At 36.0% G+C, this 288,208-nt stretch overlaps 6 protein-coding genes across 10 annotated transcripts; 4 read left to right on the top strand and 2 right to left on the bottom strand.

The window, feature by feature from the left end:
* Positions 1 to 15,331: 15,331 nt before the first annotated feature.
* Positions 15,332 to 108,830, top strand: LOC129235695 (GATA zinc finger domain-containing protein 8-like). Its single transcript, XM_054869685.1, has 4 exons — positions 15,332 to 15,377; positions 23,829 to 24,833; positions 25,750 to 25,931; positions 108,614 to 108,830. Exons 2-4 carry the CDS (start codon positions 23,871 to 23,873, stop codon positions 108,828 to 108,830), a joined length of 1,362 nt encoding a protein of 453 aa, XP_054725660.1. The 5' UTR covers positions 15,332 to 15,377; positions 23,829 to 23,870.
* On the top strand, positions 99,033 to 226,450 carry LOC129241891 (A disintegrin and metalloproteinase with thrombospondin motifs 9). 3 transcript variants are annotated; one of them, XM_054878453.1, is made up of 21 exons: positions 99,033 to 99,373; positions 99,517 to 99,762; positions 196,006 to 196,336; positions 198,058 to 198,210; positions 198,394 to 198,548; positions 200,611 to 200,751; positions 202,719 to 203,121; positions 203,261 to 203,348; positions 203,485 to 203,631; positions 205,962 to 206,117; positions 206,380 to 206,954; positions 209,890 to 210,069; positions 210,585 to 210,710; positions 222,115 to 222,341; positions 222,411 to 222,899; positions 222,970 to 223,134; positions 223,204 to 223,386; positions 223,458 to 223,820; positions 223,970 to 224,584; positions 224,694 to 224,834; positions 224,948 to 226,450. In XM_054878453.1, exons 3-20 carry the CDS (start codon positions 196,060 to 196,062, stop codon positions 224,784 to 224,786), a joined length of 4,536 nt encoding a protein of 1,511 aa, XP_054734428.1. In that variant the 5' UTR covers positions 99,033 to 99,373; positions 99,517 to 99,762; positions 196,006 to 196,059; the 3' UTR covers positions 224,787 to 224,834; positions 224,948 to 226,450. The 3 variants fall into 3 exon arrangements, with proteins under 3 accessions (XP_054734428.1, XP_054734422.1, XP_054734416.1); XM_054878447.1 differs by having other exon boundaries at positions 99,033 to 99,762; XM_054878441.1 differs by lacking the exons at positions 99,033 to 99,373; positions 99,517 to 99,762 and adding an exon at positions 171,319 to 171,346.
* LOC129235705 (cuticle protein 18.6-like) lies at positions 110,787 to 111,335 on the bottom strand. The gene is made up of 2 exons (XM_054869697.1): positions 111,047 to 111,335; positions 110,787 to 110,977 (listed from the first exon to the last, which is right to left on the bottom strand). The coding sequence occupies exons 1-2, from the start codon at positions 111,333 to 111,335 to the stop codon at positions 110,787 to 110,789; spliced, it is 480 nt and encodes a 159-aa protein (XP_054725672.1).
* Positions 114,740 to 115,229, top strand: LOC129241910 (adult-specific cuticular protein ACP-20-like). Its single transcript, XM_054878463.1, has 2 exons — positions 114,740 to 115,010; positions 115,078 to 115,229. The coding sequence occupies exons 1-2, from the start codon at positions 114,740 to 114,742 to the stop codon at positions 115,227 to 115,229; spliced, it is 423 nt and encodes a 140-aa protein (XP_054734438.1).
* Positions 226,451 to 237,645: 11,195 nt separating the features above from the next.
* LOC129235735 (uncharacterized) lies at positions 237,646 to 238,806 on the top strand. The gene has a single exon (XM_054869744.1). It carries the CDS (start codon positions 237,646 to 237,648, stop codon positions 238,804 to 238,806), a length of 1,161 nt encoding a protein of 386 aa, XP_054725719.1.
* Positions 238,807 to 243,337: 4,531 nt separating this feature from the next.
* LOC129236392 (actin, indirect flight muscle) lies at positions 243,338 to 247,971 on the bottom strand. Of its 3 annotated transcripts, none has more exons than XM_054870756.1 (3): positions 247,854 to 247,971; positions 244,270 to 245,217; positions 243,338 to 244,041 (listed from the first exon to the last, which is right to left on the bottom strand). In XM_054870756.1, the coding sequence occupies exons 2-3, from the start codon at positions 245,192 to 245,194 to the stop codon at positions 243,836 to 243,838; spliced, it is 1,131 nt and encodes a 376-aa protein (XP_054726731.1). In that variant the 5' UTR covers positions 245,195 to 245,217; positions 247,854 to 247,971; the 3' UTR covers positions 243,338 to 243,835. The 3 variants fall into 3 exon arrangements, with proteins under 3 accessions (XP_054726731.1, XP_054726730.1, XP_054726732.1); XM_054870755.1 differs by lacking the exon at positions 247,854 to 247,971 and adding an exon at positions 245,335 to 245,462; XM_054870757.1 differs by lacking the exon at positions 247,854 to 247,971 and adding an exon at positions 245,303 to 245,462.
* Between the last annotated feature and the right edge of the window lie 40,237 nt (positions 247,972 to 288,208).

Below are 288,208 nucleotides of genomic sequence, written 5' to 3' on the forward strand. Positions count from 1 at the left end.
TCCCCGTAAAAAATGCTTTATCAAATAGCTTTGTTTGACATTAGCTTGGAGTAATTGTACCTTTTGTAGGTAGGTAGCAATCTAAATTAAACATATTTTTATTCAAAGTATCCTTAAATATGTTGGCTTGATGCTTATAGTGTAATTTTTAGTTAATTTACAAATTAAATTAAATTAAATATTTTTTGATAGATGGTAGCACTATTTTAACATATTTCATCAGTAAAATATTTCCATACAGATTTCGCGAGATACTATTATAAATATAACTAACTAATAGGTGGCAACCCTATTTAATTTTTTTGAAGTGTTCTTAATAGCATCACTTGATGCTCACAACGCAATATTTTAATTATCTTACACATATGTGGCAAGCCCCTTTATAAATATATAGATGATATTATAAATATGCATAATTTTTGCTTTTTTGGAAGGTGGCACCTCTATTCACAAATTTTTCTGAATAAAGTGTTTTTAAATAGTTGGGTTTGATACTTATAGTGTAATTTTTTAGTTCACTTACAAATTTAATTAATCATAATATTTTAATATGTGGCAACACTATTTCAAAATATTTCTTTATTAAAACATTTTCATATAAAATCGTTAGATAAAAATAAAAAAAAATTGGTAGGTGGCAAACCCTTTAAAAAAATGTTTAAAGTGTTCCTTATACCTTCACTTGCTACTCTTGAATTCTTCATAAGCATGTCTGCTCCTCGAACTATTCTTTCATTTGATATTAAAGCTGCATCTATCTTTAATATATATCCATTACCTTGACTTCATGTAGAAATCACAAAGAACAACGGTCAATCATATTTGACACTTGTGAGCTAAACAGTTGTAATATACAAACAGGCAAGCAATGTAGCACGTAAAGGTCCAAATAAAGATTTCCATCGAAAAAAGAAAGAAAAAAATATTTAAAAATAAAATTGGATGACTAATTTGGGCCACCGGTTACTTGCACGTGTATAGCAGATTATTATAATAAAGAGCAATTTTTTTGGCGAGTATTTCTATTAAAGCAATTTTTGTTAAAATAATTCCAGCGGTGCTCTCCTTACGTAGCTTACAGGGTATTTTTTTCTTTATAACTGCTGTAAAATGGGTAAAATATGAATTTATCAGTCCGTTAGCCATTTTATTATATTATTTTAGTAAGAAAGTTTTTTTTCTAATTGAAAGAAAAAGCACATCATTGCTCATAAGTACTTCCATGGGCCATAGGCCTTGCTCGCCGGTCTGCTGTTCAAACTCAAAGCCAGCCGATTGCTGCAATTATATTTTTCATCTTAATCAATGCGTTATTTTTGTATATTTCAATTGTGCGTCTATGTTTTTCATCTCGATTTCTTGGCTGTTGTTTATTAGCCAAGTGCTGGCTTCTCTGCCACGAGCTCTTGTAAATAAATTGGCGCGTGCCAACTGCCTGCTGCCGCATGCCCAACTCAACCGTATATTGCGAGTATACATATTTACATACACACGCACACAAGTGTACCACCAAACACACCTCTATTTACAGCATACACACACTTATATAAGGTGGCGCAAAATCAATCATATTTTTTTTGGTAAAAATTTGGATTGTCTGTTTGTTTACTGATGCTGTTAAAGGATATTAGGGGTTGTGCGGAGGTTGTGTTGATTTTTTTTCGTATACCACCAACAAAATGTCAGTTTTTTAGTAAGCAAAATGTTTCATAACTCTTGCTGCGTCAGCCCACCATCTTATTTTGTTAAAATCGCTGAGAGCCGGTCAACGGTATGATATTGGCCACACTTATAAAAATCCTTTTTACCACAAATTCAAATTCACAGGTGCCAATATGATTGACGTACGATACCATTTGCAAAAATGTTAACTCTTTCAGTAGAGTGATTAATTTTGAGCCACCTTGTATATGCATGTACGTGTGGCCAACAGTAGAGATGGATTCGGAATGAAATATTCGGTCCCGATCTTACTTACCCATCTTGGTTTGGCGAAAATTTCATGTACAGTGTAATGCACCTCATTTAAACTCTACAGCGCTCAATGGCCCCATTTGTAAGGAGTTGTCGTTTTCCCTAAAACTAAATGAGATTCTGCAATGAATCTTGATACACTCGCGACTCTTTCTTCAAGCTAGGTTGGTAATGAAAGTGCGTAAAATCGGAACTGTGAACTCTAGTGAGGTCTACTTGCTTCACTGCGAGTCTGTAAATAGAGGCTTTTAATGAATTTAAGCATTTGCTAGGTTTGTGCTCAGTTAGAGTAGGTTAGTCTATCCAGGTTTAGGAGCCTAATTAGTGATTTACTATAAGAATGGATAAACTCTTTTACTTGCCTCTGTGATTGCCTGTCGTTCAGTGTCGTAAGAATTCCGTATCCTCCCGTTGTTTTCGTACCTATGACTTCGAATGCACATCCATTCCGCTGAAAGTCTTTTTGAGGATATTTTTGGATTTTTAGGAATAGCTGGGCCTTTCATTCCGCTTAGACCAACTTTCCCAGTTTACGGCTTCCCTGTCTTTTCCAAGTATTTTGCCTAATATTCTGCCCGCCTTTTGTAAGTTTTTGCCTTACAGAAGTCCCGCCAATCCCGAAGTCTCGTGCTCACCTTTAGTGTAATCAATTTATTAACTCACCAACTCTCAAGTGGCATGTGCGTGTGGCAACGATTTATTTGCTTTATGCGTTCACTGTATTTGACCGCTCTTGGCCGCTTTTATTTGATTTTCACTTTTTTTATACTAATTAATTTCCAAATTTCCTCTGCGCTGCATCTGTTCAATGTTTATTTACTGTATGTTTTCTTATGTGAATGATTTAATTTCTTACTTTTTTGTTTTGAGATATGGAGAATTTGCAAGCAACTTGTTTTAGAAATTAGTTTTGCAAAAGGCAGCAATTGAAAAAATCATTAAATGTGATTAGGTTTGGGCAGGATGTGAGCGCAATGGTTGGAATAATTTAAATGCAACCAGCTGAAATGCTCCAATTATGTGTATGTGTGTGTGGCATATGTACATATATATGAATTTTAAGTTCTTTTTTGAAAATTCTAAGAAAATTCTGTTATGAAATGGTAATACTTTGGAAATACAAATGGGTTGATTAATTGAGTAATGGTGCATGGGAACTCGGCCAAAATAGCTTAAATGGCTGATGTGCCAATGATGAAAGAAATGGAGAAGAACGTGCACGGGTTCTATGAATTATTATTTATATTCTGTATCGGTTAAGGGTTTACAAGGTTACATGTGCATGCATTACATTCGCATTAACTGCTTCAAACTACAGGTGTGTGATATTTAAACCCGCAATATTCGCAGGTGTAGCAAAAAAGTAAGAGCCCAGATGTCAAATCTTTGCCCGACGAGAGCAGGGCAGCTTAAAAGAAGGTGCTGAGATGATTTCACCTCATCCTCCAGACAGCTTCTGCAGAAAGGACTTGAATCAATCACAAGTCTCATTGCATGGACCACAAACGGACAGGCGCCGGTCAGGAGACCCACCAAATTCGATAGCTGCAGTTTTGTTAGCCTCAGAAGTTCCCTCGAGCGGCCCTAATCTAGCCGTGGCCACAAAAATCTCGCGACTTTGCACGTTTGCACACTAGGCCAGCGCTCGCTGAGTTGACGCGAGGCCCATCTTTCCAAGAGTATACCACAGGATCTCAAGGGAGTCTCGATCCTCTGGTTTTTTGTTGAAACCGTCTCTAGGGTCCCCTGTCTAGCCAGCTCATCAGAGGAGAGTATAAAACGCTTAAATTTTCTTCAAAAATTCCTGGTTCCTTGATAAGCCGGTAAAAGCGGAACAAAACCAGAGAAAGTCACTGAATTTTCAACCTCCTACCGGCAGAAGACACATATTGGGTTGGCGCTGATGTCTGGTGTAGCTTATTGTAGCTAAACCTTCCTATAAATTCCTATAAAATTCTTTCGCTGGAAGGACTGGCAGAAGTCGGCTTAGAAGTTAATATGATTAGGCAGTGCTGGGAGTGTCGAAGAGTTTGTGCAGAAGACTTATAAGTCGTTGACGGCTCTTGGGCATTTGACAGTAGTACAAGTGGCACAGCATTTACTGTGCCTAGATAAGCCTCATCTCTGGTTCATGGATCATGATGGATCATCTCTGGATGTTTATTTATTTATTTATTATTTAAGGTTAATAGGCATTAAAAACAGAAGTGAAATTAAACTATTTATAATAAACTCAATTAAGGTCTAGTAATTGGAGCATTTCGAGCATAAAAAGACTTTGATCATACACAAAAAAACAAAAAAATGCACAGCGTTTGCCCTGGCGGTTATTTCGGAGTAAAGTAGATGTTTCTTTCATTTTGAAAAACCAACTGGAAAAGGGCTGAAGTTAGGTGTATTTAATTGGTGTCGGCTGGAAAGAGAAACCTAATATGATTGACGAAATTCATCAAACTCAACCAAAAATGTACAGGTAAGTCGAGTAGAAATGAAGTAAAAAGGTTTATATTTTGGCTGGACCGAAATCTATGCACTCAAATATTTAAAATAATCATTACATCAGCATTACAGGTTAATAACATATTTTTAAATATATGTTTGTTATGTTATGTTATATTACTATATGTATGTATATAATATTTTTTTTTTTTTTCACTTGGAGAGACGCTGCCATTATGGACCGATTTCGACTAAGAAAATTAAAACTTCTAGCACTTTTCTTTAAAATCAAAATATCAGATGATCTTTCGGGTTAAATACATGGATAGATAGACGGGTGGATGGACCGAAATCAGAATTTTATACATTCGTTATGAAAACAAAGTTATAACGGTCGCAGTACGGCCCAACAGATATAAAAAATATTGACTATGGAAACCCTTTCTTCCTTAGGTATCATAAATTTGGGTATCGAATTTTGTGATCCGTGAGTGTTCATAGAATATAGTGGAATCTTAAAAGCTGCTCAGGTATCTACTTCTACAAAGTGGCGCAAAATTAATCAAAATTAATCAGAAGACTTATAATTTTTGTAAATGACGTCGTACGCCAATCATATTTGACCCTTGTGAAATAACTGCAGCTGCAGTATGCAGACTGACAATCAATGAAGCGCATAACGGTTAAAATAAAGATTTCCAATAGTCAAAGTCATTTTTTGTTTATTTAGTTAAAAAGTTCCTAGCAGAAGTTTGGACGATGATAACATCCGATGAGGCGTCCCTTGGACCCTTTGTACGTTGGGGACAGCGAACATCGCAAGCGATGGAACGATGAGCTGTATGAGATTTACGACGACATAGACATAGCGCAGCGAATAAAGATACAGCGGCTACGTTGGCTGGGTCCGAATGGATACAAACGCTCCGGTTTTGAAAGTATGTGATGGGTACTAGCTGGTGGTAGCAGAAGAAGACGAAGGTGGAAAAGATCAAGAGGAGAAGGACTTGGTTTCACTTGATGTGTTCAATAGACAACCGTTAGTACGAAAAGGAAACGACTAGGATGCTTTATCGCGTAATAAAAATAAATACGAAATTTGAAAAAAAAAAATTAAAAAACAAACTGTGAGCACATTTGTTATAAATGTTTATTGTCTAAATGATTTTTATTGTCTTGCTTGAAAATTGCTTGTTTTACTCTAAGCAATGGAGGGCCTAAAAGTCGAAATAAAGATTTCCATAACTCAAAATGATTCTTTGTATTTAGTAAAACAGTTATTCAAAAAGAAAATTGCGGCACCTTGTATAAGAAATTAATGAAAGTTAATACATTTTTGTTTTTATTTAAATTTACAATTTTTTTTATAAATTCTAAATACATTTTTTTCTTATTTTTTAAAGAAATTTCTTATAAAATATCTTTTACGGTCTATATGTTTTACTTCTACCTAAACAAATTTTTTTAAGAATAAAAAAAAATTTATAATTATTTGCTACGAATTCACAATTTTTGTGAAATATTCTTTCAAAGATATTAGGGCACAACTTTTTAATTGAATTTCACCAGGTAAGATTATTGAATATTCTTATATTAAAAAATTAGTTTTTATACACAGACACATGCTTTGTTACTCTACATCATTTTGGAATAAAAAACTTATTTTTTTTTTTAACTCTCGTCTCCTGTGGCTGACACTGAGAACTGAATTGCCTTTGTTTGATATTTGCAAAACCACTCCGGATTAGGCAATACATAGCTTAATTTATTTCTTGGCAAATGCTTTGGAGCAATTATTCCATTTGCTTAGCGCTTATCATCAAATCTGACAAGCAACTGGATGATGGGCGGACTTATAGTTGGTAGAATTGTTTAATTTTTTAGTCAAAGCAATTGATACAATTTCGCGTGCGTTACATACATATACAAAATAAACATGTGCGCGTGTATGTGCGTTTGGTTACCAGCAACCTCATAAATTTCAGTCATATGCACGCAATTTTTTTGTTCTAAATTTTTTTACTTTATGTTTTTGTTGGTTTACTTTACCGCAATGAAAGTATAATAACTCGCACGGGTCGGGCTTACATAATATAAAAAAACACATTCAACCTATAAAGGACGGATAGAGCTGATAGAGGAAACCAATTTTAGTATGTATGTGTGTACAATTGTGTGTATACAACTTATCATCGCAATCGCTGGTTTGTTTGTACTTCGCTAGCCGTAGGTAAGCAGAAATAAACAAAGCGGAAAGTTGTAAGTTCAGAGATGAGTTAAAACTAAGCCAAATACAGAAATAGAAACAACTGAAACTAATTTTTATCACGATAGACGCTGTAGATTATGAAGGGCGGTTGTTGAGGAGCTGTCTAAAAAAGTGAAAGTGAATTGGTATTACCGACAGAGTATTTGCGCTATAGGGGATTTTAAGAGCTTTCATTCTACTTATTGCATATAGAATATGTCGGGTTGGGCTAATCTGGCTGACATGAAGTCCCATATACACCTTTTAATATACCTGGTAATACGTTGGAGTGCAATCCTTTATGAGTTGCAGTAGACATTATTTAAGATGCTAGCTTTCAGCTCTACTTTTGAGCTACTTCACCCTTAGCTATACAATTTGCAACAGCGGAGGACAACAGTGTAAGAGATAATCCAAGGTTTGATTTGCTACTTTCTTCCTACATTGGCCAACACTGGCGATTTCCATCTTGAATGCATGCGCCGTTGATAAGATACATCGTTAATTTCGCAGTCTTGCCGAGAGCTAGTCCGTTCCGTCTTCTGCACCAGATCGCTCTACAACACTTAGCTCAACTATAGAAGAGAGTGAGAAACTAGACAGGTCTGATCTAGGTTCCTCAGCTCTCTCAACCGACCATCAATTATTACTGTAGTTTGTATCATCATCGTTACTTTCGCAGTTTTGCCCCCCGCTAATCCGTTTCATCCTCTTCATTAGGTTATTCTACAGTGCACAGGCCAGCTGTAGTTAGATCATTGAGTCGACTTGTGAGATAACTACATAGGACTGGCCTAAGTTTCTCTTCTATGTATCTCGACCGACATTCCATTAGTATAGTAGTTGGTCCAAGCATCATCACTGGGAAACCCTAATAGTCTCTATCGCATCTGCAATAATGTGGAGGAAATGGAGAGTGCTGAACACATTCCTGGTATTTCCCCACGAAGTCTTATTTCTTTGGATGTCTGGCAGAATTAGAATTAGCAGCCATTGGCAATATTTCATCTTCTATTAAAGAGATGCAGTGGTCACACCATGTTTTTATTGGAAAAGAACTTGCATAGGCCCGTCCCGGTGTACTGCTGATAATCGATCCCCTTAACGAAGTGTTAAGCATCCGGTAAAGCTTCGTATTTGAGGTCAGTATAGCTTTCTACTCTTGTAAATCTATATTTGGCAAAAAATGGGGATTCAAGCCACAAGTCGAGCTTATGGATGCCTGCTTTGGTGGGAAGCTCTTCCGAAGGGATGTTATATCTTTAAACTGGAGAGGGTGTGCGTTACAAAGTTGTCACTGCGGTCTTCACGACCTGGCTTCACTTCTAGATGGAATCGGGGTTTTCTCTAAATCAGCCAATTTATCTATTTCCATAAAACTTCCGCTAATTAACAGCTATTGTTTTTCAGGCAGAAATCTTTGCAATCGCGCAGGCATGCAAAATGCTGTGCGAACGTGGGAGCGAGGGAGATATTAACATTTTTTTCGATAGTCAAGCCGCGATCAAGTCTCTGATGATGCCATTCTGCAGATTCAAGCTTGCCAACTCCTGTAAGGAGGAGAACAAGTATTTTGGGTTTAGTTTTAGAGGGAAATGAAATTGCTGATAAGCTTGCTAGGAAGGGGTCGACCGAATTCTTATCAGAACCCTCCTACCCGGACATCGGCACCCTCCTGAATTTTGTGAAAGGAGAATTACACAACTTATTTCTCAGGAAAGCGCATAAGAGATGGAGCTCTATTTCTTCAGTTGCTATTTCGAAAATCCTTTGGCTACACTACAATAGACGGAGGATTCATAAAATCCTGGGGGATGAGCGGAGCACACGCGGAAAAGCTAGGTTTACCATTTAGTTCTCATTGCAGAAGCTGTGTGGATATTTCAGAGAAGGAGACTGTTGGGCACTTTCTCAGTAAATGCCCGGGGTTACCAGCTAGACGATTAAGGTCAATGGATGCTCCTTTCTTCCACAGTCAAGAGCAGTGCTCCAACCTAAAATTCATCAATCTTCTCCATTACATCAACAACTCTGTAAGTTTTTGCCTGTTGGAGGTCTCATAATGGTGTCTAACGGCACTTTAGTGCTACTTGAGAAGTGCCAGAGTGGTACTTCAACCATTTCACTTATCCACCTATGATTTTGGACGACCTTTACGAAATTCGTCTTGTGGAGAAATGCGACCACGATTGAATTTGGAAAATGAATGAAACACGGAGACTAGAAATGGTGCTTCATCACCAAAAGTCAAAGTGAGTTGATCGGCAAACTATTGTTGGTTTAATCCTCGTCGAAAATAGTCGCAAGAAAATTTTCACGATTTAATGATACCAGGGGGCGCTAGTTTCAAGTATCTCTAAGCATCGTAAATTTTCAATTTTATGATGATCTTGTCAGATTTGACATATTCACATTGATGTTGCCATATCTGAAAACGTAAGAAGTAGTCCTTGTACGCATTTCATGAGTCTAATGGGAATGCAGACGTATGCTTAGCGAATGCAGAGATGAGCACTCAGCAGGTTCCGCTAAGTGGGAAGTTTACGAAGTAGACCCAGTTCAAAATAATCGTTTTCCAAAATATGGTTTCATATAATTAATTTAAAAGTCTCAAACTACCACCGATGCCGTTCATAGAGATGCCGTAATAAATTTGATTAAAATTTGCTCGTGCACCCATACCAGCGCATCCCAAAAGCCAATGCCCTGAAGTTGAAAGTTTCTACATCCGCATACACGTAGCACTTTACCTAATTTGCTGTACGAACTGATAAGCAGAAATCTGTGTTTATACAACGAGTGCGATATGACTATAAAGTAAAAAAAAATTACTTTACAAAAAAGGGGGTATATGTGTACATATGTATGTACGTAAAGCTACTTATGTTCATATCTGCAAATGGGTACACGGAAGCGGCTAGAGATGAGGCGCGTTTTGTACAGAACTTATCTTGCAGATATGACGCCTCAATTACTAGCGCACGATTATCATTGAAATGGTTTTTGAAAATTTAATTTTGTTGTTGTTGTTGTTAAATGATGAAGCGATAAAGGAAAATGAAATAGTAACAGGCTTAAGCTTAAAGCGCTGAGCTTCCTCATTAACTATTTAACTATGCACGAATTTAAGCAAAGTCATCAAACATGGACAAATAATGCAATAACAATAAGAAAACCGCAATAATCACAATAGCCACGATCGGTAACGAAAACAATAAAAATACGTCGAAAGCAATTAAGAAGACAGAGGCAAAACCTTCTACAAAATGCTACAAAACACGCGAACGCCTGCTGAATCTAAAAAAAAAACAATAATAATAATAAAAATAAAAATAAAAGGACCAAAAATTCAAAAGAGTGAGGAAGAACAAGAAGGAGAAGGCAAAAAGCCACATGTAAATACAGAGCTATGAGTGAAGGAAAGAATTATTGCTGAGAACGAGTTTGGAAATTGAGTTAAGTACCTGAACAAGACACATACGCACGCACACACACTGTCATATACTTGAAGTAAACCTGCCAAGCACAAAACGTACTCAGACGAAGCAGTGAAGCAGTGGAGCAGAGTTTGCAGAGCGCCAAAGCAAAAAAAAAACAACAACCAAGCCCAAGCTAAACTCACAAAAATTTAAGAAAGTATTTAAAAAAGCAGAAAAAATTTTAAACTCAAAATATGCCGCTGGGGAATGCGGAGAACACCGTTTCAAGTCAAGCCGCTTAAGCGCGGCTTAAAGCAAGAAAGTAGGTGCGACGCAGCGCTGCGCAGTCCAAACCGTAGAGCGCCACGCAGCAAACGCGCGCACAGCACCGAGAGCACATTTGGCCATTGAGCGCGCTTAGAAAAATATGCGCTAAACAAAAGTATGTACAAAAAAAAATCAAAGCATTCGTACAAATCTTTGCTAATTTTTCGTGCTCTCAACTCCATTGGTGCGCCGATTGCTCCTTCCTAAGCTTGCTTCTAAGCTGTGCTGCTCACGCTCTCACACGTGTTACTGCTCAAATATCACTAAACACACATACACACTCACGCATACACATACCCCGTGACATAGTCTAGTTCATGAGCTGCTAGTAAATATCTGCTGACTTGCCGGTTCGAAAAGAACCGAATTGATGATGTTCGTTCGTTGTCAGCCGATGTTTGTGGTGAGTGAAGCGTTTTATTGTTGTTGTTGGTATTTTGCGTTTTTGCTGTGTTGTATATAAGTTCAGGGCGTAAACTGAAAGTTGCTGGCTAAAGCTGTTTTAACCCTTCAAGAGAATGTCGGTCGAATGTGAGTGTTAACAGACGTGAGGCAGTGGTGAAGCCTCCGTATGAAAGTTCAAATATTTGGCTTAGAGAAGCCGGTTGTTAGGAGAATCGTAAAATCAGTTCGACAAGTTAGGAGAAAAATCAAACAATTCGAAAAGGCTTTGAGAAAAATACTTAACAAAGAAGCAAAATAATAGTCAAATCATGAAAAATGCACGCGAAAGGGAAAAGTATACATCAATATTTTGTTGAAAATCCTTTTTGCTTTATTACTGTTGCACAGCTGTCTGGGCCTTTTCAAATAACTGATCCAAATTTGTGATATTCTGTGTACTGTGTACATTCTTTACGTCGTTCCAAAGATGTTACATTTCATTTAAGTCGGCACTCTAATATGCCCAATCCAGAACAGTGTTCGAAATGTCATCGAAAAACGTTTTCGAACTTTTCATTGTTTCGTTGAAATTTCCAAATCTTAGTAAATTCTCGTCTGACTGCATCCATAATACCTTTAATACGATAAATTGGCCCGGTATCGTTCCACGAAAAGTAGCTCCGCACCATTATGAAGCCTCTCCCGTGCTTTACGATTGGTGGGACAAACTGGGAGTCGAATGCTTCACGCTTTGGCGCCGCACGCACTTCCTACTATCTGGATAAACTTATTTCGGTTTTGTCGTTGCGATGCTGTTACCTATGGCTTCTTCCGGGCCAGTGAAGGCCTGCTTCTGCTAATAGAAGCGCAATTTTTCGTTCTTAGCTTTTCCGCACTCAATTAAAGGATGTGCCTGCCGATAATTGAAGGTATACGTGCAAATAGTGCAAAACAATAAACAAATCTACTCTACTACTTTCGATCAATCTAACAAATTAATATTTCGCAGTTAATTTCTCAACCCAGGCGTGAAACACTTAGACTAGGCTTCTTTCTATTAAGTTCAGATGTTATCGCATTTCGGACACAGTCGGCGTTTTGTCTTAGTAGACAAACTCATGCGGTGCAGAAGCGAACGCAGTCGACTATCATCTGCGAAGATACCTCTGATTCTAGGTTCACTACATGCTGTCTCAAGATCATACAAAATGGTTAGTTTAATTGAGGGCTGCCAAGTTGCATGATAGCTGCGCCAGGGGATAAATGCTCACCGCGAGATGATCCAGTCGTGCAATTTCTTCCGCATAATTTCGACCTTTCCGTCGCTTGCATAGGATGTAGTGCCATTTTGTTAGAACCATAACTCGAGCGTCTGAATCAGGCTCGGACCACAGAAAGTTCGTTAACCTCAGGCCATATTGAAAAGTATTGACGTTTACGGTATATTTTTCTAGATTTTCAGAAACAATGTCTGCACTAAATAGTCAGTCTTCGTAGATGCTTTGGATGCTCGGCCGAACACAGGAGGATTATATTCATTCCAATAAGGCCAATTTTGCTTGTGTTGGCATAATCACTGAGCCAGAAATGTGCTTCGTTCAAGAAGATTTTTTTTGGTCAACATTCAGGTTTCGGTATTTGCAGCTGTGCTGGAATTTCGATAATATTTTTCAATAACTTCCACACGTTCGGCAAGTGTGAAACGACTCATGGTGATAGGGAAAACCTTGCTGAATATTTTGGCAGCTGTTTGTCATTAGTGACTTTGGGGGCCGCTGAAAAATGACACATGGCAAAAATATCATTGATATCTGGTCTTCAACTTGATAAGTTATTGTGTCCACCTCATTTTTGTCGCTATGTCCCAACGATTTTGCCACTCACTCATGCTCCTCTGCCTTGCTTGCTTCCTTGTGCTCGTCCGTGGTTAGTCGCCTGTTTAGGCATTCGGCTCTACCCAGTTCGGAGGCCATTATATCTGGTGACATGATAGCCGATATGACACACACCGCTTCATATGAAACTGTCTTGAAAGCACAGGTGACTCTAAGGGCGTTTAGTCTAAAAACTATTTCCGCCTTCTTCGCGTTTGTTTTCTGTACTTCTCCCATACATGAATGTAGACTGACTAACTTTAGCCAGGTGCGTAATGTACAGGCATGGGTTGAGAGAAAACATGGTGCTGCGGATTATCATTTGACAAAATTCCTTACTGCTCGAAATATGTATCTGAAAGAACGTCGATCGAAGAAATAATAAAAAGGAGGTGGCGTTCGCGAATGGGCTACAGGAGCTTCGGAAAAAAGAATGACAACGTAGTAACGAAAAGAGACAAGCAACTGGCGAAGAGTAGACAGAAGACAGATGAAGAGCCATACTGGCCAGCTTGGCCCTTCAACTTGAACGTGAACATCTTCTACTGGATAAAGTCTTGATATCCACAAGGCCATCTTCAAAGATGGCAATAAAAATGCCTTTAAAACATTTCGCTAAGTCTTTTCTGATGCAGGTTGAGTAACAGCAAGCTATTGTTGAAATGGTTTGTCTCCGAAAGAAAAAGAGAAAGTACATTTAGACTGTTAGGTGTGCAAAACTACTTCAAGAGAGGAAAGTATATAGGATCGGGGCAGGGGTATAGATAAAAATAGACCAGAAAATGTGGACGAAAAACGCCACAGCCAACTGATTTCCAAACCGAAAGCTCCTCAAGTTTTGTAAAGAAATTAGCTCCAAAATGCTTTATCTTAGCGTTGCGCAGCAGGTCGGCTTATCGAATCGATGATAAAATGTTTCCACCTTTTCATCCTGCTCTATCCGCGCGGAGTTGCTTGTCTTCCATCGCACGCGTCCCCAGGTGGCAGATTTGGAAATGCCACATAGATATGCGGGGAAGGTGGAAAATAAAATTCCACCCGCGGAACAAAACAAGCACACATCTGAGTGAAGGTACAGATAAACAAAATACATTATTATACTCCATACAGCTACTGCACAAGAGGCTTAAAATTAATTTGAGTCTGTCCGCGTTCTATTGGATAATCTTTGACTCTACTCGCTCTACTTGCGGTGGGCAGGTTTTTATCAAACCGCTAGTCAATGGTTTCGCTTAGGTCTCTTAGAGCTGATTGGAAGTCCACCTGCTATGTGCACGCAAATAAAATAAAATTTTGGCGACCAATGGTGGAAAGAGCGCAGATTCAGCGATGCCGACTCTTTCAGTGACTATACCACTTGACCTTGGCAAGGCCGCATGAGCACCGCCATAAAAGCACTAAAGGGTTAACAAATTAGTTGTATGCCAGATCAATTGTGCCTCTGCTGAATATTGCTCAAGTTCATTTTCAACGGAAAAATTAGACAAACATTTCTTGACTACTCGAGAAAATGAAACCAACACAAAAGCCGCACGAAATAATACAAAAAGATTAAATTGAAATTAGAAGCCTATGCCATACCCCCCACAGCATGGCACAGCACACATATAGCTACAAATAAACGAGAACAAAAAGCTTGAACATACAAACACACACACCCGTACACTGTAGTATCTATGTACGTAGAAATGTTGACATTAAAGGCAACATGAATGTGACTGGGTCCATTCATTTTTAGGTATGCTAATGGCCAGCCAAATCTAGCAAGGCAGCCCAGTCAACAAGTCAGCTAGCCGGTTGCCGGGTACGCGTCCCAAGGCACTTTGGCTGGCTCTTGTGCCAAACAAACTAAACTAATAAAATAAAAATAGGCAAAAAATGTTTCCGAAAATTTGGACGCTTGCTTGAATCACTCACCAACACACAGCATCGTTAGGCCGCTAGCATTATATACATACATATATGCTAAAATATATACCACACATGCGCACGTGTGTGTGGCTGAGTTTTATGGCTGAGACAAACCATTTTTTATGCATTTTTTTACTAGCGCGTGACGCTCAGAGCAAGAATGGCATAGGCGGCAATAGGCAATGGTGCTTGCTGTTGGCTGGTGATCTTGCTGAGGCTCATTGTGATCATAGCTAGTGTTTCGCCACTCAGCAGCAACAACAACAACCACAGCGGCAGTGGAGCGCATACATACAACGAAAAGAGTGCCAGCCATAGGCAGCGCTGCTACATGTGAGCGGTCGCAACGTCACCGTCAACGTAATCGCCACGTTGCGGTTGACGCGGTCAATATTGGCGGTATGGCTTTGCTCAGTCGTTATTAGTACGCCTACCATCACCTGTTGTTGCTATTGTTGTTAGGCGCTGAGCGCCATGAATGCGTCAAACATGCGCTGCATAGCAAATTACATAGAAGCTGACCGCGCGGCAGACGCAAACGCCATTACGGCGACAATGTTGAATGAGAGCGAGCGTTCAAATCGCTTGCTGCTTGCCTAGTGCGCGTCTAGTGGGTTGCTTACCGGCGCGCTATCCCATCGCTCTGTGTCGTGTCGCATTCATTGCTGCCTGAACACATCGACGACATCGTTTGTTGTCTGTCTGACTGATTGTCGAGAGTTTTAAAAATTGACCTTTTTGCTCGGCGCGCTTCAGAGACTACGGACGGTTGGTTTAAGACGGTTTGCGTTTGCTGTGGCGGTAACGAGCGCGTCTTCAATGCTTTTTATTTATATTTTTACTATTATTAGCATTTTATATTTGAAAGTTGCAGGCAGTTTATTTTTATTTTAAATTCGCGCTGCTTTTTTCGCTATTTTTTGATCTCTTTGAACGCCGCGTAATTTGTGTGATTTGCAAAAATATAAAAAAACATAAATCGCATTCTATGCCTTCGACGTTCAGTTGCTTCCTGTTGGATTTACGAATTAGAAGTTGATAGTTCATTTTTGGTGTAAACGAGGAGAAGTGTCGGATTCTATGCGAACGTTTAATCGGAATGTTTATTTGAATAAAAATGTGGTTGTGCGTGTGAAATAATGAAATTTAGTATTTATGTGAAGAAAAAAATCGATAAGATGCTGAATCTAAGGATGTAAAAAAAGTTTACGATATATTTTAGAAAAATATTTAGTGCAAAAATTCATTTTGAAAGTAATATTGTAGTTGATTTTTAATACACAAACCCTTTGTACAGTTTGTATACTTTTTTTACGCTGTTGCCGACCGCTTTGCTGTTGTTGTTGCTACTGCTGCTTGCTTTTGCTGTTTTTAAGTGTAGTGAAGTTGATGGACAGACCTTCGCGCTTTGTTTTAAATAAACATTTCAGCGCAAAACAAAAACATTCCAAAACTCGCAACAACAACAAACCATAATTTTTGTTGTTATAAAAGCAAATGAAATTGCAAAAATAAAGCAAAAGGTTGAAAGAAAATATAGCGTGATTCGACAGTTTGAACAAAAAGAAAAATTTAATTTACAACCAAAATGTTTTCAATTAATTCACAAAACAATAAAAATAAAAAAAATGTATAAAATTAAAATTAAAAAATACTCGAAAAAGCTTAACTTGACACACAAAAAAGTTTTATTACGAAAGCTTTACAACAAAGTCTGACATAAAATATTTAATTCAAAACAATCAGTGAACTAACGTGAATTTCATTAATTAAAAGAAAATATTATTAGTAAAAATGTAATAAAAAAATGAAACATATTTAAAAACAAAAAAAAAAAAAATCAATGTAACTTTCAGTTAAAAATGCGAATAATGCGAATAATAAATGTAATAATAAAATTTTTTATAAAATTATATAATATAACAAATTGAAATACTAAACAATTTAAGCGCAAGCAAATTCCAAAAATAATCATTAATTTTTTTTTTAAATAATTATTAATAAAAATAAACAAACCAATTTTTTTAATCAAATTTTTTATTTTTATATTAATTTTTTATTATTTAATATTTTTGTAATATTTTATTAATTAATTTAAAGGTCCCAACAAGATTGATAAAAAAAAAATTTAAAACAAATACAAGGCGGCGCCAAATTAATCACCCAAGATGTGTAATTGTTTAATTTTTTATTTTTTAATTAATTTTTATTTAATCAAATTTGTGTAATTTTTTATTTATTAATTTTGAATTGCCAATAAGTTAAAAAAAAATTAAAAAACACAATAGAAATCAAGTACAAGGCGGCGCCAAATTAATCACCCAAGATGTATATTTTTGTGTCGTTCGTCAATCATATTTGACATTTGTGCACCAGAAGTTCCACTATATAAACAGGCAAACAATGGAGCATGTAAAGGTCAAAAAAAAAAAAAGATTTCCATCACTCAAAGTATTGTTTTTTATTTAGTAAAAAAGTTATGCAAAAACTAAATTTATGATTAATTATGCGCCACTTTGTATGATTAACAAAATATAAGGCTACATAAAAGTTAATAAATTACAATAAAATTATTTTTCTAAAAATTGCCGGTATTATAATACATTTTAATTAAAAACCGTTCAATTAAAAAATTACGTTTAAAAAACATTTTGCTGTAAAAAAATTAGTATAAAAAAAATTTTGTATACAAACTTATACTACAACAAAAATGCATTGAGTCAGTTAAGTTTGCTTCAGCAACAGATATCAAAACTCTAGCTGCTCTTTGTAAGTTTTTTGAGGACGCTTAAAATTTAATTCAAAGAATTTATGAAAATAGACATAACCTCAAAATTAATGATGATTGGTCACTAATTCCACACTTTACTTCCAGCAAACCGTTTAAGCTGATATTATAATAATGTTTTTTTTTTCTGAATTGCATTCATTTCTGTAAAATGTTTGCTCTTTCAGTTTTTATTTTTGAACTAAACTCTGATTTTGAGCTTTTAAACTCTGAATTTCAATAAAAGTACCATCAAATATCCAAAAAATTTGCTGACATTGAATTTATTTTTCGGCTGCTTAATTTGTTGTGGTAAATATTTTGTTGCTGACTTGTGACTTGTTGTGAGGAATCAGGTGCTTGTGATTGCATATTTTTCTTCCAAATGTATAGAGTATAAACTTTTTTGCGTTTTGTATAGGCTTACGGGCCGGCGTGCACTTCCCAAGTTGAATATGAACTTCGTAGGGTACCTACAAAATTGTGTTACTGTGAGATCGTAGTTTTATAAACTGAGGTATGAACCCTTTGAGGTTGCCACAATGAGCGTTCCATATATTTTTTGGACCTTCAGCCCTACTTTTTACCACTGTCTGCGGTTTTATTGCAGTTATCCACTTAGAGGCTTTTCCTATCAATGATAGAACACAGCTCTATAAGGAGGAAATCTGTCAGCTGTTTGTTCTCTTACCATCCGAAATAAAATTTAGTTTGATAATTTTAAAAATTTTCTTATAAAGCTTTAATTATAACATTTTACTTAATATTTCAACGATTCAAATATTTTTACATTTTGTAGAATTTTATTATTTATTTTTTATTTTATTATTTTTATTTAATTGTATTTTACATTTACAATTTTATTACATTTTTTATACTGATTCTAAGCTCCTTCTTAGGATAACTATTTTATTTTTTTTTTAATATTACAGTTAATTAATTAAATTAATAGGCAACCCTGTGCCAACTCTAAAGCGTATTTTGACCTAAATTTGGTTTAAGTACTGTTTATTGTTATATATTTTTGGTGCTCTGTTGGAAGGTGCATCAAAGGTGGAGAGAATACAGGAGGTGTGACCAACATCAGATCGTTAACCGGCTCTCAGTAGTTGAAGTAATCAGCAGATTTGCTGATGTAACAGGAGGTGTGACAGTGGCTTGTTTACAAAAGAGGTCGGCAAAAACTGCTCATGTTAGTTCAGTGCCATCTGAACAATGACTGATTAGAAGGCTGTTTGTATCCCACTAACTTCACTTTAGAATTTTGTGTTCATTTCACTTGCCTCTCTCTCTGCCAAATCTTCTATGACGTAAGATCCAAAGTTACTCTTAGAATTTTGCTTCGAAACCTTGTAATCTTGGACTTTAGCTCGATTTCTAGGAGTGTTCATGAGTATATTTGTTCAATAAGTTTTGCTATAATAATACTCCCATATGGGTCACACTTATATCGAGGGCAATGAGAAGGGTAACACATTATAAAAAGCAGACTCAGCCAGTCGGTTGTGGGGTGCAGTTCAGCCGCAGCCAGAGAAATATTACCATTATTGGTACAGACTCGTCACAAATTTGTGTTTTTATTTTGGGCAAATCTGATTTATGAAACACATTGGCTTATTGTTCATATTTCCCTCTACATAAGTAGGGATCGCAAATGCAGCAATCCAGAATTTCGCAATGTGACCCCCCTTTGCTTTAGAAAAATTATTCCTCTTTCGATGGGGCCCGGCTCTGCGTATATTCTTAGCTTTTGATGCCCCGTTTTAATTAGTGGATCAAAAGATTATTGAAAACTTCGTAGGTCGTGTTTACAGCAGCTTTAGGGTATTCTTCGGATTACGCAAAACCTGCTTCTATTTTTTACGTGGTCTGGTCTTTTCGTTGGATCGATTGGTCAGAGGTTTTATAGGTATGCATTGTGAGCTGACTTAGTTTCGCTTGCAAAGCAAGTTGGAAGTTTTTTTGCCGAGATAGAATCGGCATGTGCTTAAGTGCATTTAGGGTGGTAAGGTCGTTCCTAATAACGAAGTTAAAAGAAAGGACGTACAGTTTTAGCCCGCTCCGAACGACAGTTGAACTCATAAGCATCTTTTGAGGGTGGAAATATACCTGCAGGCTTACTATACGAAAACTAAAACCCAATGTATAAATTAAAAAAACCCTCCATTCGTGCAAAAACATCAAGACTCACACCATAAATAGGGGAAGAAGCTCGGCCATGCTCACAGGAGGATGAAGCGCCATATATATACACATATAATCCTCCTCGCAGTGAGGATCGAAATAATAACTCTGTAAACAAAATCTGAGGCTTTGTTTGGTTTTTCATTGGGAAAGAACTTTTACCGGGTGGGTTCTAAACCTAGCGCACAACCAGGTATCCTGGATTGTTTCGTCTTCTAACATTAGCTCGATCTCCAACGTATGTTCGGAAACTACTCAGAGGATACTTGGGCGAGGCCCGGAAGTTGTGAGCTGCTTGGCCCATATAGCCAGGAGGGCCATTCCCACTCAATTGGGGACTATCCCTTCTTACTTGGACTTCTACACATAGAATCATCCTTCTCCATTAAATGTAGAATCTCTCTTGCCAACAAGTGCTGCTTTGGACTAAGTAGGCAATTGAGTAAAAAGTTCTCGCTCGCCGAACAAAACTAACATTTGCCCCGTCCTTTCGAATGGCGCAGAAGATCGGAAGATGACAATTTCCGATGAGACGTCTCTTGGAGTGTTTGAGAGAAAGGTTCTGTGGTTAATTTTTGGACCTTTAGGCTTGCGACGGCGAGTATCGTATGCGATGGAACAATGAGCTATATAAGCTTTACGACGACATAGATATAGTGCAGCGGATAAAGATCCAGCGGCTTCGTTGACTGGGTCATGTCATCCGAATGGATAAAAACATTCCAGCTCTAAAAGTATTCGATGGGGTACAGGTTGGTGGTAGCAGAGGAATAGTAAGGCCTCCTCTGCGTTAGAAAAATCAGTTTGAGGAAAACTTGGCTTCATTTGGTGCGTCCAACTGAAAAGTCATACCAGGAAAGAAGAACAAGAATTAGAAAAAATTCTGACTAAAGTGACCATTTTGTGATGTACCCGGGGTTTTGGGTTGGAAATCAGTTAAAAGTAATAGCTCCAAGTTTCACCCTTTTTTTGTTATAGTATTTTTTCTTGTAGTTAAATAATTCAATAAAAAACAAAAGCCTTCATAACAAGTTTGTTGCCGGCTCGCGGGTTTGTTGATTTTATTCCAATCGTTTCCCCAGAGATCTTTGCCCAGCTGCTAAGTTGTGGTTAGGGACCAGTAAGCCGCTTCTGATCTGTTTGCGCTGAGTTAGTCCATTTCATAAGCCTGTTAAGAATTACAAAAGTAAATGTGCATGTTGGTAGTTGTATAACTTTTCTTTAGAATAATATAAAAAACCCGGCAAAGGAGCCTCTTTATTATCTATTCAAAGTCAAGTGCGTGCGTAGCAAGTTCAAATTTATTTTTATCGGTAGATTAAACACTACAAATTATGTTGATTCAAAGTCATTGCCGCAGAATAAAAAGTTTAAATAGGTATAAAGCAAACTTCAAATAAAATGCGAAAAAATATAATAATAAAGGAAAACGTAAACAACAAAAGTGCTCGTCCGTACGTATAAAAAAGCAAACAACGTGACTAACAAAAAAACGAAAAGCAGAAAAAGCTGTGACTGAAAAATAATTAAGAGCCCGCTAACTTTTCAGTTGCGTCAAATGGCGCCAAAAGCCAAGCGCACATGCTCTATGAAATTAAAGCTATGAAAGCAAAAACAATTCTGTGTATGTATGAGTACGTATGTATGTAGGCGTGCATGTGTGTTTGTGAGCACTAATGGCATGTGTGTGGATTTTTCGCAATTTTACGGCAATCAGCGTTATCCCAAAGCAATCTGCTTATCGCTTGCAGCGGACGAGTAGGCGTCTCTTATCAACTTTAAACATACATAAACAAATCTATATAGGGGGCGCAATAAGGACATAATCGAGGAGGGCAATGATCAAAGAGTTTTACTACTTGAGTTCATTTGATGTGGTGAGTGACAAGCCCTACTTACACTTAAATCTGCATATGTACTATCGTTTGTTGGGGGTGGTGGTGGTGGAAGTGTTGTCTGAGCGACACAGCGAAGACCCAATTAGCACAGCAGATGCCATTTTGATACACCACTTGTAGATTCACCGCTTCTTATTGGTCGAACCATCTTGATTTGACTATGAATCTGCCTATGCCTTTCCTGCAATTTTTGTACAGTTAGCTATCTTCAATTTATTATTATAATTTTTCAAATAGTTGCAAAGCTGAAGAGAATCGGCGAAAGGGCACAAGCTTGTAAACTCCCAAGATCTTTCTGGTCCTGTGTGGATCGAAGGCACTTGTAGGAGCTTATAATATTAACAAAGCCTCAGTTCTCGAATTTAGGGGTGCCCTTCTGGAATCTTATTAAAATCTTTTCCTTAGCTATCCTGCTCCTGTAGGGCTAAGATTTAAGCATCTTGGCTCTCACGCCTGGTGACATACCGAGTGTTTTTTATCTGTATGAGAACTATCGATATCGATAACTATGGTTTGATACCTGAGAATGGCAAACTGTGTTGATGCTTCTTTTCAGTAAAATTTGACAAGCCATCATGAATCGTTTGACACCAAAATTACGCTTCTAAATTGAGGAAATTTACTTTAGAAAATAAATCTGTTAACTAAGTTCAGAAAGCACTGGCGACTTCATCGGTCCTTACATCTTTCGAAATGTGGAAGGAGCTGTCATAACGGGGAATGGCTAGCGAGCCATGCATTTTTATTTCTAAATCAGCTAAACATGGACGACATTTGTTTTCAACAACGCGGCAAATTTTGCGCTACAGCGGATTTAACAATCGATTATTGATCGAATGGACCATGCAACTCGTAGCTGCGGCGGACATATGCCGGGTATCGTATTCATAAAATAAATGCCATGAAATTATCTTCTTCTTCTTGATGGGCGTGATAACCGCTTAAGCGATTCTGACCAAGTTTATAATAGCGCGCCAGTCGCTTCTTTCTCGTGCTAACCAGTTGGAAATACCAAGTGAGGCGAAGTCCTTCTCCTCCTGATCTTTCCAACGTAGAGGAGACCTTCCTCTTGCTCTGCTACCACCAGCTGGTACCGCATCGAATACTTTCAGAGCCAAATCGTTTGTATCCATTCGGATGACATGACCCAGCCAACGAAAGTTCGTTTGCGAGGGTCGTTATCAGAGTAAGGAGTTCTCATTCGAGGCCAGATATCCATTTAACCCAAACTAACGCTTAAACTGAATTTTGGTGTTTCACGGCGATTCGAACCTATGCCTTCCGAATGGTAGTGACGCACCAATCCATTCGGCTATGGCGGCTGCCCAGAAACTACACCAAGATAAAAATGTGGGCATTGAGATCATTTTTAGATTCTTAAATGCAACATAAAAATTGTTGGTTCGTTTGCACTTAAATTCAAATTGATCTGCCCCTATTTACAACCCGTTATTAAGCATTTTTATGGTGCACGAAACATGAACAGCGACTGAGACGTTTTCAGATACTGTTGCATATCTGCTTGCGTGTTTGTGCGTATGTTTGTACGTCGCCTTCAATGCGTCGCTATCACACGGCAATTAAAGTGAAATTAGATAGTGCGGGATGTTAACGACACAACTTACTCCAATCTGTAGCACAGTCAGTTAGTCAGTCAAACAAGCGAGCGGCAGTCAGATCACCAGATAGGCAAAGCAGCTCCCAGCTACAAATGGCAAGGTTGTAGTGCTGGTTAAAGCTGCTGGTATAAGGGGACGTGCTTGAGGTCAAGTGGCATTTTGGCGCGCAGAGAAGTGTTGAGGAAGCGGTCATAGAGAGTGGAGAGCTTTTTGTTAAAAGTGCATAAGTGGCGTCAGTTCATGTACGTGTGTATGTGTGCTGAGCTATTATTTTTGCCGAATAAAAAATATAAAATGAAACTTTTTGCAAGCGCGAAAGAAGAAGCAAAAGCAAGTAGTGCTGCGTAGAGCGGAGAAACCGAAATCCGCAAAGAGCGAAGCGACGCGTTTTAAGAAACAGCAAAAGTAAAAAAAAGCGTTTTCATAACAACAACAGCTACAATGTACAGGCGCTCCTACTAAGAAATTAACGCACTTTACCGGTACGTGACATTTGAGTATGCAAATCAACGCGACGTGGCATGAGACAAGGCGGCGCGTCGCGTCCGAAAACAAGAATCGCGTACAATGCGTTCGTTCTGAATCAAGCGTCGATACGAATTCTTATTTTTATTATTATTGCACTTCGAATTTACGTCAATTTTTTCGTTTGTTCTTTTGGTTTTTTGTATGTGTTGCATTTCTGTTGAATTTCGAAATTAGCGCAAAGTCTTGAGTTTTGTCGCAGAGTCCAAAATCTTTGTATGTGCATAAAATTTAATTCAAATAAATTTAATTAAAAAAGGAATATAGTAGCGAGGTATACACGAATCAGCGTACGCCAACAATGGACATGATGACTGTCAACAAAAACAATAACAACGACCACAACAGCGATGATGATAACAACAATTGCGGGACTGGTGCGAACACCTTGGGCGCTGCTACAGCGGATGGCAAAATCACGCCCACTCACTCGACGACCGAAAGTGTTACGGAGGAGGCGTTCCCAGTCGGTAAGGCAGCTGAAAATATGCAGCGAAACAAACTCACTGCCCATGGGTACGATGCTGAAGGTGACATCGCGGCCATCGCGGCGGTCGCTGCGGATTGTGAGCGTTTGCTTGCAGCTGCAACAGCTGATACTGCTGACAACACTTACAACAACACCAACAATAAGAACAATGGTGGCAGCGAAGTTATTGGCTATGTCAGCGATGAAACCGCTAACGCGAGCAATTCCTACGACAACAACGACAACAGCAACACGAGGCAGAATTTGTATGACAAAGTTGACGACGATGATAATGACACTGATTTGGCTGGAACGGATGGAGCGGATGCAGAGGTGTTGTGTAACAGCGCTGCGCTGCCGCGTGCGCCTCGCTCTCAACTCGACTATACCGCTTCGTTTGCATCGTACGATAGTCATGTGCATCAGTTGAATCATAGTCAGCGTTGCAATTCGCATGCATCGCTAAAAGTCTTGCGACGACAGCGTCAGCAACAACAATTGCACCAGCGGCTGAGCGCGCAACAAAATACGAGTTCTTTGAAATTGAGCGCCTCCAGCGCATCGATTTGTTCGTCGACCACTTCGACATGTCCCGCGTATAGTGTTGGCGAGCCGCTGTATCAGTCGGTTGCATTCACTGAGTATGGCGCCGTGGACGCGTGTGCTATAGAGGCGCTGACTATGGAAGAATTGGCGGATGAGAGCGTTTTGCGGTACTCCTTCAAAGGTTACCCGCCGGAGTTGTATTCGCCGCGAAAGGAATTCATCTATACGCGTCCGTTAGTTGAGAAACAGGTAAGCTGAATTTTGAAATTTTATTATGTATTATTTGAAAAGTAGTTTTGTTTAATTTTATAATATTTTAATAATAATTGTATGCTATTCTTTCTAAAAAATGGACTGAATTCGATGGTTCGCATTGTAAGCCTAATTGTGCGTTGTCCAATTCACTGCTCTGTTTTTTTCATTTCCACTATTCCTTTTATTTCCAAAATAACTGTATAAGTATATGATACAGGAACATTTTTTGTACCCGGTTGATTTCATTCTTGTTTTGCGTTTTTAGCATTTCTGCCAATGGGAAACCATTTCGCTACTTTGCAGCTTAAAAAAATATAATAATTTGCGCGTACCCGGAAATTCGAAGCTACGCACTCCCGATTGGTAGTCAGGCACCAATTTATTCGGCCAAGGTGGTCGCTTATCTGACTTTATTCAATTTCTCGTCGATTTTCCTTATAAACACTTTGTATCGTTCCGTTCCACTTTGTACCATTGCAAACCAATTTTTATCCATTTAAAGTCCATTTAATTGGTTAAATTGTTACCATCGTTGCATTCCAATTCGTTCCATTCCATAGTAAATATATTTTAATTCATTTGCCATCCAATCTATTCCATTCTCTGCCATTACATTTTTCCTCTCTCAAAATACATATAACCAGAATAACCAAAGACCGTTTAAAGAACGAACTCTCGCGTCTGAATGCCGTTGTCGGAATCCGACTACCATCCACGGCAGACGAAGAGCTTCAGCTGTTTCGCGAGAACCGATTTACTCTGACACAATTGCGTTTTGGATACTGTAGCAGGCGAAGCTCAGATTTATCCGGAATTACTCCGCACGTACTCAAAATCTTTCGCATAAAACTAAACACCTCTCCACAATCCCTGTTGAATTTTGTGATAATATATAATATATCTCTCGCAGGGCCATCCGTTAAGTGGGATTGACGACGGCAACGATGACTTCGTCGCTCTAAGCAGGGATCTGCAAGCTGATAACACAACAGTAAGTCATCAGCTGCAGTTCGCGTTCTTTCCGGTATTAAATATTATCTCAAAAAAGCTAATTGGTTCTAATTTGATTACAGTTAGCTCTAATTGGTTTGTGTAAGTAGTGAAATTTCCTCGCCCATTTTTGCTCGACAAACTGTTCGAGAATGCAGCCTTTTGCTTTTACATCATTAGCTTCACAGTCTTTGGCTGGCCATAGCTTGCGCAGTTACATTCCTCCATTTAACTCGATCATTAGTCAGCTCATTCTAATTGGCAACGCTCATTGTCCTTCGATCATTTACGACAGAATCGAGCCACCTCTTTCGCGGTCTTTCTTCCGCCTTTCTTCTTTTTTCCGCCTTTTATGGGCTCAGCCTATTAGCGTTGTGTCAATGCTTAAGCATAGCTAGGTGGGTAGAGTGAAATGAAATACCTTTAGCAGACCAACTAGTCGACCAGATAAGGTCGTTAAAAAATGCGTTTAAATGAGGCCAGCATCCTGGTTGAACGTATAGTCACGGAACGTTAGGCAAAGTCAAATAATATTAGCGTTGCATAAAAATGATTTCACTGATGACGGACTGGTTAGAAAAAGGAACAAACGATTTTGCAGTAAAATTTTTCGCTGTAAATACGCATTTTGGCGGCCGCCGTAACCGAATGGGTTGGTGCGTGACTACCATTCGGAATTCACAGAGAGATCGTAGGTTCGAATCTCGGTGAAACACTGAAATTAAGAAAAATATTTTTCTAATAGCGGTCGCCCCTTGGCAGGCAATCGCAAACCTCCGAGGGTATTTCTGCCATGAAAAAGCTCCTCATAAAAATATCTGCCGTTCGGAGTCGGCTTGAAACTGTAGGTCCCTCCATTTGTGGAACAACATAAAGACACACACCACAAATAAAACGGGGAGCTCGGCCAAACACTCTAAAAGGGTGTACGCGCCAATTCTATATATCTATAAACACGCATTTTCCTAAATAAATGAAGAAGAAGAAGAGGAACTATTGGCTGAAGTGTCGGTTTTAGTCGCCTTTTATGATAGCAAATTCCAAACCGCTGAGGTTTTCTATATTAAAAATTTAAGTTTGAAAAAGGCGAGTCAAGAGTCCCCGAGAGTTTGGTAACTCCTAAAAAATACAGGCTAAAAAGTCCATAGTATTAAAGCTCTGGAAAGTAAAAGGGGAGAAGTACCAGAAAGAGAGAGATAGGATAGAATAGAGACAGCAAAGACGGTGTACAGGCTTAAGCTAAACGGAGTCTGGGGAAATGAAGAAAATACTGGGCACTATCGGACATGGTTAACATATGGCTACCATGGGAATCATTGACGCCCCAGGCTGTTGGGGTGCGATGTACTGAGTATGGATAAAGTTCGTACTCTTCTTTTTCCTGATTTCTTAAGATTCATAAATGAATCGAAAAGATTCGCGGAAGAGTGATCTCAAGCCAATTTTTCAGTTTTGCCATCCATGCTGTATCTATCCTGTCTTTCTATAATCTATGTGGGTGTAGTACAATGGTCTTCCTGAATGATTGCTTGGACTTGTCCAACCCCCACAAATCTATTCTAATCTAAATTAATCTATAGAGCCAGAGACATATACTTTATTTTTTCCACAATTGCATCGCGCTCTATTGCATTTCGTTCCATTCCACTGCCTTAATTTTCTTTCCATTCCACATCAATACAACTTTTAATTTTTTTTTATTTATTAAAAGAGTAACAATTATAAATAACTATTCCACTTAAAGAGCTAAAGCACTGGCTATTATGACCTTCGACTATTAGTATAATAAAAATGACAGCTTGTCTTATAGCCTTAACTTACATCTAGATACATAATCACAGATCTTATTTAAATTGCATACCGTTGTCTGTTTGAGGAGTTCCGATGGTTTGATGCTTGAGAAAAAGGATATTCTGATATTTTGTAGGGGAGGACAAGTATCTATCAGATGAAGTGTAGTAAATTCGTTGGAGCCACAAAAAGGGCATGTAGGATTCGGTGAACTGCTGAGCAGGTGGGCATGTGTCATGAGTGTGTGACCGATTCTCAGTTGAGTAAAGATTTTTGCATGGTGACATAATGCAGATGGAGGGTAGATATTTTTTTCCCCCAATGGGGTTAAAGTTTTTATAAGGATGCTGATAAGTGTTCCATTTAGTTGCTGCGTTATCTGCGGCAAGTTCTTTCGCTAGTATCTTTATGTCATTGCAAGTGATATAGTCAAATGTGTGTAGAGGTTCCTTATTCGCCTCTTTCGCTCTCTTGTCAGCTTTTTCGTTACCATTTATCCCAGAGTACCCAGGAATCCACATAATTTTGATTGCACCTATATGGTATGTATTGAAATTATATTGCGGATTTTTGTTATTATCGGGGTGTCATTTGTGGGGTTTAAGATAGCTTCGATTGAGGATTTGCTATCGATGCAAATTAAGTGCTTGCTACATTTCTGGGAGTCAAAGATTACTGCTTCAAGTATCGCAGCTGCTTCAGCTGTAAATATTGAAGTGAATCTTGGCAAAATTCCGGCATAGATGGTAACACCTTCTGCGTTTGTCACTGCAAACGATGTGCAGGTGTCGGTTTTTGATCCGTCGGTAAAAATGATCTCCCAATCTTTCTTTAATGGGGAAATGGTTTCGAGAAAAATCTGGTTGTATTCGTTTGTATTAGTGGAATCTTTTAAATGTTTGGATAGATTGTTCAATATCATCGAGTTGGGAATGACCCACGGTGGATGTATTGCAGGTTCTACAAGTACTGACTGAGCAATGATATCCAGTTTTTCGGCTTCTTTTGGAGCATTCCATGGTTCGTACGGGACAGATCGTACGAATTTTTACAGTTTACAACCTTAATTATAGACAAACCATAACTTTTTAAAATGAGTTATTTAGTGCCCTTATACTGTGTGGTAGTTTTCTAAACAAAACCTATAAACGTGCTTTAAAATATTCACATATCTTTGCAAAATCAAAAAAAAAATTATATGTTCGTACGGGACAGCTCCAGTCTACTACTACTCTGAGTTATAGTGAATTAAGTGAAATTTCAGCGAAACTAATAATATTAACAAGAAAACGAAAATGACATTTGATTTTGATTGTATTAGAGTTTATTAACACAACAAAAACATTTAAAACATATTTAGTTTAAATGACTTATAGTGTAAAAATGAAAATGTTCGTACGGGACGTGTACGAAATTCAGCTCTTAAATTTTGATTTTAACGTTCTCTAAAGGGAAAATTTGATGCTGTTGTTATCTTGAGCATGGCTTTTACATGTAACTTAGCGCCCATTTGCTAATATTTCGTGAAATTTGGATATTTCGGGTGTAGGCTTGGACGATTCCCAGGGACGAACATCCCGAATTTTGTCAACTATTTCGGATGCAGAAATATAAAAAATGGATGTTGAAGGAACTAATGTGGCAGTAACTTTTGCGAAATCATTCGCGTTTTGGATTACAGTATTGCTTCCTTGGCTACGGGCTTTTTGATTAACAAGTCTTTTTATATTGAAACCGACTCCGGCTACAACTCCCTTACCATGGGAAGTGGCAAAATACTTCCATTCAAATTGTTTGCTATATCTTTCAGAGAGATATACCAATAACGAGACCATATAACGATTTTTGAATTCAGAAGAAGGACCATCACTCCATATAACTTCTTTAATTCTTTCGCCATGATCTGCTGCAAAAATTTTATCATACAAATATGTCACGAAGGCGAATATACTGTCTTTATCTTTTTGCTTTGTATCAGAGCATATCACAAAAGTTTTACATTGTGCCATGAAAAATGAAGCAGCGGTAAAAAGAGTAACACTTTCCCTGCTCCATAAAGCTGACTGCACCAAGAATAAGACATATCAAAATCAATTTGAAGTACATATTCTTGCATGTTCATTATTTTTATCGCTTTGGAATGCTTGTGCTTGTACTCTTTTTATATTTATGTGATACATGACATATGGTAAGTTCGCCTTTTCCGTATTGAATTTTGGCTTAGGCTTAACTTGATAACTTTGAGGTAAAGAAACGGAAGTTATTATGGGGAAATGATCATTATTGTGTAAGTCATCTAATGTTTTAGTTGTTAATCTTGGTGCTATGGATGCGGAGGCGAGGGAAATGTCAGGGTGGGAGAAAGTCTTGTGGGTGGAAAAGTGGGTCGGGGAACAATTGTTAAGGATGATGAGGTTTTTTGCGAGAACGACGTCTTCAATAAGTTTTCCTCTGTTGTTGGTGGAGGATGATCCCCAAAGGGGACTCCATCCATTAAAATCACCCAATAAGATCAAAGGCGTGGAGAAAGAGTTTAGAATGTGGATTAGGTCTTTACTGCTAAAAACTTGGTGAGGTGGGACATAACATGAAATCACAGTAATTTTGAAGTCTGCATCTACTTCAATTGCTAGAGATTGAATATCGGATACCATTGTAATATCTTCATGTTTTACTGTGTATCGGAAGAGTTAGTTATTGGGAGAGAGGGTGTAGCAGTAAAAGAGAAACGGTTGGGTTGGGAAGAGTTTGAAGTGGGAGAGAATTGAGAGGAGTTGGTATGAATATTGGGCTGAGAAGGGTTTGAAGTAAGAGAAGATTGGGAAGAGTTGGTGGGGAGGTTGGAGTGGGAAGGGTTTGTAGGAAGAGTAGGGAGTGAAAATATGTTATGAGAAGGGGAATATATTTGGGAGATGAAGTCTTCAACTAACATTCTGGTTGCCGTTTGACTACAGGTTGAGCTCGGTGCTGCTATGTTGTTGGCGTTTGATTTAGGCGTGCTGTTAGTGATTGCATTGTTGTTTATTATTGAATTATCGGTTTTTTTTATTGTATTGTTTGTGGATATATTTGAAGTGGGGTTGTTATTGTTGCTATATGCATTTGAATTTGGGTTAACTGTGGTGTTATTAATAGGGCAATAGACTTTTTGCATATTTTGTGGATGTTGTACCATTTCAGAGGAAGAGGTAGAATTTTCGTTTATTTTTTGAGGTATTTGCTGTTTCATTTGAATAAATTTCGGGCATGTTTTGCTTGAGGAGGGGTGGGCACCTGATCAGTTTGCACATAGGGTGCGGGCACAAGGGATTTCGACGTGAGGTGGGTATGCGCAGGTGACACATACTGGTGTTTTATCACATCTTTTGAGCGTGTGACCGAGTTTTTGACAACTCTTACACCGCATTGGGTTGGGGTAATATTGTTTCACCTTTGCTGTATACCACGATACTTCGATTTCCTCAGGTAAGTGATAGCGATCGAAAGTGAGTAAGACTACCCCTGAAGGAGTTGGCTTACCTTCAACATATTTAGGGAACTTGTATGCTGATGTAACACCCTGTTCTTTCAAGTTCTCCTCTATTTCGTCTTCTTTAACATAATTTAAACAGGGAGCATAAATTGTACCTTTGGATGAGTTGAGGTTCTTGTGTTTCTCTTTTTTGTTTGAATAAATTTGTTAGCGATGTTCGAATTTTTTACAAATAATAACAAATTTCCGTCTCTTAATTCAGAGATATTGAAAATATCAGCGCTGATATGCTTCAGCGCTTTATGAACCAAAAAACAAGAAAAGGTATTAAGTGGCTTGGAAGAGTCCATTGTACTTGCAATTAAATATTTCGAATTTTCTTTTTTTATACGAGGTGGTGTTGGAAACAAGTCCTTTGTAATTGTTTGTGCTTTTTTTCATTTACGGTGGGTGCTTGCTGCTAGAGCAGCAAACCTGTTGTCCCCGAGTGCGGGAAACATAATTATTGTTTTTCTTACCGCAGCAGTTAACTATTGTTTTTTTTTCACACGCGAAAAAGCAAAAACAAAACACAAAAGAGAATAAAGTGGGATGCAAAAACCCAACGAACTCGTACTGCAGTCAAACTGAAAGGGATAGACACAACCGAATGCGACGAATGCCAGTCGATGACTGTCAATACAATTTATTTCACATATTTTTTTTATATTTTTTATGAACACAAATCCATTTGTGCCAATCTTCCCATTCTTCTTTTCATTTCCCTTACTTCAGTTCGATTTCGTTTTTCTTAGTTTCACTGATTTTATTTACAGTTTCTTTTATAAAATTCACTTCATTTCACACATTTCAGATTCCCTACACCCCATTATTTATCTATTTCACATCGTTCAATTCATTTAAAATTTATTTTGCGTACGAAAAATGTTATAACCCAGTGTAATTTGCATTTATATGCAAAATTCTTTCCATACGTTGCTCATTATCTGCACGTCGGCATTATTTATGTTGAATGCTTTTAATCCAACACATCTTGTTTCCCAATCGATTTTTGTTGCTGTACTTGATGGTACGCACACATACGGAGTATTTGCCATAAAATCTTATTAATTTGATTTGATTAGTTTTCAAAATATTTTTTATGTGAACACTCGTGCGGCTGCGTTCAACACTCGCGCAAACATACAAAAATATTTTAGAAAAATTTGTTTTAATTTGATTTGCTTCATTCTCTGGTTATCCATCCTGTTTTGTTTTCATTCTATGTTGCCTATCTAAGCAGTTGAGGATTTGCTTTTAATATTTATTAACTCGGGATATGTGTGTGTAGCTGAGCGGGCTTAGTTTAGCTGAGCTGTTTGCTGCCCTATTGGCACCAAATTGGCGACAACCGCATTTAACCCGTTGAGTGCCTGGAGCGTTTTATAAGAACTTTCAAACTGCGCGCAAGTTATTGGAAACGGTTATTGGAGAAATTTTCAAAACAATTTCTCCAATTTTGAATGATTTTGAGAGAATTTAGAACTACCACAGGTTCATTTTCTATGATTTATTCTAATAAAAATAATATTTAATATTTTAATGCGCTCATGTGTATTAATTTTATGAAGAACATGAATTCATCAATTCAGATACCAAATTCCGTTTCTCGCCATAGATAAGGAGTGAAATGCATATACGTATAGGGAGAGGGACTCGTTGAGCATGTCACGGTAACGCTCGCCATTTACTGTAACCGCGGAAGAAGAAGAAGACTCACCACTTTGAAAATAGGGGTGGATATTCAATACACCAGGTTTTTAATGCTAACGAGACTGCTGCGAGACTGGGCAGCAAATAAAGAAGCTTGGGTGACTACTGAATTACTTCAGAAATGGTTTTTAAACAGTTTTGTACCAAGTGTGGAAAACAGAAAAATTTAGATTTTAAAGTTCCACTTATATTGGAAAATGCCCCCTGCCATCCGCAAGATTTAAATAACCCAAATGCCAAAATAATGCTTTTACCCCCAAATACAACTGCTTTACTTCAACCGTTAGATGAAGGAAATATGGCTAGAATGGATTTTGAACAAAATCAATGATGAATCTGTGGACGTCAAGGAGGCGTGGAAACTCTTCACAATTTTGGACTCATTAATCTATTTAACTCATCTATCAGAGAAATAAAACCAACGACATTAAATGGTTGTTGGGTAAAAATAATGCCGGAGGCAATTGAAAGTGAAAATTAGATCGAGACAGCAGAAAACAGAATGGATGCAATAATGGGAGTTCTAAGTCTCTAGGAGGGGAAGGTTTTGACGATATGACTGCACAAGATATCCAAAAATTGCTGATGGAAGAAGAAATTAATGAAGCAAGTTTGCTAGAAATGATATTAGGAAACCATTATAAGTCAGTAGATGATAGCATAGGCGAAGACGCCCGCGGTTAATAGTGATGAGTGATGACGAAGAAAACATTTTTTAATTCATATTAATATGTATTACTTCTTAAGAAAATTTTAATCTAATTATGAAAATATAATAGCATTTTTTTAATTTTTCAAACCTAACTCCTCTTTTCGTACTAGTCCTTTGTTTCATATAACGCGGATTCGAATAACACGTGAATATTTTTGATACGTAACTCCCGTGTTATACGGGGGACACCTGTACTTGTATTTTAGTGGGGTGCCTTATATCGAGTTTTCATTATTTTTGCAGACATTCTTGATTTCGTTGGGAAAACTTATCACTTGCCATGAAGAAGTACAAAAAACAATGCACATTTGGAAAACCGCTGATTGCGCGATTCTTAATTTGTTACAAACTTTCTTTACTGCTACTGATGAAGGATGAATATTAGCTGCAAGGAGTGTGAGAAATTTGCGAAATTAGTGCATTAGGTACATGACATTATCGGGATCCCGGTTGCAGTACTTTTGCAGATTTTTTTTAATTTCTTACTATCAAAAAGTTAAGAACTGTGAGAAAACAAAGTGCTTTGAGTGCAGCTGAAGAAAAATATTAAAAAAAATTCCAAAACTAATCAATTCAACTATAGAGTGAAATGCTCTAAGCAAAAGCGTTAAATAATAAAATCTACCAATAAGGAAAGCAAACAAAAAAAAGTATTAAGCAAAAAAATCGAGCCATGTGCACGTTCTCAGTTTTGTTTCAACTTTTGCTCGTATTATCATATAAGTAGTTGTTATTGTTGCAGCTACCGCTGCCGCTGCATTGCCAGCGATTAGCATTAGCATTACAATTGCTGTCTGCTGTCTGCTGTTTGCACTTCACTGTTTGTCAGTTCAGTTAGTTATACCAACTGTTAAGGCTGCTGCTGCCGCAGCCGTTGCCGGCAATTTTTTATTTCACATACATTTTTATTTATTTATTTTTATTTTTATTGCATCTTTTTATATATTTCTAGGTTTTTTCTTCTATTTTTTTATTTCTTGCTTTGCTTTCGTTGCTCGCTGCGTTTTGTTCTCGGCGCTGAGTTTGCTTTATTTTGCATTATTTTTGCACACTTGTCGCGTTCGTTGAAATGATGTTTTTGGCTCTTTTGTTGTTATTTGTTTAACTGTTGCTTTATTTAAAATTTCATTTTATTATGCAAAATGCGAGACAATATGCATAAGCGCTTTGCTGTGTTGTCTTTTTTTTTCTGTTTATTTCTGAACTAGTCGAGGTTTGTTTTTGCTGTTGTTTGTATTGCTAGTAATTGCTGCAAATATTAGTTTTTCCTTTGCATTTTTTTCGCTGAGAGTATACTGAGTTTCATGTTTATCGAAAAGGAGCGCAAAAGAGTTAGAATTCTCATTTCGATAAAAATATAAGCAAAACACGCATGATCGGTGACGGTAGCAGACTTTATGACAGAAAAGTGCCTGAGTCCTAAATTGATTTTGTGACTTCACATTATATTCGCGAAAATCTTAGAAAATGCTTTATTTTGGACGCTACTGCGTGAATAATTGCTTATGTGATAGTTATAGCTTGAATATTAGACCACAAAATGTTAGTAATTATGGCAATGCAGCGCTTGTCCACGAGAGAGATGGCGTCGATAGAAAAAATTCATTGAAAACTCCAAATTCTTATCAGCAAAAGTTTGTGCTCGTATCTGCAGCTGCCTTGGCTCCCTAACAATCATTTGTAAATTTTCATATCCCTAGAAGTTTAGACCTTTGTATATTAGCGACGGCGAGTATCGTAGGTGATGGGACAATGTACTGAATGACCTTTACGACGACATAGACACGTAGTGGAGCAAATAAAGATCCAGTGGCTATGTTGGCTGGGTTGTGCCCTCCAAATGGATATAAACGCTCCGGCTCTGAAAGCATTCGATGTGGTACCAGCTGCTGGTAGCAGAGAAAGAGAAAGACCTCCTCTGCGTTGAAAAAATCAAAAGGAGAAATACTTGGCTTCACTGGGTGTGTTCAATAGGCGACGGTGTGGAAATTGTGAATTTTGTCCACTCGTTAAAATCGACCAGCTAGTTGCAGAATTTTACATAATTCAAATGTCTGCCTTGCCTACTCTGGGGTAGCATAACTTGTCAACACAATTTTCCTAGGCTACGGTGCTGAATTTTAGCTCTGACTGACTCTAGGTTAGGCTAGGTAACGCGTCCACTGAGGGTCCACTGTGTTGTCACTGCTATGTATTTGGAGTCGAACATATTTTTTTATTATATGTAATTCTTAATGCACGTCTTCGCGAGTTTTCAAAAGCCGTTCAGCATTTTTCAGGAATATCCTTCAGGAATGCAAAATATGTTGATCTCAGGCGCCTTTTTTCGAGTCCTACAAAGAGCCGAACAGTGACAAAGGAGGTATTATAACGTACCCCTTTTTTCTTGGCCTAAGTTACACGCATCGCTCAGGACTAGACCCATTTTGGCTGCGTGGTGTGGGGTGAGACAGTGTCCCGTCGTACTTCTACCAATAATTTGCAGTCTTTCCTAGAGAGTGATAAAATAAAGTTTGTAGTTTTCTCTGACTGACTCTTATTACAGCTTCGAGGCGGCCACTTGACTTTGCATATTCTGTCGGTAACATCTATACTGAATACAGAAGAAAACTACAGATAGAGAAGCTATGCCTAATCCTTCAAAGGATTTTCCAATATTTTAGTGGAATCAGATTAGGAGGAATAAAAAAAAAACGAAAAAATTAGAGAACTTACTTAATTTCATATAAAGCGAACATTTTTTACATTTCTTCTGCTTGCTACAGCAATCGCAGCTTGCTCGGCACAGAGTCCCCGCGTCAGCTTTGGCTAATATACTCTCACCCACTGACCGACAGCCCCTATGAGTATATTTAAGTGGGTTAAGGCATTTGAGTGGCTGCTATAGCCAATAGTTAGTAATAACAATCGGTTGTGCTCGGGTTCGAGGCCCAGCGAGGGCATGAAAACCAAGAAAAAGCTCTTTCTAATAGTGACCGACATGCGACAGGTAATGGTAAACCTCCGAGTAAGTTTGTGCACACAAAAACAGTATCACGTTGGAAATCCTACCAAACATCATTGAGCCGCTCTGGTCCACAAGTGATAAACCGTCTTCGATAACGTAAGTATAGAAGCGTCCTCTCTTTTCAGATACCTCTCTAGAGCTCTTCTGTTCTTATCCACCCATTGACACTGTTAGCAAGACGCGAACAATTATTTTATATACTTGATGCTTTCCATTTCAATTCAACCGGGCTATTCGGGATATGTTCTTCGATTTCGATGTAATTCAAATAAAGGGTGTTTTTTTTAGAGGTTAGGTTTTCAAGTTGGCACTACTTTTTTCGTAGATGGTTTTTTTGACAGCTGTCACTTGATTTATGCTCAGTTTGGTTTGCCATTTCATAATGAATAGACTTACACCTGAACAACGTTTGCAAATCGTGCAAATTTATTACGAAAATAATGGTTCGGTTCGCGCGACGCATCGAAGAAAATTTTGTTCAGCGATGAAGCTCACTTTTGGTTGAATGGGTATGTCAATAAGCAAAATTGTCGCATTTGGAGTGAACATAATCCACAAACCATTGCTGAGACGCCGTTACATCCTCAAAAAGTCACTGTTTGGTGTGCTCTATGGACAGAGGGAATCATTGGTCCATATTTCTTTAAAAATGAAGCCGTCCATAATGTTACAGTCAATGGAGAGCGCTATAGAGCCATGATTAATGACTTTTTCGTGCCTGAATAGGACGATGTTGATGTGGACGACCTTTGGTTCCAACAAGACGGCGCTACATGCCATACAGCCAACGCAACAATCGATTAATTGAAGGAAACTTTTGGTGAGCGCATTATCTCGCGCCGTGGACCTGTGGCGTAGCCTCCAAGATCGTGCGATATAACACCGCTGGACTATTTCTTGTGGGGCTATGTGAAGTCGCTTGTCTACGCAGATAAGCCCGAGACGATTGACGTCTTGGAAGAGAATATTCGGCGCGTTATTGCTGACATACGGCCCCAATTGCTGCAAAAAGTGGTCGAAAATTGGGCCTCTCGGCTGGAATTTATTCGAGCCAGCCGCGGCGGCCACTTGCCCGAAATCATTTTTAAAACATAATGGCAAACCCTTATCTTTATAATAAAGCTAAATTCTTGGCCATAACATTAAATTATATACGTTTTATTTCATCTTGAAAACCTAACCTCTAAAAAAACACCCTTTATGTTGCTCTCTGGTCAAAATAATGAGACACGTATTTTTTTATTCGCCCGAAAAAATTTTTTTTCACGATTTATGGGCAATTTTGTTTTTCGGCTCAAAATCGATTTTTTTAATTATATAAGAAATTTTTTTTTAAATGCTCATAACTTAGTCTAAAACGAACCGATTTTAATGGTTCTGGATTCAAAATGATCGTAATTCTTACACGAGCGACTTCATGTAGAAACAATTGCAAAAAAGTAGTTGAACATTTTTTATTTTGCAAACAAAAAAAAAAAAATTCGAATTTTTTTCGAAATCCAATATTTCAAAAAGTGTATTTTTTTTAACTTTTTCCAAATCAAGAGGACACCTCAAACTTTAATTGAGCTGAATGCCCAGTAGCTAAAATGAGTTGTTTTTGAGTAATGAAGTTCTGAGTAAAACACTTGTTTCGCACTTTTTGTTTTTTGAAAAATAAAAAAATGTTAACTACTTTTTTGCAATTGTTTCTACATGAAGTCGCTCGTGTAAGTAATTCTGATCATTTTGAATCCAGAACCATTAAAATCGGTTCGTTTTAGACTAAGTTATGAGCATTTAAAAAAAAATTTCTTATATAATTAAAAAAATCGATTTTGAGCCGAAAAACAAAATTGCCGATAAATCGTGAAAAAAATTTTTTTCGGGCGAATAAAAAAATACGTGTCTCATTATTTTGGCCAGAGAGCAATATATTTGAGTTACGTTGAGTTACGTCGAAATCGAAGACATGTCCCGAATAGCCCGGTTGAATTGAAATGGAAAGCATCACTTAAGATTCATATATAATATATAGGAGGTTTGCACTTCGACCTCATGGTCTTTTGTGTCCTTGTCTATATACTTTGCGACAACCTTTTAAAATAGTTACATTTATTCCCATTACAGCCTTCCGGAAGATGCAATTTGCATATACTAATGAACCAGCTCTCAAGTTCCGCTTAATTTAGTACTATCTCATATTGATTTAACTAAAAAATCTATTTGGTAATTCACTTACATTAAAATTAATAGGTTTTATCTTTGTTGCTGAAAATTTTAGGCTTTTGTTTCCTCATAAATTTCCTGTTCTGCTTGCGCAAGTGGGCAATTAACTAGTCGACACGCTATCTAAAATTCATAAATTTTAATAAACATTAGCACTTAAGCAGACGAAATTGTGTTGGCGTTTTAAAAGGGGTTGCCATTTGCGCCACCTGAGCCGACGGTTTGCTACGCAAGCGCGTGTGTGCGAGTACATCACTTTATCCGGCACTCAATTAAATTTGATTTGCGGCTAATGGTTTATTGCCATAAACTTTTTCGAAAATGTTTCTCTAAAAGAATTTGTGTGTGCATAGAATTTTATATATTTTTAGGTTTGCTCAAAGCACAAAAAACATGAGCATATTATTTTTTTATTTAAAGTTATTATTTAATGATTAATTTTGTACCATTTTGTATAAATAATATATTATACATATATTCCGGGACAGGACGGCTGCTCTTAAAGCACTTAATCTATTCAATTTAGTCCTAAAGGTCGGAAAGGTCAAAATAAAAATTACCATCACTCAAAATAATTTTTTTGTTTTATAAAAACGTAGGTAGGTAATTTAGATAATAAAAATGTTATTTAAAAACAAGATTGGATGATTAATTTTGCGCCACCCTGCACTTATCTATATCTGATTTTTAGACTTGGACCGCTAAAATGGCATCCGTGGTGTGTCAGAAGTTCATCGAAAAAGATTCATTCGAACTTTATTTCTAGTCGAGCTAAACTAAAATCAAAACGTTAGGGTAATCCGGTACGCCAGATGAAATTTGGTCGAATTTTTTTTTGCTTTTCCACAGCTGAAAGCCTCTGTAGCTTCACCAGAGTTTCTTAAAGCTTATTTAATAATTTTGTTTTTATATAAAGAAAACCAAAGAAAAATATTTTTAAAATTTTATTTTTATAATAATTCTGTTAACTAAATAATTTCAATAAAAAAATTATTTTATATAAAAGTTCTTAAAAAAATGTAGGTATGAATATAAAATACTTTCGAGCTTTTAACACAGATTTTCAAATTTATTTAATTCATAATAAAATTGGGCCACCATTTTTATAAAACTCAATTTATATTCAAATTTGGTCAACATTTCTTTTTATTAAAAATATTTTTGTTTTCGAACAATTTTAGAGTAATCAAATTCAATTTATATTAAAGTTTGGTCAACATTTTTTTTGATAAAAAGTAGTTTTTTTGAGCAATTTTTTAGTAATAAAATTCAATTTATAAATTGGTCGAAATTTTTTTTTTGATCGACATTTTTTGATAAAAAATAAATTTTTTCGAACCAGTTTTTAGTAGTAAAACTTAATTTATATTAAAATTTACTCAACTCTTTTTTTTTGATAAAAATATTTTTTTCCAACAATGTTTAGTAAGAAAATTCAAATTATATTAAAAGTTGGTCGAAGGTTTTTTAGTAATAAAATAAAAAAATATTTAATTCTTTCTAATAAAAAAATATTTTGAGTCAACTACTCACATCTTTTCAATCAGTGTTTTAACTTTTCCTGGCTTCGGTTTTTTTGCTTTTTTTTTTAAATTCGGTTAATAGCTAAAAAATAAGAGTTTTTGTTTTCAAGAGCAGTTCAATAATTCTAAATTATGAATAGTTTTGAGTATATAATTTCCAATTTATTAAATTTTCATCACGAAAATTCACTTCAAACGAATGTCTAGAGAGATTCATTAACTAGGTTTTCCGAAAGCGGCAAAAATTGGAAAAGGGTCCAATTCTTATTAATTATACATTATTTGGTTTTTGAAGATGTTTTGAATATTGGACTTTGGAGTTTGACAGTTGAAAAGCAAACATTTCCAAACTATTTTTCTAATAAAAAAAGTTAAAATAATTTATCAATTAATACGTAGTTTTGAATTAACGTATAATTCAAAACTTATTCAACTTATTTACTTGTTACGCCTAGCCGAATGGGTTGATGCGTGACTATCATTCGAGTCAAAAACTCCGGGAATGAAACACCAATTGGCAGAAAAAGTTTTTTCTAACAGCGGTCATCCCTCGGCGGACAACGGCAAACCTCCGAGTGTATTTCTGCCACGAAAAAGCTCCTCATAAAAAAACCATATGCCGCTCGAAGACGGCGAAAAACTGTGGGTCCCTCCAAGAGGCACACCACAAATAGAAGGAGGAGCTAAGCCAAATAGCCATTAAAGGGAAGTAGTACTGGATTTTCATTCACATTGGATATAGAGTAAATAAAAAAGTGTGAGTAGTTTTAATTTTTTCCTTGGAGTTATTATTCAATCTACTCGATTTCGACTGCTTTGCAGACTTTAATTTTCAATTCAGAACTTTTGCGCATTTATTATTATATAATATTTCAGTATATACACACATACATTTGCACATAAATTTTCGCGAATTGGTTTGCCTTTTTATAACCATTCCTTTTCGAATTTCACTCTGCGTGCTTATAGTTTTTGCACATCACTCTTTTTTAACACTTTATTCTTCGCATTTCATTTTATGGTTTAAGGTCGCTTTTGTTTAAGATTTATGATCGCGTTGGCATGATAACTTTGCAGTTTTTATGATTTTCTTGTAGTTTACTTTTCTTTGTTTGTTACGCGTTTTTTTGTTTTCTCGATTTTATTTACTCGAATTTGCATCCTGCTTTCAGTATTTGATTTAAATTTGGATTGCTTGCTTCTTTTATCACATCGTTTCGCTAATTTAGCGCACTTTTATTGCTTTTCAACCCACTGTACCGTTGAAATAAGTAGGGTTGCACTGCATGCGGCCGTAGAGCCAATTTGCACGCTCACTCATTGCTGGAAGTTGATATATTTTTATAGTTTTTTTGTTTGCTGCTTTTCGCTTCTAATTTGGCTTGATTTGCATTTTTTTATTATTTATAACCAACTGTTGCTTTGTTTGTTATTTTTGTTTTGTTATATATTTATACGCTTTTTATTGTTTTTTATTTTAACTTTTTGCTTTGATGGTAATTTTTTCATTGTGTTTGATAATTTTCCTTTAGTGGTGATCATCTTGATGGGGGTTTGTTTCTGAAGCTCATAAATTCGATCTAATGGTTTGCCGTAAAGCTTTCAAAGAAGGAAAAAAACAATAATTTTTTTGGGTACATAAATGGTAACTAGGAAGTTTTTGAAGTAATTTTGAGTGTGAATACATCTACATACATTTGTACATACAAGCACACTTATACATACACAGTTGTGCATATACCAGGTATACTTAAACCAATCAGAGTCGGATTTTTTGTAGTATTGTAAAATACAGCTTTATTGCCTGTTTAAAAACCTTGAGCGAAGTACTTGACTCAATACATTCAAAGCCATTGTTATTTTTATAAACAATTTTTATTTCTCATTCAAATCAATGTATGTCGGTTACACTAAAGCTCCCGTTTTTTGAATCGAGCATTCAACTTTTTTCCCGAAACGGGCTGCTAATCCATAACGTTTCCCAAATTGAACCCTACGGCGCACATTCTGCGTAAAAGATTTGAGTGCATGATTTTCTCTTGCGAAGACGACGTGAATTAGTCATCTGGAGCTGCTAAATTTTTACATAGTACGGTTTTCTGCAGTCCGGACAGATTCTATGATGAGAAGCCTCAATCGATGGTTTATTAAAGCTTTACTGACATTAAACTAACTGTATGTTCACGAAATTCTAAGTTTTTACAGAAATGCACTTGAAGTAGGGCAGCGCTATGCGCTTTTACTAAAACTTATATACCAATGTGCCCTTAAATATTTATTGTCATCAACATTTATCATAATTAGAGCTTGGAAATAGCTTTAGCATCCTCAACAATTCTCTTCCATTTAACTCGGTCAAGAGCTATCGTCTTCCAGTTTTTTTTATTTTAAGCTTCTTCGGGCTTTCGGTCATGTTTGCTGTTGCTTGCTAGCACACCCCGGTAGTTAAAATTTGTCATACACACTGAAGAAAAAAGCTTCGAACATGGGCGGAATAATAAGAAGGAACAAAAAATAAAATATCGAAAATGATACACTCAAAATTTGTTTGGGCGAAAATTAATATTATTGACGAGGCTAACGCTATGAAATTTATATTCCACCTAAGTATTTACAAACACAGAGTCTTTCAAGTTCGGGTTTCGTCTTTAGCAGTGCTTCGCTTTGAGGACAGAAAGTGCGATGGCGCCCTTTGATAGACGTTAAGTAGAAATTCAGCAATTTACTAAAATAAGTACAATTTCGTTTAAGAACCGGAGAAGGTTAATTTTAGTCCACAAAGAAAATGATGGATCTATGAAAATCGAAAACAAGTATTGAAAAATTGTGATTATTTTTGGTTATTACAATCGTTCAACAGAGTCTGGAAAATTTTAGTCGGCTGATTCGCTACGTGGCATAAAACACCAGCGTTCTTTCATTCCGGCCAACTGCTTAAAGCATTAAAGAAGATCAAAAGTTATGAAAAAAACACTAAGTTGAAAAATCCCTTTACAAACTACATCAATTTGAATGTAAATTAAACACAAGGTGGCGCAAAATTAAGCATCAAATTTTATTTATATAAAAATTAAGGCCGTTTGTGGCGTTTCAGTATTCCCTGGTTTTAATTTGGATTTGGATTTTTGGTTCCGGTTTTCGGCTGTTTTTGTTAGAGCCGAAATATGGGGTTGGTCAAATAAATGGCCCTTCCGCCCCTTTTTTGGCATAAAAACCTGCCTTTCGTTTCCGTCGCGCCTCTCATGTCCTTTTACCCAAATCAGGGAGGCTTGACTAAGAGTCGCACGTTTGTTGAGTGCACTCTATAGGGACTTTTGAGTTAAACGCAAAACTATTTTTTTTTTTTTTTTTTTTTTTTTTTTTTTTTTTTTTTTGCCTCCTTTATTAATTACACCTGTCGTATGACACTAAGTAATTCTTTCTGCAGCTTGGATTTTATAACATTAATCATTATCAATATTACATTTGGGTTAAGTTGTTGTGTGAGTTTACAAGTGTAGGTATGTGCATAGCTTTAAATTATTCTAGTTATCAGCTGAGTTGGGGTTGGTCGTTTGAGCCGCCTAGAGTTTGCCCTTTCTGCTGTTGGGAGTTGTCGCATGTCATTATTGGAATGGTTCATTAAACGGACAATATGATTTGTGCTGCGTTTGCGGATGATTTCTGCTATTGTTTCGATGTTGAGATCGCGATGAATGTCTTCGTTTGGGATGTACCAAGGTGCATTGGTTATAGTTCTGAGTATTTTTGATTGTAGTCGTTGAATAATGTTAATGTTACTTTTGCTTGCAGTACCCCAGATTTCTATGCCGTATGCCCAGATTGGCACAATCACAGTTTTGTATATAAGTATTTTATTCAGCAATGACAGTTTCGAACGCCTGCCAAGTAGCCAATATAGTTGTCGGAATCTGTTTTTTACCTCATTTCTTTTCATCGTAATATGTTCTTTCCATAGAAGTTTGGAGTCAATAGTCATTCCAAGGTATTTTGCTTTGGTGTCTATTGGGATTTGTGAGTGGTTTATTGTCAGATTCTTGTGTCTTACTTTCTTGTTGGAATAAACTACATGAATTGTTTTGCCGCTATTGATTTGTATACCCCAAGCATTAAACCATGTTAGTGTTTTGTTCAAAATTTGTTGTAACTTGTTTGTTGCTGCTTCTAAGGTTTTATGAGTTGCCAATAGGACAGTGTCATCTGCAAAAGTTGCTATCATGTCGATACTTGCAGGCAGGGGAATATCAGCTGTGTACAGCACATATAGTACAGGCCCTAGTACACTGCCCTGAGGTACACCGGCTTCCATGAGTTGAATATTAGAGTATTTGTCTCTATATTTCACATAAAAGAATCTGTTTGCTAAATAGCTTTTCATTAACAAATAGTAGTCGAGTGGAAGATACTGTTTAAGTTTAAATATTAAACCCTTGTGCCACACGCTGTCGAAAGCTTTCGCTACATCAAGATACACAGCAATACATGTATTTCTTTTGTCAATTTCTGATAATATTTTATTTGTTACTCTATGTACCTGTTCTATTGTTGAGTGTTTTTTACGAAATCCAAATTGGTGTGAGGGAAATAAGTTTCGCGCCTGTAGAATGGGGTCAAGGCGGTCAAGTATAAGCTTCTCAAAAAGTTTAGATAATGATGGTAATAAACTAATTGGTCTGTATGAAGAAGCTTCAGAGGCATCTTTATTGGGTTTGGGTATTGCGATGATTTCAGCAACCTTCCAAGGCAGTGGAAAATACTTCATTCGTAATGCTGAGTTAAATACATTTCTTAAGTACAGAGTTGCTTTGTCAGGTAACTCCTTTAGAATCCTTCCTGTGATTCCGTCATATCCTGGGGATTTATTTACGTCAATTTTTGTCTCAATTGCTATACGAATTTCTTTTGAAGTTATTTTCTTGATTGGTATGTTTATGTTATTTGTGAGGTGGGCATGAAATTCAGAATTGTCAATGTCTTGGTTGTTATGTTGATTTGTAAACTATTTAAGGCCGAGCGTTTCCATTATGGTCAAAAGTTCCGCATGGAAAATTGTGATATCTGTATTTCTATCTTGAGAGTTTTGAATCCATGTGTATACCATTTTATAGCCATCTTATAGCTAGGTTGGGCCAGTGTTCCACTCTTCCCTAGACGGGAAAATAACCTTGTATCTCTTAGTAAAATTGAGTACGGGTTCCGCGTGGTCATTCGCCTGGGTCATGCATGTTGAACCCGGTTTAGAATATTGAGGTGCCCGACCATGTTTCTACAAACTAGTATTAGTTTTAAAAGGGCCGAGTTTAAGACGTACCTTACAATTGGTCCAGTTTTCCGAAATATTTAAGCAGAATTCTTAAAATGTAATATATTTTATAATTTCGTTGGAAAAACAGTACCTGAGCTTAACCCGCGTTACCATTAGCATTATCATTACCATTCATATTCACTGATACTATACCGTGGAAGTGTAAATCGGTCAAGATTAAAAAATACAAGTTTTTTGGTGAGGCACCCAAATGTACATATATATATATACATATACAATAGATACATGTGTGTTTAAGCTTATATTAAAACTATTTTTAGCGCATTTAACATTCTGTCAATAATTTGAGCCGTTGACAACTTGATTCGTTAATATTATAATAATATCGAAAATTTATAGCAAAATTGAATATATTAAACTGCCAAAAAAATTGAAAAATAAAAAAATTAAATAAGGAAATTTGAATTGCTAAATTTGTATGTGTTAACCATCTAGGCTTAAGCACATGTGTATGTATGTATATGCATACAGCTGCATGTCTACATACTTAGGCGTATAAGTACGAGTAGCTTATGCAAAGCACGTTGCATGCGCAGCTTTAAGTGGCAGCCCGTGGTTGGTAATCCGTCGCGTGGTGGCACACCCTGTCGTATACGTATCAATTATTTTTTGGAAGCATTTTTAATTTTCCAGTTTTTTTATATTTATTTCTTGTAATATAAGCAGCATTTATCTTGCCAGCTTGTGTTGTTAACCTTTGACATATGCACACATAAGTGTATATGTATGTGCGTATGTGCGCCTGCAATCAGCCGCAGTGTAGCTAATCTAATTTACTACATTTACATACGTGATCGGAAACTCGTATAAAAATGCTTCTCTATATATATAAATATATGTATGTTTGCACGCATATGTTAGTGCATGCGCGAATGTATTAGTATGCAAATTCTTATCTCCATACCCAGATGTTTTGGCAATTTTTCGGGCGTTGTTTGGCGTCTCCGATTATTGGCTAATCGATTATGTTGCTGCCTGTCTGACTGTGTGCTTTGTGAATATTTTATTTTGCATATCCGTTAGATGTGATAGAAATACATTGTGCATTGCATATACATATTTCCTGTAGAAAATAAATGTGTTGAAGTTGATATTGCACGAAAATCGAATTTGAATTAAAAAATCAATTCGAATAGAAAATGGAGCAGTTAACTCATTGAAATATGATTTCAAATCTAAATCTTCAGCTGAATTCTCAAATAATACATTTTTTTATTTATTTAAAAATTAGCCTAGATATATGTTAATCGGTGATTCCAAGTGTATTTTGGGTTGAAAGTAATCAGTAGAAATATTTATGGAATGGAGGTTGGTTTTGAACTCCGGTATGGAAAAATGAGTACTTTGACATTTTTGGTATTATTGGCACACAAGGTATATTATATACAAAATGTATATTATAAATAATTTACGCCCTTCAGCCAAGAGCCTCTGCAGCTAGCGCTGCATTTGCTTTAGTTTGTTTAATATTTATTATTATTAAGCTTTGTTAAATAAAAATAAATTTGTAATTTATTTACTTTTTTTAATAAAAAAATTTCAAAAAAATTAATGAAAGTTTTTAGTTAATTTAATAGAAAAACATTTCTTTTTCAGTTATTTTACACGCTACGGTTATTGGAAAAATATTTAAATTTTATCATACCGAAATAATATTTGGAAAAAAACTTTAAAAATATACAAATAAAAATGTAAAGAAATAACCAACTGACAGCAAAGCTCATCTGGTGCCCGTTCTGCCCATACTGATTCAACGGAAGCCGAAAATCCAAAATGATTTTATTAGTTAACAAGTTTTTTGAATTGACGTTTCTGAGTTTTAATTTTTTGCTGATTGACAGCAAACGTTATTTGGCGGCTCAAAAAAAACTTATTCTGTGATGCCACTACAGCTCGTACTGGTTGAACGGAACACAAAAAACCTAAATTTAAATTTTATTAGTGAATAAGCTTTTGAAAGTGCCGTTTTCGACTTTTATTTTTTATTGATTTTGTAAAATTTTTAATTTCTATTGTACTTCTACATTTTGAATTAAAATAACCAGTTTTTGCAAACAAATTGGGAAATTTGTTTTTTTATCTATACATATCTCGATATGTTGGACTTTATTTTTTTAAATAATTAATTTAATGCATATTTCTCGTTGTATTTAAAAGTATACTGGTACCCTAATAGGTGGCATCTCTATGCAAAAATAATTCTGATTTAAAGTTGACAAAAAAAACATTCTCTCAAAATTCATATTGGGATACTTAATTTAAAATAAAATAAATAAATATTATATGAAAACGTGGCAACATTAAACAAATAATCTCAACATTGGCGAGTAAAACTTTACTCAAATACAACATTTCACAAAAACTACTCTCATTTGAAATTTCTTTTTCACTTTCCCAGAACAATACTAGCATTAATAAAACTAAACAAACTTTTATTAAAATAATACACAACTTCTTTTGTATTCGGACCATCAATATTTACTGCCTAGCATTTAAATAAATAATTTAAAAAATACAGCAACCAAGCAAAAATAAGAGAGATATTTAAATTCGCATACAACGAGAAAAAGCACCTAATTGCACAATGCCAACTGTACGGTGCCCTGCCTGCCTGTCCGTCTTCGCTACAGCTGTTCATTTTGCTAAGCTGGTGGGCAGTCAGCCTGTTTTGGTACGTCACGCTGTCAGTCATTCGTTGCACCAAATTTGAGTACTCGGTTACATACATACCCACACAGTAAATCAATCAGTCAGTCGGTCTTTTAAGCAGTCACTCATACGGCTAGTCAGTGACTTATTGTGGCCCTCATAGTCTTCTTTTTGCCCTTTTATTTTTAAATGATTTTTTTATATATTTAAATTTATTTTTTTTGTTTTTGTTTTTGCTACTACTTTCATTTTCGAATTTTATATATTATAGTATTTCGTTGTTGTTGTTTTTCGCATTTTTTGTTGTAGTTGCTTGTGCTGTGTGTACTTTTCGGTTTATGTCTTTGTCTTTGCCATTGTCTTGGGCGCTGACGTCTGCCGTCATCTGGAATGCGTAAGCTTACGTACATATGTATTTACATATGTCTACTTAAGTTTACTTTGATTGTAAATCTGTGTACGCGTGTGTGTATGTGTACATCTATGTATGTTGGTATAGCAGGGCTTATTTTTCGCTGCCATTTCCAAGTTTGCAATTCCTTCTGAGTTCGCATGAAGCATTTTTTATCAAGCAAGCCGTCAAGCTGCATTCTTAATTGCCCATTTGTATGGAGACTCCATCTGGAGTGTGGAACTGATATGATATCAGAAATTAATGGCTTTCATTTAAGACAATTCTAAAGCCTTCTGCTACATACTTTGAAACAAAAAAATCTGTACGCGTTACTTTCTCTTGCGCAGAAAGATTTTGAATTGCAGAATAATTAAAAAAAATGTTTCCCCGATTGGTCTTTCAGAGAGATTCGAACCTACGCTCTCTCTGAATGGTGGTCACGCTTCAAAACCGCGTCAGCGTTTATCGGTTATTATATAAAATACAGCTCGTGCAAGAATTGAATCCAAATAAGCATCGTTTGTATCTGTTTTTTGCGAATTGAGCTCATAAAGTTTTATTATTCAGATTTCTAAGAAAAAGTTGGTAAAAATTGGACTGATCGAGTAGACCGTGTAACTCGGAGGCACGACGGGCTTATGTAGTATAATACAATAGTACAGCGATTTTTTCTTCCACTGTTTTTAATATCCACGGAGCCAACTGCCAATGCGGCGATGATTAATGACAAGATAGCGCAACACGTTGTGCAAAAGTTTGATTACTCCAAGAGCTGGTGTCAACTTGCGAAAGCTAAGTATCGTCAAAATTTTAGCCTATAAAATGCCAGCAAATCGGACTTCTTCTTTTTAATTAGCGCGATAACCTCGTGAACCAAGTGAAGTTGAGTCCTTCTCCACCCGATCTTTCCAACGCAGAAGAGGCCTTCCTCTTCCCCTGCTACCACCAACTACCGCATCGTATACTATCAGAGCCGGAGCGTCTGTATGCAATGCATTCGGGCGAAATGACCCAGCCAATGAATCCGCTGCATCTTGATTCGCTGCGCAATGTCTATGTCGTCGTAAAGCTCATAGAGCGCATACGATACTCGCGGCCACCAATGTACAAAGGTCCAAAAATCTTCCGCAGAATCTTTCTCTCAAACATTCCAAGGGACGCCTCATCGGATATTGGCATCGTCCAAGTTTCTGCGCCATACATTTATCAAAACGGACGCCATAGCCGTAATTGTGCCTCACTCTGAATATTCGAAAAAATGGCGAACAGCTGAGAGCAGTAAAAAATTGGCATCTAACTGTGAGTCTCTGCGGCTGCACTGTCTTGTTGACATATTCTCACTTTGAAAATAAGTGTGTGGTATCTCGACACGTTGCTCAAGTACAGGGTGGGCCATATAGCGTTTGCTTTTTGAACCACCTATTTTTTTTTGAGAATGGTAACACAAATGACATGTCAGATGTGTTCATAATTTACTTAAAGGTTTGACATTTACGAAATCGGACGCTATACGCTTGAGCGAAATTGGGAAATATTGAAAACCTATTTCCAAAGTGGTGAGTCTTTTTCTTCTTGTGGGGAGCCGTGAAGGACAAATGCTATGCGAACCATCCAGAGACGATTGATGCTTTAAAACACGAAATCGAAGTTGCCATTCATGAAATTGGAGCCCAAACAATCGAAAATGTGCTTAAAAATTGGGCTGATCGAATGGCCTACTGTAAAGCCAGTCGTGACAGTCATTTGAACGATATTATTTTTTATTCATAAATGACAATGTTCAATCTTCAAAATAAAAAAAAGTTTGAAAAAATATAGATTAGTTTTTTTTATAACCGATTCAAACAGCAAATTTTACATGGCCCACCCTATATAAAGAGAACTATTTTGTTCGGCGGACATTTCTTACTTAGTGTACGCCACTTTTCCGGCAAGCAATATACAGTGGTTCAAACGTCTAATCGTACATGCAGAGGGCTCATCTTAAATATTAGTTTTAAAAGAGAAAATTTGTTTAATTTAAAATAATATACACTGATTTTATTTCATAATAACTTAATTTATTTCGTCATATACAAAAGTTTTAAGTTTTCATAACATTTTCTTAAAAAAAAAAACAAAAACAAACAAAACAAAAGAAATTCATGTCCAAACGAATAATCGTGCAATACTGAATATATGCTCTCAAAGTAAATATTTTTAAAATTAATACTTAGTAGAGAGTCCTTTAGTTTTATGCACAGAACTCAAACGTTTTGGCATCGATTCTACTAAGTTTTTACATACTTCTGGTGAAATATTATTCCACTCAGTTCGTATAAAGTGAACTATTTTGTTCGGCGGACATTTCTTACTTAGTGCATGCCACTTTTTCGGCGAGCAATATATGTAGCTGTCAGTGCGAAGGAAGCCAGACGATGGCCCACCCTTTGTATATAATATAAATACGCGCGCGTCATGTGCTGTATATTAAATCCATTATATAAGCACCTACATATGTACTCCACACTTGCTAAATCTTTGAAAATTGTATTTTTTTTTAACGGTTCACAGGGGGCTTTATCGTCAATTTTTCACAGCTGACAACCAGGCAATCCCTCAGATACGAAATTTAGTTCAAGCGCATAAATTTAATTGACTAATACACTTTAGATGTTGGCATTTTTATTTGCAGCCATTGTTTTGAGTAATAATTAAATGAGAATGAAAAATGTTGGAAATTTTTTCAAGAAAAAGAGAGAAATTTCAAAGGAGAAATAAAAAGATTGATGGTTTGCGTATTTTTATGAAAGTGCAAAATATTTTGGCATGCAGCAAGTCAGCATGAGATTAATTCTCAATTAGGTAGATATACTCGTTCGCCAGAAATAGCTGAAGAACAAGTGGGAGAAGGGAGCCAAACGAGACGGCTGAAAAACTCATCTAGTTAAAAAAAAGGTAAATGCAAATGAATATATTTTAAGGAAAGCATATTTGCTGATATACAATTAAATATGTAAATGCGTGTGCATGTGAGTTTAAAAATGTTTTAAAAGTAACAAAAACAAAGAAAAATAAAAAAATAAATAAAAAATCGCCTAAAATTTGAGAAAAATTACCCCGTCTTTAATGACGTTTCTGGTGCCTAAAAATAAATACTAATTACTGATGTTTGCAAATGAATTTCTCTGTTCTTGAAAAAATTAAAATAAACTAACACTTCAATACAAAGAAAAAAACAGAACCAAAAAATATTAACAACAGCACCCAGCAGCGCAGCGAAAGAAGCTATCTCCTGCGGTTTTTATGGTCCCCACTGTTGGAGTGGATGAGTAACTCGAAGCATACATAAATTTAGCTAAACATATTTGGAAAATGAATAAAAACTTGAATGCACTACGATCATTTATTTTTATTTTAAATTAAATTTGAAACAATTTATTTTTATGTATTTTCTGTTGATATTAGCTTTGTTGTACATTTGGAATCATATTTCGCTTAGCAGCATGCGGCTCATGTGGCTTGATCAAACATACAAAAACAACAACCATTAATTTAACATATCTTTCAGCAAATACAACAATAGCGTAGAAATGCTCTGTAGGAAAATCCATTAGTACTGAACTTAGAATCTTGGCTATTAAGCGTAATTCTTTCCCACTGAGTTGGGTAAGGGTAGGCTGCAGATGCCTGACTGGTTCATTAAATACAACTCTAATTTGTTGCAGCATAAGGAGTATAACGGTTCGTTAGCCGGTTGTGCTTTAGGCAAGCAAGCTGCTACCTTTATTGCCCTAACTTAGTGATAGCAGTGTAAACCATCCGCACTTCCAAGTAGGTGTCTGTCTGTTTTGGTCCTTTGGTCTTCTTCTTACATGACACATTGACATTGGTGAGCAATTTCTCACTTGAAGGTGCCATCTTCGTTGCCTCGCGAGCCCAAGGGCCTGAACTCTCACAACTCGCTGTGGCAAAATGTAACTCGATTGCTTCGGTCTTTCATCTAGAGCTCACATGGACAGTGCCGCTCAACCGATCATTGTCGTAGTTTTAAATAAAAAATGTGCCGAGAGAGGGGGAGGCGAGGACAATATCTGAATGACTATGATTGGGAACATATTTGGTTAAGACTCCCACGGGAGTTTTGGTTTTGAGAGCTCTAGAACTTTTCTCGAGTGCCAAAAAGATCACACAACTTTGCCCATCGCTGCCTGAGCTGTCTCGGACCTTACTTATCTAAAATAAGGTTATAGGTAGCCGAAGGAAATCTTTCCTGGCATGTGATGTATCCATATGACGAATTTCCTCCCTAGTTGCCTCATCAACCATGCGGTTCGCGCATGTTCGTGTAATCTCTAGCAAAGTATTTGGATGTGAGCGAAAGTGAAATCAGACATCCCTCATCAAATTTTAAATGCAACAGCAGTGAGCTTATCGTTTTGATTGCCGTCTCGATGCTAGAAACATATTTATCTCCAAACATATTTATCGTCCAACTTTGAGTCATTTATGTGCGAGTTCGGTGGACTTTATTTTTACACACACCACCACGCTTCTCTGAAACTGATTTGCGGACGGGAAAAATTTGCTGGAATCCAAGCTTAGATGTACACTGGTCAAATACCGTGCAGTTGTATGCTTCTATAAAGTAGTTTAATCAAACTGTAATCGTAGTTTAAATCAAACTGCTTACCCGCAGTTATTGATCTAACCTCGTCACAAATGGAACTAGTTTTGGTGCAATGTCTAAGGATATCAGATTTAGTAGACCGTTAAGTGCTGCGGACCCGAGCGCTCCAAAAATGTCCGAAATGTCGCTTGGATTCTAATTGGAGCAGTTCTTTGCACCTTCTAATGCTGATTAATCAACGCCCTTCTATCCAGTGTACTCCGCTAAGGCAAGGCTTGACGAACTGGTCCCTCTGAGCAATTCGTTTTTGAGAGTTCGGACGAAGTATAAAATTGAACGGGTTGAATTGAAGTGGTTGGAAATTTTTCAAAATCATACTCATCCTGCACCAGCAATTTATTTCACTAGTTAAACCTTTTCCTGCAGGATCCTAGTGCATCCACATACACCCATACATACATATATTTACTATTCATACGTATAATATTTACTCAATTCATTTATCATACAATAGTTACTAGAGTTGATTTTTTATTAAAAACTAATTTGCATTAATATACAAATTTGATTAGATGTTTTGTTGTTCATTATTAGCTATTAAATGCTGTTTTAATGTGTAGTAGTACAAGTGTTATTTGCCATGCAAGCCGAAGCAGAAAAACAAATTTGAAAAGCTTGTTTCAACACAAAAGACCCGCCTCATGATGTCTGCCGTGTTCGCCGTTGCTGTTGTGATGTGTAATCTTCAAGGAAATCTTGTAGTTTTGATTAAGTTATGTTGGAGTTTATCGAGGCGGTGCATATACGTGCCTTGTCGCTGTGATGCTGTTAATAAAATCATTGGGCGTGACGTATTGTGGTTTGACCAGCTATAATGGTGTCATGATGTTGGCTGTAATTAAATTGATCATCACTTCTGATTAGTATAGAGTTTTGCTCTGTAGCGCCCAAGAACACTCTGACGTTTTTGATACTTCGTAAATGTATACAGACATGTTTTTGTCATGCTAATAAGTAGTTATAAAAATTGTAAATTTATTACCTCATTTAGAGGCAGAGCTGCAGGAAGACTTCTGCCACGACAGTCGGTTCTACGATGCCGGAACAAATCAGATTTATATCCGGCCAAGGACTTTCGCTTCATCGGCAATTCACAAAAATATAAGGTGGAATATTTTATGCTGTTACAAAAACAGCAGAGATATCTGCACATACTCGCATATAAACTATGTTTAACTGCGTAAAGCCTAAAAGACGGACCCCTCCAATCGAAGAAGTCCACATGTGCACAACAACCAGCGAGCTTCAACCGTTCTTTGTGAATCTTTCACTAAAGACCTCAAGCCTGATTCGAGCGAAGGTCGGGAAAACGCACAGAAAGTGGTCCGCCGTGGTCTCCTCTCCACATGCTGAGCAAAGTGCACTGTCTGAGATGCCTACCAGTCCAATCAGTTACCTATAGTCCCTTTAGCTTAATGACAGCAGGATCTGCAACAGTCGGTCGGACATGACAGGTAACATCAGTTTTGTCCATCTGCAGGGTCTATTAGCATGCCAAGCGCGTTTGTGTATGTTAAACTAACTCGTTTGCTAACCGTGACTTTATTGGCTGCAGAAGGGAGTGGCAGAACGCGTTCCGGGCCAAAGAAGTTTGCTTCAGAGCCCATCCTAGCTAAAGAGTCAGAGGTCTCGTTAGCCGAAATACCCACGTGTTCCGGGACTCATTTTAGCATCAGAATATTATATCTGCCGACATAGTTAGTGCTTGAGCTGGTAAGTTCAAGAAGTTTCATCCTTCTTGACACTCAGACTAGTTAAAAGTTTAAGCCTGAAATCTGGAACCAGCAAAGCTTACCAAATCAGCACGAAACTATTTTTCAGAAGTTTGAACCAGCTCTGGTTAAGCTAATGCAAAAATGCTATTAGACAGTGTGCTTTGTTGTTGTCTGTTTTGTCACCATACTTCTCATCTAATTAAGAGCAATGGCAATGAATTCATACTTTTTTAAATGTAAACATAAATGTTTTCATTAATAAATTGTTTGTAAAAAAATTAGCAAACACGATTTTTTGAGGGCAACAACAACAATCTTAAGAAAACATAGCAAAAAAAGTAATATAACAACATCTTTAATAATATAAGAAATAAATAATGATAATAAGTAGTGGTAATGATCAATAACAACAAAAGCGTTGGAGGGGAAAAGCATCGCAGCACGCAGCGAGATGAGGAGTGGCTCACTGAAGAAGTAGACAGCTAGGCTGAGCCATACAAAATGAATGACACTCAATAAATTAGCGTACAATTCATTAACAAAAAGCTTAAAAGGCTGTCGTTGTAGTTTTTTGTCGGTCACAGTAAAGTGTTTGTGAGTTTTTGTTGCTCTTTGCTGCTCTTTACTGAACTTGATTACCTGGAGTTCGTGCGCGAAGCTTTTTGTTGTATTTTTTTTCACTTGAATATTTTTAAAGCAAAGTATGCAGGTAGGCAAAAAAAAAACGAATGAAGGAAGATGCTGCTTTGTTTTGGAAGCTGACAGCGATTGTTTTAAAATGCCAAGAAACGACACTGCTTCGGAAAAAAAATTAAAAAAAAAAATGAACTGAAAAGAAAAAAAGTTGTTAAGAAAAAGCTTAAAATTAAAAACGATTTAAAAGGCAACCATTAAGCAACATTTTGAAGCAAAAGTAAAACGAATACAAATAAATGCTGGTAATATCAAAAGATAAGGTGATTTATATGTAGTTTAATAGCAAGCGCTCCGTATCGGCCTTTTGATGTAAATAATAGCGGTGGAGCACAAGCACACATTTACACAAACACTGCACGGCTGTAATGCAATGCAAAGAACACGTTTTCTCCACAGCAGCAACAACAATAATGAACAAGAAACTATAGCAATTGGGAGCTTGGGAACAAAAAATAATTATTCATTCAAAATTAAAATTTTTTTTTTTCAATTGGGAGAGTTTGTCTGAATTCCGCTTAAGCCGTTGGGTTGCTGTAAGACAAGTGTCACGACGCTTAACACACATATATGCATACGTTTTCTTACAGCGCTTTTACGCTTATAGTTTCATAAGATATTGAAGGCATTTTCGAGCTAATGATATTCGTAAATATGCAAATGTCGAGCGATTTGCATTTAAAAAAAGCGAAATATCTCATAATTATTCATTTTTGTCTCAACGTCTTCATTGCATACTTTTTGCCAGAGAAGTTGCTCACCTTTGTAGTGTCAGTTTTTAGGGCTGGTTTATTTTTTCATAGATATTTGAGCGGAAAATTGTATTTCAGTTGTTGCATAAACCATAATGGATAGACAAGAAAGCCATATCGTGTTTGACAAAGCCGAGCACCCTGTACATGCAAGAGGCAGAGTTAGGCTCATTTTGAAAGGCTGTTACAACTTTGACTTTATAGCTTTTCAGATATATCACCTAACTCATACTTTAAAAGCAGAGTACATTTGAGATATGAGCGGGCGCTGCCATCCGACCAACATAAAGCCAAAATATGTGGAGCTGATGAGCAAATCAGGTCCCTCAGGTGAATGGCGAAAATTCTTTAATCCTAGTAGAAGGTCACTAGTAAAATCAAAGTTAAAATTATATTTCTAAGAGTTTGATGTCTTCGATTAAAGAACACGGCAGAGGTAAAAATTTCAAAATAAAAAATGGCGGATGGCGTACGTAAATCAAGAAAAAACAGTATTTTTGCTTTAAATTGGGAGGCTAGTGGATTAAAACACGTCAGATTGCGAATATAAAATTGTCTTTTGAAAATTGGCCCCAAATTTTTAATTAAAATGGCGGCCGCAAAATGACGACAGACTTTTTGAAAAATAAATTTTTCCCACACCTCTGGACTTTGCCCACACTTAGAATCCGAAAATTCGTTACAATGTGTTGCTCTTAACAAATACAGAGATTTTAGTGATATAAATATGAAATAAAAAAAATAAGTAGAATTAGGTGTATTAAACACCAAGGATACAACGCCACAAGGACTACAGTACGTTTTTTCTTTGTAAATTCATATGCGCTTTACCCGCTGGGTATGAAAAGTGACAATGGCAAATAGTCTGCCAAATTCCCAAGTGATGCTCATAGAAATTATAGCAAGTAGATTCAATATTCGGGAAAAACTTTTGTTTGGAAAAATTATTATAAGTCAAATTTTAGGATAAATACACTTAAATTTTTTTTTTTTGAAAATACGAGTATTTGTGGGAATTTTTTTAGTTAAACTATTAATTGGAGTCTAAGTAAAATTTTACAGCTTTTTGCACCAATTACCCGTGACAAAATGCTCCTCGAAACCGCTTTTAAGATCCTGTGGCTATAAATGTATATATAATTGGCTTTTTGATGGCAGAAATACACTCGTCTACTTTTCATTGTCGCCCGCATTAAATTACTTAAATATCAACTAATAGCCGCTTCAGGGAGCTTCCTTATCTGACAAATCATTCGTAAGCCAAATTTTTTTAGAAAATTTTTTTCTTCCTTGTTTCACTACTCTTGGGAGCATAGGGCCTCTATAAGGCTTTTCCATCTGATCCGGTTCCGGGAACTTATTTTTGCAGTGCCCTACGTTATATTGGTTGCGGCAAATTTGCGGAGTGTAGATCGTCTCCAAGTGTTTCTTGGGAGACCGCGAATTCTATTTCCTTGCGGACTCCATTCTAGGTTTCCTTCCACGTTCCATTATGGGAAAAGCTATAATTCTACACTGAACAATTTTTAGTGGAGGGGAAGATTCTATTCTTGGTTTCCTTGCGGATTTAATTCTGGAACAAAATCAAGAAAAATAATTCCACATCCTTTTTAGTCCACTTTTAAGTGATTTTTGAAAGAATTAGATCATCCTTTCATATTAGATCACCTAGTGGAGCAGAATCCACTGCTTTTTTGAGCGGCTTCCAAGAAAATATACGAATAATTAAAATTTTGTGGAATTAAACACATTTTTCTATCTTTGCCATTTACTTAGAGTGAACCACAGGAAGGCCGGTTACAGTTAGTACTTTTATAAATTTTATTCGACTTCTTCTGAAATTTCTTAGCATTCAAGTATTTTTCTGTTCCGCTCAATTGAGTATAAAATAAATTTAATTGAATTGTTTAAAATTTCTGTAATACTCATCAAATATATTTTTGCACTTGACTTGAAAAACTAAACTGGCCGGATCTGGAACGAGACATTTTGCTTTTATAGAGAAACTCTACCATTCATGAATTCTTTTTAGTTTCTTCTTTCGCATCTGCTTTATTGGTGTGATAACGTTATCATATCTGGGACCTTTTGACAGCGAATCATCATGAAAAATATGTGGCAAAATATTATATTAATATTTCTGTTAACACCTCGAATTGTTTTTCCACGAATTTTGAAGTGATAAGTGACTTCATATTCGTCATCAATTTATAAATTTTTATTAAATAATTCTCTATGCTATTTAAGGTGGCAAATATTTGTAATAATTGTGCATACGTAGGCTATGATTTTTGAAATTATTTAGGTAATAAAAATCTGAAATAGAGTACAATTGCTCTATATGTCATCGCTAGGAAATAGGCTCGCTGAGTATCAAAGTGACAAAATAGCGATGACAAATGCGGCCTGCTGCCAATGCGAACGCTTAAATTCCACTAAAATTGCACAGACAGAACAGATTAGCTATAAAAAATCAGCGTTTATATGCAGCAGAATAATTCATAATAAACATTTATGGTTATTAAATTCAGGGAATGAAATGACGTGAATATTAATGCGCTTTGAACGCTGTTCATTAAATTCGACAAAAAAAGGAGAGTCTTTTAGTAAAAACCCGAGATTAATCACTGCCGGAAGCTAATGGAAGCTGTGCAATAAGCATTCAAGGGAAATTTTAATGCCTGAATTGTTCGGATATTGGCATTTGGTGGTTTTGGTGATTCATTTAAACTATGGTGGTGGCGCTTGATTCTAATTGTGATTCTTAATGTGAAATGTGCGAATTCGCTTGCGAGAATAAGATAGTTCAGGTACGGGCGAGTCCCAGTAATATATTAAGTCGTGGTATTGTTTTTTAGGAGTGAAGAATATTTCTTTATTTTTTTTAAGTGGTTTTATTAAATACCGACTAATGTGGGGTAAGAGGTGCAGATTAGATTTGTGGTGGCCTGGACAAGCTCAAGCACTCAGTCAGTAGACCATTGTACTACACCCGTGCATCATGAGTAAAAAAAATTAGATGTAGACCCATGCGGGCGTTAAAAAAAAAACGTTGGTTCTATGCCAACTACGGGGTGGCGCAAAACTAGTCACCCTATCGGAAGATTTATAAGTTTTGCAAGTCGCGGCGTACGTCAATCATTTTTGACACTTGAGTAATAGACAGCTGCAGTACACAAACAGATAAGCAACGGAACGAGTAAAGGGTGGGGTGAAAAGGTCAAAATAAAGATCACTTAAATTTTTGTTTTTATTTAAACAAAAAAGTTATTCAAACAAAAAGTTGGATGATTAACTTTGAGAAAGCTTGTTCATGATGGCATAAAGTAAATAAATAAGAAATAAAAAAATTACTTGCTTTAATTTTTCTTAAAAAGAATTATTTTTTTTAATTTTTCTAAAAATTTTTTTTTAGCTTTTCAAAGAAATTTTTTTGTAAAATTTATTTATTTTCTAAATGCTTTACTTCCACCAAGCATGGGGAGGGGGCGCAACGGTCCAAGTAAAAATTTCGACTACTATATTATTATAGTAAAGTTTGACATATTCTATGATAACCGTATTCAGAAACGTTGAAGATGAAGCGTTTGTTAACTGTTTTGCTTGCAGGTTGGATAAAAAACGTGAAAAGTTTCGCGCGATGATTTTTTACGACCTTCGTCGTCAGTTCAACCAAAACCAGTGTGCCAATTGATTCAGATCAATTCTTAACATGTCACGCTGGCTTTCAATATTCCATAGTAGTCGCAACTCGCTACAGAACGAATTCCATGAGGATCTTTCAAAAGCGGAAAGAAAAAAAAATCGATGCTGTGCGTGAACTGTTATTGCAAAATTGTCAGTGGACATTCCCTGATAATGAGGCATTTTTGGGCATTCTTTCTTTCGTTTTCATTTGTTTATTGAGTTTATGATTATATAGAATATTGCAGACTAGAATTAAGTTAATGGATAAAAAAAGGAAGAAAAAGTGCACTAAAAAAACACGGATTGAACTAAACACCTAAAATACTAATAGAAAAAGCATAAAAGTTAGAAGATTGCATGCAAACTTGTTCAAATGCGTTAACAATAAAAAAGGTTCTAAGGCACCTATGCATAAGACTGCACACAAGACTACCACAAATAAAACTCGCAGAAGAGAAAGCCACCAAGAAAGCATCCCGGTACAACAAACAGCTGATCGGCGAGTTGTGCCTGGCTACAGCACATTTCAATACAGATAGATTTACTAATACAAAAAAAAAAAATACAACCACAACAACCAAACTTTTTTTAGTTTTAGTTTTTTGAAATTTTATGGCCCTTTAATTAAATTCATAAGTAAAAAACTGTATGTACAGAATTATATTATAAAATCCATTGTTTTAGGAAGATAGAACAATTTTCTTGAAAAACAAAAGAAGTATTCCACATCCCTGTACTTTCTGTTCATAACGGCTGAAGCATAATCGATTTCACAGATACTCTGTGTGCAGTGTCAGCCATACAAGGTGGCGGAAAATTAATCATCCCATTTTTGTTTTTAATAATATACCTTTTTACTAAATTAAAAAAAATATATATATATTACAAAAAATTTTTTATATTGTTTTTCCTTATTTAATATATACTTTATGCCATTAAATATTGATACTAGACGCAAAATAATATCATCCAATTTTTTTTATGAATAACATTTTTACTAAATAAAAAAAATTTTGGCGTCACGAAAATCTTTATTTATATCTTAACGCCCTCCATTGTTTGTCTGTTGTATACTGCAGCAGGCCTATTCACACAACAATTATAAATCTTTCGATAAGGTGATTAATTTTGCGCCGCCTTGTATTTATTTATTTAATCATTAATTCATGAATTAAAGTACAACTCCAATGTATTACCAAAAGCTTAAATTTAATATATTGATTTAAAAATTTCTAGTGAGTTAGAGAATGTATCTTAAAGCTGCTAAGTAAAAAAAACATATACTTTAAATTCGGAATGGACCACTCTTTATTACCCAAGGGACTATTTTTCTTTTATTTCACACATACAGTGCATTCCTTAAGCTGATTTACTACGCAGTTAATCATATGAACTATAAGAACCACGAGTAGATTATGTAAGAAATCTATTTCGATCTAATACAACACTTCCCTTGCCATTTTGTACTATTTTTACTTCTATTGCATAAGACTTAAAATTACATTCATACCCAAAAATGAAATTTCCAGAATCATAGAATTTCCCATATCCCAGCCGAATGTTTCGACACAGAAGTCAATTAATTATATTAACTTAAAAAATGCACTTTAAATTCGTTTTCCAGCTGAATTAAAATTTTCTTTAAATACCCAACATTTTCATCGCTTTCCATATACACATACACATACGCCGCATACAAGCAATCCAGGTCACTCATACCACACGTACGCCCGCTGGCCTATCGAAGCTTGCATTCGTTTAGTGTTTACACTAAAAAAAGAAAATGAAGTAAGTGGCTAACTAAAATGGAATGTTCGAAGTAAATATATTTAGTTGGCGCAGGGACAGCGACTGCAAGAGGCAAGCGGAGAGGTAGCGTGTGTGAGCGTGGAATTCGCAATAAACATAACCACAAACTATAATCACAAATCAAAGTCAATCGAAATTTTACGAGGATATTTACACGGCATAAATAAATATATAAGTTTGTAGGGGTATGTGCTAACGTCTGCTCGTGTGTAAATACGTGTGTGTGAGTAGGTGGAAATATTGTGCTACGTGCTAAATCAAATGCGGCAATTTGTGTTAAAGTAAAATCGGCATAGCCTATAAATAGGCTACCATAAACAGGCAGGGTGTGTATAGTTGCTTGTTCTAAGTATATACTTATATACCTATACAAGTATATATATAAGATATATTATATAAGGCTGATTTAAAACACAATATACTGTTGGCAACTCTGGCAAACGTTTAAAAAGAAAAATATAGGGAGCTAAATTTTTTTTGTAAAAAAATCGTGTGCTTAAATAGCTTACATCTGCGGTCCTTCACCTCACGCCACCCGCATGTGTACTACATATTTAAATACACACGCATACACACACCTGCACTTAACTGTATCGCAAAATTCAAACAAAAATAAATTTAAGAAAATCGTTTGTCTTCCTTCAATATTGTTTGGGTTTCTTATTGGTTTTTCTTTGCAAAATCAGGGAGAGCTTTTGCTGCTTGACTGACAGTTGATGGCTGTTGTGTCCCATAAATTTGTGCATGCACACATGCCCAGTATATTGCGTAATGTGGAATCAGATTTAAAGTAGATTTTTATGGCTGAAAGAGTTCGCGTCTGTGTCGCACACGCGTTCTACATGTAGACAGTGATTAATACAGACAGATAAATCGACCATCTGATGTTCAGCCAATGAAAGTAAAATTTCATTTGGAGTTAAGTTGGCTGTATTGGCCATAAGCAAAATATGTATGTAAGTATGTGACTTTCTCTCTACACCAAATAAGAGAGTAACTACTTAGTGATCGGAAATCACAGTTGAACAAATCGCGGTGAATTATTTATTGCCTGCGTCCATTTATATCTTTTGAGTATTTTTATAACGATTAATAATTTAAAGAAATAAAAGGTATGTGTATTTAAGATAATTTATAAATCTTGTTTTACTCCATTTTAAACTCTTGTAGCCGCAAAATTAATCATTCTATCCTATCACAAATTCCTCTTCTCATCCCACTTTCTGAGAAATTCGTTAATGTGCTCACAAAAAGGCTTGGGATCACAGAAAGGCTTACTGGCATGTATTAGCTAAATAGTCAGCAATTACATTTTCCCATTATCTCTCAAGTCCATGAAACCAACTTAGTAATACTGTGTTGAAGTTTTCTAACGCGTAAAGAAGGTTCCGGCCCTCATTTACCATACTTGAAGTGACCAAAGTTAATAGAAGGGCTGTGAAAGCCATTTGCATATCTAAAAGCATGCAAATGTGGGCTCCTCTAATTTTCCTGAGAAATTCCCTCAGAAAAAAATCTTGATGACATGTTTTTCTGCCTGGAAGATTGTTGGGTAAAAACGAATTGGAGTTGATTTTTGGAATTTAGACGTATTGATTCTTCTAATTTAGACCCATCAGTAAACCATATCTGGGAGCCAGGTTTAAAGCTGATAGCATTATTTCTCTAGGCCGTACGTTCATTAATAAGAGCTTGAAAGTGGGTTTAGGTGATAATGTAACAACACTATAAGGAATAGGACTATGTCGAAAGTCATCTAAGGTCTTTAAATGCCCTTTCATATTCCCACTTTTTGATCGGAGATGCCTTTTAATCTTAAAGCGCTCAAATGGGCTTCTTTTTCTATTAATATGGGCTACTTTATAATTTGTGACTACTTATTTTCATAAGACTATTTTTCAGAGCAGCAATTTTGAGGGTATTTGTAGTGTAAATTTCCGGCTTAAGGAAAAAAGTCGCTGCTTTTTCATTGTTTCCATGAGTTCTGCCTTTTTTGTTGGACGGTCAGACATTAAGATAATTTCCGCAAATACATATTTGCTTAAATGTTCTGTAGGATATTTAGATACAGGCATTGTCATGGTCTTCTGGTTTTCCTAGCTGGTTTGTTGCATATTTCCAAGACTTCCTCACCGCTCTGTGGCGAATCCAGAGAGAGATATTTATTTTTGCAACAATAGTGTGATTCGTTTTTTTGTGATTTCACTTTAAGCAATGTTACCTTCTTGTAAGTAGTGTCTTGCAGTGCAGCTAAAGTACCTCGGTGAAAATCATTTTTCCTCTACAAGCATATGTATGTATATGTGTACATCTGTATTTGTGCAGACGAGCATCATTAGCAACAGCAAAGACACGTGTAAAGATCTATCAGTTTGTGAGTGATTCGCCAGATTAATTGGCATACCATTTCTTTATATTCTTTTTTGTTTTTATTTATTTTTCTTGTATTTTTTATTTTTCCATTTATTTCTTTATTTTGCTCCTCTTCAATTTTATATTCCGCTTAAGAGAGGTGTGAAAGTGAAAAAGCGTGTAAATGTTTATAGTAAAATTAAGTTCTTCATATTGTTTATACCGCGGAAGCCAGCACGCAGTCCAGCGGTCACTAAGCGCCCCACACTTGCGGGAGATGCCACTTCAAAGTCAAATACCACCGCAATATCTGCACAGTAAATAAACAAAAGCACTTACAAATACATAAATGTGTGTATATGCATGTATAAGTGGGCATATATTATGCTAAAAGCACTAGCAAATATATTTTTTTTTTACATATTTTGAGGGGCATATGCTACCTCGCGCGCTTGACTCATCCACCTCACACCCACAATCCACAAATATAAAAATTTTTTAGCAACCACACCCTTTTTAGTTAAAGCAGGTATGCTATGAGGTTTTTCTAAATTCTAAAGCAAAACAACACAACGCTATACTATTCAAAACACACACCCCCTCCCTAATGGCATTCTTTCACTACTTCAGTATTTTGCATTGGAATAAGAAAATTAAAACTAAATGGGAATAAGTGAAGAAGTGGCTAAGTGTTGAGAGGCATTCACGTTTATGGCTGAGTATACGCAGCGAGTATAAGATGGCGCAAAATGAATCATTAAATTTGATTTTGGAATAATTCTTTTAGTAAATAAAACGAAAATGATTTTATGTTATGAAAATGATTAAAATCTTTATGTTGACCTTTACGCGCTGCATTGATTTTCTGTTTGTATACTGCAACTGTTTAGTTCACAAGTGTCAAACATGATTGACGTATGACGTCGTTTGCAAAGCTTATAAATCTTCCGATAGGGTGACTAATTTTGCGCCGCCTTATGTAGGGTGCCTTTTTTAGCTGTATGAGAACTAACCGTGTTGACATTTTTGTTCAGTAAGGATTGGCACGTCAACATGCATCGTTCAACGCCAGTGCAAATTTCCTAATTGTGGAAATTTACTTAGAAAAAAAAATAAATCTGTTCGAGGTTTCAGATCTGGTCGCTCCACCGTCTCCCAAATATTCACACTGCTGAATAAGACGAATGAGGACCAAGTTGACACGCACCATCTATTCGTCGATTGCAAGGCAGCCTTTTATAGTTCGATTCTCGGCCAACTATATCGCATAATGTCTGTGTTCGGTATCCCTGCTGAGTTGATACGGCTGTTCAGAATGACGTTGAGCAGTACATAATGCTCCGTCAAGGTAGAAAAGGACCTCCCTTTACCTTCTGATACTGGTCAAGATTTCAGACCATTGTCATGCGACCTCTTCAACTTTGTTATGGAACTTTTCTCTATAAATGTGGCCAGCTCATAGCAAGTGGGATGTCGCCGCCGCTTTTACGTATATTGAAACAGATCGATGTTGACAACTATAAATTCGATGTGGTCAAGGACTTCACATAACTTCCTTCCGCTATTACCAGTAAAAACGATGTCAGCCTTGAATTGAAGCGAAGGATAACTCTTGTCAATAGATGCTACTTTGGGCTATGTGCGCAAAGGAGGGTTAAAGCCCTTTCTCGACGGGTAAAAACAACACTTTACAAGACGCTCATCATCTCGGCGCTTTTCTATGGCGCTGAAGCTTGGATAGCTAAACAATCAGATGCAGCCGCTCTTGGAGTTTTCGAGAGGAAAGTACTTGGCACGGAAAGTTCTTTGGCCCTGATCGCATAGATGACGGTTACTGCAGCAACTAAGGTGGCTGAGTCACTTTGCACATTTTATTTTAGCGGTTTACACGCTGGCGGCATCATCGGCTTCCACCGTTACGGCAACTGGCGAGCGCTATCTAGCCATGCTGACTGAATTTTAGTTTCCAAAAATTATTCTGCAATACATCGCCGACATTTGGTTCCAATAAAGCGGCACAACTTGCCATGCAGGGTGGGCCACAATCGATTTATTCCAATATTCCAGCCATCATCTATGCCATACGGCCAGATTTAATTGAAAAAGTAGGCAAAAAATGGACATCGGATAGACCAAAAAAAACAAAAATTCCATGAAATTGTCTGATAAGCTAAAGAAACATAAATAATTGGGGTGCACACATCTGTTGAGTGTTTGGCCGAGCTCCTCCAGCTATTTATGGCGTGCGACTTGATGCTGTTCCATCTACCAGATTATAATAAAAAAATGCATAATTTTAAGTTCTCAAGCGCTTCAAAGAACAGCTGATATATTTATTCGCGATTTGTGTTTTAACAATAGAATTGAAAGTACCAACATTGGCTTTGCTCTTTCTGCTTCTCGTCTGCAACTACCTCCGCTTCTAGAAGCAAAAATATTGCAGTTAATATTTTCGTGACAAAAGCTTTGTCTGCTATTATTAAACAAAAAAATTATTAACCATAAAATTACTTATAAAATTCTTATTAAAACACGTTTACTAAAACGCAGCTCTACAACAACAATGACAATGGAACATATATATTAAAATCTGCATGTAATGTAAAGTGGCTTCATGACTTCCGGCTCAAGCATGAAAATTTATGCATTGGAGTTTTTTTAAACAACATTTTTAATCGCAAAAATAATTGTTAAAATTCACATTTTGAAATTGGGAAAGTCTTTAGTAAACCACAATCGTGTAAACGTAGTTTAAAGAATAGCATTGTTGGAAAAAAATTTAATTAAAATCAAATATCAAGCAATCATTAAATAGTCAATCCAACTCGAAGCAGCAGCAGCAATTTGAAACTCACAGCAGCACCTGTCTTTAAGTCCGTTAGCAGCTGATTGGCAAAATTTCGTATGTGAAAAAAAAATTGATATGTAAAATATATACGTACATAGGTATATATGCACACATACACACATGCTCAGCTGTCTACTTTTATACCCGCATTCGTACAAATTCAATTACTTGATCTGTCATTATAAAATCTTTTCAGTTTTCTTTTTGCTGAAAATTATTTTCAATTAACTATTAATCAGCATTTTAAAGTGGCTACACGCTTGATTAACTTCACACCTGACGACCCCCGCTTTCGCGTCACCGTTTCACAGATTTTTATCGCACTGTGTAATTACTAATAAATGGTAGCCGAGTCTACCTACATACAAACTGGCATATTTTCTCAGCTGACTCTGTCTGTGATTGCCCACTCGCAGCTGTTTGTTATACTGATCTGCATCTATATTTTTGTACTTGTTGATATTGTAATTATTGTGCTGCCTAATTATTGCCTCGTTTGTTGTTGTATTCATGTCTTACATACATACCACACACGAGCACGTGTGCATACATACATCAATCCATCTGCACACAGATATTTGCAACAATTATTCAGGCATTAGGCGCTAATAAATGTGGGTCATTACCAGTCACTGAGATATTTATTATTATATGTTAAAACGTGCGAAAGGTACGGACGTACATGCACTTATGTGTGTGTAAGTACGTACGAATACAAACAACAATAATGCAAATATACCCAGCCAACCAATTTTGCGTAAACGCGTGTCGCCATGTTTAACACAACTCCAAAAACACTGGTAACCTATGTAGGGTCCCTTATTGAGATCTAATCAGATCAGCCAGATATGCCTAACCTAACGTAACCTACAGTTGATTGTCGGGGGCTTAGATGATTAGTTATTACGCAAGGTGTTTTGCCTACTATTGCATTAATGGTGAAGAGCTTGAAATGTATTGTAAAAGACTACCACAATTCGAACGGAACAGAAACAGCCAAGAAATTAGCCCAGGCGATCGAATGCGATCTACTCTACGCATCTAGAATGATTTCTTTGTCCAAGGTGAGTGTAAGGTCATATACTATAACTATGTTTATCCGATATCACCTTCCAATATTATACTGTAACCTTGTGCTACTTTTGTTATTACATTCAATAAATCGTGAACCGCCTAACGTTAAGCACCGTGTCTTTTGCTTAATAGATAACAGGGTTATGGACCCAGAGTGTGTCGCTAAAAATATTTGTAAAAATTGTGGAATCGGAAAAGAAAAGAAATACGTTCTGTGTGAACAATAAATTTTGGTAAACAATAAATTTTTGAGTGAACAAATAAATTCTGTGTGAATTAAAATGAACGGTATAAACATTGAAAAATTAGACGGTGAAAATTATTCCGTTTGGTGCGTTCAAATAAAAAGTCTGCTAATTACGCTACACTGCTGGTATCCGGTTGAGACTATCTGCTTAGAAAGTTGGATCGCACTCGATAAAGCCACTTTCAGTAAATCGGATAGAAAGGCGTTAGCCTTAATAACGTTAAATGTGAAAAGTTCAGAGCTCATATATATTAAGGATTGTGAAAATTCTAAGACGGCTTGGGAGAGGCTCGATGAAATTTACAACGCACGTGGACCAGCAAGAAAGATGTCATTATTTAAAAATCTGGTTCATTTCCAAATTCGACGTTGTGAGAGTTAAGCCCACAAATCAACAATTTTTGTTCAATCGCTGAAAGCCTACGTGAGCTTCAAATACCGATTCCAGACGACCTCTATGACGTCTATTTTGTTGCTGTGTGCTCTACCTGAGGAGAAGGAAAATTTTGTTGTTGCGATCGAGGCGAGAGATGAACTTCCAACATTGGTACAGTTAAAATCTAAGCTGCTGGAAGAAGAGCATCGTCGTGCATCAAACAGCGTAGCTGAAAACAACATCAACCTAAAACAGAGCGCGTGTCACATAGAGGTCAAGAGAGGCGTCGGTGTTACATATGCGGTATGCAAGGTCACATAAGCATTCAATGCAAAAACAAAAGCAAAAGGAAAGACAATTCAGGTAATGCAGTAGTGGGGCAGTGCGAAAAGTGACTAAAGAGATAAGTTCATACTCGATAGCAGTGCATCCAGTCACATGTGTTGTGAGAAACATTTTTTCGTCAAAATATTACATGGGATTTAGTAGACCTGCCAGAGAACAAAATTGTTATAGGTTGCAAATGGGTTTTCGCAACAAAGAGAAAGACTGATGGGAGTGTTGAGAAGTATAAAGCCCGTCTTGTGCTCAAGGTTGTTCTCAGCGAGAAAATATACAATAGATTATTTTAATACGTACTCACCTGTTGTGAGCCAGAGATTGGTCAGAAAAAATAAATGATATATAAATGGGATTTAATCGGTCGAAGTCAGACCGCTGCGTTTTTTATAAAATAAGTATAAAAGATATCAATATAACAGGCGTCTACGTCGATGATTTAATAGCTGCTAGTAGTTCGAGAGTAGGCGGCCGCCGTAGCCGAATGGGTTGGTGCGTGATTACCATTCGGAATTCACAAAGAGGTCGTTGGTTCGAATCTCGGTGAAAGCAAAATTAATAAAAACATTTTTCTAATAGCGATCGCCCCTCGGCAGGAAATGGCAAACCTCCGAGTGTATTTCTACCATGAAAAAAAGCTCCTCATAAAAATATCTGCCGTTCGGAGTCGGCTTGAAACTGTAAGTCCCTCCATTTGTGGAACAACATCAAGACGCACACCACAAATACGAGGAGGAGCTCGGCCAAACACCTAACAGAAGTGTACGCGCCAATTATTTATTTTATTTATTTAGTAGTTCGAGAGAATCAATTAAGAATATTTTAAATAAATTGACCTGTAGATAGAGGTCCAATACAGCACTACCTTGGAATGCAAATCGAAAGAGATGGAATTCGGGGTGAAATTAAAATTCAACAAAAGTTGTACATCGAAAAATTGCTCGATGAATGGGGTATGTCAGATTGTAAATCTGCAGTTACACCGATTCCTAGTGGGTGGGTATTACAGAAATGCCCGAATCTTAACCGTGTCGGAGACTATACTAAAAAGTTTCAGTCGTTAATGGGTGCCTTAACTTATTTTTCAATTATTTCAAGGCCTGATATTTCGTTTACTGTTTCGAATGCGGTCGCAGTTTTGCAGCCATGCTCACCACGAACACTTTCTTGTGGCGAAGCATATTTTACGTTATTTAAAACACACTGTTAACATGAGTTTGCGATATTCTAATTCTGATGAGTTTGTATGTTACTCAGATTCCGATTGGGCATCTGATGCTTCAGATAGAAAATCATGCAGTGGTTTTGTGTTTATGTTTGGAAATGGACCGATACAATGGGAATCTAAGAAGCACCATGTAATAGCCTTGAGCTCAACTGAACCTGAATACATTTCTATGTGTCAAGTGGCGAAAGAAGTTATGTTTGAACGAAATTTGCTAAGAGAAATGGATTCAAGCGGTACGTCGAGTTTCCAACGGTCATCTACTGTGACAATCAAGGAGCTGCATTGCTGGAGAAGAACGAGTCAACTAAGAAAAGGAGCAAACATATAGATATTAAGTTTCACTATATTAAAGAACAATGTAGTCTAAAATAATTAAAAATTGAATTGTTTCCACTACAGATAATGTAGCAGATGGTTTTACGAAAAGTTTAAGTAAAATCAAACATGAAAAGTTTTGTAAAAAGTTATTGATCAGTATAGATATAGAATTCAATGAAATTGTTTAGTTATACATTTTTTTCAAAAATGGTGAGAATTATGGTTGAGCCGGAGTATGTAAGATCATATACTATAATATGTTAAGTGCGACCCTAATGTATATTTAAGATTATATACTATGTTAAGTACAACCCTAATTCTCCACTATGTTTATCCGTTATCACTTTCCAATATTATACTATAACCTTATGCTACTTTTGTTATTACATTCAATAAATCGTGAACCGCCTAACGTTAAACAACGTGTCTTTTGCTTAATAGCTAACAGTGAGCGTGAGCCTACTTGTAGGCTGTTCTTAAACAGGTGGCCGCCGGTAGACCAGAGACTGTCGAGTTGTGGCTTCTAAAGCTAATAAAATCGCAACTCTGGTCAGTGTTGGAAGCTCTTAATCGTGTACAGCCCAATGGAAATCTGGGCATTGTTATCGGTGGTTCAGTGCTAGTCTCTTAAATTCTCGCGCTCGTTGAGTTGACGCGATGCCCAGGAGTAGACCACATGTTCTCAAGGGAACCCGAATCCTCTCGTTTTGTGATGAAGCCGGGCCCCAGGACCCCTGTCTAGACAGCTCATCAACCCAGCAGTTTCCTTATATGCCGTTGTGGCTGGGAACCCAAGCGAACCTCATATCGAAGTATTCGGATGCAATCGAGAGAGAAGTCAAGCATTTCCCGACTAATTTCGAACACAGCACAGGGCTATACGGTTTTAAGGAACTCTACTGCTTTTAGGAGAAGCACATTTTGGCAAAAGTCAATTCTTCAAGATTTACCATCGCCGATTTCCAGTTATTTTTCAAAGGTAGTGACCGAACTCAAAATTTATCTATCGATCGGCTAATATGCCACGCACAAGCACACTGGGTTATGGAAGCTTCGTTATGCTTAGCCTGCAATTATGAGAGAAAAAAATATAAATTAAAATAAATTACTATTAAATGCAAATTTGCCACTAATGCGCGGGCACTAATTTGTTTAATAAATAAACTGAACTGCCTGTCAGGGGCAAGAGCGTTTATAATTAAATATATAAATAATTCTACACAACTATTAAATTTAAAAACGCCTATTAAATTTAAAAACGCTAATGGAGTGGCAAATTGAGGAACACGATTTTGATTTTGTAACAGTAAATATTAAAAAGCTTTATACCTAAAATAGATTTTATAAATAAAAATAATATTAAAATATCTAAATTTGTTGCCACTTTTCTAAACACGTACATACACATATTCTGACATTCAAATATACTTTTGTAATATAAGAATGCTTTGGTCGTCGGCAACCGGTCCTTCAGTCTTCTTTTTATAAGAATTCACTTTTTGCTAGTTCTTTACTTTTCGGTGGACTTTTTTTGGCACTTTTGCAGACCCAAAACGCTGTTCTTCTCAAAAAAATAGTCCCATATTCTTCACTTTCACATAATTCGCGTTTTGTCCCCCATACACCATGCTTTATGCTCAAATCAGATGCAATAGGCTATCCTGGTTCGATATCCGGCGATCTCGACCAGCAGCGCAGTGCATAAGACATTGAACTTTTGGACCCAATACCCATTCCTCGCTTACTCCGATGTTGATTTTAATTCCCAGTCCACAACAGAACTCGTGATTAAAACCTGAGTGTACATACAACCGAGTTTTGTCCAAGGATAACAGATTACATAGCTGGGATATCCAAAGCAAACGTTTAAGAGTACTTTCGGCTACCACATCATAGGGGATCGGCAGCAGAATTGTGTCCGCTCCTTTCTTACGTATTCTTTCACTCGTCCAATCAATCGTCGTTCATACGGCAAAAAGTAATTTGAGCCTGCGTTGATGTTTTCGTACATCACCAACACAATCTCAGTTTTGTCGTAAACAAACCGCTGTCACATCATGTCACATGTCAGAAAGTCAGCACTGATTACTTCAAAGTCGCTCAGAGCCACTTAATAGTCTGAAATTGGTCGCATCTTCTGAATGCTCTTCATCATGACTCCAGTCGTTGCTTTTAAAAGGACGTGAAGCTAATGAGCGGAGGCACCATCTCCACGGGGAACTGAATACTCTAGGCAAATGACCTAAAACTGCAGTCCCGTAGAAGTTCTACTGAAATTTATAACGAAGGGAGGCAGCTTTTTGCTACTTTTCATTCATAGTTTTTACGTGGAAGATCACAGGTCTGATATAAAACCAGATGCTGATGCATTTTGTTGGGAAACACATGTGTACACGTTGCGAATTAGGGCCCTCGTTGGCTTGCTGCCACTCCTACTCGCGAACAGATGCTAGCTAGCTTTGGCTGGCTCTGAGGCCAAATGCCTTGGAGTGGTTCGTCTTCTCAGTATAGTAGATTTCTAGTCAATGTTTATTTATTTAATAATCTACAGTGCAAATTACAAATTCGAAAAATGCAACTAAATTTAAAATATTTTCCAAATTAGATTTAAATAAAGCGAAATTAAGCTGAAATTGAATAACATACTTATATTATACTTTTATGGAGACCTAGTACAACTTGTAGGTATAGTAAAACTAAGAAAAATGGTATAGGAGAAATTTCCAATACACCCCTAAAATCTCATTTTATGGCCATAAAACCGTTTTTCAGTAGGTTGATGTGAACATTCACTCCTAAGTTCGCCAATTTCCATCCGATTTCGAATTTGTTTTTTTAGTTCGAAAGAACAAAAACAAGCCCTTTTGACAGTGTGTTGAAAATTTTTCTGAAATGACAACTGACGAGACTGTAGACGGAAGTATTTGGAATTTTTCTATTTTTTCTCTATTTTTTCAACTTTGACATAATTTTTACGATATTATCCGATATTGACGATATTTTTTTAGTACACTACTGTTACACTCATTTTGCGTCGAATGAGCTATATTTCACTGTAATTAAATTAAAATTAATAGAGTTGTGGGGGTTTTAAGATTTTATTTGTTTTTTTACTAATTTGGTATGTAGGTATAACTTACGCTAAATGGGAATAAGGGCGCGTTTCGAAGCATGGAAATGATAACAAGTGTCATTATAAACACATAATATTTATTGGAATATTGCGCAGTGCAGCACTGTACGGTATGGTACGGTGCAGTACACAACGGAACTGGTTCCAAACTTAAAAATGCATTGGAAAAGGTCCTTTGGAGTTTAGTATGGTACGGTACATTTGTCATTCTCTTCATCAGTTTTGAATACTTCTCTGTAAGAAATTCGATCATCATCATTCATCTGAAGTCGTCATCAACTAAATTCCATTGTTTAAATCGAGAAGCGAGCGTTTCAGATTGCCTTCCCGATAGAAGTAAATCACGAGAAAGATCCTGAAAATATGAATTTGATACAATGTGTCGTTCTGAAGACTTAGAACCAGACGGAAAGTACTCTTCATCATCAGGTTTATTGTTATCAGTTTGATCATCATCAGCAATGAGTTGAACTTCCTTCAGTTCATGACCTGCAGTTGAGTCAATCATATCGTCCAAGACTACGGGGTTCTTAACAGTTGCAACATCAGCATACTTTATGTGCTTTCGAGTTTTATAATGATGACCGTTTACGTCCGTTTTACAAAAATAACAATCATCTGGTTTATGATAAGGCTGATGATGCCACATCATCGGAGAATATAAAGAAATTCGACTTTTCTGGCAACGTTTTGATTTATATCTCTTGAATTTCAATGAGCACTCAGTACAAGCAAATTCCGGTTCATACCAGCAATCAGAAATAGTATATGTAGGCTTAAAGAAATCGTTGTAGCCATCAACCAGAGCTTTATTACTCTGTAACTTCAAACAATGCTTTTGATCCACAAACCACATATGAAACAAAACTTATTGCGATTATCGCACATTTCTTTCTCACAAATTGAAGCAAAACAATAAAACTTTGACGTTTTAATAAGGGTAATTATAATAACAAACTTCTTTTGTTAATCAATGCACAGTGTGAACTTTGGTACACTTGGGAGCTTTTTCATATTTCTATTGAAAAAAAAAGTGTGATAAATGATATTGTCAGATGTCAGATATTTTCGTAAGTTCTAACCAGTTATGTTGTATGCAGTACAGTGTACTCTTATGTATACATATATGCTTAAAGAAATATTACGTATCTATAATAACGCATCAAAACACGTCCTTATTCCCATTTAGCGTAGTTATACCTACATACCAAATTAGAAAAAAAAAATCTTAAAACCCACACAACTCTAGGAATTTTAATTTAATTACAGTGAAATATAGCTCATTCGACGCAAAATTAAATTTACTATAACAGTAGTGTACTAAAAAAATCGTCGATATCGGATAATATTGTAAAAATTATGTCAAAGTTGAAAAAATAGAGAAAAAATAAAAAAAATACAAATACTTCCGTCTACAGTCTCGTCAGTTGTCATTTCAGAAAAATTGTCAACACACTGTTCTTTCGAATTAAATAAACAAATTCGAAATCGGATAGAAATTGGCGAAGTTAGGAGTGATTCTTCACATCAACCTACTGAAAAACGGTTTTATGGCCATAAAATGAGATTTTGGGGGTGTATTGGAAATTTCTCCTATACCATTTTTTTTTTAGTTTTTCTATAGCCACAAGTTGTGCTAGGTCTCCATAAAAGTATATTTAATTTTTTTTTGTCATTCAGTGTAATGAATTATAGTCTCGAAAAGCGCGAGCGATGGGAGAATTACTCCCAAATCTAGTCTTAAAGTTTTTTCCATAAAGGGCAATGCGAAGACTTCTTTGTTGAACATTAAAGCTTATCCGTTCAAGTCAACGATGCTATTAACAGCACTAAAAATAAATGAAAGTGAGAGAACTGTTCTTCTATTTCACCGAGATTCTACATTAATTAGCTTTAGCCGAGAATTATAATTGTAGGGGGAACAGGGGCCTCAAATCGTAGGGAAGGTAAGGTCTGCTCCAGAAATATTATTATAACTACGTATTCAGAGAATACTTTACCAAAGTCGGGAATTGCAAGAGGATGGAAATATAATATTTAGTTTCTGGCCACATCCAAATGAGTTCCATTCTATCAAATTAGTCCTTGGGGCGCTCATTTACCTACCTTTTCTTACACCGATTTCAGGAAACAAATTGCATCTGCTTATGTAAGTGGCGATATCTCAAAAACTGAGCAGTAAATTTGGTTGCAACTTCGACTACTTTGTAGATAAATATAAAATTTTCACTTTTTGCTCAAGTTGCCATAATTCCCAGCTGCTATAATTTTCGCTTTCAATGAAGGCTTGATGTACGCCCATAAATTAACGCCCTGGTATGCGAGAGTACATAAGCCACTTATCGCGCTGCGTTTAAAATGTTTAGGTAATTAGAATGGAGAAGAAAGGAATTTCTTAATTATTTATATGTACTGGATACATTGTATGTAGAAAAGTGCTAAATTTGCCTTGCCGACTGAGAATTCGACTGGCTGCGAAAACTTGCATAGAGAAGGCAAAAATAGCTGCTGAAAAGCATAGTACTGGGTAGGTACTTAAAGTGGCTAATTTATGGTAAAATACAGCTAAACTGAAAGTGGTACTCATATATACGTACATGGATATGTATGTATGTTATGTATGTAGTTTAGAATGGGTCGAAAAAAAAAACCAAAAACCCCAAGGAAAACAAACAAAGTAAGAAGAAATTACATTTTCTTAAATAATTATTTAAGTTTATAAATAAATGAGTGGAATTTAAGTAATTCGAATAAACAGATTTTTACACACTCCAAAGCATTTGTAGTATTATATTATATATTTACAATATATGTATGTCTAAGAATTTTAGCCACATAGTTGCTGAAGAAAATTTTTGGTGATTCATAGCTGACCTAGAGGTATGGCAAGGTCAAAAGTGTAATTTTTTTAGGTATAGAAATATATCAGTAATAGGGCTCGCCAGAAGAAAGAGAAAGTATTCAACGCGGTGGCAGCTGCTGGTAGCGTTGAAAAGATCAGGTGGAGAAGGACTTAGCTTCACTTGGTGTTTTCAACTGGCGCCGCTTAGCACGAGAAAGAAACGACTGGCGCGCTTTGTGCAACTCAGCCAAACTTGCTTAAGCGGTTATAGTGACAATCAATAAGAAGAAAGATACATTGCGACCTAAAGGGATACGTATTTATGTAATACTCGTCTAACGCTAAGCTGAAAAGCTACCTTCAATCAACTTAGTGAATGCTAAGAGTTGCTTGGCAGACATCTAACTGTAAACTGAAGTACTTTGGTATGGTCAATAAAATTTGAAATATCTTTTAGTAGTACGTCACCTTGTCATTGAAGGAAATATTGCTGACAAACAAGTCTGTAGGTTCGTTTGAGCAGAAAATGAAACTGGCCAGCAATGATGAGCAGACTTAAAAGAATCCTACCTTAGCTAGACACTCACACTCGGTGGACTCACTTATCTGGGGAGCCTGTGAAAACTCAATCAGGCACCCTAAATTGAGCTAAATTTAAATGAATAAACAAACAGTCCCGTACTTACTCGTTTATAATTTTACTTAGTCAGCTATTAGACTTCCGGTAGATGACCAGCTAAAGCACAGGGATGAGAAGCGACACCCTATTAAGTTCGTGAGTCAATTCCCTAACGCATTTTAGCGAATCGTGCTACTTTTCTGTGCGTCATGCCCGACATATGCTTGGCTGCGTCGACCAGTGCTTTTTGAGAGGGTACAAATAAAAAATGTTGTTCTCCGAAATATAGACGTATTTGGTATGGTTGAACTGCTTCGGAAAAAAATGTTAGCCCCATTTCCGACTTAATTTTATCGAAAAAACCAAAAAAAAAACAAATCCTAATACCAAGGATTCAGCACTCTAAGGAACAAATTTTTAGCAAAATTTATCCGTTTGGCCATTTTGAGCAGCAGCACCTTGAGTCGTTTATTCTTTGTGTGTAGCCCAGCCACCTTTGGCCGCCTTTCTAAGTTGACACGATGATTTGTCTATACTTCGAGATTTTCGGAATTCAGAAAAGGTCAGGATTACTAATATAATCCAATGTGTAAATGTAGAATCAAGTTGATGACTTTTGTCCCATTAAAGTAAGCACCACCAGGCGGGGCTATAGCTATTATTAGTAATAAAGTAAGCAACGCAATTGATTTTTTTAAAAAAGCGAGAGCTTTTGCATTCGAAAGAGAAGGCATCACAGTTGGCGTTTATTGCAGTTGAAAAACCTCATATCTAATGCAGCATGTGGAGAGAGCAACATTTTAGTCTTTTATTTGTACATTTTTTGCTGTAAAACTAATAGATGTAAAAAAAATGTAATGAATGTCAAAAAAAAAAAATATTTTTTCACCTTTCACTCGATAATCGTGCGTATCTGATATTACTCTTCGATACTAAATACATTTCACTTTGCGTTGTTTTTTGAACGAAATTTTGACATAAGTTAGTAAAATACCAAAATTGTATTGCAATAAATAATTTTTATTAATTATTTTCAAATTAAGTATTTGCATTTATTTAATACTTTTTTTTAATTACTAATTTTTTTTACTTACTAATAACTATAATTGTTTTCTTCTCTTTTGCAGGTTTGTACACGTTCACATATCTTACACTTTGTGTTAACCCACAATCGGTTGCTTCCACAATTTTACTGTAAGTACTTCAACGCGCTACTTAAGCGGGTACTTACGCAGTGCCAAAATGTGTTAAGAAAATATTATTGCTCATGTGTTGGAAATTGGGTCAAATATAGACAACACAGCAGAAAAACTAGTTTTTCTAACAAGAATCAGCGCAAATGAGTTTGCAAAGCGAGTCTTTATCAAGTACCAGCAGCAGTCAAACACCACCAACGCCACCTTTTGTTAATATTTTTCTCTTTATTCATTTTTTTAATTTTTTATATATTTTTTTCTTACCTACTACCATTTTACTATTTGCGTTTTCGCCATACCTCATTGACAACTTACCATTACAACAAAAATCAAAAGGTAGTTAACTCTGTGGAGTATTTAAGTTGGCGTGGGTACTTAAGATTTACTTTATGTTGGCTATCAATCGCTCCCGGCTTCCAAGCCAACCACTTCCAACAAATAACAGGCAACAGTAAATCTGAAATAGTACTTAGTAATAAAATAAATAAACAATATCATTAATAGCAGTACAGTAAAATTCCTCATTGTGGATAGTCCTTATAACCGGACAGCTTTAATGGGCGTACGAATTAGGCATCCATTCAATCTCTGGAATTGCTAGAAGATCTCTCTTTTGCGCACGCCTTGGGGACAGCCTATTTCTATCGCTTCGGATTGGTTATAGTAAGATGCCTCCTGTCTTACCAATTCATTATCTCATTTCCTTTTATGTTCCTATGGCCAGGTACTCAGATGAGAGTGATGCCTGTCGTATGCGCTAAAATATTAAGTTCTTCTTTGCACTGTCTGACGATTTTTGAATTGGTTATAGACAAAAAGACTTGGAAGTGTTGAGATCTTTCGAATATGCGCCGGCGTCTAAGCCGCAGTCCATCTTCGATCCGTCAGTGCAAAGTTCGAATGTGTTCTCTTTGACTATTGAATTCAAATGCTGTACTTTCGCGTGGAAAGCCTTACCTTAAATTCTATTCTAAGGTCTAGGGTAGCAGTAGTAAAATCTGATAAGTTACTGGTAAGCCTTTGGCTGTTTAAAATATTGCTATGACCAAACATCCTAGCATTCCGAACACCACTTTCTTCGTTGCTGTTAGTCATAGTTGTAAGTCTATTGGTAACAGGTAGAGCATGACACTGTAAAAACGAATATTGCTTATTTCCTGCAAGAGTGTCATAATTCAAACCTTTTTCTCGTAGATTATTATGCAGAAATCACCAGAAGCTGCTATCTTGAAGGAAAGTTCAGAAAGAAAGTTAAAAAAGATATCAATTGGAAGCATTTTATTATATGAAATTGTGTCTTATCAAATAAATTATCATTACTTCTCTAATTATTTGGCATTCCTAGCCATAAGAATCGATTTTTTTAAAGTTTCAGTGCTAACCTACCGTAATCTCTCTTGCCGTGATCCTTACGCTTTTCAGCTCAGTACTTTGTTACTGTATTTAGTCCTCCGCTGTGCGCCTTCATCAGGCAGCTCTATTAGACTCGCAGCAAAAAATTTTTAGAGAAATGTGCGAAAAAATGGTTTTACAGGAAAAACAAAATTTTTAAAATAAAGGTTTTCCAATATTACTCAAAATTTAGAAAATGCATAACAAATTGTAAAAGAATTCAAAAGTAATCAATTGAACATGAAACTCTAAAGACGAAAAACAGCTGCTCCAAAATATGAAAACTTTTTAAATGAAAAGCGGAAACAAGCGAAAATATTGAGATTTATAGGCCAACAGTACCAGCCAATAATATGCGAGCGGTGCGTATGTAACTCATGTCATATGTAAATATAGTAAATAACATTTTTTTCGTCCAACGAAATATTGATGGCAGAAGTCAAAATATACAAAATGTAAATAAACAATTGAAGTGCTGCAAAGGGCGATGGTTGTAAATCAATTGCATAAAAATATGAAAAAATGTGTACATGAGTACACCAGAAATGGCGCCCCGCGCAGCTAGAGTGTCCAGAACAAAGCAAACATACGCACATCTGATTCTTAAGAATAAAAACTTCTTTGTACTGCCAATTTGAACTGACGTGCCGCGTTATGATGCTGGGATAGGTTTGTTTGGTGATCTGCATTACCGTTGATCGTTTCCGGCAGCTGCGTTTCTTCTGCAACAAATTTACAAGGTTACACCGCCTAGGCGCCAAAAAAAAAACAAAAAAGAAAATATCTTTGTAAATAAGCAGCCAACTATTGAGGGTGAAAAAAATTAACGAGCAAGTAAACAAGCTACGGAATCCAAAACAAATAAGACCCACATCCAATTAGCCATAGGCCTACTTATAATGACAGAGGATTATGCTGCTAAAAACATGGATGCGATCAACGAAATTGAAAACGCATGGTTGAATGCTTGGCTGACGCGCTGACTGACTGAGTGACATTCATACTCATATGAGACCGTTGAGAGTATGAGTGATGTGACGCAGACGATCACCGAACAGACAGGCGGTCGAATGAAGAGGCTTAGTGATGCTTAAGCGGTAAAATAATGGAGAATGCAAAAGAAAATAAGTAAATAAAATAAAAAAAAAATAAGAATAAAAATATATCAAGTAAAATAAGAAAACAGAAGAAAAATACGCAGCGGTCAGCCCGTATGTGAAAAAAGTAAGCGCAAGGCAAGGCGTCATTGTTAATTGTCAAATTGTGGTGTCCAAAGAATTTCGGTATGATTTTAAAAAATATTAAAAGTGACAACTCATTCATGCAGAAAAAGTAGAAAATTAAAAAAAAAATCAAGCAGAAAGCTTAAATAATAAAAGAAATATGCAGTCACTCCAATCAACAGAAGAAGTAATTGAGGAATGTAGAGGTTGTCAGTTCCAAAAACACGCACTAATTTTCCAATGGTTCCTTTAATTAGCCAGCCACTTTCGTAACTTTCACAGCACACACATACATACGCACAGACAAACACACTAATGAAACTAATCGCTTTTTAACGTTTCCAGGCATTAGTGGCAATCAAAAATATTTAATGCAAATTTGCTTCATTAACTGCTGTAAAGCACGCTGTAATTTTAATTAGAATTACATGACTTTTTAATGGGCTCGTGCTGCTCAGATATTTCGATACTCGGAAATTTGTATGTATCACTCGTTTCTATTGTAATTTATTTTCAAGAGCTGTCGCTGGCACTTCTTCTACTAATTGGTAAGCCAATTACAAGATATTGCGTTAGGAGGTAGGCGCCACAACATGTTGATCTCTACACTCAGTATTTAAGATTATTTACACAGATACAGCACTACAAGTACATCAAATCAGTAGAGAAAACAACAAAAAATAATAATTATGATTATAAGGAAATTTTCCAAACATGAATGGTGTGGCTTATGGCCAACATGAACTAATATCTGGGCAATGTGCTAAAAAAACCAAAATACTCAGTAAAATACTCAAATAAGCTCAAAAGTTCCACGGGCCGCTAAATCACAACCACATAGTCTGAAATCAAAACTATTTGAGTGGCCTTACAGTCGAGCTCTTGAGTTTGTTCGCCAATTTTCGAACAGAACTATCAAATGAGTAGCGTTTACTCGCACACCTCTTCGATGCTCATTACTCGAAAACGCTCGACAGTTCGAGTATATCGACACATAAACTATTTTGCCATGAAGCATAAAACATATTTTTCAGAATATGTCGACCACATCGTCATCCATCGGGTTCAGGTTTGGGGAACATAGTTTTTTAAACACACTGATATGCGCATTCCTACTCTGATGTCAACGTGAATGTCAGAATGTTTTTTTTATATTTGCATAATTTGATCAGTAAGAAATTACACATACATGATACTAGTGATTTGTATTCAGTTTTATTATAATAATTTCTAATAAAAATAAAAAAATCTTATTTATTTTGAAAAAAATTATTCGGAGTGCGGAAATCTTTATTTTGATTCTTAAGTTCTCCACTGCTGCTCTGTCTATATACTGCAGTTTATTCACAAGTGTTAAATATGATTGTAATACGACACCCCTTCCCTCCATTTGTGTGGAACAACATCAAGACGCACGCCACAAATAGGAGGAGGAGCTCGGCCAAACACCCAGAACGGGTGTACGCGCCAATTATATATATATATATATACCTCCACTTTCACAAATTATAAACATTCCGATAGGGTGATCAATTTTGCGCCACCTTGTATACTATATACATACATATATTCCGTTAAATAGCAATAGAACAGGCACTTTTTGTGTTCTTTATCTAATTTTAATATTTTTTTCATAAAGTACCGTTCATGTTCATTCTCCTACAAAAACTATATAAATTGAAGTTTCAAACCTTGAGCAAATAAACAAAAAAATCAGCCAGTTTTGATCAGAATGTCGAACTTTTATCAGATTTTTTATAAAAAATGCGAGTACGCAGTTTTATAGCCTATTGAAGGTTGAATTTATTGTAGTCTGAAACGTTGAAAAAAAAATTTAAAAAAATTTCATCAAACTTTGGGTATGCAGTTTTATAGCCCATTAAATTTTGATATACTGAAGTGTGAGTTAAAAGTGGTCCGAAATCGTGTTGATTTTTGAATTTTTTTTGGAAGTCTTGTGCTTTTCCTCCATATAACGAATGCTCGACAATATTTTTGTATGGAAGAAAGCACCCAATATTGGCAAAGTAAAAGCAATATAAATACACACTTTTATAAAAGACTAAAAAGTCTTACAGACACAGCCTTATTTAATAATAATAAATGATAAATTAATAATAAACAAATAATAAATGAAATAAATAAATAAAATAAATAAAAAGCTTATTCCCATCCATGCTGAGTGACCAACTGTAGGGCCGTCATATCACCACTCGCCCATCCACTACGAATCACAACAACGTCATCAGTAGCATCATTACTTTTTTACATTCCCCTGAATAATGAGGTCATGAAATTGGCTAAAATTTATTACAAGCTATTCAACGAAATTCTACGAGTGACATGATTATGAAAAAATAAGAGCGCGAATAATCCTCATTTTATGATTTAAAAAAATTACTTCCTTGGAAAATGTGGTATTCGAATTAATGATTACGTGGTCGCTAAAACCAAACTGTTTTAAATTAAATAAACAAAAAATGTATAAGCCGAAAAAAGATTATCATAATTATAAATAACAGTTAGTAGCTGGCGGTGATTGGCGATGATTGGCGATAAAGCGCCGGAAGCAGTGTTGTTGGTGCATAAAAGTATTGATGTGTTGTGCCGCTTGGTCGGGGCGGGTGTTGAAAAGTGCAGCTAACATTAATTAGAATTATTAAAAAACAAAAAACAACAATAAGAACACGAAGTTTTCTTCTAGCGCGCAATTAATTACTGCACTATCACGACTGCGTCACAGGCATCGACACAACTTAATATTTCGCCCATATGTGCACAGAGTGAGTAAGCGTTGTGTGTAGGGCAAAGCTCGAGCCATGCTCTCGCATCCGACAGAGTGCGTGTGTGAGTGGTTTATGTGCTGTATGCTCGCTTTACCACAGCTGTTGCTGCTCCCCTATTGATCTTGTTCTTTTTATTTATGTATATTCCTTTATACCTCTTTAATGTTGTTGTTATTGTTGTTGTAGTACTACTGTTGAAACATTTATTTATTCAGCACTTCTTAGGCAAGCTTCCAGCATTGTTGAAGTGTTATTTCCGTGCCGTCAGCGAGCTTGTGCGGTCGTCCAGTTCGTAGTTCCGCAGCGGGGTCCAGCAGTCCTACGAGCTAAAGTTGTCGCGATTGCGTTGCCTATCATCAAACACATTTGTTTTCCGAACTGCTGAGCGATCTGGCGCAGAAATGTTGCGTTGAAAAGCGAAATTTCAAAATTTGTCAATCGTGATTTTTCTGTTTGCTTGTGCGTGTGCTCGATTAAGGGCAGTGTAGCGCGTTTGGATCAGCGTTGATTGCCTGTAACTCGTTAGCGGCGTCCGCATTGGCGTGCTTGGTGATTTTTTTCAAGTGTATAACTACTATTTTGAATTTCACCAAACGTTAAATTAAAGAAAAATAAATGTTTAATAATTAATCAGTTGACTGAAAGTGCCGCCACACGTCGCCGATCATACACATCGATCAGCTGCGAGCCATAATAACTCCGAAGCAATCATTCATCACGTTTCATTAAGATTAAAAAAATATTAAAAATAAATAAAAATAGAAAAACAGCGTTAGAAAAACGTGTGCATGAATAAATGAGCTGTGGCCAAAAGCGAACTGCTATCGGTCAATCAACTAACTGCGGATTTGTGATTTCTTGTGTCACGGTGACTTTTTTTCTTTCTTTCTGAGATTTCATAGCATTAGCGGCCAGCCTCACTGGCCGTAAGTATCTACTTAAATAGCCAGCAAATAGCTGTATAAAATAAATAAATTTGTTAATAAAAATAAATTACATAATTATCAATGCTGATATTAAGCAGCCACCCACATTTGTTTATTGTCCACATAAATCATCCATACCAAGCAACCAACCTCAGACCAATCTCGCATTGGCCTCAATTATTAGCTGCAGCTCATGTGCCAATAATCGTTTAATTAGTGTTAAAATAATATTAATAATTGGAAATTATTAATTTGTATACGCGTTGTAATCAAAATTAATTGCGCTTGGGTGCAGTGATGGTATTGGAAGTATTAACATTACGGCGTTTGGCTACGGTCCATGCGCCAGCCCAGAAAATGCAAGTGGCCAACGATGGTCAGCAGGACGCCAAGGTAATAATTTCAGGGAAATTTATTTTATAGGATTTTATTTTTGTACTAATCATGCAGGAGCAGCTGCAATTGCATTTGATTTGAATTATTTTAGTATTCTTTTGCACACATTTTTGAGGAAAATACGGTATGTTACACCGCTCCGGAAGTCTGGAAATGAGTGCGAAATGTCTAAATTTATCGCCCGATCTGCAAAATCTCTAGAATACCTAAACTCTTTGAAAAATGGCTGATGGTTTGATGCTCTTCCAAATTTCAGATCTCATATCGCCGTATGAGGGTAGATCTACTGTTATGAATTCAACTTCGTTCCCAAATTCCAATATAACAAACAATTATTTATTGTTTAAATTTATATACATATATAATAGGCGCGTACACCCTTTCTGGGTGTTTGGCCGAGCTCCTCCTCCTACTTGTGGCGTGCGTCTTGATATTGTTTCCCAAATGGAGGGACCTACAGTTTCAAGCCGACTCCGAACGGCAGATTTTTTTTTTGAGGATCTTTTTCATGCCAGTCGGAGGTTGGCCATTGCCGAGTTAAATTTAACTGATTGTAATTTAAAAATGGAAAGAAAAAATTAAAAAATCCGACATTTTGTATTTATCGACTTTTCGAAAGCATTCGTTAGAGCCAGCCATAGTGTCCAACTTAAAAAACATGGTTCAATTGGTCTTCATCCAGCTTACTTAAGTGACTTGCATCTTATCTCACTAATAAAACTCAATTCGGTCGTATTAACAATATAAAATCTTTTTCATCAAAGTTACCTCAGCCATTATTGTGCTTAATCTAGACGTTTTGCTGACATTGCGTTGTCTGGTGCATGCAGATGACTTGAAAATTTACAGTCGTATAGAAATCGTAACTGACTGCATGAAACTTCAAATGAACTTTGTTAAGGTTAGAAGTTTTGTGTGATGATAACTCCTTGTCTCTTAACTTTGATTAATGCCAGCACTTATTTCTGTACATGAAAAGTTGCGATTGATTTCGATTACAAGTTGGGCACTACCATCCACACAAAAATTTATGAAAATATTGACTTGGCGGTTGGACTTTATGGTTGCCAAGTTTAGGTCTACGCTTGTCTTTGTAAAGGGGGATTAATTTAGAGGTAGCTGATTTCAAATTTAAATAAAACCATGAAAATTTAAATTATTGGGCAATATTTATTATTTCTGTGTAGAATCATTAATGACAGTCTTTCCATTATGAAAGGTCAATGAGTACTGAAAAAATTATGTATTTCGTTTGACAGTAGTCAGGCGTGACCGTTAAAAAAACCTTATTGGAAAAGTACTTCCAGTATGATCGCCCTTTATTATCAATGTTATATACGATTCCCGGTCATTTTCCCGAATCGAATTTCCCGAATGCCGCTGGCCCGAATGTCTAAAATTCCGAATAACCAAAATCCCGAATGCCATTTTCCCGAATGCCAGTTTCACGAATGGCTATGTCCCCGAAAAATAAAATTTTTTTTTATTAGTAATAAAGGATTTACTGCAATAAATTTTTGTAAAAGTGAACATATACATATTTGTAAACCAATTAGAGCACAATATTATAAGAAATTGCTTTTAAATAGTCCAATACTCTTTTTTCTCTTCTATAATTATCGGCTAGTGATTTAGGGTTTGGCGGTAAATTTTTTTGGCGTTGACGTCGCGTGGCTTTCTTTAAATTTTCTCTCTCCGGGAGTTGGCTAAGGACCCCCTCTTCCAACGACGGTAATTCTGAGCGCAATATTTGAGCAGGAGGCAGCTCCGGATGCCCCTCCGCTTTTCTTTTTAATCTAAACAAAAAATTGTAAAAAATGAAATATATAAATAAATATACAATAAACGGTCAAAATAAATATATCAAACATGTAAAAGTATACAACTAACCTCATTTTCACAATTTCAGCCTTGCATAATTCCTGATTTGGCGCGTGAGGATGATCTGCTATGTTTTTGAATATGACAACTAGTTCCCCTGGCATTGTATCCGCGGTAATTGTACGAACTGTACATTCTCCATTCCGAAGTTTCACGCAATCCCAATAAGCTTTTCCTTTACTTCTTTTTGATCGCTGATATAAATGACCGTCCAATATTAATTTCGTCCCTAATATTTCTCGTGCTGGTTCCATTGTGATACGAATACATGTAGAATTAAAATATAAAAATGTTCAAACAATAAAAATTTTATACAAAAATGTCGAGAACAAACAGAAGTTAAAAAGTAGAATGACAGTTGCATTCGTTTCTATGGTAACATTATTCTTCTGTTGGAACCATTTATGCGTCAATTATTTAAAAATATTCGGTAAATTAGTTATTCGGGAAATTGGTTTTCGGGAAAATGGATTCGGGAAACTGGCATTCGGGAAAATGGCATTCGGGATTGTGGTTATTCGGAATTTTAGACATTCGGGCCAGCGGCATTCGGGAAATTCGATTCGGGAAAATGACCGGATACCGTTATATATACATACATATATATATATATATAAATATGTTATTTAAATATATATAAAAATAAAAAAAAATATATGATTGAAAAAACTATTTTAAATTTTCATAGATTTTTTCAAATTTTTTTCCAAGTTGCTAGGTTACAAATATTTATATGTTTTGGATATTTTTTTCAGCAAGAGGAGTATTTTGTAAAGTGCTTCCCCCCCTGAAAGTCTCGCATCAATAGTCTGCGAGTGAAATTATAATGTCCTATTTTTATACCACATTGATCAAAAAGTTCACGGAACAACCGCCAGGTGACGCCCTAAGTGAACGGATTTGAGTTATGCTTTGTTGTTTTTGTTAGGCTGCCGCTTATAAAATTATATCTTCGAGGTCTATGTGAGATCTTATTACAGATCAGCCAGCACTACCTAACCCAGCCTAGGTTGCTACATCTGTGGCTTTTCTAACTTTTCTGCCAAGATTCTATCGCCATTGCTTGACTTATTTAAAAGTTATGCCGTCTTGAGAAAATCTACCTCTGCACGTGTTTTCAATTTATCAGTTGGTATTAAATTTTGCGTTGAAAATGGATTCAATAGTGTGAAAACCTTATAAGCATTTGGAAACTGTTTCTTTAATGGTACTCTAAGGAAAAGGAATCTCTCCTTGTCCATGAGGATGGCGAACATAATGGCAGGCCGTCGACATCGAAAACTGAAGAAATTATCAATAAAGTGGAAGAAATGTTGATCAATAACCGCAAATTGACCATCCATCAGAATGCTGGCAGAAGATTTGAACATTGGATCATTGGTTGAATATTGCTTATGGATCCGTTCAGGGTATTGTAGTTAATGATTTGGGTTTGCGCCGTGTTGCAGCCAAGTCAATTCCAAAGTAACTGAATTTCGCAAAAAAAAAACGTGATTTCTAACCCAACATTCATCAATCGCGTCATTACTGGAGACAAGACGTAGGTTTTTCTGTACGACACGCAATCCAGACGTCATCGGAGTGAGCGGGGAGCTCCAAATGAACCTAGGCCAAAAAAACCACATCGATTTTAGTCAAAAAAGAAAGCGATGCTCATGGTTTTTATGAACTGCAACGGTATTGTATGCCACGAGCTTCTGCCAGAAGGTCAGGCGTAAGTGCACTAGCCTGCCATCCCAGAGGTTGTGGGGTCGAATCCCACGTAAAGCACGGTCTTCGCACTTTTCCAAACTTACCTACTTTCTTAGTTTCTAAACAAAAAAAAAAAATCATTCCTCAACCCCAAAAACTTTATCCTTCCAATCTTTACTCCCACACACAAGTCAGAGCATTACTTGCATTGTGGCTGCTAAAACAAGCAAATAAACAAAGAAAAAGACACAGTTACACATTGCATCAGTGGCGCCAGCAAGATCATCTATGCGATCCTTCTGCCATGAAAATGTGAGACACAGATGGCGCTCTAAGCAGTAAGAAGTCGTTGTTCCTAAGCAACGACAGGTGGGCATTCCCACTACTTAGGACTGGTAACGCCAGGCTAATCACCTACCCTGCCAGAAAGCAAAATAGATTTACGCAACCAACGCAAGACTGAGTCTTGTCGAGGCCTTATGCTCCCGAGTGGAGTGAACAAGGAAAAAAAATTATTTGGGTGGTATGAGACGTTTACGTGAGGCAATTCGCTCAAAAAGAAAGCATTTGTGGGAAAACAAGTCGTGGATTTTGCACTATCATAACGCACCGTCGCACAGTGTCATCGTTACTCGTCAATTATTGACCAAGAACGAAACGAATACCATCCATCATCAAACTCATCTGTAACGGTTCACTGTGATTTTTTCTGATTGAACGAGTTAAAAAACCACTACCAGGACAGCTCAAAAGAAGAAATGGAGAAATCAAAGGTGGGTCTGACAGGCATATCGAAAATACCATAGAGTTCTAGAAATGTTTCGAGAGCTAAGTAAAACGCTGGCGTAAGTGCGTTCCAGCTGATGCGGAGTACTTCGAAGACGATAATATCATTTTTGAGGAAAGTACTTGTATTTGGCAGCCGCCGCACCCGAATGGGTTGGTGCGTGACTACCATTCGGAATTCACAAAGAGAGCGTAGGTTCGAATCTCGGGGAGACACCAAAATTAAGAAAACCATTTTTCTAATTGCGGTCGCCCTTCAGCAGGAAAGTCTATTTCTGCCATGAAAAAGCTCCTCATAAAAATATGTGCCGTTCGGAGTCGGCTTGAAACTATAGGCTCCTCCATTTGTGGAACAACATCAAAACGCACACCATAAATAGGAGGAGGAGCTCGGCCAAACACCCAAAAAGGGTGTACGCGCCATTTATACAAGTATATATATATATATATATATCCTTGTATTTGGAGTTCTTTGAATATATTCTGGAAACTTTTTGGTCAATGTTCGGCCGCCATAGCTGAGTGGGTTGGTGCGTGACTACCGTTAGGGAGTGTGTATGTTCAGTTCTTTCTAGAAGCGGTCACCCCTCGGCAGGCAATGGCAAACCTCGAAACAACATCAAGATGCATGCCACAAATAGGAGAAGGGAGTTCGGCAAAATAATAACAGACGTGTGTGTCCTTAATATTTATATTTTTTTTTTTATGCTTAACCTCTGACAAAAACAAAAATCTGACAGGCCTTACTATAATTGTACATAATGAAAGTAATTTACTCGAGTATGCTAATTTCTTGGACTAATATTTTTCTAAGCATATTCTGTGTATGTATGCATACGTTTGTGTGTATGCGTATACTTAGCACCTCGCATATTTGGGTAGGCCAACAAACGGCCTTGTCATCCGGTTTTCTCGGTCTCTTTTGAAGAGTATTTTTTTAGACTCGTGGGATACGCTACATGCCTTAAAATAAAGTTATGCGTATGCATGTTTGCATATATGTTGTCGGTATGTATATAATTAGCAAAAGAATTAGAAGTTGTGTAGAGATGAAAATGAAAATATTGCTAATTTTTTATAAAAGCATTTTATTAAGTATAGCTTACGCCGCTGGTACATTGAACTAGTTTGCGGCTTGCGAATTAGCGAGCTTCGTGAGTCTCTTCCGCAATCAAAAAAAGAAAAAAAGAACCATAAAAAAAGAGACAAAACTTCTTTAGTACATATGGACACAAACCTGGGTGACTACAGGCGCCTGAACTATAAGACACAAAGCTCGTGTCAAAGGAAGTAGTTAAGAAAGAACACTGGAAGATTTAGTGCGCGATTTCGTAGAAATGTAAGGGTGTGCGCACGCGGCACAAGGTCGTTGTGATGATTTCTGTCAGAACGAAACGAAGAGCATAAAATGGAAAAAATGACAACAGCATAGTTGAACAGTTATGTAGAGGGAGAGTGGATAGATCAACGCATGCGATCAGTTGGTTCTTTATTTCATACGAAGATTGTAATAATGGCACCAAACAATTTTTAAAACTAATTTTGTGGCTAAGTATTGGCTATGAGCTACGTATGTATGTATATGTGTGGGGAAGTTTGAACATACAGGCGATGGTGGGGCAAAAGCGTTGGGAATTCTTATAGCGAGGTACATAAATAGAATTTGAAAAATAATGAGAAAATAAACAAATAAAAAATTAAGTTTGCTATATATAATATTTGGAGATTTCAATTCCGCAGAATAGTGATGATGACAAGTGCGTTGGAATGTGGTTAAGATTTGTACGAATATTTTACTTCTAGCAGAGAAATTCTACTCTTTTTCCACTTACTGCGCCTGCGTTTGGGTGGAGTCTGCCCGCTTATTGATTAATGTTGGATTCTTCGTGGAAAGTTCACGCCCCAATTAAATTTGTTTTGAGTAGTGATTGTGTTTTGTTGTTTTTTGAGATTCTAGGAATTTTCAGCAATAATTGTTTAATTACTGCAATCGAATACAAAAAGAGACTGCAAAATATTTTATATAATAAGTGACATTTTGGCTTTTAAAGTGAATGCGCAATACTTTTTAAAATCTACTTTTATGCCTATGACTATTGAAAAATATTTTTCTTTAAGTGTGAAAGCGTTGTTTTCACTGAGGCTTGATTTCATTAATAATAAATTTATGACAGTTACATCGGAACATTGAAGCAAACGAAAAAGCGGACGAACTGGCAAAAGGGGGATCTGCCATGAATGACAATACTAGAGAATCGGTATTCACGCCACTGGGTGCAATCAAGAAACCTCAAAGAGCTGGCCGGCATACACGTAAGCAACCTTATAAAGTTTCTCAATTACCCAGACTGGATATAGAAGCAATTCCTTTATGCGCAATTCAAGCTATTCCTTTACTTCTATATCCAGTCCGTATAACTTGTTGGTAACGAGGATGGGGTAAAAAAATGGTGCGTAAGCACTAATTGGATTCTTGGTGAATCAGCACTTCAACCAACCAACCAAGCAATACCATAAAAAGGAAGAAACCTTTTAAAAGTTGTAAAGGTATCCAAGCTGAGAATAAATCAAATACCTTTGCATTCTCTCTTTGATTTGCGCCTGAAATATCTGGCAGTTGTCAAGACCAAGAAGAGGTGGACACGGTTTACCATTTGTTTTGTGGATGTGCAGAGCTTCAGTCGAGATACTTACAAATTTAGTGTCAGATTTCTCTGCTAATCCAGGGGAGATAACAGAGTTAACAGCATTAGACTTTAGATCTCTTCAGTTTCATCTGTGATAATATCTTGATTATCTTAGTTTCTTCTCCTCAGCTATCCTGCTCTCGCTGGGCTGACAGTCCAAGGGGGTGGCTCTCACTTTTTGTTTACATTTGCGGATATATGAGGTTGTAACAGTATAAACATTCCCAATACCAGTACGGGGAAATGTGCTGGGGTGAAAACTCTTTCCGCATATAAACCCGGGTCGTTTCGGTAACGTAGGACCGACTGACATCGGAATATAAGCGGCATTCATCAGTAGGTTGAAGCAGTTAACGCAAATTTAATTACTCATGATTCGGTCGTTATCCTGTTCTCACCTCAACGCCCTCTTTCTTTTTCGCCTCTGTAAGGTTCCTTCCACTCTGTTTTCCTCATGACTTGATCTGTTGTAAACCGCTCCGAATTCCTTCCGACAAACTAAAGCGCAAATAAGAAATATTATTATGAGAGCATACAAAAGTATTTGAAGGTGAATGTTGGTCGCAAGAGGGTGAAAGTGTGGATAAACCAATGCGCCGGCTCATACATATCATCTCTTGTGAGACTCTTTGGCCAAATACAAGATGTGTTTCTTTCCGTATGCTTTGTGCTAACTTGGCATGGTCCCCACGTCTTTCTCTTGTTCCTTTGACTCAAGTTATTACTTCACCGAAACCGTTTTACTACGAACGAGTGATATGATGAAGAAGAATTCGTAGAAGGAGATGAAGATCATTTTAATATCGGCTTATAAAAAGTTTTTTGAATACGGAAATAAGTATTGGAATAAGTTTATTGGTGTCCTATGAAGGGAATAAAATAAATATCAATGAATAATTATAATTCCAATTATACCTAAGCGTTTTCTTGGCGAGTTCCGAGTGTATTTTGACCAGACGTTTACTTTTTTTATTTCCGGAAATCCAAACCATCTTCCTGATCGCCTGAAACGAATTCTTTATTTCATCAGATGCCATGGACGTCACATTTTTAAAATGCAAGAGCGGCAATTGTTTGGATTTACTTTTCGTTTTTGATATTGCAGCACTTAGGAGGCAGATGTCGCTTCTACTCGTCGCATGCCAAATCCATTTTAGGCAGTAGCAGCTTAGGTCATCATGATATCGCTCATTAGAAATCAAAAGACCAAAAAGCGGCTTTGCAATCTACTTAGCCTCCATAAGTAAAAGTAAATACTTTTTTTTTGGTCTTGTTTTGTTGGTCAGAAAGAATTCAAAATGCCTTCGTACTTACGGCGACCATCGCCTACTGCGTTAAATGGTGTGGCCACTAAAACTATTCCTCCTCTCCTTCTGGACAGACACCCTTCCTGGGACTACTTTCTGCATTACTTCGGAAGGGCCCATAACGCCGTCCATAAATAACCCATTCTGTTTACCCACGTCTGGGTCCATCGTATTTGTACCCAGTTTTCGTGCTGGCTCGTCTTCTTGTATCTCTGTCTGTGAGAGAAGCTTTGTTGCACTGTGTCGAGTTCTATCTTTTCTTCCGAGGTACGTCTTCGATGTATGTATCTGTTTAGCACTTTACTGGTTCTGTTGGTCGGCGCGATGTCATCAATCTACTTCCTCAGAGCATCTCTTACTAGATAACTTTTAGTGGGCTGCAAAACCAATATATCCCAAGGGTATAAACTGAAAAGAAAAATACAATTCAAAAAACGGTCAGCTGCTTACTCATCAAGCCATAAAGTTTTGCCTGAAATAGTAATAGTTTAATATAAAAACTGCAAAAATGGCTAAGACATTAACGAAAAAGATGTCATATTAACACAAATGCTTCGCTCCGAAAGCAGCTCCAAGACAATGCGTAGAATTAACATAAATTAAGTTTTTGTACTATTTTAGATGAATTTATAGTGGCGTTAAATTTGGGTGATAAATTTTTCGCGAAAACATAGAAACTGCGAATAGAAATATGCAAAATTGCGTATGTTCAAGTAATGGATAGAATTAATGTTCAAATACACAGTCGCTGAAATATGCATTGAATTCGTATGCTAGCATTCGAGGTGACCAAATGTGGAGCTGTTCGACAATAAACAAATCACTTCAAAGAAATTGCATATACTTACATGTATGAGTGTATGGCGTGTATGTAGTTAGTTGTACATATGTGTATGTATGTTTGTGCTCTTGTGGGATTATGCTATCGATGCATAGTGTTTGTTTTCCTCTGTGGAGAGAATAGGAAGCGCAGCAAGGGCGTGACCCTGGCGAGCTGCGGGGTTCAGTCGTGTAGGTTCTAATTGTGTTATTGTATATGTGGAAGTAATGTGACAATGTAGCTAGCCTTTGGAACAGCTGTGCGGCTGTCAACAACGAATTCTCGGCAGCCAACAATAACAATAACAATTAACAGCTGCAATGTTAATGACCTGTGAAAAATTGATTGCGTCCAATGTTTTTGCAACACTGTTACACATTATTGTGCGAATTCGAAGTCCAGAAGTTGAATTAACATTTACTAATATTTATACGTATACAGGGTTTTCCATTTTAGCACATGCGAAAAACGTATAAAAAAGCAACAATGTTGACTTTCTCCAGTTAAAATTTCTTTTATTTCATTGCAGGGCATAGAACTCGCGCACGCGATTTCCCCTCCACTTTTGAAAGTTATAAATTAATTTTCACAAGAACTTTAGCATATTTTTCTCTCAGTGTAGTACGATATTTTTGTGCGTGAGTATGTGTCGCATGAGCCCATCATTTGCTACTGCTCGCATTGCGTTATGGTATGCGAAATTACCAATTTGTGACAGAAATTTAGAGACTAAAACTACCAATAAACACAAATTAAAATAATGACAAAAGCAACTATTTAAAAAAATTATTTTATTCAGATCAAAAAGTTGAAAACCAAATACAATGCATAGGAATTTATGTATGTATGTATGTATGTAAATGATATGAGCAATGAATAATAAAAATTTCAAATTTATTACAAGTTTCCTTGAGTTGTGACATGTGCAAAGTCAGCCGCGTCGCTCTGCGTGACGGCATATTCTCGAGCGTACGGTGTGAAATAAATATTTGCCATTGCTGGCGCTAAGAGACGTTGTTTATTGTGCCTGATTTTGGTTGTTTTAATTTTAATGCTCTGTTGTTGTTGTACTACAATGGTTGCTGTCGCTCGGTTTTGCTTTCGCTATTATTGTTACACACAATTGGGCTACTAAGTCGCCTACAACACGTCTGCTTGCCACGCGGACAATCAGCCTCTGCTACTTCAGGTCCCTACTCGTTTCGTTTAGTTGGCCGTTTAGCCTCGTTACAGGCGTGAAAAATATATAAACAAATTATTATTATTATTAAGTTTTGTTCACTAAAAATAACAAATACAATTAATTTTATTCGGAAGGTTAGAATATTTCCAGAGTAATACGGCGCATCCACCCTTGACATAATTAGATCGAGCTCGACGCTTTGCATTAGTAGTGAAATATTAGTGCAAGTTTACCCGAAAACGTCAAACCTCTCTAGCTGACATTGCTATGGATAATATTTTTCTGCCGAGTAAAGAAGATACAGATAGATAGAAATAGAGATAAAGAGAAAGAGAGAGAAGAAGATAGAAATGAGGATAAATATAAAGACAAAATATTAGATATGTAAAAAAGCTCCTCATAAAAAAGCATCTGCCTTTCAGAGGCGGCGTAAAACAATAGGTCCCTTCGTTTGTGCAAAAACATCAAGACCCACAGAACAAATTGGAGGTAGAGCTCGGCCGAACACCAAAATAAAAAGGATGTAACTACCATTTATATATATATCTACATATAAAGGGTGATCAATTTAGAGGTATTGGATTTTAAATAAAAATAAAAAAAACGAAAATTCTAATTGATTGCGCAATCTTTATTATTTCTTGGTATAATCATTCGTGATATTTATTTTTTAAAGATAATCCCTTCCAAATATTGGCCTTAACTGTGTCGCAGTTCAGCCATCCGTAAACACCAATTTTGAAAGACTCGCTGGAGGACTTCGGTCGGTATTTCGTGAATAACTTTACTAATGTTGGCTTTCAATGCCTCAATTGAAGCGGGTTTATCCACAAAGCATTTAGACTTTACATGTCTCCACAAGTAAAAGTCCAAGGGTGTGATATCACACGATCTTCGTGGCCAATCCACTGGTCCGAGATGACAGATAATTTCTCGCCGAAACGACGACGCAGTAAATCCATTATTTCACCTGGTGTATGGCAAGTTTCACCTCGGCTTCAATTTGCGGCATTCGACATCCGACATCAAAAAGCCGTCTATCATGGCGCGACAGCGTTCGCCATTCATTACATTGGCGCCGGCCTTATCTTTGAAGAAAGATGGACCGATGATCCCTCCAGCCCACATTTGTGGAACAACACCAAGACGAAGGCTACAAATAGGACTAAGAGGTCAGCCAAAAATAATGTAACTACTAACTATATAGATATACAAGTGTTGGGGAAAAATATAAACATTATTTTTGTGTAAGATTTACAGTATCGGTGCCATAAACACCATTAACAACTTCAGTGGCCTTTTCGCCCAGCTTGAATGTATCCTTTATCGAGGGAAAACCGTAAAATGTACTGAATTTTCTCTTTGTAGACTTCCATTGTTAATACTAAGAAATAAAACCCAGCAAAGGAATTTTTAAGTGTGAAATGTCACCTTGACAACGAGCATAAACTTTAAATTGTTTGATAGATACTTTGCGAGATATCGATCACTACAGCCATCTACCGAGAAAATAATCGACTTACGTTTCTTCAAACCAAGTTAAGAATTTCTCTTCGTGTAACAAATATATTCTCGACTGAAAATCATATTGATTTTTTTTTTAAATACAGGGTTTTCCAATAAGAGGTGTTATTTTGATATTCAAAGAAAAATTCTATTTTTTAATATAAATGATCGGATGTTTATTTCATTATAAAGAGGAATTTTTCATAACCGAATGCAAAGTGGCTGCCCTATGCCCTCGATAGCCTCACGAATTTCATCTTTGAGGCCTGGAATCAACCCTGGGCTGTTGGCGTAGACCTTCTCTTTCACGTGGCTCCATAGAAAAAAGTTACAAAGTGTTAAATCACAAGATCTCGGTGGCCAATTGTGATCACCTCTTCGAGAGATAACACGGTACGGAAACTTTTCCCGTAAAACACAATAGCGCCGTCTTGTTGAAAATAAGCGTTGTCCAGAACAATACCATCCAATTCCGGCCATAAAAAATCGTTATAATACCTGTCAATATCGTAATGACACCTGTTACTGGAAAGCCCTTTATCTTAACTCCAGTGCCACCTAGCAGAATATTTAATGCAATGCATGTCTTCTCCCATAAATTTTTGAACAAAAAAAAGACTTGCATGATTTGGTTATGAGAAGTGGGAGAAACATTTTTTATTATCTGCCTATAATTGGATAATGCTGGAACCCTAATTGAACCTAGTATACATTATAAACCTTAAAGGCTGTTTTGCATCCCAAATGAGTGCTTTAAAAAGTATAAATGCTTTTCGACTTATGCATTGTTATTTTTATTTAATTTTTTCTCTTCTGTTCTTTATTTTTACTTTTTTGTAATCATTATAAGTGCAGTTTTCCCTCTCGCTTATGATTCGTGTGTTTTTTATCTACACCACTTTATTGCACGAACACTTTTATTTTTATTTAAAAAAAATCTGTTAGTTTATTCGAAATTTTTATTCTTGCCACTTTTGTTGTTGTATATATTTCGCGCACACGCGCCAAACTATTCACGCATATACCTATGTATATATGAATCCGAAAATGCTTCATAATTTCAAAACATAAAAATTTTGCACAGCCAATTGTTTTGTTTGTCTATTTTAGTTTCAAAAATTTCATAACAGCAAAGATTCTGTGCTGCATATTGTTGTTGTTGTAAGTAAGCGAAATAAAATTTAAACTCACAAATCCACAAAATAATATAAACTAAATAAAAATTCACTAGCAATAGCTAAGCGGTGAATTTAATTCAATTCAACTACACATCGCCCACCCACACACCCGCCGACATGTTGTATGTGTGCACCTCTGTGTATAGACATCGCGTATACGCCCCACCAGGCGGCGTTCCGCGCTGCTTGTTGCCACTTCATGCCGGCAACACGTTTGTTTACAATTGCACGAACGTGCCGGCAGTCGGTCGGTCAGTGAGCTCCTTGGGTGTGCACACGCTGCAGTCTCCATAAATATGCACACGCACATACACGCCAACAAGCATACACACAATTATGTACAAATACATTTACATGTACATACATGTATGTGCGCATATAACTGTGTGCTTTAGATATCCAATTCTACATATTTACTAACGCTTTTTGACGGTCCTAGCGAATTTTTTACTCTGCTGCGCTGCGTGTTGATCGTTGTTGTACGCTAGTCGCTGCCGAAATGCAGCCATCATCGCTGCTGCTACCGGTGGCGAGTGTGAGCTAATTTGGCTAATACTCTTTGGCTAGTTGGTGGTGGCCGATTTGATCTCTGCATGTCGTAGCTGGGCCGCAGCCGGCGAAAAACTCGCACTCGCCACACATTTTGTGAATCTGCGAATTGTCAGTCTTATTTCGATTTTCTCTCAGGCTCGGCGGCGCCGCGGCATTTCGGGGGAAAAACTCAAAAAATTTCGCAAGGCAAGTGTAGTTAACTTTTTTCGAAGCCTACTGTAGGCCAGTTTTGACACGAACATAACAAATAAAACATACTGAAATAATTTCGAGAAAAGAACTGTAAAAAGAAATTAAAAAAAGTATTTCGTGCTATAGGAAGGAATTTTTTGAGTAAAAGAGAAAATCAATTTGCAATTTGTTCGATATGAAAGTGTTCATTTTTGTGCATTTAATGATGTGTAGTTTTTGAAAAAAAGAAAAATATTCAAATCTAGCAATAACTATTCAATAATAATAGTCAGCTGCAGTGAAAATGCAAGACGTCTTTGAAAAATCGTAAAAATTCTACTATACATAATTTTATAGCGCGCATAATTTTCATAAACAAATATTGATTTTTTAAAGCCCTAATTTCACATCAAAATTGTCGCGCGTACCGTCCGTGCCTGCGTTTGGAAAATTGATTTGAGTCATCTCAGAAAAAAAATTTGCAGAAATGTGAGAAAATTTCTAAAATAAATAGAGAAGATTGAAGTGATCTGGTGCTTTAATATTTTTTTGGCCAACGAAATTTTTACGAAAATATAAAAACTACCATTATTTGGTTAAACAATTTATTATTTTTTTAACGAAACGAGTTTCGGGGCAATCACTCAACTGCTAGTGTAAAGGAGTAAGGGACAACGTAGCTCCCGATTAGCAGTCTTCGAGGAAACATTTTTGAGGTGATTATTGATTTCAATAACTAACAATTTTCAAGTCAAATTAAGTTGAAAAATGTTTTTTTGTTGATAGCAGAAAGTATAAGAACAAAAATATTTAAAAAAAATTGCGCTATAAAAAGCCCCTAATGTCTAAAATTTATAAAATGAAAAATAGAAAATTTGAAAAAATTCTTATAAACTTATATTTAAGAGGCTTTAATTAAATTTCATCATGTTGTTGTTGTGGTAGCAGTACCCTGTCAGTGTAGTGTAATCACCGGTCGTCTTCATTAGTGTCGTGCGGGGTGGAATCACAAGCCGGACATATGTAAGTTTAGTATATAGTAGGAATTTAACCTGCTACAGTATCCAGAACGTAGTTGTGCCAAGCTTACGCGGGACTCTCATGGAAGTTGGAGCTCTTCGTCTGCGATGGGTGGCGGTTGGACTTCGATGACGGCATTCGGGGGTCGGGAGCTTAAGAAGATGGTAAGGGTCTCGCGTTGAAAGTCATTGATTGTTTTGTCCTAGATTTCGTTCGCGTAAAATTGCCTGGGAGGTGGCTCAGGTTCAAGCAGGTTTCTATATGGGTAAGACCTGTGGTAACATCCTAGCAGGAACAACTCTCGTGCAGGTCGTCATTACTTATATGTAGTGTTGGGTTGCCAGATCTTTAATTTCAAATTTCTGAATAATTTTATCCCAGTATTTCTTAGCCTTGGGGGTAATTTTGTTCTGTGTTTTGAAAATCTACCATTGATACCAAAACTAAAACTAGACTAAACTAAAACTATTTTCCATTTAAGTTTAAATTGGCTCTCGAAGCACGATGGAATTTTGGGAAATTAAGAAATAGATAAGAGCGCGAAAAAGGGTCTGAGATGGGATTTGTAGAATTCATTAAAGGATACGGTGGGTTTCCCGTTTTCCCAAGTTGAGGAGAAGAGTATCATTTTGTCTTAAATACGTACCTTATTTAAATACTAAAAGGGCATTGAACAGTTACCCATGTAGCCACTAAATCCGTAGACCCGATAAGCAGTTGTTGAGACTAGAGAAAGATGGTACACATTGGATTTATACTAAATTAAAGCTAAAAATGCATTTGAGATTAAAAGTACTAATTTTTTAGAAAATGTATTGCATAGATTGGTGGTAGTCGAACAGGTTCGTGCACGGGTTCGAAAGCCACTGTGGGCATGGGCACAAAAACTATATTTTATAAAAGTGGTCGCCCTCGGTAGGTAGTGGTAAACCTCTGAGGGTATTTCTGTCATGAAAAGGCGTCATAAAAAATCATCTGCTGTTCAGAAGTGGCATAAAACAGTAGTTTGTAGAACAACATCAAGACATACAGGGTGGGCCATATAGCGTTTGCTTCTTGAACCACCTATTTTTTTGAGAATGGTAATACAAATGAGATGTCAAATGTGTTCATAATTTACTTAAAGGTTTGGCATTTACGAAATCGGACGCTATACGCTTGAAGAAAATTGGGAAATATTGAAAACCTATTTCCAAAGTGGTGAGTCTTCTTCTTCTTTTCTGATGAAGCTCATTTTCACATCGGTGGCTACGTCAATAAGCAAAATTGTCGGATTTGGGGCTCAGAAAATCCACACGTTACTGTAGAGAGGCAAATGCATCCACAACGCGTCACTGTTTGGTTTTTTTCGAAAATGAGCGAGGAGCCGCGGTTTCAGTAAATGGCGAGCGTTACCGTGACATGCTCAACGAGTTGTTTCCAAAAATTTAAGAGGATGACATGGACGACATTTGGTTTCAACAAGACGGTGCAACTTGTCACACTGCCAACGTTACACTCGAACTTTTGGCTACCGTTTTTGAAAACCGAATAATCAGCCGAAATTCCGATATCAATTGGCCGCCTCGGAGCTGTGATTTAAGCCCGTTGGACTATTTTTTGTGGGGAGCCGTTAAGGACAAATGCTATGCGAACCATCCAGAGACGATTGATGCTTTAAAACACGAAATCGAAGTTGCCATTCGTGAAATTGGAGCCCAAACAATCGAAAATGTACTTAAGAATTGGGTTGATCGAATGGCCTATTGTCGTGGCAGTCATTTGAACGATATTATTTTTTATTCATAAATGACAATGTTCAATCTTTAAAATAAAAAAAAAGTTTGAAAAAATATTGATTAGTTTTTTTATAACCGATTCAAAAAGCAAATTTTATATGGCCCACCTTATATTAAAGTTTTGCTTAAAAATTCATTTTGAATTTTGAAATAATCTGCCTGCAACTAACCGATTTGCTCTGTTCCGTTCATTTTATCATCAAAGAAGCAAATAGTAAAAACGCGTCTGCGTCTGCAAAAATCAATTTTCGTGTTTCTATTGTTTTTTTACTAAACATCAATTTTGGAAAAGGAAAAGGGCGATTCCTCTTTGCATTCATGACATTGAGTTTTTTTAACAATATTTAAAGGGTTGCACCGAATTAGGGTTTACTGACTCCATTTTCTTACAATTTAGTATTAATTGCACAATTTGTTAGCTGATTTCTTGCATGGTAAGTTAAGACTTAAAGTAAGGCCTTAATTGTCTAAATATCGTAGCAGCAAAATTAAGTTGTGTCTCTGAACGCAGTGTTAGGGCTAATCATAAATTTTAACAAATAAACTATAAACCTTTAATTGCAAAGGAGTCCAGCGTGAAAATCCACATTTAGATACAAAAAATATGTAAATATATTTTATTATAGCTTTTAAAATGTATTTCACACTTGCGTCTGCACCCAAATTGTATACTCGTACACCTACATATATACTTAGCTGTAAGTACTTGAATATATATGAATATGTACGCATGCTTTTACAGTTTTTACACCCATTTAATGGCCACATAAAATTTTTATACCGATGTTTCACATTTCCAATATTACAGCAAACACTTTTTTTTTTCTTATACTGTTTTGCATAACAAAAGCTCAAAAAACAAGAAAACCTTAATAAAAAAATAAAACAAAAACATATTTTATTTATGCCTGTCTGCCTTCCAATTTGTTTGTGTTCCTCTACGTGTGAGGTGAGTTAAAAAAATCGAAAAGGAATGTTTAGTAACAAGCGAAATGCTTCTGTAGAAGCCAATACATTTTTATAAACGAATATATTTCTCAGGTATTGAGTTTTGAAAAAGTTTCAAGATTTTATGGCAAATGCAAATGCTTAAGTGACACTATCGATGTTGTAATGGACAGAATTGTGAAAGGCAGACATTAAAAATTTAACAAAAGAATTGGAAAAAACCTTTAGCTGCTCAATTAAAATACCACTTAAAAGAGGAGAGAAGAAGCAGAAGAAATAATTAAAAAAAAATCAAAAATTTAAATAATGCAAACGAATTATATTTGAGTTAAAAGAAAAATAATCTTGAGTTATTATTTTTTTAATTTCGTTGTATTTTTGCGTGAATTTTCATATTGACTACGCGCAAAAAAAAAAATTCAAATGTGTTTTTCTGTAATAGTTTTCGCCTACACTTAGGCACGGAACCATTGGCTCTGGCAGCTACTGCTCGTTTCTTGTACAAATTCGTTTTATTATTATATAAAACTGCTAATAAATAAATAAAATTCTATTAGAGTTGAATCGAAGCGCAACTTGTACCGATAGTTTTCATTTTTTTCTTATTAAGAGGTTGATGATGATGATTTTCAATAATTTTTTTTTTGCTAGTCAATTGCTTTCTTTTACAAAAATAAAAACATAATTAATACACCATGTTTCGGCTTGACTTTAGTAAAATTCCAAAAAAAGTTAATAATTGTAAAGGTTATCGCTGTTTGTGTGGAGTTCGTTTCTCCACTTCTGGATGGACTTCTCCCTTGCGATGATCATCACAAGTCCTTGAGATTTATCTAAAATCAATCGGACAAGAGAAATTAGTTTTATTAATAGATAATCTTGTGCCTGATCGAAGCTTTCTGTTTTTCAAAATTAACAATATGGAGGCCTCAGTAAATATTTTTCAGATTTTCAAGAAAAAACCCGAAAATTAATTGTTTCAAAAAACCGAAATTAAAAAAAAAATCCTTCGATCAGATACCAGTTTTTTTATGTTTTTCAAAAGCAGTATACATTTTATTGAAATCTACTAAAAGGTTTTTAAGTGCAAAAAACATAGTTTTGAAAAACTCCCATTTAAGGTTTTGCTATAGATTTATGTAGAGTTATACGAATTATGTAACTATTTGCACTGTGTTATCTATTCCTGGGTAAATATATATAGTAGGGTATATATAGGAATCATATATATTTAGGTATACCTATGTATGCATCAAAATGGAAATTCATAACAATAAACCCCGAGAAGTCGGTTGCTGTAGCTGTTGCTAGCTATTTGCTCTCGAACGCTCCGTAGCGCCCAAGCGGTCTTTGTTAATTGCTGAATAACTCGAAAAGTATTTGTCGGATTCACTTCAAATTTTCACACAATATTTCTAAGATTCGGCCGCCGTAGCTAATTGGGTTGGTGCGTGATTACCATTCGGAATTCACAGAGAGAACGTAGGTTCGAGTCTCGGTGAAACACCAAAATTAAGAAAAATATTTTTCTGAAAGCGGTCGCCCCTCGGCAAGCAATGGCAAACCTCCGAGTGTATTTCTGCCATGAAAAAGCTCCTCATAAAAATATCTGCCGTTCGGAGTCGGCTTGAAACTGTAGGTCTTTCCACTTGTCCAACAACTTCATGAATCATGACGCACACCACAAATTGGAGGAGGAGCGCGGTCAAACACCCAAAAAGGGTGTACGCGCCAATTATTTATATATATATGTATATATATTTCTAAGATATTATACTTTAAGAAAATGCAAAAAAATCCAAGTTTTTGAAAATTCTGACTACCTTTAACCCCTTAAAGAAATCTGAATTGCAGATCGAGAAGGCTTGACACTTGTGAAGTATTCTTATTGTTGTAGCAGTTACTAGGCCCCATTAGTGCGGTGTAGTCACCGATGATCATCATCTAACTCATCTAATGGTAGGCTCAAGAAACGTGCTGTCTCGACAGGTTGGTTCCAGAGGGATAGGGTTGAGAGGGAATGTGAATGAGTGGTACCTTCACATGCTGGACATATATTGAGTATGTCGGGGTCGATTCTGGATAAGTAGAAGTTTAACCTTTTGCAATACCGTAATTGAGCAGACCAAAGTTACGCAGGTTCACGGGCTCTTCATCTGCACTGGGTGGTGGTTAGACTCCGATACCAATATTCTGGGGTCGGAAGTTTAAGCAGGTGGTGAGAGTCTTCCGATGTATGTTGTATAATCTCTGTCTATATACTATCCAGTCCAGTAGTTGTAGTTGTGTTTGGTCCAGGATCTCGTCGGTGTAGTCGAAGAGATGTCTCTTGATACGCCTGGGCGGTTACTCAGGTTCTAGCAAATATCTGCAGGGGTGATTCCTGCGGTAACACTCAACACTCAAGTGGAAATTGCTTGCTGAGCATTTTGCTGTGCTCCTTGAGCGGGAGCATGGCAGCCTCTTGAGAAGGTGTTGCAGGAGAGTCATCAAGGAGGCATCCTGTGGCAGCCCTTGCCCAGACAGGACTTTTCAGACAAGACAGGAGTTTTCCCTACTGCGAATCATGAATACCAGGCGACCACACGGGCGCAGCCTAATTTAGTGTCGACCCGCCAATCGCTTTAAAAGTGACTAGCAACATTTCTTCGCCTTCGCCCCAAGTGCTGCCGGCTAGCGATATGAGAACCTTGTTGCGGTTTTGGACCTTGGTGACAATTGCGGCTGTATGTGCCGAGAAGAAGAGCAAACAGACTAAGATGACACTCAAAATTTTGCTCCAAAAAAAATTTCTCTAAAATGTCTATGAAGTTGTTGGTGGAAAAAGTATTTGAAGGTCGGTTGATTCCTGCCGACATTACATCTTTTAAACGAAGTAATGCCTTCAAAGTCTTTCCTAGCAGTTGTCGAAATGTAGAGGCATTTTTTTAATATTTTGCCGCCAAAACTCAATGCGTCCCACACACACTCACAAATGGTTAAGAATGCGCGTTTGGCCACGTTTTTCGTCCCAACCTGCAACAATTGGCGTGTAGGGAACAACTACCATGAAGTATACATGAAAAGAGTTTTATGCAATTGCTTGTTGTCGCTTTCATTCAAACATTTATGTACCCATGTACGGTGTGTATGTATGTACTCGTATGTGTAAGTATATTCAACAACAGATCGAGTTTTAGTGATTCGTAATTCGATTTTGGTAGCTATTTTTGACAGTTTTCCCAATAAAATTAGAATGAAAGTAATTTAATATAAGTTTTTATGTATGTAACACTAATGTAAGTTTGTATGTACGTGTGTCTGTATGCAAGTGTACAAATCATTGAAATAATTGTGCATGGAAAGTTTTTCCTCGCTGTGTTTAATCGAATAAACACGCGCTACCGCTTCGGTTTGAAATTTATGGAAACATTTTTTTTGGAAATCGATTATTTAATGAATTGCTACTGCGATTTTTAGCTTGTGTATGTGTGCAGAAATCTATGTACATATTTGGGTGGATGTAAGCCCATACACGCTATGCTAATTTCAGCCAAGCCACGCCCTTCACTAAAAATAATCTGTATATGTAAATATTTAACGGATACGCGATAAATATATTTGCCAAGAATTGGAAAATTACAAGAACAAATAACATATATTTGTATATGTAAATGAGCAAATATGTGAGTATTTGCCTTGGGATGGACCAACTGAGCGTATTCCTATAGAAAACAATACTTCATGAACTATTGAAAACTCAGTTCTTTACATTAATATTAGCAATTAGCAGAGGAGTAAAGTAAATCTGATGATAGCACCTGGCAATAGAAGGAATCAGAAAATGATTGAAAGTTACGAAGATCAGACTCATATGTCGCACTGCTTGTGTGCTGTGCGTAGTTAATCTTAGGGAGTTTGGATGATATTTCACTTCCTGCTATCACAAGTATGCATTTATGGCACAACCATAAATACATATATTCTTTAAGATAAGTGAATCCGGCATATGGAATGTAGCAATGTATGGTATCGGTTGACATAAATCGAGGTTGGTAAATAAAAAATAAGAGGCTGTTTGAAAGAAACTGGTTTAGAAGCTAAAATGGTTTAACTTACGCCCATCTGGCTCTTTATTCTGGTATGGACTTCGACTTGGATAGAATTAGGGGCTGACATGGCATGCCACCGGTGGCTCGAAGGTGGAAAGAAAGATGTTGGCATTCCGACCTCAGTCGGTACCATCTTACCGGAATGACCCGGATTTGTATCCGGCCAAGGACTGTCACTCCAGCTGCAAAAATAATAAGAAGATTGGCGTCGGTCTTTACGCGGGATATTTGCAGTTTAGTTTAAACTTAAAAAACTAAAGGGAATTAGTTCCAATTTTTTAACGGTTGTAATATGAACTCGATAATTAAAATAAAACGCAAAAAACCCGTATACTATTAGGTTCCATGTAGGCTAAACGATTATTTGAAAATTTTATATAAAACTCCCGTGAAAAAAATTCTGGTTGCGCGCCTGCAGTCGCATATTCGTCACTACTCACGCATGAACAGATGACTTATGCCGTTGCTTTAGCGGCATAAATTTATTACACCTAAATGTCAAAAGAAAGAGATATAAATTTGAAAACGAGCAATTTAGTGTTAATGTGGCAAAGAACTAAAATTAGACCCATTGAAAATAGAAAAAAAACAACAAAAAGAGGAAAACTTAAAATTTCAGACATGGCGGTAATTTTCTTCTTTCATGAAAATTTATTTTTACACAGTGAGTCCGACAGTGCGTAAAAATAAATAAAATAATTGGAAAAATATTTCAATAGAAATTGTGTGATCAATAGGAAATACTGAGATAGAATTTCTATCACAGTTTGAGTTATAAATAAAAAAATAAATTTTTTTTTTTTAAGCAAAAAAGCAAAGTAGAAAATGTGTAGATTAGAAGCCATAAAGGTTTATGGAAAAAAACGAATGTCAAGTCAATAAAACCATTTTTAATTGTCTTCCCACACTTTATTTATTTTTTAGCTTAAATTAAGAAAGGTTAAGTTCGCTGCTACCCATACTTAACCTTTACATACTCGCGTATATTTTAGTAAAATTAAGTTACGGCTGGCAGTTAATTTTTGAAACTAAACGAACTTATAGACAATAAGAGCTCTAGCTTATAACATCATACAGACGGAGGGAAATTTGGTCTTAACATATAAAAAAGAGGTGGTTTTATGCGATCTCAATAATTCTTAAATCAAATCTAAATCAAGTGAGGTGAGTAATGTGTGAGTTGGGCGAATTTTTCTAAGTCGTTAACCAGATACGCGCATTCACCTAAAAGTGGGCATATCACCAACGATTTTTCAAAATTTTACTTGCGCTGTACTGCTTTTTCCGAATTCATCATTTGCACCAGAATTGAGTAGTTCTCCTTCAGCTTTAACAAAGAGAGAGAGAAGTGGGCGTGTTTATAAATCGATTTGACCCGTTCTCAAATCCAACCTGTATAGAACAAAAAGTAATATGTGAACTAAGTTTCACTGAAATATATTAATTTTTCCTCGATTTATTGTGTTCAACTTTCTTTCTCATTCTGAGCATTTTGTATATTGAATAAAATTATTTATGCGAACAAAATTACTATTTCCTTGTGGATAAGTGCGCGAGTATTAAAAAATAATATAAAAAAATTATAATTAATAAAAGTCTAGTAAACATGGACGCATTCTCAACAAACGTTGGAGTTAGACAAGTCTATCCCCTCTCCCCGCTCTTTTTCGTCACCGTCCTGCATGCGGACATATGCCCGCTCACAGAGGCATTACATGATTTCTCAACAGGCAACTGGAAGACTTGGGATTTGCTAACGATATTTGTCTACTATCGCCCAAGTTGACCGATTTACAAGCGAAGGCGGACAAACTGGTAACACTGGCGGGCAAAGTTGGGCATGAAGTAAACGTGGCTAAAACCAAGGCATTGAGAATCAACCACACCAATAAAAACCAAGTAATAATGGATGGCAAAGAAATGGAGTTCGTTGATAGCTTCTGCTAGCTGGGCTGCATGATAGCAGCGGATGGCGGTGCAGAGGAAGACGTCAACAACAGATTGGGTAAATGGAAAAATTGGGCAAACTCGCAAATTTCCAAAAACACTAAGCTCAGGATATTCAATACATGTGTCAAGTCGACGCTCCTATATGAAAGTGAAACGTGGGTTGTTTCGAAAACGATCATGCAGAAACCTCACCAACTGAGAATAATTTATGGCATATTCTGGCCCAACGCTATAAGTAACGTAGAACTCTGGAACAAACGAACGAGGAGCCCATCTTACGCTAGCTAACGCACAGGAAATGGAGTTAGATAGGCCACGCTATTAGGAAACTGCCCCACAGCATCACTAAACTAGTTCTAGATTGGAATTCTCAGGGAAGCAGAAGCTGCGACCGATCAAAGAACACCTGGAAAATATCTAGCCTGCATGAGTTACTCTCCACAAACACAAGTTTGGATAATAGCATCTAACCGCGAACGTTGGAGGGGCCTTATGCTCCTCAAAGGACTAATCAGGAGAAAAAAATGATGGAAGAAACTTGCTCGCAATCATAAAAGCCAATTATGTTCGAAAGGTGGCCATAATGGCCGAGTTCGTTGAAATTCAGTCTATTTAAATATAGACAAATTCAAAAATTTTCTAAAGCACAAACAAATAGCGCATTTGGAGTCATAAAATAGATCAAATTCTCATTTTCAAGCAAGCATACATTTTTGAACTCAAGATCAAAACAGCTTTTGTTGAAAGTTTGAACTCAAGTAATGAGAGGAAACTTTCGAAACTAGCTTAGTTTGAGCTTAAAGAAATTTTTGTACACCGAATTGACTTGTAGCCCTCAATTTTGAGACGGAGCTTTTGTCAACTTTCATGCAGGAGGCGCAATATATTTTTAAATTAATTGCTAATAAATTCTAGTGCGGTCCCCAATGGCGGTTTTTCGACAAATTTTGTTCAAAATTCCTGGAGAAGGCAATTTTTGACCAATTCTAATATTTTTTTAAATGTTTGCAAATGATTTTGAAAGAGATTATCCAGGCCCGAGCTTGAATTTTTTACAAGTATTATATCAAAACACACCCTGGAATAGGAGTATTTTTATGAAAATTCGGGAAAACTTTACAAACAAAACAAAACCAAAAAATTGTAGGTATTCAAATTCGGTTTAGCATTTTTTTGTAGCTCTAATCAAAGCAAACTTAGGTGGTGAAAACATCCCCAAACTACCTAAAAAATTAAAAACAATTTTTTTCAAGGACAAACCTAGAATTTTCACCAGAAAAATTTCAAAAAATTGTACGCATTTTTGGGGTTGCAGAACATGAATTCTGAATTCGTTGCCTGTTATTCTTAATAAGTTAAATTGAAGGTTAGTTCAAAGCCAAATATAGAATATTCATCGGAAAAGTTTGAACAAATTTTGATACGTTTTTGGGTACATGCACACCACAAGTTAGAAGAGGAGCTCGGACTCCAGTCAGCAATGGGTGTAAGAGCCCATTATATATATAAATATACACTATATATCATATATGTAAATGTATGCCATTCTCTTTGAATAGTGGGAAATGCTCAAGAAACTTTTCTCTCAAGCATTCTTAAAGTTTTTATCGGTAAAGCCCCTACCAAATATAGTAAACCAGTCATGATTGAAAGTAGACAAATTTGTGTTCACTTTAGATTTTGCTTGCCCTATAAATATTCTTACTACACCAGATAGGAAAGTGCTTCTTGTAGGCGAAAGTATTACCAATTTACATTTGAAGTTACGCATTTGTATAATCAATGTGAATAAATCGCGCTTTAGCACTTGATTAGTGATCCTTTTTCATAAATATTAGTTTATTGTATTAAATTATTAAAAAAAAAATTGTTTTCAGTCCTTTTAGTTTCGAGACTCCAATTCCTCATGGCATTCGAGTTAGTTTGTATTCAGTTCTGTTCCACAACTCCCGTTTAATGTTGTTGATTGATTCGATAGTAGCTACCAACTTGTTCATGACCAAGAGGCCCATTTTCATGGCCATAGCCACCATAATGGTGAGCATGGCCGATTCTCTTCACCACAGCTTTGAAGCCATTATGAGCATCGGCTGTGTACTCTACAAGGCGTATGGTGCCATCAGCTTCGGCAAAAGTATAGCCGCCTAGTGGAGAAGGGAATAAAAAATTGTGATAATCTGCATTGAGTATAATTTTCAAATAATTTAACACACCCTTGACTTGATCGCCAACACGATACTCCCATTGGCTTTTATGATCACCGGTGTGCAGGTCCTTGACGCCATACTCGTAAGCGTATTTGGGATAGTGATGAGGTTCGTGATGTTCGTAATGCTCTTTATGGTGTTCATGCTGATCATGAGTAGTGTCGGGATGATGATGATGAAATTCTTGCACTACTGCAGCATAGCTAGAGGCATGACCATGAGGTGCATAGCTTGCGAATGCACCACCGAAGAGTGCAGCAGCGATGAGGAAGGCAATACACGAAAGGATTTGCATTTTCTGGAAAGGAATGCAATGGATGTTGAAACTATTATTTGCTCTGTAGGCTAGCAGCTCTATACAAGATTAGCGCTTAACTGTTAGCAACCTACTGCCTGCAGTTTCTTTTTATACCATACCGAATGGAAAATTGAGAGTTGCACAATATTTTCTGTTTTGGTTTCTGCTTTCTTGTATTGAGTTGCAGCTGCCAATTACTTAATTTAATAAACTAGAGCTGCATTTCTCACTTTTTAGCTCACTAATTAGTTAAAATTTCGAATGTGTTAAGTAAAAAACTTTAGCGCTAAAGCCCCTGTTTCCCTTAGTATTGATAAATTATATATTCGAGCGCATTTTGTAGTCGTTTGACTAATTTCGTCAAGTTCACGAATTTTTACTGCAACTTGAGTACAGATTTAGTTAATTACCAGTGTTGATTGAGCAACAGAACCAACAAATTGAAAGCTCATTAAGCTCTCAATGGAACATTTAAAACAGTAACGGCATTTGAAAGGAATCAATGCAGATCGATTTACTAAAATGTGAGAAAAAAAAATGGGAAACAGGCATTGAGCTAATCAACATCAACAATTTGTTGTTATATGTTGTCATAAACTGGGTTGGTCGACATAACGGTCTATGCTTAGTAGCTGGTAACTACTGAAGTTAGTAACCATTAGATAAACTTCTGCATTTAAGCTGGTAGGTCAGGAATTTGCACAGCGGCCTTACAATAAATAAGTCATTGCCATCAAAAAAAGACAGGCTACTAAAGTTAACTGGATTTTTCACGCTTTCGAAGTAATTTTGGAGCACTTGAAAACTTTTCAAATGCATGCAGTTCTTAGTTGTGATCTGAAAATGAGCTAATTACCTTATCAAGGCTGTCATATGAGCTATGAACTGTTGCTTATAGGAAAATTGACTTGTTTAGAGTAAATAAACCTCCCTTCATAAAATGGAGTTTATCTTCTATATTTATGATTGCCTCAGCTCGCTCTACTCCATCTTGTCAACACAATTTTCAAGGATCCTGTCTAAAATTCTAGTGCTACCTAATCGATCGATCAGCCTCTGTTTTTGTTGATCATCTAGACCATATCTGCACTATCCGCATATAATCTGCATCATAAAAATAGAAAAAAGTTTAAAGGTTTAAAGGACTGCACATTTTAAAGAGAGGCGTGTGGTCACACTAGCACGGTTTCTTGTGAAAAATGTGAAAAAGTGTACAAGAATGAAAGAATATGAAGAAATTACACAAACGACACATGAATAAATTTCACAAGTGTGACGTCACACACACAGCGATTTTGTCTAATTCACTGAGAGCGGAATACCGGCACAAAACGGACGCCACCTTTGTACTCATTTCACTATAGGTCTGATTAAAAGCTTCGAAGTGTACCACTGCCATAGTCAAAAGAATTATCGAAAAATATTGCCAAAAAAATTTAATTGCTTGCTACGGGACATGCTGCATCAATCTCCTGGAATCTATTGGCATTCAAGTTCATTTCCTCAAAATTTCAGTCCACAAAAAGTCTCTAAACCAAAATGACGATTTGAGCAGAATTTTCAAAAAATTGGCCAACCGTGGTACCCCTACTTTGCTCTCAGCAAATTTGACATTTCCACATTTCTCTCGTGCATTTCATTCTGTACCAGTGTGACGTCGAGTCTCTCACATCATTTAAATGTCCACCATAAGCACGTCCTCAGGTAAAATCCACCAAACAGTCGATTCATGAACGCTTAATTGTTGAGAAGGTGGAGATATCGGCAATGTTGAAGGTTTTTTAACAACTCCATGCACTACAGCAGCGATGTTCTCAACAGAACGTCAATTTTTTTTCTTTTTCTATCCTCCACAGAACCGGCTTTTTGGAATTTTTTCACCAATCAGTGAATTGTTGACTCATTTGTATGATTATTTCCACCAAAAAAATAACGAATTTGGCGATGTGTTGCTCTTAAAGATCGACCATTTTCATAATAAGTTTTAATAATTTCAATGCGTTGTTCTATCGTGTGATACTGCATATTTGGCTCTCAAATAGTCAAAAATGACAAAGAAAACAGGTACCGTCTTGGTATTACTCACTACTGACATCTGAGTGTCATTTTTGAGAAATCCTTTATTTGATCAATGTCTAAACTTTATTTCGTCCAAATCGGATAACATTTAAAACGCGCGAATACTAGAGGGAAAGGCGTGACAGTACGTTGATCTTTACTCTATTTCATATTTCTTCTTTCCTAAGTGAAAGTAAAACTTGTCCTAAGTTTAAGCGAAATAAGAGCATATTTATTATGTTTGGGCCCAGGTGGCGCAAATTTTATCACACATTTTTATGTTTGAATAACTTTTTTACTAAATAAAAAAAATTATCTTAATCGTAATGGAAATTTTTTTTTTGATCGGTAAGCGCTCCATTGCTTCTCTCTTGGTATACTGCGGCTGTCTAGTCGACAACTGTCAAATATGATCGACATACAATGCCATTTGCAAAAATAATAAATCTTCCGGTTAATTGTGATTAATTTTGTGCCACCTTGTATACACACTACGTTAAATAACTATAGCTCGGGGCATTTTAAGTGGTTTTTGATATATTTTTAATATTTGTTTTATGAAAATATTGTTCATTCTTCTATAAAATCTATATAAATAGAAGTTTCAAACTTTGTTAAAAATTCTCAAATTCTCATCAGAATGTCACACTTCATAAACAGAGATCAGAAAATAATTGCAAAAATTGAATTTGAAATTGAAATTTTCAGTGACTTAGTAGCTGCAAAGTGTACTCCCAACTATAAGGTACAAATATTAGCAAGAATAACAATTCTTTTTGCTTTTTGTGTTTTTTCCAATTTTTTGCTAATCTACCATTTCAACAAAATCATTTATGCGTAAACACGTTACAACAAACTGCTCACAACGTGGACGTTAAAAATGCTTGCAGCAATAATTTGGCTTGCAAACTGCACAACGTGTCAAACATTAGTGAGAAAAGAACTGTTAGACAAAAAGTAATCAAAAGAGATCAAAAAGCGTAAACAGTAAAAAAGTTGGTTATGTGCAATCACTGGGCAAGAAAGGGCAAATTTTGTTTTTGTTTTTTATTCGTTATTGGCGATTGGTATTTTTGAGAATTCGATTAACAGTTGTGTGTGCATGTATTGCTTCTCTTATTAAAGTGGAAGGCTTGGAGGTCTCCACAAAATAAGTTTGACATACATACAGACACATAAAGCAAACGTAGTTTCAGAACTTGATTGAAAATATCTATCTTAAAAACAAGACAGCATAAAAGCGAACAGTAGACAGCTGTTTGTTAACAGTCAAGCACTAAGCTTCTATACAGTAACCAGCCAACAGAGGAAGCATTAATTCACATTACTCACTTTTAATTAAAATGCATATCCTCTCGTGTGTTATTGTAGTCGCCACTGCTGCGCTTGCCGGTGTTGCCAACGCAGGACATGCTCCTCATGGTCATGCCTCTAGCTACGCTTCAGTAGTGCATCATTATGGCACTCACGGACACGATAGTCATGGTCATGGGCATCATGAACATCATGAGCCTCATCACTATCCCAAATACAATTTCAAGTACGGCGTAAAGGACTCGCACACCGGTGATCACAAGAGCCAATGGGAGCATCGTGATGGCGATAAAGTCAAGGGTAGGTTAAATTATTTGGAAAATGTACTCAATGCAGATTATAACAACTTTTACTCTTCTTCTTTAAGGTGGTTACACTTTGGCAGAAGCTGATGGCACTTTACGTGTTGTAGAATACACAGCCGATCATCACAATGGCTTCAACGCGGTGGTCAAGAGAATCGGCCATGCCCACCACCCACAGGTGCACCACCATGGAGGACACCACTATGGTTATTAGCTTGCGCCTCACTGCTATTATTAACTAATTATTTGTATAGACATTTATGTCAAATATTCATATCGAAATAAGTTTGCCTTTGCGAACAAAAAATGTTTAAATCTGTTAAATTTTTGTTAAGAATTCAATAAAGTTATTTTTCTATTGTTGTTTGAAAGAGAAAAGCGTTTTACTGCAAGCTCAATGCCATTTTTGCAATATTTTTCAATAGGTTAGGGAGATTAAAGTGGCGCAGAATTAACTACCCTATCAGAAGATGTATGATTTTTGTAAGTGTGGTCATACGTCAAGCGTATTTGACACTTGTGAACCAGACAGCCGCCGTTTTCAAGCAGACAAACAATGGAGCACGTAGAGATCAAAATATAGATTTCCAAAACTCAAAATCATTTTTTTCTATTAAGTAATTCTTTTTTTAAATTATTCAAAAACAAAATTGAATGATATATTTTGTGCCACCTTGTATAAACGCTTATATAAATATATTCCGTGCACTTAATCTAATCAAGTTAACCCGAAAGGTCGCAAAGGTCGAAAAAAAGATTTTCATGACTCAAAATATATATATTTTTTTTTATTTATTAGAAATAATATTCAAAAAACAAAATTAGATGATTATTTTTACGCCATATTTAAAAATAATAACTGGATATTCTTTCACTCTAAAAGCACCATATTATCAATTTGTTTGGAGTTTCCCTATTTACCAAGCAGATTTTTGGACTCCCTTTGATATAAAAAAAGTTATTGGTATAAAGCACAAATCTTACTGAAAATCGTTGTATTTCCTCTGAAATTTTACAATGTATTTGTTTTTACTTTTTCTACTTAATGAATATTCTTGGCTTGTGTGGCTTAGAGGGTCGACCAAATTATTGTCTCGATAGGCGTAGACTCGAAAGAGTTCAATTAAGCTAATCTTGAATCAGCAAAACTGTCGTAACTAAAAATAATTCAATAAGAAGTATGTAAAAATTTTATCAGAAGAGTCATAATTCAATAAGTCGGAAAAGCAATCTTTATACTGTATTGTATTATGACTATGTAAGACTTCGCTTACTTGAGAACCCGCTTAATAATATTGCCGACTTTGATATTCGACGTCAAAACATCTCAAAACATGTCATATAGATTTCAGTATAATTTTTCAGAAAAGAACTTATTCGCTCATGATGAGTGCCAATCTTTTTGGGCCCGCAGCATAATTCTTTAAATCTTGCCTTCTTTTCCTCTTTTTTGATTGTCTTTACCATCCATCAAGTGCTGACTCTAGTGCTGCTGACACTCTAAAACACGCTCATATACATATAAATATGTTCACCTGTACATAGATAGTTTTGTGTGCCTCTAGGAATGTGTACTTATAGTATGTGTATTTATATGTATATATGGTCGTCTTCTGCCTATATAGGAAGTTGCTGTAGGAGTGCATCAACTTCAAAAATCAAGCAAGAAAGTGAAAGTTGAGGTTCGCTTCAGTTGAAAATAGTGATAGTTAAAACTCAGTGGGCGTTTAACTTGTTGTAACTCACAACTGAATTGAGCAAACAAGAAACAGCAAAGGAATATTATAGTGTGAAATGTCACCTTGACAACGAACTTCAACTTCAAATTGTTTGATCGATACTTTATGACATAATGATCACTACAGCTATCTACGGAGAAAATAATGGATTTCTTTTTCCCCAAGCTAATATAGTAAATTTTATAACTCTTATGAAAGAATAGTACTGCATCTTGATGTGTAGTATTCTTCCTTTTTTTGGAGCATTTCAAGTTCTACCTAATAATGCGTTTCCCCTTTACCTGAAATTGCTTCATATGTGCCTCGTACGAAATTATGTAGTTCACAATACAAAATTCCTTAGCTGAATTACCTCATCTGGGAATTTCTTTCTTTTTACTTAAATTATTTTACTTTGAATTCTCTTCCAGATTGCTTACAAATAGCCAAAAGTCCCTCACTTTTCTTGCCCCACTGTGTGCACCGCATTCACCCGCTCGCTGTCACTAAGTCTACTGCCGCTACTAATTTATTTTTAAACACTTTTATTTTTACAATTAAATTTATTTTTCTATTTTCTTTTGCTGGCGAGAACTCAACTTTTTTCTCTTTCATTTAATACAGTTATGTACATACACAAATATTTACAGCTATGTATAAAACTACAGATAGCAATGGACAAATAAAATACACAATAATAGCTCTGATATTTGGCCATTTATCTGTCTGTCGGTCTGTATGCCCGTCTGCTTTCCAACAGTCTGTCTGCATGACCAAAATACAAGAAATAAATAAGCGAATTTGTTAACGAAAATTTACGTTGAAATTTATTATGGCAAGGCAGGTATAGCTCCTCTTTTTTATGTTGAGTGTTTTGGACCAGGCAAAAGGGCGAGAGCGAAACTTTAGACCTTATAATTCTATACATTTCCTTACTTTTGTTTGTCCCAGTTCAATGAATGCGTCGAAAACGTTTCCAAATGTAAATGGCAAGAGCCTAAAATTTCGTATTTGTGAATTTCCTGCAACTTTGGATAGATAAATTGCTGCTCAAAATCAGTAAATAAAAAACAATTATTTAAAGTCATCTGAATTTCCTGCGTCCGAGTAGAGTTAGCAGAGCCAACTTAGAAGTTAAGCCTAGTTATGGGGTAATTTTTTTATAAAATTTAATTAAATTCATTTAAGCAATTTTTTCAGCCTCCTACATGACGAACTGAAAGTATGACTTATTCTGTGACTTATTTTCGCAAAATTTTGATTTAATCTGCTGATATGTGAAGATCCTAAAGTACGGCGCAAATTAATCATCGAATTTTGTTTTTGAGTAACTTTTTAACTAAAAAAAATAGATTTTGAATAACGGAAATTTTTATTTTGACCCTTACGCGCTCCATTGCTTGCCTGTTAGTATACTGCTGTTGTTTAGTTCACTAGTGTCAAATATGATAGTCGAACTATACCATTTGTAAAAACTATAAAACTTTTGTTAGGGCGATTATGTTTTCTCCACCTTGTTTGTTTTTGTGTAATGGACTAATTTCTTTCAAAAAATGCTGCTTGGAACGCCATTTACTTTACAGAGCCATGAATGTCGATATTTTATCGGCTTTGGAAATATGAGCTTATTGTAATATCAGCTGGCTTGGTAATGTTTATTGGTCGCCTCAGAGGTCCAATTAGACCATCTGGGACTTTGCTTTGTAGATTATCGCTTGAGGTTAATATTAATAGATCCAATCCAAAAATGAACGAGGATATCAGACGAGCTGTTGACGTGAGAGAACCGCGTGCTATTTCCCAGCTCGCCACCACGGCTTTGAAAATTTGAATTGAATTGGTGCCTTCAAGGCTATGCGAGGCAGGTGTATTGAATGAAATTATATTCCACAATCCATAAAAAAATTTAATCTTTACAATAAAGCTAAAATTAATGAAAAATACTGAATTATGTTTTTAAGGAATTTTAAAAAGAAGGCAGCCGATGGCCCACCCGTTATGCTCGTATACATCAAATATGAACTAAAAAGTCATTAAGGCAATAAATACAACAAATAATAATCAATTAGTACCCAGCTAAGAATACGGACAGACAAATAGTGTGGTAAACATCAATCGATCATCCAAAGGAAAAAAATCTTTCAAACTTCATTAAATTTATTTGCATTTCATTTGAATCAAATTCACTATTAATATATTATCTAAAATTAAAACTCAAAAAACATCCTAAATGCGCATATTATATCATATTTCACATACCACAAATTCACTCGAGCATAGTGAGTGCATGCGGCTGAATGCGCCACCTCAAACAGCGTGGCAACGCCATTTATGGTCTTCCGCCAAAGCCGCGCCGATTACGAAATGCTCACTTAAACACGTTGATGGATGGAAATTAAAATGGTTAATCGGCTGCTGCGTGACCCCAAACGACGCAAGGAAGATATATTTTTAAGTGTTTTTGACAATTGCGGCGGTAGCGATGTTCTTTCGGTATTTTCTTTTCATTTCATTTCATTTAATAATTATTTTGCTTGCCTGGCTTTTTATGTTTGAAGAGTATTTCGAATGCAGTGTCGTTTGTCATAAGGCGAAACCTCGGCGCCAATTTCATAAACTGTCTGTTGCACACAAAAATAAGAAAAATAAAATGAAGAAGAAGTGTAGAAGAAGGAGAAGAGGAAGAAAACAGTGTGACAAAGAAGCGGGGGTATTGAGCTGCGGCGCCACATCAATCAGCAAGATAATTAAATATATGCATACAAATGTATTAAATGTGGGAAAAACTCATAGTTGTATGTGTTTCATGTGTGTGTATGCACAAATGAAAAAGGCCATAGTCATATTTACAATTGTAAAAAGTCTATAAATAAGTGGTCGGTTGTGAAAGCTCACGTACGCTTTTATTTAAATTATTATTATTATTTTTTCCATTCTTAACCAGCGCAAAGGCTATTTGTACGAGTATTGTCGCATTGCAATGCTTATTATTTATAATGAAACTGACTTAATAAACATTTGTTTTTTATTTTTTAATTCAAGTGAGGTTTCCGATGAGTTGCCAAGTGCATTTGAGGAGAGAAAATGTTGGGATAATGAGTTCGATAAAATGCTTGTTGACAATTCTGCGATAGATGGCTTTGAAGTCAAATATATTTTTAGCTCTACATACATATGAGTAAAAAACATGCCTACTACATGCATACATATATACATATCTAAAATTTTGAATTTTTTTTTCATGAGAGTTGCACTCAAAAACTGCAAGCAAATTTTAATGTTTTTATTTAGATTTTTTAAATAATTTGAAAACTTTGTGATTGTAGATGGTTGGCAGGGTGCTGTCATTATCTGTAATTCAAAAGGTTTATATAAGAAAAGTAAATAGCGCTACATGGGTGCCGACGCAAAGGTATTTGATTACACTTTGATCGAAACTTTTGCCAGCGTTGCCAACTAGTTTTCTTATTTTTATTGTTAAAGTATAACCTTGCAACACTATGCAATGAAGAACTACGTTATATGCATTTTAAAAGTATTCAAAATATTATAAAACAAATTTTTTGTGGCGTTGCTACGTAAGTTTTATTTTAAAAATTTAAATTTATTCCACAATTGAGTAAAATAATGGTGTATGGTTAATGAACGTAAGGTGGTTCAATCCCAAACATTTTGATTGGCGTTGCTACATAATTTTGTCGTTGCGATATGAGTACCCAATGTAATGTATTGAAAATCAGCTGAATCTCGCGACTTTGCTTGCGTATGCATTTAATTTATTTAAAACTGGGAATGCACCTTTATTTATTTAAATTTTGCTAATTGTTGCCAGCGCTTCTTCTCTTAAGTGAGCTACACCTATCTCTTTTTACACGATAAATAAGTTCCCAAAAAATTCGTATAATAAGAGAATTAGGTGAAAACAATATTAAAAAATTATTTTTATAGTTCATTTAAGAATTTTTTTCGTGCTTACATGTTTTAATTCATTTAATGTATTATAAGAAATAAATTATAAAAAATCTTACTGTATTTGCTCTATGAGATTCAAGAAAAATTCATAACATATTGAAAATGGTGTTAAAACAAAACGATGAATGTAAAAAAAAGGTTTTTTATCTTTTTAACTCGTGTTAAGCCGAATTCTTTCCAAAAGAGAATTAGGTGCAGTTATTTATAATTGGTTCTCTTTTAAGTAAATAAAATAATAAAAAACAAAAAAAAATTAAAAACAAAACTTTCCAATAAATCTCTAAAGTCTGAGAGATGTACATATTTTATGTTTTGTGAGAAATTCACTTCTTTTTGGCTTAAAAAGTAAGTGGCAATACTATTAAAAATATTATACTTAATTTAAATCTCTTTAACTATAATTTTCTTGAAATCCACATCGGCGGTCGCCATAGCCGCCCATATCCTAACGTCTATTTAAATAGTGTTTTTAATGGAAATTTTTTGTAATTTGGTGACAACCCCATTTAAAAATATAGGTAATATCGGCTTAAAGCTGTCCTTGCATTTGCATTAATAAACACATATATAAGCGTTTGTGTATATATTTTTTTTTTGTAATTATATAATATATATTTGTTAGCAATTGCTTAATTTAAAAACAGGTGGCAACACCAGCTATACATATTTTTTTATTATTAAGAGTTCGATGGCAATGACATACAGAAAAAATTTTAAATGAAACTTGTCCATTTTTTCAAAACTGTATCAAATGTAACCTCTAGTTAAATTACGTTATTATTAAAAAAATGTTTATTCGATGGCAACCCCGTTTATACGTTTTATGCCTGTGTCTATAATATTGATTTCTCATATTTGCCTGGATACCCGTGTTGTAATACTTATGTAAAATAAATTAACTTTTTTTTAATACAAAAAGGAAACATCACCCTGCCTAAATAGGCTTTCCAACTTTAACTAAAGTGTATTTTTATGTGGTGTTCCAACCTGATCCTCACAACGGCAACTATATATTCAGCTGTATCAAATATGTATTAGCATGTGGATACCATGTGAATCTTCGAAACAAAAAGATCTTCGCAAGGTGATAGAAGCAGAGGTTGAACGAGAAAAATATGGAGAGATGGCATAGAAGAGGACATACGATATAGGTATGGTATATCTGTTGTCAAAAGAAAAGCTGAAGACCTATTTTCATGGAGCCGAATTATAACGGAAGGAATGGTTCCCCTCGAACTGCGCTGCTTTGATGATAATAATGTGGGCACCACAAACAAAAGCTTATTATTAATAAAAAAGGTCTTGCTACCAAGTTTCTAATTCAGAAAGTATAGCAAATTCCCTCAATCTATAAAATATTATATTACTTCTGCTCACATAAATACAAACAAATAAGAATTTGAAAATATTTTAAAGTACATGCGAGAAAAACCTGATTAATTAATGCAATTTATTTTTCGTACATGGAAGTGAAGACGTGGGCACCAGCTGGTCGTGACAATATTTGAGCACATATGCCTTTGATGACGCATCTGACAAGTGAAATACCTGGGCTGGAAAGTTTTAATGCAATAATCACTAAGCGCATCATCATTATCGCTATTACGAATACGCGGATTTTTAAAAAATTCTAATTATTTTCCAATTTTACCTAGATTATATCAAGTACCAAAACAATATCAGCTCTTACGTCAAGCAAGCATTTTTATATCGATGACCTACTGTGATGTGGTCAATCTGATTACCGGTACGACTTTTGCGTTAAAATCCCCAATAGCTGTTAATTGGCTGTAGAAGTCGTCTTTTTGACTCTCGGTCGCCCCGTTCACTGGGTTTAAAATGTACCCACATCAATCTGTTGGATACAGGAGTCCAAACCAGCCTAATGACTTTACCTCCTGCTTTAGAAGAAGAAAATATCCCGACTCGTGCTTACTACCATAAGGTTTGTCGAAGCACAAGAAAATAGAATTTCGATTAGTAGAGAGCCAGTCTGCTTTAGTCCACTTAAACTGAGGATTTTTGACGCAACGTGCTCCGATAGCAGCTAAAAGAAAAAATCAAGTAAATAGGCTGGATCATCTATACAGAGTGTAGTCTAATATTCCAAACGAACGGATTATTTCTACCACTCGGGGCTTTTGGAATAGTCTTATCTTTATCATTCCGTTGATGAGTCAGAAAATTTAATTTCGAAAATTTTAATTTCTCCAAAGCTCCATACAGCGTTTCGCTATGACTTGCAGCACCAGTGAACTGTCAATCACCATTATTTTCTCCTTTTTTGGCGTATGTGCACAAGTTGTGGGCTAAAGCAAAGCTGCCACATGCATAGTTTGACGTTAATGCCACCCGAGGCGGCGTATAAATCGATTTCAACTGCCACATAAATTAACTGCAAAAGCTCACATCGATTTGTTGTTAGTATTATATTTTTCTTTTTAATTAAAAATGTTGTTTTCTGTTTGTTCCCAGTATCATCATCTCCCATTACAAGTGGCCGTCACAACTGGCTAATCTCTCTCGATTACTTTCAATTTCCGCCGAAATTGCCGTCGACGCCTGAGCCAATGGGAGTCGCTTACTTCGACGTCAACCAGCGGCCGTTGCTTGACGTACGCTGTGTAGCCAGTGAAGCTCATAAAAATTCACAAATGCTGCCATTACATTTTTATGTGTACGAAATTAGTTTTTTTAGTTTATTTTATTTTATTTCATTTTAGTTTTATTTCAATTTATTTACTACATTTTTTGTGTGTTCAATTTCTGCCTTTTCTGCTTGAGTGCATTGACCGTCGCGCACGCGCTTCGGTGCTTTTGCCTTTGTTGCTGCCTGTGTTTGCGCGCTTTTGTTGTTGTAGCTTTGACGCATCGCGCACATTTTTGGCAGTATCGCATGTCATACTCGTACAGGCCTACTTACAAATGTATTTGTGTGTGTATTTGGCAGGCGGTAGTAAGACTTGCCGTCGACACTCCCAACTAGCAGACGCTTAATTCAGCAGCACTCACTCGCTGACAAGCGGCACACCCACCTAAATAATTTAGTTTCAGTTTTTGGGGAACTCACATTTCCCCAAAAAACAGCAAAAACAAAAAAAAAACGAAAAAAAAAACTTCCACTTAATTAGATAGCATAGAAATTTCCTCAAAGCGTTGCTAATTGAACGCCGGAGATCGTTTTAGGCGCGCTTTATTACTATTGTGCTACAATTAGTGGCAATAATTTTTATTGATGTTGATACGCTCATATGCCTTTAACACGCACTGGTGAATATAGCAGCGTCAAGCCAGTTTGAAAGTGAAAAAAGTTTAAAAAGCAAAGCAACAATTATTGGAAAACTTTTGTTGAAAGCAGCACACGAAGTTCCTTCTGAAAATTGTGGAAGAGCAAAGGTTGCAGGTCGAGTTCCTATCAACACACCTAGGCTTTCTAATTCGTTATTTGACGTCTACTTCTCTTAGTATTGGTTTTGGAGAGCAACACCCACCTCACACTTATCTCATTTTACAATTTCAAAATTATTCTGTAGCGGATACGCATCCCGTAGTGCATATAATGGTGGATTTCCAAAAAGCGTCTGTGTAGCTTTACCTTTACCTTTCAAGAAGTGCTTGTATGGCAAGCTTCCGCCGGGTGTTCAGAAATTACACTTCAACAGCGTACATTATTTATTTACTTCTAGAAAACAAGGTTTCTGCCTGCTTCGGTTCATTGCACGCCTACTGGATGACCGTATTTCGCATATCTACGGCTCCACTCTTCACCCTGTAAACTTGAAAGAAAAGTCCACTTAATCTCCACCTGGACCCTTTTGACGTCAAATTTCCTGTATTTGTTATACTGATGTATTTGCCAAAGATACAATTACAACAGGCGAGAGTACTCAGTACTTTTTACTGTTAAAGTTTTGCATATTTTTCAGTATTCATGCAAGGTCTGAGTTCCCACACTGCTGATTGCAAAGAATTGGCAACTTTTGAACGGGAACACTACATCACTTAGATGGGTCTATCATAACCCACATAGATGGAAAAGGGTGCTGGTAGGGCAGCAGCATAGTACACGTGGAAGTGAATATTCTAAGAATTGATGATTGCACTGGATAGAAATTAACCTAAAGAAAGTTAATAGCTAAAACTTCAAGGCTCAAAATGGAGCGGCACATTGGGATAGAAATTTCGAAAGGTGCTTAGACCCACTCCAAGTAGAAGGGCTAGGTGATGATACATACAATTTTGAGTAGTCTTGTATGCCATTTAAAATAATAAAATTTTGGCAAAATGAATCATCGAATTTTGTTTTAGAATATTTTTTTTATTAAATTAAACATAAATGATTTTGATTGATGAAAATCTAATTTTGTTTTTGCATAACTTTTTATGATAAAAAAATAATTTTGGCCTTTACCCGTATCATTACTTGTCTGTTTGTATACTGCAATTTTCTAGTTCACAAGTGTCAAATATGATTGACGTAAGACGCCATTTGCAAAACTTATAAATCTTCCGGTAGGGTGAATAATTTTGTGCCACCCTCTAGTTATTTCTTACTTTCCCTTTTTCTTTTGCACTGCTTGAAGTCATGCGCTGTAATTTCCGCCCATATATTTTTTTTATTATTCCTGCGAACATTAGATTCTTTTAACATATCGATTTAGAAAAAACTGCAATTAAAAAATAAAAAAAATAATTTTCCGAAAACTGTTTAATCGTAAAACTTTATTCGTAAAAGCGATGAAAACATTGTTGAAAAAGTTGAAAGTTTAAGAAAAAATATTCATTGGAAAATTTTTCGTAAACAAGAACTCTGTAATAAAACCTAATACATCAAGAGAAACCATATCTTAATATCTTAGGTTAGGTTGAAGTGGTTTTCCTCTATGGGACCTACTCAGGCTCATAGCCCATTGTGATACCGCGTAGGGAACTTGTTCTTATCTCTGCTAAAGCCAAAGTGTACTTTTTAAACATTTTTGAATATCCCTGATTTCCATAGTACTGAGATCTTCCAATTCGTTAAAAAACTGCCTACTTAAAATGGTAAATCTGAGAATAAATTTGTGAATATATATATAATTGGCGCGTACACCCTTTTTGGATGTTTGGCCGAGTTCCTCCTCGTATTTGTGGTGTGCGCCTTGATTTTGTTCCACAAATGGAGGGACCTACAGTTTCAAGCCGACTCCGAATAGCAGATATTTTTATGAGGAGCTTTTTCATGGCAGAAATACACTCGGAGGTTTGCCATTGCCTGCAGAGGGGCGACCGCTATTAGAAAACTGTTTTTCTTAACTTTGGTGTTTTCACCGAGATTCGAACCGACGTTCTCTCTGTGAATTCCGAATGGTAGTCGCGCACCAACCCATTCGGCTACGGCGGCCACTTAATTTGTGAATACGCTAAATAAGAATGTGTTTCGTTATAAAGCGATTTTTGCAAAAAGGAAAATTACCCAAAAACAAAAAAAAAACAAAATTGTTGAATATTAAGAAAAAATAATGAATTTTTTTTAATTTGAAATAAAATTTTTTTTAAGTTCAAAATTTTATTTTTAAAATTAAAAAAAAAAATTGTAAAAAATTTATTTAAAAAAAAAATTATTTAATTTTTTATTTTATTTATAATATTTTTTTTTTCAATTTTATGAACATATTTTTTTAACTTTCCAGCAATTTTTTCGTTGTAATTCTCAAATTATTTGGTAAAACGCACTTTTTTGCTATTTTTTTTAAGCAATAAAATTGCAATGCATCGAAAAAACTCTAGGTGTGTTGTCATGCAGAATGCATTTATAAAAATTTTAGTTGCGTTTTTGTTGCTCAAATTTTTTCAACAAGGTATTTTAACGAAATAAATCAGCACAAAAATAGAGAAGTCAATACACTCTCACAACTTGAAAGAAGAACTTTACGACGTCTGAAGAGAAACCGACCAATTGACCTATTAAATTAAATATTAATTCTCGTATACTAAACTAACTGTATATATAAAATGTAATTCTTTTCCTAAAAAATAATAGCTGTATTCGTCTTGGCACTGGCCATGATGAAATATATTTAATAATTTTCCTAACTAATTGTCAAAAAATGTACTAGATGTCAGTATGACAGATGTATGATTAATGTAGGAATAAAAAAAAAAAAACAAAAAAAAAAAAATGTTAGCTAAATAATTCATTAAATTTTTTCTTAAATTTTTTTTTTAATTTTATGATTGTTTTTTTCTTAACTTTCAAGAAATTTTTCGTAGTAATTTTCAACGTATTTTCTAAAATGCACCGTTTTTACATATTGTAATGAGATGCACGAATTATTTAGCAATATTTATTTAGAGGTTTACATAAAACGATATTAATATTGTCACAGAAAAAAGAAGAAACAGAATAATAAGTAATAATAATTAGATGACACGCATAGTGTTGCCAGAAATAACTTCAACACGCCCTCTCAATATGCGGATCATCTAAGCAGTTAAACCAAGTCCAGTACGACATCTTTCGTGATTTACTCGTGCTAATGGTTTTGTCATCACATCCGCAAGCATCTCATGCGTTGATATGTGTGCCAATGTGAATAACCCTTTACTGACGCATTCTCGAACAAAGTGGTGCTTTATGTCGATGTGTTTGGTCCTCGCATGATAAACTGGATCACTCGCCAAACATTGCGCGCCTCTATTATCCACATATATTGTAATATCAGTAAACTCTTTAGTGCCAATCTCGAGTAAGAGGCTACGTAGATAAACTGCCTCTTTAGCTGCTTCTGCCAAACTAACATATTCGGCTTCTGTTGACGAAAGTGCGACAGTACGTTGTTTTTGTGATTTCCAGCTAATGGCTGCATTGCTGAGCAAATATGCATAGCCCGTATAAGAACGACGATCATTTGTGCATCCACCCCAGTCAGCATCGGTGTAACCTATAAGCGGAAGGGCTGTCCTTTGATACACCAAACCTTTATCAGCCGTGCCAGCAAGATACCTTAAGACACGTTTAACCGCATTCCAGTGCGCTTTCGAAGGATCATTTACGAACTGCGCCAATCTTGCCACCGTATTAGCTATGTCGGGTCTTGTGGCAACGGACAAATACATAAGAGCCCCAATTATTTCCCTATATGGATAGGTTTTATCAAGCTTCTCGCAAGATTTATCAAAAACCGTATTACATTCTGACGGCGTAGCTACTGGGTTACACTCACCCATGCCGTATTGTCTCAATAGTTCTAATATGTAACCCATTTGCTTCAAAATAATTACACCATTCTCTTGATGAATCTCTAATCCAAGACAATAGTTGGCTTTACCGACATCTTTAATGTCGAAATCATTTAAAAGTTGCTGCTTAAATTTGTGAATTATATTTGGTTCACGTGACGCTATTAGTAAATCGTCCACATATACCAACAACAAAACTAAATTTGTATCGAATTCTCCATAGAATAAACATGGTTCATTCTTTGTGGCTCGTAATCCCATACTTAAAACCTTCAACTTAAGTTTGGAGTACCACTGCCGTCCAGCTTGCTTTAGGCCGTATAGTGCTCTCTTAAGTCGACAGGCGTTGCCACCATTACTTAAATCGTTCAGCATTTTGAATGATTTTCTACCAATTTCACCCTTCTTATCATTATTTAATATAATTCGTTGCAACGCGCACATATGATTTTATGCTCTTTTGACAACCATACCCGATAACCCTTCTTATCTCGTGGATATCCCACAAACACGCCTTCAAATGACCTGGGAGCAAGTTTACTTTTTGAAGCTACTTTATCTAGTACCATCACCTTAGATCCAAATGTCCTAAAGTACTTCACATTGGGCTTCACTTTGTTCAAACACTCATAAGGCGTCTTCCCTTGTAAACTTCTCGATGGACATCTGTTCCTTATATGACAAGCAGTCGCCACAGCTTCTGACCAAAAACTTCTACGCAGACCGGATTGCAACAAAAGACATCTAGTCATGTCCAGCAATGTCCTATTCATCCTCTCTGCAATACCGTTTTGCTGAGGTGTACGAGGGATGCTCAGTCGACGTGCAATGCCCAAATCTGAAAGATACTTATCAAAATCATTATTTACATACTCACGCCCATTATCGGACTGCAAACACTTTATTTTTAATCCTGTTTGCCTTTCCATGAATTGCTGATACATCTTAAAAGCTTCAAAGACACCAGACTTCTCACGCAATAAGTATATTTCGCACCACCTGGTGCAGTCATCTATGAAGGTAACGAAATATCTTGCTTTGGAAAATGACTGTTCCCTAAACGGTCCAACAACGTCCGAATGCACTATGTTCAAAGGCTTTGAACAAGGTACTCTGCCCTTATTAAAAGGAAGTGCAGACATTTTACCGGCCACACATACTTCGCACTGTGACAATTGCTTAACGTCGCCAAAATCTGATAAAGGAACGACACCATCATGCATTAACCTTGATAAATCTGCCGCGTTTAGATGACCCAAACGACAGTGCCACTTCAACAGTTCGGAGCACTTCGTTTGAGCAGCCGCGCACTCGCTGTTCTCACGAACAAAGTATAAATCGCCCTTGCGATCTGCAATCAAAGTTGTAACGCCACTTGCATTACATACATAAGCACCTTCTTTGGAAAATGTCACTCTGTGTCCTTTATCGGTAATTTTTGCCACCGAAATTAAATTCGTACGCAACTCGGGCACAAACAACGTGTTCTGAAACTCAATATGCCGCTGACCATTTTCACTTGACACTGACAACTTCACCACGCCTTTGCCTTTAACATCTGCACAAGCCTGACTTGCCAAATTGAGCTTCGCTTTTGACGTATTTTCCATCGTTTTAAAATTATATTCATCACCACACAGGTGCGCCGTACATCCACTGTCTAACACCCATCCGCGCTTTAATCGTTTAGTACTCACACCAAATGTCCCGTCTGTTGTCCCAGAATGGCATGCAACATACGCAGTGCTGCCAGAATCTTCCAAGCTAAAATTGCTAGATTTTTGAAGAAAAATTGCTAAAAGTTGCTAAAAATTTTCTGAAAATTGCTAGAAAAATTGCTAAGCCATTAAAATCTTAATTTTCAACAAATGTACATATTTATTTAATGAAACGTAGAAATTATTACTGAAAACACTTAAAAATAAAAAAAAAAAACCAAACAATTTACATTTAAAATTCATTACTTAATCAATTTATAAACTAAATCAGTCTTAAACTAAAGGATACTTAAAATATTGTCTAGCTCGTCAGCTTCACATACATCAGAATATTTTTCACTGCTTGTTATTTGACTCAAATATTCATTTGGCAGGACATAATTATGGCAACATTTGCCATGTCTTTCTAGTCCATATCTGTAATAATATTCGAAGTTAAATATGTTCCATTTGTATTTTGGTGAAAATTATTTGATAAAAGCAAGCTTTTTACAGCATCTGCTATGGAAATGGCGTCTCCAGCATCGATTTGCTCGAGTCCTAGAAACGTTGATACTAATATACATCCCATTTACTCTTACTGAAGTAACAAATAGCAACTCCTTAAGATTTAACAATATTTACAATTACATATTAATTAACATAAATACATGTATATACAAGCTAATATTTACTTAGAGAAAAAGCTTACCAAGAATTTTTTCGACGCTGATGTCAGTAGACTCGTCCAATAGAAGACTAAAACCTGAGTCTCCGATGTCGCTTCTTAAATCGCTAATAAAATGCATTGCCAGTACATTTTTAATGATGTAGGTGCACTTCGTTCTGCCTAGTTTTATATTTGCAGCAGCTTTGCAAGCTGAAAACTGCTCAACACACAACTTCGACAAATGATCACTTGTCGCAATCGCTGAGTGTTTGGCAATATGCAGACATAGTGCTGCTTCCTGCTCCTGCGTTTTGGTCGACTTTGGAACGAAATGCAACTTATTTTTCTGGGTACATGAGCCCATCACAGCTACATGTTTTTTTGAGGCAGCGTGGTGGCGAATGTCAAAAAGCTTTGCCCCTATTGAGGATTTGCAGTAGGCACAATATGCTCGCGTTGGATCAGTGCAATCCTTGCGAATCCATTGCTTAAACTCCTCGTCTTGAAGCCAGGCATCACGAAAATTTTGCTTGTAGACTTTTGGCATTTTGATCGCTTTGCTATCACCAAACAAATTCAAAGAGTTACCATACACAATAAAGTTGTTCATATAAACGAACCACTGAAATAAATACATGTTCCGATATCTTTGCGAACCGCTTTCATCGTAATTTGTGCAATCGATGACAAAAAGGTATAAAAAATGAAAAAACTCTGAAGAAAAATATAAAATTTGCGTTTTTTATAACAAAATTGCTAAAATTGCTAAGAAAAAATAAAAAGTTGCTAGATTTGTGGCTAATAGCATTTTATAAAGAAAAGTTGCAAATTTTTTTAAAAGTTGCCAGATCTAGCAACTAAATTGCTAAACTGGCAGCACTGAACATACGTATCGTCAACACTATATGCTAAACTTTTGGAATTTCTACCGCCTTCATTCTTTGAAGGGCATACGCTGATCTTGTGCCCTAGTACACCACACTTGAAACATCTTATTTCCTTTTTACTTTTAGAAAAATGTTTACGAGCATTTTCACGTGACTTAACAGTCATTGCTATTACTGTAGTGCTCGATGACTGCTGACGTGCTTCGCTCTCTTCCATTATTTTTACTTTAAGCACTTCAGCGGTTGGAAGTGAATCACGTGACTCAATTGCACAACGAAAATTCTCATAACTAGACGGCAAGCCGTATAGCAGCATAATTGAAAGAAGATCTCCATTTATCTGCACGCTCATGCTCTCCAATTTGTCTACGGCATCAAAAAATTTCGCGATATGCTCTTTCACATCTTCGCCTTCCGTCAACTTCTGTAGCATTAGCTGCTTCAGTAACGTTGCCTTTCGCGCCGGACCTTTTGACGCATAAATCGACTCCAATTTGACCCATACTTCTCGTGATGTCTCACATCCACGTACCTGTTTCAATTCAGACGGATGTATAGCCAAAATCAAATCAGCTTTAGCTTTACGGTCATTTTTCAACCATGTGCTTCTCGCAGCAGGCTCGGTTTCTGACGGTATCGCCACATGACCACTTACATATTCCCAAAGATCATTCTTGACCAGCAATGCTTCTACTTGCATGCTCCAAGTATCGAAGTTCTCCTTCGACAACAACTCGATCTGGGATGAGCTGGATGCAGAACTCGAGGCCATCACGCTAAATGTATCGCTATAATTGTATGCGTCGATTTGATTCACCAAACTTTGAGTTTTCTTGAAAATATTACGCATGAACAAACTATAAGACTAGATACGATTTATTTTGGACATCTGGGCCCATAACCTAATGAGATGCACGAATTATTTAGCAATATTTATTCAGAGGTTTACATAAAACGATATTAATATTGTCACAGAAAAAAGAAGAAACAGAATAATAAGTAATAATAGATGACACGCATAGTGTTGCCAGAAATAACTTCAACATATTATTTTTAATTAAAACTTTTTTTTTTTAATTAATAAAAATGTCAATACATCGAAAAAATTCTTTGCGTGCTGCCATGCACAATGCATTTGTACGAATATTAGATTTTTTTTAGAAGAATGCGTTTTTAGCACGAAAACTGACTGAGAGAGAAAACATATCGACAAAGACTGCGCTAAAAGTCTGAAATTCAAAATGAAGAATTTTTTTTTTTACTTTTTTTCTGTTACTGAATACTAAGTTATCTTTTAGGGGAAAAAATAGATTTTTTGAAGTGACCTAACTCCTTAAGTTGATAGTTGGGGGTTTTTGATAGTTTTATATACAAGTGATATATTTTTTTTTTTTTTTTTGCAGATAAGGAGGTTTAAAATACCTAATGGCATCAAAAATATGCCCGAAGACTAAAAAATTCCCCCCGTTTGGAACCGTCGCCCATGCAGGGGTTGCTTTCGCATTCCTTCAGAGTGCCGTTCCATCTTCGTCATTACAAAGTCTATGCTTGTGTGCCTGCAACCAGTTCCACAGGCGATATAATAATAACCAATCATTTAGAAACATTACTCCCTTATAATTCTATTCCACCAGCATCTCACTAAAAATATGCGCTGAATATACTATAAAATCGGTTCCGTTCGTACTCTTCTTAAGCATGTATCGCTATAATTGTATGCGTCGATTTGATTCACCAAACTTTGAGTTTTCTTGAAAATATTACGCATGAACAAACTATAAGACTAGATACGATTTATTTTGGACATCTGGGCCCATAACCTAATGAGATGCACGAATTATTTAGCAATATTTATTCAGAGGTTTACATAAAACGATATTAATATTGTCACAGAAAAAAGAAGAAACAGAATAATAAGTAATAATAGATGACACGCATAGTGTTGCCAGAAATAACTTCAACATATTATTTTTAATTAAAACTTTTTTTTTTTAATTAATAAAAATGTCAATACATCGAAAAAATTCTTTGCGTGCTGCCATGCACAATGCATTTGTACGAATATTAGATTTTTTTTAGAAGAATGCGTTTTTAGCACGAAAACTGACTGAGAGAGAAAACATATCGACAAAGACTGCGCTAAAAGTCTGAAATTCAAAATGAAGAATTTTTTTTTTTTACTTTTTTTCTGTTACTGAATACTAAGTTATCTTTTAGGGGAAAAAATAGATTTTTTGAAGTGACCTAACTCCTTAAGTTGATAGTTGGGGGTTTTTGATAGTTTTATATACAAGTGATATATATTTTTTTTTTTTTTTTGCAGATAAGGAGGTTTAAAATACCTAATGGCATCAAAAATATGCCCGAAGACTAAAAAATTCCCCCCGTTTGGAACCGTCGCCCATGCAGGGGTTGCTTTCGCATTCCTTCAGAGTGCCGTTCCATCTTCGTCATTACAAAGTCTATGCTTGTGTGCCTGCAACCAGTTCCACAGGCGATATAATAATAACCAATCATTTAGAAACATTACTCCCTTATAATTCTATTCCACCAGCATCTCACTAAAAATATGCGCTGAATATACTATAAAATCGGTTCCGTTCGTACTCTTCTTAAGCATATTTTTCCATTTCTCTCATCATCACCTCGGTCAATGACCCATGCATTGTTTTCAATCACAATATTTGTAAGCAAAAATAATTTCAATTAGTTGTTCCATTTAAAATGACAAAAATGCTCGATTCCCTTCCCACCCCATCATATGCCTTTGCTCTTATACCTGCTCTTACCCCTTCTTCTCGCCAACATTCAGTTCATGTCGCTTCTATCTTTGTAAGCTTTCATTGAAGCATTACAAAATTTTCAACAATTTTAATTTACATAAAGTTACAGCAAAAAATCATCACATTTGCCTTTCAATGCATTCATTAGCATGAACTTTAGCATTCGCATGTGGCTGCGAGTGTGTGTGTGTGCGTCGGTGTATTAGACCAAAGTCAAAGCAAAAATGCTTGCAAAAATGCATTTGGCGACTCATAAAGGAGGGAATGTGATTTGCTGCCAAAAGGAAACGCCAACTAATACAGTGGAGATATTTGCGTTTTCACCTCAGCTGCAAGCAGTTGAATGCAGCTGCTATTCCTATTTTTTGCTTCCCACCTAAGGTTACTAGGCGACCAATGGTTGCCAGCCAGTTGTGGGTGTTCGTTTGACACCTGTGGCGGAAATTTGATGATCTTCGCCAGGAAATAAATTTAAATATTTGCCGCATTACAATATTTATACAGATGCATTTATTATATAATCTTCACAGTATTAGATAATTTGGATTGTTCTACTAAATAATTGACGCAACATTTAAGTGCATAATTAAAATTAGTAGATAGTTTTGCACATCATTCTACAAGTTTCATGGCGTAGTCAATTGCGGTTGCAATGAAGCAATTAAAAATTTTAATTACTACTGAAATATTTCTCTTACATACATACATACATACATACATATGTACTTATGTATATCAAAGTGTGAAAAACTGTGGGGTAAAACAAGTTGGGCGAGATAATAAAGCAAAAAGTGGTGAGCTTGAATTTAATAAAATCAATTTGAACTCGTTCTCTTAATATAAGTACTCGAATATCTACTATACATTTTCGAAATATAATGTTTAGTGACACCGATTTGCAAAGATTTGCGAAGACCAAAATTTATTGTCCCACTTTCAGAGCGGCGCCCGAAATGGCACGAATCGGCTAGTTACTAGAGAAGAGATGATGAATATTTGATTATGATGACGAGGCTTATGAACAAAGTTAGCAGTGGGTGAAAAAATGTGGGGAGCGACAACGGAAACAATAAATTCCTAGTCGCGATTGGAAACAGTCTCGATAGTTTTTTTGTCGATATTAGCGACATCTTTCATCGTTAATATCTTCTAGCGGGAGAGTGATTGTATAGTTCTATGTTAGTGTGCTGGAGTGTCTTGAGAGCTGCAGCGTTTTGGAGCAGCTTGAGTTTGCACCATCTACAGCCTTTTTCAATAGGTGCGCTTCGACTTTTTTTTCGATAGGGAGGGCGAACGACGCAATATTTTTTATTTTTCGCTTGTCATTTGTAAACTTCATTAGTATACATTTCATCATGGAACGCTACACACTTGAGCAACGATTGCAAATCGTGCAAATTATTTATGAAAATAATCGTTCTGTTGCTGCTACTTTAATCCAGATTTTTTCCAAAAAATCATCTTCAGTGATGAAGCTCACTTTTGGCTCAATGGCTTTGTCAACAAGCAAAATATGCGTTACTGGGCAGAAAGCAATCCACACGTGATTCATGAGGCACCGTTGCATCCCGAAAAAATCACTGTTTGGTGCGGTTTACATGCCGGCGGCGTAATTGGCCCATATTTTTTCGTTGACGAGAACGATCGCCACGTTACTGTGAATGGAAATCGATACCGCGACATGATAAACGATTATTTTTGGCCGCAATTGAATGGTATGGACTTAGACGACATGTGGTTTTAACAGGACGGGCCACAAGCCACACAGCACACGCTACAATTGATTTGTTGAAGAGTAAGTTCGATGAGCGCATTATTTCCAGAAATTGACCGGTCGAATGGCCACCGCGCTCGTGTGATTTGACGCCTCTAGACTATTTTCTTCGGGGTTATGTGAAGTCATTGGTCTACAGTAACAAGCCGGCGACGATTTGTGAGCTCAGAGCCAATATTGAACGCGAAATTGCTGGAACTTCGGCCGATTTATGCAAAAGAGTGGTCGAAAATTGGGTTCAACGATTGGACTTCGTAAAACGTGCACGCGGTGGTCATGCAAAAGAAATCGAATTTCATACTTAAATGTATATGTTCAAACTCGATAATAAAAAAAAATTAGTTAAAAAAGTCAAACCGTTTGTGTTTTATTCAAAAAAAAGTTGAAGCGCTCTTACTGAAAAACGCTTTACTTCTCCTACTCAACTGGGACAGGGCTTAAAAATTGTAAATAGGGCCACACATCTTACGTAAAATTTTTCTATCGAATACTCCCAAACCTTTCTCATCTGGTTTAAAATGATTAGTGTTTTGTTGATGGTCAGTTTGGTTCTTCAAGAGAGAGCTCTACTTTTCAATTGCTTACTGAGCTCAAAGTAACAACTGTTGGCAAGAGTCATTCTCCGTTAGATCTCCAGGCTGTTGTTATTTCTGTTGTTAATGCTGGTCCCAAAGTAGACAAAGTCCTTCAAAGCTTCGAAATTATTTGACATATTACCCTAAACGCGAAGACCACTTGTGTGTTGTCAGTAGGTACTTCGTTTTGCGCTCATTCACCGCAAGATCTACGTAAGATCTTTGTTACCCTCCGGGTTAGTGAGGAGTACCGCGTACAGTGGAACAGCGAGTTGTATGAGCTATATTGGGACATGAATATAGTTAAACGTATAAAAATACAGCGACCATGTCACCCGTATGAAAGAAGGTGCTGCAGCCAGACGAATTTACGACATGGTACTTCAAAAAGTAAGATGTGGAAGACGAAGACCGCATCTCCGTTAGAGAGATCAAGTGCTGTAGGACCTGCCATCACTCGAGATTTCCTACTTACACCAACGAGCTCAGGACAGAAACAGCTGGCGCGCTATTTTGAATTCTGCGATAACTGACACATGGTTGCAGCGCCACATAAGAAAAATTAGAAATAAGGGCTAATGCTGAAAACAGTGAAGCCCGTAAACGCAATTCCGACACAGCTGTTTCAATCAAACTAATGAGTACCCCATGTAAACGAAAAGTTCCTTCCTTCCGTATCGTAGTACCGTAGATTTTATTTCACGATTATTAAAAAAATTCCGTAATTCCGACCCAGCTGATTGCTCTCTCACCACACAGTGTTGCCAAGCAGTACATTTCGAATTTATTTACCAAATAAACTTAGAAAAATTATAATTTTTGTTAAAATAGCTTAAAAATACTGTTGAATAATGTTAATTACAGATAAATGAACTATTTGCATTTGTTGGTTTTTGGCTTTGGTTTATTAAACAATGAAAAATTGTAACTGATAACGCGGACGTGTGAAAAAGTGTGTAAGCAAAAATATCAATGGCAACGTTGTGTAGATACAACCAAACACATACACACACAAACCGATGTATTGTGTAAATATGTAATTAAAAGAACGCAGTTGTTCTCGGGGGTGAGTTTTTGTGCACGGTAAGGGCATGCGGTAAGGGATTCCGTGCGGTCTTCACTGTTTTCAGCATAAGGAATCAACACGTTATACGTGTTGTCTGCGCACAAAGAGAATTCAATGAGATCTCGAATTTCTCTCATGAATTTCTTAGCTTTTTTTTTAGTTTATTCATTTATCCGTAGTAATTTAAGCTCATATTAGCTCTAAATGGTCTGTAAAAACTATTATTATATTTTAGATTTGAAATAAATGAAATATGACGGAAGAGTTGATATCTTAACCTTCTGCAGGGAACTTCTAAGGCAACATTTTGTGTGTGCGTTGTTTACCAATAAAAAGAAGATGCTTTCAAAGACACTTTCATCTGACACTCAGGCGGCAATCAATGTCTTAGACCCGGTGATGATGAGCTCGCAACTAGCCAGAGAATGCCTTACTTCTATTTCGGCCGAATTTGGATACTTTGCTTAACTTGAATGGGTATCAGATCTCAGAGTTATAGCAGAAAACTGTATGGCTCATGAATTGATGGGGCGGGACATTCTTGAGTTGGTCACTCCAAGCAAAGAGTAAGTGTGGGCTAACTTGTCCTACTGTGGTATGCCCCTCAGTTCGTGGAGTGCTAGAGCTGGATGAGCTTTCACACTTACAAGGCTGTAAAGTGCTTTTGGTCCCGAATGTATCGGGTATGCTCAGGGGTAACTCTAATCCTTCTCTCAACAGTGGTAACTTAAACAAACAATGTGGTACTCGTATTTAAATCCATTCGATTGTAATCAACATAACTTCGAGTCACTTCTATGGAGTCCATTCGGGGGATGAAGAAAATAAATTACCTCAGCGTCTTTGTCTTAGCTGCCTGGCTTTAGGGTAAAATTCAGGCAGTTGAGCGCTCACTTTTTAACTACACTCGAGCTATAAGAATTGGATATTCGATATTTTCAACACGCAAGACACATTTGCCATTATTCAGTGTGATGAAAGATGTATATTTTTAAGAAAAGTGGCATAAATTTTGGCGAAAAAAGGTTTGAACATTTAAATTTTTAAGTTTAATTTTCTCTTTTTATTTGAAAAAAAAAAATGTTGTAGTTAAAAATTGTATCCCTATTTTACGTTGATATTCTTCACTTTTTTTGTTCTTCACTCCTTTTATTCCTAACTCCTTTTATTCTTCACAGAAAAATACGTCGTATATATGTATGTGTTTATTCAGTTCGGTTTTTACTTTTTTCTTCTTTTATAAAAACATCATAATTCGTGGCGACCTCATTAAGTCGGCAATAAAATTTAATCATACAAATTTTCATACTAAAAAAATTATGCAATTAATGAAGGACTTAGTGAACGCTCAAAACTCGGTCTTGGTCAAATGAAACATAAACATTTTACGACTATTAAATTTTTTCTGATATATTTTTGTGTTATTTTCTTGGACGTACTTAAGTCTCGTTGCACTCATGCTGTATTTGGGATTAAGTAATAAAAAGTTGCAATTGAATAAATCAGTCTCGGCAGATAAGCTCAGACAATGCGGAATTTTAATTATTTATAAATGCATTTAAATCATTTTTATTATCAATTAAAATGTAGTTAATGACAGTTGATAAATGCGCTGAAATGAATTTATTGAAATAAATATATCATAAAATAAACATAAAGATGCATTTAACAGGGGAAGTAAATACATTTTAATGCAGTATGGAAGTGAAGCTACTCGTAAGCAGTAGGGAGATGGATGAAAATGAAAAAGAAAAAATTAATACACTTTTTCATTAAGAATCTCAGTATTTATTTATTTAATCTTTGAGGCAGAAAACAACGACGTTTTAATATTTCGGTTTTTTTTTGTTGCGAAAAACTGGACTTTTTATTTTTGGGCCACTCAAATGCGGCTTGAATTTTTCTGGTTAGTGGCTCTAAATTCTGATCCACAACAAATATATATGTATCAGAACATACTCTTCATTTTAGAGACTAGTACAAACTTCACAGCTGTGATATATCACCAGCAACATGCATTTGGCTTGCTGTGAATTATCAAATGATTATCAAATGAGAGGAAACGTCAGATTTATGAACATCGCAGAATTCTGGTAAGCAGAAAATCGTAAATTTTGGTACGAAAAATGTTTTTAAATAAATTAATACAAAAAAAAAATTGCTTGCCCTTTGGGAAGGCTTTCCGCTTAAAAAGCCATATCTTCGGAGTATTTGAAGTCAGACAATACACTCGCAAACGAACTGTCAATTTTCACTCAATTTTAAATGTCATATGGGTTTTAAATCACCACAGTCTTGTGCAGACCATTGCTTCCACGCTGCTATAAAGTAGTGGGAGTGGTAGTAGTAGTAGAGCCAGATCACCCACTTCTTTTATGTATTATGTTTTCTTCCACTGGGGTTTCCCACTTCGTGGGGTACCCAATCTCTCGTTTCATCGCTAAAAGGATTCAAGTTGGGAGATTGACATTAAGAGGTGAAATACATCATGTCTCAAGATCAGTATTCAAGTTGCACACTGTACTGTCCTCTATGAAATCATGCATTTTAAATAGATATCGAAAATGTTGCTGGCAAGCTGCGCGGTGTTTTCACGGTGTACTCAGTGTACTATTGTACTTTGCCGTGAGTGCATACGAAATGTCATGAATAGTATTTGATGGTTTTTTTTAGCAAAAGTTTTCTTTCTATGCTGTTTTACATCATAAATTAGATAGTCGACACAGGGTAAAAATTAGACATCTTACATCATCTTTAGTTATTGCTATTTTCCTACTTCCTCTCCTGTAAAATACTACAAATTTTGCTGAAGTCATTCAGCATTTGAAAGTGATCTGTATTTATAGAACGTATTTTTACTTTCTTTTTCTAACTGAAAATATTTTTATTTTTTGCAGGTTCGTAATTATGAAATTCAGCCAAATTCTATGCTATGAATACTAAATGCGTGAGTACTTTGAGAATTATATTATATGTACCTATGTCCGCGCCATGACGATTAAGGTCACTGGGTGCTCCATCCTTCGACAGCCTAGGACAGTGCGCCTATTGGAGGTCTCATAATGGTATAAGAATGGCCTTGGCATGGGGGAGTGCCAGAGTAATACATCAACCGTTTCACCTACCTACCTTCAAGTTGGCTTAAATTTAATCAAATTTTGTCTTTGAATAACTTTTCTTAAACTAATAATAAAAAAATCAAAATGATTTGGAGTGATGGTAATCTATTTTGACCCTTACCCCCTCCATTGCTCGCCTGTTTGTACCCTGCAGCTGTCTGATTAACGAGTGTCAAATATTTTTAAAAATCATAAATCTTCCGATTGGGTGATTAATTTTGTGCCACCTTGTACATAAATTTAAGCTTTAGTTTAGCTAGTTTGCATTAATTGACTTAAGTCGTCAATGTTAAATGCTTCTGAAAAAATTTAAAATACAATTTTGCCTTAATTGTTCTATCCGTACTTCCAGTGCTCAAATGAACATTTAATATGTCGTGGTACGAAAATTATAAAAATGAAAAATAAATATTTAAACTATCGATGTAATACTTTACAGAGTTAATTATTGTTGAAGCTGAATGATAAATGAAAAAAATGTGGAAAAAATCACATAAATATAAAAGCAGCAAGAGAAGAATAAATTAAAGTGATTAAAAAGCAATAATTCACATTAACAAGAAGTCAAAACCGACAGGCGATGAATGAAAAAAAAAAACAAGTGGACGTGAAAGGAGGTAGGCAGAGGAGGGGCAACACTAATTGACAGGCACAAGAAATAGACGGAAATATAATACAATGACAGGCATATAAGCGCAACTGCAGATGACTAACGCCTAAAGAGAGGAGGTGCGGAGGTGCGGAGTTGGAGGTGGGAGAGCAGTGGCACGCAGTGAATGACTGTTGTATTAATGAAGAATGAAGAATAGTTTTCAATATAAGAAAAAATAGTGAAGGAGAAGTAATGTAAGGAGCATGAAGTGAAAGGCAGCGGGTGGCTGATATTGTGCATGCGATATGAACAGATGTGCGCATGTGTATGTATGCCTATAGTCTTGATAGTTTGCCTATAAAGCACCTCTTCGACTTAATTTAAAATTTGTTAGCCTTCACAAATCGGACGGACACGCACAAAATATGGTAGGTAAATTATATGGCTAATAGCAATTACTGGCTTAAATGGCGATAATGAGCGAATAAACAGCGTAGCTGGAGTAGAACACTTAAGTAATAGAAAAAAAGGGTATGGAGCAACAATTGTCTTAACAGAATACGATTACATACACCCCCTTATGTGCAATTGTGTATGCAAATACTTAATAGAAATATTAAATAACAGGAAGAAAAATTTGTCTAATTGCCTGGCAATGAAATTACTCATACCCCAATGAGTCTTACTGTGATTTTTTTTCATTTTGCTCTTCAAAATAATGCCTCATAAATCAAAAAATTCAATTTAGTCATATGGAAGAAGGAAGGAAATGTCTTTTAAATACTTTTTTAAAAAAGTAAGAAATAAATGCAAAGCAAAAAATTGCCAAAAATTGCGATGTCAAGCCAATGAGCCACAAAAGTTTGACAAACGCATAAATCATTGATACGTAAAGGGGCACCGACAGTCAAAATACACAGGAAAAATAAAAAATAAAAAAAAAAACAAGAAATCAGCGGGGTGAATGAAATTTGCGTATGCGCAATGGTTCATAGCTGCGCAAGTCATTGACTGTGCGACCCATTGACAGAGCTTTGCATGCAAAAATGTAAGAAAAAATTAGACAAAATTCAAATTGTCAGTCAGGCGTCGCTCTGGCACGTTTCGGAATGTCAACGAAAGTTGATGATCTTTGCAAATATTTTAATTATATTTTTTACGCACTTTTAAGTGCAGCGCAGAAATTTAAAATTTCGGCTTAAAGGAGTAACACTAGCAGCACTTGGATTTCCGAGGGATCGATTCTTTTGATTTTTCTTTAGGATGAAAAATTACTTGAACATCGTTGCATGTATTTTACAATGGCATAAATTCATTTTAATTGCAGATGTAGGTATAACAGTTTTATTATTGTTTGTAACTTGTTTTTATTGACAATTCACTAGTAACTTTTTATGATTGAAAATAAAGCGAGTTTTAAGAAACAAATGGTGCGTTTCGGAAAATGTACACCCACCCTACATAATATAAAATGTATGCTTCTTTACTCTATGAGAAAACTGCACGTCCGGGAATGAGTTTTAAAAGAAGCTCATTCGAAAATTGACTACTTCATGGCTTATTCGAAACGTCGAGCAACAATGTTCAAACTTTAATAAACCATTTAAAAACAGAGACGAATCTGTATACCGTTCCCATGGCAGTCGGTTATACGTTACTGGAATGGCCAGGATTTATACCCGGTCAAGGGCTGTCACTCCAGCAGCATTCCTATGTGTGTGGGGAATATTTATGCTGCTACAAAAACAAGAGCCGAATCTTGTTCCATACTTTTAAAATGAAACGTCAAACGTAGCCAAACGAATTGAGAGCGAGTGGTGTTGTTATCCCACGAAGTGGAAAATATAGAGATGGGTCCATCTGCAAACGGCTACTTTGTTCTTATCGAATTTGAGAAGTGAATCGGTGAATAATTTGTTAAATTAAAAAAAGAAAAATCGTGGGAAATCGCGAATGTTAATAAAACCACCTAATGGAAGTTTATTCTCATGCCTTCCCTTCTATGTATTGTATTATTCTTGGCTTTCCACTTACTTCCACTTATTCTTCCTCTTCCACTTCTTTTCGTTTGTTCATTTTCGGTACTGACGTCACACGTCTGGGACGGCTCAATCGTGTGTTCTATCATTCTGGTTGTTATTTATTTATTTAATGTAATTTAATTTAATTTATTTTTTTTTGCGGAAGAGGGGGTTTAAAATGCCAATGCATCATCGTAGCTGCCGTCGCAGCAATGGTATGTCTAGAGACTAAAAAAACTTTTTATTTTAATTTTTTGTATGATTTTTCTTGTTTTATTTTATTTTTATTTTTTTTCTCCTTGGTTGGTTGGTTGGTTTAAGGGTGACCCCGCATCGGAGTGCCACATAGACCGCAAGTTGGGTCCGTTGTGTTGTCCTAGAGCTCATTATATTATATGATTTCCCCACCTAACCGAGATTTTTGTCCAAGATATTAATTCGTTTCGAGAATTTAATGAGAGATTCAATTTTCAGGTCCGAGAGTATTGAAAGATTGTCAATTGTTGGAGAGCCTAGAAGAGCGAGTCGACTTCTGGCTAGGCCGGGACAGCTGCACAGCAAATGCCTGCTCGATACTTCCTTATTTTCGTTCTCGCAGTATCTGCACAGGTCGTTTTGAGGAACCCCGAGCCGACGTGCGTGAGTGCCCAAAAGGCAGTGGCCGGTGATAAGAGATATTATATGCCTTAGTTCGTGTTTCGAAAGACTTATAAGGGTTTTTGTCTGTTTCAGATTGTAGGATGGCCAGATTTGTCTGGTCGTAACGCAAGTAGTTTCCACTCGCCACCTCCGATCAGCAATGCTGTGAAATTCTCGATCAATGATCATTTTACATGTTGAGAGCGGAATGTGGATTGTGGGTAAGTTACTAACGTTTAATTGCGCAGCTCCAGCTCTCGCGAGCTCATCAGCTTTGCAGTTACCTTCGAATCCTATGTGACCCGGTATCTAGATAACTTGGACAGAATTCTGAGCACTTATCTCGTTAAGAGATAAAAGACAGGATCGAACCACATCTGAGTGGGTATAAGAGGAGCTGAGTGCTCGAACGGCCGCTTGACTGTCACTGAAAAAGCGGATATCCTCTAGTGATATTCTCTTTTCTAAGATAGTTTTCGCAGCATACCAGATAGCGCATACTTCCGCTTGGAATACACTACAGTAGTCGGGTAATCTAAATGATAGATTGATGTGAGGGGAATTGGAAAAGAGGGTGGTGATGGAAGACTTACATGATAGTCTATGTCGGAAGAGATAACAGTGTTCCTGCTCAGTATGGCCGAATGGCCAAGATACTTTTTCCATTTCGATATGGCATTCATGCGTGTCGCTGCTTTCGCTGCAATCGCTTTGCCAGCCAGATCGATAGGAAACAAGTGAAGCAACGTATTTAGAACCTTAGTAGGTGTTGTACTTAAGCATCCTGTTATCAGGAGGCAGGCTGTTCTTTGGACTCGATTGTGGCTACTCTACACCGTTTTTCGAGTGCTGTCCACCATACAACCACACCGTAGAAGAGTATCGGTTCGATGATCGAGGTATATATCCAATAAATGATTCGAGGTGAAAAACCCCAAGTTTTGCCTATAGCTTTCTTACAAGTATAAAGAGCTATGTAAGCTTTTTTACATCTGTTTTCAATGTTCAATTTCCAACTCAACTTCCTATCTAGAATAACTCCTAGATATTTAGCTTAATCTGATAGAAGTAATGATTCCCCTTTTAAAGTTTTTGTTTGCAGTGGAGAAGATTGTTGTTTCCTATTGAAGAGAACAAGATCTGTCTTTGCTGGATTCGCATTTAGTCCGCATTCGGTGCACCATTTTGACAGAATATTGATTGAGCGTTGCATGAGCTCAGTGAGGGTATTCAGGTGTTTGCTTGACACGCATTTGTTCGATTATCTTCCGGATGGAGTAATTAATACCCAATTTTGCAATTTCCGACAAAATAGCTTTGGGTTCAATATTATTAAAAGCACCTTCTATGTCCATAAATGCGACAAAAGAGTACTCCTTATTATGAAGGGAAGTTTCCACTGTTTGGCCCAGTGAGTGAAGTGCCGTTTCAGTCGATTTCCCTTTAGTGTAGGCGTGTTGTGCCTCAGAGATCAATTTAGTATCAAGTTGGGTTTTGATTTGCTCATCTAAGACTTTTTCAAAAGCCTTTAAGCAAAAAGAGGTTAGGCTAATGGACCTGAAATCGTTTGGTTTGCAGTGTGAAGGTTTCTCCGTTTTCGGAATGAATACTACCTTCGATTTCTTCCAAATTGTCGGAAGAGAGATTTAAACACTTGTTAAATATCCTTGTTAACCAAGGCAGCAGAATTTCCAGTCCTTCTTGAAGTTCTGCTGGAATGATGTTGTCAGGACCTGGTGATTTAAATTTTTTAAAACTTAGTATTGCTGTAGAGATGCTATTAGAGCTGATTAGATCTGATCTATTCCCATAATTACTCTGAAGAGTGCTGGGAATTGCAGGTAAGTTAGCAACGCAACCTGGAAAGTGAGATTCTAGAAGTAGTCTTAGAGTGTGGTCAGTTGAAGTAGTCCAAGTTCCATCTTGAGTCATGATAAAACTGGGAGACTGGGTTTGATGCAAGAATCTTGCGTAGTCTGCTTACTTCTGAAGTGTTCTCTAGTTCTTGAGTGTATGATCGCCAGGATGTGCGTTTTGCACTTCTGACAGCTTTCTTAAAGTCTTTGAGACATTGTCGATATTCTTCCCATTCGTCTGTTATTTTAGATTGGTTAAAGAGTTTCCGAGTTCGATTGCGAAGTTCTGAGATTTCTGGAGTCCACCAAAAAGGTTTATGCTTACCTCCTGTTTTTGTCAGGAGACAAGATTGTCGTGCTGCGCTTTGACACATCTTCGTTATTATGTTGACAGCGTTTTCGATGTCGTTTTTATTTGCCATTTCAAACTGCCTGATGTCAGGAAGTCTGTTGGCAAGATGTTCTTTATATTTGATCCAATTCATACGTTTTTTGTTAAGGTACTTTATGGGGTTTGCCGTTTCGGCTTTTATAGTGAATGTTATATATTGGTGGTCGGAAAAAGAATGCTGTTTATCAACGCTCCAATCCTGCACCAGCTTAGGGACATCACCTCTATTACATATATCAAGCTTATTCGCTAGAATATAATCAAAGAGTTGCTCACCTCGTGTGTTGTTGTTTGTACTACCCCAAACAATATGATGTGCATTAGCGTCTGCTCCAATAATGATGCGTTTCTGGTTCAGATGTGCCGTATTGACGAGCCCTATTACTGCTTCAGGAGGAGGCACCTCCGCTGCGTCGTAAGGCATGTTAGCCGACACAATCCAAATCGGGCCGTGAACAGCTTTAACCTCTATGGCAGTGGCGTCAGCATTGCTAAAGGGAAGAAGAAAAGCATTAATATGTTTTCGAATGAGAATACAAGAACGCGATCTGACGTTAGCCTCACCTTGAAACAAGGTGCAGTGCCTATCTTTCAGGCCGCATATCTTGTCGTTTGATATCCAAGGTTCTTGGATGAGAATGATGTCTTCTCTTAGGTCAGAGAGACAAAGAATGAGGGCTGCTGAGGCAGCCTTAGAGTGATGCAGATTAATCTCCCACAAGTTCGCTGTTTGATTCCGAGTCGGACTCAATCGTCGAAGCTTGTGAGACATCCATCTCGGGGTCCGCCGTACTCTCTTCGCTGGTTGCGAGGAGATTTTTCGGCTGATAGGTCCAGATGGTAGTGGTGATGAACCCGAATGCTACCATCTCCTTGCGGTCGTCCAGTGCTTGAACGCTTTCCTGGTCCAGGAGCAGCGTGACATGTCTGGAGTTTCCTGAAGGCTCTTCCACCTTAACTACCCTCCAGTTTTCGGTGGGTAGGTTCGGGTTTCCGATCTTCAGTAGCCCAACTGAAGTTTTCTCTCCACAATCTTCCAGTTTGATGGAAAGATGAAACCGTCAGGGTGGCCCTTATCCACCACCGCCATGACCAGACTATCTCTGGCAACTTCGTAATTTGACCTCAGAGGAAGTTTTATGCTTCTTGGGGTCGTTGGAACTAGGAGGATCCTCTGAAGACCGCTGCCGTTTAACTGCACTCGGTTTTTCTTTGGACGCCTCATACTTCCGAAGGAATTCCCGGGCCCAATCGAGAGTTGATTTCTGTTGGTCCGACAGCTCCTCCTCAGGGCTTTTGCCGAGCTTTTCCATAAGGAAAGTGGTGCGTCTTCGATCTCTATATCGACGAAGATGAGGAGGGATAGGTTTTCTGGAGACTTCTGTCCGAGTTGTTTTCAAAGTTTCTGGCAAAACAGTTTTGGTGATCAATTGGTTCTCCGCAGCCGAGTCGGTTTTGGAGGAAGTAGAAGCCACAAGGGAATGCGGTGGTGTCTCTTTGACGGTTTTGCTCTTAGTGAGCACTTTCGCCACCGAAGGGGTGGTTTTTGACCCCGCCATGAGTTTGGTGTTTTTTGTTTTGTGTTTGTTGATTTATACATTTTTGCGGTGCGGTCACTCAGCTGACGTGTCAGCAGTCGTAACCTGGGATTTAAGAAGGGAAATAATGTGGTTTTGCCACGCCAGAGCCCTATGCCGTGGTAAGTCGAATTGAAACTGGGGTGCGACAGGTGCCCCAGAGTCCGCATACTAGCGACTTAGCTCACCCTAAGCCATGCATCCCTCGGCGAGTGCTGTTCCACCTTGGATTGGTAGCCTTTGATATAAGGAAGTGGCCTTCTCCCCGTGAGTCCCTGTTTACTCCATTCGTATTAGCAGAGACATGACCTACTAATACGAGTGGCTTCTCGCCGTCCACCGAAGTGGATATGGGTCAGTGCCAGCAATTATGGCAGTTACGGCACATGTGCAGTAACACTGCACAGCATGTTGTTCCCCCTGTCCTAGTTGTTGGTTGACGAGAACTAGGCTGGTTCGCGAGTAGGCTTTTACCAAGGCTATGACCTGCTTAACCACAGAAGATAACTGGCGTATCCTATCCACCACCTGGGACGCGCTGCAATAGGTGCCCAAGCAAAGGGTTTTTTCTCCTTATTTCATTTTTTTTCTCCTTTTTCAGTTTTGCATTAATTTATTTTATGCCATTTGTATATTTTAATTGTTATTTTTTAATTTAATTTATTTCTTTTTTTATTTTACTTTTTCTTATATTTTATTATATTCTGTTTTATGTTTTATTTTTATATATTTTTTTATATTAGTTTATTTTATTTTTATTTAAATTTACACTTTAGTTTTTTATATATATATAATTTTTTTATTTTTTGGTTAGGTTTATTTTACTTGATTTAATTTTATTTATTTTTTTAATGTATTTCTTTTTATTTTTAACATCGTTTGCTGCTTAATTTCACTTTACTTGATTTAATTTAATTTATTTTTTTTCTTATTTCAATTTAATTTTTTATTTATTCATTTGAATAATTTAATACTTTTTTAATATTATATATAATTTAATACTTTTTTAATATTATATGTTTTTTTAATTTCATTTTATTAAAGATTTTTTTATTTACTAAATTTAATTTTTTACTTTACTTAATTTAATTTTTTTGTTATACTTTATGTTCAAATAATAAGATTAATATTTGTCCTGTGTGGCAACATTGCATATGAAATGTCAATTTGAGTTTTACAGCAGAGTAGCTGTGGTAAGCAACATTCACTACTTTGTGCATATTTAAGTTTATAAGTTTGAATTAAACCTTTTATACATTCAGCTGCGCGTTTCATTTAAGAGCTCAATACTGATTATCTGTAACTCTTTATTTTATATTTTTTTTATACTTTATTTTTAATTTGTTTTGTTATCATTTTTTGTAGTTTATTTTATATTCATTTATATAATTACAAAATTTTTTATATTATTTTTCTTTATTTAATATAATTATTATTATTTTATTTTACGTATTTAATTTGGTTTTTGTTTTATTGTATTATAATGTTTTTTTTTGAATTTTTTATTTTTTAATCTAGTAATTTCTGTAATTATTTTCAATTTAATTTTTATCCTTCTAATTTTTTGTTTAATTTCACTTTAATTGATTAATTTAATTTGTTTCTTTTACTTTATTTAATTTTACTTCATTCCATATTGTTTTATTTACTCTCTATTTTATTTTTTCACTTATCGCGCCAATGTTCTAATTAATTTTCATCAGAGAAGTAGAATTTATTTATTTGCAAATACACGGCGCGCTTCAGAAAGCCTCTTCCACATACTTTTCATTTCTTCCTCTTACTGTCCATCAACAAGTTGGTTTACATATACACGTACAACAAGTGCCACAAACATTATTCTTTCAGATATCTTAAATTGCCCGCCAACCGCAGACTCAAAGCCTCTCTAGAGCCAACTGGGATGGGCCTACTCATAGCAACCACTTTATATGGTATCTCGTTCAGATAGGCACGCACTTTCACTACCTCCTTTGCCTACGCTCTCTCCCCCATACCTTTGCCCCTCAATTTACTCTAATTCTTGTGACGTGTGAGAGTCGTCGAACTGTGAATCATCAGACATTTGGTAGTGCCTGTGTTTATTATCTCTTTTATTTCAGGTCTACTCAATCTGAAGATTTTTTTGCACCTCGATTAAATTAAATTGCCGTACTTCTTTTGAAAATTCCTACAAAAACAAGGAAAAAAATATAATGAAAAACGTCAGATGAAATGTGTGGCTGGGTATGTTTAGTAGTTTTTGTGGGGTTTGCTTTCAACGAAAGCAATTACGGCTTTGAAGTGAGAAAGTGCCAAAAAGTGAAAAGGGATTTTTTGTTAGAAATACAAATTAGACGGAAAAGCATACGATTAAGAATTTCGACAGGTGAAACATGCGTACTACATGTCGAAACGCAACGACTCTTCAAGTGAGATGCTCTCATATCACAGATATAAAAGAATAAAAGATGTACAATGTGCATTGTACATAGTAGCATAGTGTGCTTATAATACAATTCATAGAATCGAAATACGCTAAATGTTAGAATTTAAAGTTAGATGAGGTTAGCTTTAAGTGGCTACCTTAGAAGTAGGAATACTAAAACATAAAAGAATTTTCCTTATTGTTAGCAGAAGTAGAAGAAATAAAGTTCGGTTGAGAGACAATGCGTGCAAGTAAGAAAGCTTAGGAGTGTTAATTGAAATGAGAGCCCAGGAGTTTGAACCTTAGCCTCGTGAAAGCAGTGTAGCTTAGTAGTTGATAATGAAATGGTTCGACCTAATTCCGTTATCAACAACTACCGTCGTAGAGACTAAACTGCAAATTTGAGTTTTGATAGGCATGTAATCTGGCAGCCAAGGTCATTCACAGTGAAAGTACGACCATGCAATCTTTGATGCCCGGTGGCATACCCAGCAATTCATTCTCTACTTCTTATCTCTTCTAATCTCCATTACAACTGATCTCTCTACTAAAATCAAGCGCAAATATTTCTCGATCGTTATCGATCTTTCTATTAAAAATCGCGATATTTATTATCTTCTAGTAAAAAATGCATACTTTTATAAAGTAAATTTGCCTTTGAGCCGGAACCACCCATTAAGCTTTTGTTGGTACAGAGTAAAGTATGTACATACGTTTATACAATAAGATATACGTTTTTATATCAAAATTTTTTTTTTATTTCTTATTCAGTAGCAATTGACTTGCCAGCGAACTTGACAGCAAAGAATGTATTGTCACATTCAGAACACAAATATTGCAAATTGCAAATGGGACAGTAAAAATATATTACAAACCACTTCACTTCCACCTTCCACTGAGCTTTCGATAGTCATTGTTTCACGTCTATGCCAGCACAGCTAATCGTTTACTAATTTACAATGCGACATAAATCAAATGCATTGAGTTTTTTGCTTATTTTGCTTTATAAAACGTGACTTATCATATAAATATTATGAGTTTGAGAGGCTGTTGTTATTATTGTTATTGCTTGTAAGCAAATATTTCGATTTGAAATAATTTAACAAACACAAATAATAAAAACAATGGCAATAACAAAATTAAAAGCACGCAGCAACTATAAAAGGCCAAACGAGTTCATGCACCAATATTGTCTTCATTATTAATAAACAATTTTTTCTCGCTGCAACTGATTGACATCAAGAGATGTCAGTCAATATCCTTTTGCGAACAATAGCCATTTATGGCAGTCCGAGAGACAAACAAGTACAATGGCAGTGGCAGCGTTGCAGCTGCGCAATCTAATTGACATAAATAAGTATGTGTATGTATGTATGTATATACAATTTTGCATACTGGGGTAAAAATATGACTGTTGGGAAAAAAATTATAAAAGGAAATAAAACAAACAAAAAAATTAAATCAATAAAATTGAATAGCAGCATAAAATAATTTTGTGTAACATAACTTAATAAACCACAGTATAGCGTACTATAACATAACATAACATGATATACCACATAACAAAAATACTATATAACATGACATAGCATAACAAAATATTAGATACTGCATAACTTAGTATACTACATAATATATGTAACATAAGACACATAATGTTACCTATCATACATAGCATAACATAACATAACATAACATAACATAACATAAAGTACTACATAATTTAGCATACTACATAATTTAACATAACACAACATGACGTTACATACTGTATAACTTAGCACAATATATTTTAACATAAATATGTACATAATATTACCTATAGAAAATGTTATAAGCTACCATAAAGTAATTTTTGTTACTGAATATTTTTTACTTAAAACTTTCATGTTTCTCGTAGGAACACGATGAATTAAACACAAATCGTTTGCTGTGCTTTATTAATAATATAAAATCAGAGCTCTAATTGACTTTACTGACTTTGATGCATTAACATAACTTATAAAAATATTAATTAACTGAAGCCATAAAAAATATAAAAAATGTTAAATATGATTTTAAAGACACTTGTGCGACAATTTTTTGTCCATTTTTGCATATTTTGAACTTTTTTTGTCGTAGTCTTTTTAATACATAGCAAATATAAAACATAACACAGCAAACATAATATTACAGAACATATATTAGCATCACATAATACAACATAACATCACATGAGATAACATAACAAGCATAACATAACAACAAAATAAAGGAAATTTATGAAATATTGTATAATCATTATATGGTATGACATAAAATTCTTCAAAAAAATATTATTGCAGTAAACCAGTTATCAGCTAATTTTTGTAATTGAATTTTTTTTTTCACATTACATTTTTTTCTCTAAGAGGTTATAACCTATCATTATTAATATTATTCCCGTTGGGCGTTTTGTATGACATTTTTGTCAAATCTATCTCATGTTCAAGCTCACCGTGGTTAATTGTTCTAATTTCCGATTTTTTAAATATAATTTTGCAATACTTTTCACAGTCGTTTTGTTGGATTAGGCCTGTTGACAGGCGGGGCATACTCACTCCACTCGCTTGAGTTGTTAAGGAAATAATGACTTAATTAAAATGTCAGTAGTTGCAGCTTAAAAGAGTCATAATCAATTAAAATAAATGACAATGAACGAGACAACTCTCAAACCAAATCGAACACAAACAGGGCAAAGAGAAGAGAGACGAAAGCAAAGTCAAAGTCAGAATTGCTGAAATATCTATTTCTTACATATGCGGTTTTTTGTTTGTTTTTGTAATTTATGATAATCTATGTGCAGCTTACGCATAACTACAAATATGCACATACACATCCCCACCCATAACAATTGAAGTGAGTTTGTATGTACGTATATGTGTACGAGAATGGCTGACGCGGCATAATACGCAGTCACGGTCACTTCTAAGCAGCTGTCTGGCTTTCTGACTGTCAGACTTTTGTCTCTCCATCGGCCTAGTTGGCGGCACAGTTGCGTTCCTCTAAAGGAAAATGGATAATTCATGTTTACAACATTTCTACAATCCAGATGGACCCACATATACATATATATATATGTTTGTATGCCTGCATGTCGGTACACAATTCTTGTGCAGAAAACAAAATTCTTGTGAATTATTGCTACAAGGTTTATTCACATGCGCCAATTATAAATAAACTGTATTGGAATTTCTGGGTTTGGTTTTTATGCGAAAAGGCCGGTAATTGGTTTGGAAAGTGTCGACTTTGTTCAACACGTACTTGCACTATTTTTTACATTTACAACAAAATTCATGAATTTATCTTAAAAACAAAAAAAGCTTTAGTTTTAAACAATTAAAAGGCGGCAAGAAAGTATACCAGGGTCACTCTTTGTACGCTCCCATTGATTCTCTTCTGTAAATGAAACAAACCTTTCAAATATTGCATAATGTACTCATAATCGTGGAATTTATTTCTAATTCTCCACTGCCTTATTCAACGCTGAACATTAACAGGAATTCAAGTAAGCCGTGCAGAAATTCTGACATCTTTAGCGTTTCCATTTTTTCAGGCACTTTTGTGTCTATCGTACTTTGCCGCTAGGTCATAGTCTCAGTTGATCTGATCGTATTTGTTTAAAGGTTCTCGGTTATTTTACTTGTGTTTAAGAGAAATGTTGCCAAACGAGCAGCCATTTGCGGATTTTCCCAATGATGCTATTTCGCTCCTTCTCAAACACACACTTCTAATAATGCCTACCCTTCTGCATCCTCCCAACCTTGAGCGTATGCACTCGCTAAACATTGCACCTGCCCACTTTTTGAAATCTTCAAAACAAAAAAAAAAAAAAAACAAGAAAAAAAATCACAAAAAGTGCTATTATACTGAGTGAAATTAATTGCTCTATGCCAAAAAGTCTATTGAGTATCTAAAATTATTTCTACTATTGCATGCTTTTCATTATTCTATGCAGTGCCATACTTTATTTAGATCAATTCAACCAGCCAACGCGTTTTGCATGCTGACCACCACTTCACAGCTGTCAACGAGTGCGCGCACAAAGAAAAATTCATTGATTGACATGACACAAAAAAACAATACAAAAAACATATCACTCGCATTGCAAATGTAGCGCACAGAAATACCTTCAATCAAAAATTAAAAATGCACTTTACAAGCGCCACACATTCAACACATATGCCGCATGCCACATGCCGCAAGACGTAATCCCCAAACGGCAACTGCAACCGTCAGGCAAGCAGTCAACAGGAATGCACTTGAAGTACTTGAAGCGCAATCACACCACTTGGTAGATAGGTATATGTATGTGTATATGTATGAGTCTACCTACCCATGCTCCGCATTTTCTATTTCGCGCTGATTGTTTGTGTGTCTCTGGCTTGCGCGAATCGACCAGACAAATGTCTGGCAACTAATAAAAATTCTTGCTTTACCGATTTGCTCTTGATTGTTGTTATTGTTTGGTCGCAATTTTTTAGATTTCTTACAAGGTGGCACAAAATTAATGTTTTTTAATAACTTTTTTAGGTTAGGTTCGGCCGCTGTAGCCGAATGGGTTGGTGCGTGAATACCATTCGGTGAAACCAAATTAATAAAAACATTTTTCTAATAGCGGTCGACCCTCGGAAGGCAATGGGAAACCTACGAGTGTATTTCTGCCATGAAAAAGCTCCTCATAAAAATATCTGCCGTTCGGAGTCGAATAGTTCCATAGGAGTTTCAATAGAGTATTTTTCTAACAACCGTGCTCTGCTCCTGACTAAGGCTGGGCAATTACTTAATTCTTCTGCTTCTTCCTCTCTCTTGTCTCTACATCTTCTGCGATATTCATGAGTAAATACTCCTAGCCTAGAAGAGTGCCTACCTAACAGCCAATGAGCGATGACACAAGCTACGACCTTCGTCATGTTCTCTCTCTCTCTCTCTCTCTCTCTCTCCTGACCTTTACTTATTTATTTCCGGTCAAATTAACCTGGTTGTAAAACAAGTATTTTCTTCTCTCAATGACGTATTGGCCTCTGAAAAATATTATTGTTTAAACTTAATTTGCAAGTTGCCTTAGGAATTTCAATATTGCTTCTTCTTTCAAGCAGTGGAGGACTAGTACCATGTCTGGTTAGCTCATCGGCCTTGCAATTTCCTTCAATATCTCTATGTCCAGAAACCCATAAAAGACTGACCTTGAAAACGGTCCTAATATCATTTAGAGCCGCCAGGCATTCCTGAGTAATCTTTGATCTTAGTATAACTGCATCCATTGGTTTGATGGCCGCCTGGCTATCTGAGAAGATTTAATATTTATCGCAGTTTTTGTTATGGCATGTGTATTAAGGAACACAATTACCTCCTTTATGACTAAGAGTTCTGCCTGGTAGACGCTACAATAGTCCGGAAGTTGTACAGATAATTTGCGTTCTAATTTTTTACAAAAACTGCATAGCCTACTTTATTTTCTAGTTTGGATTCATTCATGTAATGTATTTCCCCTTTCTCCTCGTCTCCATGGTTTTTGAGTTTGCCATTCTCTTCTTGAAGGGATGCTAGTTTTGAAGAGCCTGTTGAGGAGGTGGCTTTAGGGTAAGAGTGACCACTTGCTTTCCTACCTGATTTAGAGGAATATATAACGTCGAGCGTTTTTGTACGAAATAAGAAAAAATACCTTAAGCGGAATATACCTTTAAAGCCTCCAATGTTTGTCTGTTTTTATACTGCAGCTGTCTAACTCACAGTTGTCAAATATGACTGCGTACGTCACCATTTGCAAAAATTATAAATCTTCCCATAGATGACTAATTTTGTGCCACCTTGTATGTATGTAATAGCTTTTTTTGTTCTTATTTTATTTTTTTATCGCATCACTCATCATTGGATTCATTGTCGCCTGTCCAATTGTTTTTTTTTTTCTTTTTATGAATTTCTTGTTGCGCTTTTTCTTCTTCTACACCATCGACTGCTTTTGTTTTTGCTTTTTGCTGTTGTTTTTCCTGCAATATTGCAGCATGCTGCTGGGTAATTGCTCACTGCCCGCTCGCTGGCTGCACTACTAATTTAAATTGTTTGCGGTCCGTGTGGTATTTGCCTTGATTCTAAATGCATACATACACACATACATACATACATACATACGAACAAAGCTAGCTAACATTCAATTCAATGTGTGGCAGTTTTTATATTATTTTTCATAGTTTCTACTGTTGACCTTCTCCTTTGCTCCACACTACAATACATCCAGTTCCCCTACCGCAACTGTGGACCTTTGCGCACTCTTCGAAAACCAGGCTAATGGCCTGACTCCCTATTTTAAACGCTTTGATTATACGCGTGCATTTAAGATAATCACAGACGTTCAATTTCGCATTATTGGCTTGTAAAATACTCGTACTTTTCTGCTGTGAACTTCAAGTAACAAATGCTCGGTTTCTTCGTTTTGTGGATCACCAAACGCCTATTCGATTGGTATTGTCTTCGAATGCTACATGCGCGCCATGAAGCTGTCGAGTGGCTACTGCACGGCAGCATGTATTGCTAATTTATATATACATACATATATATATATTAACGAGCGGCTTCTGATAAGTTCCTTGACCCAAAGCAAAAACTTAATGGAGAAAAGTTCGCTTCGAATAATTTTGGTTTTGCAATAAAGTCTTATGTCGATATTCAGTCAGCAGGTTACAGTCCACAGTCACTATTCATCATCGTCACCAATTCCTAGAGTTCGAAGTTGGAGCATAGGGTCACTGTTAGTGACTACTTATCGCTCAAAAGACAGCTGCCTGCTATTCGAATATAGCAAAAAATATGATGCATGACTATTAAATATTGGTTAACATGAAGGTCTCTTTCGTGTGCAATATCTCTCGCTTCTGTAAGGAAATCAGTATAGCCATCACCTTCGTTTACGTCATTCCTCTAGACTTAAACGTAACTTAACAAACTTAAGAGTAACCAGTGAAAGGGGGAGAGTCTTAACGTTTTTAACTTAACGTCTTTCTATATCAATCTCTCCTCTTAAAAGTAAGATAATTAAATTGTCTGCCTGAGCAGTGCTGACTGAAAATAAAGCGCTGTTCAAGGGGTTAAGAAACTCAGAGAGCTACTGGTTTTGGATTCTTAAGTTACGTTAATTGAGAGCAGTGAGAGAATCAAGCTACCATATTATTCATTTATTTTTAATTCAGGAAGCCACATACATATGGAATCTTCACATATGAAGAATGAGAAGTGTCATTTAGGGTTAAAAATATTGTTTAGCGGATGAAGAGCTGGAAAGCAGTTTTAGAATCAGGTCTGGTCATTAATGGTGGACATATGGCGAAAAACAAAATTGTGCGAGCAACTTCGGCTGCCACGTCACAGGAGTAATCTGTAGTCGAATTTTGCTCGCTCATTTCACACGGAATCACACACTCGTCCAATCAATCGTTATTCCGACGACAACGCAGTAATAGGAGTAATGGCTGCGTTGATTTTTTTCGAATACCATCAACACAATCTTAATTTTTTTCGTAACAAGTTGCAGCTCGTTCTTTCAAATTCGCTGAGATTCAGTTAACACTGGGAGTCTGAGATTGGCCACACAGTCTAAGGATCGAGTTACAGGAGGTAGATACTCGCATTACTTTCTATTAGGAGTATTTATGGAGCTCCATGAAACTTATATGAAAACACATGTAAGTAAAAATCTCGCGCTGTTATTTATTTAATATTAGGATTTGTAATTTTGTAAATCCTGGCCAAATTGTTAAACAACGTACTTAATGGCTATTGACTATTGTATAGTGCATGAGTGCTCAGAATTTTGTCGACTAGTCATTCTTGCTTTTCTTAGTGTATTAAAAAGGAACATGAGATTTTCATACACTGCACTTGCGTCTACGCCACCCTTCTGATATCGATACAAAGATGAAATCCCATTATGATACAAGTACCTTAGGTCACAAACTAATCAGGCGTTCCTCGTATATACATTTGTATGTGCAGCACTTTTCACAAAAAATTGTGGCGATTACCATGTGAGCTGTATACTCAGCGCACATGCGGCAAATTTCAAGTTGAATGACTGCAAATTGCTTTGCTTTTTTGTTTTGTGCCGCTATTTGTGTTTTTGTTTTTGCCGATGCTTTGTAAACAATTCCTTTTTTAATTTTTTCTGAATATTGATTTTTCATTCTTGCCTTGCGCTTAACCCTTTAATGTAGCTGTCAATTCTTGGAAATCTTTGTTATTTTACAGCGATTCGCACGCTTCTACTCCATTTCTTTTCTGTACAATCTACGTAAAATGCTTCATATTTTGCATGAGAATAGGCATCAAAACTTTGCCAATTTGACATTTGTCTAAATCTATTTCAAATATTAAATTGGTTTAATTACTTTATTATGTAAAAATAAAATTATGAAGTTTACTTTATAATTGAAAAATAAAATTAAAATAATTAAATAATCAAAAGTTCGATACGAAATTAGTGCCAAGTGAATTTGTTTTGAGTTTTAAATGCAATGCATGCATGTATATACATTGCATCAATGTCCACTAACCCTCCTGTTATTAAAAATCCTTTACCCAATAAAATAATGTAGCCTAATCAAGAGGAATTCTGCTTCTTCTTTCTTGCCTGCAATTTTTGAAGTGAAAACTTCTTTAGAATCATTGGGAGTGATTTGAGAAAAAGTGAAACGAAAAAAGCGACACTCTTGGCTACGAATATTACATATAAACGTAGCGACGAACTAAATAACTTTTAGGCCAGCGCCGACAGCATGGCGCGATAGCCGAGCGGCTAGCAATGTGAGCTTCCGATCCAAAATTCTTGGTTCGAATCACAAGAAAAAAAATTTTTTTATACAGTTATTTTATTTTATTTTATGATATGTTTATGAGGAGCTTTTTTTCATGGCAGAAATACACTTGGTGTTTTGCCATTGGCTGCTGAGGGGTGAGCGCTATTAGAAAACTAGTTTTCCTTAATTTTGGTGTTTTTACCGAGATTCGAACTGACGTTCTCTCTGTGAATTCTGAATAGTAGTCACGCACCAACCCATTCGGCTACGGCGTTTGTTTAATTTTACTGATGCAAAAATGAGGGAAAATATTTGAATAAAGTTTGCTTACTGTTTACACATTTTCCAAAGGTGACGGAGAACCAAAAAAAAAGTCGATTTTCAAACAAATACGAGTGCATATGTGTAATTGTGTTAGAGTTTCGGTCACGCCCCAGCAAAACCTGCGTGCATATGTGTTTGTAACATTCAAAAAAATGTAATTGTGTTAGAGTTTCGGTCACGCAGGTTTTGCTGGGGACGCTCATAATAGCAACCGCGTGTGTATTTTTATATTCGTAAATATTTTCATTTTGAAATATTTACCGCAATTATGCCGAAAAATAATGCAGAAAAGTGTCGTGACTATCGACAGAAAAAAAATCAATAAATAGCATCACGGAATTCATTCACGAAAATTTAATAAAGTATACACCAGAAGTATCGCGGATACTTAGAAAAGATTACGATAAAGTTCCAATGATTTTAAGTGGCGATTTTAACGTAAATTTTGCATTGGACACAGCGGTTCCTTCAATTGACTTTCTCAATACAACATTCAATTTAAAAATGTGTAACAATCGCACTGAATCGACAACACGATCAAAAACAACAATTGACGCGGTATTTCAAAGATATGTTGACAACATCGAAACCAAAGCATTTGCATCATATTTTAGCTATCATAAGCCACTCGTATCATTTGTTGAAATTGAAAACATTGAGGATGAATAACAATAAAATGAAGAAAATAAAATATGAACTTTATAGCAATATTATAATGAACCTATAATTATCCCGCCCCTAATGCTGCTTTCGTCTTTTCTCTCTCAGTTTGTTTTACGGAAGGTTTCACTTCTATCGCGTCTAACCGTTAGACTGGTATTTTTTTTATTTCGCCTCAAGCATGAAGGATTACCATAGTATATGGTAAAAATTAAAATTGTGAGAGTAGCTTAGGCTTTCGCATCATAGGAGATGCGGCAGCAGAATTTTGGCCGCTCATTTCACACTTCACCCACAAATTTCGTCCAATCAGTCGTTGTTCAGATGGCAACGAATTAATAGCGGCGTTGATTTTTTCGTAAATCACCAACACAATCGCAGTTTTTTCGTAAACAAATCGCTGCCCTTCTTACTTCAGCCAATCGGCCCGAGCCTGCTCCTGTCTTGATTACACCTCTGAAATCTTTTCACCATGGATCGCCTACTGAATTGTTCAGTTAATTGTCTTCCCTTTTGAAAAGATAACACCCTCCCCGTTCGATTACGGAAGCTGCGACGGGTCTCGATATTTTATGCTGGAATTTCAAAGTACGTTTAAGTAAAATTTGCTCCTCTGACCAGAATCCCATTTGAGTTAAATGATGTTCCTGATTTAGACCTTTCTCTGCCTTGTGGAGCTGCCCGTAGCTCATTATATGTTTATTTTTAAATATTATTAAGTAGTTTCATTCAATAGGTATGAAAGTAATGGGTGATCAATTTAGAGGTATCGGATTTTAATTGATTGTGTATAACCATTCATGACATTTATTTTTTAAAGCTAGTCCTCAATCGATATTGGTTTATCCACAAAGCATTTAGACTTTATATAAATAATATATATAATTGCGTGTACACTCTTTTTGGGTGTTTGGCCGGGCTCCTCCTCTTATTTATTGCTAGGGTCCTGATGTTGTTCCACAAATGGAGGGACCTACAGTTTCAAGCCGACTCCGAACGGCAGATATTTTGCATGAGGAGTTTTTTCATGGCAGAAATACATTCAGAGGTTTGCCATTGTCTGCCGAGAGGCGAACGCTATTAGAAAAAAAGTTTTCTTCATTTGACGTTTCACCGAGATTCGAACCTACGTTCTCTCTGAATTCCGAATGGTAGTCACGCACCAACCCATTTCTCTACGGCGGCCGCCGTAGTCTTTACATACCCCCACAAATAAAATTGCAAAGGTGTGATATCACACAACCTTGGTGGCCAATCCACTGATTCAAGACGACAGATAAATTACTCATCGACGCGACGACGCAGTAAGTTCATTGTTCCACTGGTTGTTTGAAAAAAATCACCGTCTTGTTGGAGTCAAATGTTGTGGAGATCACGATCTTCGATTTCCAGCATAAAAAAGTCGTTTATCATTGCGCGGTAGCGTTCGCCATTTACTATTACATTGGCGCCAGCCTCGTCTTTGAAGAAATATTGCCCGATGATTCTTACAGCCCATAGGCCGCACAAAACGGTTGTATCCAATGGATGGAATGGCTTCGGATTGCTCAAAATTCGGGTCCCAAAATCGGATTTTCGGCGAGTTTTTCAAGAGCCAAACAACTTAAATTATGACGCTTAGAAGATCGACCGGCTTGCCGGTTTGCCGAAAAGTGCGATCAGTAGGACGGTTATGTACATCATAAGATGGCCAGAGCACGCGATGAAGTCTTCACAGAGCGTCGATTTTCATATTACAGTTGTACGATTTGTAAACGTTGTTGACGCGTAAGTCTTTCCATGATAAATTGTCAATGAAGACGGAAAAAATTATGTATTTACTACTATTTGACAGTAGCTTCGCGGGATCTGTGAAAAAGCCCCTGTTGAAAGAAGCAGTCCCTAATCTGATCCCCTTTATACACTCCTCTGCTACCCAAATATTGAGTTAAACGGCGAAAAATAATGTTGTTGAGATCCCTGTCGATGCATTTCAATGAAGATTTTATCTGATCTCTGCTGAGGATGCACACTACTTGAATGGAAACTGCTTTGATGCTTTTCGGCGCCCAATGCTGTTGTAATATGTAAGAACATTACCCATGAGCAAAGTTACTCACTTCGGCCGCAGTCACAACAAATTAAATCTTACTTCTTCTTCTCTTTATTAGAACTACAACAACACACCTGCAAAAAACAGCATTCGAAGTCCGTAGCCAGTAAATTGCCTTTAGGTAGCACTCCCATCACCGCACGCTCCATTAAAAATATGGTTCTAAAGATAATTAAAATAAATACGGGAGTGCATTTATTTAATGGGATTTTAGACGCTACTCATGCGAGTAATACACTTTTATTAGTGAGGCGCACTCATATATATACATAGGTATGTGTGTATACATAATAATCTAGCCATAAACGTTTACTCGTATTTGTATGCATGCATGTTTGTAAAAGGAGTCTCGCTCACTGATTGGGGGAAAAACACAATAAACGACAAAACAGCGAGGGATCTGATAACAAAGACTTTCATAAGCCATCAATTAATACGGCGTTGCAACACTTTCGAAGCGTCGTAAATTAATATAAAATTGTATTAATAAATCGCATAAAAAACGATTAAGGAAACTGTAACACGACATGACAATGAAATATCACTACGCCAAACACACACACACACATACCCAAGCAGGCAACACACATACGATGTTTGTATGTAAACAAAGAGGTTAAAGTTGCAAAAAATAACAACAGCAACAACAACAGTATTAAAAAATGTGAAAATGTCTCGCCAGCAACGTTTGCGCGTCATTGTTGTCCTTCCAGCTGTGTGTGCCACTTTCTTTCGTCTCCCTCTACTACTGATCCTCAAGTTGCGTGCCGGCTGCGTACCGCACATTTGCCCGATGCACAGCCTGCCGTAGATGCTCTGAAAAATGTTGTTTTGATCTGCTTACATTTCTTCCTGGTTCAAGTGGCTTCCATGCTTGGAAGCAAATAAGTGCATACATACATTCAAATATATGTGAATATGTGTGTTTGTGGCACATTCATACAAAAGCACAGATCACTCGTGCAATCAGTTTGACGTTGCTGCTCGCATGCGTTCTGCGAAAGCTGCAACCCACTATCTATCTAAGTGTTTTTGTTTGTTCGCCGCCCTCCTCCTTGCGTGTCTGGCTGTTTGTCTGTCTGTAGTGCGTCTGGCGTTTATTTACTCATCTGCAAGTTGATCGCCTTTTGTGTTCCACAAGTCATGAAGCTTTTCTGACGTTGTGTGCTTTACATAAATGCAAACATATTAACATAATATACATACATATGCACATATTTGCTTAAACTGCTATGAACTACATACATATATGTATGTATGCAAATTAGTTCTGCTTCATTTTGTAAAGCATGAGTGGGCGATGAGAGTTCGTAAAGGTGATTACAGTTAATTTATTGGACTGCGTGGAGTGCTCATCTTTCTGGAGGACAATGTTATCGCTGCACATTTACATATTTACTTTAACTTCATATATGTTTTTTTTCTAAATTGATCCACGGATTGCTCCTAAATTGGTCGCTCCTTCCAAAGAAAGTTTTAGTCCCACTCACTGTCCTTCTTCATATCTTTGTTTACATATGTATCTATCCCTTTATATATCATGACGACCTACAAACTGGTTATGTAAGTCGTCAAAACCCCTTCCAGATCCTATAAGTAGATATTACAGGGTGTTCCAAATATATGCTTCCGGTTTAATCGCATTCTACTTAGGCACTGAAACATCTTTTCCGCTCCAAATCTGAACCGTAAGATAGGTTCATACGTTTATGAATTATGACGCACCGCTATTCACTTGAAGCAAGTTAAAAATATTTTTTTCCCAATGAGTGCTATGATAACTCCTACTATTTTTTCAAACGGTGCGTCTTTGAAGTGGACAACAGAAAATGTGTGCTGTGACCGAAGTTATATAACTCTGTCCGGGAATATCAATTTGCATTCGATCTCAGCAACTAAATTTTTCACGCTTCAGGCTTCTGAGAATTTCTCTCAAAAATGTCGGATTATATGTTTTCAATAAAAACGAAAATCCTCAAATCTCAGCTATTGGGCGCCGAACTTCATAATGGTTTCAGATTAAAATCATTCATATATCTACAGATATTTTGATAAAGAAAATAATCTTTTTTGAAGTTTGAAAAATTTACACGTGATTACCAGAAGTCCATGTATGAGTAAACATAGCCGCTTCGTACAGGTCTTGACGCGTTTGTTTGAAAGTACTGCCTGGAACCCCGGTTCAGATGTGGAATCTAGTAATTTTTGTTATCGCTTATCAATATTTTCTCCGTTTAAGATATTAAAGGTTTAAGGAGCATAGCGTGGACAAAACTAAAAAAGATCACAACAACGTCAATTCAAAATCAAGGTATTGTCCGCGTTATAAAGAACAGAAACGCCATCCGCAAAGCGCTACTTCGATCGAAGCGATTTTGATATTTAAGTGACGTCCGCATAGAAAATGAGCAAACCTCTGTGTACAAAGTTTCTTTTTTGTGAATCCATCTGTGAATATTTTAAATTTTAAATTAAACAAAGTAGTAAAAATGGAACACCGCAGTTTTTTGCTTCGCTTTTCATCGAGATGTAGTCTATCATTCTTGGCTTTCCACTTGCTTTCGTTTGTTTTGTTTCTGTGCTGGGGTTTTGTGAACCATTTTCTTCGTTTGTAATGGTGTGGTGTATTTCGAACTCCTCTCCCCAGTTTAGTATAATGCAAACGTATTTGAAGTATTGAAGGAGAGCATTTATCGCAAGGGGGTGGAAGTAAGCCACAGTGAAAAGGTGTGGCCAATGTCAGACCTTTAACCGGTTCTCTGTGAACTTGAAAGGATCAACTGATTGGCTGGCGTAACTGAGGTAATTACAGCGGGTTTGTTTACGAAAAAACTGTGATTGTGGTGGGAATATACGATACAGCCATTATTTCATTGGCGTCTGAACAACGACTGATTGGATGAGTGTTCAAATACGTATGAAATGAGCGGACAGAATTCGGCTGTGACGTGGCAGTCAAAGATACGCGTTTTACACCACGGATGGCCAAGAATGGTAATCTATCATCATCTTGGAGAAATCACTCATGGCAAAATCGTTAGTTCATTTTTAACTTGGAAGACCAGTTTGAAGGGAATAAAAATAAAAACGAAGGAGTAATTTAATCACTTCCTTTTTAATGGCATGTATACAGAATCGAAAACACGCCGTGTACTTTCGACAACTTTTCTAGAGAAGTAGATGGTATAAGAATCAATGGACAATGGATTTAATTTGAAAAATCATTCTAATTCGATGCTCCTCTAAATGGAAAAAATATCGTTGATTTCAAAGAAGATCATTACACCTGTCAAATGTCATTGATCACACTCTCCTTTGTCTGTCGGCATGTATGCATAAACTGCTCTTGAACTCTGTTTCTTCTTCTCTCCCCCCTCTCTCTCTCTCTCTCTCTCTCTCTCTCTCTCTCTCTCTTTGTCTTTCTCTCCCTTTCTAAATATGTTCTACACCGTATTGCATACAAATTAATCACAGTTTGTGTGCACATTGTTGACTCCTTTGTATGCGGATGATGAAGATGCTGCTGCTGCTGTTGGTGTTGCTTTTGTTATACGCTCGTGGGCATAGCCTTTATTGTAAACGTACTCATCCCACATTTTACCTTTTGTGCTGTTGCTCTTAGTTTTGTTGTGATTGTTCCAACTTTTTTCCCATCATCGCTTCACATGGATATACCCACACATGTACACATACAAACAAACACATAGCGCAAAGGCATCGAGTCGTCGCCAAAGGCGCTCCGCACTCGCCCAGCAGCTGAATTGTGATGTGGAATATGAAGAGCTTGGCCCAGGCTATTGGACTGTGGGTTACTTGTGCTTGCATTTACTTGAAATGGTTCGTTCTTTTGCTCATTCCACGTTTGCTGGTCTGCCAGTCGACTGCCAGCCTGTTTGGGGATTCACGTTGTCAACTGTTCAGTTGTTCAGTTTCGTGTGTTTGGTTGCGCAGAAGAATTCCCATTACTTATTGTTGTTCTTACTGTTGCCATTGTAGCAGTGCACGAATGCTCCTTATTTTTGTTGCTCATCAGCAAGTTGCCTTGCTTTTGCCTTGTGCGGAATTCAGTGTCAATGGCAACAACAGTAAGAACGATAATTACAAAAAAACAAAACACCAGTAACAAAGAATATTTACTACTATCAGGCCAACATTCAACAACAGCGGTTGAGTTCAGCTATAAGCCATTGCTGCTATGACTGTCAGTGTCAGCTATCGTCAGTCGCCAGTCGCCAGTTGGCAGTTGCTAGTCGGCAGTTCGCGTTCGCCAATCCACCAGCTCAGCTGGGCCAGTCAGCAATTACCACCACCAATAATCAGTTGCGTCGTCGTCTACCATTTCAGCTGGTCGAATGCTAAGTTGCCAACGGTTGTGGCTGTCAGTTTCAGTCGTTGTGGAATCTTAGCGCTGCGCAGGCGTGCCACTACTGCTGTTTTGTCTGCGTCTGTGTCTTCTTTCGTTTCTGCCTCTGCTTTAGTGAAGTTCGAGCTATGAGCTCTGAGCTGCGCCTGCGTGTCGTCTTCGGTTGTTGTGAGCCGTTGTTGAATTGATTGTCGTCGATTGTTGGTTGTCGCCGGTTAAACGGATGGTGATTGTGCGCGTAGTGAATTATAGTGTATTTAGTTTTGTCGTTTGGTTTTTTGTGGCATAACAGCAACGACAACAATTGCGGTTAATAATTCTTAACGCTTTCTCTTGCCCACACTAAGGAGTGCTTAGTGCATATTGTGAATGTGTGCGTTTATCAAGTGCTGTGCTTGAATGGTAGAAGTGTTTCATAAATGACCTCGTCGCGCCTTAAGGGCCGGATGGGCAAGGTAGGTTCTTGGTCAGTTTCGTACGTGAAAGTTTTTTGGAAGTACTGCTGAAGAAAAATAAAATGTAGCAGCTTCGAGTGGAAAAGTGTTATTACTTGTTTAGCTGGAACTACGATAAGAAATGCAAAACAGTGAATAAATAAATTGTATGAAAAAATTCTCAGAAGTGAAAAGTGCTCAAAATACTAAAAATATGTTAATAGAAATATTAAAAGCAAGTTCGGGGATTCCCGAAATTCATCGAAGTTTTTAACTACAAAGCGAATCAAAACTCAATATGTTAAAAGCAAAAAAAAATTAACTAAAAAACTTAAAAAAATACTTAAAAAAAAATAAAAAAGTGAATAAAAATTCAAAGATTGGCTTTTATGTATAGGGTGGGCCATGTAAAATTTGCTTTTTGAATCGGCTATAAAAAAAAATCAATATTTTTCAAACTTTTTTTTTATTTTGAAGATTGAACATTGTCATTTATGAATAAAAAATAATATCGTTCAAATGACTGCCACGACAATAGGCCATTCGATCAACCCAATTCTTAAGTACATTTTCGATTGTTTGGGCTCCAATTTCACGAATGGCAACTTCGATTTCGTGTCTTAAAGCATCAATCGTCTCTGGATGGTTCGCATAACATTTGTCCTTAACGGCTCCTCACAAAAAATAGTCCAACGGGCTTAAATCACAGCTCCGAGGATGTCATCCTCAAATGTCATCCATGTCATCCTCTTCAATTTTTGGAAACTCGTTGAGCATGTCACGGTAACGCTCGCCATTTACTGTAACCGCGGAAGAAGAAGAAGACTCACCACTTTGGAAATAGGTTTTCAATATTTCCCAATTTTGTTCAAGCGTATATCGTCCCATTTCGTAAATGTCAAACCTTTAAGTAAATTATGAACACATTTGACATGTCATTTGTGTTACCATTCTCAAAAAAATATGTGCTTCAAAAAGCAGACGCAATATGGCCCACCCTGTACTTTAACCAAAAGAAAAAACATAATTTAAAATGAATTTAAAACTTGTATATTACAAAAATTAAATATTAAGAGCCAAAATCGCTGAAAGTTTGAGAAGCCACAAAAATCTTTAAATCAATATAATTGAATATTGAAACATAAAAATAATTAAAGAAAAAATTAATTTATTTTTACTAAAAATTATCTTTGTGTGCTCGAGGACGAAAGAAAAATTATCTTCAAAAATATTCCAAAATTTTAATTTTGAAGTTTCGAAGCGCAAAAAAGCGACATCGAAGTTTTCGAAGTCCTTAACAAAAAAAAAACAACATCAAATAATTAAAAGTGAATAAATATAGGAAAAAATTAATAAACGTAATTAAAACTCGTTGCTGTGTAGTTAAGTTTTCGAATAACTGAATAATGAATAAGTAAAATTCGGAAAAAATTAAGTTGTTATAAATTCTCTCTGTCTGAACCAAATTGAGAAATGAATTTGGTTCTTGCAAAGCCAAAATATTCTAAAATGATAAAATAATATGAATTATATAAATTATGCCACTCGATTGGAGTTTTAAAAGTTTTGAAGTACGAAGTAAAAACCAAATGTATAAGAAATAAAATTGAAATTAAAAATGTCGAAGTTCAGAAATCCAAGTTTTCGAACTTTCGAAGCAAATCAAACATATAGAAATAAAGGAAAAATTTTAATAAAAATAATTAAGTAAATAAATAGAATTTGAAAAGTACGTTATTATTATAGATTTGACTAATAGATTTTGGAAAAAACTAAAGTATGTTTAACTTAAAAAGTATTCGACGGTGAAGTGAAAAAATAGAAATAGTGCGGAAACCTCCTATTCGATTGGTCAAATCTTAAGTTTGCCTTAAAATAATTAGAATAAATTCACAAATTAGGCGCGTACCGTATATGATCGTAATAGCAAATTTCAAAAATTCAAAAAGCCTTGTAAAATCATATTTGATTCGGAAATCAAAAAATAAAAAAAAGAGTTATAAATATGCACAAATCATATACACACATGCACATATGTATGACCGTAAATGCAAAAATTATTAAAACGAAAAATGAAAAATTCATGAATTTTAAAATTGCACGACGATTACCAATAAATTTCAATAGTATGAAATATGAAAACAAACGAGTCGTTCAACGTCTTGAGAAGAATTTCAATATCAAAATTCCATTGTTGCGCTTGTAAATACAGTACATATAAGCTACTCTTATTGCTGTTGTTCTCGTTGTTCTCGTTTTATACGAGTATGTTTGTTGTTGCATGTCGGCTGGCGCATACACAAATTTTCGCTCACGGCTGAGTGCTGCTTTCTCGACAAGTGTCAGTGTTAATTGTGGCATGCACAAGTCTTTTGTTTATTATCATTTTCCTTTTCTTTTGGAATACTATTTTCTTTTTTTTTTGTTTTTTGGATTGTGGGCAGTTGTGTCTCTTATGCAATTTTTATTTGCTCAAAAAAATTTCAACCTTTAAGTGGCGGGGTGAAATATTATTTGCCATTTAAGTATTTGAAGGCAAAAAACATTTTAAGCCACTGGCTAATTTTTTAGCTGCGTGCCGTGATTTTCAATTAAATTTTTTCAACGCCAGAACGGCGTTGTAGGGGAGCAGAGGAAATGAATGCAAAATTTTCAATTATTAGGTAAGAAAACTAGCTGACTCTGACGAATTCAGTGAAAGCGAATTAGCGGCTCCTAGTTCGCGTATGTCGCTACCTTCTGCATTCTCTTCACCGCTTCTGAAATTGAAATTTGAAAAAGTCGAGCCAAAAGGCGGCGAGGGAATGCTAACTTCTAAAACTCTTAGGTTAAAAAGCCCATTGTATTCGAAGCTCTGGAAAGTAAAAGCTAGTCAATGATATTCAATTAGGAAAGGAGAAAAGTGACAGAGAGAAAGAGAGAAAGAGATATTATAGAATAGAAGTAGAGGCAGAGATAAATAGTACTGTAATTTTCCAGATTCTTTGACAAATCTGAAAATACTGTTCATTTTTAGAAGACGAATTTTACTCCCTCTCATGACATCGGAACAAAAAATTCGTACCCTTGCTCTAGCAAAGACAAAGCAAGGCTACACTAACCAAGATAGGCAAATCTGGTCTCCAATTATTCCAATGGTGGTCATATACTGACCCTATGGGTTGTCTCTTGGAATAGTACCGACCATCAACCGAACGTATTTCCTACCAAGATTTAGAAGAAAGAACGACAGTTTTTTTTCGAACTTGTCATAAATCATTTTACAGTTCTGCAACGTTTTGGGACTAGACGTCGCTTTTTATGTAGATTGCATACATAATCGCTGATCCAATTCATGATTCCTGTACAGCTGATTTCGATTATTGGCTCTGGTACTGGTTGGGTAACCGCTGAACCGCAATTGGCCAATTCATCGGCAATAAAATGCAGATTATAGAATTTGAAAGAATTATCTATTGAGCTGACGTAGTTGTAGAGTTTTTTTTTTTAATTTTTTATTTGCAAATAACTTTCAGCCACATTTTTACCATTTCTCATTCACCCATGTTGGATAAAATACAGAAAGAAGGCTCAGAAATCCGTCAGTCTGCGTCAATTTTTTTTACTTTTCTATGTTTATATTCTTATCCCACGTAAAGCACGATCCTCGCACTTTTCCAAATTTACCTACTTTCCCTGTTTCTAAAAAAATCCTCCAATTCTATCCCTCGACTCCCCTTATCCTTTCCTTCCTTACTCCCGCACATTAGCCTGCGCATTATTTGCATTGTGGCTGCTAAAACAGTTACACATTGCATCAGTGGCGCCAGCGAGAGGAAGCGGACGATAGCGGTAATAGCGCAGGCACATGAAATTTACCGAAGTCCCCAACCATCTGTGCGACCCTTTTGCCATGAAAATGTGAGACACAGATGGCGCTCTAAGCAACGACAGGTGGGTACTCCCACTACTTAGGAGTGTTAGCGGCAGGCTAATCACCTACCCTGTCAGAAAACAAAACAGATTAACGAAACCAACACAAGACTGAGTCTTGTCGAGGCCCTAAATTCCCAAAAGGAGTGAAAAAGGAGAAGAAAAAAAATTATATTCTGAAATTCTATTTCTTTATTTGTATTCTTTACTTGTATTCCTTTATTTCTATGCTTTGTCTTCTATGATTCTTGTAACTTAACTTTACTCGGCAAAACTTACTTGGCCTTAAAGCTCTGCAATTAGCCAATAGAAACATTTAATGTTGCTCAGCTTTGTCTAAGCATTTCTCTTTAGAAGCAGAGATTTCCTTCTAATTCAAAAAGCAGTGAAGTGCAGTCGCCCTTTTTATGATGACTTACTTTTCAAATATTTAAGCACTTAATACGCTAAGAGCTAGCAATAACAACAACATCAGCATCAGCAACAAGTGTAGTTTTAATAAAGACATTAAAGTGAGCACCACATACAAACACAAACTATAAACCTTTAAAGCAAGTAAAAGTTCCGTGCCCGCAAAATTTATTCACATCATCTGCCTTAGCAACATGTTTGTATTCTAAACATTTTCTAGTTTTCTAATGTGTGTGTGTTTTTATATGTAAATAAAATTTGCCACACATTGAGTAAGTAATTATTTGATTGACGACTGTTGGCAATAAATAAAATTTTCGAAACGAAATGAAATTCTGCGTTTGGACCGAATTCACAAAAATGGTAAGACATAATTCATTTGGTATAAAGAAATAAATATTTATGAACTTGTTTTTGAGTATTTCCATAAATTTATGCATACAAGTGAGTATCTACCGCTGTAAGTCGTTTGCTAAAATTATTTTCAGACAGTGGCGTTCCTGCCTGCTGCTTCTCTACAGGTTTCCATAAAGATTAATTCTCTAAATGCAAACAAATATAGTATAGAAGTATTTTAAGCCAGTGAACCATATAAATCTGTCAATCAAATACCAATGGGGAGCATCTTTAATATTTCAACAGCAGAAATAATGAGCAGATGAGAAATAAAAATGGTATAATATCTGGTACTTGGGCATATGCCTGTATTGTTTACTCATACACAAATTGGTAATTTTTCTTTATAGTCATTAGCTGGAAGGCATTAAGACTCAGAGATGTGCTGTGTGAGAACCAGATATTCATATCTGCTCGCGCGAATTTTTATGAAATTTAAAACTCTTAGAATAACTAAAGCAATTAATGTATTATTTCATGCTGTAACCACCTATACATACATATTATACTGCTCTAAGGGAATATCTAACAAGCTCGTTCAAAATAAGTAAAAAATTATAAGGCAACATGATTCTCATACGGCTCTCAATTTACTTAAAATATAATACATAACTTAAGAGACTGAAACCTACATCTCTCTATGTTTACTAAGTTAAGTGGAGTTTAGGTTAACCAGAAGCAAGTGATGTTGGAATGGTAGGTTGGCCCAAGGTATTTAAAAATATGTCTAAGTCTTAGCTAACAGAGCTCTGGGGATCATTGTGATTTCCTTCAGTCAAGAGTCTAGAACGTCTCTGACGGGAGCAGCACTAATTGGGCTTGTAAACTGATTTTACTTCCTGGCAATTACAATGACCCCCGGGTGACCATTTTTCAGAGCAGCATGTGTGACCTTGTCTAACGCAGGTTTGGCAGCATTTGTTTCAAGTAAAAGCACAAGCTTTAAAAATATCTGGCAACGGGTTATTACTGCTTCGATTATTATTTTTCCCACTGTTTGTGATTTTTAAACTCGCTGGATACTCCGCCAGCGCAATTAGTATAACAATTCAAGCCCCTTATTGGATTTGCTCTTGGCAGTCAAGCAAAGAAATGAAAATAACAGAAAAAAGACAACAACAAATTCTTAAAAGATAATAAATACTTTTAACTGTTGATTGCTGCGTAGCATAATTACAGCGATTTATTAGCCACGAGCTAAGAAAATAATATATACGTACACATAGACATGGTTGCATACATACATTGATTCACATATACATACATTTCTACAGTGAGTGTGAATGAAAACCCTACAATGATTTTCTTGCGACGTTTTTACTTATACAGGTAACTCTGAACATAATTTTTTTATTCTTTAAATTTTATTTGAAAATTTATTAATTGTAGATAGTTAAATTTGCATAGCATTACTTTCAGCAGAATATTGTCACTTATTTGAAATTCAATGGCAGCCACTAATAAAAAAATATAAATAAATATTACAACCTACATAAGATAAAAGAGCTAAGAAATTTCATAACATTTTAATCAAAAGCAATTATTTCGATAATGTTGCCACATAATTTACATATATAGAGACATATATATATAATATATAAAGAGAAACTTTAAAACAGTTGAATTTAAAACTAAGAAAAAGGTATTAGTTGAGTTGCAGTTAGAAATCTTAAATTATAAATGTTGTTGTCTTGCGTTGCCACCTAATTTTATAGGGAAAAGAAATAAATTAATTTACAAAACTTAATTAAATATTAAAATATGGATATCAACCGAAACATGATTAAGGACGCTTACAAAAAAAATATTTTTTAATGGTGTAATGGAGAAAGTCTTTGCTCTTTCGGTAAGCCTTTCTTTTATTAAATTAATGAAATCTCAGACATAGAAATAAATAGTTTGCTGCAACACTTGGATCTCACGAAATGAATCTGCATCAAAATAACAAAAAAAAAAAAAAAACCAAGACATCACACAGGAGCAGTTGTAGTAAAACGGCGCTAGTCGCTAATTAGGATTATTTCGATAGAAATACTCAACCACTTCAACTGCAACATAAAACTACATGCCATGAATTTTTTTGTTTGGTTATTTCAAACAATTTTTTTATCTTTGTTGTGAGTTTACGGCTTTCATTTGAATTGTTTTTTATAAGAACAAATTATAATCGCAGAATAAACGAACAAAACAATAAGTATTACAAAAATTATGAAAAAAATTATAGTACGATTTTCAGTGGCACTCCACTGTAAATATGTGCATTGTAGATTTTGAAATTTTTATGAATTTTTTTTTTTTTTGTTATTTCAAATAAATTTTTTTATTTTTGTTGTGGAGTTTGAAAAGTTTCCGACTTTCGTTTTGTTTTTTTATTTAGAATATAAATTGAGTATTCAGATAAACTAATCAAAAACAAAAATAAAATAATTAGTGCTGAAAATATTACATTAATAAATCGTTGTATGATTTTTGGTAGCACTCACTGTAAATATATATGTATATATGTAAATTCATCTATGCACTCAATTAGCAAGGAGGTATGCTCTTGGCTTCATGAAAATTATATACTTATGTATGCATCTATTAGCAGACTGTAATTTCGCTGTGGAGGTAATGGAGAGCTGGGGGCAGTTTCGTTGATTAGCAGCACTAGGCGCAAATTGCTAGTGCTAGAAATGGGGGAAAATAGAAGTAATAAAAAATATAAGCATTTCAAGATATTATGTTCAGTATTTAATTAACAGAAAATTTGAAAGTGTAAAAGGTAAAAGCACAAATGACGTGCAAATTACTATGATATCAAATTTTTTCACGGGTAATTTTTTTATTTCTTTGCTCCAAAATATGTAAGTAAATGCATATAATTTTTTTTTTTTTTTACATTTTATTAATACTTACTCTCTAGCGTTATACTGTGCCATAAAAAATTCTCTTTCAAGCTTTCAATACAACAAGAACAAATGGATAGTTTAATGATTACTTAATTAGCTGGCCATTGAAGAGTTAACGTGAACTTGATATTGAATTTGGCAGCAGCAGCAAAGCCAAACAGCTTGAATTCCAAGTTTTTATTGAATTCACGAATTTATGCGTGTCGGAAAAGTGCGAGAAAAAATAGTAAAAAGAAATTGTGTAATAAATTTCGGTTTTTATTTTTGTTTTAACTTTTCTGTATTTCGGTAGAAAATAAGTAGCACTGCAGAATGAGTATGCATGGCAACATAAAATTTTTTAACATAAACAGTCAGCACTTTTTATGTTGCTAAATTATTGACTTTATCCAGACGTGAAAACATAAACAAAACATAAATTGAGATATAATAATTAACAGAGGTGTAGGAGGAGAATATGAATCTGTGTATGAATCTGCCGCTAAAATTGTGCACCGTGCAACTTATAGTCAGCTGCAATGTACAAAGGCCCATACATTTCCCGGAAAATATTTTTCCCAAATAAATACTCGAAGTGTGGTTTCAATGTCAGGGCCATCTTAGTGGCAGCAATAACAGAGCCAGAGGATCTTTTAACCAAAAGTTTTTCACTCGTTATTTTGTTTAGTAGTGTTTTCAGTCGAGAATCCCTTTCACAATTTATTCAGTTAGCAAAGCTGTAACTGAATCACCATAATCCCAGAAAACTTCACTAAAGATAGCTACTGAATATAAGTGGACCCGAGTGGATCCCTGGTTACACTAACCAGATAATTTTCAAGAAATATTTATGAAACAATTTTGAGATTAGGTCAAATTAGTTGACCTGCTCATCGAAGTGGTTCACTCGGTAGAGATAGACTCATTATGATGTTTTTTCATCAAGGTGGACCCACGATTGTGCCTTTTAGACAAACCATGTCCTGCGTCCAGGATCGTGCTACTTTGTGATCAATGGGGCATCGAAAAGTTGCAAAAGCGTTGCTCGATTCATCTTGAGGTTTGTCTCAAGCCTTCGCGCTTGTTGTCTGTTCGTAAATACAGTCACCCCACAGTTGATCTGCTCCAACATCGTTTCTTTGGATAACGCATAATTGCATTCTCCAGCTTAGTCGCATTCGCCTTGGTTCCTCTTTGCGCTCCCATTTTATGTGTCGGAGTTTTATCACAATCACTGCGAACTTGTTCACTGCTTCCCATTTCACTTTCGAGCTTAGCATTTGCGTTACCAGGTTATCTGGTATGGGGATGACGCCGGAAAGATTTACAAGCTCCACGTGCCCCTCGGGAAATCTGGCGCAGTAATTTTACACTCTCATCTTCGCTGTGGCATTCCTCGTAGGTCGAATTATTTACTACATTAAAAAGGTGGAGATGCGCAAGAAAGCCACCACCGCCACCGCTAAGAATCTGGGTTAGATAGAAATCTCTCTTCGTTTGGGAATCAACTTATGTGTCCAGTCTCATCTATTTGCCCACTTTGCTATAGAAATTATGATGTCTATAAAAGATTTTGCAATTATGTGGCAATATGCCCTTAACATTTCTATCCTTCGGCGGATTTCATCACTGACTCTAGCGAAACTGTTCCTAAACTTCTCAATTGTCCAGATTCTCAAAGAAGAGTTTCCAAAGGAATCTGAAGTGGCTGCTTTGAAGGGCGGCGTATCCGCACAAGAAATCCCGAATGGACTCTACCTCTTGCTCACCGTTGTATAAGCACACAGAAATCGTTTTGCGAAGCTCCGTACCTGGCGACCTCGTGAGAACCCGTATATTTCTTTTTGATGGACTCATTAAGCTCCGTATACTTTATTTATTAAGTGCTGGCCAAAAGAACGCGTTAATCAACAAGTCTTCATCAATTCACGCTCTTCAACTGCGACTGAATTCTCAAAGCCCTGCTGATAAACTTTCCTCTGCCAGTAGTGGGCTTCCTCATTTCCCAAAACACTGCTATCGCAACTTGACTGTCTTCAAGATCCATCATATGTACTTACTGCTTTGCCGTCATGGCATAATAACATAATTAACTTCCAATTATCAGTACGACTTGCTTGGCGTTCAGAATTAGTTTTGTCGCTGTATTCTTAAAACGCTGTGGCTCATAAAGCGTACTTGCGGTCCAACATGAGAGGAAGCTAGTGAAAGTTTCATAGCAAGAGCTCATTTAAGTGCCACTGTACTGTCCCAGCTGGTCTAAGTTGCCTCGCGGCATATCGATGAGAAACGCAATCATCAAAAACTACGATAAAAACATAAATACGTAATCTAGTTTATGAAACAATGCTTCCGAAGTAACGGTAGGGAAATTAGATCCGTATGAATTCCTTGGCTTAAATATGAAAGAAATAATATGAAAACTTCGTTTTATTTTGTTTCATTTCTGTTACTATTTGATTATTTTATTTATGCTTATTTATTTATTTTTTCATAGTTTTTATTTCTGCTTTCTCAATACTTTTCTCTTTTGCACTGCCAAATATCTTTTGCTGCTGGTAAATTATTTGGCAATGTGTGCAATAGTAATAGCATAATAGTAATAGAATAATATTGCGAAGGATAGACTTTATTTGGCAAGTAATCGTTTAATCTCTGCATATAGTTTCACGAAAGATAGATACACTCTTTCAAATCTTGTAGTGTTTCCTGAATATTGCATATCAGCTTTTCGAAAAAAGTTCAAGATGTTCAGTTTTAGTTGGGATTTTGTTGATCCATATACTCTAAAGTTATTATATACTTCTCCTGGGCGTTCGAAGCTGCTTCTACGAGAAAGCAAAGGCCCACTAGAAAGAGGCCAGCTGGAATAGGCCATCTTTATTTGGAGACCATATTAGTAGGCTGGTCAGATTAGGCCTAGGCTTGAAAGTGTCCAGAAAGTCATTGTCCGTTGTGCATTGCATTCTTTACATTTCACTGATAAAATTCCGTCCTATAACCTAACTTCTTCTTTAACCTAACTTTATCCCATTTCGGGTCAGCTTTCTTTGTGCGAAATCTGCAGGTCACGCGATGCTGAGTCCTATTATGCTGACGTTTATGTATCGCACATCGTTTTCAATGGTATTTTCCAGGTTTTTGGTGTTCTGTCTGGCCCTCTTTTCACTCCCTCCATTTGCATAATTTGCCTCACGGCGTGATTCTCTGGTCTTCTCATTGCCGGACCGTAACAGCGTAGACGGTTTCTCTTAGTGCTGATTGGAGCAACTTAATCCAACTTTTACCAAGAATAGAAGAGTATTGAATCAGGACCATCTTCGCTGACATGCGAGCCCAGGTATTTAAAGCTATCAATGATTTTGAAGGAGAAATTATTTTTTGTAAGAACACTAAATATTTGACGAAATATTTTCTCCCTCACTTTCGTTTTCGATTTGATAAGGGGGGCGATTGACTCCAGATTGTTACTCCTCAGTGAAGCTTACGAAATCGTGATACTTTCTAGTTAGGGATGGTTAGAACTAATTATGCTAATATGCTCCAATTTTTAATAGTTATATTGGCCTAGATTTTTCTTCCACAAAGTACTACTTCAAAATGTTACTAAATGAATTCTATCTCGCGATTTGTTGCATGACGATCTTGCGTTAGCAATTGAAGCACCGCATCATTTGTTTCTGACACAACATACGTTTTTAGATGGCCTTCACAAAATGTAACCTGCAAGGATCGACGGCCGTTTTGGAATTCGTTGTACCAGCATTTCGCGGTGGCTAAGTGTGGTAATTCATAGTCAAGTAATGTCAGAGATTGGTTGTCTATACACTTTTGTCTCGATAATCCCCGTCGAAAATTATTACAATTGCAGGAAAATTGTATAACTTTATAACGGTATAACTAAAATGCCTAAACTTTCATATCCTCTCCTACATAGGCAATCAATTTTTTCCAAAGGATACTTTAACACTCAAAACCCGCACGCACGGGCATTTATTGGTGTGATAAAATCTTTATGACTCATAGCTGCTTAATTATTTCACTTTGTCCAATAAAGAAAAACGAAGAAAAAACAAAAACATAATATAATGAAATCGTGCCTTTCGGACACGAGGTGAAGGCATACAATTTCATTAAATTAAAAATTTTATCGTCGATCATTTGGCTACAATTCAAGGTTAACCAAACGCACTCACGCACACGCACACTTACAAATATACACATGCTCCCGCAACACGCACATATGCCGTAATTAAGACGTTCGCAATAGCAACTACAACAAGCAACATTAGTTGCAACAATAGCAAACACCATAGTAGGGGCACGTTATGCATTAATCGGCACAACAATAGAGTGTCATCAATGCAATAATTAGAAAAATGGAAATAAAAATAAAACCAATAGAATAAAACCAGAGACAATAGGCTTAGTAATCAGCAGCAACCGGTCAGTGGTGCCCTCAAAAAAATCTACAGGCCACAAAATACAAGAAAAAAATGAATTAAGGCAAGGAGTTACCCAGGCAACATACGACTGAAAGAAATCAGTTTCAAGATTTCTGGATTTGGTGATCAGTTAGGCACAGAAAATTTGGCTGATCTAAGAGTTAGACGCATATGCCAGAAATGGTCACTAGCCTAATGTGGAGGCACATCTTAGACGGACGAAGAGCTGAGGAAGAATAAGGAAAGAAAAGGAGAATGAGAATGTCAAAAATTTAAGTTTTATTGGAAAAATCTTGCGTATTGATAAGAAAATTACGCAAGCCGGATAGAGCTTTGATGACCGCTGTAGCTGAGCGGGTTTGTAACTGACTAGCATTAGTTTGCTCCAGGGTCTATTACCCATTTTGTGCATACAACTGTAGGGTGCAATATAATTTGCGTAAATACAAAAATACGCCGTTCAATGAGTTTTGCAGTTCGATAAGAAAAGCACAATTTTATGGTTTGAAATACACTACAAATATTCAGTAAAGTGTCCCTGAATATCAATTTATTTCTTTCAACGAGACTCCAATTTCTGAATTCCATCCCTGAAGTAAGAACCTGGAAGGGCTGCAAGACGCGCTTCCACACCTTTTATGACCTCAACATTTCATGAAAAACCTATTCCGCGCATTCAAAATTCAAACAACAATTCGAACTTTAGTTTATCGATTTAACCCATTGTAAAAGCCAAGGCTTAACAAAGATTTTTGTATCTAAGCGAAATTTATTATTTTCTTCAGTAGAGCCTTGAAGTTACATTGGCTGTGCCAACATGAACATCTATTCCACTCTGTCTGGCTGGCTAATACTCCCATCAGTACTTTTATTTTGCAATTTTAGACTATGAAATAATAATTTCTTATACACTTTTTAATAATTAACCTTAAATTCTGGCATCGAATTAGAAATACTATTTTTAATATTATAAAACTTGTTTTAGGCACAGAAAACTCAAGATCAACTGATATCAAGAGATTTGGTTAAATTCGCAAATAGCTCTTCCTTAATATTTAATCTTTCCCAAAGTGACTGACAGTCTCAAATCCCTTGGATAAATAAAAATTAAAGGTAATATTGACCTCCTTGCAATATACGAAGGCTTACTCCAGATACGAGCGAAAAAATGAGGTATAAAGCAGTTTTATGGTGTACGGATAGGAAAATTCAGTGCTATTACGCCGTACAAACAAAGTAAAACTCTTGCCTTTGAAATTACTAAATTAATATGACTGCTGAATGAAAATTTAATATCGAAAATAATGCCAAGATCGCGAAATTCCAGCAAGAATTGCAAGTCACCGCCATAAAAGCCGTAAAGAGTTTTTAATAAAATATTGAGAGTGAACTTGAGAAATTTTCTTGAGTGCAGGACTTTGAAACATTATCTTTCCTTAGCTGGAAACAAAGGGTAAGGCACACTTTGTTGGAGATACTTGAGAGCTGAAGAGATGACCTCGTGTTTATTTTGTGTAGCTAATTCTATAGCTACATAATTTTCTGCAATGCACTTTGCTTTGGCACCTACATAATTCAGATTGATATAATAAGATTAATCAACAGCAGCTGGCTGTCTAGACTCTAGAGGCAGTTTACCAAGTGGGCTTGTTGCGTCCATCTCTTTTTTGTATGCCCGATATTGGAACACTATACATATTTTTCAGCTCGGCTTTTTGAATTTGTTTTCAAGAGACATCTTTTTTTTTAATAAAAAAAAAATAATTAAAATACAATTTTTAATACATTGAAAAAAATGTTTTTATTTAATTTTTTACAAAAAATATTGAAGTTTAATCGAATTTAAGAGTTAAAAAAAAAAAAAAATTTTTTTAGATTTTTTTTTGCCTACTACCCAAAAATTCTTATCAAACTAATGCAATACAATTTCAAACGCTTGGGCTCTGCTTGCAAGGCTGTACTTAAATGGTAACATATCATTGATTGCCACTGGCTTTACTCATTTTCTTATTGAATAACTGCTACTTGGTAGCAAGCCTCCTTCTGAACCATTAAGCTCAAATAAATAGCTCAGCCCTATAAATGAAAACAAGGGCATTCATAAGCAGAAACTTTAATAACAGAATACTCTACAATTGCCTCTTTTCACCTATTCTCTGTAACCTGCAATCCCAAAAACCCCAGTCTCCGACTCTTTAAGCTGAAGATTCTAGAAATTACCTCGATTTTAACCAATCCAAATCGATCAGCCTCAATTTGCTAGAGAAAGTTTCGTTAAAGCAAATATATTTTCCGGCTGTCTCAGCAGACCAAAGTCTCATTCGTTAACCACACTGACGATATTTATTTGCGCGTACTTTGTCATCGATCCACAAAAAGCTACTAAGCCTTGATAAAATCGGCAAAATTTGTCGTACGTTTTTCTTCTTCATCACCTTTTGTTCTCACTACATTCCAGATGACTGTGTATGGCTTATTGGGATTCCCCATATGTGTCAATGCCTTTGGCCATCCGCTGCGTAGCTATTAAGTGCATTTGATTCGCCAATTTACCGCTACAAAACGTACATGCTGGTTATTAATAATAGAAATCTCACACACACACATACACATACATACATATATACGCGAACATTTAGCTGAAATCTTCAATTTGCCGCGATTTTCATTCTAGGCACAGATGCCAAAATTTTCATTGAAACTTATTTACAAACACCTCTACATGCATTTGTAATGTGTGTATTTAAAACAGATTGCTGACAATTAATGCCCATTGCTTTGGCGCTCAGGCCTGCAACAAAGTAAACTCAAATCGAAAAATATGAACTACTTACGCTCCAATGGCGGCGAATTCTAGCGCGAAGGCAATGACATTAATTTGCTAAAATTTTCAATGAAAAAAGAGTAAGCGAGCAGACATAAAATTATAATTAAAATGCATCCACTACAAATAAAAAAAATATATATTACGCGTGGTGCGATCTAGGCCATCTGTTGGCACGCACTTTCTTGCTTACCCTACGACGCCACCATGCAGCTCACCAGAGAGACCTTTTCTCCAATCAATCACTCCCTGTTTTTCCTGCAGTAAATATAGTTTTTCCTTTTCATAATTTGACTTGTTGTATGTTTTTATAAGCATTGGTTTTTGTTGTTTTTGGCGCGTGTTTAAGTGCAGCTGATTTGCTGCTTTCCACATTCTTTTTTTTTCAGGCATTTGTGATTTTCTCGCATGAATTTTTCCTTTGAACCACTCAATTCGCATGACCGCCAATATGCCAATAAATATATTTAGGTGCATGTGTGTAGATGCATATGAATGAATTTGCAGTAAAACAGTTATAAGAGATAAGTCTGAGAGATACTTATTAATAATGCTGAAGTTTTGATGGGTGGATGGTTGTTGGAGTGGTGAAAAAGAATTTGATACTGATTTTATTGCAATTTAATATTTGGTTATCCTGTCGTTTTCAAAAAAAAAATTTCAATAGAACAATAAATTAACAATAGAAACATTTTTTTCGGAATAGGTATAAAACTAAAAAACCTCAATTTTTCTTACAGCCGACAAAAAATATATAAATAAATAAAAATATGTAAATGAAAACTAATTTATTTTCTTTCGGAAATTATTCTGACTTATTTATTATGATTATTATAAAAGTTACTTAAGAACATAAAATTAAATAAAAAAAAAATTGAGACAAAATATTTTATTAAAAATGAGGAGTGAAGAAAGTATTTTTGCAATTCTTGAAAGTATGAAAAAAATCGAATAAAAAAATAAATATAATAAACTACACAACCTGTCTGTAAAGGTTTGCGAAATTAGTTAAACATTTTCACAAGGACATACAATTGAATTTTTTCATAAATTTCAAGTTTAAAAAAATTATAATTTTTTGTATTTCAAGAATAAAGAAAGTCCCTAAATCTACTATTAATTTAAATTGAAACTCAAATTTTACTAAGCTGAGTAAAAATATAAAAAATCCCGCGTTGAGTTTTTTTCTTGAAAAAAGCCTCGCAAATATGAAAAGAAAATTATTTAAAAAAACAATGTATTTAAGAAAATCTTAATAAATAAGAAAAAAAGTATAAGGTTGTCAAAAAGTCTTGCGGTATTTTTATTGAATTTTCAATTGTTCATAAAATTGGTTATAATAATGCGATTTACGTCAAATATGCGCCGTTTGGTTCGATGACGAGTTCCCAACGAAATGCGAACCTCATAATGCCCCTCTTATAGAAGCTCGCTTCCCTATTGTCAAAAAACTCGGAGATCCAATTTTCACAGGACTCTCTTGTGGACAACTTCCGACTACCAAGCTCGTTCGCCATGGACAGAAATAGGTGGTAATCACTTGGTGCGAGATCCGGACTATACGGTGGATGCAAAAGAACCTCCCATCCGAGCTCCCGGAGCTTCTGGCGCGTCACCAAAGATGTGTGTGGCCTGGCGTTGTCTTGATGGAAGACAATTCGGCCTCTGTTGATCAAAGATGGCTTCTTCTGCATGAGTGCTGCATTCAAACGGTCCAGTTGTTGGCAGTACAGGTCCGAATTGAGCGTTTGGCCATAGGGGAGCAGCTCATAGTGGATGATTCCCTGCCAATCCCACCAAACACACAGAAGAACCTTCCTGGCCGTCAATCCAGGCTTGGCCACCGTCTGGGCAGCTTCACCGCTTTTCGACCACGACCGTTTGCGATTCAAGTTGTCGTAAGTGACCCACTTTTCATCGCCAGTCACCATCCGCTTAAAAAACGGGTCGATTTTGTTGCGATTCAGAAGCGATTCGCATGCATCCATACGGGCAAAAATGTTTTTTGCGTCAAGTCGTGTGGCACCCATACATCGAGCTTCTTTTTGAATCCAAGCTTCTTTAACGGCTTTCTCTAACGGTTTGATGACTCATGCCCAGCTCTTGGCCGATGCTACGGCTGCTACTATGCCGGTCTCTTTCCATAAATTCAGCGATTTTATCGCAATTTTCGACGACAGGCCTTCCGGACCGTGGCGCATCTTCGATCACCTCTGCACCAGAACGAAAACGTTGAAACCATCGTTGTGCGGTGGAAATGGAAACTGTATCGGGTCCATAAACTGCACAAATTTTATTGGCAGCATAAGATGCATTTTTGCCTTTATCGTAGTAGTACTGTAAAATATACCGTATTTTCTCTTTATTTTGCTCCATGTTTGCGAGGCTATAACTCACGAACGACTAAAAGCAAACAACAATTAATCAAACACGTGTTAGCACGAGAAAAGAGCTTTCCAAAAAGCTCTAGCGTGAACCGATGCGACGAATACAACTAGAACTACGCGTTTGCAAAGACAAGCTTGCGGAAATACCGCAAGACTTTTTTGACAACCTTATATTTTACGAAAATATTGGTTTAATAAATCTTAAATTTCTAAAGTTCAAATTTTTCAAAAATTTCGAAAGAATAATATTTTTGTCTTTGAAATAAATTCTTAAGCCAGAGGAATGATGAAAATTCATAAATCTGCTATTAATTTAAATTGAAACCCAAATTTTACTGAACAAAAGAAAAATATAAAAAACTTCCGAGTTGAGTTTTTTTCTTAAAAAAAAACTCCCAAATATGAAAACAAAACTACTTTTCAAAAATATCAAAAATAAATTTTTAACCCTTAAGCAAATTTTCAACTACGAAACTGGGGCAACAAAAAGTAAAAGTAAATAACCAAAATGTGTAACAAAACTTTATTTTCAGTTCTTTTTTTGAATTGTTAAAAATGTATTACTCTTAATACAAAATTTTCGAATACGAAATCGAAATTGGTTGCATGAAAAGATTTACAATAAAAACTTAGTATAAATTGAAAAAAGTTTAAAATTCGAGAAACTCAAAAATTTCAAAATAAAATAAAATTTAAAATTTTCTTTTAAATTAAATTTGATTAAATTTTTTTCCAATTAAAAATAAAATTTTAAAGTTTTCTGCACATCGACTGTTTTATTACCTTCTTCTACAACATAACCTGACAAAATTTCCTTGCACTGTTTTCACTCTACAGCTTTAATAAATTCGCTTTCCCCCAAACTTGTATGTATGAATTTTCATGTTTTTCGTGAAAAACTAGCAGCGAATGAATATAGAAAAATTTGCAAAAATCTAAAAATTCAAAAACAAAATTTTGCATTGAATTACTCACCAACAACTTAGCGGAAAACAAACATTTTTATACAGATACCCTTAAAAGTACTTTTCTGCAGATTGGTTTTACGCCGACTACACACCCACGTTTTCAGCAGAATTTTCTTCTTTTTTGTACTTCTTGCTAAACATTTGTTTATTATTTTGACTGCTGATTCCGTTTGAAAATCCAAACAAACACTATTTTATTACATCGCTAACAATGAACTTGACCGTGCTGTCTTCACACGCTCCCACCGACACATTCACATACCTTCAGCAAATACCGCCACACATATTCGAATATACGACCCAGCGCGAGCAAAGCTAGTCGATGATACATTTGGGATCTTCGCTGTATTTCCTGCGAATTTGGTCCGTAGACCAAGTCAGTGAAAGAAATTTGGCAAATATTTTGAAAAAATCTTAATTTATTGCGATGTTTTTGTTATTAACAACATTGTGAAGTTTGGACAACTTTGTCTTCATTATTGTTCATTTATGTTTACGCGCTCTTTGTTGTTTTGCGCTTCCTGGTGGTTCCCTGGATAGCCTTTTATTTTTTGGTCGATTTTTTCTTTTTATTTCAGACTACGCTAATTTTTATTTAATTATTTTGATTGAAATCTTGTTTGGCCATAACAACAAGACTCGCATTTCAGTGTTTAAAAGTGTTTAAAACGTGTGCCATTGGCCAAAACGAGCACAGTTTGTGAATTGGCATTGGCGCGTAACGAGCCATTTTAGAAAATTGTGAAATTTAAATTCGACTACTTCTTTAATCAGAATAAGAATAAGAATTCTGTAAACATTTATTTAATTCAATAGTTTTTTACGAAGTAGCAGGTAATCGAAGGAGGTAAATATGTAAATAAGTTAATAAGCTAATGGGAATTCGCAGAAAAGATATAGTAAATTTTGTATACACCTGTATTTCTGTAGTGACCCAGACCAGCAGAATATTTACTAGAAGATTATTTTCGCATTTGTAAAATAAACAAACAAACGAATGCAGGTACAAATTTTCCAACCAATATTAATAATATTTTATACATTTTAATTACCAGATTCTGAAAGAGAGCTAAGGTCTTCCTTTTTACCGAAAATACTACACTACCATGCATAGGCTCTTGCGCTAAATTCAATTTGCTTGTAATCTTAATATGGGTTTCATTTCAGAACAAAGATTCTATTGATTTTTTAATTGCTGCCTATTTTGCATGCGTTTACTCAACTTTTTACTTGATACATTTGTTTATCATGCTGTTTAAGTGGTATCCTTGGGTCAGCCCTACGTTTTTGTTTTTATTTTTTTTATTGCTTCCTTTGATATCACAACAGTCTTCAAATGATTTTTAAAGTACCTACATGCAACATTTTTACAAAGTTAGGCAAATTACCCTATAATTTTGATTTTTAAACCAAAAAAATTTAAATGTAAATTGATATTTAATTATTATTAAATTAATAAATGCCCTCATTTTTGTATTAGTGGATTTTTTTTATTTTATGTAAATTATGTCTATTTCAAAGTAAGAAGCAACCATATTCAAAAATATTTTTGGGCTTAAGTCACCAAAGGTGCATATCGCTAATACAGGATCTTAGCACTAACATGACAAGTGCTTTCTAAGTTTTAAACTTACTTATATATTTGTATTTAAAATAAGTGGTAACCTTGTTCTAAATTATACTCTAATCTCTAATCATAATTAATTAATTTTTAATTGGTTTTACAGTAACTATTTCGTTCATTGATTTGTACAATTTTTGCTCTTTAAAATTAGGTGGCAAGCCTATTCAAAAAAAATTATATTTAAAGCTTATATTAAAGCATTTAGTATGTGAAGTTTCTTATATATAAAATTAAGTGGCAATCCCATTTAAACAACATTTTAAGCCTAAATTATCGAAAGTACATATCGTTAAACGCAAAAACTTAGCACTCATATCTTTTTTTATTTTTAACTTACTTACATTTTTGTATTTAAAATTAGGTGGCAATCGTATTCAAAAATATTTTCGGATAAACTTATCTTCAGTATATTTCATTTAAAAGTCATATTTAAACCGGCAATTTTAAATTTTTAACTTATTCTAATTTTTGTATTGTGGTAACCCTGTTCGAAACTATACTTAAATGTAAATATTTTCCGTTTAGAGCTAATACTAAATAATTTCAATATAACAATTAAATTAATTACTATGCAAAGTTTCTTATTATTTTAAATTAGGTGGCAGGCCTATTCAAAAATAGTCTTGGATCATTTGGTATTTTTAATGCCATTTAAGTTTTTTTATTTATTCATATATTTTTATTAGAAATACTAATCATACCTTAACAAAATTATACTCCATATAAAGCATTTTTTTCTTAAATTCCGAAGGTGCGCTATTAAGTTAGCTCCAGATTACAACTCTATTAGTCTCTTTGCATACAATTTTCTGTTTACAGGTGTTAGTACTTCAGAGCAACTTCGTTGTTCCACAGAAAAAAATTTTTCCCATTGCATTTTAATAGAGAATACTGAAGTAAAAATTACCTAACATCTGCTACCAAAGTACAACATAACCATAGAGTACACTAGTGTTCATTCACTTTCCAAACACATCCAAACATCAGCTCTTATCACCAATCTTCCATCGTTCACAAGCTATTTATGCCCCATATTCATTTCGATTTTAGAACGACATTATTAGTGAAAGTAGCCACGATAAAATCGGTCGGTAGGTTAATAGCCAAACCATTTCGGCTGCGCGGTCGTATGAGTGGCATTAATTACAAACAAAGCCAGCGCACATTATTCGCAATGTAAGCGCACAGTGAGCGAGTGTGTGAGTTGGTGAGGGAGCGAACGATTGCATGAATGCCTGCGGCAATAACTTGCAGTCAAGAGTGGCGTGGGTGTGCATGCAAATTTTGCTGCGATTGGAAGAAAACATTTCAAAATGTCTAGCCTATTGGTCTCGTATCTCTAAGCCACCCCCACCCTCGCCCCTTCCTCTAACAGACATTTTTTATGAGTTCGTTGGAAAATTTCGCTATTTCCATATTTTTCAACTTTTCTCGATATCTTTATGAAGACAATAAAAACTCGCAATGCACCACGCACACATGCACATACACGCATGAATTCATGAGATACCAAAGCTGAACGCACAGCTGTACGTTTGCTGTTTGTTTATGCCTTTCGAAAGTCATTTCAACTAAGTTGTGCGCCGGCAAATATTTTTGCTCTCTTGGTAAATAAACACTCACTTCTGTACACAAACAAACGCTCATACATTCATACATACATGCGACATGCTCATACATTCGAGTGTTAATGTACATCCATTTATATAGCGCGGATAATCATATAAAATGGCTTTTATGCACTTTAAGCCGTTATGTTTCGTTACATTTGCTGTCACGCTTCGCATTCACTGCACTCACCGCAAGCACCGCATTATTATTTGATCCGAAATTTGAGTTTTTGGTGCAATGGCCCACTTGGCGTATGAGTGACACGGTTTCGCCTTTCCTAGCGATCGTAAAAGCAATAATTACACACACACACACATGCAGTATTTATTCAAACATTCGCGCATTAAATTTGACTGAAGATTTTTTTATGATTCTGGCAAAAGAATGCGAATGCTACTGCTGTAGGTGTAGGTGTTGAAAAAGTTTGTTTGTTTTTAATTTAAATAATAAACAAATTAAAAATATTTTCGCAGAGATGCTACTCAAAGTTATAAACATATATGACAGGTGGTACTAACAAGCTAGCGAAACACACAGCCTAATTTGTAGCCAAAGGGCTAAGAATTTCTTTTTTTCCACCTTCATTAAGCTGTGTTGATTGGCCAACCTTCTGATATTTAATTTGTGAAACATGGTATCTATCAGCAGGAGCCGTTCAAAAGCTGCATGTGTTTGTAGCCTGAGATACATCTTGCGCATTTGATGGCCAGACATTTGAATATCGAACGCCGACTAACACCGACGATGCCAACAAAAACCCCTCGCGCAAGAAATCAGAAAGCGTCAATGGAGGTCGCTCGGCCAAATCCTACGCGAGGGAAGGACATAGAGCAGAAGAAAACCTCTATACAGGAATCTCCAGGGTTAGCGGAATCGAGGCAGTCTTAGGGGCTCAAGGCTCCGTTGCTTCGAAAATGAAAGAAAAGCTGTGAATAAAAACCTGGCGTGCCAATAGGCAAAAGCAAAAGCACGGAACTTAAGCCCTATGCTATGCAATGGAGCTCGGGGAATATGATGGTGAACATAGAGGCCCCCCGCTTTGTAAACGTCCACCATAACACTGCCTGGCGAAACATCGGATGTCAATTCGTGAAAATTTAAAATCTAAAATTTTCTGAACTTTCTGAAATTTTCTGACTTCCAAATCTTAGTGGGCCATATTTTTAAGGTTGTCTTAATTATCTCAAACATTCATTTTCGACGTCTTATTTCATTTAATTTAATTTATATATTTTTCTTTCCTTACTTTAACGATGTTTTATGCATTTACTTAAGTACTTACTCCACCTCATGCAAATCTCGTACAAATCACTTCTGTTCTAAGCCGCCATACTTCAAACTTTTCTATAAATATATGTGCACGTCAAAATATGAGTCTGAGTATTTTTTGCCACCATTTACATTTTTTTCGTTTAGAAATAATTCGCAAATAACAGACTGCATGTCGCTCCTTGCCGCTACTGAGGTATTTTTTTCTAACGCAACGGCAAAGCAAATACATAAAAAATAAACAAATATAAAAAATGTATAAAACATAATAAATAAACAAATGTGCCGTAAAGTTAGCGCTAGAACACTGAACAAAAAAAACACAAACACATAAATAAATATAGCCATAAAAGTGCTAAAATATACGAGTCCACCGAGCGCACAAAAACAGGTGTCCAGTTATTGCGAGTTGGTTAAAGTTTTTTCATTTTTTCTTCTATTCATTCATTTTTTCGACAATCAAAAAACCGGTTTGCTTTAGCAATTGAAAGCGTTTGAGTTTCATAGCAACTAAATAAAGGCAGCAGAAAAACTTTAATGATGCAACAATCAAATTCACAAAAGGCCAAGCTAACAAAAAATACGAAAGTGCACACATCCTTACGTAAATCACACATTGAGAGATATGTAAATCAGAAAACAACCAAAAAACTTCGGCTAATCAAACAAAAATGTATTAACATAAAGCAACAACAATTTGTAGTAGCCAAAGCATTACAAGCTGTTACTAAACCACCGTCTAAGAAAAACAAACCAACAAACACAAATACGCATCAAGGCAGTTTACAACGAGCTGCTAAGTAAATAGCTTAATTGGGCTAGACGGTTAGCGAGAATGGCCCACACAAATACACATACATACATAACTGTCTCTACGCTGCTGGCCGGGTCTAAACTTTTGAACTGCTCTGCCCGCTGAGCGTTGGTTGATGCTGTGGCTTCTTAGGTTACTACGAGTACTCCGAGTCATAGGCTGTAGCAGCGCGTGCGCTGTTTCACGAAACCTGTTGCGCTTGTCGGATGCTTCATAAATTTCAATTAAAATTTCAAATAGAATACGATACGCTTTTACTGCCTCTCATATCAGTCTAATTAGGCAGCGACATGTTAGTAAGCAAATCAAGCTTTTGACATACTTTTGATTATCCCGCACACCGGTAGTCGTGAGCGATACAGTGCGGGAAGGAATTGTGGGGAAACAACAAAACCAGTTTCAAGGTTTCTCAGTGACATTGAAACCTTACCTAATGGACTTTTTATGCTAACAGCTATGCCAAAGGGTCGATTTTTGGCTTTACCTTTATTAACTCTTTTACATTCCATCTTACGTTTAACTCAGATCGGTTTACGGAAAATATTTCAAGCGGCTTTTGATTTCTTAAAATATTTTGATATTCATGGCTTAGCAAGTTTTCCTCCAATATTCTAAAGAATTATACTATGTTCGTGTTTCAATAGCAACATTTTTTCACATTTATATAAAATGCACATGTCACTTAAAATTGAGCGAAAATTGACAGTTCGCTTGCGAGGAAAGTGCCTGAGTTCAAACACACGAAAGACATGGAAGTTTTAAGCGAAACGTTTTGGTAAATATTGTAAATAAATCTTCTTTATATTTTATTGTGTCAACATGTCGATTTTCGCCAATGGCTTCTGGGGTGATGCTCATAAATTTCACGTTTCTTCTCATTTGACAATCAATGTTGCTAGCCCAAGAGTTAAAGTCATCCAGACTCAGTCACCTACTTAGAACAAGCTCAAAGTAATATAATCATAGATTTCTATAATTATACCGAATAAGCGTTACGTGATCGTGTTTTTCATGACCCGAAGTGCTCCAGTTCTCGCGATACCGAGGAGAGCAGAATATTTTATAATAAATTATCAAAAAAACATTCAACAGACTATGCCCAATATTCATTATGGGTAGAATTAACTAGTAAATAGCAAAACTCACTGCCCCAAAGATTATACTACCAGGTCAATCTAGTGTTTGAAATTTAGACTAACGTTTTTTTTCTTACTTTAAGAGCTATACTAGTAACGGCAGTTTAGTTTATAGTTAGATATTTACAAATGTGCCATTTTTTGCTTGAGTAAAGTTGTCTTAAAATCGCAAATTTTCGAAATTTGGAAATTCAACCAAAACGGTGATATAATTAGGGAAAATTTTACTTCAATAGACTTTTTTGTAAAGAGAGAAATGAATGAGAAATAAAAAACTTTGAAGAGAATGTATGCGTCTATTACTTATAGGCATATTGAATCTAAATTTAAAACGCTAGATGGACAGCTATTATATATATTTCTTTACTATGTATCCTCATTAAAGAATAGAAATTATTTTCTTTCCATCACTCCCAAAACTTTTGTTCAGGCTACCTTTGATTTGACTGTATTTCTCACTAATATGTATTGCTGTACATAGTCCCGTACGCATCAAGCCTTCCTTTAAAACCGTGTCAAATTGTGAGTTTAGCCACAGTGTATATAAGTACAATAAGCTAAGTAGCCAAAACAAAAAATATGAACTTGCTTATGTGACAATTCGTTTGAATGTATTGGCTGAAAATTTTCATTAAGTGTCTTTAGTTTTAACCCGAATGAAATTACTTTTTACAAATTTGTTCAGCGAGTGCCATAAGACACAGAATTCATAGAACTGACAAACGGCTGGTTCGATACCCCAAATTCGAAAATATTACTTACTCCGTATTTCAGAATTATTGTCAGGAATACGTCACTTATAGGTTTCAAATTCAAAGAATTTTAACGGACAATTTGAACCAAGATGGCTTGGAACATTTCTTTGGCGCCATGAGGTATGCAGAGGCTCTCACTGAACACCCCAACCCACTTCAATTTAAGTACCGTTTGCGGAAATATCTCTTTGGTAAAAAAAAATAATAATTTTATTTATGTTGAAATCGACTACACGAAGAAAATCGACCGACGAAGACGGATTGGAGTACACCTCAGATTATATTATTAAGAAACTTAATTTAACACCCCAAATTTCGAACGAGATTGGATGTTCATGGATGGACTAAAAGGGGGGGTATTCGATCAAACTAAAAATAACGGAAACAAAAATAGCAGTAGGAAAAATGTATGTGATATAATATTGGAAAAAAGAAGCAATGCCCCAATTGGCATAGATGTTAAAAGGTTATTTTTCAAAAACGGGACTCATTTCAAAAAAGATTACTAAAACTAAAAAATGTACAAAATAACTACTTAATTTAACAAAATTGTAATTGATGTATGATATGATATTCTCAGGTACTTTCCTATGGGCTAATGGAAGTAAACTACTAACACATATAAATCACTTCACATATGAATTGTCAAATAAGCATGTTGTCAATGGTTAGTTCATTGTGGGCATTGAAAGTTTAGTAAATCGTTGTTAGTTGACCAACAAGCAAAGGAAGTGCGTCAATCATCCTCACAGCTTTTTATGCGTATGTAGTGTAGTACTAAACTGATGGAACAATGTTATAGTGATCATATTAAAAAAACGGGACTTGTCACATGTTATTGTCCTTTTCAACAAGTTTGCTGATTTCCAAGGGCGTTAAAGGCATCGTTGAAGCTCGATAACATCATTTTTGCACACATTATTATTTTTCGGTAAAAAAAAACAAAAAGACCAAATAAAAACAAATAGTTTTAATACAAATTATTGCTACACTGTTTTCTTGGGGGATACGCTGGCGAACCCTGACGTACTTCTTCTATAGAATATCACTTCTACTATATTTTTCTAGTTTTATCTCTTTTTTAATTTTATCTCCAAGCTCAGTGATTTGCTCCACTGTTTGACAGTTGCTAATTTAGAGAAAAAGATACTCGTTTTTTTTATTTATTAATTGTATTAAAAACCGCCTAATTGAAATCACTAAATACTGCAATTCACTACAAAATATTCAACCAACTGACACAGGCAATAAGGCACGAGAAAAAAAAATTAAACTAAAACAAAAAAAATATTAAACATATGTTTGTAGCTAAATTCGGTGTTTTTTTTTGTTGTTTTGTTTTTTTATTATTTCCCTTTTTAAATTACATTCTGTTAAATTTTAACAATAAGTAATTATTTTTAAAGTAGTATTGGAATTCTTTGTTCTCTAACCAATGCTAGATAAACATTCAATTTTGCTTCAGATTATGCTACATTATATTATTTTCTGTGTTATAATTATTATTATTATTAATTATTATTATTATTATTTATTACTATTATTATTTTTGTTTTTCTTTATTGTTTTGTTAAATTGTCAGTTCTGTTGGAGTTAATCGTTTTAATCTTGGTTTTCCCGCTTTCTCCGATTGTGGTAGTTTGCGCATTTGTTCATTTTGATGATTTGTTAGTCGTTTTATGTGCTTGATGCTGTATTTTCTAATTTTGTCATCTATTGTGTCGATATTGAGGTCGCTGTGGATCACGTCGTTTGGTATATACCAGCCTGCTTTTGTTATTGTTCGAAGTATTTTAGATTGCGTGCTTTGAATTATTTTGATATTGGTTTTTTTTTGCTGTGCCCCAGATTTCAATGCCATATTTCCAAATGGGTGAGATTATAGATTTATATATCACTACTTTGTTGTTAAGGCTTAGTTTTGAATTTTTAGCCAACAGCCAATATAATTGTCGGAACTTGTTTTTGATTTCATTTCGTTTGTTTTGTATATGTCGTTTCCAATTTAGTTTTTCATCTATAGTTATGCCAAGGTACTTTGCTCTAGGAAGGATTTTTATTTCATTGTTTTTTATTGTTAATTTATGTTTCTTAGGCTTTCTTTTTGTATATATTACTTGTACCGTTTTATCTTTGTTGACTTCTTTTCCCCAATTATCGAACCATGATACGGTGTTATTTATTGTTTGTTGAAGAATGTCAGTCGCGTTTTTTTCTATTTTATCCGATGCCATTAAAACCGTGTCATCCGCGAATGTGGCTATCATGCAATTTTTTGTGGTTGGGTTGTGGTATATCTGCTGTAAATATCAGGTACAATAGAGGCCCTAGGACACTACCTTGGGGTACACCTGCTGTCATTTGCATCATGCTTAAGCATTCGTCTTCGAACTTTATAAAAAAATGTCGGTTTTCCAGATAACTTTTGAGAATGGTGAAGTGATTCCGTGGTAATATTTGGCTGAGCTTATGTAGTAGTCCTTTATGCCAAACCCTGTCAAAAGCTTTTGCAATATCCAGGTAGACAGCTATGCAGAACCTTTTATTTTCCATATCATTTAATATTTTGTTTATAACTCTGTGGACTTGTTGCACAGTTGAATGCTGTCGTCTAAATTTAGCTTGGTATTCTATTTTTTTCTATCAGAATTTTGTCTAATCTGGCAAAGAGTATTTTTTCAAACACTTTTGAAAGAATGGGCAAGAGACTGATAGGGCGATATGATGTCATTTCTGATGCACTTTTACCTGGTTTGGGGATTGCCGTTATTTGTGCAACTTTCCAGAGGCGTGGGAAGCATTGTGTCCTTAATATGCTGTTGAATATTTGTCGTATATATGTAATTGCCACATCAGGTAGTTCTTTTAGTATTTTACCATTTATTAGATCGAAGCCCGGTGCTTTTTTACTGTTCAGATTTTTCAAATGATATCTGATTTCTGCTGAGGTTGTCATTTTCATTCTCTTTTCTGGGTTACTCGGTGTAAAGAGAAGAAATGAAATGAAAAATCGGTATAAAGAAAAAAAAATCTAAAATTTAAATGTAAGCTTAAGAATTTTTATTGTTAAACGAAACGAATTTTTCGTGGCATCCGTTTGATTTTATAGCACAAAGAAAAATTCCTGAGCGACTCGCGTTTTTAAAATACATTTACATTTGGTTTGCCTGCGCATGCGCGCACCTCTAAAACGTGCCGAAGTGTTGAAAGCTATTAGCTTGTAGACGAAGCAATTCAAACACCACCGGATACATATTATTTAAGGGCCACACGCAAGGTAGGAATTACAGACATTTACATATATGGGAGTATGCTTTATTGTTGTTGATAAACTGCTGCTGACGTGATTGAAGTGCTGTGGCCATTCAGTCGTTTAGAAGCTCTGTTTGTAAGTAGCAGCTTGAGTCTACCACATACATATCTACGTATTACAATGGACAACTGAGCCCTTATGTCTACGAATGGGCTGGGCGGAGCAGTCACGTAGCGACACTTTGAACAGTGCATGCAATAAAATTTTATCATTTTAAATTAAAAAAAAGCACAAAGGAAATATAATACGGAATAAAATAGAGATTTTGTACTGGTGTATGTGGTGTGTAGGTATGTATATGCATACAGACGTTCACACATACGTACATACGTAAGGCAAAATTGAGCTGAAGTTATTCGACTTATTTGTGTGTAAAAAGGAGGGCAGTAGTGCAAATCACTGAATTAAAAAATAATTTTAGCTCAAGCAGACGTAATTTTTGAAGCTTTTTATTTAATAAATATTTTGATATTATTTATATGCTGTAATATTTTCATTATATATATAATTATTTATTTAAAAACTCTCATAGTCTCACTCTACACTCAGTACTTCTCTGATACCTTGTAGCATTTTCGAAAATTTTTTCACTTGTCTCCTCTCATTCCAGCTTGTTATCAAGAAAACTTGCGAGTGGTGGTTTTATAAAAATAAATGCCGCAACATGTCCACACATTGGAAGCAGAATGCATTTCTCATATGCTGCATACTACTCTTCGGCCTTTTGTTGGGTTTGATTATTTGGTGCCAGCCCGGCAGCAGTAGCAGCAGTGGCAGTAGTAAAGGTGTTGATCATACCACCCGCGTACCCATCAGCATTATTAATCGATCGGATACGTGGACGAGTAGTACAGGCTATCCGCCTACAGTCGATTCGCCGAACATCAAAACGATATTCATAAATCATTCATTTGTTGGCGACGAGCAATGGACCGAGGAAGGTAAGCGAAAGTGAAATTGTTGCAAGGAAAGAAAAGTGGTTAGTGGCGTGGGAAGTAGTGACAGAATTAGAAAAAGAATTTCTACATCACCTGACTAACCTATAAATAAAGTTCGGTAAAATCTCTAGCCTACGAGAAAATAACCTAAGAGAATAGAGGAGATGATTTTCAGCAGCGCAGTAGAATTTTAAATCTCCGCTCTTGAATATCTTCGCAGTATAGCAGATGTGGTCGAGTCGTGCAATTCATATTTGGGAAAATTTCTAAAAAAAATGCGAAGAGTCACGGTTTGTTGTTTACTTTCGTAAATCCAAAAAAATATAAGCAATCAAAAAAGCCTGGAACTCAGACGAAATCGTTCTTACTACTGCCAGTTTCCAGGCAGAACACCATTTGGATAAGCTGGGACTTTCTACAGAAATGCGCTCCAGGTGGTAGTGAAGGGAGCACTAGAATATGTAGTATGTAAGTGCCCACGAATAATCAGGCACAGACCCATGCACATTTTAGAGCAACTATTGTCTCCATGATAAAGAGCACTCAGTTTCCTAAAGCATAACAAAAGGAAATATACTGTTTTAGTTTGACCTCCAAATCGCAAAATATCATATCAAACAGCCGATTATCTATTCGTGAGATGAACAACTTTTTACTCCAAAAGAAAAAATTGAAATTATAATTTTAAATTTACATTCAAATGTCGATATTTTTGTTTCAGGATGGATTTCGAACTGTTGTGATACTTGTGAAAAAACCTTAAGCCCGAATACTAAGAATAGATTAATACTAGATTCCTAAAAAAACGATTATTCTAATAGAAAAGTCAATATTCGAGTGGAATGGAAATCAATATTTCACCATCATATTTCTCCAATGCAAAAAATTACATATATGTATGTATATAATATCCTTTAATTCCGTCTGGAGCGTGGGGCCTAAACAAAAGTATTCAAGTCGATTGCGAGCAAGTTGTCTTAGAGAACTCCAGGTTGTATTTGAGTTTGATACGTCCGTGTCTACCATGCGTAGCCAAGAGGATTTTGGTTTTCCATGGCTCCTAACACCTTGCGGATTCCACCATAGAGCAGCCGTGCATAATTCGCCGGTATCTTTGCGCAAAGTGTGGCCTATCCAACCAAATCGTCTGCATTTGGTGATGAGCTCGATACGTCGAAATTTATGTATTGCAATTATTAATATTAATTAATGTTAAATTATTGGATTATAAATATGATAAATATCTATTATACTTAAAATCCTAAAGCACTGGCTACTATGGTTGCCGACTATACTAACATTCTGGGATATTTTTTGTTGGCCCCCCCAGCTCCACCAAACCTGAAATAACCTATATTATTGCTCGTGAAGAAAGGCATTTTATTTATCAATTAAATTACATTATTTTTTTTTATCTGATCAACAAAAAAGTTTAGTTTCTGAACAGTCGCCCATACCTAGATGGTGATTTTAACACCATTATTTTTCCTCCCTCATATCATACAAACGGCTTGGATTAATTTAATCCAGTAAGTAAATCTAAGTAAATCAGTAGCAGTCATTCAAAATGTCAGCCTTCACTCATATTTTAGCTATTAATTGACATAAAAACTGTACTAGAAAATCTTCCGTACTCATATTGATTACCATAGTTTGTAGATGCTTCTAGTTTTTATTACATTATTAGAAAATTCACTTATAAATTTTTGTTGTCTATTTTTCAGAGGATATTAAAGATGATATTGGTGACATCAATAATAGCATTCCCGACGATTTCATCAGTGACTTTGTTACGCCGAGAAAGGTGCATAATTCCACATTAAGCGAAGATGATATGCTCTATGAGTCGAATCGTAATAAAATTAGTGAAACGAAAGGTAAGTGAAAATCGCAAATAAAATAAAATCGAAGAGTATGCAACAGAGCAGAAAAGTATTCAAATAAAAGGATGCATTAATGATTTACGATTTATGCTATATCTTTTTGCTTTTCCTTCAGCGTTTTGTGCAAAAAATATATTTTCTCTTAACTCAATTGTTTTATTTCTCTCCTGGTTGCAGATTTATATTCCGCCTTCGATGAAACGGGTACTTTTCGTAGTAAATCTAGTCAAATATGGGATCCACATCCCCAATATATAATGACCGCTTTTGGACATGAATTGCATTTGGTTTTACATCAGGACTCATCATTCATACCAAAGCAAACATTTAGTGTAAGTACCAATAATCTGAAGAATAAAACAGCTTTAAAGGTGTCCTAATATAAATATAATACAAGTATAAATCAACCTAATTCCACTGAGCCTAAAATGCAGTTTAGTGTTAACTACAGCTAATCATCGCATTAAAATTCACAGATTGCCCTGATAACATGGTTGTAGCAAAGTCTGTTAACTGTCTTTCAGAGCGACTCACTTTCAAAACGGTTTGAGTTATCTCTTAACAAAGCTGGTAACTTCAGTTTAGTTCTTGCTGAAAATAGGTTAAAATTCAATCTTAAATTTTACCATATAAGCCACTGTATGTACAGGGTCCGGCACTTGAAGTGTAACCAACTTTAGACCGCTCGCGCAGCGGATACCCGTGCAACAGTCCAGATTATTGTTTACAAGCGCACGGAAACATTTTGCCGAGAGTAAACGCGAAAAAAGTAATGGATTTCAAACGTAATAGTGTAATTGCATTATAAAAAACATCACAACCAGCGATTGTTCGTGAGCTCGAACACCTTAAAGAAAATAAAGATTTAGTTTATCGCACCATTACTCGATACAATGATACTGGTAGCATCGCCCACGTCAAGGAAGCGGTGAAGAATAGCGAAAGAACTGAAAATATCTGACCGTAGCAACCGCCGCATACTGAAAAATGATCACAAAGTCAAGCCTTATAAGATCCACAAGGTGCATGATCTCACACGAAAGCTGCAACAAGTCAGGCTTGAGAGAGCGAAGGAGTTGCTTCGCTTGGTCGAAATTTCCGAACGTTGTGTTTTCTGATAAGAAAATTTTTCAAATTGAGCAATTCGTAAGCTCCCAAAATAATAGGGTTTATTTAACCGATCGTTCATACGAGAATTTGAGTCATCGATTGGCCACCAGGAGGCAGCACAAGTAATGGTTTGGGCCTCTGTAGCCGCAGATGGGCGCTCTCCAATCGTTTTCATCGAACCTGGCGTCAAGAGAAACGGGAAATATGAAATATTATCGGGAAAGTATTCTTGAGGTTGCCTTGAAGACGTAGGCTGACAAACATTTCAATGGCAGACCATGGACGTTTCAACAGGACGCGGCATCGTCTCACAAAGCGCGAGTGAACCAATAATGGCTTAAAAACAACGTTCCGAACTTCATAACATCCACATAATGGCTCTCAAATTAACCAGACGCAAATCCGTTGGATTATTCTCTTTGGGCCATTTTGGAGAGCAAGATCCGAACTAAAAGATTCACCAGTCTCGAGGCGCTGAAAAAAGCCATTGTCCGCGAGAGGGCCAAATTCCCATCAAGTCACATTCGGGCAGCTTGGGACTCGTTTCTGGACCCTCTCAAGGCAAAAGGTGGTCATGTCGAGCAAAAGTAAATTCATTCGTAATTTTGTATTATTTTCACACATTTTTTACTTTGAATTTAAGAAAAGTAATTTTTCAAACTAAATTTATGGCCTTTTTAATTGATTTCAGCTCGGATGCCGGACCCTGTATATATTCTATATATTTTATCAAGTGATTTAGAAGCTACGTGAAATTTTTTGTACCAGTATTTTTTGGGAATTTGAATAAGTGCTGGTGGAAAATTCATACTTTACTAAGAAACGAAAAATTTAAGTGAGATTTATTTTTGCAACGCCATTTTTTTCATATTTTCTGCTTCCAGTGATCCAACTTCCAGAACCTTGAGATACTGTAGTTCGCTTTCAAACCATATTGGCCTAGATTTTATTTCCACAAAGTACCACTTCGAATTGTTGAGAAATGAATTATTTAACTATTTTCTAGTGCTCTTTAACACTCTTTCTTTGTAATCGGTAAGAAATGTTAGACATTCTACATTAAAATGAAATAAGTAAAGAATAAGTTTCATTTATTTTTGATTGGATTGTTTAGCATTAATCGAGTTTTCATAGTCTGTAAAAAATACAGCATTTCTAAGGTATTAGTTATTAGAATTAAAATAAATAATTAAAAAAAATATTTAGCGAAATAATGCTCTTCTAAAAATTTGATATCAAATATTATAATTTCCAATTTTATTTGATTTCACTTTCCAATTTCAGGTAATTCGTATACTTAACAACAGAACCGAGGAGGAAGAAGAGGAGGATGAGGTAAATGGCCATTCTCTGGGTTGCTACTACAAGGGCGAAGTGCAAGGCGACAAACAATCGACAGTGTCGGTATCACTCTGCAATGGCATGGTAAGTCATTCACTTCAATATATTTCATTGAAAAAGAAATAAATGAAAAAACCCCACTTATTATTACGTTCCATTACAACTAATCAAATATTGAAAAAGACAAAAAAGGAAACATTTACTATTTTTGTGCAATGCGCAAGCATACTGGATTTTCAAGAATTCAGTTGTAATGCTGCCCACGCGACTATTGCTTTGTAGAAGCGTGATTACATATAATATATAAAACCTTATAGGAAAATCGACTGCTACAGAACTGCTGCACTTATAGTAAATTGAGAAATAGTAAACTGTGCGCTCAACCCTGTTCCTGGCTTATGACAAGGTGGCGTAAAATTAATTACCCCACATGAAAATTTATAAGTTTAGCAAATGGCATCGTAAGTCGATAATTTTTTTTCACTTGCGGACTATTCAGCTGCAGTATGCAAGCAGATAAGCAAAGGAGCGCTTAAAGGTCAAAATAAATATTTCCATTACTAAAACTTTTTTTCTTAAATTCTTCAAAAACACAGTTGGATGATTAATTTTGCGCCACCCAGTAAATATATATTGTGTGGGTGCGTAGCAGTTTGTTTGCCGTCAGTTGAACCTCACCTAACCTCAAGTCATTCCTGCAGGGCCTTTCCTGTCAATAGCAGTTGGCGTGGTCCATACAGTAGCATCCGATAGTCATAAATTCATTGATTAGATGCATTTGCAATTTGCAATAAATTACTTTTATGTATTTGCTTTCAACTATTTATATTTGCATATACATATGTTTTTACTAAACAATTCACACATATATATTTCTGAGCATTATACGCTTTGGATCGTGCTAAACGACCCACACATAGCCTAAGGGCAGTAAATAGCAATGAATAGAAACAAAAATCGATAAATAAAAAACTGAGTATGGCCTTAAAGTGAGATGACATACCTATCTATACATATACACTCAGCGTCAAAATAAAGAGTACACCACATATTGATGATTTTTTCTATTTATTTTGCAATTTCAGTTATTATTTTATCAAAAATATAATTCATACTACAACAAAGCAAAGTTTTGAACATTGAATACAACTTGTAAAAATTCGCATAATTTTTATAAAAATGGCAAACTGTTTATTCAGAATTTTTAGAAAAATGTTTACATGCAGTTTTATAGATCATTCAATTTTGGTTTAAAAAAATGCAAGTTTCGAGTAGATCAAAAATAGCACTGATTTTTGAGAAGTTTTTTCAAACGCATTCTAGTGTATTTTCTCCATTTAATAACTACTTTAATTTTTTTTAAATGGAAGAAAATACCCAACAACCTCAGCAAAAAAAATTGTCAAAAATCAAATTGCATTTTATTATATCAAAATTCAATGATCTGTAAAACTGCATACCCAATATTTTTGTAAAATGTTTCTCAAAAATCAGTGTGATTTTTTGTCTATTTAAACTTGCATTTTTTTTAAGCCAAAATTGTATGATCTAATATATAAAACTGTGTACCAGAAATTTTCCAAAAATAATAAGTAAAAAGTTTGAAATTGTTATGAAAATTTTCCAAATATTTAAAAATTCCATACAAAGTTCGAAGCTTAGCTTCATAGGTTCTTATTGTAGTATGAGCGATATTTTTATAAACAAATAGTTGATTTACAAAATAAATAAATAAATAGACACACCGTATCAAAATGTGATGTATACTTTATTTTGACGCTAACAGTACCCATACATTTGTATATATGTATATATACAAATTTCATTTGCAGATGTAACAAACTGGCTAACAACATGCGATACATTTTTTCCCCAGTTTAGTTTAATACACCTCTGTTGACTACATTTTTCTTTTTATTAATTCTTAATAGATTTTGATTTATTTACTTTAGCTCTAATTTTTTACTTGTATTTTTATTGATTTAATTATTTTTATATTTTTATTCATATTTGTTTTTGTTCCTTTTCTCTCTCTATTTTTCTCTACCCAGACTGGTTACATTAAAACAAGTTTCGGCTCACTGCTCATACAACCGGTCAATCAGACTGGTGATGGCGATTCGGAGGTGTTGCACAAAGTGTGGCGTCATTCGCGTCGCAACGCCAGACACGCAGTCGCCGATTCGTTTACTTTGGATTTGGAGGAGCTTGAAGAGAGTTTATTCTCAAAATTGCATCGCAAAAAACGCAACTACGTCGATCGTCATGTATTCACAATGGAGGTGCTGGTGGCTGTTGATAAAACGATGAGTGAATTTCATGGTGCCGATTTGAAATCGTACATACTTACATTGATATCGATTGTATCGAATATATTTGCGGATGCCAGTATTGGCAATTCGATTTATATATCGGTGGCGAATATACTGATTTTACGTGATGATCGCAAAAAAGGTGAGTGAGTGTGTGTGCGTGTGCGTGTTTGAGTAATATTGGATGAATTTCGTTGAGTTAGTAGAATAGTGCTGATAAGACTGTGATTAAATTAGTTTTATATGACCCATAACATTTTCTGCTTTTCGTTTCTTCTTAGCCACATCGGCGTCTGCGATGTTGAAGGAGTTTTGTACGATTTTTTCGAAGCAGGGATATCATTATGACACAGCAATGCTCATTACGCGGTGAGGTTCTATTTATTTTAATTTTGAATATTGCTTAATGAGTGATGATTAATGAGAATGAATAACACACTAAAAATTTAAATAATTAATGTATTTAAAAACTAAAAAAAACTAAAAACAAAACTAATTTTTTTAGCGATCAAATTTGTCGCAATGAAGGCGAGCGCTGCGACACCTTGGGTCTGGCTGAACTGGGCACTGTCTGCAAGCGTCGATCGTGTTCCATAGTACAGGATAATGGACTGCCAGCCGCATTTACCATTGCACACGAATTGGGACATGTGTAAGTTGAACAAATTCTAAGGTTTTTGTTTTTGTTTATTTAAGCAAAAATAGCCCTTCGCTTGTGCCAAGCATGAAAAAAGAGCGAAAGCTACTTAAATAAAATTAAAAACTTTCAGACTTATAAAGTGGCACAAAATTAATCACCCTGTCGGAAAATTTATATTTCTTGCAAATGGCATCGTACGTCAGTCTTGGGAACTAACTACACCTGCACTATACAAGCAGACAAGCAATGGGGTGGAAGGGGAGGTAAAGATCAAAATAAAAATTTCCATTGCTCAGAATCCTTTTTTATTTATTTAATAAAAATGTTATTCAAAAACCAAATTAGATGATTAATTTTTTTCCACCTTTTAGTAGGTTTCCATCATTCGAAAATATTTTTCTATTTATTAAAAAAGTTATGCAAAAACAAAACTGAATGATTATCCTTTTTCTACCCTCGACATTATTAGTTTCTTGAAATTGGTTCACCAATCTTTGAATTAGCGACTCATTTGGATGATTAGTTCTACCAAAAAATTACGAATTTCGCGATACTTTGATCTAAACGTCGACCATTTTCATAATAAGTTTTAATAATATTAACGTCCCATCGCTTAATTATCCATGGTTAAAATTGTGCATCTGTCTACTTGAAAAGTATCAAAGATGACATCAAAAAAAGGTACCATCTATCATCACTTTTGAAAGGCCCTTTATGTATTGGGTTACCTGGAGAGTCACCCTAGCTACTTAAGGACATTATTATTTACGCCATTTCTAACTAATTTTGTTGCATGAAATTATGACCAAAATGTAGTAGTTTTTAAGATATTTGATTTTAAAGATTATTTTAAGAAAATTGTTTTCGTTTTCGCTTGTACTCTACATTTTTAAATGTTAGTTTAGTGGCCCGATTGTTTTTTGTGGTTTTTGTATTACTTTTTTACTAAATAAAAAAAATGATTTTGAGTGATGGAAATGTACTTTAAGGTGGCACAAAATTAATCATTCAGTTTTGTTTTTGCATAACTTTTTTAATAAATAGAAAAATATTTTCGAATGATGGAAACCTACTAAAAGGTGGCACAAAATTAATCATCTAATTTGGTTTTTGAATAACATTTTTATTAAATAAATAAAAAAGGATTCTGAGCAATGGAAATTTTTATTTTGATCTTTACCCCCCCTCCACCCCTGTGCTTGTCTGTTTGTATAGTGCAGGTGTAGTTAGTTCCCCAGACGACGTACTCAGCTCATGCTGGATATTTAAAGGATGTAATTTTTCACACATAATAGTTTTAAGTTTTATTTTGAATAAAACAACAGCTAGGCACGTGTTTTGAATGACTCTTTATTTTATCCGTATAACTGGCGCGTATATCCTTTGTTAGGAGTTTGGACGAGTTTGGAGAAAGAGCCAACTTGTGCTGTTCGTCTTGATATTTTTCCACATATTGAGTAACCTAAGTTTTCTGACGCATCCGATCGGTCTATGCATTTCTTATGAGAAACTTTTTCATGGCAAAAATACACTTATTGTTTTGCCAAGGGGCCACCGCTATTAGAAAAAACCCCTTACTGTCATTCAATGTTCTATTCATTGAGTCCTACCGAATATTTGTCACGCACAGACGTATTCGGCTACCGATCTGCCATTTCAGATGTAGATTTTTTAAAAGAAAAAAATTGTATAAGAATAGATATCTTTTATACCCGGCTATATGATAAATGGCGGTATAACGTGAACTTATACAAAGGCCTAGTCTGACTAGAACAAGAACAGCACCTACTTTACTTTCCAAAAAAACATGTACATACATCTAATTTTTGTTTCCCACACTCTACATTAAAATGTTGAATATTTTTAGAGTGCATATGAAAGCATTTTTTTATTTCTAAGGCCAAACGAAAAGAACTAGAAAATTTTTACCCCTACCCCGAAAAAAATGAGGAAGTAAACTTTAAAAATGGTATATGGCGGTCGAGCGCTTTTGCCATATTCTGCACGCTAAATCTTGTTTGTTTATTGTACAATAAAAAAAGTAAAATTTTGTTGTGCAATGTAAGAACTAAATACCAAAATAAAAGGATACAATTTTGAGAACGATTTTGTGGTATATACTTCATACTCCAAATTTCCATGTGCTTGGATTTTATTACAAAAAATGTATTTGAAATTAAACACCTTAATTTTTGAAAAATGTTCATCCGCTGATAATTTTAATAATATTTTAAAATATATTAATATAATATAAGTGTTATATATTTAAACATTTTTCAAAATATTCTGCTATCTATATTTAATTACAATTTCCATTAACTTTTTTATTCTCCTCCACTCAGCTTAAATATGCCACACGACGATGATGATCTTTGTAAGCCATTCAACAGACCGGGCACGAAAAATAAAATGCATATAATGTCGAGTATTATGGGCAGCGATATACATCCGTGGTCGTGGTCGGACTGCTCGCGTAATTATGTCTCAGAATTTTTAGAGTAAGTAGCAATGGGTTTATATGCAATTATATATTATTATATATTATATTATATATAATTCCAGCAAATTTTACAAGTTACAATAATTATGTTCTAATACACACATTCTTCACTGTCTACTTACCCCCTTCCGCAAAATTCACTCACTCACTCTCACAAACACTTTACGTAGCGCTATGTCTTCCTCCTATTATTTTCAGTAACTTTACACCGCTATTTATATATTTTTTCTTTATTATATCCGATCCCTCTCGCAATGCAGAAAAGAAGACAAATCTTGCCTCGAAGACACGCCCACATTCTACATTAAGAACTTCAACACCAAATTGCCCGGTGAAATTTACTCACTCAACCATCAATGCCAACTGATACATGGCAATCAATCGCGCTACTGTCGCATCGACGGCGAATGCAAGCGTCTGTGGTGTAAGATGGATAGCAGCAGTAGCGATTGCCGCAGCAGCAATCTGCCCTGGGCCGATGGTACACCTTGCAACAACGAACGCCACTGGTGCCAGAAAGGCGAATGTATGCCACGTGAAGGTAAATCCTTGCAGGTGGTGCATGGCGGTTGGGGTCCATGGAGCGCTTTCACGCCCTGTAGTCTTACTTGTGGCGGTGGCGTACAGGAATCACAGCGTGAATGCAACAATCCACTGCCGAAGAACGGAGGCAAATATTGTGCTGGCAGTCGTAAGAAATATCGCTCCTGCAACACACACTCGTGCCCGCCAAGCACAATGGATTCACGCGAGCAGCAGTGCTATGAAATGAATGGTAGGAATTTCTCCAGTAAAGGTATTGCTCGATCGGCGAAATGGATACCGAAGTATGGATGTAAGTTAAATATAATTTCTTTTAATGAAAATTTTGGCCAACTCTGTAAATTTAAAAGGTATGAAGAGATCAAGCGAAGCCTTAGGCGTTGAAAAATATTCAAAAACTCGAAACATGAAATTTCCATTTTATATTTTTGGGAATGAGATTCGCTAACACCCCTATTTTAATAGCCCTACAACAAGTTGCTTTTCCCTAATGAATAGTAAAAAAATATATATCTTGTACATTTTTTGTTCCTCTACTAGTCTATCTGCTAGTTTGTAGTTTTGCAATATTCTAGACCGCAGTTCGCCGATCATCCTAAGATCTGCTCCACTATTTTTTTTTGTTTTTTCAAAGCTTTCTAAGATCTAGAGCTCTAACGCATGTTGTTGGTGCTACTGTTGTAGCATAAAGCATTCTCAAATAATTTTTGGAAAGCTTTCTATTAAAGTGATAGTCATTGAGTGGATATAAATTCAGGTGCTTTCGGTACTATTTAACCGTCAGTCAAGGGTAGGTTGTTGTTGTTGTTATATCAGCATAAACCTTTCCCATATTTGTACATGGAATGATGCTGGAGTGACAAGTCCTTGACCGGATATAAATCTCGGTTAATCCGGTAGCGTAAAACCGACTGTCATGGGAATGTCGCACGAAGGTCATAGGCTTTGTTGCTCCTTTAGAATTAATGCTTTTGACAGGCTTGAAAAAGTCGCTCATCGCCCGACAAAGGCTTTGAATCGGACTCTGACTTTAGCTTCGAAGTTCCCGAGCTGGGTTTATTTCTTTTGGTTATGTTAGTCCCGGAATATCTATGAAAGGCATATCTGCTGGTTCATTTAGGCTCAAATTGTCTCAAAACAAGCAAAATGGTACTCGAAGGAATAGACGTTAGTTTGAGTATATATTCAGTAATTACAATTCAATACATTGATTATTTCAAACATAAGCCGCATACTTAAATGCAAACTTTTGTTAGCCAAAAATAAAAGAAGGTGGCCAGACAGTCGACTGCCGAAGAGCTCAAAGTCAATTTTAGTATGCGGCATTCAGTCTGAGGGCAAATACTTGAAGCATTTAACGGTAATTGGGTGTATTATGAGCATATAAGTATGGAATACAGCACAATCTGCACCAGAGACATGAGTAAATTTCATATGAAAACTTGGATAGTTTCATAAAAGATGATATTATTCTGTGCTTAACTTAAGTAATCTCTGTATGTCTAACGGTAGACCGACGGTGGACCCACTAAATGAGTTTGCCAAGCTACATTCCACCAAAGTTAACTAAAAAGTTTGATTTCAAAAGAGATAAGGATTCTTCACCACTCCACTCACATCTAATGTTCTAAATATGGTCAAAGTCGCAGAAATAATGAATCCTTTATTTATGGCTCATTGTTAATGAATGGTTAGAGTGACTAACTCAAAGCGCAAATGGGGCCTAGATGTCGTAGTTAATAAAATTTAGGATGGTCTGGAGGCTGTAGAAGAGGCTCAGAGAATTTTTCTAAAACGTTCCCGAAATACACCTTCGCTTCCTCAATAATGCTGGTCATCTAACCAGAAGATTATCAACTGCATGCTGTGGCGCCCCAAATTAATATGGGTGCTGCCCTACTTTGCGTGGTGGGTTCTTAGCGACCAATATTTAGTGAGATTAGGGAGAGCTTCACAAATTTAGGCTTTAACTTCGTTAACAGGTTGCCTGTTTTTTTTTAACTCATATTCGGGTCAAGTGCATTAGAGTGTTCTGCAGTCCAATGTTGTGAGTTATTTTGGATCCAGTTGCTGAAGATGATGAGGTTAATGCTCCCGAATAGCAATTATTAGGCTTGGGGTTGAAACTTCGCTTTAGAACTTAAATACAAATGGTCTCTTTGACCACGAAAAATGATACCGACATCTGACGATTCTGTGAAATGGGCACTGAAAATTTAGAACACATTCTTTGTGGATGCCTTTAGCTAGGCAGAAAACGGCTACCCCACCTTGGTGGTATGAAAATTATTAACTACTATACGACTCTGAAAACACCACTTCTCGTCCGATTATCGAAATTAAGCAGCGTCGGGCGCGATTAGTACTTGATGAGGGACCGCTTGAGAACACCTCGTACTATTTGTTAACCTCCAACAATCTCTCCTTTCTTTCTTTTTTCTTTCATTTTATTTTTGCATTTTTAATTCTTTGTGAATGTCCTGCACTAGGCCACCACCTTGGTGGTATTGCCCTGCATTCATATAAATTATATTAGTAAAAAATGTATTCAAAAACAAAATTGGATGATTAATTTTGCGTCATCTAGTATACCCTCACTTACATACATAGAAGTATTAAACCTTAATACCTTGAAATTGAAATTTGAAAAAGAAGAGCCAAGAAGCACCGAGAAAATGGTAACTCCTAAAACATTCAGGCTACAAAGCCCATTGTATTCGAAGGGTTGGTAGTCAAGGAGGAAAGGAGAGAAGTGACAGAGAAAAAGATATAGGAAAGTATAGAGAAAGAGATAGCAAGTCCTGTGAGTATTTTTCAGATTCTTTGGCAAATCTGAAAATATCCTTCAGTTTGAGAGAACAAATTTTACTCAGTCTCTTGCCATCGGAACCAAAAATTCATAGCTTTGCTCTAGCAAAGGCAAGACACTCACAGAGAAAATGCTCAATGCTATCCGACTTCTCTAATACCTTAGTGCCCTCGAAATTTATAATATTCCAGCGGAGCGAAGGAACAGCTTCTGGCCATTGTAGGGATCATTGTATCCTTCATAAAATATCAAAAATATAGAACTCCTTTGTTTTGCACACCATATGGCTTTTAATGCACAACCTTCAAGCATATCACTGAGCTGCATTTTTTATTTGTACCTAGAAATATATCTGACAAATTGTGTTCAAAATTTCGTATACTTTACTTATTTATTTCTATTTCTTTTGCTTTTCCAGTGTCCTCGGCAGACAAATGCAAACTGTTTTGCCGCTTAGAAGATAATAGCGCGTACTTTCAACTCTCGGACAAGGTGAAAGACGGCACCACATGTTCCTTGGACAGCTTTGACAAGTGTGTCAATGGCATTTGCCGGCCGGCAGGTTGTGACAATGAATTGAACTCACTGGCAAAATTAGGTAAATTACAAATGAGCTAAATATTAGGCATAAACAAATAAATATTGGCTATTATAAATGGAAATGGTGCAGGAAATTGAAATGTATGTTTGAATACGCGCACTACCATACGTCACCACTATAAATAAACATGAGAAAGCATGTATGGATATATATAATTTTTATATTTAAAAATATATGTATCAACAAATACGCACGAAACTGGCACGGGCATAAAGCTGATGGATAGTCAAGGTGGTACCGCAATGGATGATGAGTCCCTCACCGCCAACAAAATGCCAATAAAAATGATTCATCTATCATTCGCACGCTGTCGTGGGGTGGCATTGAAATTTATTCGAAGTTATTTACATGTAAACAATACATATATACAAATATACTAATATTTTAATCTTCATGATATACATTTTTTTGCGAAATTTCTAGCCAGAAACTTTTGGATTTAAATTTTTTATTTTCTTTATTTGCTTGCCATTTATCAAACTACAAATTTTTTTATTTCTTACTCTTCACAGATAGATGTGGTGTTTGTGAGGGCCGCAACGATACCTGCCAGGAGCACACTGGAAACTTTTATGTGTCCGATTTGTTCAAATCCAAGTCCGAGTCATACTATTATTATGTGACAACCATACCAAAAGGTAATAAATTATGTGATGTGATTTTTATTAATTTTTTCTTAATTGTTTTTTAAGCTCTAAAAATTATTTCATACTTAAAAAATGTGCTACCAATGACTACTCATGTACAAGCCATTAAAATTTTCTAAATTTTCATTGGTCATATGAATTTATTTCACCTGCCTGTATGTATGTTTGGAAGGCAAAAACTAAACAAAAAAGCATTTTCAAATATTTAAAATAGGTATATATTTTTGATGTTGCAGTATGACACTTAACAAGCCATTAAGAACAGAAGCATTAAATTATATTTTTTTTTTTAATATTTTAGAAAAAAAAACATTTTTGATTTGATTTAAAAAATTTTTTTTGCACACAAAATATTTAATATTTTTTTCCTAATTTAATTCTCAGCAGCTCAACCTAGATTTTCGACTGCAAAACTTATTTGTGTTGCTGCATTAATATCAATTAGTATATACATATTTCATGTGCACATTAAAAATTACATACAGACACGCATTCGCATTGTACTCTGCACCTCCAGTCACTTACTTGTGCCAATGCGCTGGTACCCTCGGTCGTTTACGCGACATTTGCACTGCAATCACATCGCACTAATTGCCCACATTCCATTGTACAACATTGTACACACGCGCACACATTCTCATGCATATGCACTCATAGCATGTCATCTCTCGCCTCATCTAATGGTCAATTAGCACTTTTTTGTTACATTGGCACCAACTGTGCAGTAATTACACAGGTTGCGTGTTGTTTATTTGGATTGTTATAGTTGGAATTGTTGTTAGTAGTGTTGTACATATTATTTATATTTCATTTTCATATGCGGAAGTATGCATAGCCTGCAAATTGTCACATTTGCAGTATGTGTGCTTGAAGTGGTTGCCTTAATGGTTACCATGCGACCAGTTCCGGATGAAATGTTTAGTGAAAGGTAGATTTTACGTTATATGCCTTCATGTACTTATTCTGAGTTAATAAAAAGTTTGTGCAAGAGGTTCTTTAGCTTCGTCCTACGGCTGGCGTTGTTCGTAGTGGCAACCACTCCAACCTAATCGACATCCACTCCAACCTATCTCATCTGAAGTCTATTCCAATAGACAGATTTTGTAGAAAAGTCTGAATTTACCAAAATTTCCTGGTTGAATTTATACTGTTGTTAATTCATTTTATGCTCCAATAAAGTATTCTACACACACTTGCCTCAACTTAGTTGAAAAATTACATTTTAACAATGGAATTCCCTTAAAAATTTCCCAAATTTCTACAATACTTTTGCTTCAAAAGTTTCTGAAAATCAGGGAACAGTGTAGAAAGCTATATTAGATAAGCTCATGGATGTACTCATATTTAAAATTACACATCTCGCAGCTGCTCTCAGTTAATCTCCCAGAGAAAAGCTAGTAAATTTCCAGAATACTGTAGCTTGTCCAAGAGCGATTTTAACTTGACATGTGGCTGGCACGCTTAGAAAATCGATCCCCCCTCACTACCGTAAACCGTCGAAAATATACCTGCAGAAAAGACCTAAGACCTAAAAATTCAGATTTAAATTAGAAAAAAAAATCAATTTTGCCACTATTCATTACTACTTGTCAACAAGCATGCAGTGCACGTTTACTACGGACTGGACTAAAAATGCTATCATCAGTAGATATGTCAGATATGTCCAGCTCATCTGTCAGGATTTATTCAAATTATCAACGGCTTCTGTTGGGCTTTTTGTTGTAACAAAGTCAGTTTTAGCGACTGTTTTTCGCTTTCTCGAGGTGTTTAAACAAGGTGGCGCAAAATTAATCACCTTATTGGAACATTTATAGGTAATTTTTGCAAATTACCTCATTGCACGTCAATCATATTTGACACTTGTGAACTAGACAACTACACTATAGAGACAGCTCTAACAAAAATATCCTCAAAATTATTTTTTTTTTTTTTTCAGTAGAGAAATTATTAAAAAAATGAATGGTGAATTTTGCGCTACCTTGTACAATACTTGTTATCCAACTACAATTGACCTAAAGATTTCGTTTAAATTTTAATGCACAGTTGGACTAGGTTAGTTCTAAAATGTACTTATTGCTCTTATCTTGCACGAAAAAAGTTTACTTAGTGAGGCATTCCTTTAAAGATTATATTTTGGTTAGAAAAACATTTTTTGTTTTGAGATTCGTGCAAGAACGAAAATTTTGTATAAAAAAATGTATTAATCAATCATGCTTTTACAAAATCGTGTAAAAAAAAGCCCGTATAAAAAAGAGTTGGGTGTATTTTGAGCATCACGATGGGGCTTCGTGATGGCTTTTGAAAAGAAATTGGCTAGCCAAAAAAACAGTTTGAAGTCTGCGACGAAATATACTCGTACCATTTCTAGTGACATCGTCTTTTATGAAGACCTTCCAAGTACTCGTAACTTTAGAAATTTTATATTTTTTTATGAACTTACGCGTTCCAAATAGCGAAGCGATTAGCTAGAGAACTTCTTTCTGGCAAGTTCTTTGCTGGTTTTCCACCTTACACATCTTTTTCTTGCATAATTCTAAAAGAAATATTAAAGAGCTCGCCCGGCACTGGAGTCTTAAGCCCATCAGATCCTTTTAAGAGCATATCTTATTTAAGTGAATGCTCACCAGTCCCAATTTTTATGCCCGAGACTGTATATTACTGTTGAATGTGCATATGTGTATGTACATATATTTTTTCCAGTGGTAGCATATTAAATATTTAGAAAATATCACAATTTCACTAACCAATTGACCCAATTTAATCACAAATGTCATTAAACTTTCAGTTTGTTTGCTTATAAATCAAACGGCGCATACGCAAATTTCCAATTGTCGAAATTGATAAATTGTAGGCCTATGCTTTAATTAATTTGCGAAGCATTTCTATACCCTGTGTAGCTTTAGTAGCAGTAACACCGCTACTTCTTCCCCAAAGGGTGGTTCGAAAAAGTCGAAATATTTAAACGAAATATTTCCAATACAAAACGTTAAAAATAATAATAAAATAATAAAAATAATATTAAAAAAAAACACTGGAAAATTTTGGGCAATGATTTATCGATCTGAAATGCTCATGCCGCCGAACAGCAGTGAACTTTTTAGGAAGATAATACTGAATGAAGTTCAAGATGGTCCTTATGATCCACTCTACTTTCACAAGTCATGAAAAAATACACTGCAACCTATTAACGTAGAAATATGAGTACTTTTCCCAGTATTTTCCAAGCGAAAGTCTTATAGATTTACTAAAAATAAATAATAAAAAGTATATTAAATAATAGAGAATAATAAATAATAGAATAGATAAATGGAATCACTTAAAAACCGCGCCCACTTTTTATACATAGGTATCATAATTTTCGAAAATGCACAAAATGTGACTTAAAAACAAAACCAATGTTTCAAACTATAAAACTTGGTACCCAGAGTAGTCTATAGAAAATTATGGAATGATAGAAAGTAGGAATAATACTGAAGCTAACTCTGCATTTTTAACGCCATTTTATACAACAACAAAAATTTAGAGGAAAAATTTTACCAGAAACCATTTTTTTTATTTAATTAAAATCTTTTGTCGCAAAAGTTCACAAACACTTAAATGTCTGTTACTTTTACTACAATGAGGCAATTATTCATATAGACCAGGGCTTCTTAAACTGTGGGTCGCGACCCCCAGGGGGGTCGCGAGACTACTGAAAGGAGGTCTCAAAGATCTGATACTTTTCAATCATTATAAATAAAATTTTAATATGATATTAGTATACACACTACGTAGAAATATAAATACAAATAAAAATCATACAAAATACTATTGTAGTTTTATTATAACTATTTTTTGAAAAAAGTGGCAATGCAAAACTGTTATGTAGGGCCTATAAATGAAAATATGGAAGTAGCATTTAAAATAATAAATACAACGCGCTCCTCGATTTTCAATTGAACGTTCGACATTGATGTCTGGCCGCCGGTGTCAGTGTTTGCAAGATACAGTGAGGTGCAAAAATGGAACATAAATAACATAAGTTACGTTTAGTACCATATCTACGCAAACAAGCTTGTTTATTTGAATCCAATTGTACATGTATTATATAATTAGTATGTAAGTTTTCAAATGAGCCCATAACGGTTAAAATCTAACAACAACAACTACTCATTGGAAGAGCTGAAAATAAAAACACAAATGTTCCAATTATGCACCGCTTATTTATTTATAAAAAAAAGTACAAAAAACAAATTATTTTAATATTTCGTCCAAAGCCCCTTTGATTTTTTTAATGCCTTTATACGGTTTGGCATACTTTCTGTATATTTAGCCACAGTTTGTGGCGAAATGGAGTACCACACATTCTGGACTCGCTCCCAGACCTCATTCATCCCTTTTGGCGGGTTTTTATAGTGTACGAGCTTTTGTTTTACGAGAATTCACAAATTCTCAATGGGGTTCATGTGAGGGCTTTGTGCTGGCCACTGCATAACCGAAAATTTTTGGGACTTCAGCCAGTTTATTTTTTCTATTGAATAAATATATATATAAGGGAGAATGGGGAGTTGTGGGACGGGTTTTGTTTTTGGACCCGTATTACTCAAAATCCTAATATTCTGCGTATGTCAACGATGGAATCTTTAGTCAATGAATACTGGAAGCTATTGGTATGGCCTATTTAACAAAACTACAATTTTCCTTAAAATTAAAATTGTATATAATAAAATAAAATATAATACAAAATACAAAAATGTGGGGAGTTGTCAGACACCATGGTTTAAATCAATAAAAATGACTTATTTTAGTTGTTAGTTCTTTATTAAGATGAAAAATAAAAAAGAAAAGACAATTGTTATAAAAAAGTGTATAAAAAATGCAATGCCATCAATCTGATGATTCCCAGTGAGAACATTTATACCAGTTCGTAAATTGGCACACTTTAGGTGCACAGCTCGATCGCATACATTGCAATGAATGGAGTTGTTTCTGCTTAAAAAAGCAATAAAAACTCAAATTTAACCAAAAATTTCATGATATATATACAAACAATGCATGAATATTGCGAGGTACTTATGAAAGATGCGTTAAAACGTCGAAAAAAACGGTGTCTCACAACTCCCCACATCCCAAATCGTTTTTTTTATAAATGGCCGCGTAGTAATAAACACACCGAACGTTCATGCCCAAGTGAATGTGTAAATTCAAAGCTAATAGGACAATTAATAATTTGTATATATTAACATTTGCAATTTGCTTCAACAACTGAGCGAATGTATCGCAAGACAAATGATGAAAAAAACTTACCGAGAAATTCCAAAACACAGTAACTGGAGAGACGCGTCGAATGCGTGTAAATATGACCAATGCTAGCTGAAAAGTGAGATCGCATCGAGAACATTTGTAGACACTTAAAATCGAATGTAAACAAATGAATAATGCCGAAAGGTAACAATGTCTCACAACTCCCTGTGTCTCACAACTCCCCATTTTCCCCTAGTTTTATGTCATTTTATTTATTGTGTTTTATTACGACCGATATCCCGTCAACGTTTCCAATTATATATATGTGAAATGAATGGGTACGTATTCTTTAATCCTTATTTTATTTACATTGAAAAATAGTGCGATATTACATCTACATCTACGGTTAATATATATTTCATTATATGGAGGAGGGGGTCGTTTAAAATTTCCTAAGCTTGAAGGGGGTCGCTAAATAAAAAAGTTTAAGAAGCCCTGGTATAGACAATTCAATATAACGGTAATTTTCCCAAATGCACAAAATTTAATTTTTTTAAACCAAACATGGTTTAAAAAGTAACTCGAAGAAATAAATACGATTGTATAAAAATATCTATGCAATGGGCGTGGCAGTAAGCACTTATAATTAAAAAACGCCCATGTTTCAAACTAAAAAAATTGACACACAGAGTAGGATTTAGAAAATTCTTTGAAATCAGATAAAAAGTACGAAGGATACTGAGGCTAACTGGCATTTTAGTTGTTTCTGGTTAAAAAAAATTAATGAGAAGATTTTACCAATTAAAATTTCGATTTTTTTCTTGCTTTGAAGATTGAACTAACCGAGTCACATGCACCGGGGTGTATAAATAATTTTTAAAATCTAAAAAAAAGAGCTGAAGGATAAACCAAACTAATCAAAAGTATTTTCCGAGCTACACCAAAAACCTCAATATACTCGTGCTCGATTTTTTTCTTGCTTTGAATATTGAACTAACCGAGTCACATGCACCGGGGTGTATAAATAATTTTTCAAAATCTAAAAAAAAGAGCTGAAGGAAAAATCAAACTAATCAAAAGTATTTCCCGAACTACACCAAAAACCTCAATATACTCGTGCTCAGGCTCAAATATTTTTGAGTAATTAGCACTGAATAGATGCGCGAGTACTCGTTGCTCACTTGCACGAACTGTTCGAAAATATGCAAACATACATAGATAAGAACTTTAATATCTACTGAAATAAATATATGTATACACTTCAAATTTTTCAAAATTTCAAAAACAATTTGTCATACAAAATATTCAAAAGTCTCTAATATAAAAAGAAATGTATCTGAAATTGAAAATCTGCAAGGAAATAGGAACGAACACCCTGGAAGTTCTCTTTTAGTTGTCCACATCTGCTTGCCAATCTGGATTTGTAAAACATTTTTTTACTAATCAGCTGCCTTGATCGGTTAAGTTGGGCTGAAGCGGTTGTACCCTGTGGGACACTCTCAGGCTCATAGCCCATTGTGATGCCGGGGGGGAACTTGTCTTATATGTATATATATGGGACGTTCCACGTCAACCGGTACACTAGCCGGTCCAAAATTCTATGGGACCGATTTTGAAGTCCAAGGTCTCAAAATGATCGTCTGAATGTCCACTATTGAAAGCCGTCTGGCCCATGGGGTCGCTGATTGCGATTCTGGAGTCATATTTCAAGAATTCAAAATAGCGGATCCAATATGGCGGCCAAAAATAAATAACATTATAAAATAAAAAAAAAAATAAAATAAAATAAAATAATTTTTTGGCCGCCATATTGGATCCGCTATTTTGAATTCTTGAAATATGACTCCAGAATCGCAATCAGCGACCCCAAAAACCCTTTTAAAACAGGTTTCAAAAAAAATCTAAATAATTTTTTTATTTTTGACCGCCATATTGGATCCGCCATTTTGAATTTAAAAAATCTGACTTCAGATTCGTAATCAGCGACCCCAAAAACCCCTTAGAAATACATTTTAAACAAATCGAAATAAATTAATATTTTCGGCCGCCATATTGGATCCACCATTTTGAATTTTGGAAATCTGCTTCCGAAATCGTAATCTGCGAGCCTAAGAACATAAAGAATTAGTATTACTTTTTTTTCATTGCTCCTGGTTTTCTTAGGAGCACACAAGATTTTAAATAAACTCTAATTTTTAGTTAGCTTAGACGCCATAATTTGGACGCCATATTGAATTTCTCAATGGGCCAGACGGCTTTCAATAGTGGACATTCAGACGATCATTTTGAGACCTTGGACTTCAAAATCGGTGCCATATAATTTTGGACCGGCTATTGTACCGGTTGACGTGGAACGTCCCATATATATAATTGGCACATACACCCTTTTTGGGTGTTTGGCCGAGCTCATCCTCCTATTTGTGGTGTGTGTTTTTATGTTGTTCCACAAATGGAGGGACTTACAATTTCAAGCCGACTCCGAACGGCAGATATTTTTTATGAGAAGCTTTTTCATGGCAGAAATACACTCGGAGGTTTGCCATTGCCTGCCGAGGGGCGACCGCTATTACAATAGAAAAAAGTTTTTCTTAATTTTAGTGTTTTACCGAGATTCGAATCGACGTTCTCTCTGTGAATTGCGAATGGTAGTCACGCACCAGCCCATTCGGCTACGGCGGCCGCCGTCTTGTCTTATCTCTTCTAAAACCAATATAAATTTTTCAAACATTTTAGAAGGTCCCTGATTTCCACAGTACTGATATCTTCCAAATCATTAAAGATTTGTCTACCTAAAATGGTAATAGCACCTTGTGGCAACAAGCGCTGGGTATATTTTTGAAACCCACTATACCCATTTATTTCTAAAACTTGACCGTGGATCTTTAGCGTGCGCAGACTCTCTCGCATTTGCTTGACTTTTGCATTAAAAAGCTTCAAATAAAATTCAAACTACTTATCAGTTAATGAGTTTATTCTGTGAAATCTATGCATATACGAGTTTGTAAGGAAATGGCGACAAATGGGCATTCGAATAATTACATACATGCATAGGTGGTCAAACAATTATAGAACGTAACGAATTGGCTAAGCAACAACTTGGCATATTTTATTGCAAGTTTGAAAACGTTTAGGAACGCACACGCACATACAGACATAAGCGCATATATGGCAGCTTGGTTTGCGTGAAAATATGGGCCGTTACACAGCACAACACAATATAAAGTTCAAGTTCAAGGTTATAGAGTTATCACCCAGCTATAGTCGATGGCGCCGGCTGTCCGTCTGCCCAACGCGCCAAAGTATGAGGCGATTTAACGAGCAATAAATATGAATTTCTATGAGCGCAAATGTATGTGCATATGTACCTATATATGCATATAGGTATTTATCTGTCATTTGCTGGTACATTAACCTCAATATGTGTATAGTATGTATGTTTGAGTGCCGCATCGACTTGATTATTCCATAGCAATTAGAAAATTGATAATCGCTAAAATGCAAATATGTAAATATGTAAATGTGTATGTTGATATGCACCACCAACAGCAACAATTAACGCGTCGCATACAAATTGCTTAGCATTGCTACTATGCATACACACACATACATGCATACACATGCATTATCATACGTAATTAGAATAGTAATAAATAAAAATTCCGCACGCGGGAAAATCGACAGCTTTGAAGCGCCAACTTTAAAAATAGCCATAGAATAACTAAATGGTTTCTGAATTGTAATCAGTACACACGCATTCGAATGAAAACAAAACAAAAAATGTTATTAATAATAAATTTTAAAATTTTATTGAAAGACTGGCTAATTGAATAGATGGGAGTGAACTGTCAATCAAATTCTCTACTTTAATTGACAGTTGGAAAAATTAATGAAGTTCACGCGCCAGAAAAATATTAATATTAGGTGTTTATAGTATATACAGGGTGGGTCATGTAATGCTTGAAATAGATTTAAGTTATGCAGCAATGATTAAAGGTGATGTAAGATGTCTAATTCTCGCCCTGTTTTGGCCATCTTGAACTGCTTAGTAGAACCGCGCTGTCGTGTTGGAAAAGCTACATATTTTGTATTTCAGAATAAATTCTAAAGCAAAATTACTCAAAATTACAGAAATGAAAACTTTTGCTAAATAAGTTAGTAGGCAATATTTCTATACAAATTTGTTGGAGACTACTATAGCGTGACTATCAGTCGGCTGCCAAAACATATGTACACACATATGTATTATAAGTGCCGATACTCACTTGAAGAGATGTGTGTGATAGACATATCAGCTCAAACCAGACGTTAGTGCTTACTTGATCCAATAGAAATGAGCTCGAAATGTCTAAGAAGGGTGAAGTGTTCTAGCCGACGGAGCTTTGTCTTCAACGTTTACGGGCACTTGTGAAAGGCAACCCACAAGTTTGGTACCGAGACAAGTCACGGTTTGATGAAAGAAAATTTAGGTTAAGTTAGGTTGGGTTGACTTGAAGTAACGCATGAGCCGGTTCGGTCCATAGCAACTCCACATGGGGCTCAGTAGTTATGCGTTTTGAAATATTTCTCCCGTATGGTGCCTGTTTCTATAGGGAATTTAAGGAGACATTTCCAACCAAGCTGTGCTGACCCCAAATATTTTAAACGTCTTTTGAATAACGCAGGACATCCGCAAAGAAGATATTCTACAGTTTCCCTTGAGCCCTACTTCATAAATTTCCTGCATTCCTCGCTGCTCGGAATTCATTTCTGCATATGCTGCTGCTGAGCAATGTACCATCAGCCTTTCATAGATCTACAATCTCTTCGTGTTAGGAATAATATAAATCGAGTACGACGGTGAACAGGCTCTTCTATCTTGCCCTGAATTTTCCGATCATATTTTTGCCCAGTTCGTTGTATAATATTCGTATTGAGTTTTGTATTTTGTTATCACGATCCTTGGATGGAGAGACCCCGTTTTTCGCTGTTCCCCCTACTATTTCGTTCCCTTCAATGGTCTCTTGACCTGGAACATAATAGAAATGTTGCTTGCAATTCGCTGTCAATCTGTCTACTGCCTCCCTGCTCTGAAGAAAGATCTTCGACGTTATACTGAACGATGTAATTGCTTTGATGGCTTCCTGACTATCAATGTAAAAATTAACCTTGTAGTTGTTACCAGCAGTGACACAAGCTAGGTCTGCTTCCTTTCCAACTGTCAAAACCTCGGCCTGGAATACACTGTAGTAATGTGGAAGCAGACACGATTCCCTCAGGTCTAACTCTGGACAATATATGCCAGCGCTTACTCCACTAGTCATTTTATAACCGTCCGTATAAAAGTTAAGTGTACGAGCTTATTGCGCTTGAAGCTAAAGCCCTTACGCCATCCTTCTTTTGCGATAGTGATATTGAACCTTGAAAATCTAAGTAAGCGTCAAAACTCGATTGGCCTTTGCTCCATTCGTGTTGTGGTACGTTCCTTCGCTGGACACTGCTTTATGCGGGCGCACATCAAATGGAAGTTCTTTCGCACCTGCTGAGTTGAAGAGATGGTGAAATCGTTGAACACATCTCTACCTTGGTTCCGCTTTGCCATAAACGTGGCATATCCGTATTTGCAAATCTGTATTTATTTCAATGATTAGCAGACTAGAATTCATTCCGTATTCCTTTCATAAAGGAAACGTTTTTTAACTCCGCACTCTGTACGACAATACCACCAAGGTGATGTAGCCTTTTTCAGGACATTCAGCAGGACATTCACAAAGATTGTGTGCCCATTTCACAGAATCGATAGATGCTGGTCTCAGACGGACCAGTTTTGTTTAAGTAATATCTCAGGCTACAGCGGCCTGTAAGGTAACCAGACATTTACGAGTAGTTTTATAACGTGGATAAGTAAATTTATAGAGGTAGAACCAGTTTACGGAGCAATCGAATCAGCCCTTAGACTACGCGAACTTTTCTGTTCTTAAGTGAAAGCGGCAGCCACGGAAACATAACTATTTATAATATATTAAGCATCATTCTAAGATGATTTTTCTGAAAAACATTTATTTTGATTTCAATATTAGCCATTGGAATATAAGTCCAGCTAAGTGTTTTTATTTGGTAAATTTGCCGCGCTTTTCCTTTTTGTATCTTTATGTTTATAGTAAATATACTCTATTCCTTTTTTACACTTTTACAGGCGCCTCTAATATTGTTATCACCCAGCCCGGTTATCATGATGAGAATTACATTGTGCTGCGCGACGACGAACGCAACTCATTACTCAACGGCAATACACTCATTAGTAGCTTCCGCAATATAAAATTCTATGCAGGCGTAACCTTCGAATATAATGGCGCCAAGAACATAGTCGAGCGTGTAAATACTACATTCTCACGCAGACTGAAACGTGATCTGATTGTAGAGGTGAGCGTGCCTGTTGCTGCAGTGCCTTTTTGTTATTAACTGCAATCATTTAATTCTGTTTTCCTGTAGATTATTTCCATGAGCACCAATGCGCCGAAGGACAACGACTCGCTTCTACTCACCTACACCTACACAATGGATAAGCCCATCTATCAGATGCCTGATATCGAAGTAGAGATCTACAATTGGGAAATGCAACCGTGGAGCAATTGCGATGCGCTGTGCCACGGCAGCTCACATCGTTTGCCGGTTTGTGTGAGCACCACCAAAGCATTAAAAGTGGCGCCACAATTTTGCGACGAAATAGCTAAACCGCCTACCGAATATCGGCAATGCAACACCGATTGTGTGCTCTCCTTGAATGTGGCGAACATTTCTGAGTGCTCGGCCTCGTGTGGCATGTTGGGCACACGCGAAAAAACCTACTACTGCATACAAACTTTTCCACATATCAGCCGCTCGAATATTGTGGACTTGTCCTATTGTCTGTCAAAGTTCGAGTTTAGTCCGCATGAGCCATGTCGTGAGGGCTGTTGGGATTACACCGAATGGTCGCCGGTAAGTTTTGGCAAACAGAGAGAGTGTAAAAAGTGAGACGGAAATATGTGAATTGTATTTTTCCTCGTAGTGCTCGAAATCTTGTGGAACTGGCACACAAACACGTGGCGTAGCTTGCATGCTGAATGGCACCCGTGTGAGTGATAACTTCTGCGATCAGCGCAAGCGCGACTCCTTCCGCGATACAATAAGAGCATGTAAACCCGAACCATGTTACTCGTACGAAGATAATTTGGCAAGTAGAGAAAAATTAAAAGAACTGCTTGTGTTAGTCTCACTAAACCAATTCATCTGCAATCCACAGGCCACACCGCGCTCATTTGCCAACTACTGGGTCGCTGACGAATGGGGTGAGTGCAATGATAACTGTGAGAAGAATCGTACAGTAACGTGTCGCAATCCACTCGGCTATGGCTGTCCCATGGATCGACGTCCGCTATCGAAGCGAAAATGTTGCAACATCAAATATGTATCCAATTGGTCGAATGTAAGTTGTGCGCCGCTTTTAGAGCTCATACTTTCTCAGCTCCTCCTAACTGCTCCCCCTTTGTCGTTTAGTGTTCTGTGGAGTGCGGTAATGGCGTGCGTCGCAAGGAGATCCACTGCGCGCGCGTCTACAAGCCGGAGATCAAAGGTACGCCGCGTCGACGTGTCATCATAGATCCATACCACTGCCGCCATCTGCGCATGCCCACACCAAAACGCATGCAAAAACCCTGTAAGGTCAGCTGCAAGTGGTCCACCTCCGATTGGACACAATGTCCGGCTGACTGTCATGAGGAGTATCAATCACGTTCGGTGTATTGTGAATCTGTATTGGGCAATCCGATTGCATATCGCTACTGTGATGCGACGAGGAAGCCACCATCGAAAAAGATTTGCAACAATTGTGTGCGAAAGGAGTCGAAGATAATTACTTCGGTAAGTAGGCGGAAACTAGGTGTTGCTTTGGAGCAGCAGAAGAGTGAAAAAAAGTTATCGATTAGACAAGAAATGGACTCATTTGCGCTTTGAGTATCTCATACTTATCTCTCCTCTTATTACTTATCTCTCTCTCCTATCCTCTCCAGTGCAACTGCGATGGTTTCAGACGTCGTCGTATCATTTGTCACGATTCAACGGATCGTCGTATTGTGTGTCCCACAAAGGAACGTTTAATCAAAGAAAAATGCCCACCACCACGTGAATGTATGCCGCAGTCATGCGAAGACTTACGGCGTCTACATCATTACTATCAGGATCGTGAGTACACGATTTATGTGCGTTCGCGCTCGCGTAAAGTCTACTGTCATAATATGAGCGGCTCGCCGAAAGAGTATATAACTGTTAATCAGGTTGAGAACTATTCCATCTATTATGACTACAAAACAACAGACCCAGACAGATGTCCGCCGGAGTCGAGACTGCATGAATTCCGTGATAACAGCACAAGTTCGGGTCGTACGCATTTCCGTAAGATACGTATCAGTCTGCCGGACTTGCGTGTCATCGAGAATGACTTTACATTCGCAGAAACAATGGGCACCCCACAACTGTATGGATCGGCGGGTGATTGCTATAATCGCAATAAAGAATGCCCACAAGGTGATTTCTCTATCAATTTGGAAAATACCGGTTTTCGCATAAGAGCCGGTGCGCGTTGGGATACTTTTGGCAATAGTGTGATAATGAAGGTCTCTAAGCCGGTAAGTAAAACAAGAGTGCGGTGGAAATTATTATTATTTTCTACTATGCAGATTATCGATTTTTGCTCATTTTATGTGAAACACATTCTTCTATTCCCCCCATTTCCAGTTCGACACCTCTACTGCCTCGCGTCGCGCCTTCTGTGGTGGCTATTGTGGACGTTGCCAAGTCTCACATACCGGTTTGTACCTGGATGTTTGATCGCACACCGGCTAACGCAACCTAAGTGTGGATACAAATTTTTGTTGGGTAAAAAACTAGCCATGCAAAATGTATTATTTTACAACAACTTATTTGCACCTTTCCATTTCCATGCAAACAAAAACCGCCAACCGCATACCCAAACCACCACCACCAAATAGGCTCACAAAACCGTTCGGTAAGTGGTCTTGACACAACCAGGATAGGCTTGGCGGGCTGGCAGATGGGTGCGTTAAAAGCAATGGGCGTGGCGTGAATTTTATGTGCCATACAGTGACCTGACGACGGCATTGTCCACCCATAAGACAACAACAACTAAGAAGCAAGAGCGAGAAAACCAGCATAACAAAAATCACAAAATAAAAAAAAACTAAAAATTTATAAATTTCAAAATTTTAAAATTTTAAAATCACAAAATAATTATGTATATCAAAATGATTGACGCAAGTAAATTACTTAATTAACGAAACTAACAACAACAGCAACAATAAACGAATAGACGAACGTGGTTTGGAAGCGAAAAAGCCTAACGCCTAAAAGTGCATTCGCGCGTTTAAAATGGTGAATTGTAAGGCATTGTTGGAGCAACCGATACAACAAACTGCCAACAACAAGCAGAAAACAACAATAGCAATAAATACAGTAAAATAGTACTAACAAAAAACACTGCTGCAGGTACGTATGACCAATGTGTTCGCAAACTCTACACAAACTCGTTGAAACTCAAAGTGAAAGAGTACAGAATTTCGCTAAAAATTATTTACCGTTAGCTAAGCATACAGTTGAATTGTCTCAACTTCTTCTTTAGTATATGATTGTATGTATGTACGTGTGTATAATTTTAAGTTGTGTACTGTATTTTTGTACAAAATTAAAATTGAGCAAATGTATAAACCGTTGGGAAAAAGTATTAATTCAAGGAAAAATAGCAACAAATTTTATAGAAACACCCACAAGCGATATATGTATGTAAACGTGTAGGTATATTAATATAACATAAATTTTATTATTTTCATAGAAACAAAAATCTACGAGTATGAGTTGGAAAATTTGTAAAAGAAACAAGAATTTACTGTTGTACGAAAATAACCTTTATAAAAAATTTAGCATAGTTAAACTATCAACCGAATGTAAATATGTCTACATACTTATGAATAGGTGCATATATTGTCTATTTAATATATGTCTGATAGGTTTTTAAACAATGATGAGTGAACGACGATAGAGTATTTACTTAGAATATGGAATAGAAAAAGTTTCAAAGCCCTATGTGTGAGTGCAACACAATTTTTAACAATTCCATGAGGAATTCATTAGCACTGGCTATAAAATTAGAATGATTTGTGAAAAAGGTGAATTAGAAACCATTTGACCTATAAACGAAGAGAATTTACACGCTTGTGTTAAAGACAAAAAGTATACATTGCAATAGTGCAGGCGAATATTCTTCTATTCCAAAATCAATTGCAAATCCTCGGTCTCATAAGGATCTTTATACCTAATTTGTTATAAATTTATTTAAAGAACTCTTAATTTGGTTTAACAAAACACAAAAAATTGCTACAGTAAAACAAAAAACTATATAAAAATGTTCCAAAATCCAAAGAGTTCTGTAAAATTTAAAATTTCTGAAATTTCGAAAACTGTTTCATTACAGCTTTAAATATTCCTACAAAATTAAAAAAAAACAATATTTTGAATGATTTTAAAGTTGTTGTTGAAAGTGTCCTATACGAAATTTCTAAACTGGTTAGTTTCAATTTTAATAGAAAATTTAAAAAAAAATTATTTTGAAGGATTTAAGAAATTTCGAATAATATTTGATTTTAATCTTAAATTTTAAAGAAAAATAAAATAAAATATATTTTGAATGACTGAAATGTAGTTGTTGAAAGTTTCCTATAAGAAATTTCTAAAATCGGTTAATTTCAAATTTAAATATTATAATATTAAGAAAAATTAAAAAAAAGACCAATATTGTGAATGATTTGAAAAAGCCGAAGAAATTTATGTCTTAATAAAAGCTTTAAAGCTTTCAGTTCGTAACTCGTCCATGAAGCTTTACAATTTTATCAATAACCCGGAAAGAGCTCCGCTCACACAGTTTCGTATCTGGCAGTGTAGACATTGCTGCATGGAACTTGCGCTGAAAGCAGAATTTGAAAGATCTTAAAGACTTTTGCATAAAGCCAGTGACCATTGAAAGCTTTCATTACAATCAAGCAAAAGGTTTGTGCTTGGACACAAACTTCAGTGTAAAGTGCATTTTTTTTTTAATTTTCTTCAAAATTTTGAGATTTAATGGGAATGAGGACACTGTCCATCGGTTCAAAGAAGATAAAAACTTTTGCCAGAGGATCAAAAACAATTAAATACACAAATTATTTTTGTAGTTTAAGACCAACGCGCTCACACATAGGAGCATATAAATATTTAAGCAAAATTAAATTTCTTGGGAATGGCAGTTATTTAGAGAAAAAAATTGCGAAAACTATTTTAAATAAAAAAATAAAAACAAAAAAATAATTTAAATTGAAAAAAGTTATATTCGAAAATTGGAAAAAAATACTAAATTAGTTATACAAGTTTAACATTGAGCACGATTAAAAATTTATTTCAAATTTTTAAATAAAAAAAAACACAAAAAAAGAATAAAAATACTAAATATCCCTTACTGAAAATATGTATGTACATATATACATATACATATTGCTAGAAGAGTTTGTATTTTAACACGATATGCCATATATTTCATACATCATTTGACGCTAGTTGCTTCTCGGGGTGGAACAGAGCGCTAAACTGGTTGGGATGTGCAATGAAAATAAGTAAAAAATTAAAAAGTAAAAATTTGGTAAGATATTACTAAAACTAATATGATTTTTAAGCCATAAAGAACCCCCTTTAATGCAACGCGATGGATAAACTTCAATTAAAAGCAAAGAAATTATAACAAAATGAAAGTAAAATTTGTATACCAAAAAAGATGGTATACAAATATTTAACAAAATTTAAAGCTGTTTGACTAATATTGGGGAAACAATTAAACACAAAAACTTATTTAAAACAATTTTTATTGCTACAAGTTGTTTTTTTTTGTTTTTTTTTTTGTTTGAAATAGAAAATTCATTAAAAAGACTTGGTTTTCCTAATTTTGAATACAAACTTTGAAAAGCTTGAATTTCCAACAACAAAAAAACCCAAATTGCTCAAAATTTTGGGTTGGGTTATTTCTTCTGTTTTAAATTAAAATTTTCAGTAAAACTGATTAAGAACAAAAAGAAAAGATTAAAAACAGAAACAAGCCGTTTTTATTGTTAAATAATTCCTTAATATGAGCTTTGATTTTAAGAATTTCGCTTAAACATTTTTTAGAATTTTTGAACTTTTAAAGAAAAAAATGATTCAAAACTTCTTCTCTTTTCTTGGATTATTTCTTCTATTTTCATTAAAAATTTTCAAGACCGTCTTTTTATTTGACTAATGTTTGATTGCTTGAGAGATTTCTGAAGTTGCAATATGCCGCAAAAGCTTAACAAATTTTAGTATTTTTGAAATTTCAAAACAAAAATATATTCAAAATTCTCTATCTTTGTTTTTCTTTTTTTTGCTACTTATTTCTTTTATTTTAAAAGTAAAATTTTCAAGGCCATTTTCTTATTGTTAAAAAAATTTAGTATTTTTTAACTTCAAAAAACAAATTCTAAATTTCTTCCCTTTTCTTGGATGATCTAATCTTTTTTCAATTAAAATTTTCAAGGCCATTTTCTTATTGGTAAATAATGGCTTCAATTTTATATTTCCGAATTTCGCTAATTTTAGTATTTTTGAACTGAACTGAACTGAAAAAATTCAAAATTTCTTCTACTAAAAGTATTTTTTTATACAATTTTTAAATTAAGATTTCCAAGGTTTGACTAATGAAGAGAAAAAATTTAAAAACCCGTGCGTTTGGTCTCAATTATAACTTAATATTTGTTTGTATTTCGAAAATTCCAAGGAAGAAACCTCAAAATTTCTTATTTACCGTTTTTGATTAATTCTGCTATTTTGAATTAAAGTTTTCAAGGCCCTTTTTTTGTAAATTATAGCTTACAAAAATTTACTATTTTCAAATTTCAAAACAAAAGTTTCGACTCAATTTCTTTGATTGTCATATACAATTTGCTAAATATTGCTTAAATGTTGCTAAAACCTTTTACCTTTTATGAATTAAAAAAAAAAAAATTCAATTTCCCTAACCGCACTTCGAATTCCACCCCAGTAGCTGCATGCAATCATGCAAGTCATTTGACTCGAATATTAATTTAAATTAATTTTAAATCGTAACTTTCGCAATATAAATTATTTTTATTGCAATTATATAGAAATATATTACGTAGAAAAGGTGCTTATAATTATATGCCTACATATGGTAAATAGGAAGTGAGTAAAACAAAAATGTATGGGAATGTATTTAATGTCTCAAAAGATTGTATTAACATAAATGTTTTAAGACTTTTTCGCAAACTTTCGAAAATCCAAAAAAAAATAAATAAATAATAAAAAAAAATTAATAAAAAGTTCTTTAAACCATTAAAAGAAATATACAATATATATTTATACAAACGCTATTTTCTGTGAAAGTAGACGTGCGTACGTAACGATAAGAGCCAGTATATGCAAATTAAGAATATTTATCTGTATGTATGTATTAGCACATGTAACATACTGCCATTCAATGTACTTTAAAAATATCTGCGTAATTTGCATAGCGGCTTTTTTGGCATTTCTAAAAAATTTTAAATGTAAAGATTTTTTTCGTAATAAGTGCCCATTCATACCAAAATTTCATTACATACAAAAATTAATTTACTCGTATTTTAATTAGTTGTATAAGCAAAAATACTCATAAATTTTAAAAGAAACCCGAAATATGAGCGGAGAACACAATTTCAAAGGGCAAGACAGCGCTGAGAAAAATTTATAAACAGAAAATAAAAAATTTTAAATATAATTCAAATCAATTGGCCATAACATAATTTGAAAAAACAAAAAATTTTTGTATACTAATTTCTTTGTATTAAAAATTATTATTTTGAAATGTGAATTTATATATCGAAAAATGTCCACGACATTGCCGCCGCGAATCGCATTGGTCGCAGGTTCGATACAGCGACTCGCTTAATTTGCCAAACGAAAATCCGGCTAACTTTAGGTCCCCGCAATGTTTCTCAGCGACGCCTGTGGCGTGCTGCAAAAAAATCTAAAAATTAAGGACAAAACTGAGCAAAAATTAAAAACATTGTTAAGGAAATACCAAAAAGCATATCAGTAAAATCGGTGCCCTCTCTAAGTTGTTCACACCCACAATACGTCAAATTTTGTTCCCTCAAATATATTTCCAATTATAATTATTAATAAATATCATTTTCTCTAACGCGATGTCCAACACAAAACTAACAGTACACTGGCATTTTATCAGTTACACCTGCGCTCACTGCCAACAACCAGCATTCATTTATTCAACTCACCAAATCGCTCTTTGTGCCAAGCGAGTCTCTACAACTTGCTACCCAACTTACAAACTAATTAATTAAATAAGGCAGTGTTGTCGATAAAATGCCAGTGTACTGTATTTGCTTGGCATTGAATAGGTTCACTTCAATTATGTGTATATGTATTTGTGTAAATATTTGTAAGTTTTAAAAGAGTAAGAAAAATTAAAATAAAAAAATATATAAATAAATATACAGAGAAATCGTATGAAAACAAATTTGTTTATTGGGTGGAGAACTTTTTAAGGAAGAAACTCAACCAAATGTACAATACCAGTGTTGTATTTTAAATTTTACGCCCAATAATGGAAAAAATGCCTTAACAAAATCATCAGCTCCCGTAGCGCTCATTTAAATTTTAATGTCATAATTTTTGTTCAGACCTGGCTGAACGCTAGCTTTTTTGATAAAAAATATGATACTTCTAGCGGAATTTTCATAATATATAAGTATGTATTGTATCCGAGTGTATTTCTGCCATGAAAAAGCTCCTCATAAAAATATCTGCCGTTTGGAGTCGGCTTAAAACTGTAGGTCCCTCCATTTGTAGAACAACATCAAGACGAGCACACCACAAATAGGAGGAGGAGCTCGGCCAAACACCCAAAATAGGTGTACGCGCTTATTATGTATATATATATATATATATAATATAAGTATTTCGAGAAAAAAGAAATATTGAAAGTGTGGGTTGTTTTAATAATATTGATATATATTAAAAATAATATTAATATATATTATATTAAAATATTAATATTTTCTGCAGTACGAGCTGTACGAGCACATCTCCTACTGACCCGGTTTGCTCAAACTTTTGTACAATTTTTCCGATTGTACGCACATTTGGACGATTAAATTGAATGAAAAAATCACGAAGTGCGCGATATGCATTTTGATTTGAACGCCCGTTTTCATAATAAGCCTGAATAGCTTTAACGCGTTACTCGATTATGTATCTTTCCATGATTCAAATTGGGTTAGTCTGTATCTTGCCATGGTTCAAATTGATTAGTCAAAAAAAACTTCGAGTTTAGGTGTGGTTCACATTCAACATCGGCCCTTGAAATTTAACCACCCTTTATAAAGAGATCATCTCGCTACGACGCTTTATTCATGTTTTTATTAGTTTTCGATATCGAAGTCATCCGACGGTCTCACTATTTCTTCTCAAGCGTTCCAGCCCTTGTAACCCTTTTTTTTTTAAATTACCGAAAAATTCTAAATATTTCAAAAATCAATACAAACTCGTTGTTGCAAATTCAAATTCATTCCCAAAACTGAAAAAAAATCGAAAACACGTGTAGAGGTAGATTTACTCAAGACGGCGTAACTTTTACAAGTGTCAAGCAATGGCGATACAATTTTGGTAGGATATTACTCATAGATGTGGCAAGCTAGATTGGGTTGGGTTGTGCTGGCTGATTTGTAAAAAAAATCTCACATTGACCTTTTGGGTCCATTGTGCTACCAGTGCTATGTATTTGGATTCGAAGATATTATTTTAAATGTGGCAAGCTAACAAAAACAAAAACGCAGAAAGCAGAAGAAAGCTGACTTAAGCGTCATTTGGGTGTTATTCATATATATCAACGAACGAGCTTGAGTCGAGTTAGGATTCAATTGGGTCTGGCATTCGTATCACAAAATTCAACGTAGGTGCTTTACGCGCTCCGCCTCAATGATAACCTCTGTAGACTGACGTAGTTGTTGTTGTAACAGCATAGTAATTCCCCATGCAGGCATGCGAAATACTGCTGGAAAAACAGTCTTTGGCTGGATATAAATTCGGGTCGTTCCGGTTAAGAAGCACCGAATGTCGTGGTTGTCTTACGGCTCTTTTGGCTAATGCCTGCGGTGCCCTTTTATACCATTTTATGCGTAGCAGTATTGTGGCGTAACCTGCTGTCCGCTATGATATTATTTTGCATCGTACGTATGATTATTTCTTAGCCAGAGGCGTTTTGACGTTGAATGATGTTGGTTGAATGTATTGCTGTTTGTGCAGAAGCCAGTTGTGTAACTGTTTTGCAGTACAAAGTAGGGTAAAGTTCGCCAGGATAGAGATTTGTAATGCACCAACCGATGCATTACTGTTAATAATTTCGAACGTCACTGTGTAGTACACAAAAAACATCGAGTAAGTAGCCCTTTAATAGTCAAAAAGAGTAAATTTTTTTTAGAGTTCTGTCCTTTACCATTTCAGAAAATCTAAAAATGAAAGGCACACACTTCTAATAAGGCAGTGTCAAATTTTCCATACTCCTCCTACTACTTCACCTGTATGCATGATTCAATAATAAAAGGTTTTGCAAAATTTGGCAACTTATTTCGGATGCTCCTTAATTCGTTGATGCAGTTTGGAAGAAAGAGAAAAAGAGGTATAAGTTTTTCCCTTCTCTAAAAAGGCAGTAAAAATTGAAAAAGGTCGATGTGAACCAAAGTATAATTTTATGATATTTTATGTATAGTATATTACTTAGGTGGTGGCTGTCGCAATAATACACTTAGACCTTTCGCAGGTCCATTGTGATACCACTGGAGCTTATCCTTACCCTAAGTGTTCCTTTTCAAAACATCCGGTAGCTTTAATAAACGAGCAGAGCTTCGTTATTTTTAGATGGGCTATGTCCGCTACATCGGTTAAAAATGCTGTATCAAGAGTGCACAGCCTCCTCAAAGCTAAGCTTTCACACTCACATAAAAGGTGTCTGACTGTTTCCTATTCTTCCGTATTAAGACAGCTTGTACAGAAACCAAAGTACGGGAGATGACCCCTATCATTTTTCTTATAGTTCCTCTGTTAACTCTTAAAAAGCTTTTTGATCGACCACTGTTCCATTTCGGATATGTCTGCCTACTTAGTTCGCATATTGAGAGGTTTTGCCAACTTGTATTTACGTTATTGATGGGTTCCCTATCTATCAGTAGTTTACAAGTGGCTGTAGGCATGGGTATCAGCGTTGTACCGATTCAAGCAAGTTCATCTTTCTTGCAGTTCCCTGCTATATTCCTGTGGCCTGGCACCCAAATAAGGTATACTTTGTTGTATTTTGATAGGTCATTTAGAAGTTTAAAATATTCTATGACTGTTTTTGACGAGTGTGTTTTAGATTCTAGCGCATTTATTGCTTTCCGAGCTTATGAAGACTTCATTTGTGGATAATACTCTCGTTTTTATTACCGTAAGTCCCTGTTGATGTTGTTGTAGCTATAAGTCCCTCTTTTATGGCAGTGACTTCCGCCTGAAATACACTGCAATAACCAGATAGGCGAAAAGCTTGGCTAATTATCGGGATAAACCCCTCCACCTACTCTGTTGTCTAGTTTTGAGCCATCTGTAGATGTTTATATCATTTCCCTTAACAATAATCCCATTATCCCAATCCTTTTTGGAAGGAAATACTGTGACGAAGGATTTATCTTAGTTGATATCCTTGGTATGTATGGTACTTAATTATTTATATTCTTAACTTAACCATTTCCAAGGAATTACCATATCTACAGTCTGTGTCAGAAAATGGTACTGCGATTATACATGAAGTATAAAAGATATATACATATTTAAAATTGTTTTACATGAAAGTATATACAAAACTACCAGTCGCAATTAATCAATAAGTCGAGTATAGCCTGGCATCTTCTTCATGCTTTGAACCAGCTTTTATGCGTAGCTCGTCAATAAACAGGGCTACTAGATTTTGAGAACTAGACGAACGAGTTGCTTTAAATCATGGACTGGCATTCGGGCAAGATGCGTTTTCATAGTTTTCCACACATTTTCAATGGGGTTGGCGCCATTTTCTTGTTTTGTTGTTTCTCAATGTGTTTTTCTGAGAGCAGTGGTTGTGACGATGTGGGACGGTAGGATATGTTCGCCTCCTTCAGTCGACGTTCGATGGTGTTGATACTCACATCTATTCCCTTTTTAGCAAGAATTGTGCGTGCTTGGTCGCAAAGTCGGATCCCGCTTTAAAAGTTGGACGATCACTTTATCCTGCTTTTTTGTCGTCACTCGCTTCAAGCCGCACTCGGAAAAGTCATCAACATTTTTGTACACCTTATACCGCTGATTCCACATCGCAACAAACTTTTTTGAGTTTCGACTTACTTTCGCAGCCACGGCGTAAGATAATTTCGACCCTTTCGAATGCGTGTATAAAAATACCGCCTCAAAACGCTTCTCATACTTCTCACTCATTTTTGTTTGGTTGCGTTTACGGGACAGTTTCGAACGACACTAACCTGAGTTAGCACTGGCATCGTAGCCATTGAGTGGGACTACTATGCAGCAAAAAGCATTACGAAATATATCTTGAAGTAACAAGAAAAAAACAAACGGTTCTTTTCTTCTGACACAGACTGTATATTCACGATGCACGTGATTGGCATCTATAAGTGCCTAGTTACCAAGTTCTTTATATACATACTAAGCAATTTTTGATGGTATTTTTGTTTGTAAAGTTTTGATTTAGTTATATTTCCTAAATTTGCTATCTTTTTTTCAGGTTTTGGAAAGATGAATATCCTAAATCCAAAAGTTCATAGTTTCACTATACAGAAATAAAATGCTACTTAACTAAGTATTTTCAACTTAATTACTGGATTTTAACCATTGCAGCAACTTTTGGTACCTTTCACAAAAGCTTTAAAAATCTATACTCCCAAACAAAGAAGATATTTTCCCCATTCTGAGAAGCCCCATGCCCAATAAATTATTTTGGTTGGGTCTTCCAAACTCTTAATCGGCTCCTCAGTAGGTGTTTGACTGACGTGAGATTTGAATTTATCCACTTAAACAAGTCGTTCCGTAAGATGACACAAGAAAATCAATCAAAATTCGTTTCAATAAAACTATACATTTTAAATAAAAACGGATTTTCTCTGTTTACCTAGAAATTTTAATTAAAGGATGAGCCGTCTCGGGCTCATTCCACCAATGCAAAGTTTGGTAAGCATCGGAAGAGAAGTGATACACGCAAACTTTTTCGTCTGATTTCAATGAAATGCCGCACGATTTGACCCAATCTTTTCTTTTATTTTGTCCTTTGGCACATGCAAAAAATTAACGCTCTTATTCCCCACGTTTTGGGGCACATCAAAAACAGTATTGCCTGCTAACGTTTTTAACACACTTTTATTAGCTCGGGTTGAATGTATGTATGTATGTATGTAACGAAATCTTTGAGCTTAATTTTCACTGGCTTCTAAAAATCTGATCGACTTGGAATTTTGCACACCTATCAAGGACCGATAACAATGCAATAATTTGATAAAAGTTTTCCATTATCCTTATTAGGATTGCCAGGATTAATATTTCCTTTTTTTACTACTGTGGGCAAAAAGTAAGGTGAATTTGGTTGTAAAATGAAAAATCTTTATTTATTTTGTAAATCAATTTCATTACCTTCCAAATAATCCCCTCTCGATGAAATACACTTATGCCAACGATTTTTCCAATCCCCGAAACATGCCAAATAGTCCATTTCCGGTATAGCCATCAGCACCTTCTTCGATTCAGCTTTTATCTCCTCAATCGACTCGAAACGCGTTCCCCGGAGTGGTCTCTTGAGTTTGGGAATAGCCAGAAGTCACACGGAGCCAAATCAGGCGAATACGGTGGTTGCGGAACGATATGCGTGGAATTTTTGGCGAAATGGTCACGAAGAACGAGTGCAGTGTGAGACGGTGCATTATCGGGATGCAAAAACCAAGATTTGTTGGCCCATAATTCTGGTCTTTTTAGACGAATTGCTTCACGTAAACGAAGCATAACGCTCAAATAATATTCCTTATTAACAGTTTGGCCAGGTGGAAGGAATTCATAGTGCACCACGAAAATCGAAAAAAACTGTCATCATGACCTTTATTTTTGAACGACTTTGACGTGCTCTTTTCGGTCTGGCCTCGCCTTTAGCACGATATTCGCTTGATTGGTCGGTTGTTTCAGGGTCGTAAGCATAAATCCAAGTCTCATCTCCCGTAATGATGCATTTGAGCTTGTCCTGATAGTCTAAAAGCATTGTTTCACACACATCAACGGGACGACTTTTTTTCAAGAATGAGAGTTTTCGGTACCAAACGAGATTTGACTTTTGTCGAATCACCAAATGCCTTCTGCATGCTAAACGTTTCCGCAGCCGAAATTTCATTCCGCAAACAAAATTTGATGGCACTTCTCTGCTCAATCAAATCAGACATTGTAAAAATCGAAAAATGCACTCTTGGTCGTTTGGTAAACACAAGCGTAAATATATTACTGATAATGACATTCACATGAAAGTTGGCCCAGATGTTATTAACAGTGCTGCCAACTCATGAAAAAAATAACTAGAGCGAAATTTTAATCCCGCGAACTTTGACAAATAAATGCACCTTACTTTTTGCCCACAGTAGTAGATCTTCTGTAGAAGAGTAAGAAAGACAGAGCTAACGCGCGGTCTGCGCATGCCTGCACTCTCCGAGTTACTCTTACTGATTTCGGGAGTCTACGACTTACTCTTTCGAATTCGAACTTGCTCGGGCACGCGGCACTGCAGTACGAATAGAAGGCTAAAACGTTTTCAAGGTAGTTGCATTCTCACTTTGTATAGACTTTACTCATGCGTAGATACTACAAGTCTCATACACGCAAATTTACTCTATTCAATGTTCATATAGGATGAAATAATTTTCATATAAGATGTAATTTTGTTAATTACAATAAAATAATCAAAACATAAATTTTGAAATTATTTTACGGAACAAAATTTTTGCAAGTAAAGATGGAATTTATCATGACCATAATTTCATTTATAAAATTTTATCGATTAAAGTACAATTCACAACCCTTTGGGGGAACCTGTTATCCCTATAGGGCGCGTCCCCAGGTGGTGGATAGGGGAACGCCTCCCAGATATGAAAGGTGGGAGAGTAGGTCTCCCGGGAACCACACAGGTCGAAGACGTAAACTTCGTTAAAAAACTCCCTCAGCCCAAGGTGTAACGCGACCCGTGCCTATTGGGTGGGTTTGGCAGCCGGGGGATAAAACTAGGCTGTCTTTTAACGGAGCCCTCCTGACACCAGGCCGCCTCAGGTTGTAACGGTGGCCTTACCATGGTATGGGGCGCTGCCATGACGGACCGTTTATTTCCCCTAAATCCTCATTGGTCACCGCACATGGCGACATGTGCAGCCTTCTGAAAGGGCAGGTGACCGTACGAAAAAGAATGAACAAACAACAAAAACAAACAAAAACTTCGGATAACGCTACAAAGAAGACGGACAAACGGACGGACACAAACCCAAAACGAACGGATAAACGGACGCACCCATTGACACAACAGATGGACAAATGGACAAAACGGACCGCCACTAACGAACTGAGGAAGTTGGGAACTTCCTCAGAGGACGAACTCTTTGCCTCCAGCCAAGAGACGGTTGATGGCAAAGCTGTGGGCCACAGCCCGCCATCAACCTTAAATCAACCATCCACATCCGCTGATGCCAAGGGCCAAAAGCGCCAAAACGTTAAAAAAGGCCCGTTCAGATATAAGCTTTACCAGAAGTCTCTGACTATTCTCGGAAGAATAAATAAAAATGAGGCTGAAGGGAAAACTCATCCAAAGGACGCGGCCGATAAGGCAAGGTGCCAAAAGGTGGTCGATGAGTACCTGGCGTTCCAGGCCACCCAGAAGGCAGAAGCCATGAAACGCAATCGTTCGCAGGACGAAAGCGACAAACCAACGAAGAAGCACAAAGTGTCGGTTCACACCGCTTCAATTCCAAAACCAACCAAACGCTCATTTAATGAGGTGGCACGGGATCACCTGCAAATAGCGTTGGTTGATGAAATAACTAACCGCGGTAAGCCTGTATCGGATAAGTGGTCCGAAATCGAGGCACGGCTGTCCCGCATTGTCGTCGATCACGTCATGGCAAACCCGGAGAGTCATGTGCCAGGATTTGATTCAATGGAGGTGGTCCGCGGATACAGGGTGATCAAGTGCGATGATCAACTCTCCCTTAACTTCCTGCAAACAGTTGTGGGCAAGATCCAGAGCGACTGGGAAGGTTTGAGGCTCAAATTAATCCCGGCCAGCGAAATCCCTCGACTGCCGAGGGCTCGCATCTGGATTCCGAACATGGAATTCGACGCTAAGCAACTTATTCCATACCTGCAGGCACACAACCGCACTGTTCCGATGGATGACTGGAGCATCATCAAAGCGGAGGCTCCGCAAAAGAACAGTGTGTCCTTCCTTCTCCAAGTATCGGAGGAGAGCATCGAGCCACTGGGAAAAGTGGACAATAAACTTCGGTTCGGCGTCAGGAAAACGCAACTGAAGATATTCCGATCTGCAAATCCGGAGGATGAACAGGACGAGGTTGACGGCGCCAACGAGTTGCTCACAGGCATGCAACTTGACGACGCCGCATCTACCAAAAACGATGGCGCTAATGAGCAGCACCCGGGAGTGCAGCTTGGCGACGCCGTCAAATTGTAAAGCGACCAGCAGCATGGGTCTCAAGGTTGTCCAAATAAACCTGCAACACTCGCGGACTGCAACGGACAACCTAACCGTTCTCCTGGCAGAGGAGAACGTCGACATGTCTGAAAATAGCTCAGTAAGGGTAGATAATTGGAGGGTATCCAATAAAAGGTCCTCTTCTGATCATAGTTGGATCCTCTACGATTTGGATCTTAAGGTCGATCCACCCTTACCGTATCGAAATCCTTTAAGAACCAACTGGAAGAGGTTCAAAAATGCAGTAAACAAGAGGATAGGAGAGACTCCTATCCCTCAAATCACTCTCACGGAAAACCTTGAGAGTAGGGTCATAACACTGGAAAAGGCATTTAGTAGGGCCTACAAAACGTCCTGCCCCATAAAATTTAGCAAAAAAACTCACCCTCCTTGGTGGAGCAGTGAGCTCTTAAAACTAAGGGAGAAATCTAGATCAACGTTTAACCTCAGCTACTCGACGGAAAATTGGGAATTGTACAGAGAAAGTCGGAGACAGTACAAGAAGGCAATCAGGGCCGCCAAAAAAGAGAACTGGAGGGAATTTTGTTCGTCAATCGAATCCACTAGGGATTCTGCTAGGCTCAGCCGTGTTCTTTCCAAAGACCACTCAATGGCTTCTTGGCTCAAGAAACCTGATGGAACTTGGACTGCTACAGCAGAAGAGTCGCTAGAGCTTCTGCTAAACACGCATTTTCCGGGATGCAGCGCTTACGAAAGTGAGAGGGGAAACATTAGGCGGAGCCAGTATAATCCACAGCACCTTGCAAATGAAATTATTACCAAAGAAAAAGTTGCATGGGCAATCAAATCTTTGTCACCCTTTAAATCTCCGGGGCCAGATGGGATCATTCCAAAGATGTTACAGGAAACCTTGGCCTATATCCTACCATGGCTAGAGGAAATTTTTAAAGCTCTTTGGAGAGCTCTGGTATATCAACTGCACAACACGCATACCTTAAAGGCAAATCTACGGAGACAGCGCTTCACGAGGTAATCGGAACAATAGAGGGCTCTCTAGAGAGCAAACATTATACCATGGCGGCATTCTTGGATATCGAAGGCGCCTTTAACAATGTTAGCACAGATGCCATCCAACGGGCGTTGATAGACCTGGAGGTGGACAGTTGCATTAGTAACTGGGTCATCTCCATGCTAGAAACCAGGATCATCAAAGCTAATATGGGTAATATCAACATAACCAAGAAGGTCCACGGGGGCACTCCACAAGGGGGAGTATTATCCCCACTTCTTTGGCTATGTGTGATCAGCGAAATCTTAATAAAACTTGACGGAGGTGGGGTAAAAGTGGTGGCGTACGCTTATGATGTGGTGTTAATGGTGTCAGGACTGTGTCCAGATACGATCAGTGGGATCATCCAAAGGGCGTTAGGCGAGCTTAACTCTTGGGCCACAGGATGTGGGCTAAGTTTAAACCCGCGTAAAACAGAACTTATGCTTTTTACCACCAGATATAAGGTACCAATTTTTACCCTACCAAATATCAACGGACAAACTCTGCCTTTATCAACCAGTGCAAAGTACTTAGGGGTAATTCTGGACTCCAAACTTAGCTGGAAGTTAAACGTCGAAGAACGGGTAAGGAAAGCAGAAATTGCTTTATATGCCTGCAAACGTATGCTTGGAAGAAGATGGGGTCTTCAACCTAAGCATACATCCAGCAGCGTCTTCCAAGCGGAAGTACTAGCAATTGGGGAAGCCTGTAGGTTACTAATCGCAGATTTCTCTTTTAAGGGCAATATCGCTATTCTTTCGGATAGCCAAGCTGCAATCCAGGCGCTGGACGCGACTATAACAACCTCTGAAGTGGTGGAGCAAACTAGGAATAGCCTCACCAACTTGAGTGAAAATCGTAGAGTAACCTTAATTTGGGTCCCGGGACACCGGAACATAGAAGGTAACGAGAAAACTGATGAACTGGCAAGAGGGGGATCTGCCATGAATAGCGCTCTTGCAGTACCAGTATTCACTCCACTAGGTGCGGTCAAGAATGCAATTTCCCTAAAATACCTTCTAATTGCAGATTGTAGATGGAGAGACCAGACGAAATGCAAAATCAGCAGAACGTTAGGGCCCACCTACAACCTCAAGCAATCGTCGACATTAATAAACATGAAACGACGGGACACCTGTAGACTTACGGCAGTCATAACTGGCTTCTGGTCTATCGGAGAACAAGCCGCCAAAATGGGCATCCCCACAACATATACTATCATAGTTGTAAACAACCGGAGAAAAAAGAAACAATCTTCCATTTCCTCTGTGAATGCCCTGCCCTATGGAAGGACAGAATGTTAACCCTGGGCAAACCGCTGTTCGAGAGTCTCGAGCAACTGTCTGGCTTAGACGTCAACAACCTAATAAGGTTCCTAAACCGCACAGACTGCTGCAAATAACTGTTAAACCATTTGGTAACGAGGATGTGATAACAAAATGGTGCGGAAGCGCTAGTTGAATTCTGGATGAATCCCCACTCTAACCAACCAACCAACAATTCACAACAAAAATGAACCAAAAAAGCCAAACTGGAACTTTACATCTCGTTTTGATTGTGTCAATATAATCCACGGTCTCCTTTTTTTGTGCTGAGAGTATCTATTCTGTGTCAAGGCCAATGCTGGCTTTTCTTTGGACATATAGTCGGTAAAGAAGGAATTAAATATAACGCAATTAAATCGGACTATAATCACAGACTAAATGAAAACAATAATTTTCATTCAGAAAAACAAGGCTCGACCTTCAATCAATGATCTATATGGGAAAAAGTATGTAACATATTGATTATGTCAGTATATTTTGTTGTTATCTCTCCGTTTCAGGAGTGGCGTAGCCGTTTCTCAGGCTCCCTCCACGAAATAAGTTCTTCATCCCGATTACTTCTTTATCACGGCCGATAACTGCATAGCTTTAGACTCACAGTCGATAAGAAAGGAATTAAATATAACACGAATATACCGAATCATTAATTCACTGACTGCAATGATAACAATAATTTTCATTCATAATAAAAAATAGTTAAAAAAACTAAAAAACACGCTTTTTTGCTAATCGAACTAAAAAGTAGAAAATAAAAAATAGTTAAAAAAAACTAAAAAAACACGCTTTTATTGCTAATCGAACTAAAAAGTAGAAAATAAATTTTAATGACAAAAAGACCTATAATGAAGTAATAGCAAATCGAACGATCAGTCATAGTCAACTACCTCAGAACGGAATTATAACAAAAATTAAGATACAAATAGAATAATCCAAATAAGAGTTAAAAGCGTGGGATGCATTTTGCTTCACTTTCATAACCCTCTGTACATAGGTAGTTGAAAATAGAATGATTGTAATATTTACTATATCAAGCATCCATCGAGAGTTCCGATAATGTTAGCGATGGTTTCAGACCTCTGTCAATTGGCTATGGTTGGCCACATTTTCCGCCTTTAAGTATGATATAGGCCCAAAAATTAAAATTAATAAACAGCAGCACTCTGGTTGGCAACAACGATTCTACGCGCGAATATCTAAATACCTTTCGGCAATATTTGCCAACACCGCTGCCAAAAAACACAAGGGTTCTAATCAATTTCTAAATTCTGCTAGCCAATACTAAATTTCAGCGTCACAAAAATTTTTTTTTTTTGTAATTGGCGCTTACGCAATTTATTGTGTGTTTGGCCGAGCTTCTCCTCCTATATGTGGTGCGTCTTGAGGACGTTCCACAAATTAGAGTATGAAAATAAAAATTATTAATGCTTCTACAGATAATACAAATAAATATAAAATTGTACCAAATTGATGGTTTCCTTTAAAACCAAAAGTTATTTTGCAGCTGGCAGCTATTACGGGCTCTAAAAAGGAGCGTCAGCAACTTTTTATCGAATAGGTCCCTTTCCACCAAGTCAAGATCACGTCGCATGTGCAAGCCGAGACAGTGTGAATTTTAAAAAGAAATTTCAGATAGTCTGCCAACTGCGCCTTGCATAAGTAAATTATAGTTACAACAAAAAATTGCTTATTTTGTATTACTGTATTGTGAATCTCACATGACCGTGGGTCATAGGCCCTATGTAGACCACCTTTGCTACCCAAAATTATTAGAAACAATTCAATTTATCATTTACCAATCTGAATACTATTTCTTTGCACTGAAAACCGTAATCGTTAGATTCTTTTTTATTTCAAATAATTTTCTTCAAAGATTTTGTTGTTCATTTAATTATGTTTAATGTAATCATTTTATAAAGATGAAATAGAAAAGCACTTTGGTTTTAAAAATAAATATTTTTTTTTTTGGTTTTGTTTTACTTTTGTTCACCATTTTTATGTTTGTTAATTTTTCTTTTGCTTTACTATTAGTATTTTTGCCTTGGTTAGTCAATGGAAAGATGTTTACTTAATTAGCTCTTATTAGTGAATTATTTGATGTTCATTTGTTTGGATTTTAGTAATTTTTAATAATTTTTTTCTACATTTTCATAATTTTACTTTGATATTCTGTTAGTTAAATTTATAAATTTCAGTTTTACACGCATTTATTGTATAAAATCCAGAAAAAGAAATATAATTAAAAATTTTCGCATGCAAATGCAACGTAAAGCGATTCAATTGCTAGATGGCGTTCATGGGCATTTCCTCAGAGATTGCTTTCTTTATATATTTGGTTTTGTTTTTGTGTCCTTCTCTTTCGCTACTGCAAGCGCCATTTGTTGCATTTGTTGAATTCTCATTACTTTGTTAATATCTGTAGTTGTTGCTTTTGTTGGAATTAGCATGCACTCTCATCTTTGTTGTTGCTATTGATGCCTCTTTTGTTGTTGTAATTGCAGTTCTCGAATGCGTAGTGGTATTTGTTATGCTGGTTATTGGTATTCGTTGCACGAAGTCTGAGCAGTTGTGCTGGCTATTTGCAGAGTTGTTGTTATTGTTGATGTTGCTGCTGCTGTTGTTGTTGGCATGTGTTTGCATCAACGCATTTCGCCATCTTTCACAATCAAAAGATTTAGAAGCATTTGCGGTGCACAATACCAGGTCCGGATTCATCGTATTCCTGCTTGGAGATCCACATCTGTTGGAAGGTGGACAACGAAGCCAAGATGGAGCCACCAATCCAGACGGAGTACTTTCTCTCAGGTGGTGCAATGATCTTGATCTTGATGGTGGATGGTGCGAGAGCAGTGATTTCCTTCTGCATACGATCGGCAATACCTATGAAGGGAGCAGATAAACAAAACAAGTGAGTAAACCTTCGGCATTAGTGATGCACCACTACTCTTGCGCGTGTGTTATGTTCTTCCTCTCTTACACTCACTCTCTGACACTATCCCTCTCTGATCTCTCCTTCACTTTCTCTCTCTCTCTCTCTCTCTCTCTCTCTCTCTCTCTGCCCCATCTACTATTTCAATTTTTCCACCAACCCTTTCCCCTTTCACTTACCTGGGTACATGGTGGTACCACCAGACAATACGGAGTTGGCATACAGATCCTTACGGATGTCCACATCGCACTTCATGATCGAATTGTAGACAGTCTCGTGAATACCGCACGATTCCATGCCCAAGAAGGAAGGCTGGAACAACGCTTCTGGGCAACGAAAACGCTCATTACCAATGGTGATCACTTGGCCATCAGGCAATTCGTAAGACTTCTCCAGCGAGGTGGATGCAGCGGCAGTAGCCATTTCCTGTTCAAAGTCCAAAGCAACATAGCACAATTTCTCCTTGATATCCCTCACAATTTCACGCTCGGCAGTGGTGGTGAATGAATAGCCACGTTCTGTTAAGATCTTCATCAAGTAGTCGGTCAAATCGCGACCGGCCAAGTCCAGACGCAAAATGGCGTGTGGCAAAGCGAAACCTTCATAGATGGGCACAGTGTGCGATACACCATCACCAGAGTCCAATACAATACCGGTGGTACGACCGGAAGCATATAGGGAGAGCACAGCCTGAATGGCCACATACATGGCGGGCGAGTTGAATGTCTCGAACATGATTTGGGTCATCTTTTCACGATTCGCTTTTGGATTGAGTGGCGCTTCGGTCAATAATACTGGATGTTCTTCTGGTGCGACACGCAACTCATTGTAGAAGGTGTGATGCCAGATTTTCTCCATGTCATCCCAATTTGTTATGATACCATGCTCAATGGGATACTTCAACGTGAGAATACCTCTCTTGCTTTGTGCCTCATCACCCACATAGGAGTCTTTCTGACCCATACCCACCATCACACCCTGATGGCGTGGTCGGCCGACAATCGAGGGGAACACGGCACGGGGTGCATCATCGCCGGCAAAGCCAGCCTTGCACATACCAGAGCCATTGTCAATGACCAGAGCACCCGCATCATCGTCACACATTTTGGCAGTTAGTTAAGTGGATTCTGCAATGAAATAGAGAAAGTGTTATAGAATAATAATTAATTCTAAATAAATTAGCCATTATCAGCAAGGCGCGGAACGATTCACATTTGGTTTTAAGCAAAAGTTTAGGTGCATACAATTTTTTAAATTTTTTACAGCCGATTTTGGTCGAAAATATAGATATTTCACATTTTATTCTTTAACAATTTCGAATATTTAAAAATTTGTATAAACGTGTGTGTATTTTTTTCTTAAATATTCTGAATTGACAAAACATAATAACAAAACGTGTTCAGAAAAATTTTCGTAAAATTCTATTTCAAAAACTTTGCTTGATATGCTGCTTTTCAAATTTCTTATAAGTGCTTAAGGAGTGCGAAATTATTGAATTCGAAAATAACAGAACAGTCTTAGAAATTTTAGTCCAATACTACACTAAATCGCTTATACTTTTTAGAAAATGGAAATCGGGACAGTTTTTGGAAAGTATTTTCTTATATCGGTCGCTACTCGGGAGGCAATGGCAAGCCTCCGAGTGTATTTCTGCCACGAAAAAGCTCCTCCAAAAACATCTCATCTGCCGTTCGGAGTCAGCTTAAAACTGTGGGTCCCTCTATTTGTGAACAACATCAAGGCATACACAACAAATAGGAGGAGGAGCCCGGCCAAACACCTAACAGAAGTGCAGACGCCAATTATTTTTTGTTTTATAGCTCGCAACTTTCTTATACTTTTTGTAGCATAATTGAATGAACTTTTTATAAATAAGTTTAAATTTGCTAATTTTAGTTTTGAAACAAAATCCATTTTATTATTAAATTTTATTTAAAAAACGAGGGAAGTATTTTTTTAATATTACTAAATGAGGTTTTTCAATATCTTGGAAATTAGCCATTTCATTGTTTTTTCACTTTCTTTTCAATCAAAGTTGCATTAAGGATACATTCCCTATAAAAAAATGCTTTTAGTTATTGTAAGTGTCACTGATCGACTGCTATTTTTAGCGCTCGGTTGCGTAAGTTTCACTGCGTATCGCAGCAACGAGTACGGCACGCCCTGCCGCATTGCATAACTACCAACTAATGGACGGGCGAATGATTTGTCGAAACTGGAAAGCTCAGACAAAATATATTTGAGAAAAAATATCTTTTCTAGTACTTGAAAAAAAAAAATAAAAAAAATTTTCTATAAAAATGTTGGACTCAGCATTAAAAAAAAAACAAGGCAAAAAACAAAAAAATTTTGTATAAAAATGTTATATTCAGCATTAAAAAAAAAACAAGATTTCATTATATTTATTTGAAGAAGAAAAATATATTCTCAAAGAGTGATAGATTCGACCTTTAAAAAACAAACAGCGATTTCAATATGTTTGGAAAAAAATATTTTTATAAAAATATTTCATTCAGAATTTAAAAGAGCAAGCAATTATTTCAACAAATTTGAAAAAATCCATATTTTCTTATTCTTATTTAGATTGAGCATTTTTTCCAAAAAAAAATTTTTTATATTTGAAAAACAGAAAGATTTTTTTCTATAAAGCAGTTAGATGCAGCAGTTAAAAAAAATTGTTGCTATTATTGCAAATAAAAAAATGTTTTTAAAAGAGTGCTAGATTCCGTATTTAAAAATTTAAAGATATGTTGCTATTATTGAAAAAAAAGTTCAAACGTTTTTAAAAAAAACATGATGTTGCTATAGCTGCAAAAACATGTTTCTATAAGAATATCAAACCCAGCATTTGTTCAGAAGTTTTGTTAAATAAAAAAAAAAAGTCTTCAATCAAAAAGTTAGATTCAGCATTTTTCAACCAAAAATTTATAATTTTATTTAAAAAAAAAACAAAAAAAAATTTTCTATAAACATGTTATATTCAGCATTTTTCCCCCAGAAAATAGATTTTGCTAAATTTTAAAAACAAACAAAAAAATCTTTAAAATTATCAGATTCTGCAATTTTTTTAAAAGCGATTTTTAAATAAATTTTAAAAAAATTTTTAAAAAAATCTTCTATTAGATTTAGCATGGATATCCTGTAGTTATCCTTGCTTTCAAAAATTCATTGCTCTGAAATTTGAAACTATTCAGTGCATAATATTTTCCCAACATTTCAAAAGTTTTTTAATGAAACCAATTTAATTGAAATATTCATTGCTTTCAAATATTGCAGAACACACAGAGCACTTAAGTAGTATAAATTTATTTTAAATTTTTTTTCATAAGATTTGCTTTAAAACGTTTTGATCTATTTAATTTGTGTATGCACTGTAACATGATATTCCAATTTTTACTTGGAAAAGCATTTAAAAGCTTTATATTACATCATGGTTGAAACTGTATTTTCAAACTTTTTTGTATTCCTTCATTATATTCATTAAATAGCTAATAGTTTATTCTTCCAATTTGTTCAAATTTTTAGACCACAATCTTTTCCACTTAACTTCACTTTTTATTAACTGTTCATAAGCTGATTCTTGATTTGTTTTATCTTCTCTTTTCCGCTTCTCAAATTTCACTACCAACTACTTTCTCCTCCATACACAATAACTACTTTTTTTCATAGGTTAGGCTTTCAACGCCCATAGAATGCTTTTTTTCAAAGTTATTTATTAAATTTATTTTTTCCACATTTATTTTTTTTCGCTTAACCGATTTACCTTCCGGCCAACAAACGAATAGAAATCGAACAATGTGCGATTATGTGTGAACTCGATCTTTGTATAGAGTTTGCTCGTGTGGGTCCTTGTTGGCGCCCTAACTCAACAACAAATGGAATGAAGATCGCTGTGCAGTGCCTTTATATCACCACTGTTGCGCTGCTGTTGATTTCGAAAAAAATGTCCATGTCAATTTAAGGCAACAATTTTTGTATGCTTCGCGCCAGTAGAACGAGTTGAAACGAAGCGACAGACCGATGGCGAATCTAAAATAAATAAAATATATTAACCACTACCAGTGCATCGACTGCGAAAAGGGTGTACTCATGCAACGTCCCAGTAAATTGATTGTATTATAAACTCACACACATACTCAGCCACAGATAATGCAATAATAAACGCATTGCAGTTCGGGTATTGCAGCGCCAAGTGATTAAGGTAATTGCCATATGCCCTAACCTCATTGCATTCCCGTTTCGCTTGTATTGGTTAGTTGCTCACAATTGGCGGATATGTTAAAAAACGTTGCACTTATTGCATTTGTAGTCGTGGTGTAGTACTTTTAGTTTATTTGCTACTCACTCCATATAAGCCGTGAGTGTTTGGGTACGCTGCAATCGGTTGTTCATCGGTTACTCATACGACTCTGTGGCCTTTGAAGTATGGGGCAAAGTTAACGCGCTGAAAAGTTGTTGATAGAATGAATGAATCTGCTTTATATGAATAGCATTTAAGTAAATATCTCACAATTTTCTAATATTAGCAAAATTTGTAAGTTAAAATAATTGTACCTGCTGCTTAAGGTTTGAGTTTGCAAGAGAGTCTTAATACAAAAAACCGCTTCAAAGCTTTCAATTTACCACGGATTTCTACACAAAAGTAAATACACATTTACATCTAATGATGTGCCGTTAATAAATGGATATTTCTATGCACTTTTTTTAAATATATATTTTTTTGCTGCAAAAGAGCGATATTCATTCCATGGAGAAGTAGTTGTGTACATAAATATTGAACTTCCCTTTCATTGTAAATTTTTGTAAAAAATTTCACAAAAATATTTTATTAAAATTAAGAAAGAATTGTGCGGTATTTTGAAGCACCTAAACGTGATAACTAGAAATATACCTGATAAAAAAACATGACCAGAAAAAACGAAACCGCCACTGAAGCCGAATGGGTTAATGCGTGATTACCATTCGGAAGTGCATGGGGTGGAATCTTAGGGCATCAAAAACCAAATGATTGAAAAAAATGTTTCTGTCGACCCTTGAGAGACAATGACAAACCTCCAGAGTATTTCTGCCGTGAAAAGTTCCTCATAAAATACCATCTGCCGTTCGGAGACGGTATGAAACGGTAAGTCAATCCATTTGTGGAACAATATCAAGACGCACACCACAAATAGAAGGTGAAACTCGACCAAATACTCAAAGGATGTAAGCGCCACTTTTATATACCCTATGATCAGAAAGTATCGGGAATGTTTAAATAAAACAAAACAGAGTTAAATTTCAGGCAAATTTATTTTATCTCCTTCAAAATATGACCCGTCTGAAATAACGCACATGCGCCAACGTTTAACCCAGTCCTCCATGCACCCCTGGTAAGCCTGGTCAGCTCCTTCGTCGCATTCTCTTTGATCTCCTCTATCGACAAAATGGTAAATTCAACTTGGGAAACAAAAAGATGTCGCACGGGGCCATATCAGGTGAATACGGTGCTTGCACGATGGTATTTACTTGGTGTTTGGTCAAATAATCCAGCACGATTTTGCGCTCGGTCCGAGGGCGCCGACATTTCGGCCGTTTGCGACGTACAGCATCTCTCAAACGCTTCAAAACGGATAAATAATCGAATTTCATACTTAAATGTATATGTTCAAACTCGATAATAAAAAAAAAATTAGTTAAAAAAGTCAAACCGTTTGTGTTTTATTCAAAAAAGTTCAAAAGTTGAAGCGCTCTTACTGAAAAACCCTTTACTTTATTGACTGTCTGGCCCGATGGAAGGTACTCATGGTGCACTACGCCTTGGCAATCGAAGAAAATAGTCAACCCAGTACTTTTTGATCCGAGGGTATGCCAGTTATATATATATATAGTATATTTCTAGCCTCCGCCGTTCCAAAAAATATTGCTTTATTTTGCGATGAAAGTTCAGTTTTCTCACTGAAAAAAAAAAATATATTAAATAAATAAATAAAATCTGAATTGCCAATTTTTTTTATCTCGACTGTTCTTGTTAAATATCATATTCTTAAAAAAATTGTGTTTTTAATTAATCAATCCTCTATTTTTGCTATACTTTGAAAATAATGAAAGCGAAACATTCACCCATAATTTTTAAAGAAAATTGCGACGAACCTTTATGAACTTGCAAAAACTGAAAACTCTAAGTACCTTAACTTGTACCGGAACAGGGATCCTTTCTATTTGCAGTAGGTTCTGTTTTTATGCGGTAGATACGTTCCGCAAGAAACAGCATAAAAAAAACAGCATAAAAAAAGCTACTAGTTCTATAGTAAAACTATAGATACGTTTCAAATGCTAAAACCGCATGAATCTGAAATAATGTAATAAAATCGCATAAAAAAGGGCACTAGTCCCATATTATAACTATAGATACGTTCCATAGACCGCATGAATCTGAAATAATTAAATAAAATCGCATAAACAAAATATTGTATTTTTGAAAATTATATCTTTATTTAAGAAACGTCAGAATCGAAAAATAAATTTAAGTCAGAAATAGAATCAGACAATACCCACATGTTGCGTGTTCGTTTAGGATTTGGCGTAAAATCACTTTCGTCACTTTATGTACACGTCTGATCTAGATAGTTATGCAGGAGGTTCCATACTTGTAGGGTTAGCATTTCTGATGTATTCTGTGATGAGTTTTTGCTTAGCTGGTTTAGAATCTTGTTTATATGTACAATTCCCGATAGGTCGACATGCATTTTGTAATTAAAAAAAAAAAACCGCACTATTTCAAAACCGCATAAAAAAAAGCCGCATAAAAACAGAACCTACTGTACTTTCAAGTCGATTTAAGATTTTACAAAATGATAAGCGATTTATGGTATTCGATTCTGAAGTATGTGCAAAATTTGTTACTGCCTAATGTTTAATAGTGAGAAAAATATTAGAGCTTTGCGTTATTTATTTTCATTTAATTTCGAAAAAAGTGCAGGCAACAATTTTGTTGCGGTATTCATACCAGTCGATTCTTGGTGCACAGTTATTTTATTATATAGCTACTTATAGTCCGGGAGCCAGGGGTCGATTTTGGACTGCGTTTTTATACCGTTAAATTTTTGAGTATATTTGTGATTTAGCTTTCATGAATACCGAAAGTGAACGCCAGCTACCAACTCATTTTATACCGGCTGAGATTTGTTTCATGATGTATTGTTGACATTTAGTAGAATAAAAAAAATAGTCAACTGCACCATAGACGGGGGAAAATACGTCAGCTGAACGCAATGATACATTCTTTCTTCGGCTGACGGTCTTCTCACCGCTATAAACGCAGCTGACAATCATTATTTTATTTTCATGTGTTCAAAATTATGTAAAAGAATTTCAATCGGCATAAGTAGTTTTACTTTTTAATTTATTTTACAAGTTCGCCTGTTCAGCTGACGTATTTCCCCCCTCTACGGCGATGCTGACAATTTTTTTTATTCTACTAAATGTCAACAATACATGAAAAAATTTCACCACCGCTACTGGACCAGGTGGTTTCGTTATCCATTGGATGGCGTCTACCTTCAGTATTAAAATCAATCTGCATGAAATGATGAGGTCAAAATGACCCCTGGCTCCCGGACTATTAGCAGCCTAAGTAAAACTTACTGTAAAAGGTTTTCCAATAACAGGTGTTATTGGTGAATGTATTGCGCTATCGAGAGGTGATTATCGATTTTGACCGGAATTGGATGGTATTGATCTGGACAATGTTTATTTTCAACAAGACGGCGCTACGTGCCACACAAGCAACGAAGCCATTGATCTTTTACGAGAAAAGTTTCCGGACCGTGTTATCTCTCGAAGAGGTGATCACAATTGGCCATCAAGATCATGTGATTTAACACCTTGTTAAAATTTTCTTTGGGGCCACGTGAAGGTCAACGCCAACATCCCAGAGGCGATTCAAGACCTCAAAAATGGAATTCGTGAGGCTATCGAGTACATAGGGCAGCCACTTTACAATTCGGTTATGGAAAATTTCATGAAAAGGATATTGTCCTGTAAGCGTGGTCGTGGTAGTCATATGCCTGATGTTATTTTCCACTATTAACGGCATACCTTCCTCTTTATAATGAAATAAACATCCGATCATTTATACAAGGTAGCGCAAAAGTAACCTTGCTATGTTTTTTGGCTGTAATTAAAAAAAAAAATTAAAAACCTTGATTCTTCTTGTGGATTATTTTTATTTGGTCTTTTAATTTTTTTACACCAAGTCGGGAATATGATGTCATGTAAATGGCCGCCGCCACAGTTGATGTCATGTAATGGCCGCCGCGTCTTCAAAAAGCCCCACAAAAAGAAGTCTGGAGCGGTCAAATCAGGCGATCTTGCTGGCCAGTGCAAATCGCCAAAACGGGAGATTAGGCGCCCGGGAAATGCATCCTTCAGCATATCGGTTGTGGCACGTGCAGTATGTGCCGTTGCACCGTCCTGTTGGAACCACAGGTTTTCCAATCCCAATTCATCAAGTTGCGGCAAAAAGAACTCCTTGATCATTGCTCTGTAGCGCTCACCATCCACAGTAACCATTTGGCCCGCGACGTCTTCGAAGAAAAATGGTCCGATGACTCCTCCAGCGAAAACAGCACACCATACAGTGACTTTGAGCGGGTGTAATGGCTCTTCGTGGTTACACGCGGATTTTCAGTGCCCCAGAAGCGTAAATTTTGCTTATTTACGTACCCGCTAAGATGGAAATGGGCCTCATCACTCATGATTATTTTTGATGAAAAATCATCTTCTTCTTGGTGGTGATTAAGGATGGCTTGAGCGTATGTTAGACGCGATTGGCGGTCAGCAGCTAACAGCTGATCACCGTCTGGACTTTGTAAGGAACCATCTTCAAATCTTGTACCAAAATTCGCTGTAAACACCGTCGACTGATACCCATTTGCGTGGCAAGTCGTCTGGTCGATGTCGACGGCGCTTCCATGACATCCTCGGCTACAGCAGCAATATTCTCTACAGAACGGCTACTCCGGGGTCTGCCACGCCTGGCAGCATCTCGTGTTGTGCCAGTCTCTTCGAGGCGAGCGGCTAAACGTCGCAGTGTTTCACCAGTAGGCGTTGGACGGCGAGGAAATCTGCGACGAAATTCACGTTGTGCCAAAGTCACCGACCGATTATTGGTCAAATAAATAGTCAGCAATATTCCGCGCTGTGGAGCAGTGTAGCGTAACATTGTTTATTAACGTGTATTTCGCATGTGTTTACTACACAAATGTCAAAACAGAACTGACATTAGGGGCCAATCGCAAAATGTATAGCATTTTCTGATAGGAGGATTACTTTAGCGCCACCTGTTATTAAAAAATAGCATTTTTTTTTAATGTGAAAATAACACCTCTTATTAAAAAACCCGTTACATATTAATAGGTCAGATTGGGTTAGGATAAATGTATGCCCTTGGCAGGGGCCCACTTAGACAAGGAATGAAAATTTAATTAATTAATTTAATATATGGAAAATAACAATAAATTATTATTTTACAATAAAAAAAGGAGCACTAGCTGCCATGGCTTACGGCTCAAATATGAAAATATCACTTGTAATTTACTTGCACACAAATTAATTTACATTTTTACATTCCGCCCCCATCCTCGTAATCCGCAGCATCAGTTGGCTGTATTTTTCGCGATTTTCGTGATGTCACCTCGTCTTCCTCCGAGCTGTACGCGCTCCATTCATCCGACATATCATTGTTAGCATCTAAATCGTTGTAGTTGTGGTTGCTTTTATGAGTATTTGTACTCGTATTGCTTTTCGTCGTTTTACTCATTTTTTTAATTTAATTTTAATTCAATTTCCTATATTTGAAAAATTTAATAAAACGAGAATGCTCCCTCTACGCCTACTGTAAAATAAATTTGGGAATGAAAATTAGTCGACTGTGATGCCATAGAGAGGAGAAAATAGAGGGAAAAGAAAGAAGGGGCTCTGGATTGGATGACGACCAACGGTGGCTAATTGCATTTGTATTAACTGTTTCAAGGTACTGATGAAATCCACCAGATGTGTGATATTTAAACCCGCCATATTCGCAGATGTAGCAAAAAAGTGAGAGTCCAATGTTATTAAATAATGCAAAGTAAGGCCAGATAACTTTTAAAAAACTCTTTACAAGGTGGCGCAAAATGAATCACCCTATTGTAAGATTTATTAGTTTTGCAAATGGCGGTGTTGAGTCGAGTGTGTAAAGGTCAAGATAATAATTTTTTTCTGTTTGTTTTATTTAATATAGTAAAAAAGTTAAGACAATCGCCAAATTACTGATTGTATTAAAAATGTTAAGATCCTATTATGTCTTGTGTGATTTGGAATGCAAACAAGAAAAAGTGTAGAAAAATGTTTCCACTTCATCAATTGGGTAGGGGATCATGCAGCCAGACTTAACCTTTCTTTCAATCCCATTTGCAAAAGCTGTGTGAGTGAAGGAAAGTATTTTGCACTACTTATGTGAGTGTCCTAGGCTACCTAGGGCACAGCTTCGCTCTTTCGGTAAGACTTTCTTACAGCAAATTAATGAGATCTAAGACATGGAGATAAAGAATTTGCTGCTGTACTTGGATCTCACAAAATGGATCTGACACACAAAACAAAAATCATCACACGAGAACAGTCGTAGTAAATCGGTGCTGGTTGCTAATTAGGATTATTTCAGTAGAAATAGTCAACCACTTCAACAACAACAACATCAATTGGGTTATTTTGTGGAAAGTCCAAACGTCTGTGAAGAATTTGCATTGTGTCAATGACCATCAGCACTGATAAAGTTTTAGTAAAGTATAATACGCGAGACACATACACACACACATATGTAGCCGCATTGAGGACGCTACAGTTCGATGAACACTCTAAAAAAATACTACAGCTGAGTAAGTGAGAAAAGTCCAACGAAAATGGAACTATCGCAAACAGTTGCAGTCAAAATAATAGTAGCAAGCCTAGATAAAAAACCAAAGTGAACGGTCGAAGGATGCGGTTAAAAACTTGATGCTATTCATGGACCCAATACAGAAGAAAAAGCAGCAGTTCGGTTTCCGAAAATGCCGCTCAACAGTGGATACTGTGGCAACTCTGGACGTTAAAAACGCTTTTAACACATCTAGCTGGTAGCGCACACTAGAAGCCGTCATAAACAGAGGGCGCGCCTAGTTATATTATCAAAATAATTGAGAGCTATTTTTTGGACCATAAACTGTGATTTAGAACCGACAAAGGCATTGAGGAGTACAACGTAACAGCAGGGGTGCCCAAAGAGCAATTTAAGGCCCAATAGTGTGGAATGTCATGTGAAAAGTCATTGGCTTCGCGGATCATATCGCGGTGGTAATGGTGGCAAAACACAACCCAGATATTGAGGGGATCACCAGCGAGTCAGTAAGAGAAATAAACTACCACCGAACTCAATTCCTTTCATGGCACAGAGTATTCAGAAAATACCTCCATAGATTTGGCCATGACAGTTTACCAAACTGCCCAATCTGCTCAGAAACCAGACCAGCTCAGAATTGTTTACTTTTCTTAAATCTTGCAGCAAAATTCATAAAATATAAAACAGAACATAAATAAAATGAAAAATCGACACTTATTACTTACTGATTATGCGCACTACTTTATTTTTTACCCCAACTGTGCATACACAACCAAACTTCGAAGACCTAAACAATTTATCACCGAACGGCAAAACACTTCCGACATGAGTTCGGCTAATCGATAAGATCGCATAGCTATTAAAAGGCGAAGAGCCATAACAATTCCCAAAAACAACAATGAAAGAGTACCCTAATTAACAAAAGTAACAGCAGCAACAACAACAACCAGAATAGAAATTACTGCATATTAGAGAGAGCTTTGGCGAGAATGCAATCAGTAAAATCACATCAACGGCACACACACACATATATATATTGATTGCACTGCATTGTTGCAATGGTTGCGATCAGCAAATCAAATGTTGTTGCAGCAAATTAAACACTGCCAAAGTGCGATGCGACAAAGGCGAGAAGCGAAATCTATTTTATCATTTGTTTAAATTTTCTCCTCTTTTTTATACTTCTTTTTTTTTTGTATTTTGCTTGCTTTGCTAGAGGAGCTGCATACGTTCCGCCTTTAAATAGAAACGAACCTTAGAAGGACTGATGCTGACTGTTTGCAAATTCTCAATCTCACTCGCTCGAGCGTTTTGCTGCTGATGCTGTTCTGGCTATTGTCTTGCTTTATGCTTTATTTTGTTTCATTTAGTTTTTGTTGTTGCCGCTGACAGCAATTAAATGATCAGCCATCGGCGGCAACAACATGACAAATAAATCAACATCAAGGTTGGCGGCCTCAGCGCGCTAACAACTCAATGCATTTGCTAGCTTTTGGCTACTTAATAGGAAGCGCACTGCTTTACGCTCGCCAGCCGCTAGCGCTTGTTGCTAAGGATAGCTGCTGTAATTTGCGTAAATTTGTGCCATTGCTGTGGCGCGTCCATTTGTCTTCGACTACCTGCTGCTGCTGCTGCTGTTGTTATTGCTGTAGCTGCTCAGAAGGAAGAAAGGCCGCTGCCATTGCGGTTGTTGTTGTTGTTCTTGTTGTTTCTAATGTTAATGTTTGCTGTGTATGTATGTGAAAATATGTGCGTTTGCCATGTCATCCAATTTTGGTGCATGAATTATTGTGTTCCTAATTTACCTAAGTGCAAGCAACTAGGCGACAATTTCTTTGTATTATTTGCGTGCCAATGGTACAATGTTACCACAGAAAATCCCATGCGATTTTTTTTCATTCTTACCGACTCTTTTACTTATTTATTTATATTTTACTTACTTACTTATTTGTGAGCCGGTGATCAGTGTGAGTTTTTTTGCAATGTTTTCACAGAAAATCGCATGCGAAATTTGTATTTCTTCCTTCATCTCATACAGAGTGTTCCACTTTCTTTGTCTTATTTATGTGCCGGTGCTCTCAGTGTGTTTTTGCAATATTTTCACAGAAAATCGCATGGTATATTTTTTTTTATTCTCATCACTTTCATTCTTCTTCATTGTTTTGGCGCAGGTTTTTGCCATTTTTGGCCAACATTCTAAATTTTGCTCTCTCTAAACAGAAATAAGCTCTTTCAACAGCTATCATTCTCAGCAGCACCTTTCATCATCGGATTTATTTGGTTCGTACTGTCACTATTTTTAGTGAGAATGATTTAAAAATACTTAAGAACTAATACATATCTAATTTTATTAATTACAATCAACGGTGAATTCTTTTGCGTCGGAAGTGACTTAATTGAATTTTGTTTTTCTTTTTTGCACCGGGGGAATGAATTTATATTTTCATTGCTCTAAATTTAGATTTTATTGTGACACATTGAAACTTAATGAATTGACCAAAAGAAGGAGTGATAGTCGGCTACACCGCAGTCTGATTTATATCTGGTCACTTCACCAATATTTATGGAAAATGTTTATCCTCCTATAGCAACGCCATAATCAAAGGTTAGTTGTTTTAATATCTCAACCCATAATTTAACCTAAATTGAGAGATCATTGAGAGAAAATAGTGAAGAAAAAAAGAATGCCACAGCAAATGCAATCAAACATTGTTATTCAGCTTTGTTAGACTATTAGAGTTAGGTTTAGCCAGAAATCTCGTTTGGCCCCACATACATAATATTACTATGATAGAAGGCGGTAAAGACTCCGGTTGCAGTTAACAAAGTGAACTCACAGTCCCTCTGTACTGAACTGAATTTATATGTCCATTTTTATCATTTTCTTTTATTTATGTCACAGCAGATTCTTTTCCCTGCAATTAACCAAGTCGGGAGACATGGCTCTTTATAACACTCAGAAATACAAGCACTAGAAACAACCCTGTTTACTTTGTTAACTTATCAGGAATTACGTTACAATGTGTGTTACAGTGCCCCGGCATCCAGATGCGTGTAACAAAACACTGACGATCTCAGTCCTGTCAGAAAGTACTTAGAGCTTTGCAGAGCAGTGCAGAAGCTAAGGAGGTCTGGCAGCCCGAAAGTTCAATTTTGGTCTGTGAACTACAATACTTTAGAGATAACAAAAAATATCGAAAGAAAGGCAAAATGTACCCTCGATTCTTCTTCTTCTTTGTTTGAAATTCATTACAGAATGTAAGCGATCATGCAAACTGAAATAAAAGAACGCAAATACAAATTTATTGGGCAATCTTTATTATTTTTGTGTAGAACCATTCATGGCATTCATTTTTTAAAGATAAAGCGAAACTGCGCCATAATTCGACCATTCGTAAATACAAAATTTTTAATAGCTCACTGGAGGACTTCGGTCGGTATTTCGTGAATAACTTTAGTAATGTTGGCTTCCAATGCCTCAATCGAAGCGGGTTTATCCACAAATCATTTAGATTTTACATACCCCCACAAATAAAAGTCCAAAGGTGTGATATCACACGATCTTGGTGGCAAAACACCTGGACCTAGACGAGAAATAATTGCCAACTGAAATGACGACCCAGTAAATCCATTGTTTCATGAGCTGTATGGCAAGTCTTTTAGGAACCAAATGTTGTGGGATCACGGACTTCAATTTCCGGCATCAAAAAGTCGTTTATCATAGCGTTCGCCACTCACACATTCACATTGGCGCCAGCTGCGCCTTTGAAGAAATGAAAATATAGATGCCAAACCACCAAAGCCGTACGATTTATTGTATGAAATCTGCGATTAGCGGTCTCCAGCAGGTAAGCCCAGGTGCATACTAAGCATCATCTTTAAAGCTACAAAACTTGATGTGCCGTTACAACACGGCAACATGTTGACACAGCAATAGCACAGCCTAAAAGTATGTAATAATGAAGTGAAGAAAAGTAAAGTACAAAGTTCTGTGGTTGCATTTATACACTTGCATTAATAAATGTATGTATGCATGTGTGTGTGGAAATTACGCTACACTGAAGAAATTATGCACGTTCTTACATACATACATACATATGTACATGGATTCACCTGCAGGTATGCAAGCATTTCAGTTCAGATACTGGTACTTAATTGAAGAAATCAACTAGTTCGTCATTGACCACAATAAAACTAGTAGTAAAATGGTCAAATTGCCTGCAAATTAGTTGCTTTTTTTTAGATAAGAGAGTTTAAGACTCATCTATTTCGCAATATTAGAGGATATTGGTGCGGCAAGATTCTGTGACAGGATCGAACTCTACAAAATATTTAATTAAGATGAATTAAAAGGTGGTACGGGAAAACCGTACTATGAGCTCGTGCATTATTTTCGATCACAAAAGGATGGGGAGTAAAGTATGAAGTTTATTTTCGAAAAACTTCGGCAATAAGAAGCCAGTTTCAACATTTCATTCGGCAAAAATCTTAAAAACGTGTTCAGCACCGATATTAAAATAGAATACAACATACGTAGACTGGGACCACGGGTAAAAGGGCATAAGGAACATAAACATTTCTATAAGGTTTTCTTGGGTAATGAACTTTTATATATCAAGATAATTTTAAATATGTATTTTAAAATTTTAGTATATTATAATTTAATTTTTAATTAAGCCCCGACGAACCAGAAATCTAATTAAGAAAAACATTTTAATTGAATAAAAAAAAGTGTATTCAAATAAAAAATCTCCTAGCAACCGACACATAAAATATAGATCTGAAATTTAACAATCTGTAATTTAATTTATGGTACTGAAGTGAATATTTTAAATTTTGTTTCTTTATTAGAAGCTGATGCCGTTAAATAACTGGGCAAACGAGTTATGCAAAAACTTGACTTAAAGCTCGCGTCCCTATACTGGTTAATATGCCCTAGATCAGTATTATTGTTGGAAAGCAAGATCCTACTATACAAAACCATCATTAAGACGATAGAGACTTATGGCATTGAACTATGGAGTGCAGCGGCTAAGACGACTACGGAAATTAATTGAAAATTTTTAAACAAAAACATTGAGTATGAAAAAGCATATGAAATTAAGTAATACCCATTAATCTCACAATACTCAAGATACAGCGAAAAATATGCCAACATGCTATCAATCCAACTCAACAACCTTGCCAGAGATATTCTTCGGGACAACACCTCTATACCACGCCTCAGAAGAGGTAGGCTTCTGCAAACAACCTTATAAGTCACCAGAAAAGCAAACTATAAAAATAAAACCTAAAAGCACAAAGAAAAACTCTCAATGTGCTCACCACACGTCGTGTGGTGCGTAAGGTATAGATGTGTGTCGACATCACCTTCGCGGGCTTCTCACCATCCCCCTTTTTTAGATTAAGATATTATATTACTAAAATTGCTTATTGTTAAAAAAGAAATAAATTTAGAGAAATTTAAATAAATTTAGAAAAAAAAGGTTTTTAAAAAAGTTTTTTATTAATTTTCGATTTTCCGATTCCGATTTTCGAAAGTTTAACCAAAACCTGAAGACCTGAAGGAAATTTCATTTAATTTTAAGAAAAAAGTTCAGTATACATTTTTAATATGAAATACAAATATTTAAAACATTGGAATAGAGGTTTTTTTAATATTCTAACTGGTCTAAAAGTGGTTATTTTCGAAGCATTTTTTACTAGAATTTTTTTATGGCTAGTATGAACTGGTACTTTGTTGAGCCATTTGCTAGCATTTAAAAAAGTTACGGCACGAACTGGTTGAGCTGAAAAGTAAGCTGCTGGTTTTAGTTCACAACTACAATAATATTTTTCCCTGTTGGGTTATGCTTCGCACAATTACTTTTTCAAATACGTTTGAGTTAATACTAACAAGGGAATTCAAACTGATATATCAAAAGTAGTTTAAGATATCAGTAACTTTTTACTGAACGATACAGCTACAGTATAGCTCGTAAAGTTGAAATAAAGACTTCCATAGTTCAAAATAATTTTTTTTCTATTAAGTAAAAAAACATTCAAAAACAAAAATGGATTATTAATTTTGCGCCATCTTTTTTATAGTGATTTTTTATAATATAAAAGGCTTGCATTTATGTTCCTTAGCACCATTTCAGATTTTCTGCTGCATTAAATTTGATGTTTCTTCAACTCAACGGCACACAGTTGGTGTACATAAAAGTTTTCAAGTCATACGTTTCAATTGAAGAAAGCGCAAAAGCTTAACAATGTTCGTCACGGAAAATAAGTAGCAATCATACAATATGTGGAGAGTACAAAGATGGCGCTTTCCAGTACCACTACTTTTTCCTTGGAGAATTTGACAGGAACAGTTGCTTTGAGTGACGTCACTACAGCAAATAAACAAACCTTTGTACGCACCTTTGTGTTGCTTGTTTCTGAATAATTCAACGAATATTTTGATTTTTGAACTAAAAACAAGAAAAAAATCATTAATAAATGTGTTTTCAATTGTGAAAACGGTAATGGTAATAAAGCCTTTAATGCAGTTGAAAGTGCTAATGTCTCTTCCTTTGCTGCTTCCATTTTGGAACGCCGTAACACTCAACTGGCTTCACCAAACACAAAACCGGCAGAGAACTCTTTTTGAAGCGTACTGCTTACATTAAATCGGCCAACAATAAATCCTAAGTACCATGATAGAAAGAATAATGAGATGGCGCCTATTGTGGTACCGTTACTTGCTCTCAGCCAATTTGACAATGAGTGGCGTCGTATTAGCACCAGTGTGGCCAGATTACCATTTTCGTAACTTGGTTTAGCATTTTTTCGTTATTTAGCCTCGGAGTTTTAGTTATTTCTTCATCGCATTTTTCTAACCTGTTCTAATTAAAATGTAATGTTTATATTTTTGTAAAATATACATTTTTTAATAATTAGCTCAATAATTCACTCAGTTTTATTTAGCTTTGCTTTTTTCAACATCTGGTCGGATTGCCCCCTATTGCGGGTATTGTTGGTGTTCTTCTCCTTTCAGCAGTCAAATAACTCTCTCGCGAGTGCAGTGTTGCCTAGCTTTGGATATAAAAACGCACAAAAATTCCCATTTCAAGGAAATAAAATACCAAATTTTTATTGAATTACTTAAAGAATTTTGTATGCGTGACAAAATATATTTAAAATTTGTGTGTTTTTTTTTTAAATAAATGTGTTATGGTTATGTAGAATTTAATTTATGAGTTTTTTGTTAAGAGAAACTCTTGTTAAGAGGCCGACGTTTGTGCTATATTTTAGGTTATGTAACAAGATACGGTACTCTTTTCGTAAAAAGGTCGTTATGATATTTTCAGTATTTTCTGGTATTTTGTTGCTTATTTTTGGTCTTGATGTCAAATTTTATAAGAACCAACAAATTTTCATTAGCAATATAATCTTCTCAGAGTGACCTTATTTAGCATTTTTTTGTTTCATAATACAATTTTTTTTTTTACTTACAGTTTCGGTAGTTTTATTTAAAAAAAAAGAAACAAACACCAAACTTAAAAATTTCTCATTTTGGGTATAAAAAAGCACAAAATTTATTGCGAAGAGCAAATGGTTGGCAATACTGCAGAACTCAGCTAATGCGGCGTCAAGCACTCTCTGGTGGGCGCAATCTTGTTTCTATCATTCTTGCCTAAGAGTAGTGCATACATTGTGAAGTACAGTGTAACCCAAGTCATTTAAGGGGGGGGTAGGGTCACAAAATCGAAATTTTTTTTCTTCACTCATCTTATAGTAAATCATTTCAAGAATGTTGTGTCAAAATTTTAAGTGGATCGGAGCAGAACTCTCAAAGTTATAGCCTTTGTAGGCACTCTACCTCGAATGCGGAGCATCGATAATTTTTCAGAGTAATTTTTTCAAACGCGTTTTTCCCGAAACGACTTCTTAAAAGTCGGTGCCAATCACAACTCCGAAACTATTCAACCGATTCTTTTCAAATTTGGCACACGTTTTCTAAATCAAAAATACCTCCCCCCCCCCACGGTTTTTTTTTATTTTTTTTTTTTAAGGTTGTTTTTCACTTACAAATATGGCGAAATTTTTCGCCAAAAATGCTCGTTTTACATGTTTTTGCCACCAAAACTACAAAAATGAAAAAAAAAATTTTATTAATGGGGGGGCGGAGGGGGGTTAGCATTACGTCATACTTTAACTGAAAAATTCGATTTTTTTATATTAGTTTCAGATGATTCTACGACGAATGCCGATTGGCACCGCAGAGCACCTCTCGAAAAACATATATCCAAAAAAACTCTGTCATGGGCTTATTTGTCACTATTTTATTAATAATATTTTTTAAAAACTTATTGAAAAGATGTACAATAACATGCAACTGATTTTATTAAAGTATCTTAAGCCATATTTCTGTAAAAAATTCAAAAAAAAAGTGTTTTTTTTTAGCGCTAAACCCTACCACCCCCTTAAGGGAGAACATTCAGAACTTTGTTGTTTTATTCCTTGATCATATTAATTTGAGGAAAAAGAGTTACATTATTTTCACGGACAAACAATTTAAAGTTTATCCAGGTTGTCAAGGTTGTCAAGGTGACATTTCACACCTGAGAGTTACAGGGTGTTAACAATGGAATACAATAAAGAGAAAATTCGGTACATTTTTCATTTTTTCTTTGATAAACGCGAAAATGCAAGCCAGGCCGCTGAAATTGTGGGGATTATGGTGCCGATACTTTAACAGCGATTTACGTGCAATTTTAAGTTCGAATAATTCCGTTCAAGCGTTCTCGATGCTAAAGAGAATTTCGATAAAATCACAAAAATAATCGAAGTTGACCGGCATATTAGCAGTAGTAGCATCGTCCGAAGCTACAGATCGAATATAAAGTTTTGTAAAGTTTTAAGTCTTATGCGCAAAAATTTTACTAATGGTTTTCTTTTTCATCAACCTGATATAATTTTGATTAAATTGTATTTTAGTTCTTAGCTCGTTTTATTTGGTTTTTTATTAGTAAATGGCATTAGCACTAAGTCAATAGGCAGCAAGAACTCTTGTGTTTTTTGACTAAAATGAAATAAAAATTATAAAATGTGGACTTAGTCATACAAACATTTATTTGACTATGATTTCATAATTTTTTCTTTTATTTAAATAACTCATCCTCTGCATTTCTCTGTGACCCACTTACTTCAAAACCTTAAAAGCTTTTATATATGCATGCATACATACATACATACACACATACATACATACATACATACATACATACATTCATACATGCATACATACATACATATATACAATGTATACATAATTACATACTTTTAGTTCTTTCACTAGTGAAAGTAATGCTGATACTTAGCTCACTCACTCACTTAGTAGCGATGCAGTATTTTCAAATGGGTCACAAATGAAATCATATTTGCTAAAAATAATTATTCTACTTCACCAAGTCTACGCTTTCTTTTGAAAGATTTTTGGAAAGAATCATTAAGCTCGTCTTTAAATTTTAATTCTTTCGTAGGCTTAATTATTGTTGAACATCACTTTGGCTAGAAGAACGTGGGGTGAAACGAAAGAAGCAATGACCAAAAAAGAGCTGAACTACCTAAATCCAACGAGAAAATAATCCAACGAAAAAAATGTATATGACCTGAATAAAAGTAACGGCAGTGATGCCATCACTGTTCACCAGCAGCACCCAAGCTGCAAGAACTAAAATAAGAAGAAGAAGAAGAACAAGTAAAACAGAATGCATGAAAAACTGCTGCTAAAGCGAAGAAAATGTGCGCCCCTATGTGTTATGTGCTATGTATGTATGTTTTTATGTATGTATGTGTGTATGCATATCTATCCAAAAGAAGTTCGACTAACCAATCTTTCCCCAAAAAACAGTTTTTCATTTTCGACTCATTTAAGTGCATATCTGTGTATATTTTGAAGCTAAGATTTTGCTTGTTTTTCATAGGCTTAGCCGCGGCTGTCAGAATTCTGGCAAATACAATAGACCTGAGCGGCAAACTTGTACTCGTCTGTGATGCTTGGGAAGCGTTTTCACTAACACAAGCATATCGATTACGTACAAGCATTTTTGATGGTGAAATACAAATTTACTTAGATGTGTTCTCAAGTAGCTCCTAAGATCGCTAAAAATAATATTAAATTTCATTCATTTTTACAAATTTCTAAATTACAGAAAGTATACATCTAAATATGACTATTTTAGACATATATATATATACATATATTTAAGATATATCGGGTTTCTTTTTAAGGTTTTGAGAACTTAAAACTATAATACAAAACAGAAATATTGTTGGAATTTTTGCCTATCAAATGAAATTTTAATTTTCAATCTTTATTTATTTATTGATTTATTCATTCCTTGCTTTAATTAGTATAATTAAGGTATACGAGGTGTATTCAAAAAGTATCGGGAATTTTGCATTTTTTCAAAAATTATTTTTTTATTCATTAATATCTATTTTGGCGCCTTCAAAGTAATCACCATGAGATATTATGCATTTGTGCCAACCTTTTTTGCAATCTTCGAAGCCGTCCCCTCCTTCGATGCCGTCTTTATCTCGTCAATCGTAGCGTAGCGTCGTCCTTTCATGGGTCTCTACAGTTTCGGGAACAAGAAAAAGTCACAGGGGGCCAGATCTGGGGAATACGGTGGCTGTGGCATCATAAGTGTGTTGTTTTTGGCCAAAAAGTCTCGCACAAGCAACGATGTGTGAGCAGGGGCGTTGTCGTGATGCAAGAGCCAATTTTTGTTCTTCCACAAATCCGGCCATTGAGATGATTGAGCTTTGGTTTCCACGGCATAACCATAAACCCACGATTCGTCACCAGTTATGACCCTCTGGAGCAAATTTGGGTTGTCGCGGATAGAGTCCAACATCTCATTAGCAATGTTCATGCGATGCTGCTTTTGGTCGAAGGGCACGAGCCAATCGATATGTTTAGGTCCTCAGCAACTTCTCTAACGGTGATTCGACGATTGGCCAATACCATTTTCTTCACTTCATCAATGTTTTCGTCTGTTGATGAAATGCTCGGGCGTCCGGCACGCTTTTCGTCTTTCACATCTTCTCGGCCTTCTGAGACAATTTTTTACCACCGATAAACGATGCTTTGGTCCAAAATAGCTTCTCCGTATGACACCGCACTGAGTCAACATTCGGAATGCATCCGCGCACTTAATTTCGTTTTTCACCCAAAATTTGATACAGGTTCTTTGATCCTTCTTTGTGAATAGGTGAAAATCGAAGACAAGCCGAAACACGAGCAAGCAAAATAGCCGCCAACAATTAACTGAACATTCAAAATGAGTGAGAGACAGGAGTACCAACATATCGCCACAAAAAAATCGAAAATTCAAAATTTGCGATACTTTTTGAACACACCTCGTATGAAAATATAATTATAGGTAAAATAAATATCGGCCATTTTTTTTTACTCTTCAGAACTTAAAATGATAAAAAAATAGAAATATTGTTTGAATAGTTTTTATTAGAATCTGATAGATAATTTCATGGTATTTATTTTTTTAAATCATATCCGGTGTTTGTCTGTCGCGGCTACGAGTGGTATGGCCAATTTGTGACTACTTTTTCTAATAAATCTGACTGTATGAATAGAATGCAATAAATTGATTGTTAAGCGCGCTGTGTTGTAAATTTCGCCGTACTGTTGGCATTAAATGTCGTCGAAGTTTAACTGATTATTTTTTGGAAACAAAATTCAGGCAGCGGATTTATTTATTTATTTTTTTTTTCTAAGTAAAGTTCCAAAATTTGAAACCATTGTTCTGGCATTAAAGGATTCTTTCTCGACAGAAATGTTAACACAACTTGCCATTCCGAGCTGTCCAACCATAGTTATCGACATTGAGAACTGGCATGTACCTACAAAAGTACCCGGTACAAAGCTCATATTTACAGAAAACTCCGTCCTAACTGATCATTATTTCTATTTTTTAAAGAGCTTTGACACTTTGATGCACTTGTTGCTCCTCACCTCATTTCGATCCGACTTATTATAAATAGTATTGAGATTGAATAACCTGCCTTTTTTTAATTATCTATTTTTAATTTATAATATTTAAATTTTTATTCTCGTAAATCTAGAGATACATTCTTAGTAAATTTCTTACACACCTCAACAAAAACCTTAACGATAATAGTTCATATTTATCCATTTAATTCATTCAGTGACAATTTGAAACTTTGTTCAAACTCCACTAAACCATTATAACCAGCTTCAGAAAGAATAAATAATTACTAAGCATGTATTTTAGTGAAATCTAAAAATAAATTTACTGTAAAAGAAGTGGACAGTCCATTACACCACTGATGAATTTGATGATAGAATTCCAACTATCCACCACAAAGAGGCTCCGACTATGGGTCAAAATTAGATAAAAAAAGTTCGCAAACAGATCAAGCGCATCCCGCTTGAAAGAAGCATTGCTCCCATAGTGAAATGATTTGGTGGGAATAGTAGAGTAGGACTTTTTCGACTTAACGTAATGCTGAAAGCCCTTAGGTTAGTTTTAATAACAGCCTCAAAATTACGAATATAGTTTTCCGGGAGAGCTTTACTTAGGTGTTTAAACTTTTTGATATGTATGTAAGTTAAGTATTTTTAAATTATCTTTCATATACGGATGACATAAAAATCTATTCTACCATTCGTAGTGTTTCATTGAATTCCTTCCAAATTCTTCATTATTCGTTTATCTTCGTACAAGTCTAATTTTATAAAATTATTAAACGAATTTACAACTAATTTGAATTAGATACAGTCAACCTGAAGTATATATTTTTTTTAATTGGATTCTCACAGTTTAAGCACAGAATTTACAACAATCTGTAAGCGAACTCGTGCATCCTTTCGTCTGCCTAATCACCACAGTGTCTTTCAGGCAAAAGTTACTTAGCTATAATACATACGTGCGATTATTACTAGATAGACAGAGTGTCAATGCTGCTAATACCCGGAAAGGAAACCACTCGTTTGCCAAATAAGCAGACAAACTTAGCCATAATCTAACCACGGCCGTAAAAAATTGCTGCTTAATCTTAGGAAACAGAATATGAGAAACTCGATAAAGGTACTAACAGGGCATTGTCTAATTTGGAAGTCACGCAAATAGACGGGGGTACCACATAATGACTTTTGTCGAAGCTGTCAATATATTGAAGAAGAATGAACGGTGGAACACTTTCTGTGTACATACAGTGCTCTAAACAAAAAAAGGCTTTCCAGCAGCGGATTCGCTTTTCTTAGCAGCATTAAAAAAAAAAACAATTATAATAATAATTGGCGTCTGCATTTCGTTAAGTGTTTGGCCAAACTCCTCCTTCTATTTGTGGTGTGCGTCTCGATGTTGTTCTACAGTTTTAAGCCGACTCCGAACGGTAAATGGTTCTAGGAGAAATACATTCGGAAGTTTGCCATTGCCTGCCGAGGAGCGACTGCTATTAGGAAAAACTTCATCTATCCCTTTGCTATTTCACACACGGAGATTCGATTCCTAGGCACTTCTGAATGGTAGTCACACACCAACCCATTTGGTTACGGCGGTCTCAAAAGTAAGGTTATAACTAATAAAATTCATTAAATCCACAGGTTGGTCTAAAAAAGGCTCAGGAGTGTAAAGGATGAGTTCCAATGGTATCACAGTGGGACTATTCAGGACTAAGTGTGTCGGCTGACAGCACCTCAGCTCTCACGATCTATAAACTTGTTTGATTCTAAAAATTAACAACCAGCCCAAAATAAATATTTCTAAAATCGATTCGGACTGAATATTTTTTAAATTTTATTTCTATACTTTGAAGCGCTTAAAAGCCTAAAATCTTAATAGTTGACACTAGTCGGAATCGCAGCCAGACCCTTGCATATCCACATGTGTATTTTCACCAATGTGCCTTATTAACAAATGGTTGGGAGAAACGTGCTAGATATTTAGATTAGCATGTAAAGATATGAAGCACAAATCTGCGTGTTAAAAAACCTTCTTCAGGTAAGCATCACATTTCTATTCTCTTTGGTATGATGAACGAAGAAAGTGGTCGCTTCTTTGTGACACACCAACGGCAATAACGCCAACGCAAAGGCTGTGAAATACGGTTGCAACAACAACAATAGACGTAGACAAAAACCAATAGTTTCCAAAACTGAGCAGTCAGCCAAGCTGAAAGCTAACTGCAGAACTTCCCGTACTTACAAAGCCGCTTATATAAAATTATGTATACATATATACGTATACAATATTTCATGTTTATGCGCATATGAGTGTCCGTGTGTATGTGTAGTACATGCCTGCACATCACCAACTCCATTGGAGTAGGCCTATGCGCGTCAACGAGGCAACGCTATAAAAATCATAACAATGAGATGCTAATAAATTCAAGCAGCGAAAATGCAACAAAAAAAGCAAAAACAATAAAGAACAACAGTACGCAAGCAAGCAGACGAGCAAGAAAGAAAGAGTGAAAGAACAACAACACAACGGTGAGAATTAACGTTACTAACGATGACGAAGACCACGACGACGACGACATGAGCAACTACGTCAACAAAGCGACAGCAACAACAAGTGTGTAAACGAGTTGGCCTACGCATAAGCCAAAGCCACAGCCACAGCCACAACCAAATCACAAGCAAAAGCAAAAGCAAAAGCTATAGCCAGCCTCAACTTCGTGTTCGTCCGTGCCTTCGTCTTTCTCGAACATCGCTTATTTCGTGCTTCGTGCGCTACTCCACGGCTACCTTGTCCAAACGCTCATGGTGGAAAAAGAAAGTGCAAGTGGACGGATGCTTAAGTATTCCATTGTGGTCGACTTTTTAGAAACGAGCTTGAGACCACAACCGTTGACCTAGTTTCAGGCGCGCGCGCGCGTACACGCACACACACACAGTCGCACACAAGTACGAATATACCGATAACTAACCTGAAGTTGGCTACATGTAAGTGCGTGCGTGTGTGTGTGAATATTTGTAAGCGTGTGCGGCTTGAAGGTGGCTTGGCGTATGTATGTAAGCATTTGGAGGCAAGTCATACAATCAGAATGTTTCATGATTCGATCTTTTTGGGCTTTTAACAGTTACTGTTGCTGTTGCCGTCGCTGCTTTGTTTTTGTTTTGTTTGCGCTTTTTCTGTTGTATTCTTTTTTTCTTCTGCTTTCAATTTGCTTAGCTTTCTTGCATTGATTTTAAGTGGCTCTTCTCTTCTGCTGCCGCCTCCTCCTCCTTCGCTGCGTCGAATTGTGAATGTTGAATTGGCTGCGTTGGCCTTTGGTTTGGTGAGCGAACTAAATGTGAAGACGTGCTTGGCGTTGCTAAGAAAACGTTTACAAACACACACGTAAAATGTTATTTGCAAACACACACACACACACACACGCGTATGTACTTGTAAGAATTTGCATTTGTGTTGGTGCATTCGCTTTACCACATATCTGTTACTTTCGACTGATCGTTTACATTTCTGTTTTATGTCGTGGTTATTGTTGCTAGTGCTGTTGTTGCTGCTTACACACATTGTTGCTTTCATGATTGTTTGTTGTTACTTTCATATGATTTCCAAACAGTTTTTTGCCTGAATTTTTATTTGGTAGGCCTACAAGAACAGAAAACAGAAATTTCAATCATGACTTTCGAATTTGTTGTTGGACTTTTTTTCCTTATTTAGTTCACAAGCAAAGCCAAATTGTAAGAGTAACTACTTTTCAAGTACTTTAACGTTCATATTTACATATGTAAATAAATGATTTTATTTGTACGACATTTTGTGCCTATTCCCATAGTAATGAAGATTCGAAATTATTTTCTGTTGATTTTGAAAGTTGAATATCAAAAACTTTTTCGTTCGTGGCAAATTTGTTGGAAATTGTTTGGCAAAATTTCGGAATAAAATAATGGGCTAGGTAGTTTAAGAAGAAAGCTAAGAAACTTTAGGATTAATTAGAAAGCAATTTAAATTAAAAAAATGTACCACTAAATTAATTAAAAATGTTCAATGTAAATTTTTTCAGCGAAAAATTTTCATAAAATATGAGAGAAAAAATTTACTTTTTTTTAATAAATTTACTTTTTTTAAATACATTTATTTTTTTTTTTTTATTTCACAAAATCAGATTTATTAAATTTGATAGAAGCAGCATCGATTATATGTGAGACTATGGGATAGTAAACTTAATGGCAAGATGATGAAAAACAACGACAATTAATAACAGCGGAGTACAGCCTGGTCTTCCGACCATGGTGCGTGAATTCCAGCAACTAATTATGAATGTCAAATTCTGATTAAATAATAACTATAAGACTTTGTATAGCCTTGCCGTTTCATCCCTCATATTTCATAAATATATTTATCTTAAAAAAATTAAAAATTAAAAACTCAAAATAGCCATAACTAGTTGACTTATTTTTTAGTGGCCAGTAAGAAGACACTAAAGTAGCAAAAGACTACTATTTCACTACCGACTCACTGAGTGATCTTTTAAGATCAAGTAAAATTTTCATCAGCATTGCTAGCAGAGTAAATTGATGCCAAAAAAAATTGTTCCTACTTGTGCTGATTTAAATGTTTCGAGCTCATTTCAAATTTTCGTATTTGTTTGGGTAAATATTTCATAGTAAAAATTACAACAAAAAAATTGGAAGGCAAACCTTCGAAATCCATTTAAAGTCATAGTTCAGAAACCAAAAAACAACAATGCAAGAAAAAAGATTGCAGACAGTTAGCATTTGCGTCCGAATTTCACGACAAACAAACTTGCATGAGTGGTCGCTGTGATTGCTCGTTGATTAGTAACCAGATTGAGGGTGTTGATATCTATTCACATATCTGGACTGTGCAATCCGCAAATAAATTGAATAAATCGCATATGAAACGAAGCCGAAAACTCAAAGTGAGAATATTAAAATAAAAAAAAAACAAAAAAACAAACCAGAAAAAAACAAGGAAGACTTGAGTTATAGGCGTACTTACGTACCGAAATGAAGCCAAGTACAAAGTAAAAAATCTTAAAAAAAACGCAGAAAAACTTTCGATTGTCTGTGCATAACAGTTTCTTACACACATACACACACAATAATTTTATTTTATTTCCAACATCTGCGTAGTTTTATTTATTTTTTTTTATTTCATGACTGATTTTAACTACATATTTTTCTTTTATTTGCTTGCCATACCGTTTTGTTGTTGGTACTATTACTGTTTTGCCTTTTGAGCGTTGCGTGCCTGATTTTTACCTTCTACATTCATGTCAATCTTGTCCGATTTATTTGGTTATTTACTTATTTCATGCTTTTGGTGTACCTATTTTTATATTTGTGTGAGTATGCGTGCGTGAGTGTGTTTGTTTGCATTAATTTTAAACAAAACGCCCGCTGTCAGTGCTTCGCTTTCATTGGCGTCCACTGTTAAGTCGCTATAGTCACATCTTCGTTTCGCTTCGATTTTATTTCTCTTTTATTTTAATTTTTTTAGGTAACAGCGTATGTGTGCATATATGTGCGTTCATGTGTGTGTATATGACAGTTGTTCTTCATTTTTTTGCGGTAAATATGTAATTGGGTCATTGCGGGAAATTCTTGCTCCCAAATGCACTCACACTCACACACATATATACATAAATACTAAGCAACTGACGCGCACACACCTACTTAACTTATCTTAGCATACGCGTACCTTTGATTCGTCAGTCGCTTCTCACTTCACCTTGACGTTTGTCTTCTCCTTTCTCAATTTCGGCCTAATTTCGCTGTGACTTAACTGGCTGGTTAGGTTTGCTTTCTTTTCTGTAAATTGTTCTTGTAGTACTCTGGCTGACTGACTCTGCTTTGCACAGCTTCTAATCGCAATTTTTTGGAAATTCATTTAATGCACAACCTATTTTCCTTTTATTCTGGTGCATCATTCTCCGAAATTATAAAACATTTTCATAACTCGGTGAAATCATTTATCTACTATTCACTTTGGTTTACAAACCAAATGATTTTTTACAACTTTGAGTCAGAGCAATTCTTTCCTCATATACGAGTATGTACGTGAGACAGATTCTTTTACTTTATCTTCAACTCAATCTTGAACTTCTTCCACTTAATTTTCTCTTTCTTTTTTCTTCGCCTCTCCATTGCTTTGGTAGCTCACGGGTATTTAATCTGTAACATTTCACCCTTTCTCTAAATTCTTCTTAGATATTATGCACCTTTCCTCCTCTTCTTCTTCTTTCTTCTTGATTTACGAACCTTTCTTTTTCTTGATTTTGGTTTTACTTGAAAATTATTTAAAAAGTGAAAACGCTGGCGTGTGCAAGTATAGATGGGCATGTGTGTCATTGTGTTTTGATTTGAATTGTATTCCGTCTTGGTAACTGAAAAATTGTATGCGTTACTTGTATTTTGTATGCGTCAAGTTTGTTTCTTGAGTCTTTCATTTCAGCAAAATCATTAATTTGAAATGGTAAATTACGGTGAAATGTGTGTTGCTGTAATTGTAAAATAGAGAAAAAAACAGAGAATTTGGAGGCTCATAAAAATGTGTGTTCGCGTGTGCGCTTATTTGCGTATGTGTGTTGATGTATGTACGTATGTATGGTTGCACGCTTTAATAACAGATATAAGTATAGACGCACAATACAAGTGTAATAATACAAATTTACAAACTGGAATTCAAACACTTTTGTTAAAAACGTTTCTATACGTAAATGAATCAATCTATAAAGCCTCATGTAGTTGAGATAAGATATAGCTCTGAAAAGTCTCAAAAGAAAGATTCTGCCAGAAAGTGCTGCAAATGAGATATGTAAAGTTACAAAGTTATGAATTTCTTTCTGCGAATTATTTGCACTTAAGCCTTTTCGATATGAATTTGGATTTTTTTTTAAGTCAGCTACTAACTCTGGTAGAGGCAGGCTATTCACATACCCTGCGCGAAAGCAAAATAGATTAACGAAACCAACGCAAGACTGAGTCTTCTCGAGGCCCTATGCTCCCGAGTGGAGTGAACAAGGAAAAAAAACTAACTTAAGTAGATCAAACTTAATGCATTCATTCAACCAACGTTGACATAAGCTTCCTATACACTTTCCAAGACTCCTTTTTTAGATACTTATTCCTTGACTTGCTTAAACCTTTTCTCGCAACAGCTAATTTGACAGGTGATAGAGATGTATTCTCGTGATTTATTCTATTTGAAATGTTTTATCACGAATAGATTTAGACCAGAAAAATATTCTTGCAGTCGTGCAATGTATTTCGAAAATCAAAGACTTAAACTTACAGTATTTTTGACCAATTTATTCAAAAACATATACAAAATTAATCACCCTATCGAAAATTTATAATTTTTGCAAATAGCGTCGTATATCAATCATATTTAACACTTGTGAACTATTACAGATAACTCGAGTATACAAACTGACAAGCAACGGAGCGCTTAAATGAGAAAATTTTTTTAGCAAAAAATTTTTTAAAAACAATATTGAATGATTAATTTTGCCCCACCTTGTAGTACATTTCCATCACTCAAAATCATTTTTCTTATTTACTAAAAAAGTTATTCAAAAACGAAATTGGGTGATTAATTTTGTGCCACCATGTAGTTGACTTCGATCATTCAAAATGATGTTTAGTAAAAAAAATATTCAAAAACAAAATTGGATGATTATTTTGCGCCACATTGTAGTAGACTTCCATTACTCAAAATTATAATTTTTTTTTCGAGTAAAGAAGTTATTCAAAAGCAGAACTGGATGATTAATTTTGCACCCTGGAAACCTACTATCCATCACTCAAAATTATTTCTCTTTTATTTATTACAAAAGTGTCCAATACTGTCCAACCAATTATTCCTTTACCTCGCACTTGACATTTTGTAGACATAGCGATGATCAGCACTAGGATCAGCACTTTGATAAAAAGAATAGCTGTATTCTTTATATAAATTTGATAGACCAACTTTGATTCAAAATATATTGTCCATAAACTAACGGTTAATTGATGACTTTTTTCAAAAATTTGCAAATTTTAACATATGAAATTAATAATAATAAATAATAAATAAATAAACGAATTCTTTCCGAGCAACCTTTTCAATTGAAATTTTGAAAATAACTAATGTTTTTGATCCTTACTCTAACACATAAACTTACTACATTTTGACAAGCATTTGATCCACCTGCTGGTGTAGGCACGGCTTGTTCTACATAAATTGACTGACAATGAAAAATTTACGAAAATTTCATATTCGTCGGACATCTTCACAAAAGTCAAAGAAAAAACGTCCCTTGAAAGCTAGTGCTTTCGTTTTAAGGCAGAAGCTAAGCACTTTAGTGGTGAATCGAAGGCACCAGATGAGTAGAAGGCCTTAGAATTTATGTTTTGGAAAACTCAAAAATGAAAACAGTTTTTAATTACTTTTAAGACTTCATCCTGTGAGTTTAACCTTTTCATAAGTATTCATTTGAATTAGGCAGGTAAGGGTTTCGAGTATGTCGAAGTAGAAGCCAATCAAAAGACTTGTGCTGAATCGTAGTGGACATATCTATCACTGATTTAAAATACTCATTCCCCCATAAATGGTTCTTACACCCTTTTTAGGTGTTTGGCCTCCTATTTGGGGTGTCCGTTGTACCACTTTATTACTTACTTCTCGGAGGCTTGCCATTGCCTGCCGAGGGGCCAACAAAAGTTGTTTAATATTTTGGTGTTTCATGCACAGAGACTCGAACCAGCGCATTTCTGAATGGTAGTCATTCACCAACACATTCGGTAGCTGCGGCCGCCCCTGGGAGTATATGATGCATTGATTTCTACCAGCTCTGACCCAACACGCGCTCCCGTCATGCACACCGAAGATGTCATCGCAGCTGTTGCACGGAGAACAAGGACGCAAAATAATTGATTCAGGAACGTAATCAACTACTCGGATGAACTTTTGTGATGAAAAAATAGCATTTGCACTCAAAGTTCGGCGTGTACGTAGTGATTTAAAATAACCCACCTTGCTGAGAAGGGTGCAACGGGAGTACAAAACTTAACCGGTTCGATGGTCTTCATAAGACCCAGTAAAAGTAGGCACGTGCGAAATTAATGACCATTTCATGGAATGCTTTAAGTTTTGAGTGAAGAAAATTCTATGCCTTTAAAAAGTTCATTGCAAAGAAAGTCTTTCACCAAAAAAGCAACAAAAACAAAAAGCACGGTTGCTAAGATCGAAGAATTCTAAGGCATGAAAATAAGAGGAAAATAACAGTAAAAACTATACACCAAAAAAAAATAATCAGCTACAGATCTGGCACAAATTTACGATGGAAGTAACAAATAGGAGGAGTGCAACAAAAGAATTCGTTTTTAACAGAAAATGTACGATGAGCCAACAAAAACAACACGCAACGCAACTATCTTAGCACCTAGCAACAAAAATTATTATTTGAACTTTTTTCTATTTATTATTTTTGAGAAAATAAAATTGAAGACCTCAACGCAAGTAGAAAGTTTTCTACAGCAACATAAAAAAAACATAAAACAACAACAAAAGGCGTACATACAGCAACACCAACTAAGCGTGGCACAACGAACAACAGAATCTACCGATGCTGCCGCAACTAGACTAGAACAATAGCAACAACAACAATGTTTCGGTTGATGCTTCAGCGCCAAGAAGTAACATTGCAATGACGATAAGTAAAACAGCAACAAACAAGTAAAACACGAAAAATGAAAAATGAAAAACTATAATAACAAACATTCCAGATGCGATTGCGGCAATAGCGCAAAAATAATAACACAAATAGAAACCACATTCAGTTTGGCTTTGGCCGTCTGCTACAAGTCTACCATCCACCGCCATCAAGTGAGAGTGAGCGGTTATGTGAAAGCAATAATGCTTTGTTTGAAGAGGTTTCCCGATGAATTTCCCTTACTATTTACCGTTATGTGTATTCGTACATTAATATCTGGCAAATTGTTTTGATTCGAACTTACAAAAAATAGACAGGCCACGCCTTTAGAAATTTCTTGCGTCAGTGCCAGAGAAAAGTTATTTTATTTGATCTAAGAGGTGTTTTCTTGAACTCATGTCTCTGAGAGATAGTCAAATGTATGTTCTCTGTATAAGTACAATAGTATACGACGTATAGTATTAGCCCATCAGCGATAGAGAATTCAGAAATAGACGAAGTAGAGACATTTTTGAACGTTCCCTTCAATTAACCTCTTACTGAGTCAGATTCAAAGCATTAATAAAATAGACTTTTGCTAGATTTCTTCAATCCAGAACTCTCCATATACCTTATACTCTCTACTTTCTCCCCAATTATAGACTATTCAACCTCGCATTTCCCTTGAATACCCTTAAGTGAAATACAAAACTTTGCTAGCCGACAACAATGTTTTTCGCAATTCAGGCCAACCAATATCCTCGTAGAATCTCTAGGCATGGGCATGCAACAGCAGAAAATGGACTGTGGAGTCCACGACTGAGAAATCACTAAACCTTTAGTTAAGATTTCACTTAGGCAGAGTTAGCTCCTGTTCCACTTGCAGCGCTTTATCTAATTATTTCTAGCCCTACGATAAAGAAATTGAAGACGTTGAGCATTAAACTTGTCACTGATCCATTTCTTCGATAAATAAGTCAGTTTATTGCCCGCCTAAGTCATCGTTTATGTTTTCTAAACTTACATTTTGTAACTTTGATCAAAGCGAATCGGAACCTTCCTGTAGATATGCGCGACAGGTTACAGCATTTTAAGGTTACATTTTTGTGCCATGGTTTGCTCCTGAAAGATGGGCCTAGCGTCAACTCAGCGAGCGCTGGGCGAGCGCGAGTGTAAAGTAGCGAGATCCTGCGAGATATGCCCGTTGCCGATCTGAGGCGCTCGAGGGAACTTCTAAGGCTAAAAAAGCCGCAGCTCTCGAATTTGGTACGTATACTTACCGGGCATTGTCCGTTAGGTGCCCATGCGGGATTGCTTCAAGTCCTCAAGCAATCTCAGTTACTATTGGACTGTCATCTGAAAAATTATGACTCAGCGGAAAACTAATTTTCAATTCTTTATTTTATTGCAGTCTCTCATTGTTTACTATTTTATCAAGTGCCTTTCATCACAGTCAGAGCGGAAAGAAAACTCAGTTTATCTAATGGAAATTTGCGGCTTTAAGTCATTTTCGTGGGCCAAATATGTTGAAGTGAAATGAAAAATGTACACAATAAATACAAATCTTTTTACGTACACCAAGAAAATAATTAGAAGTTGAACGAAAGCAGTTGATAAAGTGAGAGTAAGGAAAAGATTTAGAGCTAAAAATAAATATCATTTTTCACTAGTTACTTTTAGCCTAATACGTAGAAAAATTGTTTTGCACAGTGTGGTATTTCGACAATGTGGGTGGACAAAATTATTTCCTTAAGTTTTCGGTCATCCAATTGACTATTAAATTACGTGGATCAATTATAAATCAAATACTAAAAATTGTCGCAGAGTGTGATATTTTGACAATGTAGATGGACGAATTGACTCCTCTCTCGAAGAACAAAACTAACACTTTATAAAGCTCTCATGCTCATCCTAACGTATGGCGGAGAAGCTTAGACGATGACAGTATTCGATAAGGCGTCCCTTGGAGTGTTTAAGGGAAAGTTTGTGCCGGAAATTTTTGAACCTCTTGCACATTGGTGATGGCGAGTATCGTAGATGATGGAACAATGAGCTGTATGAGCTTTACGACGGCATTGACATAGTGCAACGATCTTTTGGATACGGTCCGAATGGATACAAACGATCCGGCTCTGAAAGGATTCGATGCGGTACCAGCTGGGGGTAGCAGATGAAGAGGACGGCCTCCTCTGCGTATGGAAAGTTCAGGTGGCAAAGGAGTTGGCTTCACTTCGTGTGCCCAAATGGTGCCGGTTGGCACGAGAAAAAAACGACTAGCGTGCTCGGCCAAATTTTGTTAAGCGATTATCGTGCCAATTAAGAAGTAGAAGAATGATTTTCACGAAAAAAAAAAATTAAACGAAATAATTTCAGTACTTTATCTACTAATATGTCAACCTCTTTCTTGTTTTTAGTTTTTTGTTTGTCTTGTTTTACGTTCATTTGCTTAACAGTGGGTTATTTTTGTAGAATTCCTAAAGTAATTATTGTTGAAATAATGAACCGTTAGACACAACCCACGTGGGAAATTCAAAACTACTTTTTGTAAGAAAGAGGAAAAATAAAGAAAAAGTATTTGTCAAAAAGTATAAAAACTAAGAAGCAGAAGTAGTAAAAAACCTTAGGTAAAACAGGAAAAGTAGAGAACTGTGGTTAATTGAGGCAAATTTACCGCTAAATGAAAGAAAAGTAAAATTTCTTCTCAGCCAATTTGTCAGCAAGAATAAGCGGAAGTCGCTATGGCGGAAGAAGCTGAATAGACAGAAATGCAAATGGAGTGAATTGCCAACGATTCGTGTCTCATAAGTGGCTCCGTGCAAACAAGTCAGTATGTATGCATGTGTGTGTGTGTGCACATATATCTTGCAGCTAATTACAAAGCAACAACTATCTGATGAACAAGAAAAGATCCATATTTCAAATTATGTAATTTAAGACTTCTCAAACAACAATAACAGCAATAACAACAATATTCATAACAAAATCAAAAACAAAACGCCGCAACAAAAACAATTTTACAGTGACACTTCGACAAACAAATGGCAGTCATCATCGGCAACAACAACAACAACCATAGCATTAACGTCATTCAACTTACAACTCAGCCCGAAAATAGATGTTCGAACAAGAACAACAAACAGCAGCTTATGCAAAATTTGTGCTCATAGATGAAAAAGAGTGCGAACAGTGTAAAGAAAGGGGAGGAAATACATACATATATAGATGCAAAAGCGAGAGTGAGAAATAAAGAAATGAAGGAAGACAGATACGAACATACGTACATATTTAGATTAAAAACCGAAAAAGAGACAAGCGGACTTCTTATAGAAACTTGTTTGACTAATTGACTATGCAACAACCAGCTATGAAATATACTCATACACATACACACATAGCTATGCATGAATAGCACTTGTAGCAGCATAAAAAATGAAAATAAAAGAAACCATCTCAACCAATTCCAGATGGAAAGAGGAAAACCGACTAGTGATACAAAATATTTTAAAGTGATTTTTAGTAATGCACAGCCAATGAATGATTTTTCAATCCAAAAATCTTGGCAATAGTGAAGTTTTTAATTATCGATTGCCTAAGCGGTTTTAGAGGCATACTTCATAATGCCTAGCTATGGAATAAAGGAACTTGCGGCCAAAAATATATTTCTATAGCAGTAATATATCATTAATCCAGATTACTCAAGCTGTAGCTTTTTATAGACAACGGTCTAACGCTTAAGAGTTCTACTATACCACATTTTAAATGCTTTGCACCTCCTTCCAGCAGATTGCGAGGCAAAATATATCGACAGCTGTGCCGCACTAAGATTTAGCACCCTAAGTGTTGATATCAGACATGCGCTATACCCACGATAACAACCTAATTGGTATGTCGGAACTTCCCGGTCTGGTGGATTATACACTTCCACCCGCAATTACCATTACAACGTTCACGACCCTCAATGTAAGAGTAGGAACGGGGCGATCTAAGATAGGGCGAGACCATCCATTTATGCACATGTGGCTCAAAATTAAGATTTAGGTGAACGGAGGGGATCTCCTTCAGATTTTGGTTCCCCGTCCTCTCCTCCTTCTTGATTGGTGCGATAATCGTTTAAGCAATTTCGGCAGAGTGTAACAAAGTGCACCAGTCGTTTTTTTCTTGTGCTAACTGGCGCCTGTTGGACCCACCAAGTGAAGCCAAGTCCTTCTCCACTTGGTCTTTCCAAAGCAGAGGAGGCCTTCCTCTTCCTTTGTTATCACCAGCTAGTACCGCACCGAATACTTTTGATACGTTTGTATCCATTCGGACGACAAGCCCTAGTCAACGAAGCCACTGTATTTTTATTCGATGCGCTATGTCAATGTCGTCGTAAAGCTCATACAGCTCATTGTTACATCAAAGACCCAAACAACTCCCGCAAAATCTTTCTCTCAAACACCTCAAGGGGCGCCTCATCGGATGTTGTCATCGGCTTACCATCGACTTCAGTGTTTTTCAGGCTTCAAAAGTTCACAGTGGTTTTAAGAGAAATACGGACTAGTTCTCTACGTAACATCTCAATGGGCTATGAGCCTGAGTATTCCTCGTAGTGAACAACTGCTGCAAACTAACCTAACCTAGCCTTTTCTTTGGAAGGTCGAACATTTGCTCATAATCTGATCACGATAAGACTGAATTGAATGATATTCTTTCTTCATATATATCCTATGTTAATAAAAACTCAATCTATTGTAGCCTATTTTTAACTCTTCACAATTTCTTTTGTTTTTTGTTTTTGTTTCAAAAACTAATCTAGAAATTCATAGCATATCTTGCAGATCCTGCACTTAGAACTATAAAGTGTCTCGAGCTAAGAGTTACGCAAGATAGGCGTAAAGACTGAGTTCAGCAAATCAGCTATTAGACCTGTGATTTTAAAGTGCCGGAATCCTGGAAAGCTTCACCTTCTCACGTTAGCTCACTCCCGAACGGGTGTTCGGAAGCTACCCAGAGGATACTTGGGCTAATCCCGGGAGTTGTTAGCTGCTTGAACCATATGCAGAAGAATCGTCCTGGCCACTCCCAAGTGAATGGCGATCAGTAACTTTCCCCACTTGCGTGGACTTCTACATATGGATATGATGATATTGACATCATCGGCCTTAGCAACCGCACTGTTAGTACTGGCTTCTCTAAACTGGATAAAGAGGCAAAGCGAATCGGTTTGGTGGTGAACGAGGACAAAACGAAGTACCTCCTGTCATCAAACAAACAGTCGGCGCTCTCGCGTATCGACACCCACGTCACTGCTGACAGTTATAATATCGAGGTTGTAAAAGACTTCGTATATTTAGGAACCAATAAATTAAAATTAAAACCATTAAATTCATAAAAGCGTTGCCCAAGAGCGAAGTAACATCGCTCTCATAGAATCCATCAACTTCCAGAAATAACCACTAACCAGAAATAACAGAAGAATTTTCGGTATATAAGGAAAATTAAGAGTAAAAAATTTTATTTCGCAAGCTGTAGATTTAGTTTGATAAGCATAGAATCGTTGGGAAGCTAGCTTCTCTATATCTATAATTTGGCAAACTGAACAAAGCGCAAACAAATGGAGGAGCCCAGTTTCCAATTGTTTTTTGATAGTTTTTAAAGGAAACTAAGTTGGATAATTTCATCAGTAGCTTTTAGCGGTTAATGCAAACGTAATTAGCCACTGTTGGTCGTCATCTTCTAATACAAAGCCCCTTCTGCCTTTTCCCACCTGTTTTGTTGTTTTCCTTCTGTCCAACCCAAACGTATCACAACGGACGAATTTTAATTCTTTGTCCGAGTGGACTCCCGCGCATGGACAGCCTTTTATTCTAATCTAACCGATACAATTCCGTCTTAGTTTTGAAAATATACCATCACCATCCAAAGCTTTGACCACTTTAAAGTACTATACAACCACTACAGCATCTCTTTCAATAATGCACCAGATCAACTTACTTAATATTTTATAATTGCAGCAATTACAGTGAAACCTCTCTTGGGCGGACACTCACAGTCAGTCAGTCTGTCCAAGAGACGATTAGAGACATACGATTTGTAATAGAAAATATCCGCTCAAGAGAGTTTTCCGGCTAATAGAGATTTCCGTTAGGAGAGGTTACACTGTATTTTGGAGTCTCACAAATTTATTCAAAAATTTCAAACTTGATTTCCAAGAAAACACATTCAAGTTAATGGCTTTTATATAGAATTTTACACTGGCAAGGGACACCACTTGCTAGACCCTGAACCACTCCACAGGTGAATTAGAAGACATCGCTTCGATTGTACTGACGAGATCCAGAGCCTAAAGCTATTATAACTACTGGATCGGACCGTGCACAGACAGGCGGCATTCATCGGGAATCTCGTACCATCTTCTTAAACTCTCGATCCCCACATGCCGTCATCGGAGTCCAACCATCACTCATTGTAGACGAATATCTTCAGTTGCCTCGCGAGCCCCGCGTAATTTTGGCTCAATTATGGTCTGGATAGTGTAGCAACTTAAACTTATATATATCCTGAATCGACCCCGATATACTCAATACATGTCCGGCAAGTGAAAGTAGCCCGCACTATACTAACCACCTATTCAAATGCCCTCTTAAACTCACACACTTAACACCCTTCCCTCTCTGGACTTAACCAGCTCGTTTCCTGCGCCTATCTTTAGATATAATAGACAATGACGATCGGTAACTATACTGCTCTGACAAGACTTAATTAAATGCTACAACAACAATCAGTCTCAGCCCTAGAAAACTCTAAGTCCTAATGCAGACCATGATTTCAAATTTTCTTGAGCCATAAATTTAACGAAAGCTCTATTTACTCATAAAATTTTCCCAAAACATGAATTACACATAAATGCCACTGCTGATGTTCAGTTCATTAGCCAATTGCTGCAGGATAGCGCTTTGATCTAACAGAAGCTTTCTACAGGCAGCAACACCTTTCTTATTCCACTATTAAGCAACTAGATGCGCATCAAAGTTCCGAATCAATATCGTTTTGCTTGTATTCTACTCAAATGCGCTCAGGAAAGCGTATACTAATACACACAAGCCATACACACGATATTGTCTCGACTCACAACAAGTTCAGCTTGGACTGCGAGCTCTGTTTACACACACACACACTCACCGCAAACACTTCCACAAAATATAAAGAAACGTACTCACTCACACTCTCTCAACATTTTTGAAACTTGCTGATCGGTACAAAGTAGAAAGAAACTTTCTTCTTCAACCGAAGCAATCAATTCAATGCCAAGCAAAGCAACAGACGAAGCAATAATCAAATAAAACAACAAATCATACCAAGTAACTAATGTAGGAACCAATCAACCAAGCAAGCGAATTAGAAAGATAGCAACAAAAAGGGCTTTCCAGAAGTTCGGTTATTTAGATGCCCTGCTCGGAAAAGCGCTCGTATCAAACCATTGTGATCCTAGTGAATTAAATACAGCAATAGTTTTGGTACATTCTCTTCTCTAAATGAACAGATTCTGATTTTTGTTCGGTGAAGCTTTAGAAAATCCCCGCTTTCCCTAATTGTTCCCGCTGCATCCTTTTTTGTTAGTATGGAATTGGTACTAAATTTTATGGTTGAGGTGTAAGAAGGAGTAATGAAATATCGACAAATAAAATTTTTCCTTAATTCTGCAAACCATTCATTTGCAAAACCACATCATATACTCGGAAATATATCTTTGAATAAGCTTTGAAATAATCAATACCATAATAATAAGATTTGGCAATGATACCACAATATTGGTGAACAAAATGAATGGCCTGCAACATCTGATACAAGAAGTCAACGAAAAAGGACCCTATATGGTCCAAGTATTAACACCCATAAAACCATGCATAGTTGCTCAAAAACATTCAATAAATCAGCACCACAAAAGTTTATGTACATGGCAATTCAATCTAAAGAGTATCGTTTGGTTAAATGACAAAGAAATTTTTTAAAAGATGGAAGAGCGGGAGAAGCCTTTTTTAACTAGAATAATAACTTGAATATAAAACTACGCCTTCGGTACCTTAAATATTATGTTTTGTCTAATTTGTTGTACGGTGTAGAGGCATTGAAACTAAAGGCAACGAGTATGAACAAATTAGCGGTTGAGATGAGGTGCTATCGGCGGATGACGAAAATATCGTAAACCGGCAAAGTCAGTAATAAAGAAGGCTTAACAAAACTTCGAAAGATTGGAGAGTTGGTCCCGCATGGTCCTAAATATGAGTTATTGCAACTTATTGTGCAAGCCAAAATCGAAGCCAAACGAGGGATTGGAAGAAAGCAAATGCCTAGGCTACGGAACATCAGAGATTGGACAGGATTAAGGGCTATTGGGGAGTGGGTTGAAGCAGCAGGAAGCAGGATAATTATTATAATCTTATATCATATTAAATTTTTTTTTCTTGATGGTGCGATAACCGCTTTAGTGATTTTGGCCGAGTTTAACAAAGTGCACCAGTCGTTTCTTTCTTGTGCTAACTGGCGCCAGTTGGACACACCAATTGAAGCCAAGTCATTCACCACTTAATCTCTTCAACGCATAAGAAGCTTTCCTCTTCTTCTACTAACACCAGCTGGTATCGCATCGAATACTTTCAGAGCCGAAGTTTTGTATCCCTTCGGACCCCATGAACCATCCAACGACGTCGCTGAATCTTCATTTGATGCGCTATGTCTATGTCGTCGTAAAGCTCATACAGCTCATTGTTCCATCATCCACTCGCCGTCACCAACGTGCAAACGTCCAAAAAACTTCCACAGAATCTTTCTCTCAAACACACCAAGCGTCTCTTCATCGGATATTACCATCGCCCAAGCTTCTGCCCGTAAATTAGTATAGTTCGTCGGGTAACGACTTTGCTACTTAATTGCCTACTAGGTCCAAAGTTGCACTTGTTGAACCGCTTGCATTATGTATGAAAAATTTGCAAAAAAGAAGGAGAAAATTTAATACGAAATAAAGCTGTAATCTAACTCATGCTCCGAAGTCGCATTTTCATATTACGCAGAAAGTTTGCTAAGCCGGCATTTTTTTAAATATTTGTATGGGTTGCATTTTTGAAATTTAATAGTTAAAATTTTATTAAAATTTGATTAAAAATTCACATCCGAGGCTACCAGTATCCCAACAGACTGTTTTGAATAGGAACTAGAGATTAACCATAAACTGGACTGCTTCTCTTTCATATAGACTATCACGACTTGCGGAAGTGTTAGTTTTTGAAACGGCATAAGCTGTACTGCTGTTGTGCAAAGCATTTTGAGTTAAATATGAAATGAGAATTGGTTTGTAATTTAATGAAACTCGCCCTTTGTGGATACATTTTACTTTTGACGAGAAGTTTTTATATTTGTAAATAGGTGGAAATTTTAAAACGTTGGTTTGAGTCTGATTGGTTTTTTTTTTTTTTTTGTTTTAAGATTATTACAATAACATATATAAATATAGCGAAAAGGGTGTTTTGTTGAGCTCCTCCTCCTATTTGTGGAGGGACCTACAGTTTAAAGCCGACTTCGAATGGCAGATATTTTTATGAGGAGCTTTTTCATGGCAGATATACACTCGGAGGTTTGCCATTGCCTGCCGGGAGGCGACCGCTATTAGAAAAGACTTTTATATTATATGATGTTCATGCACCGAGATTCGACCGTATTCCGAATGATAGTCACGCTCCAACTCATTCGGCTACGGCGGCCGACAATAACAATTAGTTATCTATTAATTCGAAAGAACAAAATTCGTTGGCCTTTTAAGTAGGAAAAAATGCTTGGAAATAAGTAAATATTTTAAAGAGCAAACTGTGGTGCAAATTGTAACTTCTCTCATACGATTTAAAAACAAACTACCCAGCTGGAAGCATCAGAAACATGCATACTTCTTATTTCATAAATCTGCATAAAATTTCCAAGCAAAAGTTATCAAACAGCAAGCAACACAAGTAGGAAGCCAAAATAACGAAAATCAACAAGCTTTTTTTGTAAAGAAGTAGAAACACCAATGGAACGGAATGAAAATGAAACAATGGTAAACGCTGAGCGCAGGCTGAGCTGAGAGCGCCAGCTAGTTAGAAGAGGCCAAGAAGCAGTAGGGTCGAGGCAACAGTCAAAGAAGACAACTCAAAAGCACAAGCGTGAAAGTAGAGAGTGATTTATGCATGCGTACATGTGTGTGTGTATATGTGTTCATCTGCATATGTTTGAGTGTGTTCATGCGAAGACGCGTGAAAGCATTTCCAAGACCAAGACGAGCAGTAAACAATGCGAGGCAGTAGAAGCTTATGGCTGGCAGCAAGATCGGTAAAAGTGGTAGCAGCACCAGCAGCAACAGCAGAAGAAGAAGCAGCAACAACGGCAACAGCAAGAGCACTAGGCAACAGAAGTAGAAACAACAAGAAATGGGAAAGAGTTGTGCGGCTTAGCGGTTTGGGGGATAAGCGCTGGTTTCACTTCAGCACGCCGCACAGACGTTCCCAGTTGCTCCACGTAGACGTTACGTTTTTTCGAAAGACGCGGAGAACGTTCGATTCTTGAGAGTTTTGAGTTTTGAATTTTGCGGTTGCTGCTATATTTTTGTTGATGAATCCAAATTTTTCGTTGGCCGTATCGACAGACAGACAACAGTGGAGAACAATTGAAAGTGAGCAAAAAATAATAAACATTAAAATCGACAAAAACAAAAAAAACGTTAGAGCGAAAAAAGTATTAAAACACAGCAAGGAGTCAGTTATGTTTTGGTAACGGTGAAGAGCGGTCCTCAAAATCGGGTGCTTAGGTGCAAAAGCAAAAGCAAGAACAAGAAAAAATAAAAATAAAAATAAATAAACGATTAAAGGAACTATAGAGGAAAGTAAGAACTGTGAAAAGTGCGAAAAAATATATTTAAAAATTAGTGTTTAAAAATCATGCAAAACAAATATGAATTCTAAAACTCAAACCCTCTGAAACTGTGTTATTCCAAAAATTTCTACCAAAATTGCTAATTTTTCTACTTAAAAACCAAAAAAATGTTTCTGACTTAAGTTTCGCTGGCGTTGGTCGCCGCTATTGAAATGATATAAGAAGAAGAAGAAACCACACGAAAGCATATAGAAATCAGCCAAAAATCAGCCGTACTGAATACTTATGTATATGCGTACACATATTTGTGTGTGTATGAGTATGTTACAAATACTAGTGCATGTTACGTGTGTGACTGCCTGCTAGCTATAACAACAACATTACCAACTTGTGCGAGTACAAACACCAACACCAATACAACATCAACGGCAATATAAGCAAGTAAACGAAAAGTGAAAGTGTGAATTCTGTTATGTGCTGAAAATTTTTCACTTTGCTTTCCATGGAACAAGTAAAAAATTAACAAAGAAAAGAAGTTAATTTTATTAATAAAGCATAAAAACCACAAATTAAAAAAAAAAAAAAACAGAAAACAATTACTACAAAAATTTAATTTTAGAAAAACTAAGAAACTCGTGTGAAATCTAGAAATATTCGGCATAAAGGCAAATCTTTCCGAC

The sequence above is a fragment of the Anastrepha obliqua genome, chromosome 1, assembly GCF_027943255.1.
Source record: "Anastrepha obliqua isolate idAnaObli1 chromosome 1, idAnaObli1_1.0, whole genome shotgun sequence".
In the NCBI taxonomy this organism is placed as follows: domain Eukaryota; kingdom Metazoa; phylum Arthropoda; class Insecta; order Diptera; family Tephritidae; genus Anastrepha; species Anastrepha obliqua.

Excerpts from the sequence above, each read along its gene's own strand:
- LOC129235695 (XM_054869685.1), top strand. The coding sequence starts at position 23,871 with ATGGACATGATGACTGTCAACAAAAACAATAACAACGACCACAACAGC. Across the intron at positions 24,834-25,749 it reads GTCCGTTAGTTGAGAAACAG|GGCCATCCGTTAAGTGGGAT; the intron begins GTAAGCTGAATT and ends TATCTCTCGCAG. Across the intron at positions 25,932-108,613 it reads GTTAGCTCTAATTGGTTTGT|GCAACTGGAAGACTTGGGAT; the intron begins GTAAGTAGTGAA and ends ATTTCTCAACAG.
- LOC129235705 (XM_054869697.1), bottom strand. The coding sequence starts at position 111,335 with ATGCAAATCCTTTCGTGTATTGCCTTCCTCATCGCTGCTGCACTCTTC. Across the intron at positions 110,978-111,046 it reads TGTTGGCGATCAAGTCAAGG|GCGGCTATACTTTTGCCGAA; the intron begins GTGTGTTAAATT and ends CTTCTCCACTAG.
- LOC129241910 (XM_054878463.1), top strand. The coding sequence starts at position 114,740 with ATGCATATCCTCTCGTGTGTTATTGTAGTCGCCACTGCTGCGCTTGCC. Across the intron at positions 115,011-115,077 it reads TGATGGCGATAAAGTCAAGG|GTGGTTACACTTTGGCAGAA; the intron begins GTAGGTTAAATT and ends TTCTTCTTTAAG.
- LOC129241891 (XM_054878441.1), top strand. Across the intron at positions 200,752-202,718 it reads TATCACTCTGCAATGGCATG|ACTGGTTACATTAAAACAAG; the intron begins GTAAGTCATTCA and ends TTCTCTACCCAG. Across the intron at positions 222,900-222,969 it reads ATTACACCGAATGGTCGCCG|TGCTCGAAATCTTGTGGAAC; the intron begins GTAAGTTTTGGC and ends TTTTCCTCGTAG.
- LOC129235735 (XM_054869744.1), top strand. The coding sequence starts at position 237,646 with ATGGACAAATGGACAAAACGGACCGCCACTAACGAACTGAGGAAGTTG.
- LOC129236392 (XM_054870756.1), bottom strand. The coding sequence starts at position 245,194 with ATGTGTGACGATGATGCGGGTGCTCTGGTCATTGACAATGGCTCTGGT. Across the intron at positions 244,042-244,269 it reads TGGTACCACCATGTACCCAG|GTATTGCCGATCGTATGCAG; the intron begins GTAAGTGAAAGG and ends CTCCCTTCATAG.